The sequence below is a fragment of the Cydia fagiglandana genome, chromosome 2 (genome assembly GCF_963556715.1).
Source record: "Cydia fagiglandana chromosome 2, ilCydFagi1.1, whole genome shotgun sequence".
NCBI classification, from domain to species: domain Eukaryota; kingdom Metazoa; phylum Arthropoda; class Insecta; order Lepidoptera; family Tortricidae; genus Cydia; species Cydia fagiglandana.
The window spans coordinates 2,512,143-2,761,732 of record NC_085933.1 but is presented as its reverse complement, the minus strand read 5'-3'; the positions used below and the strand labels follow the sequence as shown (position 1 = coordinate 2,761,732).

The window sequence follows — 249,590 nt, the reverse complement described above, 5'->3', positions numbered from 1 at the left end:
AAATACAGCTTATAGTTTTTACGGTTTAAAGCCTTTTAATTTGTACCTAGACTTGCATAAACCATGCAACTCGAAAATTTTAAAAACGTAAAAGAGAGTATAGGACGTATAGGTACCTACAGTACCTACATGCCTACCTACCTACAATTATAAAATATGAAGAGGAAAAATAAAACGTAAGCTTATAAAGGAAAAAATAAATAATCAAGTACCTACCTAATTAAAACTACATAGTTAAATTCGAATCGCACAATGACGTACGAATTGTCGACGTACCTACTTGCTTTCAATATAGGTACTGTTATACTCCAAATTCCACATTCGTAATAAAATAACGGTACAGTTGCAAAGAGAGTAAAGAATGCACGTCCAACCGTATGCGACTTCAACGTGCACACTAGCGCCGCAGCTAAATAATCGTGATTATTTAAATTTAACGAAAGATATTGAAAAAACCGGGCAAGTGCGAGTCGGACTCGCGCACGAAGGGTTCCGTGCCATAATGCAAAAAAAAGACAAAAAAAAGCAACAAAAAAAACGTCACCACCCATCCAAGTACTGACCACGCCCGACGTTGCTTAACTTTGGTCAAAAATCACGTTTGCTGTATGGGAGCCCCACTTAAATCTTTATTTTATTCTGTTTTTAGTATTTGTTGTTATAGAGGCAACAGAAATACATCATCTGTGAAAATTTCAACTGTCTAGCTATCACGGTTCGTGAGATACAGCCTGGTGACAGACAGACGGACGGACGGACGGACGGACAGCGAAGTCTTAGTAATAGGGTCCCGTTTTACCCTTTGGGTACGGAACCCTAAAAAAGCAGCATACAATAAAATAGAGACTCATCGTTTACAGTTCAGAGCCACTAATTGTAGTCAAGTGAGTCACGTAAACTAAACATAGCCGCCCCGTAGGTTGTGTCATTCATATTACCTAACACTGCCTACTAAAACTTGGTAAGGTGTATTTGGGTAATACCGAATGTCGGATAATTCCCAAATTCAGATGAAAATCACCCTTAATTCCATCATAATAAAAGTCTCTTTTCGGAATTATCTGACAGTTTTCGGCATTCGGAATTACCCGAGTAAACCTTAGGCCACAAATTATGTCGGGAGCCATAATTTAACATTATCTAAAATATCCTACCAACCGGTCGGATCGGATCGGAGGATCGGTAGCTAATGACATATGTATAGGTACTATGTCAGTAGCTACCGATCTAATTCCTCGTATTACCAGGAAACGTATACGAACGTGTCTTGCTATTTCAGTCAGTCTCGGTACAAAACATTCAGAGGTTGACTGAAAGTAGCAAGACAAATACGAACGTTTTCGAGAAAATACGATGGAAAACAATTGTGCACTACATCTGTATCTAGTGTAGCTACTCTTTTGAGTTAATAAAAACTAAAGAAGACGAAATACAAGTTTGCTATTACTATTTTGTAGGCGCTTATTTTATGGATTCGCACAGACCAACACAGCCTCGCCACTCATCTTTGTGTAAGACGGTTTACAGCTACACGGTGTGTGTATACCAGTCGCGGTGTCTAATCAGTAATCACTCGGAAGCACATTCGCTGTCACTTATATAGCTCGTACAGACCAACACAGCCTCGCCAGTCATCTTTGTGTAAGACGGTTTACAGCTACACTGTGTGTGTATACCGGTCGCGATGTCTAATCACTCGGAAGCACACTCGCTGTCACTGATATAGCTCGCACAAACCAACACAGCCTCGCCACTCGTCTTTGTCTAAGACGGTGATACAACTACACGGTGTGTGTATACCGGTCGCGGTGTCTAATCACTCGGAAGCACACTCGCTGTCACTGATATAGCTCGCACAGATCAACACAGCCTCGCCACTCGTCTTTGTGTAAGACGGTTTACAGCTACACGGTGTGTGTATACCGGTCGCGGTGTCTAATCACTCGGAAGCACACTCGCTGCCACTGATATAGCTCGCACAGACCAACACAGCCTCGCCACTCATCTTTGTGTAAGACGGTGATACAACTACACGGTGTGTGTGTAACGGTCGCGGTGTCTAATAGTCACTGGTTCTGTCGCTAAAATAGTATTTTGTTTTGAGTTTATGAAATGTATTGTAACATGCATGCATTATAGCCACATTACGAGTATAGCCCTTTGTTAGGCAACAAACTTACATTTATAATAGGTATTATTATGACTTAATGACAATAAATGTTTTTTTATTTATTTAAGGGGTTAACGATAGAAACGGCCCCGCTGTTGAATGTTCTGCGCGTGTATCGGCAGGGAAAGTTGCTCATTACGTTCGGGACGGTAATCGCGCCTTTGACACTAAAATAGGCTATTTTACCTACCTGCGGAAAGGTCGCAGCCCTAAACATGCTAACTGCCTAATGTATTTGAGCTAGGGCATGTCTGAAGTATGAATTATATTATATTATAACATGGGCAAAACTAGGGCATTTACAGCATGGCAAAAAAGAGTAGAAATTAAAAAGTGGCAACATTGTAGTGTCATCCCGTTTTCTTATATAAATTGGTTTGAAAGGGACGACACTACAGTGTTGCCACTTTTTTATGTCTACACTTTTTTGACAAGCTGTAAGGATGACTACCGTTAGACCGGGCTGCGTCCGGGCCGGAGCTTCCGGCGCTTACTTTTCTATGACATGACAGGCGATCACGTGATGCTTTCCATAGAAAACGATGCACCCGAAGCTCCGTGCCGGACACGGCCGGGTCTATCCCTAGTGTAAATTTCATTCGATCGCCGAGCGTTTGCGTTAAGGCTCCTCTTCACGTTGGGCCAACGCCAACGCCAACGAGGGACGCATTTATGCGTTAGAGGGAGCAAGTGATATTGCTATCTCATTCTACCGCATGGCTGCGTCCCTCGTTGGCGTTGGCGTTGGCCCAACGTGAAGAGGAGCCTTTTTGTTATAAGGCTGTTGCTGTTTTATAAACAAAAACGACTTAGATTTGAGATTTAAAATTCAAAACAACCTGAAGCCTTATTCAACATAATATTCATGTTTAAAAACGACTTAGAGCCCGATTCGGATTTTGCTTGAGCCAGCTTAAGGATTTAAGGTAGTTTCCCTCCAGGGCCCGACTTATCTTTCCACACTGTATATACAGTGGTACAACTTCTAGCCTACATTATTTGATCATGTAATGTTTTCATCTACCCTCAACTGGCTTAAGGTGCCATTTGAGGGTAGATTTTGTTTACTTTTATTTAAATACCTAAAGATACAGACTATAGAGCCCGATTCAGTAAAACAATTTGTTATGGTTTTAATACTAGTTTGGATATGATCTTGAAGATCGCTCGCGCTGATTAATGCATGTGAAAGGAAGTGAAAGTCGTGAGATGTGTCAGCTGCCTCCCCCTAGTATATAGTCCTACCCCCTTATTCATAAACGCACTACAAACCTCAATTAGCTAATAATCGTTGTCTTTATCTCTCATTTTGACATATGTGCGTCAAACAGATTACTAAGCTGTGTTACGTCTCTCCTGCAGACATACACAAGAGTTAAGGGCTATAAAGGTTAATTTTCTTATTTAACCCTTTTCTTATTGCCCACAGGAGAGAAAAATGTACAGTTCGCGCGAACACACTAGTTTTAATTCTCTCCTGTGGGCAATAGTTAACAGCTTGTGGGCATGTAAGTAATGATATTATAATAGTTCTCTAAATAAAAGGAGGACCTTTTCACGTGGATAAGGTTTAAATAAGAAAATTAACCTTTATAGCCCTTAACTCTTGTGTATGTCTACAGGAGAGACACAGTAATCTGTTTGGCCCATGTATTTGTAGGAAAGGGATAAAACATAATCAGGCCTGTAAAGTTTTATGAATAAGGCCCACTTGCACCATCCCAATAACCCGGGGTTAAGCAGTTAAACCTAATAACCTAATGTCAAATTGTACTGGTAACCATGGTAACTCCAGGTTTAACCAGTTATCCCCGGGTTAGTAGAATGGTGCAAGTGGGCCTAAGAGGCTTAGATAATAAGGCCGACTTGCACCATGCCACTAACCCAGAGTTAACCGATTAAACCTCAAATTGTACTGGTAACCATGGTAACTCCAGGATTAACCGGTTAACCCCGCGTTAGTGGTGCCAGTGGCCCTAAAGGTAGGGACAAACTGAGCCCAAGCAACGCAACGTATATGCAATGCATTATGAAATCTGGACACTGAAATTTGTGTGCGTTGCGTTGCGTGTGACGGTATGTTTCTAACCATCCCCACCTAAGCCATAAACTGGCAACGCTCTTGGTTCTTTCCAAATTCAAACTCCAGCTGCGGCTGTCGGGAATTATAGACCTCGTTTACAAAATCTCGCCTACTTATTTACCCCCCTCGTTGCACAATGTACTAATTGTTCCGGTCAGTGACAAACTTTTGGCTTCACCCAGCGAGTGAAGCTCACTGAATTCGAATTTGGATTTTTTTTTTATTGGAAATACAAAGAAAAAAAATGCATTTTTCCCTGCTAATAGTGATAAGATATTGACGTCCTTAAAATATACGAGGATAAAAAAAAAAAATTTGAATTGATTTATTTTTACTTGGAAAAATAGCTAAGGGAATAAAATAAGCACTTGACAGCCAGTGACAAAATAATGACGTATCTGAAACATACGACGAAAGAAAAATCATAGAGTACGTCTCGTCTACGTGAGGAACAAAGTAAAGTAGTGTCATTTTAAACGTCAATTTACATAAAAATCTGCCACACTTTGTCATCGCAAATGCCATAGTTAGCTTGGTCACAGAATAAATAATAGTACTAGGTACAGAAGACTCACTCTCTAACAAAACGCGTCTGTCGCGATCAGCACAGACATGGCCGCTAGGCGCCACGCGCGGCTTATGGCAAACCCGCGTATTTGGATTTTGAAATTTGGACCCGGGTATGTCCTTAAACTACGTCCAAACCAGCGGTGGTAGGTCCCGCAAGGGGCCGCCTGGTTTGCTACCACCCTCCCACCGGAGTCAGGCGCCAAGCAGCCTTGCTGCGTTTCGTCTATGTGCGGGAGTACCAGTGCCTTTGGGGGATGATTGGCTGTCAGTTGTGTTGCATAATGCCGGTTTTTGGATTCCTGAGTGACGTCGGGCCGAGCGGCTCACGCTGGAGGGTAGCGGGATCCGAGGCACGGTCTTGCCGGTGGCCGACCGCAGGAAGTTGGGGGCCCAATTGTACGACAGCCACGTGCGAGAGGCTGCCCCGCCACCTAGCGAAAAATCCTGGAATAGCTCCACCGTGCCAGTTGGCGACTGGACGGGAGGACCCGGTGGGTTATTTCAGGGGGGCTCGGGCGTCCCCGCAGTCTCCAAGTGAGCTCCTCATTGTCCGGATTAGCTCAAGTGATCCAAATTGTAAACGCAACACCTCGACAGGCATTTTTTCACCCATCCCACACTCCACAAATATGAAATTGAAAAGAAAAAAGAATAGGGTTAAACACCGGCTGCACTTCCTCCCATCGAAAGTGCACCTCACCAACATCAGGGGGTTGCACTCAAATATCGATCCGGTCCACCACCATCTTGAAACCGAAAAACCGCACCTATTCTTTTTGACGGAGACGCAAATCAAAACCCCAGCGGACGCGTCGTACCTCAACTACCCAGGCTACTCACTGGAACATAAGTTCAGAGCACGTGCTGGGGTCTGTGTGTACGTCCGCGATGACATTTGCTGCAAGCCTCTCCGTTGCTTTGAGGCTGCCGGGTTTTCCACTTTGTGGATTATGGTTGACTCGGGCTCAGAGAAAACTCTGTATGCCTGTGTCTACCGATCGCACAGCGGAAACCAGGAGACAACTAGGCTCTTTGACCACCTTACTGAGATGGCAGATAAAGCCCAACAGCGGTACCCTGCGGCTCAACTCGTATTCCTTGGGGACTTTAACGCCCACCACGAGGAGTGGCTGTTCCCGTTCAAGAATACTTGCCACGCTGGGAGGGAAGCGCGCAAATTTGCTGTATCCCTAAACCTTACCCAGCTGGTAAATGTTGCGACGCGGATACCGGATGTTACTGACCATACACCCAATTGCCTTGACCTTCTGCTGACAACTGATCCAGACAGGCACTCGGTTTCGGTCTCAGCTCCGCTAGGATCGTCCGATCACTGTCTAGTGAAATCCGTGTCGATCCACTCTCCTCCTGATCTCTGCCCTAGGGGCACGAGGAGAGTATGGCGATACGAGTCAGCGGACTGGGATGAGATGCGGCATTTCTTTGCGTCTTTCCCCTGGCGGCAGGTCTGTTTTTCTTCGGGTGACCCCTCGTGTTCTGCTGAGGCTGTTGCGGATGTGATTCGGCAGGGAATGGAATATTTCATTCCGTTCTCCGACCTATCGCTCGATCACAAGACCCGAGCATGGTACAATTCGGACTGTGCTCGAGCCGAGGCCCTTAAGCAGTCTGCATACCAGGCTTGGGTATTAGCCCGCGATACCAAAGCTGGAGCACAGAGGGTTCGCGCGAGGAAAAAAGCCTTTAACTCAGCTGCCAAGTCCTGCAAACGGGTGCTTCGAAAGGCTCGATTCGACCACGTCAGTCGAATAGGGGCCAAACTCGCCTCCTACCCTCCTGGTAGCAAGCGGTTCTGGTCCCTGTCGAAAGCGGTCGAATCCAACTTCTGCCGACCCACATTGCCACCTCTGCAGAAACCTGATGGGACACTGGCCCACTCCGCGACAGAGAAAGCAAACTTGTTTGCTTCTCTGTTTGCGAGCAATTCACGTCTAGACGCAGGCTCAAAACTTCCACCTACGCTACCTCAATGCAGTTCCTCTATGCAGAGAATTGCTATTCATCAAAAAGAGGTACGCCGAGCTCTGCAGAATCTTGACGTGAATAAGGCCAGTGGACCAGACGGTATACCTGCACGTGTACTAAAGCAGTGTGCGCCTGAGTTGTCTTCTGTACTGACACGCCTGTACCGCCTCTCTCTCCAAACAAGAACGGTGCCGAAATCCTGGAAGCTTGCAAACGTGCAGCCAGTACCCAAGAAGGGTAGTCGTGCTGATCCCTGCAATTACCGACCAATCGCCATTACCTCCATGCTCTGTAAAGTCATGGAAAGGGTACTTAACGGCAAGCTGCTGGCATACCTCGAAGCAAATGATCTGCTCAGTGACCGTCAATATGGCTTTCGCCGAGGTCGGTCTACTGGGGATCTTTTAGCGTATGTCACGCACTGCTGCGGCGAGGCCATCGAGAGGAACGGTGAAGCGCTTGCTGTTTCACTGGACATCTCGAAGGCCTTTGACAGGGTTTGGCACGCAAGTCTCCTTAGCAAGCTTCCTGCATACGGCATCCCTGCTGACTTTTGTAGCTGGCTATCTGATTTCTTGAGTGAACGGTCGATCAGAGTAGTTATTGATGGCTGCTCTTCAGACCTCATGGCCATTGACGCCGGTGTTCCTCAGGGGTCTGTTCTCTCCGCAACCCTTTTCCTGCTCCACATTAACGACATGCTGCAACCCAGCATTGTAGGTTATGCAGATGACAGTACGGTTGTTGAGAGATATTTGGCTAGTGCAGGGGACAGCAGGGAGGATATACGTTCACAGAGAGAGGCCATGGTTGAGCGAATGAACTTGACCCTTAGTCTCGTTTCCCAGTGGGGTGATGACAATCTGGTCACGTTCAATGCCTCCAAAACGCAGACGTGTCTATTTTCCGCAAAACGGAGTCCATTCGACCTGACTCCTTCTTTCCGGGGTGCATCTGTACCTATTGCCGACAGCCTGGAACTCCTCGGCATGGAGCTGAGTTCAGTCCTCAGCTTCGGCAGCTTCATTGAGTCTAAAGCACAAACTGCGGCCAGAAAGCTGGGCGTCCTAAATAAGGTGAAGCGATACTTCACACCTGGACAGCTTCTAACACTTTACAAAGCTCAAGTCCGGTCGTGTATGGAGTATTGCAGCCACCTGTGGGATGGCTCAGCTAAATACCAACTCGCCGCTTTGGACTCAGTGGAGCGCAGAGCCAGGAGGATGATTGGCGACAAGAAGCTAACGGCTGAGCTTCAGTCTTTGGCCCATCGGCGGAAAGTCGCCAGCCTGTCGGTATTCTACAGGTTGCACTTCGGGGAGTGTGCCCAAGAGCTACACGAGCTTATTCCACCGTCCCCATTCTACCATCGGACTTTTAGACGCACGGCCGGTTTCCATCCTTACTTGGTAGATATTCCACCAATTCGCACGAAGCGCTTTGCTTCTACTTTCCTTATGCGCACTGCCAAGGAATGGAATTCCTTGCCGGCGTCTATATTTCCGTGTTCTTATAACCCGGCAACCTTCAAATCAAGAGTGAACAGGCACCTTCTGGGCGAGCTCGCTCCATCGTAGGCCACGTCTACGCCTCGGCTAGTCTGTGGCCATGAGTAAGCCCATTCATAATAAAAAAAAAAAAAAAACCCCAAAATTGGGGTCGAACGGATGTACTTTTAGCTACCTGTAGCAAAGCGACGAAATCGCGGAGTGAGCCACGCCTGGCTTGGTCTGACTTTAAAGGCTTGCTACACGGTCGCCGACAAGCCTTCTAACCGTCTGACCTTGGTCTGTCCTTGGACAGTTTTGGTCAAATTTTGTTGGTAACAACCGTCTACACGGTCCGGGACAGACCAAGGCCACGCGGTTTGGGGGCTTGTCGGCGACCGTGTAGCAGGCCTTTTAAGTGCATTTTTCCGACCGCGAAAAAGATGATGTCGCTGAAAGAAAAATCATAAAGAATTTAGTTTTTTTTTTCAATTGGGAACATTAGGCAATACCGGCCAGTGGCAAGGCGGTGGCGGCTCTGTGCGAGCGGAGCGGGATGCTGCGCTCCTTAATATTGTAAACAAGAGCTTTTTCGATTGGTGGGCGGCACCGCGCACGCGCCGCGCGTTATGACTTTGTAGGGAGGTCCGGAGTTTAATGGCTCCGCTACACGATGGGCCAGCGCCGGCCATTCCAAGGGACGCATTTATGCGTTAGAGGGAGCAAGTGATATTGCTATCTCATACTACCGCATGGCTGCGTCCCTTGGAGTGGCCGGCGCTGGCCCATCGTGTAGAGGAGCCATCATATGGCTTGGCTAGCGCTTTAAGGATGACTAACGTTAGACCGGGCTGGGTCCGGGCCGTAGCTTCCGGTGCTTCGTTTTCTATGGAAAGCATCACGTGATCACCGGTCATCTAACATAGTAAAGTAAGCGACGTAAGCTCCGGCCGGAACGCGGCCCGGTCTAACGCGAGCCATCCTTTAATCGGTGCTTACAAAGCTAAGGAGTGGAAAAGGTTGATAGTGATTCAAAAAATGTAGCATTAGGTAAAATACCTATTACAGGTACCTATTCGAGATGTAGGTACTAAAATTAAATTAAACATCCGTAGTTATAGTCTACCTAAACATTGTCACCAATGTGAGAAAATCAACAAAAAAGATTAAACTGAAAAAAATGTGTGAAAAATGAATAATTTATCATAGGATTGATGAGACATGATGAATCTATTTTGTTTTGATTATCCATTCGGCGAGAGTTGAAGTTTGCGAGTCCCATGCTCCCATGCATTTTGATTTGATCTGTTTAATTTTAGGGAATTGCCTAGCTGAAGCAGTTAAACTTTAGCTGCTAATTGTAGTTAATTGAAGCGTTTTCGATTGATCTATAGATTTCGGCCGAATATTCGGTTCGGTAAAATTTAAACCGAACATTAATTGGCTGAATATATTCGGCAAACTCCATATTCAACCTAATCAACCTATCACTAATACCAAACCCAAGGAGAAATTATTCAAATTAGGTATAGGTATTATGTATAGGTACAGTCACCTGCAATAATATGTTACTCAACGAAGGCGACAAAAATATCTGACACGATCTTATTTTGTAGAGCCATAAGAGCGTGTCACGTATTTTTGCGGCCTTCGAAGAGTAACATATTATTGCAGGTGACTGTACTTAAAACAACACAGAGGACAGCGGCTATTGGGCATATACTTAGGTATTTTGTAATGAACAAATAGCTGTGTTATATTATTGTTTCTTTTGAGATAACAGACACAAAGAAGTAATAAGTAGTGTACGGCAGTACGAGCTCACAGCAGCGGGCAGGGCGGGCTGGGTGCGCGCGCCGCTCGGCGTGCGGGGGTCGGGACGGACGCCGGGCGGGCGGCCGCGCCGCGCAGCACGCAGACGCGCCGCGATGGTGGGCCGCGACAGCCGCTCTGTGAGCGCGGCGCGCCCCTGGGCGCCGCGGCATGAGTAGCGCCCGCCCGGCCGGCCCGCGCGCCCGCCATGGCGCAGGCCGCGCCCGCGCCCCACCGCACGCACTCCTTCGCCAAGAAGACCTTCCACAAGCCCACTTACTGCCACCACTGCTCGGATCTCCTCTGGGGCCTCATCGGCCAGGGCTACGGCTGCGAAGGTACGCGCATGCGCGCCCGGCGCGTCGATACCGGCCACGATCAGGGTTATGCAACCCGGGGCACGACCACCTGTCCGCGCCCTCGACCTTCCTACCCTTCACCCTCGCGTGCCGAGCGCCGCCCGACCGAACCTGAAAACCCGGAGCGACTACCTTTTGTGACAGATTTTCCACGGTCCCAGTTTTGGCTAGTGTAAATATATGTGGTGTTTCTGATCAGGAGTCAGGATGGCCGGCGAGTGGACGGAGCATATTGATCGATCTGTTTTGTAAGAGGTTTTTTCCTACGGCGGCGGCGCGCGGCGCGCGAGGTGCGGTTGGTACCTCCTAAGCTAGACGTGGCCGTGCCGATTTGGTCCAGGTCTGTACCATTCCTCTATCCTGCTCCGTGAGTAACATATTAGACAGAGACGGATGCGTTTGTCGTCGCTCGAGTCGTCACTGCCACGTCTGGCTTCTGCGCACCAAATTTTCAACAGCTTTCATCCTATGTCTGTCGTCCTGAAAAACCTTTTCTCTTTTGTGTACAATGATCATTATTCTAGGTAAGAAGATTATATATTAAACTTTCTACCTACTTCTGTGCGTGGAAATCTCCGTAAAGATTTCGGGCGAGTGGTAGGTCAGGTGCCTACTTAGGAGTCGGTACGTCGTAATGATAATGATTTGATTATTTTTAATGGTTTTTAAATTGTAATATATAACAAATAGTTTTCACGTAAGTAACAAGTACCTACATAATACCAAGCAGGTAATTTTCAGGAGTTCGATCGAAATTCATTAAATCTCCAAAATAAGTATACATATACAAAATTAAGCGTGACGCACTTGCAATACTACTTATACATTCGGTAGATCTTTTCTTTAGCCATACGTAGTATCGTCTAACCACGCAGACGCATAAAATTACGTTAGCTTAAATACTTAGGTACCTAATTCATTTATTGACTAGAGTTAGACCAAGAAAAGACTGCAGCGATTTTTGATAGCCTACGCAGTGCAATTGTTATTTTAAACGTCAAACTTCTATGAAATTATGACGTATAAATAACACTTGCACTGTGTGGGCTATCAAAATCGCTGCAGACTTTTCTTGGTCTAACTCTACTTACCTACACATGCTACCAAACTGTATCCAAAATAAATATCAAACAAAATATAAGGAAATAGAAAGAATAAAAGGGACTTCATTTAATAAAGTTTTAGCCTAAATATAGAAAAGTATGCTCTTTTCTATATTTAGGCTAAAGGGGCCCACTGATTAACAGTCCACCGGACGGTATCGGCCTGTCAGTTAGAACAAAATTTTGACAGTTTCGAACAACTGACAGGCCGATACCGTCCGGCGGACTGTTAATCAGTGGGCCCCTTTAAACTACTCCCATCTTAAATGCCGGCAACGCACTTACAACTCCACTGGTGTTCGGTGTCCACGGGCGGCGGTAATCGCTTACCACCATGTGATCCGTCTGCTCGTTCGCCTCCTATATCATAAAAAGGCCAAAGCATTATTTCACAAATTCATTCAAATAAACTACCAAAATATTCGCTTAAAAATGTAAGCAGAAGCACTTAATTGTGTAGGTATTCAAATAAATTACTTCCTGCCGTATTCGAACTTCAAGATATTCACAAGAGACGACACGTACTAGATCCATTCTAGATACGTTATAGTTTAGATATCAACTAGTTCTCTTTTGCAGCGCAATTCGGGCGCTTCGACAATTTTCCTACCGTCGTTTAAAAAAAATAGATTGCATTCCAATGTTTAACACACGTAATTTTATTTTACTTATAAATATAATAATTTTTACGAATACGGTATTTTTTACGTCACAAACCGCTTATTTATACCTAATATGCAAAGTTAAATCTGCTTCTAATGGTGATAACGTCATTTTCCTTGTACTATCGTGGATATGCCAATGGTTACATTATATTAGTGTAAAATATCCTTAAATGGTTGATTAGTAGAGAATGTTATTTGGCACGAAGTCGGCCATTAGTACATTTTTCTTATTTTTGTGGAATAAAGTGTAAATAAATCAATGAAATAAATATGTACGCGTTTTGGAAGTAAAATTTGCTAATTTCAATATTATTTACGTGTAGGTACATACGATTACATCAGTTTACCCATTGTCACGGAAAACTGATAGTTATCTAAGTACAATACAGACCGAGGTAAGTCTGCAACGATTTTAATAGCACACGCAGTGCAAGTGTTATTTATACGTCATAATTTTATAGAAGTTTGACGTTTAAAATAACACTTGCACTGCGTGTGCTATCAATATCGTTTGAAATAAATATCGATCCTAGAAGAAAAATTGTGAGGACCAAACTTGTAGAGAATCAAATTTCCTACAATTTTTGTCCTCACGGTTTTACTGTAAAATCAAAAATGGCCGAGTTATTCAAGAAAAACCGTTTTTCGAATATACGCAGGAGCCTGATTCAGTCTACTTTTTGAATTTACACTCCCAGTGACCCCCCCGAGGGACCTACGAAATAAAAATCCAAGAACTAATTTATTCACGGGTTAAAATCTATAGTGACTGAACTACAAGTAAATCTCGTCCTTATGGTAAGCGCCAATGTCGGACCTTTGATTAGACTTGGAAACATATTTATGGCACGGTTCCACGGCCAATTAAAATATATAATTAATTACATGTAGATCTAATGTCATATTTGACAGGTTAGATCTGAAACATATCGTTATCGTATCTTGGTGATGTCTAATCCCATCCCATCCCCATGTCCCATGAGCCGTGGCAAAATGCCGGGATAGCGCGAGGAAGAAGGAGGAGATCTTGGTGATGTCTAAAAGATGTCTATTTCAAAATCCGAATCGGGCCCATAATTAATTACGTGTAGATCTAATCTATCTATCTAATACCGTTAAACAAGCAATTCTTGTTTACATATATATTTCGTGGATCTCGGAAACGGCTCTAACGATTTCGATGAAATTTGCTATACCTACGGGTTTTCGGGTCGGAAAATCGATCTAGCTAGGTCGTATTTCTGGGGAAACGCGTATTTTTGAGTTTTTACATGTGTTTCGAGAAAAGCTCGGTCTCCCGGATACTTAATTTACCCCGAAAACCCCTATGTAGTCAATTTCATCGAAATCGTTAGAGCATTTTCCAAGATCCCCGAAATATATGCATAAACAAGAATAAATTGGTCATTTAAAGGTATTAGATCACGCATTTTATTAAGATCTTTAATTTAAATGTTAAAAACCCATTTTAACCAAGGACTGATAAAAACTACAAGTACAATGTTACTATTTCTGTGGTTCTATTTCAAATAATTAATTAACTAGACATGAACTAGACACATTTGAAGCCTCAAAGTAAACCGACGTGTAGCCGCCTACGCCCGCTACGCCGTAGCTCGTAGGGTCTGCTTAGCTGCGTAGAAAGTCTACAGCGCTACTGCGCCATTAATATCTATACACTCTCAACTTTATTTTGATGCTTTATGTATAATAAGTTGTAGCTTAGGGCCCCCCACATCTGGCGTCTTTCGAGCGTCGGCGTCTACAATTCTATGGCCAACGTCGACTCAACGTCGACACAGCGTCGACGCAACTGCGCAGCGACGTCATTTTCCATAGCGCTGGACCGACGCCGACAGACGCCGACGCTCGAAAGACGCCAGATGTGGGGGGGGGGGGCTTATATATATTATATATGTCGATTTTTAGGAGTAGGTATGCATAATATGTGTCATTTTGTTCTGTCTTACTATGCTCTGAGGGGTGTATATGTAGTTCACACACAACTTTTACAATGGAACCAACTTTGAAATGGCAAAAAAAATCTGCTTTCGGCCCGATTCGAACTTTAAGATACGTCAATTAATATATCTAGAAACGATATGGATTAGATATGTCAATGTCAATTGAGACGTTTCATTAAACAAAAACGTCTAATCTAATCCATATCGTTTCTAGATCTATTAATTGACGTATCTTAAAGTTCGAATCGGGCAGTATCTTTTTCGGTGAATCATATGTCAATGTTTTCTATAAAAAGCTACGCAGACCCTACGAGCTACGGCGTAGCAGGCGTAGGCGGCTACACGTCGGTATTCTTTGAGGCTTCAAATGTGTCTTTCAAAGAAAGGTACCCAACTGTCCGACTACGATTTTATTTATTTCTATACCGGGTGTGGCCTGTAACATGAGCAAATAATTAAAACATAGATTGTACTCTTCAAACGGTGACACTTTTGTTCAACAACTTTTAAAAATTATGAAGTATTTAGACTTCCTATTTTTCATGCAAAATAAATATTATCTTCAATGGACGCCATCGCTACGCCATTATCGTTGTGAATGACGTTGTAGACCGGGAGATAGTGACACATTTTACTGGATCATTTGTACCAGTATGGCGGTTCGTCAGGGGTCTAAGTACGTAATGAAGGAAAGAAAAATGATGGTCATAGCGCTGGTACCGGCGGCCCAATCGCGTGGGCGTTAAAATTTTTGGAAAGTATTTGATAAAATGTGAGCGTTATTATAATTGCCATACTTATAGTAGGGGGAAAAAGTGCTGCCATACTTAAAAAACTTATTTAATCGACACGTTTCAAAAATACGACTATGTATACGTAAAATAATTTTTTACAGGTTGGCATCATCATATTCTGTTTGTTTGGATACAATTATACCTAAAAAAAATTATTCCAGATTATAACTACGGGGCGGACGACTGTGAGACTTAAGCCAAGACTTAAAACAAAAAAATATTTTTTGACGATTTGTACCAGTATGGCATTTGGATTTTTGGAAATTATATGATGCAATGTGACCATTATTATATTTGCCATACTTCTAATAGGGGGAAAAAGGGGCACCATACTTGAAATAAAAAATAAATATTGTACACATTTGCCACCTCCTACAGGTATGGCATTATGAGATTTCCATTTATGATCACACAGAAAGTCTTGAAAAAAAAATTGAAGATGGTACAAATCGTTTAGCAATAAAAAAAAATTAACTCCTTTGCGGCGGTATGGCGGCCATTTGGAACCATTCGAAAAGTATGGCATGGTGATGTCCATGAATGGCTGCTCGACGATGATCACCTGTGCAAAAATTAGCTTGGCACAAATGATTGAATTGTTTTTTTTTTTAATTAATGTGTTCGCCTCAGTATGGCGGGCTGTAAGTCACACCGGAGAAGTATGGCATTACGCTACCGCCTACTTCTTTTTTATGGACTATCGGAAAATACGAGGATTTTTGTGGAACAAATCGTTCGACACTCGTATTTTATCCGACACGTTCGACTAACGCCCACGCGATTGGGCCGCCGGTACCAGCGCTATGACCATCATTTTTATTTCGTTCATTACGTACTTAGACCCCTGACGAACCGCCATACTGGTACAAATGACCCAGTAAAATATGTCACTATCTCCCGGTCTATTGCTTGTCATGCCTTAAACATAACAAAATTCGCAATACATTGCGTCTTAGAATAAACTTTAAAGTGTATTAAAAATCAAACCACAAGTTATTTTTAAAAGTCGCCGAACAAATGTTGGTCAGTATGAGAAGTACAGTCTACAGTTAAAGTTTTTGCTCATATGACAGGCCACACCCGGTATATGTTCGATTAAAAGACAAGATCGCATACCTTCGATGAAGTTCTTTCTAATGCTAAAAAAACGAACTATAAACTAAAGTCTCTTACATTGTAAGAGATGAAAAACATAATGCTAAATGAAATACATGCAAAAACTAAGACATGCTAAGTAATACAATCTTTATATTATATTTGTCTCTACCCGTACAAATGATCCTTCCTTTACTGTTTTACATTTCCATTTTGAATTAAGCAAAATGCCCCAGCTTCCACTTAAGACGAAACAGGAGCTGAGTTTTAAATATTTTAAGTAAATATACCCGTCTCGCTAACGGAAGCGGCTCCTAAAACTAGTGCGAAAAATCCCGCGTAAAAATCTCAAAACTCGAGGTTTCGTACTCGACTGTTTCCTCCTCCAAAACTTAACCAATCCTAACCAAACGTGGAAATCTAAATGATTATAAAATTATCTGTGTTGGACCGTTTTGTATTTTGGGGTAATTGATATCAGTTTTGAATACTACGCCTCTCATTGCGGCATAGTCAATTAGGCCATTTTGGCCATTTTTGAAGGGCTCTAGCGCCTTAAAAAACAAAAATATCAAAAAAAGCAAAACGGTCCGACACAGATATTGACAATATTAATCTGTGTTGAAAAAATCATTGCTCTAGCATCAAAACCCACGGAGGAAACAGTCGAGTACGTTTGTATGGAGAAATGACCACTCCTGTTGGCTCTTAATAATGTAACCAAGTGAATACGCTTTCACACAATCACATTGAGCTAAGAATCGCCACCCAATGACGTCACAGTATACCAACATAACAATATATGCACAATTTTCCTCTCTAGCACAAACCCAGGCCTGACACAATAACATTATTTCATTATGCCACTATCGCGCACCACAGACAAGCACATTGTACCACAGACAAGAACATTGTGGCATAGACAATGGACGCCGGCATTGTGCCAGATAGCGTGTGATGCCGGGAAATGGAAATGGACAAGTTGTGTCGTGTAGAGTTGTTGAATGCTGTGGGGGGTGTCCGTTGTGTGTTCGAGGTCGCATGTGATATGTCCGGGGTTCTATAAAGGATGGCAAAGATTTGGATACCTATGCGAGTTGGATTTGAATGGACGAAATACTTAGATAGTATTCGCGGCATCTATCAAAACTAATATCTAATAAAAGAAATCTAAAATTGGCTCTTCAAAAAATAGAATGTGGTCAGCAAATTTCACGAGAATGTTTCCTTTATTTAAAATAAATTATTTCACAACGAAATAAAGCACCAGATAATTATTAGAGAAAACATAGACAGCAGTATTTTTTGGTACAATTACTATTTAATAAATCAGATAGAACTAAAAAAGTAGGTGACTGGACCGTGACGTCACTTGTGCAGTTTTCTTAAAAATTACATACCTATTTGCCAATTGGGTACTTTCCTCTACTAAAAATAAATTATTTTTCACCACACCAGCTCGGAAAGAATTACTTTGCACTTCAAAAACGAATAGCAAAGTTGCATTTTATCCACATGTGAGGCAAAGTAATCAAATGCAAATTTTGAGTTGTTTTCTTATGTTTGCTGGTAGAATTGACTTTTAAATGATGACTTTGGATGATAAATATTTAATAACATTCATTTGGATTTGATTTGGTTTGATTTTGTTTGATATTTTACATTTAATATTTGCTTCGGGTTGGTGTGGTGAAAAATTTTGTGTATCACTCGGGGGCAAATTTTGTTTAACCCTCGTGCTTTGAAACCCTCGCAACGCTCAAGATTCCATTTTTCGAACCACTCGCTACGCTCGTGGTTCAATTTTGGAATCTTTCGCTTGCTCGAGTATCAATATTAGCACGAGCGGTTAAACAACAACTTTGCCCCCTTGTAAAACAAATAACTATTACATTGTTTAAAAAACATAGCAGTTATTTTTAAGCACAAGTTCTATTTAATAAATCGGATAGAAATACAAAAAAGTAGGTGAGTTGACCGTGATGTCCGTGACGTCACTATACATGTTTTCATATAAATTCCATTTAGCTCGCATTTAGCAAGTGGTTTTGACAGTTCGTAAAAAGAAACTGGACTCGGAAAGTACTCTATTAAAATTTCGTCATTTGATTAATTTTGCAACATATTAGGTATAATCAAAATATTTTACTTAACTATCAAGCTCTTTTTAGCTGTGTTAGCTCAGTTATCAGGCTATAGAGCCTGCAGACTGTACTATATTTACGTAGGTAAATATAGATTTACCTCCGTAAATATAGTACAGTCTGCAGCAGAAGTTGCTAAGCGGACGAGGTGTTACTTTGACACGCTCTTATTCTCTTAACAATAAAGTCGTGTCAAGATCATTTTGAACACCTGGCCCGCTTAGCAACTTCTGCTGCTGACTGTACTGAGGCACGAAGATATACAAATACAAATTACAAATACAAAATCCTTTATTTCTTTTAAATACACGTGGCCATGGTTTAGGGGATGGAGCCGCCCGGTAAGCAAAGAATTGCCTGTGTTGGGAGGCACCGCTCTTCCCTAGGTTAACAACAAACTTTTTATCTAAACATAAATACCTAAAAATATAATTTCTAAAACTAAAATAACAACAATGACCATTTTTAGCTTACACGTTAGATGCTTATAATTAGGTGTTAAATTTTAACAGATTTATTTTATTGTAAGTAGCTTAAATATAATAATAAATGTAAATGCATGTAAAACGCTCGCGCGCGCGCGCGCGTGTGTGTGTGTGTGTGTGTGTGTGTGTGTGTGTGTGTGTGTGTGTGTGTGTGTGTGTGTGTGTGTGTGTGTGTGTGTGTGTATATATATATATGACAGAGACTATTCTGTCCGATTGCCATTTTTTATTTGTGTTATTTAGTATTCTAAGACTAGTAGTTGGTCCGTTTCCTCATATGATTTCGTTTTTAGCCACTGAGTAAGGAGCGTTTTGCAATCTCGGTGTGACTTTGAGTGGATGTCTAATTCTTTATTTATTTTATTATATAAATAGTATAATAGGTAGACTTTGCGTTAAATTGCGACCTTGCAAAGTGCGATCTTGTACGTGAAGTTGTAGCTACATGGATAATACGTCTATTATTTTTGTAGTTAGGGTTATAAGGTAATAATTTGTGTGTTTTTAGTGTTGTTTGTAATATATATTACTTCCTGGCCGAAAGTAGGCCACTAGTTTGGAATAATAAGTCGGTGGGGGAATCTAATTTTTTTGAAAAACATGACTTTTAACAGAGCACGTTGAGCTCGTTCCAGATCAATGAGACGACTTTTTGCTGCGACGATATAGGTATGGAAAGTCAAATATTCACGTACGATGTCTATTTTTAGGGGAGAGCAAAACCGGTATATTTCGGATGCGGCTGATTCGACAGGATAAGAGCCCTTCATGTCGAAAGCTAAAAATAGAATGATATCTGTATTGAATCAGATAATAGCAGTTAAGGAATTTGGAATGAGGAACGAGTTTTTAAATATGATTCTTAATTTAGAAGTCGAAATTAAGAATTATACTTGGTATTTTATAACCTTACATTATATACACAGCTGAGAAATTCATAATAATTTTGATAGATTAGATAATATTTCTCTGAAGCTTCTTATGGTTATTGGTCACCATTTGTTTTTGCCTAATTTATATTTAAATAAACTTATTAATATCAAGCAGATACGTCTGTGAGCGATACTTATTAGGTACTCGCCCCGGCTTCGTACAGATTAACAAATTATACACATAAACCTTCCTAAAAAATCACTCTATTGATAGGAAAAAACCCCATGAAAATCCGTACAGTAGTTTTTGACAGACGCGGCGGGGGGTGGGGACTTGGTTTTATAAGGTGTTAGTATTCCTTTATAAAAAACTTGTTGACTAGTGCATATATTTGCCTTGACTTTACCTGACATATCCTCCTGTCATTACCATAATTTGTCATTGCAAATACCATGCATCAGAAAGCTTGGGCTGATTCTAAAAAGTTCCTACAAACTGCCACTAAATATAATTTAATAATAAGCTTTTGGCAAAAATTTCATTTTTGGTACAAGCTTTTATCGCTGACTGTACTTTTCTTTCCACAGGCAACTAATACTCATCGAGACAATTCTAAAAACCCCAAACACAATTAGGTTTCGTTGTTTTATCACATATTAGTTCCTATGGCCACCTCCGGTCTCCATCATCAGATCAGCTCGATGACACCATAATATTGCATTGTCACCCGACTTACGTATGTATGCAAAATTTCAGCTCAATCGGAAACCGGGAAGTGGATCAAATTTAACTTGCAAGATTTGATTACAAACAGACAGACAGACAGACAACGGTCAGGTGAAAGTAAATAAAAGCTTGTAAAATATACCTACTCATTCACATCCACTATTCTATAAATAACCATCGAAACACTTCGTTTGACCAATTCATTGTATCCATAATCGCTCTGATAACTGTTCGTCTCCTCAAAACTCGCCTTTACCACTCGGTGTTACAGTCCAAAAGCACGAAGGCTGCAGGCAGGGCTACGCCCGGCGTATGTAGGGCAGCCGTGACGTCACTGGTGGTGACCCAGTTTGACTGCCATTGAGAGACGCGCGTCAATGGCCCCCCCTGCATGGACCCCCTGTAGGCGTGGCAAATAAATTTTTGCTAGGAAAACTGTGACGTCACGAAAAAAATCCGATTTTTAACTTGTATAAAAGTTGATTTAGGTCACAAAGGTTTTACTGCAGGAATGCATTTTTTTGCCTTTCGAAAATCTGCTTTTTATGAATTTTAAGAATATTGACACTAAACTCACGTTTAAGGGGAAAATATTTTTATTGCTAATTTTAATTTTGGGAAGTATAAAAATAAAGTAAGAAAGATGTAGAGACAATTCCTGTTTAACAGTTATTTTGTTTTATTATTTAGCGGTAGCGGCGTATCATTTTCAGCCTATTTATTACATTAAATACATGAGTTACATGATGTTGATGATATAGGAAAAATGTTATGTACTTAACGCTAAATGCATTCTAAAGCAGCATTAACTCTTTACACAACGTACAATAGTCGTAGTGGTATATAATCCTCAACTTTCCTCGTTCTGTAAAACTGGCACAAAGACGGCGCCTGCACTCGCATTCATCGCCGCATATAATATTTATCAATGCAAGCGCTCAATGGAGCGGCAAAGCTTTGTATTGTAATACTTTGTTCCCGTTCCTGCTTTAGCTACCTTTAATCATGTTTCACAGAATCTTACAAAGGTATAGTGGAACTTTAATACTATAATTTAATAATATATAAAATCTTGTAGAATGTAATTGGTACATCTGTACACAAAAGTGGCCTCTGAGAGCAGACAAAGGCTGTTTTAGAAAGAACGGCATGTGTGTTAAGATTCTTAACGAATTAGCATCGCCGCATATAATATTTATCAATGCAAGCGCTCAATGGAGCGGCAAAGCTTTGTTTTGTAATACTTTGTTCCCGTTCCTGCTTTAGCTACCTTTAATCATGTTTTACAGAATCTTACAAAGGTATAGTGGAACTTTAATACTATAATTTAATAATATATAAAATCTTGTAGAATGTAATTGGTACATCTGTACACAAAAGTGGCCTCTGAGAGCAGACAAAGGCTGTTTTAGAAAGAACGGCATGTGTTTTAAGATTCTTAACGAATTAGCATCGCAGCATATAATATTTATCAATGCAAGCGCTCAATGGAGCGGCAAAGCTTTGTATTGTAATACTTTGTTCCCGTTCCTGCTTTAGCTACCTTTAATCATGTTTCACAGAATCTTACAAAGGTATAGTGGAACTTTAATACTATAATTTAATAATATATAAAATCTTGTAGAATGTAATTGGTACATCTGTACACAAAAGTGGCCTATGAGAGCAGACAAAGCCTGTTTTAGAAAGAATGTGTTTTAAGATTCTTAACGAATTAGCATCGCAGCATATAATATTTATCAATGCAAGCGCTCAATGGAGCGGGAAAGCTTTGTATTGTAATACTTTGTTCCCGTTCCTGCTTTAGCTACCTTTAATCATGTTTCACAGAATCTTACAAAGGTATAGTGGAACTTTAATACTATAATTTAATAATATATAAAATCTTGTAGAATGTAATTGGTACATCTGTACACAAAAGTGGCCTCTGAGAGCAGACAATAGTGTAGTAAACGAAGCAAGTTGTTGTATGGAGACCCATGCATTAATTTCTCAGTCGATGAAATTACAAAGGCTGTTTTAAAAAGAACGGCATGTGTTTTAAGATTCTTAACGAATTAGCATCGCCGCATATAATATTTATCAATGCAGGTGCTCAATGGAGCGGCAAAGTTTTGTATTGTAATACCTACTTTGTTACCGTTCCTGCTTTAGCTACCTTTTAATCATGTTTTACAGAATCTTACAAAGGTATAGTGGAACTTTAATACTATAATTTAATAATATATAAAATCTTGTAGAGTGTAATTGGTACATCTGTACACAAAAGTGGCCTCTGAGAGCAGACAAAGGCTGTTTTAGAAAGAACGGCATGTGTTTTAAGATTCTTAACGAATTAGCATCGCAGCATATAATATTTATCAATGCAAGCGCTCAATGGAGCGGCAAAGCTTTGTATTGTAATACTTTGTTCCCGTTCCTGCTTTAGCTACCTATAATCATGTTTTACAGAATCTTACAAAGGTATATATAGTGGAACTTTAATACAAATTATTTTACAAATATTTTTTAGTGTAGGTACAAATAATTTTTAGTATGATTATTTCCTCAAAAAATCTCGTAGAATATAATTGGTACATCTGTACTTACACAGAAGTGGCTTCTAAGACCAGACAAAGCCAGTTTTTGAAAGGGCGGCATGTATTTTTTGAAATTTCTAAAGGAGTTAAATAGCAGCTTTTCTCGTTTCTTAATGTGTAAAACCGGTACAAAGAAGTCTGCACTTTCAATACTTTCATTCATCGCCGCATATAATATTTATGCAGGTGCTCATGCAATGGTGCGTCAAAGCTTTCCCTCCAGTGGTGGGCAAACTTTCTTCATGGGGGGCCAGAAAGTTTAGGAAATTTAAGTGGAGGGCCAAAACTTATTTTGATTTGCGATAATCGTGGGCCAATGCCATATAGCCCATATACTAATTATTGGCTACAAATATAGTGACCACCAAAAAATACTTTGGTACTTACCCTAAATAAAAAAAACATGCTTACCAAAAAAAATTACTGAACACCAAAAAAATAAGGCCTAAAAATACAAAAGTACCACCGTTTTAATTACGACTGCCCTTCAAATTGTATTCAAATACCAAATATATTGAATGACCACCAAAAATCATTAATGATCACCAAATCTTGAAGACCAAATTAATGCGATATTTTCACCTAAATAAACCACTATGATTACCAAAAAATTTATACATGTTACCAAATAAAGTAAACTGATGCCAACATTACTAGCCCCTCCTGCTCAACCCCCCGTTCCCCGCACCGCATACCTACCTAACTTAACCTACTTTTCTAGTAGCATTTCGTTATGCTACTAGAAAAGTAAGTTAAACTGCTATCAGTTAAGTGGGTTAGGTTAGCACTGCGGCCCTTACAGAAACGAAATGGTACTATAAAAGTAGGTTAGGTTAGGTTTGAACTGCGACCTTTACAGAAACGAAATGCTACTATAAAAGTGGGTTAGGTTAGGTTAGAACTGCGATCCTCACAGAACCGAAATGCTACTAGAAAAGTGGGTTAGGTTAGGTTTCAACTGCGACCCATACAGAAACGAAATGCTACTAGAAAAGTGGGTTAGGTTAGGTTTGAACTGCGACCCATACAGAACCAAACTGCTATCAGAAAAGTGGGTTAGGTTAGGTTTGAATTGCGACCCTTACAGAAAGCAAATACTACTATAAAAATGAATTAGGTTAGGTTTGAACTACGACCCTTACAGAAAAGTAATGCTACTGGAAAAGTGGGTTAGGTTAGATTTGAACTTCCCGTTTTACCCTTTGGGTACGGAACCCTAAAAAGAAACTGGTTTGACTAGTAGTCAAATACCCTATTGTAATATTTACCTACTTACTTCGTTTGGTGTGTGCTTTAGCATATTTACTTTATGGCTTTAGCTTCGAATTTTTAAGTTTGTACAGAAATAGGATGGCATAGTTAGCATCTATTGTAGAACATTAGATTATACAATAAAAGTATTTAATGAATCAAGTATAATGTACCTAATGATTGTAAAGAGAGCGCCAATAAAGAAATATTTACCTATATTTCCACGTAGATGCACACACGATGGCTGATGAACGAGATGAATTTTATTAATTTGTTGATCACCCTCAACAAAACAGCCGTGTTTTTCCTTACTTTTAGAACACTGTTTTTTCTTATAAAAATATACTGACAATGTGAGTTATATATTTTACTATGCGGACTCTAGTGAGCGGTAGTCCATGTCTAAAAGCCTTCAAACTCCTGCACCTTAATATGTAAGTTGCATCACTCGTTAGCGCGTTAAGGGCGGCACACACGGCACGGCAATTAGGGCGGCGCACACGGCACGACAATTAGAGCGCCCCGTGGGGCGCATAGAACTGACTTATTATTCTTTGCCCTTACTTTTATTACGACATTTCATAAGTTCGAGTATTATGTTTATGGTGACCGTGTTGTGTTTTTGAATTGTTTATGACATGACAGTTGTAGTTACAATTCTAGAATATAGTGTTAGGTAAGGGTGCGGCCACGCATCTATTCGGCGAATATTCGTGGTGCCGTTTCTTTCATTTCTATTCCCAGGTACAGTCACGGATTTTAATAGTTGAGCCATTTAGGGTTCAGGCTAATTTGGTTGTCAATACTAACGGTATGAAATGCCCGATGTAAAGTAAACCCTAAATGGCTGTACAGTCAGCTGCTGAGAAAATGTACCCCTCCATACAAATTTGTATACAAAGGTGCTAAGCTAAAAGTATCGCTGATGTACAATCGATACTATTTTCGTAAACGAAAACAGAGACAATCTATCTTTACACCAAACTTAGTCTCAGAACGAGCTTAGTTATCACCAAGTTATCACCCATCTAGCCCGTCTAAATGAACATCCATTATATCCAACTTTCCACACCGACTGCACATCCTTTCAAACCGATTTACACTTGTAAACAAAGTTGCCACAGAGAACAATGGTACAACTGCGCCGCTTCCTTCGCTCTACGTGGGCGATATACAGCCAATCAGAGTCCATTCTGTTTTCAATTAATAGAATAAAAGGTAGTTACACGGTACGTGTTTCTCGTCTCGAATTAAGGGTCGGTTGCACCAAACTGTTCGTATCGTTAAAGAGTTCGCTAAATTTTTATGTACTTATGGAAAGTTTCATAGTATTTAAAGCGCCGGCTGACGTTGATCAGTCCGTCAAATGTGGTTGGTGCAACTGGCCCTAAGTATAGTATAACAAGAGAAGAAAATGAATTTGAATAAAGAATTTTATATTTTTTGACTGGCATAATTTGTACCTAGCGCCTATTCCCATCTGTGCCCGGCGGGGACCTTTGTTTTGAATTGTTTCTTAATAATTTACCGGTATTATGAGTAATAAATAAAAATTATTAAATTAAAATATTGGCACACTTTGTTGAACATTACAAATGCCATAGCTTGGCCCGTCTCTACGATCCATATTCAGTTTGATGATTAAACAGTAAGGTAAATGTACGCTTCACCGAATGCTTAAGCCCTAGACTTACGTTTAATTTTTTCATTCGTTCTGATATTTTCTTACGAATATGTTCAATACTAAAATAGAAACATAGATAAATTTGTCCTCATTTAAACATCCCTATAAATTACTGAAATGATTGGACGTGTATTAAAAACATTTTTAAAGTCATTTCTTCTAATTTCCTTGTTTGTACCGTTTACCGAACTAAGAAACGTGATTTGCACATTATACCGAATAGGGAGCCCGCATACTAGGAATAATTACACCATAACTAGGAAACAATTGTATGAAAATATGGTGTTGAGTGGTGCTCAAACTTCAGTAGTTCACTATTAAATCCCTACTATGCTTCGTTTTTTAGCATTATAAAGATGGTAAGCGATCTTGACGTGTCTTTTTTATTGAAATAATTCTTTTGAAAAATAAGTCAGTAAGTAAGGTACGCAACAATTATAAAACATGTACGCATATGTATAAAATAATTTGGCTGTTTCATAAATTTTGGCTGGTCCATTTTCTATGGAAGGGTAAATTTTTTTTCACGATTTCGGAGTTGGTCCCATAGTAAAAGTTGCTCAGTATAATCCCAAAACCTCCCTGGGAATGGGAATGTAGTTAATTTTTAGCCACCCTGTATGTGAACCCCGGAATTTCATAACAAAAGATAAAAGTTTAAAAAATCACAATCGCCCACGACGAGAGGAATCTAAAAAAATTTTTGAACATCATGCTTCATTATTTTTATTATCCTATTCAGTTTTTTTGTCCACGTTCCAAGACTATTATCAGGCGTCCAATAAGTATGTCTAAAGTTTGAAAAGCGCTGGCATTGAAATAATGGTCATAAAAAATAAACATATAAATATCGACCTAGCCGTTATCGTAATAAGGATGATATTCTCATGAACGTCGAATAGAAACATGGCCAACGCAAACATGAGTTCGGTAGCAGAGACCATGGGTACCATTCACCGAACGGCCGTTCGGTGAACGAAACATGGAAAATATGTGGAACCTATTTCGCGAACGGATTTTGAAAATAGTATTTTAATCGTAATCAATGTGGTATAACTACAAATCTATCATTAAATTTAATACTTGAATCCATTACAAAACCGTACATGTATAAAGTTCTTGTTAATACTGACGTAAAATATCTAAAATTATTGTTTGATAATAGTCTTGCCAAAAACCTTATTTTGATGCCAAAAAGTCGTAAAACATGAACATTTCAAACGCAGTTTTATAATAATCTATATAGGTTATTGTTGTTCGGCAATTGCTCATAAAATTACAAATACATTAAGTTATTTGTGAAATTAGGTAGTTAATCTAAATAGTTCGTAATCAACCATTAAAAAAATAATTTCAAAAACATACGCTTTCCCTGATTTCGGACGCTGTTCGATAATACCTTCCAATCAAATTGTCCGTGTACTTATCACCGAACTCACATTAAGCTTAATTTCTGATAATATGACTGCACTAAATTAATTAAACTTACTAAAATACACAAACTAATTAAGTAGTCACACTGAAAAACCATACTTTGAAACACAGAAATAAATTTAAAAGGTTTTATGACCTTAAGAAATATACGCAACTTCTTACCGATTTCTTTAAGGTTGCCCATACAAAGTGGCAATCGGGAGCAACGATCCGTTTCGATCAGTTGCCACGTCCCAACTGCGGGACAAATTGGCCGACTCTGAGGCATAGTTGAAGGGATAGGTATTTAACTCGTGGAAAAAAAATACGCAAGTAAATATCAGCTGTAAATAATCGACTTATAGCCTAAAATAGAAGAAATTCGGTGATACGGACGGATATTGAGCGTTCGGTGGAGCGTACTTTTACCTTATTTTTTGTCATTTTCGTTAGAAGTTTTTCATAATGGCGGAGCAATAGATACATTTATTCAGTTTCAAGTTATGCTCGCGAGGTCTACAGCTCACAGAGCCCCTAGTTTATTTTATGTTTTTTGCTCAGACGCGTGAGAGTCTGAGACCTAAGACTCCTCTCAGACTGTTTTTAACATCCTTTTGAGCGCAGCATCTCGCTGCATACAAGTACTGCTGCATTCATTATGCACGTGTGATGCACTAACGGCATGCGAGATACCCCGACTAATGAGTTCCTTAGTCTTTGCTTCAGATGTCATGATTATTTAAACATACGTCATATTCATATGTGTAGCCTCGTAACGTACTTGTACAAGTACCAATTAAATTTGAGTTATGAACTCTTATAGAGATAAAAAAAAATTCAAAAGCGCAAAAGTTGGTCTTACTAGGGTAGGTAAAGCAGGCACAATCAGCATCAAAAGTAATGAATTGAATTCGACTACACGTGTCGACAGTCTACCATTAGCAAAAAAAAATATCAAAATCGAACTACTCTGTAAAAAGTTATACGTGGTCATACAAAAAAAAAATTTACGCGTCGACTTGAGAACCTCCTCCGTTTTTTTCGTCGGTTAAATAGAGATATCGGCAGATCGGCACTACTTTGAAAAAATCTCGTATCACACTGCTACTCAAAGTTGAAAGGCAGTAAGTAACTCTGTGTGCATCCCATACATACTCGTACCAGTAGATACCATATTTTCTTTTGATTGACATACTTACAGGCCTATTCGGATTTCGAGATAATTACAAGATCTAGAGACGATTTGGCAACGTGATAGGGAAAGGCTGGAGGCTTTTGAGATGTGGTGCTGGCGTCGATTGGCAAAGGTCAGCTGGACGGAGAAGAAAACAAACGAAGAGGTTTTACGCATGGTAGGAGAGAAGAGGAGTTTGTTGAGAACCATAGAAAACAGAAGAGGAAAGATGCTTGGTCACCTGCTACGACACGACGAATTTATCAAAAATATCATTGAAGGGAAAGTTGAGGCAACAAGACGGAGGGGGAGACCAAGGAGAACGTACATAGATCAAGTAAAGGAAAAGCTCAACGTCGTGTCGTATCAGGCTGTCAAGGAGAAGGCAGAGGACCGACATACATGGAAATCGCTCCACCGACAAGAGTCTAACTCTTAAATGAATGAATGAATGAATGAGAGACGATTTAGTGATCAACTAGATCTACAGTAGATATCGACTAGATGTGACTTGGATATCTAAGTCATAACTTGTCGAAATCGTTCAAGAGGACCTCCAGAATCGCGGAAACGTCAAATTTGACATATCTATCTTACAATTATCCATATCGTAACTTGTAGAAGTCTAGTAGAAATCTAATTCATTTTCCGAATCGAGCCGTTAGCGCCACTTGCACCATTCCACTATTTAACCCGGGGTTAACCGGTTAAACCTGGAGTTACCATGGTTACCGGTACAATTTTACACTTGGTTAACGGTTTAACCGCTTAACCCCGGGTTAGTGGAATGATGCAAGTGGGCCTTACGAGTTTTTTCAAAGTAGTGCCGCTATGTCTCTATCTATATATGTGTTAAAGTTTTGTAAAAGATCCCACTATGTCGATTCTAGTTTCCGAGTTACGGGCAGTTTAGTGAAAATTTACAAAACTTGCAGAAAATCGGTTTTTGACGAAATCTGACAAACATACCCCAAAAGTATCTGTAACTTATTTGCAAGGCTTAAATAACCAATTTAAGCACATTTTTCAGAATCAGAATCAAATATTTTATTCGTTACAAACCTAAAACTGAAACTACATACAAAAGTATATAACTAACTAGAAACTACGAGAATACATAAAATAGGTAAGAGGCTTTTTAGGCCTTCAAAATGTAGTGTCTTCGTCGATACCAAATTTTTTCCTTCTCAAATTATATTTTATAACGTAGGTAATTGCTAAGTTCTTTCCGCTGAGCAACTTTTTTTTTCAAACCAAATTTTATATCGTATTTGGTAAGTTCCGCGGTCAATAAAATTTGGCAATGACTACAATGTGGGTCAGTCCGTCCACAATGGCTCTATTTATACCGGTGTTAAAATACCCGCTATTCCTGTCGCGGCCGAAATAGCAGGCCGCTTGCCCACACAAACCTTTGGATGTTGTAAACAAATTGTTTACATACAATAATATAATGCCGATTGGCACAACATGTGGAATTGTGACAGTTTTTAATGATTCACGGTTAGTTTCACTAGACTTGATCTATCGACCGGGATATGAACCGTGATTACCTTTTGTATTGTTTTCGAGCTCCCGATAGTCCCGATATTTCGACGCACCTGTGAACAAGATGCATGTAATGTAACTGCGGTCCGGTCGATATAAGTCTATGTGGCAATGTGGATCAGAATCCTGGAGGTAAATTCTAATTTACGAGCATGGCGATCGTCTTGGTGATAAGCCCGCATCTCGAGCACGACTTTCGCTTCATTTCGCATGCATCAATCAGTGTGTGCAATCTTCAAAGTCGAATTCAAAATAATATCAAAATCGTAACTAATTGTTAAATCTGAATCGGGCTGCTACATAATGTAAGATCCATATGCTAATCACCATGGACCCATAGACCATGGATGGGTGAACAAAGTCCTCCAGAACCATTGTCAACTTAATTGTGTTTGGTCAAGGTCATTGGTCATTGTTTTGAATTAATACTTTTTACTGCGGCGGCTTTTTAAATAAACTTACGGCAAGCCTGATATAGTAAGAAATCATCGTAGACGCTTGTGATTCCAAGCTGCTCCCACTACTTTCCGAGTATTCTCAGATTCTCACCCTTAAATAGCTTATTCTTATTAAATTAGATGACTTGTAGTGGAAATAAAAAAATACGTGGGTTGCCGGTCAACAAAATACTACTAATATTTTCTTTTGTATTGTTTTCTTTGTGAGTTGTGCAATAAAGAGTACGTATTTGTATCGTAAAATACATTACAAACCAATGCAAAACTATTGTTTCTGTCGCAGAGCCCTGGATTGGATCAGAAGGTTTCTTGGTTAAAACTCCATAGTTAATATGACATATGATGACAGAATCGAAAAGGATACTTAAATTTTATTTACAAATAGGCTTATTATATAATACACGACAAACATTTGTCTATAAACTGAAATAAATGTCATATACTGAGAAAAAGTGACCAAAGCGATATCTTCTGAAAATAATTTGATTTGTTCTAATACTTCTAATAGTAAACATTTGTCTGTCCGCCGATCTCCGTGGCGGTTTTACGTCGGCCCGACCTAGTTCCGCGCCGCACGTGGTCGTAAGTTCCTGGCTGTGGGAAGCGCGTGCTGAGGGAACTAAAAAAGTTACTTTTCACCACACCAGCTCGGAAAGGCTTACTTTCTTCAAAAACTGATAGCAAAGTTGCATTTTATTCACATGTGAGGCAAAGTAATCAAATGCAAATTTTGAGTTGTTTTCTCATGTTTGCTGGTAGAATTGACTTTTAAATGATCATTTTGGATGATAAATATTTAATAACATTCATTTGGATTTGATTTGGTTTGATTTTGTTTCTTACATTTAATATTTGCTTCGGGTTGGTGTGGTGAAAAATTTTGTGTTTCACTCGGGGGCAAATTTTGTTTAACCCTCGTGCTTTGAAACCCTCGCAACGCTCAAGATTTCATTTTTCGAACCACTCGCTACGCTCGTGGTTCAATTTTGGAATCTTTCGCTTGCTCGGGTATCAATATTAGCACGAGCGGTTAAACAACAACTTAGCCCCCTTGTAAAACAAATAACTATTATAAGAGTTTACGTTACAAGCTGCCTGCGTGCCAAAATTTATCTAAGTTCATCATACAACCATATACTACACCGTATCATGGTCGCGTTTTTATCACCTGTTACCTACCATAGTCTAACTAATAAAACATGGTCTTCTCTTCCCAGAGTGACACAAGCCTACGTCACAATAACATTGCCACTTTATATAGCGCTATCGCATATTATAATATAGCGCTGTCGCACGATGACGTAGGCTTGTGTCAGTCACGTGACCACGAAAAGACGGGAAGAGAGTACCAGGCGGAGTACATTATTATACCATGCTACCTACCTACTTGTTAGTACGTGACAGGCATGGTGACAAATGATAAAGAGCCGGCCATCTTAGCCGCCCGGTTACAGGCGGTCGGAGAACGGCTCAATCATGCCGTTTTCCAACATAGGTAGATAAAATAGATAATTTTGAAGTTATCTTGAAAGACATGCGATAATTGACCACCCCTAACCATACATCAGGAAATAGTTCATTGTCGTGATTCGTGAATCGAATTTAAGGAAAAAATTATAATTTTGTAAAAACAAAATGTGTAATTGTGGAACCCTTGGTCCAAGCCCGGCTGACACATGACTGGTTTTTAAAAGTAAATATCGCACTTTTCTAAAACCCCAGGAAGTCACCACTGCTACTCAAAATTGCAAAATTTTATTTTACAAGAAACCTGCCAAAACTACACCACACATAGCCAACCCATTCTAGCCAATACCATAATTCATTATAATAGAAACAGTATTCCCTGGATAATAATAATCTGTGCAGCGCGCGCACTCCCGAACGCTGACGTCACGGGTGACACAGTTGCCGCGACCCGGTTTACGAACGGGCCACGCTGGCCGGCGTTTACGTTCGAATTTCGAAAATCGTTCGGCTTTTGACAGCCGGTATTACAACATTTGTTTTTTTTTTACAATTATGGCCTTCAAGCCAAGTAACCCAGAGGAATCAGGGATGTATACTTTGTCAAGCCATATCCGTCAGTAGGGGTCATCCATTAATTACATCACACGTTTAGGGGGCGGGAGGGGGTCAAGAAAATGTGACATATTGTGACATGGGGGAAGGGGGAGACACAAACTTTGTGACGGCACTTTAACATCATTAGTAACGGAAAATTTATTTAAATTATTTTATTCGCTGTACATTTAAATAACAAGTTTTTAAAACGATAATCGTTTTTATTCGTTTAATTTTCTTTCCTAAGCAGTTTTGGGTTATAAAATTACTAATATTTATATAGTCAAAAATATTTTGATAAAATATTAATAATACTTAGATACTTACTTAATTCGATTTGGCGATTTCGTAGAAAAAATGTGACGTCACACTGGGGGGGAGGGGTTTGCCAAATGTTACCAAGTGTGACAAGGAGGGGGGAGGGGTAAAAAAAAACCTAGAAATTCGTGTGACGTAATTAATGGATGACCCCGTAGAAAAAATTGGCAAATTTAAAAAAAAATTAGGCACACGAAGTGTTATCGTCCCACAGAAAATTTGAATTTCTCGCCCTTTTCTATTGACAAACTTGTTTTATCTCAATTTTGGCTGTTTTTCTCTAACATTTTTTGGTTTTAGATTTTAGACAAAGAGTATAGTAAGTAGTATTATTAGGTAGTTTTAGAACGGACTAGGTACAACTTTCAACTTTAAACTTCGAACGATATCGTTTAGTGGTTCGAATTTTAACCTTTCAGTGCTAAGAGACCAATTTTACGGAAGTTTTTGGCAAGAGACCAGAGAGCATCAACTGTTTGTTAGGTAGAGTTACACCAAGAAAAGTCTGCAACGACTTTGATAGCACACGCAGTGCAAGTATTATTTTAGACGTCAAACTTCTATGGAATTTTTGAATAATATTTTGGAAAAATATTGGAATTTCGCTGCAGACTTTTGTTGGTCTAGCTCTACCTACTCCAACAATCCCTTTAATTTTTTAACCGCCAAACACATTTTTTATACGGCACCCTAGGGAACTTACACTGTGTTGTTATATTTTAATTTAATAGGTATGTAATCAATTAGTCTAATTGCATTTGCGGCAACTAGGTCAGTGAATGACGTCACGGCACGCCATCCTAGTTTTAGTTGCACTTCGTTGTAAGTAGGCGATTGATTTTACAATATACTACGTGTTTTCTAATACGCCGGTCTTTGAATATATTATTAAAATTGAAGAGCGACCAGTCAAGCGAAATATTCATTTTAGTGTCCGATCGAAGTTTCAGTATCGGCCAAAAAACTGCCAACACTTTCAGCCAGCCGCGCCGAAATTTTATTTTCGTGTCCGATCCAAGTTTGGTTTTGATTTCGACAGGTTTAAGATGAAGGTTCTATTTCGGTCGGAGACTAATTAATTTGTGAGCGAGCGAACGAAACAACAAAAAAATCTGGAAAAATGTGTGCTTATATTTCATTACACAGACTCTACCGCGATATAATTTTATTGTTTTTACCTTAAATTTCGACGTTTCAACTGAGTTGCACCAGCTGTGGTCACGGAAAGACTGACTGTGGCTGTGGTCTTTTCGTGACCACAATGGAAAACGCGAGAGTTCAAAGTGTTAAAATGTGTACTGTTTATTATCTAGCTAGTAGGTATTTCATTGTTGTTTAAAAATAACTCAAATGAAAAAAAAACACCCAAAAAGTCTATTTTATCGTTCGTTCAGAAACAAAGGTAATTGATTTATCTTTTTTTAAATGAATAAAAATTACTAATGACGAGCTGTACTTGTTTTAAATTAAAGCTTAATAAACAAGCAAGTTAACAAAAATTAGAATTTAATTATAATTAGAATTTAAATAAAACCTTTTACTCCATAAAAAAAACCTGATCATAATACTGGATACAGATTTTTATTACAGATTGGATACAGGTTAAACTGTATACCGTAAAAACTCTGAGTATGTTGGCTAACCCTGGAACGCGCAAGTGGCCGTTACAAGTTAGCCCAAAAATACGTTGACAAAATTTGTTTATCAAAGCTAAAATTATTGTGGTTTTAAATTTTGTTATAGACATGTATACTTCGTTTTTTTTAGCATTAGAAATTAGGTAAACAATCTTGATGTGTCTTTTAATTGAAAAACACATTTTAAAAATAAGTTACGGCAAATATGTAACAATTATGAATCTAATACGATCATTTATATTCTTCTGCTTTCATAAGTAGTAGTAGTAGTAGTAGTAGTAAACACTTTATTGCACAAAACAAGTACATAACACAGAGAGAATACAATAAATGTGTACAAAGGCGAACTTATCCCGTTAAGGGATCTCTAATAATAATAAGATAAGTAATAGTTATTGATTTTTAAAAAGCGTTTTTCAATTAAAAGACATGCCAAGATCGCTTACCTGCTTTAAAGTTCTTTCTAATGCTAAAAAAAACGAACTATAAGTGAGAAAAATATACCTAGTTACCTACAAAAAAATTGACAACGTATTATCGGGCCACTCTGTAGGTATGTTCCACTTGATTAAATATAGAGTAGTATCCAAGTGGCAGTCAACGCCGTGGGAAACGGTAGTTTGTATAGTTAGCCTGACAGACGCCCGTCGGTTAAAAATAACCGACAGTTAGCCGTGACGTGTACGTCACGACAGGCCGTGAATATTGAGGGTTGTTCCGGATAATTATATCCTCGAACGCAGTACCGTCTTTACCGTAAAGGCACACGGGGCCCGTGCCCAGGGCCCCCATCTTCACGGGGCCCCGAAGGACAGACAGAAACAGTATATTATTATCTGTTTACACATAATAAATAGAAGAACATAGTAGATTTTTTTAAATTTGATTCGCTTTCTTTACTTTCTAAAAGGGCCCCAAATTCTTATGTGCCCAAGGGCCCATAAGTAAGCATAGATAGTTTAAGACTGCCCTGCTCGAACATACTCGCGCTTCGATTTCAAAATCTGAATCGGGCCCAAAGACAAATCTTGGAAACCTCGATCTCTTTTTGTGTATGGATGAGTCACTACACACTAAATTAGTCAACAAAAACGCAAGTATAATATGATGGAGATATAATTTAAAAATATTGTAAATTTTAATTTTCCCTGTACTTTACTTTATTTTTGACTGTATAACATTATAATTATTTTTACCACTTATTTGTTAATTTCGTGGCGGCCGAACCTATTCAGGTTCTGTAAATGTATTGAAACATCACACATACCTACATACACATACACAAACATACAAACATATTTTTTTTATTAGAGTAAACTTTACTCTAATAAAAAAAATTGTCTCGAGTATACAGGGTGTCAAAGTCGAACGTTCATAATCAAGTTAGGAAACCCTCGGCGTTGCCAAGCGCTGTCATTGATAACTTGGCACGCTTGCTCAATGAATAAGCGGTGCATTTTTAAACTCACTTAGGAAACGATTGTTTAAAAACTCGAGTATACAGGGTGTCAAAGACGAAAGTTCATAATCGAGTGAGGAAACCCCCGGCGTTGCCAAGCGCTGTCAATGAACACTTGGCACGGTTCTCGCTCGACGAATAATGGGTGCATTTAAAACTCACTTCTTTTATTATATAGATAGTAAACGAGCAGATGGATCGCCTGATGGTAAGCAATTATAGTCACTCAGGGACACCTTCAACTCTATTAAGGGTTGCCGGCTTTTAAGAACGCAACGAAGACGAAGGTATGTGAGAACGCTCTTTTCTTGAGCGCTCTTTTTAAAACCCAGTTCTGAATGATCTTGACACGGACTTCAAATATATCAGTTCATAGAACGGGCCTGTGCCCAGCAGTGGGACGTACCTGTATAGGCTGACTTTTGAAACTTTACATCTGGTTCAGGGGGCCTAGCCAAAATGCCAATCGTTTACGCTACGACAACGAAACACTTGCTGTCTCTCTATCACTCTTACATATTAGTGCGATAGATCGACAGATAGCGTTTCGTTATAGTAGTGCAAACGATTGGCATCTTGGCTAAGGCTCGACTTGCTTCTTGATTCGCACGATTCGCACTGCGTCGTGTCTTCGTATCGTATCAAAACAAATTATGATTGTAAAGTTGGAATTGGCCTCCTGTATATTTACGATCTGAGTGTTTATGCGCCCGCGCAGGTGTCCCGTAGTTCCGGCTCTGATGTTTGTTTACAGCCAGATGGGCATAGACAATGTTGGATTACGGCTATTTTTGGAACTTCAAAAAGAGGGCTCTATTGGATTGTTTTTGGACTGTATACTGTTGAGCAATTATATCGGGTCACTTTTTAAGATTCTACACATTCGGTTCCTTTTTTAAATGCATATTGACAATGTTCAGGTTGTAAAAAATAATTAATAAGGTAATTTTAAAGTTCTTATTAGATTAATAGAATCATGAAAAAAGAAGCATAATTATTGAAGCCATTACATTAGGACTAGGGGCCCGATTCGGATTTTGAAATAGACATCTATTAGATATATTTTAGACATCCCCAAGATACGATAACAATATGTTTAAGATCTAACCTGGCGAATTTGACATTTACGCGATTCTGGAGATTCTCTTGAACGATTTCCACAGGATATGACTTAGAGATCCAATTCACTTCTAATAGATATCTTACTCTATCTAACGTAAAAGTGATATTGGTTGCCCGCATTGCACTGCAAAAGAGAACTAAGTAGTTGATAATATCTAAACTATGACGTATCTAGAATGGATCTAGCACGTGTCGTCTCTTGGGAATATCTTGAAGTTCGAATACGGCAGTAGTTTAAACATTTCATCAGCAGAAACATATAATAAATATAAAATATTGCATAATATTTATCACCGCGCCTAGAACTCAAAAAAAGAATCATTTCCTTTACATGAATCTATACAAAAATCATTAATAAATTTCATATAAAAATTAAACAAGACGTTTATCGTGTACCTTCGATTGGAATCTTAATAAGTCATAAAAAAATCTATTTAGTATTTAATGATGCTAGTACATACACTAATTTAGGACATTTAGGATATTATACTATACTCATCGAAAACAAATGCCAGAAAATCCATCTACCTATACAGGGTGTCCCAGAATTCGACGTCAAGCCGTAAACGGATGATAGACCAAGTCATAACAGTTATCATAAAAATACAAAATGAAATCCAACTCGTGTTCTTTAAAAATTGTGGTCACTTTAAAAATTCACTAAAAATCCACATCCTGTAATTATTCAAGATTACACAATAATAAAAAAATTAGAATAAATTATGGAATTTGTAGTAACAAGAGTTAAAGAACCATTACAGGGTGTGGATTTTTTAGTGAATTTTTAAAGTGACCATAATTTTTAAAAAAACATGAGTTAGATTTTTTTTTGTATTTTTATGATAACTGTTATGACTTGGTCTATCATCCGTTTACGGCTTGACGTCGAATTCTGGGACAACCTGTATAAGTCATCTTCATCATCATCATCATAACTTAAGAACTTTGCTCTTGTCGGTGGAGTAATCGCTATTCATTTCCTTCTTGTGCCAGTCTTTTAATTTCCTCATACGACGCATTATTTTTTAATCATACAACATACAAACGATTAACCTTTTTTTAACCAAAACAGATTTCTGTTTCAGAAATATTGACAAAAAGCACCTAAAAGATAGATTTTGATAGCCCATGAAGTGCAAGTGTAATTTTAAACGACAAACTTCTATGAAATTATGACATCAAAACATCAAACATCAACATTTATTCAGCAAATAGGCCACAAGGGCACTTTTACACGTCAACATTGAATTTACATAAAAGCAAAAATAATAACATCAACAATTTTATAAAATAAAACTAACTATTCAATCTAACGTAGTACAATTACTAAGAGATGTATATGGTCTCTTAATGTCGAATTACATACAAAATACAGATAAAAAACACACGAAAAAAAATCTATAATATTTAGAGGTGTAAATGTCTCTAGGTGTCAGAACTATAAGATTATATAGTTTATCAAGTTTAAAGAGATGTATAGGGTCTCCAAGAGTCAATATCCTGTATAATTAATACATTCATTAAGAGAAAAGAAACATACGAGAACAGAATGAGGCGTCTCACTGTAATTAATTAATAAAAATTAAGTTACTAAGTATAATAGCTCGTGTTAGCTTAAACAGACCAGTCTCTACAAACAGACGTATAAATAACACTTGCACTACGTGGGCTATCAAAATCGCTGCAGACTTTTCATGGTCTAACTGTACCTAATTTTAAGCACACCAATTCGCCGTCAAAAAGCCGCTCTTATATTGTAAAACGATATGCTCGAATTACATGAAACGTGGTATGAACATTTACTTATACCTATGGGCCCGATTCGGAATTTTAAATAGACATCTATTAGATATCTTTTAGACATCACCAAGATAGGTACGATAACGATATGTTTAAGATCTAACCTGTCAAATTTGACATTTGCGCGATTCTGGAGATACTCTTGAACGATTTCCACAGAATATGACTTAGAGATCCAATTCACATCTAATAGATATCTTACTCTATCTAACATAAAGTGACATTGGTTGCCCGAATTGCGCTGCAAAAGAGAACAAGTTGATATCTAAACTATAACGTATCTAGAACGGATCTAGTACGTGTCCTCTCTTGTGAATATCTTGAAGTTGGAATACGGCAGCCCGTCTGGTACCTACTGATAGAACTAGTAGATATTTTGTATTTAAAACTTCTCCTTGTAATACAAAGAAATTAGAGCTTCTTTGTATTACAAGTTCTAACAACAAAAACTAGTACCAGACAGATAAGTATAATGTTATCTGAATGTCCATCATATCATATTATTTCATAACGTCGTTTCAAAATCGATCGTAACTCCGATTGTATGGAGGCGGCTAGATTCTTATAACTCTTAGGCCCAGTTGCACCGACCACATTTGACTGACTGATCAACGTAAGCCGGCGCGCCCCGGTGCGCCACTATGAAACTTTTCATACATAAATATTTAGCGAACTCTTTAACGATACGAACAGATTGGTGCAATCGACCCTTAAACCATCAAACACGTGGCGATAGTAATCCGGACACTTCATATGTAACAATTAAACCCAACAAAAGATCACCCGAAAAGTCCTGATTATTTTTCAGCGTGCGGCCTTCGGAAACGCGCGGGGGGGCGGGGAGGTCGGCATTGACGTCACGCGCTCCCGCCAATAGCGCTCCCTTGCTACCATTCCCAACCCTCACATCCATAACGACACATCTACATACACAGCTTACCTAATACCAATCTTATTTAACACTGTTAAAGTCGCTTTTTGAATTGCAGCATTCCGGTTCTTATGTCGTGGTGGTTTGGATGCCGGCTTGCCCGTTTGGGCTTTGGTTTACGGTGTTAGTACTTATAAATTAGTAACAGATAACGAAATAAAATACTATGTATGTTTAATTAAATTGGGGCGGCTATAATGAGGGCGGTGATATTGGGTTAGGTTAGGTTAGAAGCTGAGCATCTGAAGTACGCAAAATTAACTGAACATGTCTTTATTCTTAAGAGAGTAAAAGCAGTGTGCATATAATTATAGACGCCTCGTCCACTTAGCAATTTCTGCTACTAATTGACAGTAGCAGTAATTATACTTCGTTTTTTTAGCTTTACAAATAAGGTAAACAATCTTGATGTGTCTTTTTATTGAAAAACACGTTTAAAAAATAAGTCACGGCAAATATGTAACAATTATGAATCTAATACGATCATTTATATTCTTCTGCTTTCATAAGTAATAGTTACTGATTTTAAAAAAGCGTTTTTTAATTAAAAGACATGTCAAGATCGCTTACCTTCTTATAGTTCTTTCTAATGCTAAAAAACGAACTATAGATATATTCTTTAAAAGTGCGGAATCTTTTTTAATCAGATACAATTTAAGTAAAGTCCGGCGATAGTGGCGATAATTAAAAATAACTAAAACGCGAAAACAAACATTTAATTAAAAACTGAGTTCTAATCCGTGAATGTCAAACGATAGCAGTCTAATTAAAGTTTTATTTATAGTAATAGGTACCTACAACATAATTATAACGTTAGTGTTGGAGTTTATTTTTATAAATAATTAACTTTCATGTCCTTTGAAAACTTATTTAAAATGAAGCTTTAACGCCTTGAGAATAAAGGCGTGTTCAGGTCTTTGTGAACCCCTTTGCTGCTCCGATAAATCCGATGGTGACTGTACCTACCTACCCGTCGTACGTCGTACGTCGTTTACCCCACAAATAGTTTATACTATAGTCCGTTATCTAGCGTGGGGACTATAGCCCAAGCCCTTTCGCGCATGAGAGGCCTGTGCCCAGCAGTGGGACGTATATAGGCTGAAATTATGATTATAGTCCGTTATAATTGTAGTCAATGGAATAATAATATAGGTAAGACTTGTAAAAACAGTGACATAATGAAATTGCAATATCCGACAAGTACATAAACTACGTCTCTTACGAGGGTTGCACTGAAAATGTCGGGAATAGAGAATACTGTCGCATCTAGACAGTCAATCTTTATTTTAATGCATACTTAATCTCAAACTGACCACGCATATAAATTTTCTTTTGAAAGTAATCATTCTGTAATGCACACGGCTCATAATCCCAAAGTCCTTTTTGTATGGCGATTTTGGAGCCTTAGTGGTTTTGTATGAAATTCGTGGAGTAGCCAACGGAATTGAAGTTTTTTTTACATATATATATATATATAATATTTTTTTACTGTTGTCATATGAATATTTAGGAATGTCGAAATCTGCCGATATGCAACTTTTTTGGCAGTCTTTTTAATTAACAGCACAAATGCGATTTTAATTTTTGACGTCGCTTTGGAATGACATGCTTCTTTAAGATCATCTATGGGATAAAATGAAAGTGACTTTCATATTTAATTTTAACCGCAAACGAGCGTACGATGAACTCTAGTTCATAAAAAAATAACAGAAGCCCATTGTAACTTTTATTTGTTCGCTGAGGGCATATTGAAAACCGTTTAAAAATTTGATCGGAAAAATCACTTTGCCAAAAATTCAAATAATGTTCGACATACAATTTTCAAATTGCCAGTAATTCTTAAATACAAATGACAACCAAATGAAATATACCTTAAAAGTTTTATAAAGAGTTACATTTTTATAAATTATATGCCTCTTTCTATTATGTTATTTCTAAGTGTCCCATTCCCGAATATTTCAGTGCGACCCTCGTATGCGCGATGTATGTATGCCTACGTTAAGGGCACATAGGGAATTCGGCGCGATTCGGGAAATGAATTAGAGATTAACTAAATACGATATAGTAAAGATATATGTGATGTCCCACTAGTAAAGGTACCTTATGGCGGTTGGCGCTTACGCTATTATTAACGCCGCTCCAATATTATTGCGGCGCTATGCGATGCGATGGCGCCAGCCGCCATAAGGTACCTTTTGCCGTGGAATGTCACATATCTTTACTATATCGTATCTAGTTAATCTCTAACTGCCGTATGCGAACTTCAAGATATTCACAAGAGACGACACGTACTAGTTCCATTCTAGATACGTTATAGTTTAGATATCAACTAGTTCTCTTTTGCAGCGCAATTCGGGCAACCAATGTCACTTATACGTTAGATAGAGTAAGATTACTATTAGTAGTGAATTGGATCTCTAAGTCATATCCTGTGGAAATCGTTCAAGAGTATCTCCAGAATCACGTAAATGTCAAATTTGACAGGTTAGATCTTGAACATATCGTTATTGTATCTTGGTGATGTCTAAAAGATATCTAATAGATGTCTATTTCAAAATCCGAATTGGGCCCATATGCAACTTGTAGGTAACTCTAGTCACTTACAATTGTAGTGGCATAACATAAACGCCTGTAAAACAGTGAAACATTAAGCAATAAGCACCTGTTGAAGCTCGCGTGCCCACGAGTGGCCGACACCGACCATACCCCATCACTTATGCACGGTGTGTACGCACTAAGGGCGCAGGGCACCATCACGCGAGGGTAAACTGAGGGCCTACCGCGAACATCGTTCGACGTGTTGCCTGCTAATACATTACATTGCAGTAATACCCCCTTACTGCAATGTTCTGCCGCCAGAGTACAACACTAAGCTAGAAGCTAGCTAGGTAGTAGTAGTAGTATTTTGAAATATGACAGTTTAAACTTTAAACCGTTTTGCCTCTACGAAGCATTTTCGCTACATACCGGGAAACTCATGTTGTCATGCATGCATCAGCGCTATGTCATGGCTACGACATAGCGCTACGACCGTACCTCAGCGGTGAATGTGTTAACACATTTTGTGTCAGAAAGTGACGTTTATGACACATGTATTGATATGACATGTGAAGACAGGAAGACAGCATTTGTGAAACTTATGAACCTATATTCTACTGAGTGGCTCTTGCCCGATCTCATATTACCATTAGAATTTTAAATTTTAAGATGGCGGTCGGGATTCTAGTTAGGCTATTGCCCCCGCTATTCCAGAGCGACTGTTTACTTTGGCATATTAACAGCTTCGCTTTTGTAAATGAAAACAGTTATCAAACTATAATCTATGGTCTGCAATAACTGCCGATAAGAATATCAAAATTGTGTTAAGTTTCATGGTACGAGTAAATACATATCTTTAAACTCATCATCATCATCATCGCTTAATTTCTATGTCACTGTTAATGATGATTATTGATTATGTGCAACCGTTTAGATTCGGTTAGTCAATAATAAGCCTGTAGGGGCTGTAGGTGTTTATACTGCTCATGATGTGCACAACGCAATATTTTAGTAGCTACATGGAAATTTGACGAAACAAGAGAATCTAATTTTGCGCAAATAAGACAGGCTTGGTTTTGAATTCATTCATTGGTATTATGAATGTTAGAAATATAATTATGTAGGGTATCTAATAATACCACTGCATCAATCAGATAAACTGCCGTAGGTATTCGAACTTCAAGATATTCACGAGAGACGACACGTACTAGATCCATTCTAGATAAGTATTACGTTATAGTTTAGATATCAACTAGTTCTCTTTTGCAGCGCAATTCGGGCAACCAATGTCACTTTTACGCTAGATAGCGTAAGATATCTATTAGATGTGAATTGGATCTCTAAGTCATATCCTGTGGAAATCGTTCAAGAGTATCTCCAGAATCGTGCAATGTTAAATTTGACAGGTTAGATCTTAAACATATCGTTATCGTATCTTTGTGATGTCTAAAAGATGTCTATTTCAAAATCCGAATCGGGCCCCAGATCAAGTTAAGTAAGTAGCTATGTACTTGAATTAAGTTGTATCTATTTTTTATGTTTTTTATTTCGGTCTGGTAATAATGCTTATTTATTTAAAACTGCTTCAAAGTTTTAGCAAAAACCTATTCAGTTCCAGTTGTCTTATCACGTCGGTCAGTCATCTTTAGACTTTGACCACGGTAACTTTGCACAAACTTGTCAGTAAGAATGGATACTGTAAGCTCCATACTTAACATGAAAACTTAGTGTAGTTTGCTCCAGCCGCAAAACGGAATTTTATTTAATCACATTCCACATGTATCATTTCCGATAATTTAATTATGTATTTACGCTAATATTTATTTTATTTGTAAATGAATGGCGGACGCCGCGCGGGCTACTGCGTCTATTCGCGGCCCCGCCTCGAGGTTATTTAAACACGCAGTGACGTATGCCACGTCAGTACTACCAACCTCACCAGTATAGCTTCTCCTTGATCCGTGCCCTTCGATAAAGAACCTCGTCTTTATTGACAAGCGTGCGTAAAAATAACCCATAGAGAAGATATTGGTTTTATGTGCGCGAAATCAAAAGCGCGGGAAAATTTATTGCGTTCTATGCTGATTATTAGGTGTGATGATTTGTTTTTAAGGAGTTGGATTGCTGATTCAGAAATAGCTTTTTTATCTTGAGATATTATTATTATCTCTATATCTAGGTACTGGCTTTACATTTGCTATTATGGTTTGCGTTTGACTGTAGGTAGGTAAATCCTAATTATTGTTCAACCACTTTGGAAAAGTTTCATGTATAGATTATAGGTAGGTACGCCTTCGTAACAAATATGCATCACACTCGTATGTGTGGTGGGTAGGTGGATCAAAAACTTGATCAAGACCGCGGAGAGCCGTTTAGTTAAGGGCAGCGCACACTTTGGTCGTGGTGGATATCTTTTGATTATTAGTAGACATCTTTCGACTGATATGATGACGATAATGGTGTACCCCGTGTACCTCTAGGTGTCTAATAGTCATCTACCGGGTGTGGTCTGTAACATGAGCAAATAATTAAAACATAGATTGTACTCCTCAAACGGTGACACTTTTGTTCTACAACTTTTAAAAATTATGAATTTTTTAGACTCCCTATTTTTCATACAAAATTAAATATTATCTTCAATGGATGCCATCCGCACGCCATATCATTGTGATTGACGTTGCGTGTCACGCCTTAAACAAAACAAAATTCGCAATACATTGCGTCTTAGAATAAACTTTAAAGTGTATTAAAAATCAAACCACATGTTATTTTTAAAATTCGCTGAACAAATGTTAGTCAGTATGAGGAGTACAGCCTACAGTTTAATTTTTTGCTCATATTATAGGCCGCACCCGGTATATCTATAGTGGTCACATCTCAAAGTGTTTACACTAGTGTTGGTTAAGACTCGAGTCTTTTGAGTCTGGATGTACCGATGTACGTATATGACTGGACTCCGTTTTTCACACTCATAATTATGTAAAGCTATAGGTACTTGAGTTTATTTCAAGTAAGCGTTGGTGGCCTAGCGGTAAAAGCGTGCGACTTTCAATCCGGAAGTTGAGGGGTCAAACCCCGGCTCGTACCAATGAGTTTTTCGTAATTTATGTACGAAATATGATTTGATATTTACCAGTCGCTTCTCGGTGATCGTGAGAAAACCGAACTTTTCCCAATAAGGCCTAGTTTCCCCTCTGGGTTGGAAGGTCACGTGGCAGTCGCTTTGGTAAAAACTAGTGTCTAGGAGGTTCTCGATTCGCTGACCGTTTTATTAAAATTGAACCACCGATTAAAACCATCATTAATTATTTATTTACTTAAAGCATTTATATTATTTGCCATACAGAAAACTAATTTTAACTTCAAACTCCAATCATCCCATCGCAACTCATTATAAATGTTACCACATCACCATCCCTTTGTCAGTTGAACCATCGCTTGCCCCATAAAGAACCCTTTAGTCTATGTCTAGAGCCGTCAAGTTTAAGCAGCCGCAATCAGCGTGCATTCTGCAAGGTTCAAGTAGCCCGTCATATCGGGCGGAGCTGCGCGCGCAGCTATCGATCGCGGGAGATGTCTCTCAGCCGGGAACAACACGTTGTCTATGGACAGATGGAATGATACTTTAATGGTTTTTATTTTTTTTAACGGCTTTTTGTAACAGGGGTTTGAATTATATAAATCGTTCTTTGCAAGCGCCTTATTACGCTACTAACCAATCTTTCTCATTCTAGCGGTTAACGGTTGCACTCTATAGAAGCCCGCGGGGTCCACTTTTAGAAACCTAAGTTGGTATAGGCACTAATTTATACAAATTTATTAATTCAGAATTAATCCAGTTTACTTACTTAAAATAGAGTTTTATTCAGTTTTCATCATAGCTGATAACATTGAAACAAAAATGGTCACCGCCGGAATTTGAATCTACAGCCCCGGTTTTGGAATCGCTACCGTTAGGCCATCAATGTTCAGAACTCTCTTTAAAACCTTAACTACATTATGGCTCCGATACACAATGGCCGAGCGCTGAACCAGCGAGATGGCCATGCGATGATTGAGAGCACGCACTGTTCACACTATTGAATGGGCCACGGGTAGATGCGTATGCACCATCGCTGGCTCACTACCAACCGACACCGTGGCCATCCCATCGCCATCCCGCCGCGCCATAAGCCATCCAACACCACTACCCTGTCTACACGCCACCCTCTCTATAGTATGATGGCCCATCGTGTAGAGGAGCCATTAAGCTAATCTAACCTACATATTTATTTTACTGCGAAATAAATTCGGTAATGTTTACTACGAAGGCACTTGTTGTGATGCATACTATGCCTGTGCATCACGTAAAAGCCGGCGCTTTTGAACAATTCAGGTGACAACCAAACCAAAAGCCATCGCGTGGTTATCCCATAATAATGATTTTAAATTTCATAGCCATCCCCAGAATAATATAAAATAAAAAAACCGGACAAGTGCGAGTCGGACTCGCCCACCGAGGGTGCCGTACTTTTTAGTATTTGTTGTTAGCTATCACGGTTCGTGAGATACAGCCTGGTGATAGACGGACGGACGGACGGACGGACAGCGGAGTCTTAGTAATAGGGTCCCGTTTTACTCTTTGGGTACGGAACCCTAAAAACCGGTATCGTAGAGCTTAGAGACATATATCTACAGTTTTCGAGCGTAACATGACGGTAAAACCTGTAGGTTAGCATCGTCATAGTGGCCAAATTGTTAAGGGTGGACGCTGGACGCCCACTCTGCGTGGGCAGTGGGCACGTGGCTAACGGCCTCCATCAGCTGCTAACTTGTATAACCTGTACAATTATATTATAAGTTATAACTCCAGGTGGATTACAGCTGGTTACAGGAGTTCCAAAATTAAAGCGCTTAAATTGTAAAATTCTACAATTGCTCTTTAATCGCAAGGCAAGCTATAATAACTGTGCATATGTCGACGAACTCCCGCACGCCGAAAGAGACAGAGGGCCCGATTCGGATTTTGAAATAGACATCTATTATACATCTTTTAGACTTCACGAGATACGATAACGATACGATTAAGATCTAACCTGTCAAATTTAACATTTGCGCGATTCTGGAGATACTCTTGAACGATTTCCACAGGATATGACTTAGAGATCTAATTCACATCTAATAGATATCTTACTATTTCTAACGTAAAAGCGACATTGGTTGCCCGAATTGCGCTGCAATAGAGAACTAGTCGATATCTAAACTATAACGTATCTAGAATGGATCTAGTACGTGTCGTCTCTTGTGAATATCTTGAAGTTCGAATACGGCAGAGAGATAAGCTTACATGTTTAACAACGAGTATTCGTAGGTAATAAAATAAATATGGAAGGATTTTTGTCATCTTTATGTATGGGTTACTTATACTTAGTTATTTATATATTTTTGCCCGATTACCCCCGTAACGTAGCGGCTGTAAAGCGTTGGTTTCCTAGGATAGCGGTGCCGTCATATAGCGGCCGTCTCCATACAAAATACCAACCATATTTAGCCGTATAATTTTGTATGGAGACGGCCGCTATGTGACGGCACCGCTATCCTAGACGGAGCTTAAACCTAAAACCAGCATGTTAGCTACGTCACCATGGTACATTGCATGAAAAACAAACGCCTAAGAAGGGTGCGTGGGCTGTAGGCACGTGGCTAAATGTATAATCAATAGGTAGTTACAGTTTTTGATCTTGCGATGCAAATTTGAAGAGAAAAAGTCGGAGAGCAGACTATGAACTCCGTAGCAGTAGTTGAGGATACATCCGGGATATCCACACTTCCTTTCCAAGAGGGAGTACCAATTGATACATGTACGGACCATTGGACAAGTACAAGCGAGCGAGTGTGGCCGCACATTCGCTCCAAAAATTGGCTATGTTACTCACATGAGAGCACACCAGCGACGTTCTCAGCAGTACAACGCAGTCACTGTGGCCGAAAACGGCTAGGAAATGATGATGATGACTAGCAATATGCACGCACGAATGATAATTAAGCTTCATTTTGATGTCAAATATAGGTACGTCCGAATTGGCTTCTTGCTAATCTTTAAATTTGAACCATGACAACTTTTCGGTTCAATCTCAATAGGATATAAACTTGGGAGTATATAAATGCTCCCGGACGCGTCTACATATTTTAGAATCATTTTTCTACCACACCATACGATCAATGAGTCATTGGATCTAATTTTTCCACAAACACTACCGGATAGAATCGATCAAGTTCACGGAAATGCTAAATCTGATTTCAATCGTGTTACACGAGTATATTTGATATATATAAATTGTGACGTAATCCTGGAACGGACGAATATTACTGGTATTGATATCTAAACGTAGTAGGAGGACTAGGAGGTACCTATTTTGTTTTATTAATCTGACAATATACTATTGGATTTCTACTTTTGTCACATAATCTACGCTCACACCTTATATGGATGTTTTATTCGGATCTATATCTGAATCCCTAAAGTCTTCTCACCTATCTTTGCATTCCCTAATATTGTTTGTCATAATGATCAGTTGTCCTAACACTAAAAACCCTAATTTTGTTTTCCCTAAATATTGATTACTTATAAATTCTTAAGTATTTCTTATTGATATCTTATCTTATGTTATTAAGAATATTTTCTTTTGTGCGAGGGTCGCAGTTCCAACCCTAACCTAACCCACTTCTGTGGCAACAAGTTCTAAGACCTAACCATTTTTCAAAACCTTACATTATGGAAGATAATCGTTATGACAATTGATCGTTAGGGCATGTGTCCATTAGGACAAACCAGTTAGGGCAAGTGACTTTAGGACAAACGTTATTAGGGATTCAGAATGACACCCGTTTTATTCATAGTGCATGTCAAAAGACATTTTTTCAACCGTTAATTCATCAATTATATATGTAGATTGTTCTGAACATCATATTATAATGTCAAACGAACTACGGAATTCCATCTGACCAGCGACGATTTCAGTGTTGTTAATTGTTAGTATGACCCACGTAGTGATTATATTATCCTTGGTATGACCCACCTAATGAGCCTTCATCAGGCACCTAGGTTTAAAATAATTCTGTATATACATAATAAAGATATCCTTATACTTAGGCTGCATTTCCACCAGAGATGTGCGAGCATTCGTAGCGCTAGCGAGGGATGTGTTTGTTTTAAACCAATAGAATCACTTTCCCTATCCGCACTCAGCGTAGCTCTGCTTAGTGGCGATATTCTATTGGTTCGTAACTAACATCCCTCGCTACGCAGTATGCATCCTAGCATACGAGGGACGTCTGAAAACTTCTAAGCCTAAGGTATTTCGAGGTTGTATATGTGTTTATGATACTGGCCGCTAGAAAGGCCATTTAAAAATAAATTATTAAGAAAACAATATGTCAGATTTTTATTATTCTGTTTCGAGCAGCCCATCGACACCCCATACTTTGATAAATTAAGAACGTACTTGTTACCAACATTGAGGCATAGAAATAATCTTATCGAATTAAAACTGACTGCTGTTGCATTTTGGTGGCACATACCATACTTGCTTTTAACATAGACGTATTATACTTACTTTTCTTTAGGTTGGTATGATTGGTAGTAAAACGTCAAACGTCATTTGAATTGTCGTGAACGTGGAAATACGTGGTTATTTTTTATTGTAATTGGTAAAATAACTTTAGCTGTTATTTAAATGGGGGCCAAATCTTTAAGGAAATGTGAACTTTGTAGTGGGTGTGTAAGAAGACTAACTACTGACGCATTTTTGGCCAAATTTCCACTTGATCCGAACAGGTCGGTAAACTGATGTTTGTATGCAATATTTTCATTTTTTACTTTGAGTCGTTAACAGTTACTAATTTAATTAGTTTTAGTCGTTTACAATCCATGATTAAAACGAAAATATTTTGTGAATAAAGTATTTTTAAGTAAAAAACTAAGTAACCTATGACACGAATAGTCTACGACCAATTTATCGATAATCTCTTTATTTCAGATGTCGATTATGGGCAAAGCTGAGGAAAAGGAAATGAGGATTTGGCGTATTTATTTACCTATTCAAAAGCTGAATGGAAACAAGTTCATTTGTGGAAATCATTCTCCATCCAGTGCCTTCAATAAAAAGGGACCGGATTAAAAAAGAATGCGCGCGAATTCAGCATATTGTAATATGCCTACTTGAATAATAAAGTATGTTATTTTTATCATGTAAAATAAAAAAAATTATATATATAATGTTCTTTTATTTTATTAATCCACGTGATTCTCAAAATGTACTGTTACAGTAGTACAGTAGGTAAATACAGCAGCACGTATCGCACATTTATCGATATCGATAAACAGTAGGTACTGGAGGTGTCGAGCCCTAGCGTTGTTTTTTTTTGTGTTGGTAGTATTGTGTGTGTTTTTTTTTTTAACAATTATGGCCTGGATGCGAGATCTTTAAGCCTGTATTTGGTGTGTTGGGATATGTACGTTCATAATTCGGTTCGAGGATTGTTCGAGAGTGCCGACTCTTAAAACGTAGTGATTATATGCTCTTTGGTTTCGAGATATTCAACTAGAAACTACATAATGTGTGAATTACCAGCGAATATTACGAAAATTGAGCATCGTGCTGTAATTAAGTTCCTTACAAAAAGTGAAAAATCACCGCAGTGTATTTTTGAGGAAATGGCTATTATTTACGGTGCTTCTGGGCCTTCTTATGCCACAGTCAAAAAGTGGAGTCGTTTATTTAAACTCGGGCGGGAATCCATCGAAGACGACCCCCGCTCAGGGCGGCCAATATCGGTAGTGACCGAAGAAAACGTAGCCAAAGTCAAAAAGTTGGTATTGGAAGATAGAAGAATTAAGGTTTGGCAAATAGCTGAGGTCCTAGGTATAAGTAAAGAACGAGTCGGAGAAATTTTACACGAACATTTGCACATGAGTAAAGTTAGTGCTCGTTGGGTGCCGAAAATGCTTACTGCCTTCGATAAAGAACGTCGTGTTGAAACTGTTAAGCAGAGCCTGTCACTGGGTGCATACGCAGCAGGAGGAAGTGGTGCGATAGTGAACTAAAACAACGTCGTCCTTTAACACTCCGTGTATTTCCAAAATGCACAAATGTAAATTCGTCAATAAGGACATTAACATTAAGTAAATAACTTATAATATCGAGAGTAAAATCTAATGAGATGTTTACCGGTCGATCCGTGATAGCAAAAGAGAAAGAATGACAGCGCACAAGTTGCCAGAGTCAAAATATTCTAAAGGCACCTCTATACGTGCATGTCAATTAATAAAGTGTGCCATTGACTTTCCAACACTTCCCCTCAAGGGCACACTGTGATCTAAATAATAACCATAGTAGAGTCAAATATTTCAAAGAGAAAACTAACATGAAACAACTAAATTTGGCTCTACCATATTAAATGTCACAAATAAACACTGAATGTACATTTAAAACAAATTCATATTGACTCTACCATATACTAGTAATAATAATAAACCTGTTAGCTTTTTACAAAAGAAAAAACAACAGATAAAAATACTTAATATAAATTTAGAGTACAATCACAACTTACTTTATATGCTCTAGTTATTGAAAGTATTAACAAACGTTCATAGCTTTGATAAACTCATTATGCTTAACTCTACCTAAAGGTTTTGTCAACACATCGGCAATCATTTTGTCTGTAGGCAAATACTCTACTTTAATTACATTTTTAGATATTAAATCTTTAACATAATGGTACCTTATGTCGATGTGTTTCGTTCGTTTATGACAGTATTCCTTAGCTTGTAAAAGTTTTTGAGCACTTTGGTTGTCATTATATACAATACAATTAATTTGTTTAGGCAAAATCTCGGACAATAGACTCTTAATGAATGATACATCTTTACATACATCAGATATTGCTAGGTATTCTGATTCACACGATGACAAAGAGACACACCTTTGTTTGCGAGACTCCCAATTAACTGTACAATTTCCCAATTTAATGACATAGCCAGTATAGGATTTTCTGTCCGTAATATCATTGGCCCAGTCTGCGTCAGTATAAGCATACATAGACCAATTCTTATTCTTATGAAAACATAGAGAATAATGAATTGTACCTGCCAAATAACGCAATATACGCTTAGCTGCTAACCAATGTGACCTATCGAAACAATTGTTAAATTGGCTAAGTTGGCTACATGCATATGATATATCTGGCCGTGTACATACAGACAGATACATCAAGCAACCCAAAAGTTGTCGATAGTTAAAAACATCATCCTGCAAACAGTCATTATTTTCAGATTTTACAAGTTTACAGTTAATTTCCATAGGTGTGGCTGCGGCCTTACAATTTTCCATGCCAAAACGTACAAGTAGTTTTCTGATATATTCACTCTGATCTAGAGTCAAAGTTCCCTTAACTTTATCCCTAGACACGTTTATACCTAAACAGCTCTTAAGCGGACCTAAATTTTTGACATTAAATTTACTTTCTAAAATGTTTAACAAATTTCGCTTAATTGAACTGTTTTGGCTGTAAAACACATAAAAGTCATCAACATATAAAGCCAAAATCACTAAATCATTCTTGTTACTTTTTACATATACACAGGGTTCACACTTGGATTGAGTGAAATTATGCTCACTAAGTAAACTATGTATTTTACAGTTCCACATTCTACTTGCCTGTTTGAGGCCATAAATGCTTTTCTTTAACAAACATACTTTATTTTTATTATTATCACTGAAACCAATAGGCTGTTCCATATATACAGTCTCATTAAGGTCAGCATTGAGAAAAGCTGTTGCCACATCTAGATGGTCAATGTTTAAGTCTAACTGATTAGCTATACAAAATAAAATTCGCATTGTCGAGTGACGGACAACAGGGGCGAACGTTTCGTTATAATCAATGCCTTCCCGTTGGGTAAAGCCCCTGGCGACTAATCTTGCTTTAAAACGATCAAAATTACCAGAAGCATCATATTTAGTTTTATAAACCCATTTACATTTTATTACATTTTTACCAACGGGCCTATCTACCAATTCCCAGACATTGTTTTTAACTAGAGCATCATACTCACTTTTCATGGCATCTAGCCATTGCTGGCTATTAGAGCCACTTACAGCTTCTTCATAGGTAATGGGTTCATCAGTCGATGGAGAGGGACCATGAGCGAGTAAGGATAAATCATAGTCTAAATACCTCGCAGGGAGTACATTACGCGTGGAGCGAGACGATCGTTGTGGTGTAGCGTCGGCCACAGGATGAGACGCTCCATCACTTTCAGCTGCCACAGGGGGAAGGCTCACTGGTAGTGGGCCGCCGGCACCTGGTGAATCAGCTGTGCTGGAGTCGCTGCTCCCAGTGCAGTACTCATCGGTTTCTCCACCTGAAAATGATGATGAATCTCTGTCAGATAAATTCAAATTATTCTCATTATTATTATCATTGATTAAAATATTATCATTTAAAATTTCATTATTAATAATTTCATTATTTTCGATTTCATTATCATTATTTGAATTTACTTGACTATTCTGACTAGAAACATTACCAATATCACAGATCTCATTAGAAATATCATTATAAGTTAAAATGCTATCACTCGTGGAAAGTTCTTGAAAGGGGTTTGTACACGGGTTGTAAAATCTATTCTCAATAAAAGCAACATTTCGAGATTTAATAACCTTTGTGGGATCCAAAGGATCAGCTAAGCGATAGCCTTTTGATGTATCACAATATCCCACAAAAATGTATTCCTTTGCCTTAGCATCCAATTTATTTCGCTTATGTTCAGGTAACAATGAAAAAGCAGTACAGCCAAAAACCCTGAGGTGTCCAAGGTTGACCTTTTTGCCAGACCAGACCTCCTCAGGTATACGTCCAGCCAAAGCCGACGTGGGAGACCTATTCTTTAAATACACAGCAGTCATTGCTGCTTCTCCCCAAAATCGTTTGCTGAGACCTGAATGCTGTAACATGCAGCGTACCTTATCAAATATAATGCGAAAAGTCCTCTCTGCTACTCCATTTTGAGCAGAACAGTAGGGAATAGTGGTCTGGTGGATAATACCATGTTCTTTTAAATATTGTGTAAATTTAGAACTAGTAAACTCTCCACCATTATCACTACGAAGACAAAGGATAGGCAAACTCTTTTCTTTTTCTACCATAGCTTTAAAATGTTTAAAACAATCAAATACCTGTGATTTGTTCTTCATTATGTAGGCAAAACTCTTCCGGCTGTAGTCATCCGTGAAGGTGAGCAGATATTTTCCTCCTCCATGGCTCGTCTCAGGCATTGGTCCGCAGACGTCAGTGTGCACCAGCTGTAGTGGTTGCGTTGTTGTACTGTTACTAGCCTTAGGGAAAGGCTCGGCCGAAAGCTTCCCCTTAATGCATGCTTCACAGTTCTTGAGGTTTTTATCCTGAAACAACACACCACATGCATCCCTCAACTTACACATCCCAGCTGAGTGCAGGTGACCAAGTCTAAAATGCCACAAGTCCATCACAGACGGGGTAGAGACGGCAACTGCAGCGCTCGGTGCGACCTGCCTAGGTTGCAGGTCCAAAGAGTGCTTCCTGTTAGGATTATATCCCTCAGCCCTAGACACATCCCCAGAGAGTTTATAGATTCCATTAACACAGTTAGCTATAGCCATATAGTCGCTAGGTGCTTTATTGAGACTATGACCCCTATCATAAACAAAACACCCATCATTATTAAATAAAACAGAATGACCATCTTTACACAATTTAGACACAGAAAGTAAATTTGCGGATAAGTTGGGAACTAACATGACATTTTTAAAGGTTCTCACCTGTCCATTTAAAGCAACACTAAGATCTCCAGTTTTGGAACTTGACATTGTCTCGCTGTTAGCCAAACTTATGGATTGCTTCTTTGTATCCCTTATATTGCTGAGCAAGTTTGGATCATTAGAAAGGTGAGAAGACGCTCCTGAGTCCAAGAAGACATCTGTCCGGTCCTGGGCGAAGAAAGCTGCAGTGGCGGTGGCAGACTTGGAAGAATCCCTTTGTTTCCTATCTTTCTTATATTTAAAACACTTGGGCTTCATGTGACCGACTCGGTGACAGTATGTACACTTAATCTTGCTTGTAATGTATGCTGTTGTCGAGCTCCCGTTATTCGCAGACTTCCTTTGCGCCTCTTGAAGAAGACGAGTACGCACCAGGTCGCTTTTCAGCTCTTCAGAAGATATACAATACGTTTCTAGGTTGCTCACCAAGGTGTCATAGTCTGCCGGAAGGCCACTTAATAAGATTTCGGCCACTTCTTTATCTTCGACCACCCTGCCGATGTCAGCGAGTTGGTGAACTAGGGACATTACATGTTCAATATATGTAGCCATGTCTGCATGCTCGGTAAAATCTACCCTGTGTAGTTGCCTTAAAAGTAACACTCGCCGATACAGCCCTTTGTCCTCAAATATTTCTGACAAGTTTTTCCACGCTTCTTTAGCTGTTGTCGCAGTCCGAACGTATTGAAATAAAGCCGGTTTTATGTTGAGACAAACACGTGCCAAAGCGCGCTGGTCGCGCGCGGCATCTGTGCCCGTCAAAGCCTCGTCCGACTCCCTGTCTATTGTGTCCCACAATCCTTCCGTGATCAAAATCATCTTCAATGCGAACTTCCACGTTAGATAGTTGTTCCCGTCCAGCTTCTCGATGACGGGAGTGCCCATGACGACATTAGTGGCATTAACAGCCATCGTGGCAATTTATGTCAAAAATATGTAGAATCAACGTTGTAGGACGACGTAAGAGATTATATTTTGGAGGTTTTGCCACTCGATCGACAGCCACTTACTAGATGGATCACGATTTCTCCTTTTCTCGTGGTATGCTGGGCATCTTAACCTGTTAAGCAGAGCCTGTCACTGGGTGCATACGCAGCAGGAGGAAGTGGTGCGATAGTGAACTAAAACAACGTCGTCCTTTAACACTCCGTGTATTTCCAAAATGCACAAATGTAAATTCGTCAATAAGGACATTAACATTAAGTAAATAACTTATAATATCGAGAGTAAAATCTAATGAGATGTTTACCGGTCGATCCGTGATAGCAAAAGAGAAAGAATGACAGCGCACAAGTTGCCAGAGTCAAAATATTCTAAAGGCACCTCTATACGTGCATGTCAATTAATAAAGTGTGCCATTGACTTTCCAACAGAAACTTCCCAGGCGTTTTTAGACTTGTGCGAAGATAATATAGACGAAGTTTGTTCCCGAATAGTAACTGTCGATGAAACATGGATCAGACAGTATGACCCGGAGTGTAAGTCCGAATCAATGCAGTGGATTGAGAAGGGGGAACGGCCGCCGAAGAAATTTAAAGTGCAAAAGTCGGCCTCTAAGTTAATGGCTACGGTGTTTTGGGACTGTGATGGTATTCTTTTAATCGATTATTTAGAAAAGGGTTCCACAATAAATGCACTTTATTATGCAGATCTTGTAAGACAGGTACGACAAGCAATAGTTGAAAAAAGGAGAGGTAAACTAAGGAAAGGAATTTTGTTTTTGCAAGACAACGCACCCGTCCACACCGCTCATGTTGCGAGGCGTGCTTTGAAGGAAGTTGGCTTTGACGAAATCGACCACCCACCGTACAGCCCCGACCTAGCCCCTAGCGACTATTTTCTATTCAATAATTTGAAGAAAGAGTTGAGGGGAAAGCGATTTACTAGTGACGAAGAGATGAAGGCGGCCGTAGAGGAGCATTTTGAAGGGCAAAATAAAGAATATTTTTTTAATGGGCTAAAAGCACTATATAAAAAATGTAAAAAGTGCATTGATTTGGGAGGAGATTATATCGAAAAATAAACAGTGATTTACCTTTGAAAATTGTGTTTTTGTATCTTAGGCTTAGAAGTTTTCAGACGTCCCTCGTATATCTGTTGAAAACGCAGCCTTAAGCGGCCCACGGATCATCAGTTCGCCGGACGGTGTCAGCCTGTCAGTTGTTCGGAACCACCTTTTGCGTTTAACTGACAGGCCGATATCGTGGCGGACTGGTAACCAGTGGGCCCCTTTAGCCTTTGATAGCGCGCTTTAACTATCTATTAAGTATAGGTACAGTATGTATCAGAACGAAAGGCAAAGAAAGATATCCATTAATGTTTAGGTCATACTGAGCAACTTTTACAATGGAGCCAACCCCGAAAACGTGGAAAAAAATTGACTCTCCCATAGGAAATTTCAACATCAGACCAACAAAATGTATGAATCATCCATTTTTTTCCGCGTTTACGGGGGTTGGTCCCATGGTAAAAGTTGCTCAGTATGACTTAAACATTTGCCTTTCGTTCTGATACGAGTACATACTGTATAATTAGAAGAGAATTAGCATCGCTATTCAACGGGGAAATGCGGCCAGCCTGTTGGGTACACTGCCTGCTGGCGGTGAGTTGGAGGGTGTATTTTATTTGTAGGTTTATTTATTTTTATTTCGTTTCTTATTAATGTGTATTTTTATAGTAAGTGAGTTGACGAAGCCTGTTGCGGATTTTATCGCTGTAGTTTTTTGTGACGATGCCTGTAGCTGATTGTAAATTTGTGTTTACCTGACGAAGCCTGCGTTGCGGATATAAAAGTTTGGTCTCTGAATAAAATATTTCTGTATAATATGTATTGTGTGATGGATGTATGTGTATGTATATTAACGTATTCTGTTATTGTTTCAGTGTGCAACTTCATAGTGCACGAGCGTTGCGTGGGGCAAGTGGTGACGCCATGCTGCGGGGTAGCGCCGAGCCTCATCAAAGTAAGTTTATCCAAACTCATCTGTCAGGACAATTCGCACTTAGGGTAATTCGCCAGTAACTGGTCACTTTTAGTAACCGGCGACCCCAGGGCAGGTAAGGTGGCCAGTTGCTAAAAGTAGCCAGTTATTGAAATCTTATACTAAAATGAATTCTGTTTATAGGTGAATAGAATTCATTTTTAGTTTAGGGCGGCCATGCAGTTACTGAAAGTGGCCAGTTACTGGCGAATTACCCTGTACATGTACGGACAAGTCAGAGCTAAACGAACGCGCGAATGTGGCAAAAATATCGACTGGACCCGATATTGCTCCGATGTTGATCTGGCATCACTTAGCAGTCACGACTCGGCCACGACAGGCACGACATTACGCGACTGGTGACGGCGGCAGCGACAACCGTATGTGGGAACGAAAGGTCCGATCGCTGTGTCTCGCTTCAAACTAAGGTTACCGCTGCCGCCGTCGCAGGTCGCGCAATGTCGTGGCCGAGCCGTCAGGTGTTAATGTTGATTTGACAACAGTAGCACCGCACACGGATGACCCACCAATAGGGTTGGCCAATCGAAGTTACAGATGGCGCCAGCATAGTCAGTCAGTCCTCCAAGAAAAGTGTCAAATTCATGTTTTTTGGCCTACATTTTATATTATTTATGAATATTAGGCCGTCTCATAGAACCAAACTAGAGACTAGTGAAACCTATGATGGTGCCATCTATACCTTTATATCATACCTTTGATATCTGACGTCACCATGTGCCAACATCATTTGATATTTGACAAATTGCCGTATTCGAACTTCAAGATATTCACAAGAGACGACACGTACTAGATCCATTCTAGATATACTAGAGGAGTTGTATGAAAACTTGTAGGTGAGGGTCAAAATAATTCCCACAAAGACGGGGTTTGATTTTTTTAGTTCTTTGTGTGTATCTTTATGACATACTAAAAATATATCAAAATATATGCATGCAAAACGCATTTATTGACATTTGAAATTTGAAAAATCAAAAAAAATATTAAAAGTCGTGTGTGGTATCAAATGACAGGAAATTACACGCTAAAAAAGATTAAGAGGTTGATTTTACAAAATAAAAATAAAAAACAAAGTGGTGGCTTAAAAACTGATTTTTTTTCAATGTTGAAAATTATTTTCTACACTGAAAACTAAACTAAACTATTATAGTTTTACACATCAAAATACATTGTGTAAAAGAAAAGAATATTTAATTCATGAATACTTATTTTAAATTATATTAATATAATATGAAAAATATAGGCTCTATATTAATTTAAAAGTTTTATCAATAAACTGAACGCACTTAAAGGAGGTGCTTGGCAGAATATAAAAAACAAAAAACGATTGTAGACTGGTCATATTTTTGTAAAAATCGATTTCGACTGGCAAATCATATTACTTTTTGGAAACCGGGTTTTTTTACCCTAATTAGACCCCGCTGAATCCGAATTCGCTCGATCGAATTCTTGGCCGGAAGTGAGATATTTGATATTAAAGGTCCCTTTTTCTAGTATGTCGTAAATAACTCTTAAACGGTGGCGCATAGCAAAAATGTTCTTATACATGAGTAATCTGCATAAAATTGCCCACAAGAAAGATTCAGTACAATTTTTCGCTAGGATCAATATTCAAAGAGATATTAACGCGGGAAAGTTAATTATAATCACTTCTAAGGTCCCTTTTTTTAGTTTTTCGTGAATAACTCGTAAACGGTGGCCAATATAAAAAAAATGTTGTTAAATGTTAATAATCTACACAAAATCCTCTATAAAAAAAATTCAGTATTCTTTTCGCAGGGATAGAGGGAAAGTTAATTAAAATAAATTCTAAGGTTCCTTGTTTTTATTTTTTCGTTAATAATATGAAAAGTATGACTCATAGCAAAAAAAAACTTATACATAAATAATAAACATAAAATTTCCTACAAGAAACATGTAGAACACTTTTCGCTAGAATCAATATTTGAAACGATATTAAAGGAAGAAAGTTCATAACAATCAATTCACAGGTCACTTTATTTTAGTTTTTCGTAAATAATTTGTAAAGTATGACCTATTTTGCTATGGGCCACAGTTTACAAGTTATTTACGAAAAACTAAAAATGGACTTTAGAATTTATTATAATTAACTTACCCGCTGCTTTATTTTTTTAAATATTGATCCTAGCGAAAAGTGTTCTAAATGTTTCTTGTAGGAAATTTTATGTTTAATATTCATGTATAAGTTTTTTTTTGCTATGAGTCATACTTTTCAAATTATTGACGAAAAAGTATAAAAATTATTAATATAAATTAAAATAATTTGGGGCGATAGGCAGCCATCACAAATAGAAGCATACACTGTATTATGTAACATGAAGTTGAAAAATATTGATTTTCCTGCTGAGCTAGCAGGCTGTTGTGATAAGTTGTGCAATGACTCTGGCCATAAATTAATCTTAGACTGTATGTATAAGGATATTATTTGTAAGTTATGCGAATCTGCGGAGCTAAGTTGTAATTTACCTAACAATAATACCAAAAAGAAATCTAAACGCGTTGTGGGTTGGAATAAGTATGTGAAGGAAGTGCATGGACAGGCTCGGCTCAGTTTCCAGGAGTGGGTATTTCATGGTAAGCCATCTCAAGGCCCTCTTTACGACAAGATGGTGGAGACCAGAAGGAACTTTAAACTAAAGTTGAAATGGTGCCAAAACCATCAGGAGCAAATTAAGATGGATATGCTGTCAACTCACCATGTTAACAAGAGTTTTGGTAAGTTCTGGAAATGTACTAAAAAACTTAACCCTGAGCCGGGTCGGTCAGCGAATATTGATGGTTTAAGCGAACCGAGTGTTATTGCTAACCATTTCAAAAATGTTTTCAGAATCGAACCCCCACAGCGTTGCGCGAAGGGGCGGGTGCTCGATGCAGATAGTCGTGATCGTCAACCGATAACCAGTTTTACTGCCAAAGAAATAAAAGCAGTATTAAAAAGCATGGTTAGAGGGAAGTCACCTGGTCACGTCTCTCTTTTTAAGTAATTATCCCTGCGAAAAGTGTACTGAATCTTTTTATAGAGAATTTTGTGTAGAGTATTTTATTTAAAAAACAAAAAGCAATTTTGTGTAGATTATTAACATTTAACAACATTTTTTTATATTCGCCACCGTTTACGAGTTATTTACGAAAAACTAAAAAAAGGGACCTTAGAAGTGATTATAATTAACTTTCCCGCGTTAATATCTCTTTGAATATTGATCCTAGCGAAAAATTGTACTGAATCTTTCTTGTGGGCAATTTTATGCAGATTACTCATGTATAGATCTTGTGATTATCTCGTTTCCCGAATACGCGTGTAGTTCTCTTTTGCAGCGCAATTCGGGCAACCATCAATGTCACTTTTACGTTAGATAGAGTACGATATCTATTACATGTGAATATATTGGATCTCTAAGTCATATCCTGTGGAAATCGTTCAAGAGTATCTCCAGAAACGCGCAAATGTCAAATTTGACAGGTTAGATCTTAAACATATCGTTATCGTATCTTGGTGATGTCTAAAAGATATCTAATAGATGTCTATTTCATAATCCGAATAGGGCCCAAATAGTATGAAAATTTGTTCCTTACTTTCGTTTCTCGCTTTATTTTCTTTCTTTCTCTATCTTTATTACCCCTGTAATATCAAACTAATATCTAATGAAGTTGGGATTTTTAATATTCCTGTGGGCCTCTGGGAAAAATAATATTTAGATTTTCTATATAAATAGCTACGAAGTGCTACGCCGTAGACATCCTGCTACGAGCGTAGCGTTCAGCCAATAAACTTTACCTACGTCTTTGTTTATTTAATAATTTAAATAATTATAGTTGGTCAAACCAATTTGTCAGTAAGAACCAGGAAAACTATACTCATCCTTTTCATATGGGTGCTAGTACTAATGTAAGACAAAGATAGTATGATTCCCTCTGTCTGCTTGAAATGAGACAGTCCTTTGACAAACTATAATTGCTCGCATTTTAGATATAACTACGTATAATTAATATGACGAGTTTGTGAGAGACTAAAACAAGTAGGTACCTACACGGCTACCACGAGTTGGCATTTGACATTTACGTTAGCGACTGCGTAAATTCGATCGCATTCCCTCTCTATCGCACCAATGCTTCAGTGCGAGAGACCGCTGCCATGTTTCTGAAACGTATTATAGTATACGTATTAGGAGTATAAATACTATAATGAATACTCAGTAGTATTCAAAACCAAAACGTTTAATTAATTAGGTATTAATAATACTACAAACCAGTACTACCAAGTCTTCGGCAAGTACGGAATTAATTAACCATGACATAATATTTCTTATCAACTGTCTCATTTAGGTACATAAGTATAGTGGGCATAGCAATAGGATTGTTATAAGGAATTTAATTTATTTAATATTTAATAAAATACACGTTACGATTCCCATCGCCTCTTAAGAGTCCTGAAAATTTTGCATAAGAAAAAAATACAAAACGATGATATTTTAGGGTGGTAATTTTTGCCGTGTATCTAAGCGCCCCTTGCACCATTCCACTAACCTGGGGTTAACCGGTTAAACCTGGAGTCACCATGGGTGCCAGTACAATTTGACACTAGGTTAACGGTTTAACCGCTTAACCACGGGTTAGCGGGATGGTGCAAGTGTCCCTAAGTGTGCCTTACAAAGGTTTTAAGCAATTAGCGGGACCATAAGCCTTTATAAGGCAGAGGGAATATATTTCCCACATGATTTTGAACTTTATTTCAAAGAGATAGAGTTCAATTTTGCATAATTCCTGACACCATTATGCCTTATAAAGGGTTAACGCATTATGATTGTTTCAGAACCCAGTGGCCCACTGTTGGTCCGAGCCGGCCCACCACAAGCGGAAGTTCTGCACGGTGTGCCGGAAGCGGCTCGATGAACTGCCGGCTTTACATTGTATGAGTAAGTACGAGCCTTGCATTGTAGTAGTACAGTCACCGGCAATAATATGTTCGCTTCGAAGGCCGCAAAAATATGTGACACGCTCTTATGCCCCTACAAATAAGATCGTGTCAGATATTTTTGTTGCCTTCGTTGTTTAACATATTATTGCAGGTGACTGTACATATTTATCCAAATGTTCACACGAATTGGCCACGAAACGGACGTTTTGAGCGTGCGCCTATGAAACAAACAAAGTATGAAAAAAAAACAGTGGCGTATTTTCGCGGGCATCTTACGCTGTCCAAGAGAAAGATGCCCGCAATTTGCGAACCTCAGTGTTAACGAAATTGATATAGTCGCCGACGGTCTAGAACGCAAAATGACTAGTGTAATATTTTGCCTATATCGCTTTTAGTCTACATCGCGAACGGTCTAGAACGCAAAATGACCACTGTTTTATATCACACAGGTAGGTTAGGTTCGTTAGTTATCTTCAAATGGCCGAAGGCCAAACCGCACAGAATAGTAGTGTGTAGTAGTAGTGTAGTAGAATAGTAGTGTCGACATCGCTTACGTAAAGATCAAACGACGGTAAATGATGTAGGCATTTTGCGTTCTGGACCGTTCGCGATGTAGACTAAGAGCGATATACATGATCAAACGACACAACACGGGACTCAATCGCGTATTTAAGTTTTAAGATTTACCTCCGACGTTTCGAGGACGGCGTTGTCCCCGTGGTCTCGGAGAAGACTGGCTCAAGTTGACATCAACATCTTCTAGCCGCGCGAGTTTTTCGAACTACCCGCACTCGGTCTTGTTTATCAGTTTGAACGTTTTGCGCATTAGGGATGTCACTCTGTCGACACACAACACTAACGATATTCGATTTATCGACTGTCGATATTCGTAAATAAAACATAGACTGTCGATATTCGTAGGTGGAGGTAAATCTTAAAACTTAAATACGCGATTAAGTCCCGTTGTGTAGTTTGATAATGTTTAATAATCGTGAAAGTTTAAATCAGTGTGAAGAGCGATATAGGCAAAATTTTACACTAGTAATTTTGCGTTCTGGACTATTCGCGAATAACCCACGGAATTGATATATATAATTCCAACTGAAATGGTAAATTAAAGTTAATATTAACGTTAATCATTATTAGGCTTGAAATTGTTTATACCAATTCCGTTAACACCAATCCGCTGCACCGTAAATGCTATAAAATTAACGATGTCTGTCATGTCAACCTAATTGTGAACATCACTTAATTACCTAATTATTAGATATTTAATCAATTTCTTTTGTTTATTCAGTTGTCATAGGAAGTCGAATGCAGATAACTTCAGAGTTACATGTACTTCATTTGTTTAATTTTTACTGTAGTATACTTTTTATTGTAGAGTCTGTGCTAAAGTAAAATAAGAGTCCAATTTTAATAATTATTAGTTATTGCAAAACGTCGCTAATTATTGCTATAAGTTGTTATTCTGAGTGTATTTTTATGGAGTTATTCATAAACGCGCTACAAGCATAGTTCGATAGGTATTCATAATCTGTAAACACTTCTATATTTCTAAGAAAAGGACGAAACATAAAATTAACCTAAGAGGTTTGTAAAGTTTTATGAATAATTATTCATATTCAGAGTTTTATTCTTAAATCTGTTGATTGTCATCAAGTTTTTCGCTAGTACATCAGAGATGGGCATTTCGTAATTGATTCCTGATTCCACGATTACTCGAAATTACTTTGTAATCTGATTACCGATTCCCAGATTACTTTGTAATCTACAATACCGAATTACTAAGTACAATTCCATTTGAGGAATCAGGAATCAGTTTTTCTAAAATTACAATTCCTAGTAATTGTAATCAATGTCGATTCCTCATTACAGGAATGCATTACCTGATTCCTTTCAGATTACATTTCGTACTTCTACTATCAAAAGTACATTTCGATAGTAGATATGTATAGATGTTGTTGATATTGGCTTACTAGATATAGATGCACCTTATTTGAATCAGGTGAGCAGATTTCGAAAATGATGACAGTTTTGGATTCCGACATGTCTGCCGTGCACTTTGACATAAAAGTCGTCATGGGTGTCGTTTTATGGGTTTCAGGGAGTGCAGAATTCGAAAATGATGATAGTTTTGGAATCTAACATGTCTGCCGTGCACTTTGACATAAAAGTCGTCATGGGTGTCGTTTTATAGGTTTCAGGGAGTGCAGAATTCGAAAATGATGACAGTTTTGGAATCCGACATGTCTGCCGTGCACTTTGACATAAAAGTCGTCATGGGTGTCGTTTTATAGGTTTCAGGGACTGCAGAATTCGAAAATGATGACAGTTTTGGATTCCGACATGTCTGCCGTGCACTTTGACATAAAAGTCGTCATGGGTGTCGTTTTATAGGTTTCTGGGAGTGCCGGTTTCGAAAATGATGATAGTTTTGGAATCTAACATGTCTGCCGTGCACTTTGACATAAAAGTCGTCATGGGTATCGTTTTATAGGTTTCAGGGACTGCAGAATTCGAAAATGATGACAGTTTTGGAATCCGACATGTCTGCCGTGCACTTTGACATAAAAGTCGTCATGGGTGTCGTTTTATAGGTTTCAGGGAGTGCAGAATTCGAAAATGATGACAGTTTTGGAATCCGACATGTCTGCCGTGCACTTTGACATAAAAGTCGTCATGGGTGTCGTTTTATAGGTTTCAGGGACTGCAGAATTCGAAAATGATGACAGTTTTGGAATCCGACATGTCTGCCGTGCACTTTGACATAAAAGTCGTCATGGGTGTCGTATTATAGGTTTCAGGGAGTGCAGAATTCGAAAATGATGACAGTTTTGGAATCCGACATGTCTGCCGTGCACTTTGACATAAAAGTCGTCACGGGTGTCGTTTTATAGGTTTCTGGGAGTGCCGGTTTCGAAAATGATGACAGTTTGGAATTCGACACGTCTGCCGTGCACTTTGACATAAAAGTCGTCATGGGTGTCGTTTTATAGGTTTCAGGGAGTACAGAATTCGGAAATGATGACAGTTTTGGAATCCGACATGTCTGCCGTGCACTTTGACATAAAAGTCGTCATAGGTGTCGTTTTATAGGATTCAGGGAGTGAAGAACTTGAAAATGATGACAGTTTTGGAATCCAACATGTCTGCCGTACACTTTGACATAAAAGTCGTGACGCCCATGACGACTTTTATGTCCAAGTGCACGGCAGACATGTCGGATTTCAAAACTGTCATCATTTTCGAATTCTGCACTCCCTGAAACCCATAAAACGACACCCATGACGACTTTTATGTCAAAGTGCACGGCAGACATGTCGGATTCCAAAACTGTCATCATTTTCGAAACCGGCACTCCCTGAAACCTATAAAACGACATCCATGACGACTTTTATGTCAAAGTGCACGGCAGACATGTCGGATTCCAAAACTGTCATCATTTTCGAATTCTGCACTCTCTGAAACCTATAAATCGACACCCATGACGACTTTTATGTCAAATTGCACGGCAGACATGTCGGATTCCAAAACTGTCATCATTTTCGAAACCGGCACTCCCTGAAACCTATAAAATGACACCCATGACGATTTTTATGTCAAAGTGCACGGCAGACATGTCGGATTCCAAAACTGTCATCATTTTCGAAATCAGCACTCCGTGAAACCTATAAAACGACATCCATGACGACTTTTATGTCAAATTGCACGGCAGACATGTCGGATTCCAAAACTGTCATCATTTTCGAAACCGGCACTCCCTGAAACCTATAAAATGACACCCATGACGACTTTTATGTCAAAGTGCACGGCAGACATGTCGGATTCCAAAACTGTCATCATTTTCGAAATCAGCACTCCCTGAAACCTATAAAACGACATCCATGACGACTTTTATGTCAAAGTGCACGGCAGACATGTCGGATTCCAAAACTGTCATCATTTTCGAATTCTGCACTCCCTGAAACCTATAAAACGACACCCATGACGACTTTTATGTCTAAGTGTACGGCAGACATGTTGGATTCCAAAACTATCATCATTTTCGAAACCGGCACTCCCAGAAACCTATAAAACGATACCCATGACGACTTTTATGTCAAAGTGCACGGCAGACATGTTAGATTCCAAAACTATCATCATTTTCGAAACCGGCACTCCCAGAAACCTATAAAACGACATCCATGACGACTTTTATGTCAAAGTGCACGGCAGACATGTCGGATTCCAAAACTGTCATCATTTTCGAATTCTGCACTCTCTGAAACCTATAAATCGACACCCATGACGACTTTTATGTCAAATTGCACGGCAGACATGTCGGATTCCAAAACTGTCATCATTTTCGAAATCTGCGCCCCCGAAAACTTATATGATATAGTTTCACACAAAAACTGTATTTATGGCTGGGAGAAGAACGAGCAAAAGTATTTTGACACCGAGTAATGTAATTTAGTCTGAACAATATTACGTAATCAGATTACTGGAGTAATTGATTACGAAGAAATCACGATTACACTTGTACTTAGATATATTCAATTCCAAAGGAATCAATTACGCAAGTAATCAGCGGATTTGATTCCAGTAATTTCGATTACCAAAGGAATCGATTACTAAGGAATCATGATTACTGTAATGTAATGTGTAATTTAATTCCAAAAGGAATTGATTACGCCCAACTCTGTAGTACATCATAATTACCATAAATAAAGTACCTATATTTGATTGGATTTGTGCTAAAAGTAGGTACCTAGCGCTAAAACCCAAGTTTCCTTATAGTATTTGTTCCGTTTCCACCCTTTTAACACAAGCTGACATATGTAATCTTATTCCAGTATGCGAGTACTATGTCCACGGCGAATGCGTGGACTTCGCAGCCGCGGACTGCAAGGAGAACGCGACGTACTGCGCGGGCTCCGAGCCGCGGCCCGCCCACCACTGGCGCGAAGGCAACCTGCCCGCCAACTCCAAGTGTGCGGCTTGCCGGCGCGCCTGCTGCTCGGCGGAATGCCTGACTGGATACAGATGCGAGTGGTGCGGGAGCACGGTGAGTGGCAACCAGTAGACGGCGGCAACCTGCCCGCCAACGCCAAGTGTGCGGCTTGCCGACGCGCCTGCTGCTCGGCGGAATGCCTGATTGGATAAAGATGCGAGTGGTGTGGGACCACGGTGAGTGGCGACCAGTAGACGGCGGCAACCTGCCCGGCAACTCCAAGTCTGCGGCTTGCCGGCGCGCCTGCTGCTCGGCGGAATGCCTGACTGGATACAGATGCGAGTGGTGCTGGAGCACGGTGAGTGGCAACCAGTAGACGGCGCGGCAACCTGCCCGCCGACTCCAAGTGTGCGGCAGGAAATGCTAAAAGTATTTATATACTCCTTCCCATCACTTAAAATTAATTTTTTATCACAATCACCTTTATAGAGCGTTTCAGCTCATCACAATTCTTCAAATACTCCTTCTTAACCCCACAGTGCCACGCGGGATGTCGATCGCTGATACCGGAGGAATGCAACTTCGGGATGCTCCAGCCCATCTTCCTTCCTCCTTCGGCGGTCTCCATCCCCCGCACAGAAGTCCCCATGGAGGCCATCATCGGCGTCCACGTGCGCCCGCCGCCCTCGCAGCGGGACTTCGGCTGCCGTAAGTAGACTAGCTAGGTGGCCTACCGCCCGCCGCCGCTGCCGAACATGTGCCTCGCCATTCGCAGGCTTGGTAGCCGCTTGTAGACAGTCAGCTATCGCTCGCGACCACGATCAGATGTTGGTGTTTCAATTAGCTATTCCCCAATAGCCCGGTCTTTTTATCTCTGGTGGAAAAACGGACGCCGCGGCGCTTGGATTTTACACAGCTCGCAAGTTATGATATTTTAGGAGCGCGTGCGTTTTTCTATCCATCTTTTAACATCCATCACGACTCATAAGCGTTCTTTGATACTAACTAATCAAAGACACCTCACTGTTCCCTTGCCCAGTGTAAGTTCCATCCCTCCAATTGAGCCTGGATGTGATCGTGGTTGTTATTCATCAAACATTGGCTATTAGACAGTGAGTGGGGTAGGGTAGTTGCGAATACCGCGGCACATGTGGAAAGAGGTAAAAGTGGTGGAGTGTGAGCGGTGTCTTTGGGCAGCGCGGGACCGAGGCTGGGGGCCGGCGCGGCTGGTGGTGCTGGCGCGGCGCCTGCTGCCGGCCGCCTGCAGCCCGCACGGAGGCGCTTCGCCGCCCTACTCGAGAGGTACGACGCATCATCATCGCTTGCACTGCCTCCTACATCGCTCTATCCAACTCTACAAGTCTTCCTCAGTCGAGTCTGAGCTTGTCTGCGTGGAGTGTAGAGGGGGATAGTCCTTTCTCGGAAAGGGTTCACCAAGCTCGCGAAAATCACGACATTGCGCTTAATACGTAGACCATAGAAAGACCTTATCACTGATATTGGTGGTATAGCTCAAAACATATATTTTCAGCGGACATCGTTGATTTTGTAGCAATCTTTTGCAGCTTCGTAGACGTAATGGAGCCGGTACAAATAATATTAAGTAAGATGGTCAATTGAGCCTAATCAGTGCTTAAATTCAGTATACTGTGCCCTTAAACTCAACTACTCTGCTACAGAATTCCTACAAAAATTACGATGTGTGTCCAATCTTACATCTATATGAAAGCAACCGCGTCATGACAGCTCCAAACCAACAAATGGATTTCGATACCTCAACAGGGAATGAAGGCTTCCTTGTATTTTATGCCAGCCTATATTAGATAAGGTCTGAAGGGAAGCAGATTCATTGCTTACCTATAAACTAGGACGCAGTGTGGGCTAACGGAGAGGACGTGAACATCAAAATACGACAAAAATAAAAAGACTATAAGGCCATTTTGAAGCTCACGGTTCCATCCCATTGGGTCGCATGTTAGTTTTCGGGTATGAGCATTATAACAGTCTTTGTACTAACACTTTGTACTTTGTTTGTATTACAGTATTAATAAGACATATTATCGTCACGCATATACCACAACCCTGGTTACAAAGAGGTTTATGCAAAACCATCGATATTTCAAGTCAACTTTTGAATAATGGACATATTCAAAGTTAGCTGTACCTACTTTCAACCTAAGAAATAATTATATTTCATCAATAAATTCTACTTAAGGAACCAAAAATGTAATTATATCATATTATATTCGAAAAATATCTCGTTATGTGAGATCTACCTACCTACTTGAGTAGGCCTGTTGTTTTGCTCATACCAGATATGACCTACAGCTTTTGCTATGTGCTTCATTGATTATCATTTATCCCCATCACTGTCCATTACAATACAACTTCAAACTCAAAAGATCTATAACAAGGCTGTTCCCAATGTCCCCCATATCTCTGCGCATGCCTAAACTTTGCCTTATTTTGAGGTTAGATGAATGGCGAACGTATTCTATCAAGAAAGCAACTAATATTCTCATATATAAAAACGAAAAACGTTTATATTTAAAAATAATAATAAAGTTAGTTTATTTACATAAATTATATAGTTTTTTTAATGAAATATTGGCAATGGCAGAACATTGTAACGTAATACGTGACGACGCGACCGCGCATGCGCGAGTCCTGTCAAAACCGGCCATTGTAAAACGAATCGAGAGAAGTCAATAAACACACCTTTAAAAATTAGGAGGTTGTGTTGTGGACTAGATGATGCCATCAAATATAAAATATATTCAGAAATATATGATATTTGGAAGGTTTTAACTTTGAGCCATGTCTTTTAATTATAGTTTTGCGTTCCAATGTATCGGTCGATATTTTTGGATTGCTTAGCGAAAATAATCCCTGATACATACACAAAGGAGCTTTGTTAATTTAGACGGCTATTTAATCAGATTTGCATATTATTGCCTAGCCATTCATCTAATCTAAAAGATGTAATACAGCTTATAAAACTAACAACAACACGCTATCGATATTAGCACTATTACATTTATGTACATACTTACCCATTTATCTGACGACCATTGAGATATCTGTTTTGTCCCTTTGACTTTTACACTTTTGGATTTGACTTGATATCGAAGTTTTAAAAAGTCCTTTTGTATCTGAAAAAAATTACAAAATATCGTCGTTAATAAATTATAATTGCTCTCTTTACAGCTTTTGCTTAGGTGAAACTTATCATTAATACGTTAAGTATTTCTCTTCCATAACTGGCCATCGTGGGGTCAAAATGTGCAGCGCGTTTTTAATTTCATGATAAGTAATAAAACTTCGTCCGTGTAGATGACGCTTAAAACTTCTAATTCCATTTTCACTCCGTTAAACTTAAACCCCATCTCAAGGCCATTTACAGTTTAGTTTATATAGTTTGTGAAACGACTAGCTGTCTCATTTCACTAGTACTAGTTAGCACGCAAAAGAAAAGGATGAGTATAGTTTTCCCGGTTCTTACTGACTGACAAATTGGTTTGACCAACTAAGTATAATTATAAGTTGTCTGTCAGTACATATTTATATCTATAACGCAATTGTTTTATACCGGGTGTGGCCTGTAATATGAGCAAAAAATTAAACTGTACTCCTCATACTGATCAACATTTGTTCGGTGACTTTTAAAAATAACTTGTGGTTTGATTTTTAATCCATTTTAAAGTTTATTCTAAGACGCAATGTATTGCGAATTTTGTTATGTTTAAGGCGTGACAAGCAACGTTAATCACAATGATAATGGCGTGGCTATGGCGTCCATTGAAGATAATATTTCTTTTGTATGAAAAATAGGGAGTCTAAATACTTCATAATTTTTAAAAGTTGTTGAACAAAAGTGTCACCGTTTGAAGAGTACAATCTATGTTTTAACTATTTTCTCATGTTACAGGCCACACCCGGTATACTTAGATAATTTTACCAGCTACATATATCGATCACTTAAAATAGACCTGTACACTGAGAGCATTAGGCCGTGTAAGCAATGAGCGTTGAAGCGGTACCTATTTAGTGGGACCCTTATATAGGTCAACCAGCTACACTGTAGCACCACAGCGTAGCCCGTAGCAAGATTTTCCGCTACGAAATGTAAATGATCCGTAGACCCGAGGGCCTACTGACTTAATGAGTTAAATGAAATAGTCATTACAATGTAGGTAATCATTCAGGAAAAGCATTATCGTCTTGAAATAGCAACTACTTACTTAAAAAAAATCTCGAAGATATCAAGTCAAAATCCCACTCAAATTCCACTTCACCCTTCAGACTTTAAATCTTGATTGAAGCCACCTCATTTTCGTTTATTACCTTATAAAGACGCCGTCGCCCGAAGGATACTCGAGACGCGGTATTCCATCACCAGGTATGGTGGCACTGACATATTGTAACACCGACATAACATCAACATCTGGCTGGCGTGCTAAGGGTCACAGTCTGCCGTATTCGAACTTCAAGATATTCACAAGCGACGACACGTACTAGATACGTTATAGTTTAGATATCATCTAGTTCTCTTTTGCAGCGCAATTCGGGCAACCAATGCCACTTTTACGTTAGATAGAGTAAGATATCTATTAGATGTGAATTGGATCTAAGTCATATCCTGTGGAAATCGTTCAAGAGTATTTCCAGAATCGCGCAAATGTCAAATTTGACAGGTTAGATCTTAAACATATCGTTATCGTATCTTGGTGATGTCTAATAGATGTCTATTTCAAAATCCGAATCGGGCCCAGTATGGTCGGTCAAATGGAACCCTGGGTCAAGGTACTATGTACGGAACGAGTTTCTTGCACCAGTATCTTCTCGGGGTTGTGATGTAGATTAGAACCGGTGGTGTGTGTTGACATTCATAAATATCCCTAAATTGAAGAATAATGACTTTTTTATGTTAAAATTACCTACGTATCTTTGAATGAATATTATCAATATCTTTGACATGGTTCCATGATGCTGGGGTTAGAAAATAGTGATTATAATTAGATTTACCACAGACCAAAGATTGGTCTCGTTTTTATCACCGTGACCGTCACTTTCTAACAAGAATTAAGTCCCTTCGAGAGTGATGTTTTGACACGATAAATGAATAATATGCCTACAGCATAATGATATCCTTAGCACGCTAGCACTGGTCTCCTTAGTCGATAAAATGACGATAAACATATCGAAATTTAAATGATAAATCTTTTTGTGCAATAAATTCACACTACAGCTAACAGTATGCCTAACCACAGACTATAGCTGAAATACTACTATGCCTTGAGGGTTAATTCGGCCTGTTGACTATGTGTTTTTTTTATTGTCATTTTAGCTATAAAGGTGCGAGGACGCTGGACCGCTATTATGTTTGTTTCCTAGCTGGCTTGGTGTTTACTGGGATACGTGTTAGAAGGCTGCACCATGTCTTTAACAGATACTTCAGGAGTTAAAACACATCGTGCAACCAGTATTAGTTAAATGTGTAACCTATCTTACATATCAAGTTGCCTAATTCCTGAAAATTTTGTTGGAAACACTATGTTGTTATATGGACATTTGAAATTACAAGCATTTTTAACGAGGTTTATGAAAATGATAACTTGATATGTGGGACAAGTGGTATTAAAATTGATAACAAATTAGATTGATAAATTGTTGTAGTAATCCGCTAAATTAAACCATAAAAATATGATATGAAATGGATACAATTAACCTTTTAGTGTAAGCTTTTTAAACCCCTTTAAAATAGTAACCTAAAGCTACTAATATTTAAATTACGTTAAACCTTACACCATTACTGTTAACTACTTAGTGAAAAGTATTTAATGCAAATATTCTCTTTTTTTACATCACGATAAATTATACAGATAAATACAAAAATAAGAATCTGTTTATATGTGCCGGTTGAGATTTAAAATACTGATGCTTAAAGTTATCACAAATTAAATTAGTCTTTGATGTTAGTGCATTTGGTGTTCCTGAAAATACTAAAAATTCCATCCTTTGAAGTTACAATACTTGATTAGTCATATTTTGAAAATCTCCATTTATTTTATTAAATATTAAATCATCGTCTTTTTGTTTTTGTGTTGTGAAAAGTCTCGAAATTGTGTTCGATCTATTAAATTATTCAAATAAAATGATTAACTTAAATCACTCGCAAAAATAACACATTACTGTAAAACTGCCTTCGATATGCAAGTTTTGTTTCGAAAAAAAGAGGGGACGAAGTTCAACCATCAAGAATTTTCACAACCGGTATCCATATTGTATTATGCACGGGGTTGTGGGGGGCGTATGTGAGCGACATGGTGGTTACAGCGCGCAGCGTTAGCGAGGAGTTCTCCTCGGGCTGCGAGGGCCGCTCGGGCTCCGGCGGGGGCTCCACCGGTGCCCCGGCCGACCAGGACCACCGGCCGGATCACAAGCAACACCGGGATCGGACGCCGGATGACAGAGATGAAGGTATGCCCTTGCCAGATGTTTTTATTTTATAGCAGTGTATGTGTTATTAATTGGTTTATTTACTTTGGAAAATAATCGGTTGTGACTTTTCACCCTTAAGAAAGCTTTAACCCGAAACCCTTAAATTCAATCTACTACTTGTAAGAACTGAAGGTTTCTGAAGACACGTGAATAAAATACAATTGAACTAGTCATCTCTCTGGCAACCCCACTGTTTACTTTTGCTAAATCCTAGCTTTGTCACTTTTCCCTTTTTTAAATTACTTACGATATGATGAGTGGATGACATGATGATACAGAACAATTTTACACAATAAACTAACTCTACTACTATAAAACAGAAAAACAAAAAGTGGGGTTGCTAGAAAGGTAATGTTGTCTTCTAAAAGCCTAAAGTCAACCCGCATGCCTTCTGCTTGCAAACAACAATTTATTTTTAAACTGAACAATCTTAAATATCGACGCGATTAAAATATGCGACTCCCCCGACAGAGGTAGTAAAGGTATACGACGGCGAAGCAGCGTGGTCGCGCCGGCTGTACCGGCCCGTGGTGGTGGGCCGCAACTGGAACGAGCGGGAGCTGGTGTCCGCGGCGCTGCGGGCCTTCCACGTGGCGCGCGAGCCCGAGCAGTTCGAGCTGACCGACGCGCTGGCCGGCGACGAGCCCCCGCTCAAGGACCCAACGCCGCTGGCGCGTGTAACAAGGCTGCCGAACAAACGACCGGCGCTCTTCCTGCGCTTCAAGTAAGTACTCCACTATATTGAATTGACCAAATGCTTGCCCTGGAATTGCTAACCATGAAAAGCATCAGCTCAAAGACCAGTATCTGATGGACTACGATTGATAAAGTCCATAAAAAATAGGTTCAGCACCTTGTTAGATGAGAATTGAGGACAAGGAAGGCCGACCCCAAGTAAATGGGACTAGATGCCCTACCGTTTTTCACGGTATGCCTCAGATCTAGTAGGAAAAAGAAGTCTCCTGCAAGAGTTGCACGCTCGTATCGAGTACATTTCCAAAAAGTCCAAAAACCTCTGAGGTATTTATATGACATACACATCCATACGCAATTCACTGAAGCTAACGTATCCTCATATTCCACAGGGAACCAGAGACGGGCGGCGGCGAGGTCCGCGTGTACCCGGGCCGGATCGCCGGCGCCGGCGAGACGTACGTCACCGTGCCGTGCCGGGGCGAGCACACTGTCGCCGATCTGATGGCGAACGCGCTGGAACACTTCGGGCTCGACCCGGCGCAGGCTACGCAGGACTACCGCTGCTCTGAGATCCTGCTTGATCGCGGGGGTAAGATTGAGACAGCCATCTTTTTATTTTGTTCTTCGTCGATTTTTAAGACAGATTTTACCTTAGAAGCTCCCTCCAAACCCCGGTGCTTTAGGTTAGATCATCCTCCCAAAAAACATACCTTCTTTATGAGTGGAATTAATTCATAAAGTGGTTATGCAATTTTGCTACTCGTTATACAATGTGGTAATGCTATACAATGATACCGGCTATAGCACCCCTAAGCACTATGCATAGCCGAGGCATATGAGCCTAATCTGTTGTCTATAGTTTATGAGCTTCTCTTTAAAAAATCTCGACTACGAATGACACTAGCGAAACCGCGCGTCAACATAAATAAATGATTAGTTTAGCACGTAGAAATTGTCCAAAGACGATTTTTAACATCATGTTTTTCCGTCTAGTATCCGAGCGAGTGTTAGAAGAGGAGGAGCGACCATGGCGCATCGTGGTCCGGCTGGCTCGCGAGTCCGTGCGGCGGATGGAGCTGGCGCGCTTCTACCTGCAGCCGCGGCGCGACCCCCACGGGCCCACGCTCGCGCTGTTCGTGGCGTCGCTGCCGCCGGGCCTGTCGGAGAGGAACTACGAGAACATCCTCGTGGAGATCCTTGGAGCCGGTGAGTTCTACCCTGATTCCAAAACATTAAGGGCCATTTGCACCAACCACAGATAACAGACTGTTCAGCGTCACGCAGCAGAGATTTATGAAACTTCCCATGCAATAAAATTTAGTGAACGTTTTAACGGTGACAGACGATTTGGTGCAACCGACCCTAAATTGCCCTATCACATGTTGCCTGACATCGTAAGGGCCTGCCAAGAATCTACACAGGCGCCTATTGTTACGACGGCGATAGTGCAGAATGAAGAGATTTAGTGCAGAAAACAATGACGTCATGTGGTCGCGACCCTCATTCAAGACGAAACGAGGTAGTAGAAGTACCTATTAACCAATAAGCGTCCACTGCTGCATTATTTTCTATCGATCGTCACAAAGTCCGGTACTGCGTAGTTGATATCCACTTCCTCCCAGCTCTCAACGAAAAGTTATGAGGTCGCCCGCCGACTTTGTCCATAGGTGCTACGTTTGGTTGGTTTATTGGAAACTAATTGCTGAATTGACAACAGTTTACTGGAGTCATCATTAGTTTATTAAATCCTGGGGTTTTTGCCATACTTGTATACTTTCAAACACCATGCACCACCAATAAGGGCTAACTTTAATGATCTATTTTCTTTGCAGACAACAAGTTTACCTCGATCGGTCCCATCTACTACGAGTACGGGTCGATGGTGATCACTTACGAGGACGCAAGCAAAGCGGTGCGCGCGCTCTACGCTCTCAGAGAGGCCAAATATGAAGATAAGCATTTATTAGGTAAGTCTATCAACTTGGGTCTGTTTAATAACAGCAAAAAGAATTTTTCCTCAAACCTCAAGGTCTGGGAACAATCGTATTTTAAACTTATAAAATGAACTCAATCTTAATCTCTTGCTCTAAACTATAATTTTAAAATTATCAATCAAAAATTGTCGGTTCATTTAATCATTGATGTTGGGCATTTTTCCTAACACATCGTAATCATTCATTCGTTTCAATGCTTATTCGCTTTGACCAACTTATGACATTTTGGCTACAACTATAGTTCACTTCACAATTTGTTTGCACCCAATTCCAAACGCACTGTACATCGTCTAGCTTGACGTAAATACTAATTCTTCCTTTATGACCAAAACACGTGAGAGCCTAAGAGCTCATTTAGACGATGCGAGAACTCGCATACGAGTTTCATTACATTGCGGGTTTTGATCGGTCAGTTGAATTGGACGTAACCAACAGTCCGCAATGTAACTAAAATCGCATGCGAGTTCGCGCGCCGTCTAAATTAGCCCTAATGGAAGGTGAAACTAGCAAAAATATGAACCATCCTGTCGTTTCCCAGTGATGCTGCTACCCAGCATCGAGCCGGCGCAGGTGCCGGCGGGGGTGAAGCCGCTGCTGGTGTTCGTGAACGTCAAGTCCGGCGGCTGCCAGGGGCTGGAGCTCATCAACTCCTTCCGCAAGCTCCTCAACCCCTACCAAGTCTTCGATTTAGAGAACGGCGGCCCGCTTCCTGGGTGAGTTACACTCTTCCAAATAAATGCTGACATGTTTCATTTATCTTTTTTTATGTTTCGTTCCATTTTGAAGATCTTAGACTAGAAGCACTGACTGCACCGCCTCTAGCGCTTCGGGACAGCGCTAATCTTCCTTTGCCATGGCTTGATTTCATGCTCCCTTGTCCCAAACGTTCTCCATAGCTCGCAGAGGAAGATTTTGCGCTGACTAAAATGCGGGCTCAATGACCCAAAAAATATCTCGGCCTCTGACACTATATAAATGACCAGTCTCCTCTTTTTTGCACCACTTCGTGCCTGTTGGATATCCCACGGACTGCCAGATCTTTGAGGGATTTGTCTTTGTAGCGGTCTCTAGGTTGATTAACTGGACGTTTACCAGAATTGGCCCCTTGTTTTTGCGAATAGCCAGAATTTTACCCGCACTTCTTATCGCTAGATCAGCATCAGTGTTCATACCCATGGTTCAATACCCATACGTATAAATCCATAATAATATTGAGTATTAATTGTTGACAGGCTGTACGTGTTTCGTCACATTCCCAACTACAAGATCCTGGTGTGCGGCGGCGACGGCACCATCGGCTGGGTGCTGCAGTGCCTCGACAACGTCGGCCAGGACTCGCAGTGTTCCAACCCTCCTTGCGCCATCGTACCCCTGGGCACAGGTGAGCTCTTTTCATAGGTCACTTGCCTACTGCATTACTACTCATCATCGGCCTTCGAGTTCTATTACAGACTATAGAAGCAGTGTCAGGTAGGGAGACGTTTTTCGTGGCTGTGTAAGCCAATACGGGAGTAGCAAACGCGACCACAGGCATGGCAGGTGTACTAGTAATGTGCCCGCGGCGAAAAGGTGTCGGGCTGATGACGTTTGGCTCGTTTGCGAGTGCCTTAAACCACGGCTACTAAAATAGGCCCATCGATATCAAAAGAGGAAAAGAAATGAAGGATGGATAAGTTGCCCAATGATGATGTAATTCTGTATCTTACATCCACTTCCAACCCCTCTGGTATTGCGGGTGCACCTCGGCCGCGCCGATATATCTGATGGCGGCTGTACATCTGCGTCTTCTACAAAATCGCCCATGAGTGTCCCAGTTCCCAGTAGTCGCTGGTTCCTAAACTACACAGTCGTGGTTTTTACCACGTCGTTGGCAAACAGGCATACAGTTCGTCTAATGGTGAAGATTGTCGTAACAGAGGGCAAAAAAAGTTGCTGACGCTTTAAAAAATCTTTGAGAAAATCTCAGCAGGCTGATCATTCCACTTTGTTAAAGTTGCATCATGTAGCATATTTACGTTATCTCCAGGTAACGACCTAGCGCGCGTTCTGCGCTGGGGCTCGGGCTACACGGGCTGCGAGGACCCGCTGTCACTCCTGCGGGACGTCATCGACGCGGAGGAGATCCGCCTCGACCGCTGGACCGTGGTGTTCCACCCCGAGGACAAACAGGACGAGCCGAAGGAGCTCTCCAAACAGTTGCCTGGTAATCTCCACTATTATTATATTTAGCGCCACTTGCAGCATCCCACAATCCGGGTACAACAGGTTAAACCGTTGACCCAGTGTCAAATTGTACTGGTAACCATGGTAACTCCAGGTTTAACCGGTTAACCCCGGGTTAGTGAATGGTGCAAGTCGCCCTAAGACAGCTTTATATCTTTATTCCATTGACTCGTTCCAAATGTTAATTGACCTCTCTTCTTCCTACCATCGTCCACACTGTCAACTGACAGTTCGTAAACCTTATTACAAAAGGCATAAGGTCCACAGATGGACAGTTAAGAGTGCTGTTTGTATCAGAGGTTTATACTAATGATAATATTTTGCATTTGACAGGGTCGCAGAGCGAAGATAACTCGCAGATCCTGGTGATGAACAACTACTTCGGGATCGGAATCGATGCGGACCTCTGTCTCGACTTCCATAATGCTAGGGAGGAGAATCCCAACAAATTCAATAGCAGGTAAATAATACACTCACGCTTACCAACACCCCACTTAACACATGTGCCAGAGAAGCTTCTGCCAGGGAGAACTGGCGTAGAATCGTTCGTCGTTTAACGTGACCACGACTGCTCTGCCAAGAGTAATTCGACGGAGAAGAAGAATACACTCACCATTTTAACACGTTGAATTCTCAATCAATCAGCTTTTCTCTATTGCTAAACCTGCTCCATAAACCCATGAGACAATAGTTACAGATAAATTTTCTAGAGGACTGCATCTTTATAAAACCATACTATTTAAGATTTCCATATGAGGCATGATATTGAAAATAAACAAATTTGCACACTTCCAGAACTTGACTTAGTGTAGTGCCAGTTGCACCATCCGCATTTAACAGACTAATCAACGTCACCCGGCGCGCTGCGGTGGTTTTCTACGAGTATGCAATTTTCGATACAATAAAATTTTGCGAACTCTTTAACAGTTTGGTGCAACCGATCCTTAGACTTAAACATGATAGTGAATAGCAATGACAATTTTCGCCATCTTTACTTTAATTCTGCTGTAGACGTCTAAACTCTACGATGCCTCTGAATTCCAGGCTCCGTAACAAGGGTGTGTACGTGAAGATGGGTCTGCGCAAGATGGTGGGTCGCAAGATGTGCAAGGACCTGCACAAGGCGGTGCGGCTGGAGGTGGACGGCAAGCAGGTGGAGTTACCTGCCGTCGAGGGCATCATCATTCTCAATATACTCAGGTACTCCATCAGGTCTACTAGACTTGCGGTGGGTGGCTAGCCATCTACTGCCACTAAAAGCAAGTACCTAACTGGCTCAGAAACAACTCGATTAATATGCTAAAATCTGGACACGCACGGGCAAGTCTCGACGATTTGACGCAGCGGGAATGCAATTTTAAAGTTTTGTGTCATCACAAATGTCACTTTGGTGCGGAACTTTGCTTTACATTAGCATCACTTTTGCGGGTTAATGTTCCGACACATAATCATTTCATATCATCCAATAAAAAATGGATACAAATCTAGGATATGAAACCACTCCCAACAAGTAATCACTCCGCCATTTAGGTCGAGAGAATCGTAGGACGATCTGGATCCAAGACCTCACTTCTGATTAGGATGCCTAGTCTATTACAATTCGTTTTTCCAATGAAAAACTTTTGTCAGAAATTTGTCCAGTTAGGACGTGTCATGTCAAAAAAACTCCTGCTCTTTAAAATAGAATCTTTTACATAGATCTTGTACTGACTTAATGAATTACACTTCAGATTGATTGATCTGCAAGCAACACAATCCAATTTCGCTGTCTGATCTTTGAGGCAACGGTTCAACAATAACCCTCTCTTGTTCAGCTGGGGCTCGGGCGCCAACCCATGGGGCCCGGAGAAGGACGACCAGTTCAGCAAGCCCAACCACTGGGACGGCATGCTGGAGGTGGTGGGCGTCACCGGGGTGGTGCACCTCGGGCAGATCCAGTCGGGGATGCGAGGCGCCATGCGGATAGCGCAGGTAACTCTTCTTCCCTCCTCTCCCCCTTTCAACAGGAGAGGGCGGCTGCAGGAGGGAGTCCCACATATCCCCCATGGCTCCCCAGGCTGGGGGAATGCGTAACGCATTTTACCACTCCGTCAACAAACAAAAAGGTAACTCTCCTTCAACCTAGCGTTTTCCCGGCTTAGCGCCAGGGTCCGCTTTCCTGCTCAGTCTTCTCCACTTTGCCCGGTCTTTGGCATCCTCAGGTGTGAGATTGTTCTCTCCCATGTCCGCAGATATATACACACAGACAAATGTCTAACATACAAGCACAGATGACGCTCATCAAGTTATGTGTTCAGTTATGGGTGGATTTCAAAATCGGGCGAAAAGTTATGGTTCGGTCTTTATAAAAAAAACTAGTGGGTTGTGTGAGTTGCAACTTTTTTATATGTTTTTAAGAACTATAATCTTAATGTCCCTTCAATTACCATCTCCAATAACTTAATAGTTTTTTTTATATAAAATGTTTCATGTGTCTAAAATCATCACCGTCTACCGGAAAAATCTAAACCTTTTTGTTTGAAGTGAAAATTATAGCAAACCTATCTTACGATTGCGATTTTTCTTTTAGTTATATCTTTTCCATGTTGTTGTTTAACACATGAATAAATATGCAATAATTCCTTCACCGAGAAAGTACATTTAAAAATATTTAAAATTTTGTCACGAATATTCGTCAACTCCGTCATGGTTATGTCAATGTGAGCTTACCTCCGTGTATAAACAACAAAATACCGCTAAAGGTCATTGCCCTATTTTTCACTTTAGTATAAAATGCAAAAAATGATTTCACTATAAATTCACATCATTGAATCGTAAGAAATATGACGAACAAATTTGTAAAACGTAGTTTGTCACAACAGAGCATCATCACCGTCATGCTTTGGTTTAAAGAAGTTACGAATGATATATTAGAAATAATTATCGAAATGAATGGAAAACTACATGAAATTTATTGTGTGGCAAAGACATTAACTACTATTATTCCCATTCTAGAAATAAAAACAAGAAACTCTCAAATCGTCAACACCATACCCATCATCACCGGGAAAAAATGACGACCGGTGATGATTTCATGTGTATGGTGATGACGGTTCTCAGAAACTTTTCAAGTTATTTTGGTATAATTCACTATGATATTAAGCTGTATGTTTGAAAACCGTTTTCTATATCTTCTAACACTATATAATGTCTACCTTATAAATGTAGAATAAATATAGAAAAAGATATAATTATTTCTTTCACACTAGAGGGATGGTTAGGTTTTATATAACATGTTGACTAAGTAGGCAAAATTTAGGTCACTTAGAACTTAGAACATATTTTGTTTTTGTTTTTTATAATCTAATACATGTAAATCGTGCAACTAAGAGTTTGTAATTGCATGTTAGTCGTGTTAAAACATTGTATTTCAACAAGCAACATCTATTAAGTTTTAAGCGACCATAGGCTACGGTACTGGCTCACTATCCAGATGGCCTTATGTTTTTTGATGATATTACATTAATTGATGTATATAATTACAGCAATTAATAATTATACCATTTGTTAGTCACCCGACCCATTCGGCCCAATACCTAACATTTTGTAACTTATGACATACATTAAAAGTAGGGATCTTACAACTTATAAAACACTGATTATATAAAAATGTTTAGCTATTAAACAAACTATATATGGATTTAAATCATTACAACTATTTTTAAAGTTAGTTTATAAAACAACAAAAATACAAACATTACAAACTTAGGTAATTGATCAAATTAACAAATAAAAACGTAATAACAATTACGCTCATTGGTAAGCCAGCAATTTTCTAATATGATATAAATATCAAGTTTTGCAGTAGATAAAATAAGATGCGGGTTTAAACTGATAATAAGAGTACAATATTGATACTATGATTTAACATTGAAAAAACCCAAAAAAAATAAAATACGTAAATTGCATATTTCTGAATATAAATTATTTAAAATTATACAATACAAATACTTGTTATATATTTATTTATTATATGAATAAAATGTATTTTTTATAATTTTCTGAAAATAATTAATGAAGCTAGTCTTATGTTCAAAAACATGTTATTTGTAATGTTTATTAAAGTTCTAAATCCTTACAATTAAAAAAAGTTTATATTTTTTTAATACGTTTTTAGGACATATATAATTTAGTTCCCAAATCATCATTACCGTACATGCAGTGTCATCACCGTCCATAAAAGAGTCATTACCATACCATGGTTGTCATCACCATCTTGCGTTTTTATTTTCCGAAAGCGATAACTCCAAATATAAGCCACGAATGATTGTATAAATACCATAAATATCCTCAATATACAGCCCTCTATTACTTTACATAGCTAGAATCGTGTTAAATTAAACATAAAATAAAATTAAAATTTTGTATGGTGAAATATTTAGCGATGAAATCCACCCATCTGCGTGAAGAATACATATTTAATGTTCTTTCGAAAGTAAGAATTTAAAATTCATACAAATTGTTGCAAATTTGATGTAAGCTTGAACACCAGTCTAACAGCCACCCTAGTCAGACATGTAATTTTAGAGCGGGATTAGACACTGGACGTATAAAAGAATTTATCAGTGTCTGATCTGGGGTTATTTGGTGGTCAGGTGCCAGAGGAAAGGGCGTTTTAATTACGCGATAAAGCTTAACACGTTCCCTGTGTACCTAGGAACCAGAAATTCGAGTCCTCACGTGCAACGTGTTTTTTGTCAAAAGGTTCATAGCCAGTATGTGCATGCAAATAAAAAAGACGTAGATCACACGTGCAAATTTTGGCAATGCTTTAAGTTTATACGGGGTCGTGCATCATTAGTGGTGCATGCACGTATCATATGTACCCTAAAATGCTACACATATCATGCATGCACAGGGAACGTGTTAATGTAGGGATCAGGGTCACTAATGAGCGTGCCGTTACAGGGTGGCCACATAAAGATCAACCTGAAGAGCGAGATCCCCGTGCAAGTGGACGGGGAACCGTGGGTGGCGGCGCCAAGCGAGGTCGTGGTGCTTAAGTCGGCGCTCAAGGTACGTAGGAGCATCCCATGAAGTCTACCGCTGTCCCGTACAAACACGAGTTTTCTTAAAAAAAAGCCCAGAAAACCAATCATCGGCATTAAACACCGAAAAGTTCCGATACCTACACGAAATAAAAGGCGTTTGTACGGAACAGCCCGTGGAATACGTCACAAATGTGTTTGGTGCTCACGGGCGCTCATGGCATTGGGTTACTTGTTTCAGCATTGGTTCCTTAAAGTATCTCGTCTCTCTCTTTTTAGTCTTAAATTCATAATACCACCTGGGGACTATTCTCAGTAACTTTTCACCGGGACTGTCTGCCCTAGCAAACTTTTGTACCTACCTAATATGGACCTACTGAATCCACACAATATAATCCGGAACGTGAACTAAATAATAAATATTGATTTCGGAACTCGCTGAATGTTGTTAAAACTATGAATGTAAGCTTTTAGACTAAGTTTAAGAAATTTTATTCAGGTTTAGTATTCAATAAATATTTTTTTATTCTACGTTTTTTTTTGTTTTTACACAATTTTTAACAGAACCTCATCAGATTAGATGACTGAAGTAACTCAATGGTTTAAAAAAAACCATTTCTAAAACGATTGCAAATACCCAATGCCATTAACGCTGGTTTCTACGTATAATTGATGTCATGATTTTCGGCATTACACGATCAAAAGAATCAATACACAAAAATATAGAATTCTAACCTTACGTCTATTTAATAATTTCAAGTCGATGTGTAAGCCTATTTCTGTATACGCTTCAAAATTTAACGTTTACTGCATTCTATTTCAAACGTTCTATTTTTGACGTAGCGTAGAATGCAGTAGGCATCTACGTTTGCATGTGCTCGTTCTTTGTGCCCTCGTCGAGGTGGGATTTCATAGTATTTGAAAATAATGAAACACATGGCTTGCTTACCTTTTTTCAAAGTTGGGTAATGCTGGTCAGTTGATTTTCTCACGTACAGTAGTAGTTCCCTTATTCATACGATGTTTTCACAGCTGGAAGCAATATAAAACGTTTTATTACACAAGTACGTAGGTACCCTCGGAGACTTTTTAGCTGACTGTTTTAGTACCTTACCAATAACCTAAATGTAAAAAAAATAAAGATCATGCAATAACTTAATAAATACCAGTTTTCAACAAGGACAGAATGGAACGCTAGTTTCAACTAACTTCGGAATATGCCTCCAGAATATGTTATTTATAAGCAAGCACTTGTGTTTCATAATAAATTGAAATATAACGACGTGAAATCCCACCTTAAATCCTACTTCCGTACCACAAAGTGAGTATGGAACGCCTTAATTGGAAATAAACTATAATATGTCCAAAGAAAAATACTGACTTGATTATTATAAACCACATTTCTAGGATATTAGGTACTTATCCTATGATGCAAGCTTATTCTAGTGTCTGAAAGCTCATTTATGGGATCACTTCGGTCTTGTTTTTAATTTTAAGGGTTATTTAGACAGTGCGGGAACTCGTATCCGAGTTTAATTACATTGCGGTATTTGTTCGGTCGGCTGAATTGGATGTAAGCCTCAATAGTCCGCTATGTAACTAAACTAGCATCCGAGTTCACGCGTTGTCTAAATGAGCCCTTAAAGTCAAAGTTTGTCCTTTAACTTGTGCATTTAGCATACGGAGTATACCTACTAAAAGGCATGCAACAAAACTAAAGTTAGTCATTTAAAGTAATAAATCCCGTTCTCTCTTATTAAAAGACTACCATTTACTACATTCAATCAGATTCACCTATAATAACCTAGTCAGTAATCTTTGAAGTTCAAAATTCCCGAGTCGAGTAACGCCCGAGCACAAACTCACGCAGCACAAACCTTTGCATGGCGCGTGCGGCCCAAAAACAATCTTCTTGGGTCGTGCAGCCTCTCCTAAGACCGCCCGTACCCACGTTACAAGCCGAGCCACCGAACATAGACAACAGCAGGATGTTTTCAAAGGTTTAGAATCCATAGGTCATCAAACACATTGCGGGACTGATCAATGTCACAGAGCAGTGAAAAATGAAACATTCCATACAAAAAATAGCCAACATTTTAAAGAAGACCTACACTAGGGTCTCCCGAGCGTCGACGTCTAGTCAACTCTAAGGCTGCTGCTTGACGCAACTTCGGCGCAACTGCGCAGCGACACTATTTTCCATAGCGCTGGCTAGATGGCGAGGCTTTAAAGGTCGAAAACAGTAGTGTCTGTTCGGTGGGTCGGTGGGTCGGTGCGGGCGGAGCACCCGTAGGGCGCGAGAGGGCGGGCGTCACTCGGCACTCGGCTCTGGTGACGCTTGGTGTGTGCAGGCGACGATGCTGAAGAAAACCAAGCGCGGGGCCGGCGGGGCCGGCGCGGCGGCGGGCCCGTGACGCGCGCCCGCCCTCCTCACGCCGCCCCCGCCCCCCCCGCAGGCCTGCATGCTCAAGCAGCGCGGCAAGGTGCGCCGCCGCAACACCGAGCCGGCCATGCCGCCGCCGCCGCCGCAGCCGCCGCCGCCGCCGCCGCCGCCGCCGGACACCTGAATCTGGCTCAGCGAGCGCCTCATCTGAGCGCCTGCGCCTGCCTCGGGCTCAAGGCAAGCGCGCGCGCCGGCGCTCGCTGCAGCACCCACCACGCCCGCCGGGCACGGCGGGCCGCGCTCCACCGCGGTCGGCCCGGCCGATCAAACATTATTGTAAATAAATTATTAAAAACATATAAAAATATTAATTAAAAATTATATAATAATAATAAATTTATAATATAGTCTATAGTTTGTGTTTTATTTATTAGTCTTGTATTATTATTTGAAAATGTGTAAAATAAATATTAACTTATGTAAAATGTTTGTTTCATTTAAAGCCCCCTCCAGACTATGCGCGTGAATCGCGGGCGAAGCCGCGAACGCGAGTGTGGAGTCGATTTCGCTGTCTGCGAAAATCGACGCCACACTCGCGTTCGCGGCTTCGCGCCGCGATTCGCGCACGAGTGTGGAGGAGGCTTAACACCCGATAGTACTTAGATATGGAGAGCTCAGGAGCGTAAATTTACACGTTAAAATGCGCTCTCCAACTGTACCAACAAAAAGAAAGTTTAGTTACGTCTGCCCAAGGAGAGTTATGTTGCTAATAATATTCCTGGGCCCAGTAGAGAAGCCAGACACGCATGAAAAGAATTCAAAGTTAATAGGGATATTGAGATCTAGACACGCGGCAGCGTGTCAAGCCAAGTTCAAGCAAAGGAACTGGCTAGCCAGCGCCAAGTGTAATATTACACGAACCACTTGGTGCCACTTTTGACCCTTCTATAACTCAAAACATATTTAACGTAAACACATAAAACTACGTGTGTTTAATTATATCCATAAGGACATCTAGAAGCCCAAATTTCATGAAGCTAGCTCAAACGGTTATAAAGATATGAAGGTCAAAAAGTCGTAAATTTTAAGACTGACTGACATACCTATAGTACCTAAACCTAACCTACTTCCAGATGACCTAGAAGGATGAAATTTGGAATCCAGCTCAGTTATTGTGTGAAAGCGTAGGAAAAAATCTAAAAATTAAAAAAAGTTATAAAATAGGGGGGGTCCCCATACAAAAAAACCATTTTTTATTGTGACTGACATATAAGTACCTAAACCTAACCTACTTCCAGATGACCTAGAAGGATGAAATTTGGAATCCAGCTCAGTTATTGTGTGAAAGCGTAGGAAAAAATCTAAAAATTAAAAAAAGTTATAAAATAGGGGGGGTCCCCATACAAAAAAACCATTTTTTATTGTGACTGACATATAAGTACCTAAACCTAACCTACTTCCAGATGACCTAGAAGGATGAAATTTGGAATCCAGCTCGGTTATTGTGTGTAAGCGTAGGAAAAAATCTAAAAACAAAAAAAAAGTTAATAAATAGGGGGGGTTCCCATACAAATTTCTTTTTTATTGTGACTGACATATAGTACCTAAACCTAACCTACTTCCAGATGACCTAGAAGGATGAAATTTGGAATCCAGCTCGGTAATTGTGTGTAAGCGTAGGAACAAATCTAAATTTAAAAAAAGTTAAAAAATTGGGGGGGTCCCCATACAAAAAACCTGTAATACGCGCTAAACAACCGGCCAACGGTGTGTCGTTGGCGGCGCGCGGCACCACATAATTAATACAAAGAACAGAAGTAAAAAACATGCAGCGGAAACACAAGAAAAAACATTAAATCTCAATACCTGCCTAGTTTTCTTTACAAAAAGTATTGATATCCCATCAAAAACATAAATGTAAAAAAGGAGAGCCAAGTTCAATACAAAAATTATGCTTGGCTGTGGGGTTCGCCGCAAAAAGAATGGAGATTTAAATGAGTGCCAAGTTCTATGCAAAATCCAAATATGTATTTATAGGAACAAAATAACATTATAAACAAGTATTAAACTCTATTTCTTTGCTTTATTGGATACCTATAACAATTGCTGTTATTTAAAAAAAATGTGAGATCTTAAAGTAGGTTAGATTTGGCTTGGCCACTTTTTATCAGAATTACAAAATATATATGTTGAATAACTTTATAAAATGACTGATGTAATGAAAACTGGCCAAGTCAAATCTAACCTGCTTTAAATCTCGCATTTTTTTTTAAATAACAGCAATTGTTATAGGTATCCAATAAAGCAAAGAAATAGAGTTTAATACTTGTTTATAATGTTATTTTGTTCCTATAAATACATATTTGGATTTTGCATAGAACTTGGCACTCATTTAAATCTCCATTCTTTTTGCGGCGAACCCCACAGCCAAGCATAATTTTTGTATTGAACTTGGCTCTCCTTTTTTACATTTATGTTTTTGATGGGATATATGGATACAAAATGTGCCTTCTATCGCTCTTTAAATGAAATAAAATACAAGGCATGAAAATGTTTAAATTGTAGATATATTTTCTTTTAGCTTTCAATATGAAATAGGTAAATGAGTACCATTCGATTCCTTAAATTTTTTCGAATAATAAATTAGATTTTAGATACACTGCCGGCTAAGATGGCATGCGATTTGTTGTGAGGTCTGTAGAGGCCTTTAAATAGGTATAAAATAAAAATGTTGCCAGCCATTTCGAAAAAACTGTGAATGCATAAGAACTCTCCTCACCTTACGATTTTCATCTATTGATTGAATTCGCCGCACTTATGGCAATGTATCGAAAATTTGATATGAAAACTAAAACTAAATATTAGGATTTTTTACGCCACATTTTGTTTGCCATCATTAATAAACGTATTATTTTGTTATGAATTTTATTCAACATTCCCTTATACCTAAGATTTACAAGCAACAGTAGATGAATGCCTACAAAATGTATAACCTAGAAAAATCTTAACATTTTGAAAATTAGTATAAAGTGTTTGACACTTTGACTATAAACCTAGTATTATGCTAGAAGTGACAAGTAAAAATGTATAAGTAAAATAGCAACAGACTAGATGATCGCTTTTATGTTTGACATAAAACATTCTGTCCCTTACTTGCACGTATTGTAAATGAGAGAGGAACAAATGTTTTGTGTTGGACATAAATACAATCATGCTATAAAGCACGACTTAATCACAACACGTACTATAGAAGAGTTTTATTTCCGTGTCTTCGTACTTTGTCAGTGACATTCATATAAGATCACATTGATTGTCACTTTGGCCAGAGGGCCTACCGCGAACCACGTTCGGCGTGTTGCCTCTCTGTCGCACTTGTAAATTCGTTCGTAAGTGTGACAGGGCAACACATCGAACGTGGTTCGCGGTAGGGCTTCAGGGGCCTAGCCAAGATGATAATCTTTGATAGAAAACAGCAATCGAAAGTTAACCTTTTCGACGCTGTGTCAAACACAAAAGCAGTCATTCGAACGCCACGTCACCGAAGTGTCAAAACTGAAATAGAACTTTATGCATAAGCACGTAGGTCTATGTTGCTCTGTGGTCTGTGACCGATTAATCCGTCTTTGGCGTTGGACCTGCGGTGCGGATATATCGGTCATTGGCGTGTAAAAGGTTAAATAATGTATGGAAATAGTCATGTGACTTTTTGTAGCATCTGGCAACTTTATACATATTTTCTTTTCGTTTGATGTTTGTCATATTGACTAGGCCCCCAGATATGAAGTAGCAAAAAAATCAAATTCCTTGATTGTACCAAGCGGGTCCTAGATTAGCTATTGAGGACCACCCCACACTAGCGTCATTTAAACGTCGGCGCGGCGTCTAGTCAGCGCTATGGAGAATGGCGTCGCTGCGCAGTAGCGCCCACGTTGCGTCGAGCAGCAGCCATAGAGTTGACTAGACGCCGACGCTTGGGAAACGCTAGTGTGTGGTGGCCCTAAATTACCGACATAAGGCATTCGTCCCTTACTACCAAATATGTTAGTGCGAGGGATGACTGCTAGAATTGGCAGGACTCACTCTGTAAGTTTGTACTTCCTCGCAAACATCTTCAAAAATAAAGTTTATCTTTTACATATTGATTTTCTGTATGATCAATTGATCATACTTAAAATTTCATCTGAAAGGCTATTAAACTTAGTAAACAACATATTCAAAATAATTTATACAGGTACAACCAATATGTTACATATAGGTAGATTGTTTAAGTTCCCTGTCGTGACCGACATATTTCTTCACTTTCCACGAAACAAACTGACACAGAAATCAAATTCATTAACTGTACAGTCAGCACCATAAAAATATACACAAGACTGGATAGATTTAAAGCACATTGAAAAATATAGCCTATCCTTAAAAGGTCGGATTCCATCAGTGTGCGACACTGTGCGGCACAAGCATATTCAGTACAAAAATGTTTGTGGAATCCCGCCTTAATAATCCCGCATAATATTCTTATTTATTTATTTGTACATTTTAATTTACCAATTATAATTTTAATACCAAAACTTCCGTGAGACATAGATATATTAAATATATTAGGGCATTTCTATTTAAAGTTGTACCCCCAACTTGCATTTTAGATTTTGGAATTTATACTTTTTCCCCTCAGAATCATGGGCTCTTTCGATCCTAATACGAGAAAAAAAGTTTCCTCAAAAATTCATAAAAAAAATTTTTGTCCGTTTTGTTACGGTCATAGAAGGTTGTATTGAAAACCGTAACCTAACGGACCAAAAATTGTGCGGACACTTTCTTTTATCTCAGTAAAAACGGAAAAAGCTCGTGATTCTGAGTGAGTAGAAATAATATAAAAATTCCTAATTCTAACACAAAATTTCTTGGTACAAATTTAAATAGAACAGCCAAGAACGGGTCACTCACGTATTCAGTCAGTCATTATTTCTCCCGAAAAATATATTATTACAATAATCTGACACAAATAATTATGTATAAGTTATTTGTCTAGATTTATAATATTTTTAGAAGTGCGAATGGGACGATTGATGATGATGGTGCGTCGCGCACTAACATGGTGAAATGCGGCAAAGATCGTTTAGAAACGTTGTAAGTATTAAATTCATACATACAATAAGACTAGATTTAATCGCATATCACATTCTTGATAGCAAAATAAATCTATTATTATACACCTATTATAAAAAAAGAATATTTAAATCTAATTATATCAACAATATAACTAAATTTACGGGAAAAAACATATAATTACATATTTTTTCTCGAAACAATGCGTACAGTGGACGTCAAACATATGTTTACACTTTTACACCTTACTCGTTTGTAATAAGGCGAAAAATGTAACCATATCTTTAACATCGACTGTACAGTCAGCAGCAGAAGTTGCTACGCGGGCGAGGTGTTCAAAATGATCTTGACGCGACTTTATTGTTAAGAGAATAAGAGCGTGTCAAGGTAATTTTGAACACCTCGCCCGCTTAGCAACTTCTGCTGCTGACTGTACCTAGTCGTCATCATATAAGATAAAACGATTAGTCATTTAATTTGCTACTGGTAAGTAAAACATCTATATGTAATAATGTACTTTCATAAAAATATAGAATATCAGAGTTTTCCACCCCTATGTTCAGGAGGATTTGCTGTGAAACTTGTCAAATATAAGTACCAAGAACTTTTACTGTGTACCAAAGAGAATAGAGTGTATAGAGGCAGATTGTCAAAGTAATTTATGTAGCCACTGTATATTTACTGCCATCTTTCGACAGAAGATTAAAACTGTTAGAACGCCATTTGACATTGATCCTTATTCTTTCACTGATATCTTTTAATTTGTCAAATATTGAAATTAACGCCATCTACTCGACTATAGGTCAAAGGTTATGGCGCCTTCGCTCGAAAGTATTGCACTATACCTTTGGCCCACTCTCAAGTAGATGGCGTTAATGTTAATATTAAACAAGTTAAACACATATCAGTGAAAGAATAATGATCAATAGGGGCATTCCATGAAATCGTCTACCGTTTGTCCCGTACAAACGCGAATTTTCTGAAGATTTGCAGGTATAAGAGTTTCTTTTTTATGACAAATAGTCAAAAATATGCACAGAAAAATAATCGATTGCTTTAGATGCCGAAAAAAAAGTCGCAACACAGGAAATAAAATGCGTTTGTACGGGACAGCCCGTGGAATGCTCCAATATCAAATTAATGGAATGGCGTTCTAACAGGTTTAATCCTCTGTCGAAAGATGGCAGTAAACGTACTGTAGCTACATAATTTACTATGACAGTAATTCTCTATTTCAAATTCACTTTGCTATCACTGTATAAGTTCTGCTACGCTCATGGGCGTAGGCAGGTAGCAGCTGCCCCTCCCTGTATGCTCCCTTCCTAGGCCTCCGGCTATATCAACTTGCCCCCCCTCCCCAATTCACTGGTTGGCTACGCCCTTGGCTACATTCTACTGTAAGTGTAAGTTGACTGTATCATGTACTGTGTGTATTCATTTGTCTCAGAAAACTAAATCCCACCAAAAACATTCTGCAAAAAACTAGCCAAGTCTCGATGGAGCTGCTTGTTTATTTCTAAAAAGTAATGAAATCTAGACAAAGTCGTGCCAAGTCTAAGGTTCCTTACTGCGATTTCTTTATTATTATAGTTAATGTTGTGTGACTTGGCCGTTGAAGGGTACACAAGGGTACAAAACCAGGTGCTCCATGACACCATTGCACCAATCTGCCATTGCACCAAAAATAAGTGTTTGTTTCAGGCTCGCCCATACATAAGTATTATTGAAATACGCAGCTTTATCAAGCCTACAATTGAGTGGTTATTGAATCAACGTTTTCCAAGTGGCAATTTTCCATCGTCAATGGGTAGCGGTTCTGGCGACAGATTGGTGCAATGGTGTCATGGAGCACCTGGTTTTGTACCCTTGTGTACCCTTCAACGGCCAAGTCACACAACATTAACTATAATAATAAAGAAATCGCAGTAAGGAACCTTAGACTTGGCACGACTTTGTCTAGATTTCATTACTTTTTAGAAATAAACAAGCAGCTCCATCGAGACTTGGCTAGTTTTTTACAGAATGTTTTTGGTGTCAGTCACTTCTTTTTGTAGAAACCCCCTGGCACTGATTAAAATAACCGACTTGGTTTCACATTACATCTCAAAACTTTTTTGTAGTAAAAGCGTTGCGAGACTTGCACCTTTTTACATGTAATGTTTTTGATGGGATCTCATCTCTTTTTGTAGGCAGTCCTTCTTTTCGGGTACTCATACCCACTATGTATACACAATTACACATATCATAACTAAACATATCTTCATTCATACTCACATCGTACATCGTAGTGTACCTTTACTTTACTTTACCTACTATTTGTAGGAACTGCAACAGTAACTTTGTAATATCATATATTTATATGGGATTACAAACTTACTTATGCAGTTCTTAGATCTTTAAAACGAGACTGATATTGCAATATTTTTAGGTTTTCCCTTTATGTGGCCATTAAACCCTAACTCTGTACCAAATTTCAGCTCTCTGAGTTTATGGGAAGTACTAGTTCTATTCTGATGATCATGAGTGAGTGTCATAAATGCGAAACTTTGCTTTCGCTTAACTTCGGAACTAAATGACCTACAGACTTGAAATTTTGGATTTTAAGTATGTGATTATAGCTTACTGGATGACCAAAATTTCTGCGTTCTGGTCTTATCCAGAGGTTCTCAAATAGGGGCCTGAAAATGCGGCGAAATGGTTCCAGTAAAGGATGGTACGGCAGTGTTTGCTTCGCGCTCGACTTGGCGGGGGCACTGCCGTGCCCCCCGATAAGTACAAAATATTTTTTGATGCTAATAGAAGTCACTGCGTAAAATTCTAAATAATGTTAAAAACTAACCGCGTGAAGATGGTTGTTATTCCAAAATCCAAGGTCACGTCTCACCACTGCTGAGTTATCCCGGCTTGCGAGGCAATTACCTGTAAAGAGGTTTATATTATTGGATTGTTTTTACATATTAGACAGCTCGAACTGCGTCCACTGCTCCTTGCGGGTGGTACATATATACACCGTGTTTTTTTTTATTTCCGTTAATTTCAAGGGTGCATTCCTGAGCTCAAATTAAGTAACTTTCTCAAAGACACCGATACTCTAATTAACTCCATTTCGGAGATAATCAATAATTCATTTTTTTCCTATAAGGCCTTGGAACCTCCGGCCATCTGGTCGAGAGAGAGAGCCGTCGACTGTCGCTACAGTGCAGCTAAGCCTTTCACTACTTTTTCCTAAACTGCGATTTTGGACTATTCACCTTTTAGTATTAACTATCCAATAGCGCAATCGACCAAGTATCACCAACAATAATTAAAACCCGGTTAGATAAATATAAATTTAGTTTACTATCAATAAGTCGTTAAGTAGTGTTTAAGCTCAAAAGTGTAAACTTAACCAGGCCGGCAATTAAATTGTACCTGTCCACTATCGGGTTGTTTGTTTTATCCCCTTTAGGACCCTTAGTTTAAAAATAAAGTATTACAGCGGCGCCCGAATAGGTTTGGTGATATTTGGCTTCTTTCCCTCCAACATTCAGCGAAGGTTTGAGCTTGGTTGTTTTGTGCTATTGTATTTCAATGTAACTTACTTTAAAAATATTTAAATTTAATTGAGTTTTGGTTAGCAAGAGTGTCTAACCACATGTTTTGTCTGGCACAGTCAGTACCTACTGTTGTATTTCACTTCCATGTCATTTTACGGTACTAGGTTGATTTAGGGAAGAAAATCCACTGTTTACATTTATTTTTTTTAGTTGTATTTATTTTAAGGACTCTTTACATCCTCTTTTATTTTTATGAAAACATTATTTCCACTGTGTTTAATGTTATTTCATATTACTTGTTGACTCTTTAAGAGTGTGCTATACCTAAACTGGTGAACTTAAACTTGTTGTTGGTCGATAACGCTATAACATTCTTAAACTTATAAACTAGGTAATTATTTCTTTTCGGGGAAAATTATAGGGAAAATACATTTAATATTTAATAGTGATAACCTTTACTACTGTAACAATGGCGAATGAGACCGCTTTGGAGGAGCGTCCAATAGCTTTTAATCTCTTAAAAAAAGATGAACTCGAGTATGAAGTGACGGTGCGCCTCGGGGTACCACTGACTACAGTGATGGAGCTCCGGAGCCAGCTCCGGAAGTTGAATCAGGAGATTCCCACTGACGAGGTCGCGGATTACAATGGTGACGTCAAGGAAGAACTGGACATAATATCTGCAAAAATGGACGACCTTCGTGACCAACTACAGTCACCAACGCAGCGTCGTACTTCCTTGAAGCTTCTTAACCGCGTACAGGCGGTTGCACACCATCTTTACCACCGTCTAACCCGCCTAACACCAGCTGAATCAGAGGCCTCAAGGCATTGTGAATTAAGTGATCAGTTGGATAAACTACTATCTCGCCTTGACAATGTGTTGATTAATTTTAGAAGTGCATTGTCAAGGGATGTCGCACTCGAGGTTGACAAACCGAATCCTACGGCCTTACCAGCATGCACAAAACACCATAATTTGGTGCAAAAATTAAATTTAAAATATGATGGCAAGACCTGTGTCAAAGCTTTCTTACGTAAGTTAGAGCAAGTGCGTGTGTCACGTGACATACCGGATTCAACCTTATTTCGCTCCGCCTGCGAACTATTCACGGACGAGGCATCCTCGTGGTTTAACGGAATCTGTGATCAAGTACACTGCTGGACGGACCTGAAGGCTGTGATGATCCGTGATTACCTCCCATTAGATTATAATGTCCGACTTATGAGGGAAATACGTGCTAGGACGCAGGGTTTTGATGAGTCAATAGTTAACTATGTCAGCGTAATGCTTAATTATTTTTCCCGTTTAGAGACACCCTTACCAGAGGCCGAGAAATTGAGTATATTGGTACAAAACGTCAGACCATTCTATTCTAAACAATTGGCATTATTTAAAATAGAATCTATAGGTGAACTTAAAGATCGTTGTCGGCAGCTAGAGGCCGCCACTCAAAGCGCCAAACGTTTTGCCGAGCCTGACAGAGATTTAAGTAAGTCACTGGCCCATGATTTGGTTTACAAGCCACTCACAACAAAAACTGTCTCGGCAGTGCAAGCATCGGCTGACTTTTGTGTGCGGTGCCGCGTGGACGGTCACACCTTGAAAACTTGTAAAGCAGCTCCTAAACTCGTTTGTTATCGCTGCGGCGAGAACGACGTAACAGCCCGTACTTGCCCTAAATGTGCGTCCACACCTAGTACCTCAAAAAACTAATAACGCCGAGTCAGGGTATGGCTGATCCGGTTTCCACAAAAAATACTAAAAAATATAAAAGTAGAATATTTATTCGCACGCCTATATTTAGTAATCCCAGAAAGCCCACTCTAGAAAACCATACACAACTCAATAGGTATTTTAATAACAAATACCCTAGCTCTTCAGCACCCATTACCCTACTTAACCATCACTTACTTGCACCTAATGCTGTATCAACTTCATTGACAACAAAAGGCCAATGCCGCCCATTACATACCATATCGATGCCAATTAATAAAGCTAACACCCTTAACCCGCTCACTACCGCTGTTATACCCACGAACATAACTCCACCCGCTTCACTTCCCTATCCTACCCCTACTAACCTCACTAACACCCTTAACCCGCTTACTAATGCTTTTACCCCCACTAACATAACTCCATCCGCTTCACTTCCCTATCCTACCCTTACTAACCACACTAACACCCTTAACCCGCTTACTAACGCTTTTACCCCCACTAACATAACCCCACCTACTTCACTTCCCTATCCTGCCTTTACTAACCTAACTAACCCCTTAAACCTCCTTACTAACGCTTTTGTCCCCACTAACTACATAACCTTACCCGTTTTACCCCCCACAATCCCTATTTGGAAAAATAACTTGACTTACCCACTTAACAAAATTTACCATAATGTAAATTACTGTGTAGAAGCACTACCTAAAGCCCCCACAGCCCATATTTGGCAAAATAACGTAACTTACCCAAATTATGAAATTTACCCAAATGCTAATTATTGTGTAGAGGAACCGACTCAATCCTCCACGACACGTATTTATCAAAATAACGAAACTTACCCACATAACCAAATTTACCCCAATGCAAATTCTTATATAGAAGCACCGTATGTGCCTTCCACGACCCATATTTGTCAAAATAACGAAACTTACCCACATAATGAAATTTACCCTAAGGCAGATTTTAGTGTGGAAGGACCTTCTCTACCCTCTCCAACCCCTATTTGGCAAAATAACGTAACTTACCCACATAACCAAATTTACCCTAATGCAAATTATTATACAGAAGCACCGTCTGCACCCTCCACGACCCATATTTGTCAAAATAACGAAACTTACCCACATAATGAAATTTACCCTAAGGCAGATTCTAGTGTAGAAGGACCTTCTGTACCCTCTCCAACCCCTATTTGGCAAAATAACGTAACTTACCCACATAACCAAATTTACCCTAATGCAAATTATTGTACAGAAACACCGTCTGCACCCTCCACGACCCATATTTGTCAAAATAACGAAACTTACCCACATAATGAAATTTACCCTAAGGCAGATTTTGGTGTAGAAGGACCAACTGTACCCTCTCCAACCCCTATTTGGCAAAATAATGTAACTTACACGCATAACGAAATTTACCCTGAGGCAACTAACAGTATGGAGAAATCGTCTACATTCCCCATAACACCTTTATCACAAAATAACGTAGTTTATCCACAGAACGAAACTTACCAGGATACAAATCCTTATTTGGAAACATTCCCCGCTAATTCTAATAATGGAGCCTTACAGGATACAATCGGTCCGTGCAGCAATGTACGCGAATCACAGATCTCTCATGCCGACGACCAAGCATCTAAGTTCGATCGAGAGGAATGGCACTCTTGGTTGTCATTTGTTACTTTTGTTTTTGAGTCTTGCTATAGTTTGAAGTTACTAGATTCGATAAACGAAGCTGATGAACAAGGCTTGCGACCATACCTTAAAGTAAAAATTTATGGCATGTCCTATTCTGGCCTAATGGATTCTGGCTCGGAGTTGACAATTTTGGGTGGTGACACCTTTGACAAGTACTTTGAGGGTCGAGTTACTCTGCATCCGCCGCACGGTTTAACTCATGTAATATCGGCGAACAAAGTCCGTTCGCCCATCAAGGGCCATGTATTCTTGCCCGTATTGGTAGGTAACAACACGCAAGTCGTAAAGTTTCATGTGATACCGGAGGTCCACACTAAACTTATTTTCGGTCTTAACTTTTGGATAGCCTTCGGCTTCGGACGGGATATCCTCGCGCTACTAAAGAATGGAACCTGTTCCTTATCAAACGAAGAACATAACAACATCGTCTCTGAGGTCAGGTACATACACGGCTTGGAGTCTCTTTCGACGGAGGAACAACGTGAGGCAGATACTATTATTAAAGAATTTGCATCAATATCCGCCGAGGAGAAGGGGTTGGGAAGAACGCATCTGCTAACGCATTCGATTGATACAGGAGATGCGAAGCCGATCAAACAGCGGTATTACATGTTATCTCCGTACAAACTTGCAGAGCTCAATAAACAGCTAGATGAGATGCTCCAGCTGGATGTCGTCGAGCCAAGCAGCAGTCCATGGAATAACCCGGTGACCATGGCCCCGAAATCAGATGGCTCCTTTCGATTCTGCCTGGACAGCCGAAAACTAAATGAAGTTTCCAAACACGACGCTTACCCCCTACCACTAATTAATCAAATTCTTAATCAACTAGGGAACGCGAAGTATTTGTCATCCTTGGACCTTAAATCAGCCTTTTGGCAAATAGGCTTAGATTCCAAGGAATCCATGGAAAAGACCGCCTTTACGGTCCCTGGCCGCGGTTTGTTCCATTTTAAAGTAATGTGTTTCGGCCTTACCTCAGCCCCAGCAACTCAGCAACGCTTGATGGACATTTTGTTTGGTCCAGAATACAACGGCCGTATTTTTATATACTTAGACGACATAATAATTGTCTCTGAAACGTTTACACAACATCTAACCCTACTTCGCCACGTACTAGAACGACTTCGATATGCTAACCTTACAATAAACCTATCTAAATGTAAATTCTTTCGTAGGCAACTAAGGTACCTAGGTTTTCTTGTAGACGAGTACGGCTTACGCACGGACCCTGACAAAGTCAAAGCGGTGGTAGACTTCCCCATACCGAAGAGTCGGAAAGATGTTAAACGCTTCCTAGGTACGGCGTCGTATTACCGCCGATTTATTAAAAATTTCAGCAACATTGCTGGACCTCTCAATCAGTTAACGTCCACGCGAAAAGGCGCTCCACCTTTTCGTTGGTCCCCAGAAGCGGATCAAGCTTTTAATGAGTTAAAAGTAGCAATGACCACGGCCCCAGTTCTAGCCTGCCCAGACTTCTCCAAATCATTCTCGGTTCACTGTGACGCTTCAGATTTCGGCATCGGGGGAACTCTGACACAAATATTTGAAGGAGAGGAACACCCACTGGCGTATTACAGTCGATCCCTCACGCCTCAAGAAAGAAATTATTCCGCCACTGAGAGAGAAGCTTTGGCGGTGGTCAATGTTGTAGAACACTTCAGACCATACCTGGAAGGAAGTCGTCAATTTAGGATTGTTACAGACCACGCCAGTTTGAAGTGGTTCCTTAATCTCAAAAACCCCACGGGGCGCCTCGAAAGATGGGGTTGTCGTCTCTCACCTTATAACTTCACAATCGAGCACCGGAGAGGCTCAGAACATATCGTACCGGACGCCTTATCAAGGGCAGTTCCCATCTGTTTAATTGATACAAACACCACTAATAATGACCCTTGGTATTCGCAGATCTATAACAAATGTGAATCCAACCCAGGATCGGTACCTAATTATCAATTGTTAAATGGTCGCCTTTATCGCTACACCAAATCAAAGAATGCCTTAACTACCGATTTCGAGTGGAAAGAGGTGATACCAGTGGAATTTCGTGAAGAAATCATGCATGCTAACCATGCAGTCCCCACTGCTGCACATTTAGGTACCGCTAAAACGTATAACAGGTTAAAACTTCGTTACTCCTGGCCACGGATGTATGAAGATGTAGTCCGATACGTCGCCAATTGCTCGGTGTGTGCCGCTTATAAACACAGCCAACAACCGACTCCAGGCTTCATGGGAAGTGCGAAAGTTTGCAGTCGGCCCTTTCAGTGCCTCAGTATAGACCTGGTTGGACCGCTACCACCCTCAAGGAAACTAAACACTTATATATTGGTAGTAGTATGTTGTTTTACTAAATACTGTATGTTGTTTCCCTTGAGACGTGCAACCGGGGCTGTAATTTCCCAGAGATTAGAAGATCATGTATTCATGATCCATGGCATTCCCCAAACAATTATTGCGGATAATGCATCCTACTTCACCGGCGGGGACGTTCAGAAGTTGTTCGCCAACTACAATATCCCACAACTACACTACACCCCCGTTTACTGTCCCCAGGTCAACACCGTAGAGCGTTACAACAAGACCCTAGTAACAGCAATATCAACGTTCGTTGAATCGGATCATCGCTCGTGGGACGTGAATATTTCTCGTATACAGTTCGCTTTAAATACCTCAGTCAATGAAACAACATCATATACTCCGTTCCTGCTCGTGCATGGACGCCAAGCAGTACCGGATGGCACAATTTACGACGACCCCGAGGAGGTCGACGAAATCGTTTTTTCCCCCCGGGGAGAGTACCTCGACAAGATTAAGACCCTTAGGGCCATTTACCCGACCGTGAAGGAATTATTACAGAAAGCTCATGACCGCAACATCAAGTATTACAATGATAAACGTCGTGATATAGAATTCAACGTCGGAGACGAAGTGTGGAAACGCACCTTCAAGCAGAGCAACGCCGGTAAATACTTCTCGGCGAAGCTAGCACCCAAATATGACAAATGTCGCGTCATTCGGAAAATATCCCGTTTAGTCTACGAGTTGGAAGATGAGAATGGGAAGCGTCTGGGTAAATGGCACATAAAAGACTGCAAGCCAAGTTCTGTCCACACCACTTGACTCCTGTAACGAGACGTACCAATACTCCACAATCCGGGTAGTCTATTATCTTTTGGGAAAGCGCTTTATTTATTTATTTTTTTATTTTGTTTGTCCATTGAAGCGACGTTGGCTTCAATTTTTTTTTGTTTTCTCTTTGTTTTGTCCCGTAGGCCTAGATGCGATTGTTTCCAGCGACGGCCCCGCGGACTCAATTGATGCCAAGGGACAAATCGACGTGCGATTGTGGGCCGTAATCCACGTCCTAGGGAAGTCCTTAGATTCCCTTCTCCTTACACCGTTCGGCTGGTGCCACAGCTCGAGGGCGAGCTGGAATTTTACTCCTTCGTCTTTTGCCTCTGTCGTAAAATTCTCCTGGTTAGGGGGGTGTGTAATGGAAAAATATATAGATAACAAAATACTTCTATGAAGCCGGACGGGCGATTAAATCTGTGTCTCGAATAGTGTCGATGGACTGTCAAGTTGGCAGCGATTCCGTGTTGCCAGGGAGATAGGTCTGAATCCCTTCGAAACCAGTTCGATCGACAACTAGTTCTTACCAAAATAATTATTATCATTCTCCATGAACGGGTAGGAATGTATAGATTGTCGAGTCTTCCTTTCCCTTTCTTAAAAAATATCATACCGTGCTTGTCCAGCAGCGTTTACCACGCTCTGTTCTAATTTCCGTATTTAGAATTTCACGTCAGTTTTGTTAAATGCCTTGGGATTGTAACCCTGGCAACATCGAAGAGGAGGGAGAGTGATTCGGCCATTTTGGGACTTGGATTTTCTTCCCCGACCTAGCCGGGCTCGGCTTTATATTAAATAATTGGGACAACGTTCTCATCTTTGGTAAGTAATCTTACATTCGTTTGTGAAGACCGTGAAATTCGGAATCTGTTGTTGGATTATGCGATTATTGACGTGAACCGTTTATTTCAGCCTGCCCTCAGGTGTACCTTGAGGTTAACCCGTTTCCCGAAAGGGCGAACCAGGAGCGTCCTGGGCACTTCGGAGTTGATATTCGATCACTCATAAACCCCGGCAAGACGATTTTCCTCCGACAGGTAAGGCGTCGTTCATATACTTTTGTCAGAAATTGTATGGCGTGCCATGCGGCCACATAAAAGTATCCCGCGTAGCGCCTGAATTCTATACTGTAATATAACCCCAAAGGGTTACGCATGGAAACCCTTGTTCCTATGTGAAACGGACTCTCACGTGGCACGGACCACAGATTCTTGGCGTGACCTGAGCCAGTGGAACTAATCCCGTACCCGGAATTTTCCAGGAGGTGTCTACTAGGGGCGCGGCCTTTGGTAGGCCAGATTCTGTGCCAGTCGACCTGTGCAGCTGGCCCCGCCAGAGTCGGAGCTATTGGAACCTCCGGCCATCTGGTCGAGAGAGAGAGCCGTCGACTGTCGCTACAGTGCAGCTAAGCCTTTCACTACTTTTTCCTAAACTGCGATTTTGGACTATTCACCTTTTAGTATTAACTATCCAATAGCGCAATCGACCAAGTATCACCAACAATAATTAAAACCCGGTTAGATAAATATAAATTTAGTTTACTATCAATAAGTCGTTAAGTAGTGTTTAAGCTCAAAAGTGTAAACTTAACCAGGCCGGCAATTAAATTGTACCTGTCCACTATCGGGTTGTTTGTTTTATCCCCTTTAGGACCCTTAGTTTAAAAATAAAGTATTACAGCCTCTACAAGCGTGTACACTAGCCTTAGGGCCGGTTTACATATTGATTAGTGTTTAGAATGAGTTCATACATTTGCTACTAAACTTAAGTACAATCTCGGTCGATCGATGTTGGAAACGACATTGATATGTCACTGATTTCAATTGTTTGGTTGAGTTTAATGTAATGCCCGTGTTACAAAAACGCTATATGCTACATTTAATTACTTTTAAAACTTAACTTTTTTTACAAAAAAAAGCAAAAAAAATTTTTTTTTTTTTGAAAATTTACTATGCCTCTTAGTCCTCTTAAACGTACTTAACCATGCCCCGAAGTTAACGGAATTCAATAAAAACACGGTGTATAGCCTGTATATAGTGCTAGTGGTACACACAGCCCGTGTACAGTGACTCACAGCGGCGCATGAGTCTCGGCGGTGTAGGCGCGCACTCGGCTGAACGCGAACGGCGGGAACTTGGCGGGCGACAGCTCGAACTGCGTCCACTGCTCCTCGCGGGTGGTACATATAGCCTGTATATAGTGCTAGTGGTACACACAGCCAGTGTAGAGTGACTCACAGCGGCGCATGAGTCTCGGCGGTGTAGGCGCGCACTCGGCTGAACGCGAACGGCGGGAACTTGGCGGGCGACAGCTCGAACTGCGTCCACTGCTCCTCGCGGGTGGTACATATAACCTGTATATAGTGCTAGTGGTACACACAGCCAGTGTACAGTGACTCACAGCGGCGCATGAGTCTCGGCGGTGTAGGCGCGCACTCGGCTGAACGCGAACGGCGGGAACTTGGCGGGCGACAGCTCGAACTGCGTCCACTGCTCCTCGCGGGTGGTACATATAGCCTGTATATAGTGCTAGTGGTACATACAGCCGTGTACAGTGACTCACAGCGGCGCATGAGTCTCGGCGGTGTAGGCGCGCACTCGGCTGAACGCGAACGGCGGGAACTTGGCGGGCGACAGCTCGAACTGCGTCCACTGCTCCTCGCGGGTGGTACATATAGCCTGTATATAGTGCTAGTGGTACACACAGCCAGTGTAGAGTGACTCACAGCGGCGCATGAGTCTCGGCGGTGTAGGCGCGCACTCGGCTGAACGCGAACGGCGGGAACTTGGCGGGCGACAGCTCGAACTGCGTCCACTGCTCCTCGCGGGTGGTACATATAGCCTGTATATAGTGCTAGTGGTACACACAGCCAGTGTACAGTGACTCACAGCGGCGCATGAGTCTCGGCGGTGTAGGCGCGCACTCGGCTGAACGCGAACGGCGGGAACTTGGCGGGCGACAGCTCGAACTGCGTCCACTGCTCCTCGCGGGTGGTACATATAGCCTGTATATAGTGCTAGTGGTACACACAGCCTGTGTACAGTGACTCACAGCGGCGCATGAGTCTCGGCGGTGTAGGCGCGCACTCGGCTGAACGCGAACGGCGGGAACTTGGCGGGCGACAGCTCGAACTGCGTCCACTGCTCCTCGCGGGTGGTACATATAGCCTGTATATAGTGCTAGTGGTACACACAGCCAGTGTACAGTGACTCACAGCGGCGCATGAGTCTCGGCTGTGTAGGCGCGCACTCGGCTGAACGCGAACGGCGGGAACTTGGCGGGCGACAGCTCGAACTGCGTCCACTGCTCCTCGCGGGTGGTACATATAGCCTGTATATAGTGCTAGTGGTACATACAGCCGTGTACAGTGACTCACAGCGGCGCATGAGTCTCGGCGGTGTAGGCGCGCACTCGGCTGAACGCGAACGGCGGGAACTTGGCGGGCGACAGCTCGAACTGCGTCCACTGCTCCTCGCGGGTGGTACATATAGCCTGTATATAGTGCTAGTGGTACACACAGCCAGTGTAGAGTGACTCACAGCGGCGCATGAGTCTCGGCGGTGTAGGCGCGCACTCGGCTGAACGCGAACGGCGGGAACTTGGCGGGCGACAGCTCGAACTGCGTCCACTGCTCCTCGCGGGTGGTACATATAGCCTGTATATAGTGCTAGTGGTACACACAGCCAGTGTACAGTGACTCACAGCGGCGCATGAGTCTCGGCGGTGTAGGCGCGCACTCGGCTGAACGCGAACGGCGGGAACTTGGCGGGCGACAGCTCGAACTGCGTCCACTGCTCCTCGCGGGTGGTACATATAGCCTGTATATAGTGCTAGTGGTACACACAGCCTGTGTACAGTGACTCACAGCGGCGCATGAGTCTCGGCGGTGTAGGCGCGCACTCGGCTGAACGCGAACGGCGGGAACTTGGCGGGCGACAGCTCGAACTGCGTCCACTGCTCCTCGCGGGTGGTACATATAGCCTGTATATAGTGCTAGTGGTACACACAGCCAGTGTACAGTGACTCACAGCGGCGCATGAGTCTCGGCTGTGTAGGCGCGCACTCGGCTGAACGCGAACGGCGGGAACTTGGCGGGCGACAGCTCGAACTGCGTCCACTGCTCCTCGCGGGTGGTACATATAGCCTGTATATAGTGCTAGTGGTACATACAGCCGTGTACAGTGACTCACAGCGGCGCATGAGTCTCGGCGGTGTAGGCGCGCACTCGGCTGAACGCGAACGGCGGGAACTTGGCGGGCGACAGCTCGAACTGCGTCCACTGCTCCTCGCGGGTGGTACATATAGCCTGTATATAGTGCTAGTGGTACACACAGCCAGTGTACAGTGACTCACAGCGGCGCATGAGTCTCGGCGGTGTAGGCGCGCACTCGGCTGAACGCGAACGGCGGGAACTTGGCGGGCGACAGCTCGAACTGCGTCCACTGCTCCTCGCGGGTGGTACATATAGCCTGTATATAGTGCTAGTGGTACACACAGCCAGTGTAGAGTGACTCACAGCGGCGCATGAGTCTCGGCGGTGTAGGCGCGCACTCGGCTGAACGCGAACGGCGGGAACTTGGCGGGCGACAGCTCGAACTGCGTCCACTGCTCCTCGCGGGTGGTACATATAGCCTGTATATAGTGCTAGTGGTACACACAGCCAGTGTAGAGTGACTCACAGCGGCGCATGAGTCTCGGCGGTGTAGGCGCGCACTCGGCTGAACGCGAACGGCGGGAACTTGGCGGGCGACAGCTCGAACTGCGTCCACTGCTCCTTGCGGGTGGAGACGCGGTAGCCGCGCCACTGCAGCTGCCAGTTGTTGCGGTTGCGGACTGAGCGTAGTTGGAGCTCCTGGAAAAAGCACCGTTTCAAAAGGAGCAATTTCTTTTATATCGATGAAGGTTTCCGCGACCGAGTTTGTCCGCGGGCGAGAGGTCTAGCTGCCATAATCCACCAATCATGTTTAACCATTTTTTTTATTGGTGGATTTTGACCGCAGCTGTCAAAAAGACCTCTCGTCACGGTGCTGCCATCTAGTGAAAATCTCGATCGCGGAAACCCTCATTACCTATTTGTTTTGTAGCGGAGCGTCTATTAGAACTCGTTTATTGAGAAGTTTATTCAGCAAATAATATAGAAAAAGCATGAGTTTTGTAAGTAGATCCAGCGAGAAAAAGTAAATTTTAAAATGTTATCAACTTATCAGCCTTCTAACTATAGGATAGATTTAAACCCTTTTCCAGGCATAGTACGATTTATCGACCACATACGCGCCAATAGAAATTCAACTTTAGCATTTCGATTTAAGGTCCAAATTAGAATGCACTTTCCGGAAATGTGACTGTTACTGTAGATTAGTGCGGCCCGGAAAACTGTACTGCAAAATTCCACCTATTCCAAAGTCGGTTAAAAATGTAGCATAATGGTAATGTCATTCGTATCATAAAAGTGAAACTATTACGATTTTCGATACATGGTTATTTGATCGGTTGGCTGAGTTGTTGTAACCTCAATGGTCCGCAATGTAACTAAAATCGCATGCGAGTTCCCGCGTCGTCTAAATGAGCCCTAACGTTATATAACATACCAGGTGATAGATGGTGTCGTGATGCTCGTGAGTCTCCTTGCGTCGCGATCGGAAACGCGTGTTGGAGGTCTGTGCGGGCTTCTTATCGTTGCTCTTCTTTACCACGATCACAACCTGAAGAAGATAAGCCAGACATTATGATATCAATTATCATATGTAATTTAATTAAAATATTTTCAGAAAATTCAGTTGCAATCAAATATATGGAACCTAGACATTAGATTGACTACCTAAGTGATTTGTGTTGTGTTTCACCGGGATAAGTTTAAGTATAGTTGTGACGCGCATGCCACTGGTTCTTTAGTTGTCTACATTAGGACCAGCCGCCTAAGAACCTGACTCGAACGGTACCTTATTTCCAACAAGCCTATAGGGTCCCGGCAACGCGCCGGGCGCAAAGCGATGCCGGCTCTTGAGTTGAGACACCCAGATCACTGGTTCTGTAGTCTTTCATATTAAGGGCTCGCTTCTTAAGGCTTAATGCTTTAAATGACAAACATAAACGCACACACAAAAACACACACACACACACACACACACACACACATACACACACACACACACACACACACACACACACACACACACACACTCACACACCGAGAGTGACACACACACAACTTACAACCTATTTAAGGCGGGTAGGCATAGAGACTAATAGGTGGGTAGGCATAGAAACTCAAACACACATCATCATATATTAATATTTATTTAAATAGTAAAAGTATATATTATTGCCTAAATTTTGAATTTAATTAATGACTTATTGATCAGTCCTACCTACCAGCAGTTATCTTCTTCCATTTCACTTTCTTTGATTAAATAACACTGTTACTAGTTTTGTTAACTGTCACTTCACCACAAAACTACAATGGAATCCATCAAGACCTCGATAGCGGAGTTGGGAGCCTCATTCAACGCAAAGATGGCAGAGTTTCAGGGCCAGATTGAGAAGGCTAACCCGGAGAGTCCCACAGTGTCATCTGTTGCTGCGCAGTTCAGTGCTTTCCGAGCATTCATACTGAAGGCTATCGAGACCCTGCAGCAACAGGTTGAGTTCCTGAGCCAGCAAGTGGACAGCATGGAGATGCGGTCCAGGCGCAAGATCCTACTATTTCATGGGGTGGCAGAGGCGGACAACGAGGACTCTTCAATGCGGATTCTGGACTTGCTGAAGGTGCATCTCAAGACAGATTTGATTGCTGACAAGATTGCTCGAAGCCACCGTATGGGTCGTCCACGTAGCAATAAGACAAGATGCATTCTGGTAGAGTTCAGAGACTTTTCTGATCGCAATGCCATTTGGGCTGCAAAAACTGCTTTGAAAGGGACTGGTGTCATCATCTCCGAATTCCTGACCAAGTCGCGGCACGACGTCTTCATGATGGCCAGGGAGCGTTTCGGAGTTCGTAACTGCTACACGCGAGAAGGCAGCGTGTACGTCCTGGCAGGGGTGCGAAGCTCCTGACTTCGGCCAAACTCGGCTCCGCTCGGCTCAGCATTGCTCCGAGCAATTATTAGGGTTGGCACCACTTGACTTCCTTTTGCGTGCACGACCACAGATAAGATAATCACTTGAATTTTGACAACCCTAATTGGCCGAAAGGGATAGTGCCATGTATTAGAAAGGGATAGCATGATTCGACCCTGAACCGCTGTCAAACTTCGGTTTTGTAGGAAGCTTCCTTTCTGTACGGTAGTACTATTATTTATTCTGTGGTCCTGGTCAAGGATGGCGATCGTCGCTGTGTTACGTCTCGAGCCGACCTCGACAAGATCCAGGTCACACAACCGCCTACAGCCGGGCCTGCTGCTGGAGTTGACGGTGCAGTCGGGCTTGCGGTAGACCAACAGCCAGGTGAGCCGAGCAAGAGGTCGAGGAAACCGGCAAATCGTTATTAATATATTTTTCTATAAATGTCTTTAGTATATGTCTTGTTTTAACTTCTGTCCTTGGTCGTGTAATCTTTTGTAACGTATTATACCCTCGTCTATTTTTTATGTAACTAACGAATTCTTCAAATTAGTCGGTTTATATCTATTTTTGCAGTTAACTTCACTTCAATGTAATTTGCTTAACCATAACAAACTGTCAATGTCACTTGCTTGCTTGTAGGATGACGCGTGACACTTGAATGTTCAGTGTTACCAGTGTTATAATTACGTTCCGTTTTTGCTAAGTATATTTTAAGTTTTTGTGCCAAATATTGTATAAGATACTGCTGGCGGGTAGCCGGATTTCAAAAGTAGTATTTTTAAGCGTTGTATATTTATTTATAATAATTATTATTTTTATTTATTTATAAAAGGCAATGTCCTGTACGTCTATCAATGATCAAAGCGATCTTAGCGATTTTGTCTCTGTTTCATCTAACGATAGTTTTCATAGTCTTCCTCCCTCTCTTCATGACCAACTCAACCAACAACTTTCTGACTTTCCAAAAAACTTTAACATTGTACACTTCAACGCGCAAAGCATCCCCGCTCATTTCAATGACTTTTTATTAACCTTCGAGGAGAGCAAGATCGATGCTATTCTTGTGTCTGAGTCTTGGCTCAAGCCTTGCTTACCCTCCACCAGTTACTCCCTTCCTGGTTTTTGTCTCATACGCAATGATCGCTCTGGCAGGGGCGGTGGTGGGGTTGCGATCTATCTACGTTCGCACATTCCGTATTCCATTGTGGGCATGTCCACTGAATCATTATCTTCTGATACCGCAGAGTATTTATTTCTTGAATTGAGCTTATCTCACTCTAAAATTCTTCTCGGTGTTTTTTACTCACCTTCTCTGCACGTTAACTATTTTGCTTCTTTTGAGAAATTCCTGGAGGACCTAATGCCATCTTACGATCATCATATTATTATGGGTGATTTCAACACGTGCTTGCTCAAAAATGATTTTCGCTCTAATTCTCTCAAAGCACTTGTTGAGGCCTGTAATATGGTTATCATGCCGTCAGGTCCAACACATTATTTTCTAAATTCTTCTCCATCGCTTCTGGATCTCGCCCTCGTCTCTTCTCCCGATCATGTAGGGGGATTTACTCAATTTTGTGCTGATGCTTTTTCCTACCACGATTTGTTATTTCTATCTTATAAAATTCGTCCACCTAAACATAAGCCGAAAGTTCTTCTGCAGCGCAATTTTGGTAGGATGAGTCTCGATAAGCTCCGTGAAGATGCCTTGCTTATTGACTGGAGCTCGATACAGCGTTCTGATAGTGTTAATGATAAGGTGGCTCTCTTTAACGATACTTTAATTAAGCTTTATGACATACACGCTCCCATACGCCCAGTCAAGATGAAGCACGTCCCCGCCCCCTGGCTTACCGAAGACATCAGGCGTCTTATAGCTAGGAAAAACTTGGCCAAATCGAAGTTTAAGGGTAACCCCTGTGAAAAGAATAAAGCTAGGTACCATGCTCTTCGAAATAGATGCAGTACTGTGTGTCGTGATGCCCAAAGGCGTCACTTTCACAGTGCAGTAGAGAATGGGGAGCCAGCTAAAGTCTGGAAGTTCCTAAGGTCAGTAGGAGTTGGGAAGTCTTCTCAAACTTCCGTTAGCAAAGATCTAGACTTACTTCAGCTTAACCAACACTTCTCAACTTCTGCTACCTTCTCCGGGCCTGTTAAAACTAAAACTCTCGACCATCTTTCGAGTTTCTCTGCTCCTGACTATCCTGCTTTTGCACTTACTCAATTGACTGAGGGAGATGTTAAGAAAAACGTATTAGCCATTTCGTCCAATGCCGTAGGAGTTGACAGTATTAGCCGGAAAATGATTCTTCCTCTTCTTGATCTCTTGGTCCCTATCATTACTCATATCCTTAATAGCTCCATTTCCTCTGGCATTTTTCCTTCTGCTTGGAAAGATGCTGATATCATCCCCCTTCCCAAAAAGTCCAATCCATCTTCTTTCTCAGACTATAGATCCATATCTATTCTTCCTTTTCTCTCTAAGGTTCTTGAGCGGCTAGTACATCAGCAGCTTACGTCCTTCTTAAACAGGTATGAGCTCATGAATCCTTACCAGTCTGGTTTTCGTTCCGGTCACAGTACAGTCACAGCCCTTGTCAAGATTACTGATGATATTCGGGCCGGAATGGACAACCGTAGACTCACTGTACTATCGCTGTTAGATTTTAGCAATGCATTTAACACAGTTGATTTTGATGTCTTACTTGGCGTAATGCGTTCTCTTAACATTTCCCCTTCAGTCATTGATTGGTTTCATAGCTATCTTGAAGGCCGTCGGCAACGCGTGAAAATAGATTCCTCTTGTTCTTCGTGGTGCAGCACGTTGGCCGGTGTACCGCAAGGCGGCGTGTTGTCTCCTCTCCTATTTTCAATATTTATTAATAAAATTACTAGTGATATTTCCTCTTCATACCACCTCTATGCCGACGACCTCCAAATTTACTCGCAGTGTGCAATTAGTGATCTCTCTCAAACTGTTAGCTCCACGAACCGGGACTTGGAATGCATCTCCAGTTGGAGTAAACGCTATGGACTGAAAGTGAATCCGGCTAAAACGCAGGCCATAATTTTAGGTAGTCCTCAACTCACCTCTCGGATTGACTTGCACAGCTTACCAGCCATAGTGTTTGATGGCGTCCAGGTTCCTTATTCGAGTCAAGTAAAGAATCTTGGTATTCTAATAGATCGTACACTTTCGTGGATACCACAGATTAGTGAGATCAGTAGGAAATTGTTTGCTTCCTTGGGGTCACTTCGTAGAGTTCGTAACTTTTTACCGCTTGCCACCAAAATTGCGCTTGCACAATCTCTTCTTCTTCCCATACTAGATTACGCCGACATTTGTTACCTGGATATTACGGAGGACCAGCTAAACAAACTAGAACGACTACAAAATGCTTGTATTAGATTCATATATGGCCTGCGCAAATTTGACCACGTCTCGGAATTTCGAACCAAGCTCAAGTGGTTGCCTATTCGTCTGCGTCGCAACTCTCACATTCTCACCCTTCTTTATAACATTCTCTTCAACCCCACTACCCCCCCTTACCTTAAAGAACGTTTTAAATACCTCTCTTCTGCGCGGTGTGCGGAGAAGCATCTCCTTGCTCCTCCTTCTTCTTCTTCTAAATTTTATAATACCTCCTTCACTTTTCGGGCTGTTCGATTGTGGAATGCTTTGCCGTCGGATATAAGATGCGCCAAATCGCTTTCCATATTTAAAAACCTTATAAAATCCCATTATCTGTCACTGCCTTAATTTGCCTTTATTTATTTATGTATGTATATATGTATATATATATATATGTATTTTATATATTTATTGTATTTACTTAGAATAATTCTTTAATATATCTTTTATATTTATTCTTGATATGTGAGGCTATTCTATTAGTATTCTACGTAATCTCGTATCTGCACTACCCGTTCATTGTTGTAAGTTATTGGTTTCCTGCTACCCAAAGGTTGTCTGGAAGAGATCGCTTTTGAGCGATAAGACCGCCTGTTGTTACCTAATGTAATATCTGTTCTTTTTCTGTATTCTTTTTCATTATGTGGTGCGCAATAAAGAATATATTATTATTATTATCCATTTATTTATTTTTCTTCTTAGGCTAGGTCATTTATAACATGAATATAAAAGTAAAATACAAAAACACATAAAAAACAACAAAAAATAAGTATAAACACATTATAAAAAACCTAACCTAGGGTGCCGCCAGCAGCGGGGCAGGGCCCAAGCTGCCGGTGGTCAGGGCCGCAGAGAGAGGAACCGGCGGACTATCCGCGCCGTGTCCAAGATCACCGCCTTCTGCATCTGACCCTTGATCCAACCACCTAGCGAGAGTCTCTCAAGATGTCGGTCGAGACTCTTCGCTATTAGACCATTCACTGAAACGACTATCGGGACAATGATCGTCGAATCAACATCCCACATAGCGGTTATCTCGTGAGCCAAGTCTAGGTACTTACTGGACTTGTCCTTCTCGGCTTTCACGAGATTCTCATCATGGGGGATGGTGATGTCAACGAGCACGGCCCGACGTTGCGATCGATCTATTATCACGATGTCAGGCTTATTGGCTACAATAGTCCTGTCAGTGATGATAGATCGATCCCAATAGAGCGTGGCACGACCATTCTCGAGAACAGGCGCAGGTAAGTACTTGTAGTACGGTACTTCGCGGTCCACAAGGCCGTATAGAAGAGCAAGTTGCTGGTGAATAATCCTGGCTACGAGATTATGTCTGTGCAAGTACTCACCGTTAGCAAGATGAGAACAACCGGAAATGATATGCCTGAGTGATTCTCCGGGACGGCGGCATGCCCGACAAATGTCGACCGTACCGTCCTTATTATTATTATTATTAAGGCTAGAATTAGTAAAGTATTAGGATAAAGAATACCTACGAAGTAATTCTTGATTGTAATTAAAAAAATAAATTATGAATTTGTAATTATAACTAACTAACTTAAACAATGTTCTTTTCCTGTATGTATAATTTATTATAAATCTCGGAATATTGAATTGTAAAAATATAATAATAATAAAAATAAGGACTAGGCTGCCGGCTTCGGAGAGAGGGTGAAGTCATTTCTCACCTTCTGTACATGGATGACCTCAAATTATTTGCAACAAATAGCCAAGACCTGTCGGAGCTACTGAAAACCACGGAAGTCTTCAGTAGTGCCATCAACATGGAGTTTGGTGTCGATAAATGTGCGGTTATGCATGTACAGCGGGGGAGGGTTGTAAATTCAACAAATTTACAACTGTCTGAGACAATGTCTTTCAGATCTATCTCTGAATCAGAAACCTATAAATACCTTGGTATGTCACAGTCGTTGGGTATCGAGGACGAGGGTATTAGACGGTCGGTGAAGGAGCGCTTTTTCAGTCGGCTCACAAAAGTCCTTAACAGTCTTTTGTCAGGAGGCAACAAAGTGCGCGCCTTCAACGCCTGGGTAATGCCCCTACTCACATACTCTTTTGGCATACTAAGGTGGACTCAGACCGAGCTGGACGCCCTGGATCGCAGGGTCCGATCACTGCTCACCACACATCGCATGCTACACCCACGCTCGTCAGTTATGAGATTGTACATCCCACGGAAGTGTGGAGGCCGAGGCTTCCTAAACGCCAAGGATCTCCACAACCGCGAGGTGTACAATCTCAGGAACTATTTCCTTAACAACGAGTGTGGGATGCATCGTGATGTGGTGGCAGTAGATAGGAACCTCACGCCGCTTTCCTTGGCAAACGAGAACTGGCGCAAACCTGTGGTACTAAGTACTGCGGATCGCAAGGCGGCATGGGAGAGTAAGGTGCTACACGGGCGGTTCTACAAGGCCCTCACGGGACCCGATGTGGACCTGCTCGCGTCGGTGAACTGGTTACGATTCGGGGACCTCTTCGGAGAAACCGAGGGTTTTGCCTGTGCAATTGCAGATGAAGTGATGATGACGAACAACTATCGGAAATATATCCTGAAGGACGGTACGGTCGACATTTGTCGGGCATGCCGCCGTCCCGGAGAGTCACTCAGGCATATCATTTCCGGTTGTTCTCATCTTGCTAACGGCGAGTACTTGCACAGACATAATCTCGTAGCCAGGATTATTCACCAGCAACTTGCCCTTCTATATGGCCTTGTGGACCGCGAAGTACCGTACTACAAGTACTCACCTGCGCCTGTTCTCGAGAATGGTCGTGCCACGCTCTATTGGGATCGATCTATCATCACTGACAGGACTATTGTAGCCAATAAGCCTGATATTGTGATAATAGATCGACCGCAACGTCGGGCCGTGCTCGTTGACATCACCATCCCCCATGATGAGAATCTCGTGAAGGCCGAGAAGGACAAGTCCAGTAAGTACCTAGACTTGGCTCACGAGATAACCGCCATGTGGGATGTTGATTCGACGATCATTGTCCCGATAGTCGTTTCAGTGAACGGTTTAATAGCGAAGAGTCTCGACCAACATCTCGAGAGACTCTCGCTAGGTGGTTGGATCAAGGGACAGATGCAGAAGGCGGTGATCTTGGACACGGCGCGGATAGTACGTCGGTTCCTCTCTCTGCAGCCCTGACCACCGGTAGCTTGGGCCTTGCCCCGCTGCTGGCGGCACCCTAGGTTAGGTTTTTTATAATGTGTTTATATGTATTTTTTATTGTTTTGTAAGTGTTTTTATATTTTACTTTTATATTCATATTATAAAAACCCTAGCCTAAGAGAAATGATGAATAAAGGATAAAAATAAAAAAAATACTTATATGAATTAGCTTAGGTATAGTTATAGTTATGTAAAAATAACAACTATGTACCAATTAAAATAATATGTATCTGATATTAAACCTGATACACTCCGTTTGGAAGGAGCGGTACCTCCTAACACAAGTATTGCTATACTTAACAGGAGGTATCCACCCCAAATTATTGTATAAATCCACCTAGATACCAAATAAATAATTTTTGATTTTTGATTTTTTTTTTTTTGATTTTTTTTAAGGGCCAGTTGCACCAACCACATTTGACAGACTGATCAGCGTCAGCCGGCGCGCCCCGGCGCTTTACTATGAAAGTTTCCATACATAAAAATTTAGCGAACTCTTTAACGATACGAACAGTTTGGTGCAACTGACCCTAAGACCGATCAATTGATTTTAGTCAACTGACTAAAATACCTTGTCTCCAACTAGTCTGTAGTGTCCCGGCAACGCGCCGGGCGCTAGACGCTGCCGGCTCTTCAGCTGAGACACGCATGCCACCGGCTCGTCAGGGGTCGTCCACATTATTACCACGCCGTCTGCGAAGAATCTGAACAAAAATCACAGAATTTTTTAATCTTTTAAGCAGCAGGTATACTCCATATTTTAATGGCAGTGGTCACGCGGAACTAAACGGCTCTGCCAATAAAATATGGAATATAACTACTGTGTAGAAGGTTTATATTCGTTTGGCTGTACTAAATACGTCGGATATTAAAAAATAACAATGCAGATGTAAGGGTGTAGCGGGTACCTTGGTCGGGCTACGCACGACTCTTAAAGCATGAGGGCGCCCGGCATTGGAGCTTTACATCGGGCTACGCCCAAATCTATTAAGTACCGGCATTGAAGCGCGCGCAGCACGGCGCATTATATTAATATTCATCTCTTGTAAAACCTGCGTACAATCTAATTCTAACCTGAGGTAGCGGTAGTAGTCGATGAGGTACCACGGGCGGTAGAACTGGTCCTGGAAGGAGTTCTCCCCGTGCCGCAGGTAGGTCGTCTTGCTGATGTAGCAGCCATGGAGTAAGATCCTGGGTCGTTGTATGTACATGTGTCGCCAGGAGGTGCAGCCGTGGGAGCGCGGCGCGCCACAGTCTATGCCCCATGTTCTGCGGAAAAAAAATGACTATAGTCAGACCGTAAAAAGTCTGCAGCGATTTTGATAGCCCACGCAGTGCAAGTGTCATTTTAAACGTCAAACTTCTATGAAATTATGACGTATACCTAACACTTACACTGCGTGGGGTATCAAATCCGCTGCAGACTTTGTTTGGTGCGACTATAGAGTGATTAAGAACTCGAAAGGTTAAGCAAACAATTGCTTCACTTTTGAATTAACCTTGTGTAGTAGCATATCGACGCTTAAGAATCAATACTGTCTAACTAACATTTTTGACGTTTTTTTACCTTTTAATGCAGTTAGGTGCAGAAAAAAATAACGAATAGCATGCCATAATTGTCTAAATATTAAATTATTTGTTACTTAGACAGTATTGATTCTTAAGCGTCGATATTGTGCGCCTGGGGCACGCTACACACTAATAAGGTCGGCCGTAGCCGTCTGCAGGACCCTTCATGCTATGGAATGTAGGTGAGGCGAATCGCCCGATCTTATTACACGCGCACTTTTACACGCACGGCACCTGCGTCACCCACTACAGAGGCGTGCGACGACGTTCAGAACGCCCTCCAGATATTCACCGTCGTGATTACATCATAAGGCAACTATTACTTGCCTAACGCCCAATATCTCATGGCGACCCTGCCAATCTGGCCTTGAGCTACATTAGTACCGTCGCCCACACTGTGACATGTCCATCGGTGGACCTTATTCCTTTTGTAATAAGGTCCACCGATGGACAGTTAAGCGTCACTTGCACCATTCCAATAACCCGTGGTTAACTCGTTAAACTTGGAGTCACCATGGTTACCAGTACAGTTTGACACTAACTTAACGGTTTAACTGCTTAACCCCGGGTTAGAAGGATGGTGCAAGTGGCCCTAAGAGTGTTGCCACAGAATAAATAATAGTACTAGGTACAGAAGACTCACTCTCTAACAAAACGCGTCTGTTACGATCCGCACAGTTATGGCCGCTAGGTGGCGACAGCGCCACGCGCGGCTTATGGCTTTTCCCAAAATCAGGGTGGAACGGATGTACTTTTAGCTACCTGTAGCAAAGCGACGAAATCGCGGAGTGAGCCACGCCTGGTGTTGCTGTTTGAACATTGCACTTACTTTACACACAATGCCCGCCAGAGGTCAGTGTCGCGGGCGGCAACGTAAAGGCCCCGACATGACGCCGCCAGCCGCTCCAAGGATGCTGCGTCCAGCTCCGAGCTGACAACCCATCGCATGATCAGGAGTATAACTTCATATGGTAGCCAGGATATATGTGTGCCCTGTGTAAATTCGATTCCACATTTAAATGTATGCTGCTATTGGGAGTATTCGGCATCATCAACTTACTTCAAAAGCGAATATTTTTTAAAGTATTTTGAGAGTGATACTGTTGTACTAATCGTAACAAATAAAATATGATCTTCAAACGTAACACAAATCTGAGAGGCCCTGCTATTATCCCCTTCTGCTGATTATTCACCATGGTAATTACAAAAGGTTTTTTTTTCATGGCGCTGCATTTCTCAGGGTTTGTCTTATTGGCCGGCATTGTACAATCAGCAGCAGAAGTTGCTAAGCGGGCGAGGTGTTCAAAATTACATTGACGCGCTCTTATTCTCTTAACAATAAAGTCGCGTCAATATCATTTCGAACACCTCGCCCGCTTAGCAACTATTGCTGCTGACTGTATGTTAACATTCATACTCATGTAGGGGTGTAGCGCGCACTTTACATCGGACTACGCCCAATAAATAGATATAATATACGTTGTTGAGTTACAGACATATAGATAGATAGGTAAGTTGAGAGCACTGGTGGCCTAGCGGTGAGAGCGTGCGACTTGCAATCTGGAGGTCGCGGGTTCAAACCCCGGCTCGTACCAATGAGTTTTTTCGGAACTTATGTACGAAATATCATTTGATATTTACCAGTCGCTTTTCGGTGAAGGAAAACATCGTGAGGCAACCGGACTAGTCCCAATAAGGCCTAGTTTACCCTCTGGGTCTGAAGGTCAGATGGCAGTCGCTTTCGTAAAAACTAGTGCCTACGTCAAATCATGGGATTAGTTGTCAAGCGGACCCCAGGCTCTCATGAGCCGTGGCGCAATGCCGGGATAACGCGAGGAAGAAGAAGAGATAGATAGGTAAGTTGACCGGCATACTAACCCTTATGGCAACTTCAGGTTCGCACAGTACGCCCTTTTTTGCTTGCAACCGTTGCAACCTTGTCAGCAGATCCTCGCCTTCTATGAAATCTTCATCATCATCAGCTCCCGTCTCCACGCGGACCACCTGCTCCGTTTCTGACACTTCTGTCAAATTATGGCATGGTTAGTTGCTGGAATAGAGAATATTACGCGAAACTCTGCGCAGGAGGCGCCACTATCCGTCACAATCTGGGGGTCTACCGCGAAACAAGAAAATCGAAATTTCGTTATCTAACCTCTCTATCACTCTTTGTAGCATGGAGTGACTCACACACAGCTGAGACACCCACCGCGAATCGATTTAATAAATTAATTGTTCATTTTCCAAATGTAATATGATACCATGTAATCCGATATTGCAAACATAAAAATAATGTTACATTTCCTCAACCTTGTACTTTAGACCTAGTGTAAAGAACAAAGGAAATGCTTTCCTATATAAACCGCACATTTAATTATAAAATACAATTGATATCCAACCGTTGCGTGTATCACTCATAAACCACCTTCTCCGAGCCGAAGGCTTACACTTCATGGCGACCCTGCCAGTCGGGCTGCTCGAGGCAGCCCCGGCTTAGACGCCGCCCACCGCCAGCCGGCCAGCCACCCAGCCGCCCAGCCAGCCAGCTAGCCCAGTTTAAACGCCGCATAGTAGCCCAGCCAGCCAACCAGCCCCGCCGCCACTACCAACACCGCCTGTGCCTAACAGCAAACACCAGATGACTACAGGCCAGGACGAGTGCGGCATGTGCGCGCCGCCCGACACCGGCGCCAGTGTGCTCCCCAAACCCCACCCGCACCCGCGCTACAACAACAAGGCCGCCCGGCTCCGAACCTTCGAAGATTGGCCCAAGAGCATGAAGCAGAAGCCCGAGGAGCTCGCCGAGGCCGGCTTCTACTACACCGGCCAGAGCGACAAGACCAAGTGCTTCTACTGCGACGAAGGACTCAAGGACTGGGAGGAGGACGACGTCCCATGGGAGCAGCACGCGCGTTGGTTCGACCGGTGCGCGTACGTTCAGCTCGTCAAGGGAGAAGATTACGTCCAGAAGGTCATGAGCAGCCAAAAAGGAAAAGTCATCATTGCTCCGAACAAAGCGTCCAACAGCGCAAGCACTAGCCAAGCTCACAGCGGCACAGGGGCGATGATAACAATAATAATAACGGTGGATACCACGGGACAGAAAGCCACAACAAGAACAGTCCAGTGGGCCACAAAAACACCAGGTATTCACCGTCGACCCCAACTACGAACTCGGCCGGATCACCAGCCACCTCATGGACATGGCAGAGCCCACACTTCCAGGAGGCAATACCGAAGCCGTTACGTATACCGCAGCCAAACGCAAAACTAACAAGTAAGCAAGCACACCAACTACTTAAGAATATTTTTTTTTTTCGCCTTATTACAATTATCAGTTAAAATTATCATTAAGTATAATATTAATCAAATCCATAATCTATCTACCTATGTAAAGATAGATCTATAATCATAATAATGAATAATCTATTCTTTAAACATGCAGATCCGTCTGCGAGCGATATTTCAATTTCTACTATCTATTTATCTATTAATAAAAATTATAATTAATTTACGATTACCACTTGATGACGAAAACCAGGACATGAATATATGTTAAAAAAATATATATTCACCAGTTGACAATAAATAATAATAATTAAAATAAAACAAGTAATAAAACATACATCTAGATAAAATTAAATATCAACAACTTATTAAAATAAAACATACATATAGATAAAATTAATACCAAAAACTTGCAAAGATAAAACAATTAATAACACAAAAATATTTTCTAATAACCATCAATAAATTTTACCGAGGCATCATTCGTTAAATTTTAAAACACATAAACAAAATTAAAACAAACAAAACACATATAACGCGTCGCATGGTTAACTCAAACAGCTTTATACAATCAGCAATTTTTAATAACTGAGACGGGGTGCATTCCATTATTTCCATCTTTACAATTAACTTAACATATATATCTTCATATAGGTATCTAAAAGACCACAATAAAAAAAAACACCTCAACAATAATATTATTTAGCATCGATTAAAACATAACAAACCCATTTCCCAACGTACAGACAAAACCACTATCACACTAACCAAACATTGGACTAACTGACAAACACTAGAATCTACTATTCCACACATAAAACAGCATCACTTATTATCTTTTCGAATTATTAACCAATTTAACGTTCAAAAACTTAGCTTTCACACCATTTGGTTTTCAATACGCAACATATTTAATATATTTCTTTAAAGGCCCTCTTAACCAGTTACAATTTAATTTCGTGTTTTCCAAAAGAAAAGCAAACAAAAAAACCCCAATCAAATCATTTCGCTATTACAATCAATCAATCAAACTTTTATTGGTCAATTAGAAGTATTTTACATGTCAACACTTTATTACAATTACAAAACACATTATTATTTTATACATGAAAACATTACTTACACAGAATATTATTATTATTTTAGGTCAAGTACTTTCAACTTACATATACTTTAATACCTTTGTTGCGAATTATAATCCATATTTTTTATCAATTCAATTCACAAATTTGATTTCAATTTTTTTTTATTAATTAACGGTATAACTAATTTCTATGACATGTAGTCAATCAGAGTAAATATTTAATTTTTAAATCTAAAGTAAATAAATAACAATCTTACATTAACATACGTTAACTTACATTTATATATCAATAATATTCAGTCCACGGATCTATTACTTAACTAATTAGAAATTGCATAAAAATAAGAAAATGCTATCAGCCAGTCCCCACTCTCATATACTCATAATAACCAAATATAAGGGATAATACAAAAATTTAAATAAAAAATCAAAAATCACGTCCAACAAATTACCAATAACAACAAAACATACAAAGTAACACAAACATATGAACACTAGCTACTAATCAACTTAAACATATGATATGATTAATGGGATGCACCAGACTCGTGAAGGCCGCGTCACGCGTACTCGTCACACGCCACCCAATACGGATGAACATGCAACATATGCTATGTCATCTCAAATTTCGAGTACCTACCTACATAGAAAGAAGAAAAATAAATAACCATAAACAGTTCATACACTTAACGCATTATTAGAGTTTTAAACTAAAAAATAATCGCAACACATAATATGAAGATCAAGGCATAATATAGGTACTATACGAAAAGCTATACACTACATATAATGAAAGACAAATAATAAAAAAAAAGGAAAAATATAAATATCACATTGAGAGAGCTAAATCAGATAAGTGTTGCAACCATTAGCCTGATCAACTAAAATTTATTGTGACTCTTATATGCTTTAAGTTTTCAAAATGATGATTTCCTTTCAAAATGGGGTAGCTCGTGGAATTAAATAATGTAAGCAAGGTACACCAGGATACAACCAGGCAATAACCCTTGAAACCTGACCATGATTCGATCGAGCATCAATCGTGGAGACTCCTTGGGCACACGGAAAGGTTTTTTTGTTATTCCGATGTGTGAAAACAACTGTCTGGCAATACATATTAACGCGTAATATGTATTAGCGCGCTATAACAAATAATGTCCATGCAAACAATTGCATGTTGATTTTTGTATCCTTAATAAATATATTTTATGTAAAAAAAAAAGGTCGGCCGACCGAGAGCGCTAACTATTAAAAGCTTTGAGCTTTGAGCGCTGTGTACTTTTTAAAAGACAGGTGACAAGTATCACAAAGTCAGCTTACAATTATTAGGTCACAATGCAGGCATTGCAAAATGGCTCATTGGCGATCAATTATTACACAATGCAGACATTACAAAATGGCTCATTGGCGATTAATTATTACACAATGCAGACATTGCAAAATGGCTCATTGGCGATCAATTATTACACAATGCAGACATTACAAAATGGCTCATTGGCGATTAATTATTACAATAATAAACAATTTTCCACAAATCACGAGCAAAAATTCTGATGAAAAAATAAATAGAAATAAATGAAAACCCCAGGGAAAATAATAGACACTATAACACATCAGAATAATATTTTTCTTTTACAAGCGCTGAATCCTTGAGACATCATGATAGGGTCGAGTTACCTTGCATGGAGGTCTTTGGACACATATTATGTTTATTAATAAAAACATGTGTTAAAAACAGCCTGTAAAAAAAAAGTATATATATGTGTATATATATACATATAAGAATCAAATATAGCATTATACTAAAAAATCAAATAAAATAAAAACAGCTATCAATCAAAACAAAAAGAGAAGAAGAATCAGAGAAGAAAAGAAATAAATAATACAATAAATTACGTACTAAATATGCCCGAAGATGTGGTTTCAGCACAAAATGCGAACCAATTTAAAAATAAATGAGACAAACACATCATCTACCTACATCTACTTGTCAACGATAACTATTAATGATTACTGGATACAGGCAATGTCAGTTGTCACAACTGCCTGCCTGCATACAAAATAATAAATAAATAATAAATATATTTATGAATTAATTAAAATTAAAACAAAGAACATTAATTAAATAAAAAAAATAATAAACGTAAAACCAACGTTAAATAAATACCTACAATTACAGCGATAATAATAAACAAATCAATTAAATAAAAATAAAAATACATACTTAATTAAAAATAAGCTAAATTAATGAAGAAAAAAAACAATTAAATCACAAAAAACATATATACCTTACATGTAAGTACAATACACGTTGTATTGTGTCCATAATATAATAATAAATTAATGACCAGTTTGCATGTCGAAGAAAATTCGCAGAGATACCTAACAACCTATTTACCATACCCACAATAGGTCAACGTAATAATAATAATAATAAGCCCCCAGGGCAGCTTGTGGCGAGCTGAATGGGAAGTGACGTCCCTTGGGTCCCATACCCCCGAGAGTCGGTCAGGCCCCTCTCTCCAGCTTGCCTTCATTGGCCGGCTGGAGTGAACACTGAGCAGGGGCCGCAGGACTCTCAACTCTGGCTTGCCTTAACCGGCCGTCCAGAGTGGGGTGTCAGAGCTATATGCTCGCAGGGCGGAAGTGAAACATGCCTAAGACGCGAGTTGGCACAGTGGCTGCTTACAGCCACTGGGTAGAAAGCGGTGCACACCTCTCCACGCCCTGAGCCGCTCACGTGATGTTGTCCCCTTGTCGCTCCGTGCGAGCGGCCGTTTTCGGGGACCCATATAGTGAGTTGGCGAGTCACCACCTGTCCATTTTTTTCGTGTTTTTAAACATAGATTGGGGCAGGTGCCATAGTATTTCCATAGACCGGTTACCAGTACACTAACATCTCAACACAATAGCCCAGTTTCTTTTGTTTCTTATCATTGCAATAGTCATACACTAACCGGGGCTTATCCTTGGGTGCATTACTATAGTGCATACAGGGATAATCGTCGGGTGGTGTCACATCACCTTTTAGAGTAAATTGTCTTTTTACAAGGGGCCTCTGCGTGTTGGCTTTGGCTCCACGCACGCCTTCCAAATGTCCGGGACCCCATGGTCCCGAGATTATGTAAAGGACGAACATAATAATAATAATACCCGCGGGGGCAGCTTGTGGCGAGCTGACGGTGAGTGGCGACACCGCGGACCCCTATTTTCCAGAGGGCCCTGTCATCTGGCCCTCGCCTCTGTGCTTGCCTTGATTGGCCGGCCAGAGTGGAGTCGCAAGAGCGGGACCTATGCTCCAGGTTGGAAGTGTAAAATGTCATAACGCCGGCGGCCCTTGAACGGATTACCGGGATCTGGCTACCGCAGACTCACCTCTCAACAACCTCACAGCCGCTCCAAAGTGTTGCCCTGTTGTCGCACTGTGCGTGCGGCCATTGCGGGGCCCACTCAATGAGTTGGCGAGTCACCACCTGTCTTATACAATTTTGAGACTGATTGTCACGGCAGGTGTCCGCTAGTCTCTCCCATAGCCCATTATCCAGTCCATCCAACTTTCAAATCTATAGCCCATGACCTTAGTTCCCATCGCAGCACAAAAGTGCTGCACTGCAATAGTCTTTGCACCTGGCGGGGACCATCTCCGGATGTATCACATTGTGCGTTCGGGGATGGTACCCGCCAGGTGTATCCCTTGCTTTTAGATTAAAGTGTCTTAAAGGGTCTCTGCGCTGTTGGCTTCGGCCCCACGTACGCCTCCCAAAGGTCCGGGACCCCATGGTCCCGAGATATGGAAAAGACATACAAATAATAATAATAATAATAACCCCGCGGGGGCAGCTTGTGGCGAGCTGACGGTGAGTGGCGACACCGCGGATCCCTATTCCAGAGGGCCCTGTCATCTGGCCCTCGCCTCTGTGCTTGCCTTGATTGGCCGGCCAGAGTGGAGTCGCAAGAGCGGGACCTATGCTCCAGGTTGGAAGTGTAAAATGTCATAACGCCGGCGGCCCTTGAACGGATTACCGGGATCTGGCTACCGCAGACTCACCTCTCGACAACCTCACAGCCGCTCCAAAGTGTTGCCCTGTTGTCGCACTGTGCGTGCGGCCATTGCGGGGCCCACTCAATGAGTTGGCGAGTCACCACCTGTCTTATACAATTTTGAGACTGATTGTCACGGCAGGTGTCCGCTAGTCTCTCCCATAGCCCATTATCCAGTCCATCCAACTTTCAAATCTATAGCCCATGACCTTAGTTCCCATCGCAGCACAAAAGTGCTGCACTGCAATAGTCTTTGCACCTGGCGGGGACCATCTCTTGATGTATCACATTGTGCGTTCGGGGATGGTATCCGCCACGTGTATCCCTTGCTTTTAGATTAAAGTGTCTTAAAGGGCCTCTGCGCTGTTGGCTTCGGCCCCACGTACGCCTCCCAAAGGTCCGGGACCCCATGGTCCCGAGATATGGAAAAGACATACAAATAATAATAAAGCCCGCAGGGCAGCTTGTGGCGAGCTGTTGGGGAGTAACGACCCCACGGACCCGAGTGCTCCCGAGAGTCGGTCAGGGTCTCCGTCTCCGGCGTGTCTTCGTCGGTCGGAGTGGACCCCAAGGGGACCCGCAGGACTCTCAGCTCTGGCTTGCCTTCATTGGCCGTCCAGAGAGGAGTCGTTAGAGCTATATGCTCCAGGGGTGGAAGTGAAAGATGCATAAGACGCGAGTTGGCACAGTGGCTATTAACAGCCACTGGGTAGAAAGCGGCGCACACCTCTCGACACCCCTGAGCCGCTCACACCGATGTTGCTCCTGGTCGTCTTTACGACGGCAGTTTCAGGGGCCCATCTAGTCAGCGGCGAGTCACCGCCTGCCTCGATGACGGTGTTAACATTGTTATGGCAGGTGTCCGGACCTCTTTTACAATAGCCCAGTCTCATAGTCCACCCAAACTTCAATCCATAGACCGGTATACTGTTCTCTTTTTCTACAATAGTCCCAATGCCTGCTGAGACCGGTTCACGGGTGTCTATTGTTGCACCTGTGAACGGGTTCCAGCAGGCGTTCTACATGACATAAAAGCTCTCCAAGGGGCCTCTACGTGTTGGATCTGTGTCCCCACGCAAGCCTATCAAAAAACCGGGATTATAGGCCCGTGATATCCAAGGAGATACAAATAATAAAAAAAAAAACATATATTACTTAACAATAATATTACAAAACAAAACAAAACATGTATTATAAATAAAATAATACAAAACGTATTTCACTCAAAAGAATACCACTTAATTTAAAAGTTTAGAGTATTACATTATACTACAATACGAGTTTTGCGTCATCAATGTAGAAAGATCCTTTTAACCACATAGTTATTATTACCCAATGTATAAAAGAGCCATATACTGTTATTCAAAATCAGGGTACACATATTAGCATTAAGTAAGAGCATATGTTAAAAAGAAAAACCCAGCCAATTGCAATTTTTTCGAGTCCAATAATTATATCCTGACTTATGGACACATGAAATTCTTATCGACACCGGCGCAAGCCTAAGCACAATAACACGAGCCGCGGCATTGAAAACCCAAGGTCGCATGCAATCCAAGCTGACCTACATACACGGGATAGGAGGAACAATTACATCATACGATACAATTGTACTACGCTTAGAGAGTGATAGTCAATATTACCCGCACGAATTTCACGTATTCCAAAAATTACCATTACAAGTTGACAGAATAATTGGACAAGACTTTTTAATAAAATACAATTGCGTCATAGATTATGAAAAAAACAACAATCACTTTAAACAACAACAACAAACTAGTAACAATACCATTAAATTTAGAGACTTACAGCCACCAAAACAACTACCCTAACCACATACAGTTACCAGCAAGAACGGAATCCAGCATAAAATTGCCAACAAATCATCCACGGGAATTACGTCATTTCAGCCAGCAAGATCGGAAAAGGAATTTTTGTAGCCAATACATTGATAAGCACCAAAAATGGAAATAAAACGGTTAGAATAATAAACACCCGCGAAAAGGAAGTAACTTTGACAAATTTCACACCGCAAATAACACCGTTAAGCGATTATGATTGTTTTTCATTCGAAAATACTAAAACAGATGCGGACAGAGTAAAATTACTATTTTACCTCATGAAGCTAGATAATTTAAACGCTGACAAAAGCGACTCTATTAACAGCATATGCGCGAAATACGCCGGCATATTCCAATTGCCAGGCGACTTACTCAATACGACCAACTAATATGAGCAAAAAAAAAATACGGTTGAACCTCAACAGTATACAGTAAATACGAAAGTGCTATCTTCAGTGTTGAAATAGAGTCAAATAACGAACAAACATCATAACAACACAAACAATAGGGCTCCCAACCGCATAAGGACCAGAGAAAATATATCATGTATCATACCGACACCTCTAGATAACCATAACTCGATAATAAGCATTGTATAAACATAATTTTAGCACCAAACTACATTGTATAAGCCATCTATAGACATAAGTTAACTTTGTGTAAACTTAGATATTAAATACCTATAGCAAACTATAATTTCAACATGTATAATCCCATATCATTTACATATATGATGTATTAGTGTAGCCCATAGGCATAAGTAAAACAAAAAAAATACACATAATAATGTAAAGACAAAAACAAACATAACAATGTATTTTTGTCTCAAAAAAAAAGGAAGGACGTGTAGCATGGAGTGACTCACACACAGCTGAGACACCCACCGCGAATCGATTTAATAAATTAATTGTTCATTTTCCAAATGTAATATGATACCATGTAATCCGATATTGCAAACATAAAAATAATGTTACATTTCCTCAACCTTGTACTTTAGACCTAGTGTAAAGAACAAAGGAAATGCTTTCCTATATAAACCGCACATTTAATTATAAAATACAATTGATATCCAACCGTTGCGTGTATCACTCATAAACCACCTTCTCCGAGCCGAAGGCTTACACTTCATCTTGAATATTCGAGCGATAAAGAGGCCGATAACTAAATGTCAATTTTCGCGTTTCCCGGTAGGCCCTTATTAACAAACCGCCATGACGTCATACACAAACAGCCATGTCATATTTTATTGTCTGTGAAAACCCCATTTGTGAACCTTATTGTAATGACCTAAGGTCCAAAGTTAAGAGTGTAAGAATATAAGCTGCAAAGATGGATCCCTGAAAAAGGGGAATGAAACTGGGTATACTCAGAAACAAGGCTCGGAAACCGGTAAAATTTCCAATTTTCGCGCAAACAATAGAAACCGGTTTCTTTTTCTTCCTATATTTACGTGGCACGCCACCAGGCTGGTTGGCAGTTTCGTCGCTCGGTGAATAGACCGTTTTTTTTAGGTTACAATAAAGTTCTTGAAACGTTTGTGTTCTTATAAAAGTTCGGAGGAAAACCAGAATAATAATTTAAAAGCCGGTTCTGAGCCTTGCTCAGAAATCTTTACAGGTGAGATGATCGTTTCAGCGCATTTTTGATTATTATATGAAGCCATAAATTTCTTGCATGAGTTAAATGATGTATTCATCATTTAGTGTTGTATGGCCTCATACAACTAATGTATGACCCAGATGTACCTTCAGGCATGTCCCGCGGCTCGGCGCTCTCATACAAGCGCGTTTCCACGTCTGGTAGGATTTGCATGGCGCGTTTGTAGTGTTGTATGGCCTCATACAACTTTCCACGTCGCTCTAAGTCCACGCCTTCGCGGAACAGTTGTTTTGCCTGTGATGAAAGTTTTTTAAGTCTTAGAAGATATAATAAGCTTAAACTGTTTGGGTCATGAAAGTTAAAGCCTATTTACCTAGCTTAGGTATACAGAGGCGTAACTAGGGGGGGGTTGGCGGGGGCACGTGCCCCGGGCGCCGTCCAAGGGGGGGGCGCCAAAATGGGCAATAAACCTCCCATAGAAAATGGACCAGCGAAAATGTAGGAAACAGCCAAATTTTTATTTTGTGACTATTGGGTTGGTCTCATAGTAGAAATTTCTCAGTATACGGAAATGCAGTTATTTTGTAGCCGCCCTGCATACAGGGTGGTCCAAACCTTGACGACCAAAAAATTTTTTTACACCCCATGTATATGTATGTTAGGTAGCTTTTCGTAGTTTTCGAGTTTAACTTTTAACTTTTGTTAAGAAATTCCAGGGTGAAGCTTTACTTTGCTTTTATTCCTTCTAATAATTGTTCGTGGTATTTGCACTGATAACAAATGGGCGGACGACGGATGCAATATACCTACGTCAAAATCCTGTCAAACGATATACGTAATGCTTCGTAATAAGACGTATATTGCATCCGTCGTCCGCTCATTACTGATTACATGAAATAGCGATGGGGAAGTGACCCCATAAAATAATAGTAGAAATAACAAAAGTAGATTTTTTTTAATGAATTACTAATTCCTACCTAAGTTCCTTTGACCGGCGACTCTGACAAATTATGACTATTGAGTATCACTTTTTTTACCTTTTAAAAAAACTTAGGGTCTAGCAGTTTCTAAAATAACCAAAAGTCCTTGAAATCGCTTGTAATGTTTATTTATTTAGGTAAGGGCAACATCTAAGCTTGACATGCTGAAAGGGGCCTACTGATTACCAGTCCGCCGGACGATATCGGCCTGTCAGTTGTTCGGAGCTGTCAAAATTTTGTTCTAACTGACAGGCCGATATCATCCGGCGGCCTGTTAGTCAGTGGTCGGCTTAAAAGTTTGTCTTTTTTTCCCAACTCAGCCAAGTGAGGATGCTGATATTTTGAAGTGAAAACTTCTTTAGCGGCGCTGTGCACTTTTTGTCATGGGGAAAAAATGTTAAACTCGTAACAGGTGTCACCTGACCGTAAGATGGACACGTGACCTGATCGAAGAACTGTTACAATGTCATTGAGTTTTCACTTCTGCCGGCACTCCCGGAGTGCAACCCGTTGTGTTTTTTAGCAACTGTACTGTTTGTCAAGGATTATGTTACGAAAAGGAACATTCAAAAAAGTTCGATAGTTTTTTTAAAATAAATTAATTGCTTCACCCCGGAATTTCTTAACAAAAGTTAAAAGTAATAAAAATCATTATTCGAAAAGTCGGCTAACATACTCGTACCTACATATTCTGATAGCCCACAGCGTGAGGAATCAAAAAAAAATGTTTTTGGACGTCTAGGTTTGTACCATCCTGTATAACACATGCCGTGCCAACATCGCTCGTTCTGTAATACTGGAATGTCGTGAAAAACTTGTGTCAGGTATTGAGAGCATTCTATTCAGAGTTTCTGTGTGGAATCGGGACAATTTAGTCCAATGAAATCCCACCAAGGTTCAATTTTGCGCGTTTACCGCTAAGAAAACCTCATTTTTAAAGGCACAACAATTCCCATGTAGTATTGGGAGCCTCGGTGTTGATATCTCCATCAGTGACGTCCAATAATTTCGTAGCCACCTTGCTGGGTAGGCTGCGCTCGTATCCAAAAAAACTCGGCGTGCTCAATAAAGGGAGGCGATACATTACTCTGGGATAGACGATCCTATATATTGAGTACTGATCCTATATACTGCTGTCACCTTTGGGCAGGAGCACCTGGATGCTACCTTGGATCCTTCAAATCAGTCCAAAGGCGCGCTGTACCTATGAATAGTCTACGATCCCAAACTCACAAGCGATATTGAACCATTAAGTCTAAGGAGATCTCCAAAAAAGAACTGTATAAGTTTTAAAATGTTCGGCAACGCGCATGTAACACCCCTAGTGCCTGAAGTGTATAGACGTCGTAAGCTTGTTAGCCACGACCTATGTACCTATACCTACTAAAAACACTTATTTGTCTAATTTAAAAATACCTAAACTTTAATAAGTAAAAAAGTAACCCTTTCGTTGGTTCATTTCGTTTGGTTTGGTTTCGTTGGTTCAGGGGTGGGGGGGCGCAAATTTGGTGCCTGCCCCGGGCGCCATATTCTCTAGCTACGCCTCTGTAGGTATATGATTTGATTAGATAAGGACAACTCTCCCAACTTACACATCTGTAGGTCTCAATGATAGTCTAGCTGATACCAAAGAGATTTTTTTTTTTTTATGCATGGGTTTGCTCATGGCCACAGACTAGCCGAGGCGTAGACGTGGCCTACGATGGAGCGAGCTCGCCCAGAAGGTGCCTGTTCACTCTTGATTTGAAGGTTGCCGGGTTATAAGAGCACGGAAATATAGACGCCGGCAAGGAATTCCATTCCTTGGCAGTGCGCATAAGGAAAGTAGAAGCAAAGCGCTTAGTGCGAATTGGCGGAATATCTACCAAGTAAGGATGGAAACCGGCCGTGCGTCTAAAAGTCCGATGGTAGAATGGGGACGGTGGAATGAGCTCGTGTAGCTCTTGGGCACACTCCCCGAAGTGCAACCTGTAGAATACCGACAGGCTGGCGACTTTCCGCCGATGGGCCAAAGTCTGAAGCTTAGCCGTTAGCTTCTTGTCGCCAATCATCCTCCTGGCTCTGCGCTCCACTGAGTCCAAAGCGGCGAGTTGGTATTTAGCTGAGCCATCCCACAGGTGGCTGCAATACTCCATACACGACCGGACTTGAGCTTTGTAAAGTGTTAGAAGCTGTCCAGGTGTGAAGCATCGCCTCACCTTATTTAGGACGCCCAGCTTTCTGGCCGCAGTTTGTGCTTTAGACTCAATGAAGCTGCCGAAGCCGAGGACTGAACTCAGCTCCATGCCGAGGAGTTCCAGGCTGTCGGTAATAGGTACAGATGCACCCCGGAAAGGAGTCAGGTCGAATGGACTCCGTTTAGCGGAAAATAGACACGCCTGCGTTTTGGAGGCATTGAACGTGACCAGATTGTCATCACCCCACTGGGAATAATAAAATGGAATAATAAAAAGAATAGAGTGTATAGAGAGTAACTGTCATGGTAATGGCGCCATCGCTCGAAAAGATTGCACCATACCTTAGGCCTGCTGTCAAGTAGATTGAGTTAATTTCAATATTTAACAAATGAATACATATCGGTGAAAGAATAAGGATCAAAGTCCAATGGCGTTCTAACAGTTTCTGTCGAAAGGTGGCAGTAAGTGTACTGTTGCTACATAATTTACTTTTAAATTCTCTTTGCTGATACAGCCATGGAGAATTATTTCATGTTGTACCTATACATATAGAAATGTGTCAGGACGTACTGCAATGGCACAATCTATTGCGGTTATCACACTCACGCGGATCTGCACAATCAATGCTATGTATGTATAAAACGATGTCGCATGTGCACTACCGCAATATTCTCTAGCTAGTGTGACCAGCTTAGGTACCTTATCCTCCTCAGACAAGGGTTCTGCGGGCTCCTGCTTGGCTAGCTCGCGCTGCGGCGACGGCGTGGCGTCCAGCTCACGCTGCCACTGCTGACGGAAAGCTGCCAACTCGTCCGAGCCCTCCTTATTCTGAATTTAAATATGTTTTACACAAGGAGGGGTCTTGTTTATAATTAAATTAAATTAAATTAAATTTATTTAAGACCAACAAAGGATCAATTTCGTTCGTGACACATTTTTATTAGGAGACTATTACTAAGCCAATCAGTAATCACTTTTATTTAAAAGGTTTATACTTAAAGATTTAAATAAATAAATATTATAGGACATTTTTTTAAATTAAAACTCCTATGTTATAAGTTTGTTTCAACCCCTTGTTTTCTTTACACCTGGCAATACAGTCAGCAGCAGAAGTTGCTAAGCGGGCCAGGTGTTCAAAATGATCTTGACGCGACTTTATTGATAAAAGAATAAGAGTGTGTCTAGGTAATTTTTAACACCTGACCCGCTTAGCAACTTCTGCTGCTCACTGTACAATGTCAAGTCGAAAAAGAGAATCAAGCATTGTTTGACTGACAAATTTGGACCCCAGGGAATTGGAGAGAGCAATGAATAATTTTATAGGAATTAATAATTAATTTTACGAGGACCAAGTTTTGCAAGTTTCTGTAGGAGCTTCTATAATTGCAGCCATTCTATTTTGTACATAAATGATATACTCATAGATAAGAAAAACAAACCGAAGAGTCATCATCATCATTGTCCAAGCTCAAGTCATCAAGAGCCTCTGCAACCCCGAAGAGTGAAGAAGATGAGGGGTCCTCCTGCTCCCCTCCGTCAGAGTCGGTGCTTGTGCCTGCACCAGCGGCTGACGAGGATGCCTACAAACAATATATAGTTGGTCCAACCAATTTGTGAATCAGTAAGAACCATGAAAATTATACTCATCCTTTTCTTTTGGGAGCTAGTACCAGTGTAAGACGAAGATAGTATTATTCTCACTGTCTATGATTGAAATGAGACAGTCCTTTCAAATCAAACAATCAATCTTTTTCAAAATGTTGAAATAATTAGCCAGTATTTATATGAAACACGGACATGTGTTGTCCTAGTCAAGTTATCACAAACTTTTTCTGATTAAATAGATATTCAGTAACAAATTATTTCAGTTTGTCATAAGATACAAAAACTTGTAACAGTAAACACACGCAAAAACTTAAGAGTTATGTATTGCAATTTCAGCAATAGGCCTCTGCCTAAGTCAGTTATGATTTTGATAACATAACAACAAAGCAGATTACATTATGCGTAATATACATAATCATAATAATATAGCAAAGTATTACAACATAACAGAAGTAACGAGCCTCACCATGTCTCTTGGCGCTTCGAGAAGTGATAGAATAAATGTTAAGTGATATTAGTATTTTAGCAGCTAGTGCCGCGGGCATAAAAAGTAGAATTAAATTTTATTGATATCGATAGTAGTATAATAGCATGCAAAAATAACAAATAAAATTCGTCAATTCGGGATTATTTTCCTTCCGTTCATGTCATACAAATGTCAAACGTCAAAATAAATATGTCAGCTGTCAAGCAAGGATGCGTTCAGATACTATCAGACTTATCATAAATTAACGCTTTTTAGGGTTTCGTAGTCACCTAGAAACCCTTATATATAAGATAGATGGTCAAGCAAATCTCGTCAGTAGAAAAAGGCGCGAAATTCAAATTTTCTATGAGACGATATCCCTTTGCGCTTACATTTTTCAAATTTGCCGCCTTTTTCTACTGACAAGATCTGCTTGACCAAGTATAGTTTCCTAGTTATCTAGTTTCCTCATGTCTGGCTGTCTGTCTTTCTGTCCGAGGCTTTGCTCCATGATCGTTAGTGCTAGAAAGATGCAATTTAGAATGGATACATAAATATCATGCATTGCGAAAGAACGGTAAAATAAAATAAAAATTTCGGGTATCTCCCATACAAAAAATTATACTTTCAATTTTTTTGCTTTTTGAACTATGGATCCAAAAAAAAATTGTAAATAAAAAATCCTATCGGATCATTTTGTCTATTTCCATGTTAATACTTAAAAAGTTAAATTACACGCTAAAATAATAATAAGTCCATTTGCACATAAGTTACGGTCACTACAAGAAGAAACAAAGATCAATTGATGATGGAAACAAGATTTATTGTTTGGCTGATTGAATTGATAATCTGGAAAAGAGATTTTCAGAGGATATTCTTTCAAGTGCATACCTTTGACTGTTAACTACCATTACAAAAAACATTAACACACTTGAGTAGGATAGCCACAATATCATATTTGTAACAGCAAAGTAGAGATAATATGAATTAGCGGCCATCGCACTGATTACTATAGCAAGACACAGGCTTGAAGCTAAGTAAAGAAGCATTAGGGAAACACAAATATGAAACAACTCTTCACTTTCTTTCCATAACATGAACCACAAATATAAAAGTGCATGACAAAAAAAGGCCATCACCGCTAGCACAATGTAGCATGAACTCAAGAATTCAGAATCTGGCGCAGAAAAGCCATGCTCACTGAATAACGTGCTTCCAAGAGGTGATCCGAGACAAGCACATGCAAATGTTGGTAATATCCCAAGTATTGCAATGATTCTTATATCTAGTCTTTGCGCTGGAATTTCGAGACATGATTCTAAAGCATCGCAATAATCTTTTTTTGCAGACGTTTTTGTTTCCATTTTTTGCTTTTTATATTATATTTCTAGCGGTATTTTTTTACTACACTGACGTTGTCATTGTATCACAGCAACCGAAGACAACTGGCTCAGGTCCAAAGAATATATCACTAAAGAATATAATACTCACTAGGAGGTTGTGACGTGTAATCAAAGAATATAATACTCACCTTGTAATGAAATTATATCGTTATCGTCACGACTATACAACGTACCCAGGCCTCCCCTACTTCTGCCCACCCTTTAAAAAATGCTGCGTACGCCCATGGATGCCACTACGTCGGTGACTATTATACTTGGTCAAGCAGATCCTTATCAGTAGAAAAAGGCGGCCCATAGAAAATTCGAATTTCGCGCCTTTTTTTACTAACAAGTTTTGCTTGACCAGCTATAGATACGCTCCTTATAGGCTTCTTGCACCGTGTGCATAGTATAATAATATACTCCGCCTGGTACTCTCTTCCCGTCTTTTCTAGGTCACCTGACTGACACAAGCCTACGTCATCATGCGACAGCGCTATATGATAATATGCAATAGCGCTATATATAGCGGCCATGTTTTGTGACGTAGGCCTGTGTCACTCTGGGAAGAGAAGACCATGTTTTATTAGACTACGCACCGTGTGCAAGATTTAAGAGACGTTTAAAAAAAAAAAACAGATTGCGGCAAAAAGAAAATAAATGTGAAACTGGCAACTTTCAATGGAAGCCCTGTCATGTCACAAAAATTATGTCAAGCGATCGAACAAGATTGAAGAAATAGTTTTACTTTTTATAGATTTTACTGAGTAACTTTATATTATTGTAAAACAGTTGGATTAATTGCGTGATTTATTGTAATATCCTGATGTTATAAGTTACTGTTTTCGTCTAGACATTCCTTAAACCTTTTAGAAGTAACGTAAAGGCAAACTTAAGTAAGATGGTATGTACCTTGTGTGACTTTTTTTTTAAGAATTTGAAACATTCCCTGTATGTGCCCAACTAGAAAATAGTTAAGATGATCTATGACTAATTTATGAATGTTTCCAGATGCAATTTATGCTCCTATTTAGTCGGCAAGGCAAGTTACGTCTACAGAAATGGTACGTGGCCCACCCTGATAAACTGAAAAAGAAAATTACCCGTGAACTTATCACTACAGTGCTGGCGCGGAAGCCGAAAATGTGCTCTTTTCTCGAGTGGAAAGATGTGAAAGTAGTATATAAGAGGTATGGTATAAGTAATGCGACATTATTGTCCAATAAATCTGGGCTTGACGTAGAACATTCATCAACATTCGAATCCTTATCCTCAGATACGCGTCCCTGTACTTCTGCTGCGCCATGGAGCAGGAGGACAATGAGCTGCTGACCCTGGAGCTCATCCACCGCTATGTCGAGCTTCTCGATAAATACTTTGGCAGCGTAAGCATTCTTTACAGCCTTGAATAATTTTACGGTTTAGACTCACTTGTTTTAAGTCACTCGCGCGATATGTTTCGAGAGCCCAGGTCACCTTTCTCAAGCACTAACACTACAGTGAGCAGTATTAAGGTCGCCTCCAGAAACTCGCGAACTAAATTGACATGAGTTTGACAAATAAAATGATACCAGGAATAGCAAAGAAAAAATAGTCACGAGTACATGTCGATAAAATGATATAGATAAAACGATATTGCACTTACTACCCATGTAATAATTATAAAGGGGTCACAAACGATTTCGATTTATATTCATGTGAAGAGAAAAGTGGTTAATTCGATTGTAAGATTGTGACGTTACCGATCAAATCAGGAGGTGCAGATACGAAATTGACAAATTTCAATGTTAGTATGCAGGTTTGGGGGCAACTTGTTTATTTCAAGAGCTCGGTTGCCGCCATAAATCTAAAATTGGTGATTTATTTTTATACATGTGGCTGGTAGATTAGATTGATCCATAATTATTTAAATTCTGACATAATTGTCAACTAGAATGTCCAGTTTAGGGACTGGTCTTTACAATCGAAGCAATAGGGATCACCGAGACGATTTAATTTTGAGCGTCCACACCACACAAATTAAATGAGAAATTAATCACATGTACGAAATATTTCCCGGACTGGGCCGGCCTTTTTTTTTGAGCCATAATCACTGTTTCTATGTTATCACCTACAACTTGTTACTCTAGCTGTGAGTTTTCCTGACAAATAAAACAAAATAAAATATTTTCACCACACCAAGTCGGAAAGGCTTACTTTGCACTTCAAAAACTGATAGCAAAGTTGCATTTTATTCACATGTGAGACAAAAGTAATCAAATGCAAATTTTGAGTTGGTTTCTTATGTTTGCTGGTAGAAATAACTTTTAAATGATGATTTTGGATGATAAATATTTAATAATATTCATTTGGATTTGATTTGGTTTGATTTTGTTTGACATTTAATATTTGCTTCCGGTTGGTGTGGTGAAAAATTTTGTGTTTCACTCGGGGGCAAATTTTGTTTAACCCTCGTGCTTTGAAACCCTCGCAACGCTCAAGATTCCATTTTCGAACCACTCGCTACGCTCGTGGTTCAATTTTGGAATCTTTCGCTTGCTCGGGTATCAATATTAGCACGAGCGGTTAAACAACAACTTTGCCCCCTTGTAAAACAAATAACTATTATTTAATTACAATATGTTCATATCTCTTGTCTCTATTACTATAACATTGCACAATTTTCGAAATAGCAAGTAACATTTGTAAAATAACTTAAATAACTTAAAAATACATTTTAACTGACCGCGCAACAGTAGCGCCCCAACGGCGAATTCTCGCGATATTCTCTAATTCAAACTTTTTTGAAAATATCGATATGCACAGCACTGGCCAAACTGTGGTATCATTTGTGCACATTGACCTGTCAATTTAGTTCGCGAGATTCTGAAGGCAACTGTAGTATGTCTCACATCAATTTAAATTCGATACTTTACAGCCATTAACTTCATCCACATCCATTCTTTTTGTGAATGGACTTTCAATAATTTATTTAGCTGAGTAAAGGATCAATTATACTTTTATTTCAGGATTTATTCACCACTGATTTTTATATTAATTTAGAGGTTTCATGTCCAGTTTGTTGTATTACCATCAAAATACCAATTTATAGTATCAGAGTTCTATTGGAAAATCTATAAATACAGTTAGTAAAAGACAGGTAGTGTATCTTGCGGGCGAGATCCTTGCGCCTCTGTGCTAGGCTTAAGGCGCGTCTCGATATCGCGCGGTGGCCGCGCAAGCAATGTTCGACCGCGGCAAACCTGTATTTTGGCTTGTGAGCCAATTTCGGCACCATCTTGAACTTATGCGCGGCGGCCGCGCGCGGCAGGCGATCCGATGATCGACCACATTATATCACAAAAATTAATTATTCGGAACGAAGTACATATAGCCAAATAAAAAAAATTACTGTTGCAATATTCACTACATTTACTGTTCCATAAAAACTGTTTAGTGCCCTATAATTTAATTAAAGTACGACACATTTCATTATCCATGTATGCTGCCGGTGCGAGCCAACTGAAATATATGTATACACACCTGTCCCAATTGCGCGCGAACATTCCTTTGCCGCGCGTCGAAAAACCGACAATGAATGGTTCGTCCCGCGGCGCGTTCGAGCGCGCCAATGATCGAATTGGCTCGCGCGACAGCCTGGTATCCATTGCGCGCTGCTGCCGCGCGAGCCAATGTTCAATAGCTTGCCGCGCGATATGGAGACGAGCCTTTACAGTAGGATACAAAATATTAATAATTTAAACTGATCGCTTCAGGTGTGCGAGCTGGACATAATCTTCAACTTCGAGAAAGCCTACTTCATCCTCGATGAGCTGGTGCTCGGCGGAGAGCTGCAGGAGACCAGCAAGAAGAATGTGCTGAAGGCCATCGCTGCACAGGATCTTCTGCAGGAGGTTAGTAGCCAGGACAATGAGCTTGTGTGAAGGGATTCATACCAAATTATAGTATTTTAATAACAAAACTTAAGCGAGACATAGACATATTTAGGCCCGCGCCGAGTCATCGGGCATGGGAAGTTTTGTTATTAAAATATAGCGATATTTTCATTTAATGAATAAAAACGCTCATTTTAATAAAATATTCTTTGCGGCAGAGATAATTAGTATTACCCTAGTTCACAATCGTACTAATTACGGCGAATATTTAGTTGTAATTAGACAATTAGTACTATAGTGTGCAAACAAAAGGTCTATTACGACAAAATTTTCCGTGTAATTAGTACTCGTGAACTAGGGAATCGATAATAAGATTGTGAAAGCATTTGAATTAAAAAAACATATCAGAAAAAATACTGACATTATTAACCACAATGCCCTATTAAGTTTGCTCATTTTTATTTCGTTAATTAAGGTTGATATTTAATTATTGACTTATCTTTATAATTTGACAAATTAAGGCATTTATTACACATCAATAGTGTTAAGTTTTTAGGTTTCGGGATTAAAAATCTTAAGCATACTATACACTGTATATCTTGCTGTATGTCTAAACGGGATACATGTTAGAGTGAAACAAAACATATTTATATCTAGCTCTAACATATCTTATCCTCGTACCACTTTTAGACTAGGTTTGGGATTTTGCAATATTAGTATGGTTTATACACTAGTCCTAAATGACATTCCTATTTAACTATAAAAGTTAATCCACAAGAGTTGTATGACAGTTTATTTCATTCATATGCAGCATCTTAAGTCGTTTTTCAAATTCATAGAAAACTATCAACATTCAAGACATATATGTAGTATCTGTTCAGAAAGATACCAATAAGAATATATGTCTCATGGGAAAATGTTATACACAGACATAGAAATAGCCGTTTTAACGTGATATTCCTATTAAACATTTAGAATTCTAGTGCATGTGGATAAGGCCTGGACATTCTTGAATGAACAAAATCTTAAACATTTAGGTACCTTTTTTAACACATTCAGTTCCGTAAACCCGACTATCGGGTATTTTGTGATTTCGTTCCCAGGCCGGACGACCCGATAGTCGAAATCGTGGTACTACTGCTTTATTTGACGAAATTGTTGTGGCCTGGCGCGGATTTATTGTATGGCGGGGTGGCACTGAATGTGTTAAAAAGAAATCCTTAAAATGGAGCCGCTGTCTTTAAGTCTTAATAGCTGTGCTATCGTAATATTTAACTGTCAAACAACTCTTGAAATAGTCACAATTTGCATCTAGTCCGTCTTGCAGAATAACGAATAGGTTTAAAGTTAAATGTTAAAATTAGAATATAAAAAGGACCAGTAATAGGACAGTGGCCTCAGTAGTGCCTTTCCTAGTTGTTAACTGTCACTTATATTTAGGTAGGAGCACTGCCTTTTCCTAGTACATATACTTATACAACATTTAGTCCTTATTCTAAACACTAGAGGACTCTTTCACCCCTTTATCTCTTACTCTAATTGACAGAGAGAAATAGAGACAATCCAATTTTGATCAATTATTGCACACATATCAAATTACTACTATTACTGCTACATATCGAATATTCTAAATATAAAATTACATAATTCTACTCTGCTCTAATCTCATATATATATTCCAATAATAATATAAACTTACGAAACAAATCGTCTGAAAACCATAATATAACATAACAAAATCTTTGTAAAAGCTAATAGTAGCTACTTTCGACTTATTAGATGATTTGGTTCAATATCACTCCTACAACGTTATGGCAATATAATATTAATTACTATAATGCTTCTATAGTGCCTAATACATTAAAATGACTTAAATCTAACTTAAAATAATATATCTTCTCAGTATACAAAACTAATTATTAGAGAAATACCAATGTGCTAATGATACAATATTTATTATTAAACTGCAAATAATTATTCAATATACAGGAATTATATAAGTTTTTCTTCTTTCTATTGAAAACTGTCTATATTTGTTTTAATGCTATAAAATCTTTGGTAGCCCGCGCAAGTCACTCACGCCAGGAATCTAATCCGTTCGGTACTAGTAACAAAGTTACTTTGTTTAAGAACAACTTTAAAAAAATATTCTTAAACACTAAGTGACATAAATTCTTTCATTACCAAATAAATAATTGTCGATAATCTTTATTGTAACGAAGCCAAGTCGAGGCATTCTTAGGTCAATCTCGAACCTTCGTATTTTCTCGGAAACGTTCATATTTGTCATGCTACTTCAATCAACCTCAGTACTTTTTGTACCGAGACTGACTGAAATAGCAAGACACATTCGTACGTTTCCGTGAAAATACGAAGGTAAATAATTATGCATTACATTTGCGTTTCTTGGCGGAGTGACTTTCAGTTACGTCTTTGTCGGACCGCCAAAAATAACTTATTTTTTTTAAACGATAGATGTAGGTAATTCGCCAGTAACTGGCCAGTTTTAGTAACTGGCCGCCCCAAACTAGAAATGAATTCTGTTCACCTATAAACAGAATTAATTACAGAGACCTTATTAACACGTTGTTTTACAAGTCCGGCAAAGAGGCAACTAGGCGGCATTATCCACCACACATAACGTATGTTACATCAGAAAATTAGTTCAATTATATACCTTGCTGCATGTGCACAAGGTCTAAAGTATGGATGTTAAAGCTAAACGTCAACTCGCATGCGATTTTAGTTACATTGCGGACTGTTGGTCACGTCCAATTCAACCGACCTATCAATACCCGCAATGTAATGAAACTCGCATGCTAGTTCTCGCATCGTCTAAATGAGCCCTTAAGCACGAATGATACCGTACGGTCACGCTCCGTAATTGTTGAACCATTTAGGGTCCTAGCTAAATAACAACTTAGTTTATTTATTGATAATCACATAGTCCAACATATTACAGCCACACAATAGTCATTACACTAGATTATATAAAACTAATATATAAATAGGTACATATATCTACAACTAGTCCAAAAAATACAATAACTAAAACAATATTAGGTACTTAATCTAACCTCCATCACTTATCATAAAACGAATACACAACAAAACTATAAATACACATTCCATACAAATAGGCATGAAATACAAAAACACCAACAATCATTAAATCCTAAAATCCTAGCTAAATTGGTTATTCAATACTTACGCCATGGAATGTCCAATTTAGCTAGAAACCTAAATGGCTCTACAATCACGGAGCGTGACTGTACAATGTACACTGACCCGCCGATTCCTATATCTATCGCATAATTAATAACTAAAAGGCTAAAAAATAAGTTTTTGGCAAAAAAAACATTTTTGGTACAAGCTTTTATCGCTGACTGTACTTTTCTTACAACAGACAACTAATACTCATCGAGACAATTCTAAAAACCCCTAACACAATTAGGTTGTGTTGTTTCATCACAGAGTTCCTATGACCACCTCCTGTCTCCATCATCAGATCAGCTCGATGGTACCATAATATTGCATTGTCATCCGATTTATACATGCATGCAAAATTTCAGCTCAATCGGAAACCGGGAAGTGGATCAAATTTAACTTACAAGATTCACAGACAGACAACGGTCAGGTGAAACTAAATAAAAGCTTGTAATAACTAACTGCATTGTAGTTGCCAGGGAGGTTTTGTTAGGAACTTTTATTATGGCCCCGAACCTACCCCGAAAACGCAAAAAAAATTTGGCTGTACCATACATTTCGAGGAGGGGAATGCAGTTATTTTTTAGCCACCGTGTATGTATGGTCAATTTACGAAATCCTTCATGCTTTGCGTCCCTACTTTACTATGTAATGAATTTGTAATGTAACATACGGGTATGAGTGGCTACCCTACCCTGCACTTAACCCTGTTTGGTGTACGTACGCATGCCAGGACCTGAACGATGGATTGTTGCACTGACCCGCAGGACACAAACCCCTAAGTCTGTATTCCGTAGACCCACCATGCTTCGCTTCTTTCCTGTTATTTTCAACCTTCTGACAGTTGCGACTATTAGAGACCGTGGACGGTCTCGACTTGTGTTTCAATCAATGTCATGTTTGTCATCTAGTTATTCCGATTGCTTTAAGAGTCCGTCCACTATCTGAAAAAATCTTACGCACAGAGTTTGTGATTTGTATGCTAGTTTGAAGTGTTGTTTTTGCAAGAATGAACTTTTGATGATTCGTTTAAGATTGTCGCGTTTATGCATACTGTTATAAAAAACAAGCTTTCTCTACTTTTGCGGTGCTTTTATATAAAACCTTTCTCTATTCGTTTTTGCCGTTTGATTTAATGTTGATTATTCAAAGATGAATTTAATCATCTATAAACAGCTACAGCTTATTTATTCCGAATTGAAACGATCTTTTGTAATATGCATGAAAACAAATTTTCTTACAAACTCTAAAATAGCAAAAATAAGTTGAGTAAAATTAACACAACGTTGCATACGGACTCTTAAAGGAAATGCAATCTCAATCGTGCCATCATGTCTCATTAGTGACAAGAATATTTTGACTGTCAGGCGAATTTATTTTTTGCATGCACATAATATTATTATTTAGTTCAACTGTATATGATGTTGGTTATTAATTAGGTATTTATTATGTTCATTTCTTTTTTACTATTTATACATATACACTCAGTGGCATTCATACACATACAAATTTATTAGCAATTCATAAATAATATAAATAAGTAGATGAATATGGAATTTAGATCTTATTTATAGTGTAATAAATATTTATTTGTAAGTCCCAGAATACATGGAAAATTTGAACTAGAGTCTTATGATGTAACTTAGAATATTAGGTATACATATAGATATTAGATACCAGTCTCATCTTATCTCTTTTGTGATCTCACCTAAGACACATTTTTTCCAATTACATGAAACATTTTAGAGAAATTTAACGATACTAATTAGTACTTTGTGCCATTTGCTCAAATTCGTTTACTTAGTCCAAAATGTTATAATTAATACCATACGGGGAATCTTAAAGTGAGTTATGTGTTCCCTGCATGTTGTGTTCTGGGCCTGTATATTTAATAAATGTAACGAACAAGTAGTACATGTCAGTATGCTTCATATTTTTGTGTAGTTTTGTTTAACTGATCGGTATTAATAATGTATTCTAGTACACTGTTCTACTGGGATAACGTGTATATATATATTTCAAATATATACATAATTTTTTGCTATTGATAGAAAAAGAGTATACTTTTTAAAAGTATAAAACTAAACCATTTCTGTCGGCGTGTTAGACACATGTTTTTAATCTAAATACCGTTTTATATCTACGTTTTTTTAAGCATCTCAGTCATTTGTAATTTAAGTGTGATTTTGATTTATCATTGCTGCTTGTTCGTCTGTTTGTATCTCTCAGTAAAACAGTGTCATATATTCTCGCTGTTCATGCATTTGCTGTAATGGGATGTCGAAATACATTGGTTTCAACTAAAACTCTGTTTTCTTGCATGCACCTAACCTCTGCCGTAGCATGAGTTGGTTTGAAACAGGGAAAGCCAGCCGTAACTTAAGTTTCCATTTCTCTCTAATAAGTACTGTAAAATCACGCAACTATAGTCCAGTAATACAACTAAGGTCTACATATTCATAACGTAATTATATTATGAATTTTTAACGTAATTATAGTGTGAAACAAAAACTATTGTTTCTCTTGTGCGAGTGGTAGGCTCCCGTTTTGAGCGCGTGGCAACGCAAAAATGTCATTTAAAAAGCTGCTGTATCGTGGTGGTTTTAAGGTTCAAGTCTCTGTACATATAACATGTTTTGGTATTGTAGGACGATTGACCACCTCAATGTAGGCAAGCGCTCATATTATTACATAGTAAAAATCATTTGTCAAAATTCATACTATAAGTATCTTTTTCATTTCTTTTCTGGTGTTGTCCGAGTTTTTACTTCCATGTTTGTAAATATTTTACCCTAGAACTACGATATTTAAATAATAGTCAAGTCACACCTGAACGAACATATTCAAGTTAGTTTGCAACTATACTTGGGCTTTCGGAATATTTATAGTTGGGCGGTTTTACAGTAGTTGTAAATAAAGACTTACTGAATGGGATGAAATCATCGTTCTCTTTTATACTTGATCCTATTATTGCAACTGAAATTGAATACTGTCTTGAAGGTTGTGTCCTTGGGGAAATCTGCTCTAACACCAGCTACTCACCAGTTACCCGGTATTAGGTAGACTGAGTGAATTGCTACATTTATGCACTTTAAACATAAAATAAACTCATGCTACGGACATTCCTGTCCTAAGGGGTCTACCACGAATATCGAAATTTGAGTGACGGAGCTTGAAATACATGTTTTTCCATGTTCGCCGTGGACCCTCAGACCTGATGGTGGTGGTTAACAACGATCTGAGCAATCAGCTGCTGAAATTATAAGATCATTAGATGTCGTTAGATGCTTAGAATTAGAACCCATTAAGGTGGATGTCTAGGGATGGGATGCCGATTATCAGCCAAAAGATGGCGTCACTGTGCACGAATTGTGGATTTTCACTATTTCTCCCAAAATACAAAGTTTCATAAGATGTGTTGATATGTGCGAAAACTATAAAAAATACTACATCCAAATCGAGACATGTTCAACTCAACATTGTCTCATTTCGTTATTACCGGAATCCAACTGCAAAATATTGCAATTTCTTGCATTCACGCACACTTACGTACTTAAAGTCACCTTAAAGTCAGTGTCAAATGTCAGCAGATTCGTAATGTTACAGTAAAGTAACCTAGAGGGCGCAGCGGATGAAATGTTTATTGTTGAAAAAAGATTGGAAATTAAATAATAAATTCTTGTTTGAGCAACGATTAAGAATTACAAGGCATTCAGAAGCAACTAATGTTTTCGACCATCAACTGTCATGTGCTCGTGGCACCCGTAGCCTCTATTTTGAAAAAAATCTGATTGTAGCTAAGATACATGGTTCAAACCCCGACAATGCCAGTTTTTTTTTATTTTATAATTTTAGCATTCTCTTTTGAATTATTTTAAGCGTATGTTATTCTTCGAAACTAAACTTACGTGAGTAATATATTTTCAGTATTTTAATTATTTTTTAATAATATTATGGGAAGATTTATAAAAGTATTTTTATTTTCCGGTTTTCAAAGGATATAAATAATGATTAAAATAATTAAAAAAAAGTCATGCATGAGGCTAATTAGGATCGCAGAATAGGTACATAAGAAGTCAACTATCGACGAAGTATAGCTGGTCAAGCAGATCTTGTCAGTAGAAAAAGGCGGCAAATTTGAAAAATGTAGGCGCGAAGGGATATCGTTCATAGAACATTTGGATTTCGCGCCTTTTTAGGGTTCCGTACCCAAAGGGTAAAACGGGACCCTATTACTAAGACTTCGCTGTCCGTCCGTCCGTCCGTCTGTCACCAGGCTGTATCTCACGAACCGTGATAGCTAGACAGTTGAAATTTTCACAGATGATGTATTTCTGTTGCCGCTATAACAACAAATACTAAAAACAGAATAAAATAAAGATTTAAATGGGGCTCCCATACAACAAACGTGATTTTTGACCAAAGTTAAGCAACGTCGGGAGTGGTCAGTACTTGGATGGGTGACCGTTTTTTTTTTGCATTATGGTACGGAACCCTTCGTGCGCGAGTCCGACTCGCACTTGCCCGGTTTTTTTACTGACAAGATTTGCTTGACCAGGTATAAAATAAAAGTTTCCAAAATTTTATTGAAATGATATACCTACATGAAATAATCAAATACAACACATTTACTTAAAATAACTTTTAAAATAAGGCATATAAAATTACCAAAAAGATGAAACAAAATAAATAAATAAATACAAAAAGAAATGAGTCTTTGTTCGTGGTTTGAACCCTGTCATGCTGTTCAACTTGTTAAACTTACTGAGTATAAGTTTAACAAGTTGAACAGCATGACAGGGTTGTCCGTCCGTCCGTCCGTCTGTCACCAGGCTGTATCTCACGAACCGTGATAGCTAGACAGTTGAAATTTTCACAGATGATGTATTTCTGTTGCCGCTATAACAACAAATACTAAAAACAGAATAAAATAAAGATTTAAATGGGGCTCCCATACAACAAACGTGATTTTTGACCAAAGTTAAGCAACGTCGGGAGTGGTCAGTACTTGGATGGGTGACCGTTTTTTTTTGCATAATGGTACGGAACCCTTCGTGCGCGAGTCCGACTCGCACTTGCCCGGTTTTTTTACTGACAAGATTTGCTTGACCAGGTATAAAATAAAAGTTTCCAAAATTTTATTGAAATGATATACCTACATGAAATAATCAAATACAACACATTTACTTAAAATAACTTTTAAAATAAGGCATATAAAATTACCAAAAAGATGAAACAAAATAAATAAATAAATACAAAAAGAAATGAGTCTTTGTTCGTGGTTTGAACCCTGTCATGCTGTTCAACTTGTTAAACTTATACTCAGTAGCTAAAAGCCACTAGACCATTTGACCATAGTAGACCCGGGTGAAAAATGCCTTCTTATTTAAGTAACCCATTACTGTCAAAAATATCAAGTTTAAATTGATTTGAAATATAATTTTTCATTGTCGACTTATTGACATCCAAACGTTGCGAGCATGTTGTACTTTAAACCATTTGGCAACGTCGCACGCGGGGAAATCTTCTGAAAATGTATGTCCTTTTATATTTTGATATTTATGGATATATGAGGATTCTTCTACTTATGTTGCAAATTGATTAAATTATCGAGAGAAAAATGCTAATGCAAAGAAAACAAGAAATATCCGTTTCATTTCTCATGCTATTGATTCGGTTAAATTGTGTTCTATTCTAATGTATGGGGATGACAAACTAATTATAGCCAGCCTTTTATGAATGTAGTATGATACCATAGGGTATGGTGCTTTACGCACACTAGCGTCCCTTCCCCTCCCCCTGACGCAACCCCCCCTTTTTGCATGAAATATGTCCCGGTTCACAGTTTTTTACATTTTTTGAGGAAAGAATATATTTTAGGAAAAAAGTGTCAATGAAAGAAATAATCCTTTCATATTTAGAGACAAAAATGTCCTATAAACTTTTTTGAAATGCGGCTAGTTTCAGAGTTAATACCAATTTAAAAAAATAAAACAAGATTTTATTGTTACATAGTTCAAAACGCCTTTTTGATGGCGATGTTGTTACTATGGGATTTAGTCTAAATATCCTTATTGATATGTCAAAAAGTGACAGTTAAGTAACACGTTGCAAAAACTATGTTTTACGAAAAAAAAGTAAAAATCCATGTTAACTGACAAGTTTACCAATAACATTTACTTTTTATGTACATACATATATTATATATTCAAAAAATTAAAAAATGGCGGCCAAGTGCGAGTCGGACTCGCGTTCCAAGGATTCCGTATATTACACAATTTTTAACAATGTATTTTTTATTTTATTTATTTAGATATTTAATTCAGGGAACAAGGCCCATATTACAAATACCTTACAGACTAACATACATATGTATTTTATAAACTTAAAACTAAACATTATTTATGCGAAACGTGAGTGAAATCTTTAAAAAATCCGTAGGAGTCGGATCAAAAACTGTAATTAAGTCCGACTCACGCTTGACTGTACATTTCTAATAGGTTTTCCTGTCATCTATAGGTATAGACCTATTTTATGTATTCTTTCAAAATTTTAAACCTAGTAGTTTCGGAGATAAAGGGGGAGGGGGGAATAGTCATTTTTTGCCTATTTTCTTGAATAACTTCTAAACTGTTTATTCGAAAATTATAAAAAATATATATTTGAGATCCTTACAATAAGCTCTTTCATTTGATATGTAACATGATATAGTTTGAAAATTTTTATTTTTTAATTTTTTCATTTACCCCCCAAAAGTGGCCCCCATGTTTAAAATTCATTTGTTTACAAACTTACATATGTGTACCAGATTTCAACTTGATTGGTCCTGTAGTTCCGGAGAAAATCGGCTGTGACAGACAGGGTAAGGGTTCCGTTTTTTCCTTTTGAGGTACGGAACCCTAAAAACAATAAAAAAAATTGTTTTCGGCGAAATTGACCTAAAGTCATACAAACATTTTTTCCTTCTTTTAATTTGACCTCAGAAATAAAATCTTTCGCATTTCTTGAGGACACCTTGTATAATAAGTGTTATAAAATGAATATAACCTTTTTTACTAAGAATTTAATAAGGAACTATTTCTTTCATTGACACTTTTATCCTAAAATGTATACATGAGGTCAAAAAAAAGGAAAAGATGTAATATGTGTTTAGGTCAATTTCGCCAAAAAAAAATTTTGTTTGGTTTTTTTTTAATTTTATGAATGAATTTGTATATAAAAATTAAATGCTATTGGTAAACTTGTCACTTAAAATGTTTTTTTTTTCGTAAAACTTAGTTTTTGCAAAGTGTTACTTGTCACTTTTTGACATATCAATAAGGATATTTAGACTAAATCCCATAGTAGCAACATCGCCATCAAAAAGGCGTTTTGAACTATGTAACAATAGAAACTTGTTTTTTTTTATTGGTATTAACTCTGAAACTAGGCGAATTTCAAAAAAGTTTATAGGACATTTTTGTCTCTAAATGTGATCAGGAATACGCTGTTAAAATTATTCGGTTTCCTCATGTTACACCGTGTATAATAAATGAGTTTCGAACCCTAAGTAAAAACTATTTTATTTCGAATTTTGACAAGCTAATACATGAATTAGGTGCATCATATAAAAAAAATGAATATGACCTTTTTTATTAAGAATTTATTAAGGATTATTTCTTTCATTGACACTTTTTTCCTAAAATGTATACTTTCCTCAAAAAATGTAAAAAACTGTGAACCGGGACATATTTCATGCAAAAAGGGTGGGTTGCGTCAGGGGGAGGGGAAGGGACGCTAGTGTGCGTAAAGCACCATACCCTAAGGTATCATACTACATTCATAAAAGGCTGGCTATAATTAGTTTTTCAAAAAGCACAATTTGACCGAATATATGAAAGAGGGTCATTGTTGTTGTAAAAGGTGTGCAGGAAATGATACGTTTCTGCACTAGAGCAGTTTAGGTTCCAATTCCAAGTACGATTTTATTATTCTTTTTACAATAAGCAATTGAAATTTGGGTATAAATGGATTTGTTATACAATTTCCATTCTGATATTTGACTCCCCATTCCATAAATTACTTTTGGCCAAATTGTTAATTGAAAATACCTACTCTCAAAAATACCTACTATAAAAATGTATTTAAAAAAACACATGCATTTTACTTTCCTCGTATGCGAAATGAAAAGTAGAGTGTTTTAACTCGGGTGAAAGGCAGCATTTTTGAAAAAAACCAGGCAAGTGCGAGTCGGACTCGCGCACGAAGGGTTCCGTACCATAATGCAAAAAAAAACAAAAAAAGCAAAAAAAAAAAACGGTCACCCATCCAAGTACTGACCACTCCCGACGTTGCTTAACTTTGGTCAAAAATCACGTTTGTTGTATGGGAGCCCCATTTAAATCTTTATTTTATTCTGTTTTTAGTATTTGTTGTTATGGCGGCAACAGAAATACATCATCTGTGAAAATTTCAACTGTCTAGCTATCACGGTTCGTGAGATACAGCCTGGTGACAGACAGACGGACAGACGGACGGACAGCGAAGTCTTAGTAATAGGGTCCCATTTTACCCTTTGGGTACGGAACCCTAAAAATATCATCTACTAATGTTATTGTTATGCACAAGCAGAAGATATTATAGAATCTTGTTTATTTACAAGAAGATGACATTTTTCTCCACATACCTATATATTTTTGAGAAAAATATAGCTAGGTATTTTAGTTTAAAAATCATTGTTACAATAAATATAGGCTTTTCCAGAGAACATTTACCGAAAAGAAAGCAGAATTCACAAGGGTTTTCGGTGGACGACCGTAACGCGAATGATTGTTTGGACTGACCTTTCTATAAATATATAAATGTATTTTATTGTGTAATAATCATAATAATTATTAAGTTATATTAAATCTGGGAATGAAATTATATCAGAAAGGAGATTCTTAAATGAGTAGGTATACTCGTAACATGCTTTGTGCATTAAATATACCTCCCTCTATTGAGTGAAAATAAAACAAAATACACAGGTAATCTGTGTTACGGTTTTAAAGTGCCATCTGTTACACCTTTGACAAATTAAAAATGATTACTTGTCAAATGAAGTCGCCATGTTAGAATTACACCGATACTATAAGCATCACTCACACAAACAAGCAATGAGGCAAAATTTTACCAATATTCAAAGGCTTTTTTCTTAATAATTTTAATCAAAATCTAGTATTTTTTACGTTAAGCGAAGACAGAAATATATATACTACCCAAACATTACATATACAAGTGAAGAAACCCTATATAATAGGAGCTAGGGTGCCAAGAAAGTTGTATGAAAATCGAGCAAGGAGAACCACCTTAATACGCGTACGCTCAAGACCAGCGGTGTCTTTAGCGAATATAGTACTAATTCGTTAATAACTGGCCACCCTAAACTATAGATTAATAGAATTCATTTTTAATTTCTGCCAGCATTTTAAATTTTTGGTGGCCAGTTATTACCCGGTGGCCACTTGACCATTAATTGATGATTTACCCTACATCTCTTTTGCACTTGTACAGTATGCATCTATAATCTGGTGACATCTAATCTTCTTTTAATTTGCAGAAATTGTTATGTATTAAACAAGCATGTTCATTTGTGAATGATATTGATATGATATACCTTTGCATTTAAAGTCGCAAAATTTTGCATTATCTATTATTGTATTTTACGTATTTATGTATATTCAGGTTTTGGAATATTTATCTGTTTTCAAATAGTCTTTACTCGAATTAAATGATGGTGGTGGTATACCATAAGTTTACCGCATTTGATATTCATTACTAAAGTGCCATATTTTTTTCTATAATTGAATACATTACTCGTATTTATTCTTCTACAAAAAATCGTGATGTTAATGATCGAGCAATATATTATACCTAACTAATATATTCGTAAAGAGTGAATCTGAAAAAACGGAATAGGTCTTTGCAAACCGTCAAGACTCATTTATAAGCCAAGGCCATCTCCAGAAATTGTGCAGTCCACAGTTAAAATATAAGAGAACTACACCAATTAATTCGAAAATGTCTAAAAAACTAATATTTTATGCACATAATAAATAAAATAAAAAAATTGTAGCGTGGGTATTTTTGACTGGACCCATTTTTGTAGAATTTGTAGTACCTATTTGATTTCGTGGTGCGTTGGATTCGCCTTTGCTTTATTCAGCTTGTGTTAGGACGAGACGGTGGACGCGGCGCTGCGCGAGGTGGGGCTGCTCTGAGGGCCTCCAGAAACTTCCAGATTCTTCCGTCACCATTGGATTGCCAAAGACTAAAACTGTTTGCTGCGCGCCTTTATTATTGGAGAGCGAATCAAGCAGTGGTGTAGCTATACCAACTGAAGCTTGGGGCAAACAGGGGTCGGAAACCGGTATTTGCTCCATACAAAAATACCGGTATTATTACGTTCGTTTTCGTTCTTTGGTTTATTATTTCATTTCTAATGGCACAATCTAATAATACGAAGTTGTTACCTAAATACATGATTCAGTCCTACGTACAGAGCATAAAATAATTCAAAATATTAGGCTATTTCGGGGTTTAAAAAAAATACCGGTTCCGAGCCCTGGGGGCAAATTCATCGAATTAGGTTCACAGCTAGGCCTCACAGCCTCTCGGTCAAATTAGGGCCAAGCGCCCGTGGCATTTAGCCCACTTTGCCGTATAGTTACGCTACTGCTACTAGAATCAAAGGATTATCAATCGCTTTATTTTGAAATTTTAAATCGATCCATTCTGTGGCGCGATATTAATTCATCTTTTTTTTGTTTAGATTTTAGAGCAACACGAATTTCCGGTTCACGTGATTGTGCTATATTAGTATCAAGTCATTTCTAAAGCATTTGATAATCCTTGCCTAACTAAAAACTTTCTGTACATACTTGGCAAGACAATTGGGTTGTCATTTGTGTTTCTTTCTAAATTGTGTCTTTGCACAATTTTATTTTGAAAAACGATGGAAATAATGTATCTTGCCACTTGCCATGTATGTAGAAATTACTTAATTTAAGCGTGCGGCGATGGAAAGCCAACTAATCATAATCAAATTGTTGATTCTTTTATATATTTTTGTTACTATTTTTTATCTTCATAGAATTTTCGATAATATTCTCAAAGTAGATGTATAAAAACTTGATGCTAAGATTTTAAATAGATAACAAAACAAAATTGTTTATATTTACATGCAACCATTTGACATATTTAAAAATGTGGTACAGTCAAGGAATTTAAATTCCGACCCATTTCGTACTTTGTCACAGTGACAACCGTATGAGGTCTCTAGCGGCTTTCATATTGATTGTCACTGTGACAAAGTACGAAATGGGTCGGAATTTAAATTCCTTGACTGTACAGTATAAAATGTAAATGACTAATATTATTCAAAGTTGTGGTGTTGTGCTGAGGACACCGTGTCACTAGTGAGATCGATAATCTCGCATATGATTGGTTGATCTCGTTTGTGACATGGGTAATCCTGAATGGCTAATCATGAAACCTACATGAATGGCTAAATGACATGCCAAAATATTTAATTCATTCCAAATTCTAGTAATGTCCCAGTGTATTTGCAATTTTTCATATATGTATATCTAATTTTTTACTTGGGCGAGACGATAGAGTTATAATTCCAGTACATAGTTAAGACGAAACAGGAGCTGAGTTTTAAATATTTTAGGTAAATATACCCGTCTCGCTTACGGAAGCGGCACCTAAAAGTAGTGCGATAAGGACAAGGCGAAAAATCCTGCGTAAAAATCTCAAAAATCGAGGTTTCGTACTCCTCTGTTTCCTCCTCCAAAACTTAACCAATCGTAACCAAATTTGGAAATCTAAATGATTATGAAATTATCTGTGTCGGACCGTTTTGCTTTTTTGGCTAATTGATATCAGTTTTGAATGCCACGCCTCTCATTGCGGCATAGTCAATTAGGCCATTTTGGCCATTTTTGAAGGACTCTAGCGCCTTAAAAAAACAAAAATATCAAAAAAAGCAAAACGGTCCGACACAGATATTGACAATATTAATCTGTGTTGAAAAAATCATTGCTCTAGCTTCAAAAACCACGGAGGAAAACGAGGAGTACGTTTGTATGGAGAAATGACCACTCCTGTTGGCTCTTAACTTTTAATAATTCTGATTGGCGTGTAATCGAACCGATTCATTGATACTAAATGTAACTAATTGAATTGGTAATAAAATAAATTCAAATTTAAATATTTAAAAGTAAAATAATGGACCAATAGATATTATTAATCATTTAAATTCTTGTTATTTTCATGTGTAGTAACGACTTGTAGTCACTTACCAAACTTGACTTATCTTTATCTTGTTATTTTACGTTAAATTGTGTTTATTTTATTTAGACTAGGTAGGGTAAATCGTCAATTACTGGCCTAAACTAAAAATGTATTCTATTCAACTATAATTCATTTTAGTATGAGGTTTCAACTGGCCACCCTTCAATAACTAGCCACCTTATACTGAAATGAATTATTTTTATAGGTGAAGAGAATTCATTTTTAGTTTAGGGTGGCCAGTTACTAAACAGCGGCCAGTTATTGGGGAATTACCCTATTAAAGAGAATTATTTTTTGTTGACATTATATTATAGGAATACTTTTTGTATAGGTACATGTTTTTTGATTACTAGTTGTGCCACAAAAAAGAGTTAGGTAATAAATGGTGTCTACATAGATTTTAGAAAGCTAGGTTAAGTTTCGTTTTAAAAAACCAGTGCTGGATTTCATAAGTTCATAACAATTACATATACACGGTGTAACATGAGGAAACCGAATAATTTTAACCACGCATTTCTGAGGTCAAAAGAAGTAAAAAATGTAATATGAGTTTAGGTCAATTTCGCCAAAAAAAATTTTTTTGTTTTGTTTTTTCAATTTTTTGAATGTATTTGTACATAAAAAATTAATGTTATTGGTAAACTTGTCACTTATAATTGATTTTTAAATTTTTTTTTCGTAGAACCTACTTTTTGCAAAGTGTTACTGTTTGTCACTTTTTGACATCTATCAATAAGGATATTTAGACTACGTCCCATAGTAGCAACATCACCATCAAAAAGGCCTTTAACACTAACATAACTTATGTACCCTATTGTATAGTATGATTCATAATTTATAAATATACCAAATGTATTACCTAGACCTAAGCCTGACCTGTAACTTGGTGTTATAAATAAATTATTTGTATTTGTATTTGTATATGTAACAATAAAAATTTGTTTTTTTTTTAAATTAATAATATAGCTCTGAAACTAGGCGAAGTTCAAAAAAGTTTATAGGACATTTTTGTCTCTAAATATGATCAGGAATACGCTGTTAAAATTATTCGGTTTACTCATGTTACACCGTGTATACATAGATGTGACTGTCTAAAAAAATCATTAAGTACCTTGTTTCTTGAGAATTTTTTTTGAATTTTCTTAGAACTTTTCCATCTTTTTGGAAACCTGTACCTGTGTTGTTTTTTGGACATCTGTACAGTCGAGTTCATATATATGTATACACATATTTTTTTACCTTATTGCAATGGGGTTGGCAACTGTCAAAGGTTTGCATAGGTGGCGCCATCATAGCTTGCCCCTTTTTGTATGAGATTTGGATTAAAGGGCTGGCATCTAGGGTATTAAAAAAACAAAAATTTTTCTCAATTCTAGGGATTGTCAGGGCAAGCTATGATGGCGCCATCTGCTAAAAACTTCCACCGGCCAACCCCATTGATTAAGGTGAAGAAATGTATACATATTTATAAACTCGACTATACACACACTAGTATAAACTTTACGTCCTTTAATCATAAGTATAATGTAGGTCTCCATGAGATAAGTATCGAATTATCTATACCCTCATGGTTTTCCATTTATTTTGATTTAGGTACACTCGAGACATCGATGAAAACGTTTGTTATTTTTGTATTTGTATTCCCTTCTAATAAATATTTTAAATAAGATACTAGGATTTTTATTGTTTATTTTATAAATAGTTACGATTAGGGGAGAGCGGGGCTGGAAGTTCCGATTTTTAAATAACATGATGTTTTGATATAAAAACGAAGGATTCATTTTTAATAATTATAGGTATCGAAACTTTAAAGATATATTTATCTCTTTTTGTATTGATATCATCTTTTCTACTAATATCTCAATAGTTTTAAAGGTAAGTTGTTAATGATATAAATAAGTAACGAGTAAGAATTGTTTTATACACAGAAGTGTCGTCGGAAAGTTTGCAATATTGCGTAAAATTGCCACGTGCAAGATTTCAGAAACTTGTGACAACTTCCTAAGGAGAACAAATATTTCATCCTTTCAAAATGGCAACTTCCTTTATTTCTTGTAAGATTTTCCGAACACCTTTGCAACTTATTGGAAACTTTCCGTACGTATATCTATAGCTACTTTGCATTCAGTGTATTACTCCCAATTATCCCACATTCGTGTTTCTTGATGGTATTTATTTATTGTATAGGTAGGTACCTAATGCTTAGTTACCAAATTACAAACTAATCATCAGTTCGACGAAGGCAAGTCTATATTTATCTTGCACTCTCTTGTCAACTTTAAGATCTTATCTCTTCTATTAGGGTCCCGTAGTCAATGGCTGGTAAGTGGCAAATAAGGGAACCCTTAAATTTTATCATGTTCATCTGTGTCTGTCAGCCCCCATTACACATGACCCGACACAAAACTGGTCGAATTTCAGTCACTTTCATAGTTTTAGTTTAACAGAATTTTCTGTAACTTAAACAGTCATTTCACTATTCTAGGGTTGTCCCAAATTTTTGTACTTAGTCTGTATATGTACGCCGAAAAGCGATGGCTCGGTCTAACACGGCCACGAGCGACCATGGCTCAGTGATGACCCTTGTTGCAGGAGGAGACCCCCCAGGGCTTCTTCGAGGACCACGGGCTGGGCTAGGGCTGCGCGACCAGGACGGGTGCTGCGTAGAACATCGCCGGGTTTTAGTCAGTAATGGATTGGTTAGTTATTTATTGTGAATGACATGTTAAACTTTACATAGGGCTGATTTAGACGGCGCGCCAACTCTACATCTGGGTAATTCAGCCGACCAATCAAATACCGCAATGTAATAAATCTCGCATGCGAGTTCTCGCACCGTCTAAATGAGCCTATAATCTGAAAGAAAACAAATGTAAAATTGTATTGGGAAGATAGCTCCTATTGTATGCTCGATCGATTATTGAATTTCCAATAAAAAACAACCCCAATAATAGAATTAATAGAATTAGCACATTTTCGCATGTAGGAAAAATGGAAAGATTCACCGCTTCGGGCAAGACTTGAACTTGCGACATATCGGAACACCGCGCCGATCGCTCTGAACCAACTGAGCTACCGAAGCTAAAACACGCTCCGGCGCGTGCGAATCATTCCATTCATTCCTTTTAGTTTATAGCCTTAGGGAGGCACATTTCTGCGAGATTTAAAAAATATTATTGACATTTCTCATCTAGGTCTGTCTGGTCATATTAGGTCATTCACTTATCTTATTAATGTTTCTCATTGACTTGGTTTACCATCCAGTATGTTCTACGTGTATCCACATCAGCACTTCAGGTGACCTCTGTATTTGTACTAAGCAAAATTTAATACCGATCAATGTTAATTTTCAGTTAACCTTTTCGCCGCCATTGACTTGATATAAAGTCAGTAAATGTCGTGCCCCATACGCCACGACTTGTTATGTTATTATTGGTTGTTTATGTGCAATATTGTGGCTTGGCGTTGATGACACTTTATTACTTCATTGACGTGGCGGCGAAAAGCTTAAAAATTCTAGATTTGATTCAGTGGTCACCTCAACTGCTAATTTTAAATCTAGCTATATTTACTTGTAGGTTTGGCTTATACGTATTTAAGTTATGGGAGCTTGCATTTAAAGCACCTAGTTTTAGTAACCAAGCAGCAATGTACTTAATTTAATTTTAAGATAGATATTTTAATTATGAAATGGCTATACGAGTATGTATTAAAATCCAAGGCTCCATTAGTTTTATTTAACCTTTTGAACGCCGTCAAACCCAAGGACGTCATGCACGCCAATATTTCTGGCATTAAGCTAGCAAATAAAAACTGTACTTACTGGAAACTTTGAAGGTTACTTTGACAACGTAGGGGAAGTACGGACAAAATGACAGGGTGTTTTGATTTTGAATCATATTTCTTTATTTATTGTAATTATAATCAGTCTCATACATTGAAACTCATCTTAGGTTCATTGACTACTAGTAATACAATCTTTTAATTGAATAGGAACTATATCAAAATAAATATTAAGAAATAAATGGACGAGTCAAAAAAACCATTTTGTCCATATAGTATGGACAAAATGACACACTAAATATGGGTATAATGACATACCAAAAATTCAGGAATAAAGCTCGCAAATAAATCTTTTAGAATTCTTTGAGACATCAGCACAAGAAGCGTGAGCCCAACGAAAACAACTCATGCATCTTAACCAGCTTACTCCCGGCTTAGACCGCGAATAAAGATCATTGCAATAAATGCAGGGGCAGTTTGCTTCATCCTCGTTTTCGGCGGCAAATTCCTCATTATTGGAGCTGGAATCGATAGTTTGAGCAAATTGACGCTCCCACGGCATCTCTCCTAGAGAGTCACAATCAAAAGTAAATAATCGAAGCACTACGGACAAAACGACACACGTTACGGACAAATTACAAACACTATGTCGTTTTGTCCATCGTATAGGCATGTCATTTTGCCCAAATATACACAACAAACATTAAAAATCATATTTAATTAAATCGATTGAAAATTGTATTAATACTAACTCAAATCACAAGTTTATATCATAAGTCTTCAATTTTAGTAAATATAATATATACTTGGTCAAGCAGATCTTGTCAGTAGAAAAAGGCGGCAAATTTGAAAAATGTAGGCGCAAAGGGATATCGTCTCATAGAAAATTTGAATTTCGCGCCTTTTTCTACTGACAAAATTTGCTTGACCATCTATACAAATATAACACAAAACTCACCAAAAATCCGAAGAAATCATTAAATAAAATATTTTTTTGTGGACAGGAAACACGTTCTCACTCGTTACTTCAAAAAGACTGACCCAATGGCGCTGGGTTTCTCGCAGGATTGTAAAAATGGCCGCCGTCACGTGTTGTTATTTTCCTGACCTCGCTATAGCCCGCCAAATTCGAAATAAACCCGCTATGTCGTTTTGTCCGTATATGCCATTTTGTCCGTATTTCCCCTACGCCATAGCACTTATAGGCGTTCATGGCGTCACGGGCACGACTTTTTACGACGCCTTTAAGGGTTCCTGGCGTTCAAACGGTAAATTCGGAAGGATATTGAGTTGACTGTTGTTGATGTCGACTCTATGTTTATTTAGTGTTATAAGCAGGGATCGTACATTTTCCAGCATTTTTGGTGCACGAAGTGTTGTTAACGGAATTGGTATAAATAATTTCAACCCTAATGATTAATTAGCGTTTATTACGTTGATATTAACCTTAATTTATCATTTCAGTTGAAATTATCTATATCAATTCCGTTAACACCCTCTGCTGCACCAAAAATGCTGGAAAATGTACGATCACTGGTTAGAGGTCTTCGCTTTACGACATATACCATATATTATTGCAGCTAGAAGATAAAATATTCAAATCTTTGCGTAATATTGTATTCAATATGACGATTGGTCTATTTTGATGTTGATGTTTCTAGATCCAGTTTATTTATATGAAGAAATAGTATTTTTGTCTAATTTTCGCACTTTCTGTTTTAATTGTTTAACTGGGGTTCGTGCCAAAACACATATTATATTTTCATAACGTTACTCTATTTGTGTATGCCCCAAAAACGTATCCTTTGATGTTTACTGACGGCTCTAAGCATTTAGAATGAGGCTGACTAAATTGTAGATACTATTTTGATAACACACGATAAAAAACTTCTGAGGGTTAAATAAGTTAATTTTTCTTTACTACGAGTAAATCGTGGTACCCCAAAAAACTATTTACATTCAGAAGTTTCTCATTGATCGGATTACATTCCATATCAAGTCTCATATCTCTTCAACCCATGTAATCGAATCTTGGGCCTAAACCATTATAAGAACTGTATCCTAGATTCCTAGACTACGCATCTAGTGCTAACCAAGTATACTACAAAATAAAAAAGTTTATAAAAATACAAATCGTTTTATTGTAAATACATTTTCCAAATATTAAAAAGCATTACAATTCAATATCATTATCAAAACGCTAGGCGGTGTATAATTATAGCCACTTTAAATACAATTAAAATTATAAAATAGTGCTTTTCCTTACAGCTAGAACAAGGTCGATAAAACCAGTATATCGACATTGTAGCATCCTAAATATTAAAAAAAGTTAGTTGGATTTATTTTTGGAATGGTTTGCAGATTTTCCTTCAGGAGTCGCCTTGACCTTGTTGGCGGTGGTGGGGGCAGTTTGGTGGGTCTCCGGGGGGGCTTCCGAAGTCTTGGGCTCTGCGGGGCTGGCCGGTTGCTCCTCTTTGGCTGCCTCTTTTTGGTGCAGCAGGTTGGTGACTGAAGCTAGGTGGAGAGCAGCTAGCAAAGCTTTAAGGTAGCGAGTCACATCAAAGTCTATACCTGTAAACAATAACGCATTGTTATTGCCTATTGTTACCATGATAAGATTTATGTTGAAGGAGATACCACGTTGATAGCTTATTTATGGAGACCCGAACAACATTGAAACTCGTGGTAGCAAAAATATCATTAAGTCAAGGAAAACAGACAGATATAAAACATAGTAGAGATTTTTTTTATCAGTTGTTACCACTAAAATATTTTCAATACTGACAAAAATACCTACATATATATTTAATAATAAATATATTTATTTTTTCCGACAACTATTTGAAGACTGCTATTTATATTTTTTGGCAAGCGTATTATGACCTAAAAAAGCGATCCAATTTTTAAAAAACTGCTCGTTGAACCCACGGAACTTAACTCTGCTAACGATAAACGTGTAAAGGGGCCCACATATTACCAGTTCGCCGGACGATATCAGCCTGTCAGTTGTTTGGAACTGTCATCTTTTGCGACTCACTGACAGGCCGATATCGTCCGGCGAATTGGTAATCTGTGTGCCCCTTAAGAACTGTAGGTACGTACATACCAGATTAAGCTTAGAATAAATTTAAAAGTGGAAAAATTACTGTCTTGGGTGAGATTCGAACTCACGGCCTCTGGATCGATACTCCAGCGCCTGCCATCTGAGCCACCAAAACCTCATCCATAGCCAGCAAATCTTTCCACCATATTAGGGGTCAACCACCACCAGGTTACGTACCAGATTGCCTGAGCTCGTTGACCTTGTAGGCCAGGTTGGCCCACACCCGGCGCGCCGCCACGGCGCTGAGCCGGCCCACCGTCTGTACCGTGTGCAGCGCTGGGTCGTTGGTTGCTGACACTATTTCAACTGAAACAAAAATACATTGTTATTAATGTACGTTGGTGGACACTGATCTCCGCGAGCTCCGGGTTGAGAACTGGCGAGAAACGGCACAGGACCGGGATCAGTGGCGAGCAGTCGTGTTGGAGGCCAAGACACACTTTGGGTCGCTGCGCCAGAGGAGTAGTAATGTACGCCTCTCAAATTAAAACGCTGTTGAATTTGACACTTTTGAAGTGAAAACTTCTTTAGCGGCGCTGTGCACTTTTTGTGATTGGGAAAAAATTTTAAACTGCGAGAGCGTAAGACGTAAGACGGACACGTGACCTGATCGAAAAACTGTTAATGTCATTGAGTTTTCACTTCTGCCGGCACTCCCGGAGTGCAACCCGTTGTTTTTTATGTAATAAGAGACGAATTCAACACAATATTTTTAACCCTTGGCCGCTAAATCATTCCGTAACATTGATGCGCCGTGTACAGCAGGCGTAGCATTCAAAGGGTCGAGGATGTTAGGACGTTTTATTGATTGGATGAATGAGCCTATCTATGGCTCACGTCAGGCTCAATTTCCGGCTCGTAAGCTATCAGTTGACGATACTAGGTATTTCGATCAGCGAACATTTCGATACATTAATTATAAATTATAACCGCTTACAAACGTACTCTTACGGTATTGCTAACCAATCGTCAACCTAATAAGAATGAGATTAGAGTCCACCATCCACTTTTATTATGTACATGGCAATGCAATATTGAATAAATTAATTGATATTTCATAAACTTTATTTCAAAGGCATAAGGGTCAGTTTGTGCTATTGTACTATTGATCACTTTGCGGTTAAGTAATAAGTTATAAATGAACGTAATTATCTTAATTGAGCCTGGTGAACTCTCGGTCGACATTTTCATTGATTGTGGATTTATAACAGTTTTCTGTTATCAGGGCACTAGCAGCAACAAAAGTGTAACTTATGTATTTCCAATAAGGTATATTTTCAGTTAACAGTGTGGACGATGGTACTCCGGACGTCATGAAATTGCTGCGTTGCTATCATGCCGTTGGTTAACGGCTTTCATATTGTGTATATGCACAATATATATGTATAATACATCGAAATTGTTTCTTGCCTAATGTCAAATGGTCCAACAAATGCATAGCGTAGGTGGCGCCACTGTCTAAACAATGAGCGCCTAAGCTGTGTTGAAAAAGTTGTTTTTTGGCCTAGGAGAGCTTGAGTGACATAGAGTAGATCCTTGCGGTACTCACCAGATTCTTCCTGAGGTCCTACGGGGGGTAAGTAGTGGTCCAACAACTGCATGGCGTAGGTGGCGCCACTGTCTACGCTAATGAGCGCCTTCTGGCCGTAAGCTGTGTTGAGAAGAGCGTTGGCTTTGGCCCAGGAGAGCTCCTTGAGTGACTTCACGCGTTGCTCGGCGGCGACGCGGCAGCCGACAACCTGGTGACAAAAATAAACAAATTTTCGACATTAAAAAGAGAAAATTGGTCTATATGTCAAAAGTTTAGACGCTATAATAGCAATTCTTCATTTCGAACTATTTTTTTATATAGCGTAAGAAAACGTACTTTGTTTTACTTGGAGCCAAGACCAGGAATCTGTTTGTTTCGTTTCTCAATAATATTTCCAAAAATAGAATAGCATATACACCTAAGCCTTCCATACGAAAGAATATTACTTTGTGGATTGTATACAAATTAGGTAAAAACACTATCTACGTAAGCATTTCTCTGACAAAAGCGTGCCATGACATCATTTAGAAAGGTATTATCGTCTGATGACGTCCACAGATAGAGTGTGCACTTATGAAAGTTATGAAGTAATCAAATATTTGTTCAGGTTCAGCAATTGCTGTTTTGTTTGATGTTTATAATGCCTAGTATTTCGTGCTTACGCAGGTAGGTTGTAGGTAAACAATTAATTATTGAAACACGTTGCTTGGCCTCTATTGTATGATAATTTATCACATTGCTAGAAAATGTGATTGGTTAAAAATGTAGTCGCTAAATAGTAGGTGTATACTATGACTAACTGTAGGATTTCCAGAATATTCCATATCATGCGCATCCATCCGCATACCAAATTCATGACCTAAAGAATTGATGATTAACCATGATTAGATTCCCATCTAATCATAGAACATGTGCAACCTTTTTTTTGGTTTGCCTTAAAGTAAGGCAAACTAACCGTTTTTGATAAACTCCAAAAACCTTGGACGAGGGAAGGGCAAATGAGACAATCCGTAACCCTCGCGGGCATAGCTAATACATATATTTGGATAATCATCTCGACCGTTCTACGGGTTCTACCTACTGTAATTCAACGGTAATACAGTAACCGACCGGTTATGTGCCTATTATTATTCCCCATTTATCAAGGTAATCAAGGGCCAGGTGCGTATTTATACGCCCGAACTGGCAACGCCTACGCCTCGGCTAGTCTGTGGCCATGAGTAAACCCATGCATAATAAAAAAATAAAAATAAAGTCCAGTCTGCACGTCGATGAGTTACGTTTGTACGCCAGACTGCAGACGGCTAAATGTAAGGCCTGAGTGGACGCTCGGAGCGGAGCGTGGTAAATATCAAATGATATTCCGTACATAAGTTCGTAGGTACTCGTACCTATGTATATTTTAATTACGACGCAATAAAGGAATTGTTTTCGAGACGCATTGCATATCTGTGAGATTATGATATCTAGCAAAGGACTTTTATTATCTGACGTAGGTGCAGATAAATAATATCGATGTTGTTGCTAATCCGGTTTCAGTTCAAACATAAGATTGCATGCATATCATTTTAAATACAATGATATAAGATATAAATCATTATGAATTCCCTATAATGGCTCCTCTACACGATGGGCCAGCGCCGGCCACTCTAAGGGACGCAGCCATGCGGTAGAATGAGATAGCAATATCACTTGCTCCCTCTAATGCATAAATGCGTCCCTTGGCGTGGCCGGCGCTGGCCCATCGTGTAGAGGAGCCATAAGGTTACATACATACTGTGCCTTAAACTGTTTTTGACAAGTTTTCACAGACAATAAAATACAAGGCCTACTGGGAAATGCGAAAATCGAAATATAGTTATCTGCCTCTTTATCGCTCGAATATGCAAGAGTGATAGAGAAAAATTTCGAATTTCTTGTTTCGCGGTAGACCCCCAGATTGTGATGGAGTGGTAGTGGCGCCCCCTACGCAGAGTTTTGCGTAATATTCCCTATTTTAAGATTCCAAATTTATATCTAGTAGGCATATTGATAAGCCATTTAAATAAGAACTCTACTGTCTCAGTTACAAGGTTCAAATTGCAATATCAATAGTTAGGTTAAATCATTATTGAATATTATTACGCCACCTTGAATAGTTTGAATGTTATCTGTTATTGAGCCTCAGTTTGTGTCGGATCCGGATGTTGATATCAGCGGCCGTGTCATTGTCCTCCAGACAATCAATGTAACCAGAGATATTGTGTATGAAAGAAAATATAATTGTATGGGCACCGGCGCCTGAGTTGAGGTCATTCCACAGAATAAATAATAGTACTAGGTACAGAAGACTCACTCTCTAACAAAACGCGTCTGTTACGATTAGGACAGATATGGCCGCTAGGTGGCGACAGCGCCACGCGCGGCTTATGGCAAACCCCAAAAATTGGGGTCGAGCGGATGTACCTTTAGCTACCTGTAGCAAAGCGACGAAATCGCGGAGTGAGACACGCCTGGTCATGCACACAGCATGTCATGTTATGACAGCGTAATATTATTAGTACCAGTGTGTGCCAAGAATTTAAGAGCAATAAACATAAAATTGCAGCTTTCTAGCACTAACGATCACGGAGCAAAGCCACAGAATAAATAATAGTACTAAGGACACTTCGTAATACAAAACCGTAGTTTAGCAGCGATTCAGGGACGAATCATGCTGGCCCTTTCTAATATATGACACTATCCCTTTCGGCTATTTATGTTTGTCAAAATTGAAGTCATTATTTTATCTGTGGTCGTGCACGCAAAAAGACGTCAAGTGGTGCCAACCCTAATAATTGCTTGGAGCAATGCTGAGCCGAACGGAGCCGAGTTTGCCCGAAGTCAGGAGTGTCTCCCCACTGGCAAAGCCACGGACATGGCGAAACTATAGATAAAGGTTCCTAGTCGACTAATACGGAACCCTAAAAAATATGAATGAGTATTAAAACACGACCGGATGAATTGTTGTCGATATGAGTTGCCAATAATTAGGTATCTATTCGCACGTGTATCGTACAATGTTTTATAGTACCTACATTCTCGTATATGGCCCTTTAAAGCAGCGGTCGGCAACAGGCGGCCTTCTCACTTGCGGCCCGCGAGCCCACCTGGCTATTTTGTATAATATACCTAATATTGTCAAACAACAATGTCTAATAAAGTCACACATATTAACAAAGTGCGGCCCGCGTCCGCTTCGTTAACTACTATGTGGCGCTTAACTGCTAAAAGGTTGCCGACCGCTGCTTTAAAGGGTCAAGCCGGGTATGTATGGGGAATCGGCTCCAGACGCCACATAGGATGCCATTTTGCCACCTGGCTGTAAAAATCGTACACAAACCGTTCTTATATTTTTATGATTATGACCCATTTCGACGCTTATCATGAATAGTGACACAAAACAAAATGAAATGCCATTCGATTTTAAATCTTACCAGTAAAAGATAGAATATTAAATGCAATAGCATTTCATTTTTAGTTGTACCACTGTTCATGATAAGCAACAATTTTACGAAATCAATGTGGTTTAATGCTAAATTAAGAACTGATCTCAGATCTGCCAAAAATACGAGTATTACAAACATCGGAGTAGGTATCTATGTTGACTCACTCAAAAATGTATAGCAATGTATACCATACTGTATAGTGTTTACCTTATTTATGCCCTAGACTAGCTTTTGCCCGCGACTTCGTCTGCGTAATTTGGGTAGCTTATTAGGGTTCCGTAGCCAAATGGCAAAAAACGGAACCCTTATAGATTCGTCATGCCTGTCCTGTCCGTCTGTCCGTGTATGTCACAGCCACTTTTTTCCGAAACTATAAGAACTATACTCTTGAAACTTGGTAAGTAGATGTATTCTGTGAGCCGCATTAAGATTTTCACACAAAAATAGAAAAAAAACAATAAATTTTTGGGGTTCCCCATACTTAGAACTGAAACCCAAAAAAATTTTTTTAATCAAACCCATACGTGTGGAGTGTCTACTGTCTATGGATAGGTCTTCAAAAATGATATTGTTTCTAATATAATTATTTTCTAAACTGAATAGTTTGCGCGAGAGACACTTCCAAAGTCGTAAAATGTGTGTGTCCCCTGTAACTTCTAAAATAAGAGAATGATAAATCTAAAAAAATATATGATGTACATTACCATGCAAACTTCCACCGAAAATTGGTTTGAACGAGATCTGGTAAGTAGTTTTTTTTTAATACGTCATAAATCGTAAACCGCAATTTTATTATGTTACTTGCTGGTACGGAACTCTTCATGGGCGAGTCCGACTCGCACTTGGCCGCTTTTTTTTTATTTAATCTCCTTTTTATTGATTCGTCATTCCAACTTCCTTATTTGAGAGACAACTATACCGCCTAGATAAAAATAATGGAAATAATTCAATTGATAATTCATTCAGTGATTCATCGCAATTATCTGAAATATGTTATTTCCACCCCACTTTTTACTTTTTTAAGGGATGATTTCCGGGTAAAAATTAACCTATGCCTATGTCCTTCCCTGGGACTCAAACTTACTCTATCCTCGTGCCGCCCAATGTACATTAGGATGTACACTCACTTTCGATGGAATGTCAACCTTAATTGAAAAGAAAGTAGGTAGCATTTCATTTGTCTCGTAAAATTTTCGAACAAATGAAAATGAACCCAATTGAAAATACAACAAGATTCTAATTTCCTTGGCTATAATTTTGTATGGTGGACGGCACGAGGCTATATCAAATTTTAACTTAATCGATTCAGCGGTAAATGTGAAAAGGTATAAATAGACATATAGACAGACACATTTTCGCATTTATATTAGTATGGATTGCTAACGCGGCGTTGGAGAGTTTCCAAAATAAAATTGTGAAAATTATAAAAGGGAAAATGTCGGTCTTTTTAGTATTTGTAAGTAATACGAATAAAAACAAATATTAAATAAACTAATGGATACATCTGACCAGTGACCAGTTTCAGGCCAATATTCGTTATTATGATATAGGAGGCAAATGGTAAGCAAATCCCGTCGCCCATGGACACCTACAACACCAGAAGGGTTGCAGTGACTCTGAGATAACAAAGTAAAGAAATCATTAAGAACAAACCTTATTGAGCTGTGGTGAGATTTTCGACAGCACAGCCTTCTTTGTGGTTTCCACAATGACCTGTGGCTGTTCGTTAACTAGGGGCACTTTCTTCTCGAGGGCATCAATGTAGCCGGCAACTTTGGCGTCTCCAACGGCGAGGGGCGCTGACACGTATGGGGCTGCTGTGTGGGCTGCGAGGGTGACGCCTGCTTCTGCTGTGGAGAGCGCCCATTCTAACAGGCTGTGTGCGTCTGGGGACAAAATAATCATTTTATTATTGTACAAACAGGAAACTTAGAAAGACTCCACCAGTAGCTTTTTCAGCACCATTTAATTTCAAATATAAAATAGACTAGGGTCAGATAGGGTAAATATAAAACACGGGTAAAAATAAGACTAAGTTTTTGACCCTCAAAAACTTATTCTATTTCATTCCTATTCCATTAAAAAGAAGCCTTGTATGGTACGTAGACTTCTTTTTAAATGGAATTGGAATGAAATAGAGTAAGTTATTGAGTGTTAAAAACTTAGTCTTATTTATATCCGTGTTTTATTTTTACCCTACCTGACCCTATAGGTATAATAATGAAATAGACTGTTTTCTGCCTTATCTTGTGAATGAGAACTATGAATCAGACACATTAGAAAAGAGTTTTCTATAATGTATTATAACTTCATAAATTGATGGTGTCCAACTTCTATTTTGTATACCTTTATATGCCTCTCGCAAAATAAGATCTTTTGCATTAGTCTAGACTAGATAAAAATATACATGATTCAAGCCTCATTGCCTCGGAGTCCTAAACATTCTACATAAGAAAAATATACAAAAAAGATAATGTTGTTTAGGGTAGTCATTATTTCCATAATTATGATATCCAAGTGTGCCCTATAAAAGTTTAAGCCTGTGTATTATTTATTACAATATTGTTAGTGTGCTCTTACCCTTAACTCTGGTGTATAGCGCTCCGACCTGCCCAACGGCTGCCCCCACCGTGGGGATGGCCATGGCCTTCTGTACACTCTGTAGCTGCGGCAACGCCATCGGAGCTGTGCTCACTTCTGTGGCCATCTGAATAAGCACATCAAAAGGTATCAGTAAACAACATCATTATAAAACAAAGTCCCCCTGCTGCATCTGTCTGTTTGTATGTTTGCGATAAACTTAAAAACTACTGAACAGATTTTCATGCAGTTTTCACATATCAATAGAGTGATTCTTGAGGCAGGATTAGGTGTATAAATTGTTAACCCGTGCGTAGCCCGGGCGGGTTCCTAGTTACATTTAAAGCCAGGTAAACTGAACATCACCCTAATGTCTGGACTATTTTAGTTGAACAGAACAAGAATTAATAAGTATAATATTCTTAGATATTCTAAATACTCTAATGTAAAATTCTAACAAGGATTTAACTGAAAAATATACTAGGAAAGAAATTGCATTGAAGATTATTAGTTTTTTCATAAAGAAGGTAGATCTAATTTGTCTCATAAAATGTTTTCTGTAGTTGTAGCAATACAAATTGGACATGATATTAAGTTCTAAGTGTGGTAGATAGGATGGAAGGGTCACATTGACTTGATTTCACAACGCTACGTTCTAAATTGACCGTGTCGGACGAGTAATTCGTAAACTAAAGTTGGGGGTTAACAAATACCTTAAGATTCCTTATTTTCCTCCTCTATAAAATATACAATTAGAATAATGCGTTAACTTTTAAAAATACACGTTGTCTTCTCGTAAAAATCACTTGAAATCTTAAAAATACTACGAAAAATATTAACACAACCGTCTCTTCTCTTAGCACTTCACAGAATGACGCTCCTATGGCAGCCGGCTGTATTATAACCGAAGTAAAATCCTCATTGGCCGATATCGCGCGATGGACTTTGGTCGACCGATGACTGTGTGCTACAAGCCACGTAGTTGGTCCGAACAAAACACGTAATAGTCGTGAAATTAACGAAAATATTGGCCCAAGCCTATTCAGGTGATGGTGCAGACAGTGCAGACTTCACCGTTAGGCTACCTAAACATAATTATATCCATCTATTGCGAAGTTGCACAACAAAATGAACAAAAAACTACTCGGCGGCACTCGCTTCTTTTGTTTTTATTAGCTTAACCCATTGACTTATATGTACTAACCAAGCGATACATTTCTTGAATATTCCAATAAGAATTTATTTACAACTCACAACTGAAATATCCAAAAAGTTTCCTCTCCTGCCTACTACAAAGTACAAATATTTTGGTTGGCCGCCAAACGTCACCCTGCCAATGACGAACATCGATCGCATAATTTGTGGAACGAGGCCAACATAAACAAACATTGGATAAGCGAGTACGTGTGATTGGCTGCCGCCCCAGTCTTTCTCTTTGAGAGGGCTAGCGTGGACGTGTTTCACAGCACATTTTTTGTGACTTTTCACAGTATGTCGTGGTCAAACGATGTAGTTTTGGAATTTTTGGACCTTTATCGCAGAGAACAACTACTTTGGGACCCGAAACACCCACACCATCGAAACAGAAGCGAAGTTTCCGATGCTTGGCTTCGAATACAGACGTCTTTGAGCATAAATTGTTCGGTCACTGACCTCAAGAAGAAGAAAGAATCGCTCATGACATCTTTCAGAATGCATTGGAATAAAAAGAAGAAGTCGCAAGACTCATACCATACGACATGGTTCGCATATCCCATGATGGAAAGTTTTCTCGGCGGGAAATATGAATGTGATAGTACTCAAATGGAACATGAGGTGAGAATTAAACATAATTTGTATTTAAAATATTTTCAGCCACATTATTATTACATTTAGAAAAAGTTTTTGTCCAATTTTTTTTATCCGTGCCCTAAACGATACAATTCTTCTCAAAACTTGGCACTGTATTGGCCAAATATATGTCATTGGTTAATTTGGTCGTGTTGGGCACAAGTCACTCGCCCGACTTGGAATGGGGGGCAAACATTTGACGAAGTTTCTGAATGCAAATGAGTTTCGTACAATAAAATGACTGAATCATTGGATACGGATACTTTAGGCATTGTATTAACACCTTCGCTGCGGCAATTAGTATAACTCGTAATTAACCATACTTTGTATAGGGTCTTTCGACCCCCTACCGCATCGAACGACTTTCATGATCTACCTATTCTTATGAATTTAATATTATTATCAGCTTGGCCATGATGTCAGGTCCGAAACGTTGGATTTAGAGAATTAAAATTTATTTTATCCGCGATTAAATCCCGAAGAGCTCCCCAACTAAATAATTGAAAATTCCTCTCGATAGGTCCCAGAACTCATGTATATAGGTACCTATTCACAGTGGCGGATTTGCAGTCTTTGCCGCCCTAGGCCCCAAGCCTTGTAGCCGCCCCTTTCTCAGCGTCAGCACCCATCATATTGACTACATTTAGACCAGGCAACGAAAAGATATATTATAGAGGGAAATGCTTGGGACACATTTTTTACTTAGTAACTTTTTTGGACTCGTTAGGAGGTAAACATATCAAAAGTAGGGGGGTTTGGTTTGAAGGTCCAATTTTTCGGTTTTTCGCTTATTATATCTCAGAAACTGTACGTCTTTGTGACATGATCATAGGAACATAGGTTTTACGAAAAAAAATAAGCAAATACTTATTCATTTTAAGTAACAGTTTTACCAATAACATTGACTTTTTATGTACCTACAAAAACATTCAAAAAATGTAAAAAAGAAACATAAGAAAAACATTTTTTTGCCTATTTTCTTGAATAACTATTTATCCTAAAATCATAAAAAAAATATTTGAGATTCCTACAATGAGCTCTTTAATTTTATATGTAACACGATATAGTTTAACAATATAAATACCTGGGAAGTATTATTACCAATGACTGCAGATGCACGGCGGACAACAAGCAGAGGATTGCAATGGCTAAAAAAGCATTCAATAGCAAAAAACACCTGCTCAAAGCACACATCTCGAAGAATGTTAAAAAACGCTTAGATAAGGTGTATATCTGGAGCATCGCTTTATACGAGTATGCATGTGAGACGTGGACGCTAACACAATGGGACAGAGAGCGATTGGAAGCCTTTGAAATATGGTGTTGGCGGAGGATGCTATAAGGATTAGCTGGACAGAAAGGAAGACGAACGAAGAGGTCCTGAGCATGGCAGGAGAGAAGAGATGCCTCTGTTAGTTAATAATAAATTGTAGCTTGTAGCAAATTTAACCAACTTTCATTTTGTATAAAGATAATGTCGTTAGAACGCATAGTTTCCGAGATACAAGCGAAAAACTGAAAAATGTGACCTTCAAACCTCTCTCTTCCCCCGCCTCAAGGCCTACGGTCGGGGACTTTTGATATGTTCACCTCCTATATTAGATAGTCCAAATAAAGTTAGGTACAAAGTCAAAAATTGTGTTTCAAACATTTCCCACTATAGGTACATTTTTTGGGAATTCGTTGGCTGGCCTAATTTTGAGTTATTTTTTGTTGTCATCAGCGAAATTTTTGTCACAATTTGCCGCCCCTAATATCTCGCCGCCCTAGGCCCGGGCCTACTGTGCCTTATGGGAAATCCGCCACTGCCTATTCAATGTAAAGTCTGCGCGGAAAGAAAAGAGTTGTGGAATGTATTGAGCCTCATACGTTCCACGACTCTTCTCTTTTCGCATAGACTATTATCTTCCTAGTTTATGAATTATGATGTAAGTCGAAGGTTTTTAGGCGCTTATCAATCGGCCCGATATGTCCGGTTCCTTCTCGATATCGCAAGTACGGATGTCACATGTTACTATGTTAGGTGAACTTTGAGACCGACGTGGACTGTGTACTGTTGCGCCATCTGATTCATCCGTTTACGGAAAAAGTCGGTGTTGGGTATCAAAGTTATTGACATAGTTTACAACAAGTTTAGATAAATTTAAACGTGACAATAACTAATAGATATCTCAATTTAAATTAACAGTATTAAGTACCAGGAAGTTCGCTGACTGGGTTGGGCATTTTTTTTTTTAGTTTATTTATTCACTTTATATTTTTATACAATTTTTACATGCATGCCACTATTGAAAACCTCTAGGGTTTATGTAATTGAGACGACTCTTAGAGTACACGTACAGCTCTTTACTATAGTGAATATATTAATTAGCATTAACAACGCCTTAAGCTATCACATTTGAACCGTTTGGACCTCTGTGCTCTCAAAAGACTATATAATTATTTCCACTTTACTTTTCAGTTCTTCGTAAATACGGCATACACGACCCCTCCGGCAATACCGGATCACACCGCTCCTCGCAACCATGGTACGGTGGAAAGGACTCCAACCAACAGGCCGACGAGACAGGCAGCTCCCAACCCCACGGACAAAACAACAGGCTTTGACACAGCCACAGATATGTTCTACGCTAAAAAGCAAATGGACGAAGCCGTTACGTACTTAAAGAAAGCTACTACAGAGAAAAGAGACATGGATGAATACGATCTGTACGGCCAGCTACTAGCTAAAAAGTTGAGAAAGCTAGACGAGCATCAGAGAGACGTGGCTATGCATGAAATAGACAATATAATGTTCCGCGCGAAAATGCAGAGCGGGCCTTCGCAGTCCAGAAGTTACTCCTCTTCCCCGTCTCCTGTCCCAAGGAAGATGAAGTCTCCAGTCTTTATCGTAACTCAGCAGAATCATGCGCAGTATGAAGACGAGAATATACAGTACCAGGATCATTTGTCAGGACAACCGCCGCCTTAAAAATACTCTTAATACCATATAGGATTGTTTTAAGCTTTTTAAAAGCTGGAATTGGCTGAAGAAACGAACTGCTAACCTGACCAAACGATTGGTGATAATTAAATTGGTGATTAAATATGGTTGATCTGATATGGGTCGACCATGTTATGATTGTTATGAAATCGTTCCTAAGCAGAAAGCATAATCCAGACTTCCACAAACATTAATGGATTTTAGTATTTATTGTACATAAGTATAAACCGATGCTTTTTTCATTACATCTTGATTACTCATTTAAATGATGTTTTTTTTTATTTTTCCGCCTTTTATTAGGTATGATGATCGTGAGGAAAAATGGATTTCTCATCATTCGCCTCGCGACTCGCAAGCATACGTGACTCTTGTCTTGAGGGTCTACCGTAAAAATTTTTATCTTTCTCTCTATCGCACTTGCACCATGGCCCAGTTTTATAAAGTTACAAGTTACAGGTTACAAGAGTACAGGCTACAGGCACCTGTAATGCACTGTGAACGGCTACAGGTGTTTTATAAATACACATAAATAATTACAGTTGTAAAGAACCACGGTCAATCTCGATTACATGTGAAATCTACAGGTGTGGACATCACTATTTAAAAAAAAAAACGTGTGTCATAGATACTCGGTTCTCTACTAAGTAGCTAACACACTATCGCACCGCACCAAGGTCATTGTGGGACGCACCCATAAGTAAGAGGGAGAAAGAGATATCGCTTTCTCCCTTTTACTTATGGGTGCGTCCCACAATGACCTTGGTGCGGTGCGGTAGTGTGTTAGCTACTTAAATTACGTGCACATTATGTGTTTTTGTTTGCTGTAAAATATTAATTACTGGAAAAATGGCCAGAAATGAAGGAAAAATCGAGTGGTTGAGAGCGGCGTTCCATGCCAAGGATATACTTTTTGGGCCGTTTTCAGATTCAGATTAAGTTAGATTTAATGAAATATTTACGTAATAAGTAAATAACATGTAAATAAGTAGGTACTCTTTCACATTCTTACATTAAAATGTATCGTTTCGGTAGCGGCTTAAAGATAAATACGGTGTGTATCGAAAATTATGAATAGTACACTTTACCATAATGTGAATGCACTATACTTATATAAAGAGACGAATGCTAATAAATCAACGACAAATATCGGCAATAATCCCTTTCCATTTCCTAGTAGATAAAATAAAACGAATCGTCAATAAAATCAATATCAAACATATTGTCACTTTATTTCCTATTTACTATATATTTCAGATACATTAACAAAAACTGATAAGGTCAGTGCATGGAAAAGTATGCATGCCCTGGCACAATCGTTGGCGTTGGTGCTTAACAATAAAGAGTAAAGTTTAAAATCTCTCAGAAAACGAGTCTACAAGTAACTGCTGTTGTGCTGTTACAGGACTCAAGACTTATGTAAGTTTTTGTTACAAGTGTACCAATCTACACTTGTAATTTACAATTTTTTTATAAAACGCCTGTTCGATTATGAGTTTAAAACTATAAAACTCCCGTATTTTCGTCTATGGTTGAGCTACAGGCACTTGTACCTGTAACCTGTAAAATTGTAACACAGTACTTTTATAAAACGCAAATTGTAAAAAACGGAACAAGTGTTGCCAGTAAACGCCTGTAAATTTGTAACTTGTAACTTTATAAAACTGGGCCCAGGGCCCGACTTATCTTTCCACCCTGTATTCTCTTTGGTTTTAAGGCATGTCCAGATGGGGACAATTTTTTGCCAATCTGATTAAATTGTTCCATCAAATCAGGCCGTGCGGACGCAAACGCCAATTTGGCTCGCCGATTATGACCGATAAAATGGGGCGCCAAGGCAGGAATACTAATTTGTTAGGCAAATTTTTTAAATTTCGAGCGCTCAAATAACACCATAAATTTAAAATTGTGAAAGTGGCCAAATTGATGTTTGCGTCCGCACCACCTGATTTGATCGGAGAATTTAATCAGATTGGCGAAAAATTGTTCTCGCCTGGACAGGCCTTTAAGCAACAATTTTTACAAATGTCAAATGTCAGTATAGTGACAGAAGTGACAGATCTCAGCTGGCGCTTCCCTTCCACAGTGTGTTGTTGTGTTAATTGTAAATATTTAGGTGATGTGTTTTAGAAACAAAGAAGTCTTATTTGTAATAAGATCCTGAGGAATTCCAATAAAAAATGGCGACCATGATGAAGGAGAAGCCTCGTGCGGTATGTTTCATGCTCTTTCTTCTTTGTTGTCATTTCTTGCACTAAAAATTATATGCGTAGTTATTTATTTGTGTAACTTAACATGAACTTGCATTTTCAGAAGAAGAAAAGCAAAGAGAAACGCGTTACAAGTACTGAGATACCTGAAGCTGTGCCTTCTACAAGCAATGTGCCATTAGTTGAAGAGAAAATTCCTTCTGCTGAAGCCAATATTGAACAAGTCGATATGCCTTCTGATCAAGCTGTTATTGAGGAAGATATAGTCGAAGATACAGATTTACCCTGTATATCTACTCATGAACAGTCTGTATTAAGTTTAAAAGAATCAGCTCAAAAAGAAATTTTAAAAGAAACAGATCAAAGCTCAGTTCCAATTGCAGAAACACCTAAAATACAGGGTCAAGCAAGTATAGAAAATCAAATATCACAAAGTCAGTCTTTAGATCCAACACAAAGTGCCTATAAAGATGTGTGCCATAGTCTAGATATAATCACTCTTAAAGATGTTCCAGTGTCTGATTTAAATATAGAAGAACTGGAAAATAAATTAAAAGAATCAGCTTATGTAAGTCAAGGCACTGACCATATCCAATCAGTTGAAGAAACCACTGAAAATATATCAACTGGTGTGATAGGAAATGTAGCGCCATCAGCTCCTATATTTGAAGAATCAATGATTCCCGAAACACCCGAGGAACTTCAAACGGTTCATGAAGTAAGGCTGGAAAAATTACAATGTATGCCCTTAGAAGTGGCAATGCACATATTTGGTGGGAAAGAGATGGCAGAGGTGAGGGAGATGAGTGAGAGAGAGGAAGCTTTGGCAGAAGGAGGGAAGGCATTGAGGCCGGAACACCCTTTGGTGGACTTGTTGTCAACATACAGGTATTAGTTGGATTTTTTATGAGAGTAAACAACAATATTATTTTTAGCACCTTCTAACACTGCCAAATAGCAGTTTTCATACCAAAAATGCATGATGCAATAATTATGACATATTTGATAAGAGTCTGTACTCTGACTCTGTAGCAATAATTCTATATGTAAATAGTCAATTACGATAATTAAATATGAATCATAAAAGATTTTTATTGGAGGCATTTGCATGCCTCAGCAAACATTATTGAGCAAGGATATCCATACCCTATACTTATTGTAGGACTTTATTGCATTAAAACAAACTCGAATTCTAGTGTTGTTTTTGCCTTCACCTGCAGTCAACACATATTATACATAGATATTTTAAATTGTAACTTTTTAAAAGAAAAAAAATCCATTCATGTTACTCTGATTGGTTTTACTCACTACCCTACTATTTGTCTTTGAAATCTGTTAAGAATCATAAAATAAGCTTAATTTTTCAGATGTTCAGCCATAAAATTAGAACAAGAAATGGAAAAGGTTGCCAAAGGATACCAGGATGAGGAGAAAAGCAGAGCAGCTCTATGGAAAGTGGAGAAGAAGACAGTGTCCGTTACACAGAAGTGTGGCCAGTGTGAGCGCAGCATCTCTTATACAGGTATTAATAGAAACACTGTTATCTAGCCAATTGTGGACCTTATGAAAGTGTACCTTCTAACAATAATGAGATCTATATATGTTATCGTAATGAAGTAAATGAATGGGGTTGGCAACTGTCAAAGGTTTGCATATATGGCGCCATCATAGCTTGCCCCTTTTTCTATGAGATTTGGCTTAAAGGGCTGGCATCCAGGGCATAAAATTCCATTAAAAAAAAACAAAAACCTGACACAATTTTATGGATGTCCCTGTCAGGGCAAGCTATGCTTATTTTAGTTTTAAAAGACACAAATGCCAAAGAAAAAAAAAGTACAGAATTCTACTAAAATAAAATAGATTTTATGAGTATGAATAGCATGATCAGTCTCATCCTCTAAATATTACATGTTGAATTAATTCATTTATATATATACAGGGATATTTATTCTCATAATATTAAATTACATAAATTTAAATTACTAAGACATAAACAGGAATATAAAACTAAAACTAACTACAATTAAAATAACTAAAACTAAAAATTAAAAATACCTATCAAAATTTGGTGCCTTTGGGAGGGTGCCCAACACGCAGGCAGCGTTCCCGCGTTGGATTGCGATGGCAATTCTCTGCGCGAGAAAGCTGCCCGCGTGCATGTATGCATTTATTGAAATACTGAGCTTGGTGGCAAACATTTTGTGGTACATACTTACTTTTTGGAACCATCAGGGGTGCAGTACCTTATTTATTAGACCTTATTTAGCTAAACTGACTAAGTGCAATTTGATTTATTGCTAACCAAAGAAAGGTCGACAACAATAGCCAACAGGCGGGCTTATCACTAAGACTCTCCAGCCGGGCTAGCACATGATTGGCGCGACAGTATCTCACGGCGAGATAGACTACCCGTCCCTCTTTTGTTAACATAGTTAGAAAAAAAAACCGGCCAGTGCGAGTCGGACTCGCACACGAAGGGTTCCTTACCATTATCTATAAAAAAGGTCACCCATCCAAGTACTGACCCCGCCCGACGTTGCTTAACTTCGGTCAAAAATCACGTTTGTTGTATGGGAGCCCCACTTAAATCTTTATTTTGTTCTATTTTTAGTATTTGTTGTTCATCATCATCATCATCTGTGAAAATTTCAGCTGTCTAGCTATCAAAATTTCAGCTGTCTACAGCCTGGTGACAGACGGACGGACGGACGGACAGCGGAGTCTTAGTAATAGGGTCCCGTTTTACCCTTTGGGTCCGGAACCCTAAAAAGGCGGGTAGTATATCTCGCGGCGAGATAATGTAGCGCCAATCATGTGCTTGGCCTATACACCGTGTTTTTTTTTGTTTTCTGTTAATTTCAAGGGTGCATTCCTGAGCTTAAATTAAGTAACTTTCTCAAAGACACCGATATTCTAATTAACTCCATTTCAGAGATAATCAATAATTTATTTTTTTCCTATAAGGCCACTACAAGCGTGTACACTTGTCTTAGCGCCGGTTTACATATTGATTAGTGTTTAGAATGAGTTCATACATTTGCTACTAAACTTAAGTACAATCTCGGTCGATCTATGTTTGAAACCCATATAACCATTCCAGTCGCAGAATCATCAAAGTGGTAACTAAATGTCAGATGTGTCGTAACAGAGTCCACACAATGTGTCTAGAATTGTTTCGAAACAAAGTGTCGTCGCCGTGTGTACACTTTTCCGTAACAAGGTGTCGACACATTTATGTGCACTTTGCGTGCGGTTTGCGACTAAATCTGACAGCAAATTTGTGACAGCAAATGTCAATATAAAATACCTCTTGAAAACCAAGGTTTGTCAAACTACTATTAGTGTCTCGTGTGCTCGTAATTCTAGTAAGTCATCATGGGCGATGCGAATGATAAAAATCGACCAAAACCATATAAACACCCAACACCCGTCAACCTTTTACAGAAAAGTTTTTAAAGAAATGCAATACGCTACTAGGACAGGCAACGAATGCTCAAAAAAGTTGTAGAGGGAAATGCTCGGAACACAATTTTTGACTCCGTAACTTGGTTTGGACAAGTTAGGAGGTGAACATATCAACAGTCCTCGGCCGTAGCCCTTGAGCGGGGGGGGGGGGAGAGAGGGGCTTTGAAGGTCCCATTTTCCGGTTTTTCGATTATATCTCGGAAACTATGCATCTTAGCGACATGGTCACTTATACAAAATGAAAGTTAATTTAATTTGTTACAAGTTTATTTAGTCAATTTTTTCCATATACTGAATAGTTTTTGAGATATCCGCTCTTGAAACTTTATTTAGGGCTCTCAATTTTATCTTGATTTCTACATCAGTGAAGTGCCGTGTTCCACAAAATTTAAAAACAATTTTATTAGGGTTCCGTACCTCAAAAGGAAAAAATGGAACCCTTATAGGATCATTCGTGCGTCTGTATGTCTGTCCGTCTGTCACAGCCTATTTTCTCGGAAACTACTGGACCAATTAAGTTGAAATTTGGTACATATATCTAAATTAGGGACCCAAAGACGGACATGTAACGTAAACAAATTGATTTTATACCCAAAAAATTACCATTCTCCCCCCCCCCCCCTTTATCTCCGAAACTACTAGGTCTTATATTTTGAAAAAAATACACAAAATAGTCCTTTACCTATCACGATTATTAAGATGACAGGAAAACCTATTAGAAATGTGCAGCCAAGCGCGAGGCGGACTTAATGTACGGAACCCTTAATACGCGAGTCCGGCTCGCACTTGGCCGGTATTTTTTAAACTCCTCTTGACGCTTAACCGCTGAACCGATTTCGTTGAAATTTGGTATAGAAATAGTTAGCGTCCCGGAACAGGACATAGGATAGATCTTATAACCAAAATGATCTTTTGAAGGTGTGAAAAGTGGCGTGAAAATTTGTACGGAAAATCAATAACCGCTGAACCGATTTATATGAAATTTGGGATGGTCTACAATTCTACATCTTTGATTTAGTTGAAAATGATAAAAAACATGACTTCAAACCTAAACTTAAACAGTAAGTATTAACTTCAAGAATTCAATTCTGAATTCCCCCCTGCACCACATTTCACACCTTTAAAGGATGATTTTTGAGATAACTTATTATGTCCTGTCTCGGGACTCAAAATATACAGGGTGATTCAGGAGACGTGAGCAGGACTAACACTGCGCATTTCGTAAACTATAAGCAACGGTTTCGTATCAGTATTAGTGAGTTTAACGTTAATTTTGTAGTCGTGTTGAAAAATAAAGTTATTAATTTATTTACGACATGCATGGTCACCCTGAAATTAGAATACCAAACTACCGATATTCTATGTCAAATTGAATGTCATCACTGTCATCACGGTCTGGTTACTTTTGAAAACTCGTATCTCACCAAGTTTGACAGTTCATTTTCTTCGTAATCAAAATGCTGTCATTACGGTAAAAGAGGTTTTATGTTTATTAATTAGGTTTTGTAGGGTGACCAAGATTGTAGAGAATTAAATTTATCCTCACCAAAAAGTTAAAAAATAGGAAAAAGTGTGGTTGTTTCACCTAAATACGGCGATGATCGATCAATTATCAGTTACTGAGTGTGTAGGATTAGTCCTGCTCACGTCTCATGAATCACCCTGTATGTGCACCTTTTAATTAAAACTGTTCAGCAGTTTAAGCGTGAAGAGGAGTTTAAAAGAAAGTATTTTAATAAGTTTATATGTTTTTACTTCGGAATGGTGTCAATGTGATACCATAACTAAATTTGGTACTGTGAATTTATACGAAAACGATACCAAACATGGCCTCGTAGCTTTACTGATGTAGAAGTCAAGATAAAATTGAGAGCCCTAAATTCTTATTACTTGGCCTAACTTGTGTAGAAGGAAAAGGAAAAATAAAAGTCTTCGGCAGGAATATAAGACACAAATATAATTTTTAGAGTTACTATTTCAATCATCAAACATAAACATACCTTGATTATATTATTCTAGTGAGATACGCATAGATAAACAAAAACATTAAAAAAATTACAAGGTCGAAATGTCACGGAGCTTGTGTGAGTTATATGTGAAAAATAAAAACTTTTATGACAAAAAAATCTGGACACAATTTAAGAATCATCCAATTGCGTCGAGGAATCATCAGTATTTTTGCTTGTTTCATTACCTCCTTGCTTCTTTTTTTGTCCTTTGTATTCTGTAGCAATTGGTTAGTTCTGAAAATAAAGATAACTTGCGTCGTCACGGATGTCGATTTATAGGTTTTAGGGAGTGCAGAATTCGAAAATGATGGCCATTTTATAATCCAAGATGGCGGCTACGCATTTTGTCATAAAAGTCGTCATGAATATCGTTTTATAGGTTTTAGGACGTGACAGGTCCAACAATTGTCTACATCACTGTAATTGACGTCACAGGCCTCCATGGGCTACGGTAATCGCTTACCATCAGACGGGCGGTGTGGTTGTTTGCCACCAACATGTTAATTTAAAAAAAACTCCACTATATCGCCAGTTAATACTCGTAAGTACGTATTTTGCGAAGCTAATGACATTTGTCACAAGAAATACGACAATTGTCACGAAATTTCGACACATCACACAACTCAAGAATTACCGAAAGTTCTTTGAAATCTTGTGACAATTTTCATCATTATCATCATAAACATCGCAAGAGAAATACCTGTTTTTTGCCGATATAATAAAGTTTTTAAAAATAATACAATGATGGTGACAAACAGGAATACGGCCTGCCCGATGGTAAGCGATAACCGTAGCCCATGGATGCCTGTGACGTCAGCAACAATGAGACTTGTCGAAATGTCGCACCTGTCACGTTACGTCACATTGTCACGCCAGGGAATACATCTGAAAATTGTGTGTTCCCATTTGTCCCCATCCCGATAAGGTGGGAAAAAATGGGAAATATTTACATGCAAATCCTATTCCATCTGTTCCCTGCGGGGATAAATGGGAATACATCCGAAAATTGTGTCTTCCCATTTGTCCCCACCCCGATAAGGTGGAATAAATGGGAAATATTTACATGCAAATCCTATTCCATCTGTTCCCTGCGAGGATAAATGGGATTACATCCGAAAATTGTGTGTTCCCATTTGTCCCCACCCCCAATAAGGTGGGAAAAAATGGGAAATATTTACATGCAAATACTATTCCATCTGTTCCTTGCGGGGATAAATGGAATTACATCTGACAATTGTGTGTTCCCATTTGTCCCCACCCCGAAAAGGTGGGAAAAAATGGGAAATATTTACATGCAAATCCTATTCCATCTGTTCCCTGCGGGGATAAATGGGATTACATCTGAAAATTGTGTGTTCCCATTTGTTGTCACCCCCAATAAGGTGGGAAAAAATGGGAAATATTTACATGCAAATACTATTCCATCTGTTCCCTGCGGGGATAAATGGAATTACATCTGACAATTGTGTGTTCCCATTTGTCCCCACCCCGAAAAGGTGGGAAAAATGGGAAATATTTACATGCAAATACTATTCCATCTTTTCCCTGCGGGGATAAATGGGATTACATCTAAAAATTGTGTGATCCCATTTGTCCCCACCCCGATAAGGTGGGAAAAAATGGGAAACATTTACATGCAAATCCTATTCCATCTTTTCCCTGCGGGGATAAACGGGATTACATCCGAAAATTGTGTGTTCCCATTTGTCCCCGTCCCGAAAAGGTGGGAAATATTTAATTCTATTCCATTTACGTACAAAAATGTCCCCCTGTCAACTTTCGATCGAGATTTAATCGATAATTTATTCGATTAATATTCAGATTAATGCAATTTCAATCTATGTTAGGTCGACTAAATTAATCGCGATTAAAATATGAGGATTAACTTTTTTTATTCCATTAATTAGTCGAATAAACAGTTAGACGATTAATGCCCTCATCTCTGACCACGGCATGGCTCTTACACTTTGAGAATATCTGAAAACGAATGAACACAAGGAGCCATTTTGCAAATCCAGTAACTTTGTTATTACTTTTGACAGCGCGTGTCATGTGTCTACACAGAGTCGACACAAAGTCGAAACATTTGCGACTACTTTGTGACTGCAATATTTCTCAGCCTTAAACCATATTTGTACATCATAATTAACAAGTTTCGTAGTATGTAAAGCGTTATTTCTGTTATTTAAGTATAGTATACGCATCGAAGTACTAAAAATGCATCAAATAATATAGTTATGAACACAGGCACTGAGAAGTAAACAATTTCATTTCCGGCTAAACTAAAACAATGTGGTGGCGCGTTGATTATATTACACTTAGTTTATCAAATCACTCGAGCAGTTTAATTCCCCATAATAATTTAAGTCCTATTGTAATATAAATGCAAACAATATATAATTACGTCTTGTAATCCGTTTTAGAGATGGCGTATTAATGTCACTTATTTTTATTTAACTATTTTTCCATCTGACAGTTTCCATTTGACAGGAACAAAATGAACGAATGAACGAATGATTTTGGCATAAAGTAGTCGCAAACTCGTAACAATGTGTGCACACGGCGACCACACTTTATGTCACTTTGTGTCATGTGTCGACCCTTCCCCATTTCTAGTAACTGTGTCGACACGGCGACGACTCTGCGACTGGAATTGTGACCGAAACAGACGGTGTCGACACAAGATGTGTCTACACCGCGTCGTAACGGCGACTGGAAATGGTTGTATGGGAATGACATTGATAAGTCACAGATTTCAATTGTTTGGTTGAGTTAAATGTAATACCCGTGTTACAACAACGCTATATGCTACATTTAATTACTTTTAAACCTTAAAATTTTTCCAAAAAAAAAACAATAAAAATATTTATTTTTTTAAATTAACTAAGCCATTTAGTTCTCTTAAACGTACTTAACCATACCCCGAAGTTAACGGAATTCAATAAAAACACGGTGTATAACCTGCCACACTTTTTGCTTATTTAGGGACCTACGAGCACGCTACGCTGCTAAAGGAGAAGCTTCCTGCCGCTCAGCTTCGCTTGGAGGGCCTGCTGAAAGACGTGAACGAGTCGTATTGCACGTACCAACACCAAGCATTGCTGGCTTACTATCAGGTCAGTTGCATAGCCTGAAATATTACAGGGTTTAGAGTAAAGGGTAATATTTTTCCACCTAGTATCATCATCATCATCATCATCATGTCAGCCATAAGATGTCCACTGCTGAACATAGGCCTCCCCCTTGGACCTCCATACGTGCCGGATGGGGGGTGAATGCCATAATCGCCACGCTTGGCAGGCGGGTTGGCGATCGCAGTCGAGTACACCGAATTTGAGGGACGCTGCTGCCCGTCCACCGGTGGTCTTGGACGTAGTTTAAGGACATACCCGGGTCCACCTAGTATGCTTCCGGGAACATAAGATGGAAGAGAGATATAGCTTGTGTAAGTTGTAATCATTTCGGGTTCTCAACTCCAGTCTCTCACAAGGGGTCATCCATTAATTACGTCACTGTATGTTCTAGGTGTTTTACACACACACTTGCCCAGCAAACATTTTAAGTATTTTTTCCTAGGCTCGAAGAAGATTTTACCAATTTAAGTAAAAATTACGTCCTAAGTCACCAATTATTTTACGTATTGTACACTTTTACTTCCAAGTCAAAATATAGGGATAATAAAACGTAAATTTCACTTCATAAATACACCATGAAGTCAGAGACTTAGGGGTTGAAAATAAGGCGAAATATTAGGTAAAATTAACCTTAAACCCTGACCAATAGGTCAAATCTACTAATAAGGTATTTTAGGTGTATTTGCGATGTAATTATTACTTATACGGGGACTATGAAGTCACGGACTTAATGGTTGAAAATAAGTCGAATTACTAGGTAAAATTAACTTCGTACCCTGACCAATAGGTCATATTTACTAATAAGGTGTATATGCGACGTAATTATTTCTTATACGGAGACCATGAAGTCAGGGACTTAATGGTTGAAAATCACTCGAAATATTAGGTAAAAGTAACTTCAAACCCTGACCAATAGGTCAAATGTACTAATAAGGCATTTTAGGTGTATATGCGACGTAATTATTTCTTATACGGGGACCATGAAGTCAGGGACTTAATGGTTGAAAATAAGTCGAAATATTAGGTAAAGTTAACTGCAAAGTCTGACCAATAGGTCAAATGTACTAATAAGACATTTTAGGTGTATTTGCGACGTAATTATTTCTTATACGGAGACCTTTAGGTCGTCGATTTTATGTCGATTTAGCTACTAATTTTTGGTAAATGTTATTTAAAATAGATACCAAATTGCGACCATATAGTTAAAATCACTTGTAAAGTACTATCAATACCATAAGGTTGTGCCGCCATTTTCTTTCATTTCGTTATAATGATGCTAAATATGAAATTGCATAATTTAAGTTGTTATATCTTGAATGGTGCCATCGCACGGTACTTCATTGTGCTAATATTCAAAATAAAACAATAGTTTTGATCCAGTCAATACACTCACATACACAAATATTCAATTACAACACTCAATTACAAGCAAATATATGCATTTTGATTTAATAAAATGTTGATAACTTAAATATTTCAAAAGCCCATCAATAGTTTTGTATGTAAACCTAATATAATGCAAGAAAAAATTTTCTGTACACTAGATTTCATCGTTCTTCATCTGCGTAATCGGCCTAAATTATTTTACATGACTTAGTGGCCGCCATTATCATTGCACAACTTAAAGTTGTTTTCTTGTTAGACATTTTGTTTCTGAGTGAAAAGAATATATAAGCGTAATGTTTGTGTCTCTTTTCCTCTTCATCGCGTCTCATCTAAATATTGCCTCGCAGATTAATTATATGGATAAAAATATGTCACCATCACGTCTAAAGGTGGTAAAGATTACCAAATTAGTACATTTCAACTACGCGGCACATCGTGGCGACGTCGAATCCACGTCGGAAACATGACCTAGTGTTGACCTAATGGTTGTAATCACTAATTTACCGTCAATAAATACGTCGCCGGCACGTGCGTTTTTTCCCCATTTATGTCGACTCGACGTGCCTCATTTTGGTTCTCTAATTTGTGCGACCTAAAATAGGTGCCTTTTTCGGAATATTGACCAAAAATGCTTGCTGGGTGGTCACATTTGGCAAACCCCTCGCCCCCTGGTGTGACGTCAAATTTTTTCAACGAATTCGGCAAATCGAGTTCAGTATTATTAATACTTTAGCAAAATATTTTTGACCAAAGAAATATTAGTAATTTTATAACGCAAAACTGATTAGTACAGAAAATTAAACGAATAAAAACGATTATCGTTCCAAAATGACTAATGAAATTAATATGACGTCACAAAGTTTGTGACTCTCCCCTCCCCCTTGTCACAACATATCACATTTTTTGACCCCCCTCTCTCTCCCCCCTAAACGTCTGATGTTGATAATGGATGACCCCAAATCAAAATAAAATTTTCAGATAGAAGAATTCATATCCGAAACCGTCCAAGGCAACGTTGGAGACATCAGAGAAGCCCTAACCCTAGTACTTCAAGAGTTGCGCGCGAGCAGCTCCATTACCTGTCTCAAGATGGAGTACTTCACGGACTCCTTGAAGCGCTGGGCGCGAGGGCTGTGTGGCGCTTTGCTGGCTAAGAGTGATGTGAGACAGCTACTGTTCCTGCTTCACCAGCTATTCAGGTAATTTTTGGCTATGTTTTACTTATTTAATCACAAAAATATGACGCTATATATGTATATGTATATTAGAGTTTATGCTATAAGACATACTCTACCAGTCAACATTTGAGCAAAGGCAGCAAAGCAGATGTTTGACTGTTCGAGGTAACATAAGGTGCAGTACTTCACGGACTCCTTAAGATGCTGCCAAGAGTGATGTAAGGCAGGCTGTGTGGCTCAGAAAGCTGTGAGGCAACTACTGTTCTTACTTCACCAGTTGTTCAGGTAACCTGCCATTTTTTGGATGATACTTCTCTGAAGATGGAATTCTTCACTTTATGCCGAAACCAACTTAAACTGAAACTTATATAATTTTGGCGTGGCCGTGGCAGAAACTGAACCGTGGTGAACCTGAAACATGGTTTTTATGCTGAAAATTGCTGAAATCGAAACTTCGGTCGGACATACTACTTAGACAATTTTCAGAACCTTTCAAAGTAATATGAGGCATGAAAATGAAGATTTTTATGATGATTATTATAATAAATACTAATATTTCAGGCAAACTCATTCAGTGCGATGGGCGGCCCCTCTGATTAGACTCCCCATGTGTGATACCAGCGACGCGGCGCGGGCCCTGGCCATATTGGATTTGATGCTGTCTGCACCGGTCTTGGAGACAGCTAAGGAGTGTACTGAAGGTACAGTATTGTTGGTATCCATTTCAATGGGAGGGTATATATATAAACTTAGTATGACCTAAATATATCACTAACCTCGCAATGTATGGATAACGTTAAAAACGTTAAAAATCCGCATTACCATTACGCATAAAACGGCAAAAAAATCACGTTTGCTGTATGGGCGCCCCATTTAAATATTTATTATATTCTGTTTTTAGTATTTGTTAGTATAGCGGCAACAGAAATACATCATCTGTGAAAATTTCAACTGTCTAGCTATCACGGTTCGTGAGATACAGCCTGGTGACAGACATACAGACGGACCTGACGGACAGAGTAATAAAGAAGAATAGGGTCCCGTTTTTACTCTTTGGATACGGATCCCTAAAAATGCACTGTGTCTGCTGCGAGCAATCTGCATTAGCCTTTAAATCGTCAGCCATTACTATCAACTTCGTATACGTATAAAACATAGACTAGGAATCCTCTAGACCGAGCATAGTCGCGCTACCCCCCTCTGCCACGCATACGGTAAATTTACGCCATGTTCGAGTCGAAAGTGTCTTTGTGAGACGTCCGTGTCTTTGAACGGACCAATCCCGGCACGGGACTTCGCTCACCTCGTCCCGCGCGCGCCCGCATTTTTGGCATCATAGGTTGCATGAAATAATTGCTCTAAACTCGGTCTAGGGGATTTCTAGTCTATGGTAACAAAAACGATACGCCCAGATACGCCTAACACCACACACCTTAGGGCCGGTATAGACGGACTGCATCCCGACTGCAACTTTTATGGGAACTGCACGTGGACGTTGCAGTTGGCGTGCAGTCGGCGTGCAGTTCTCATACAAATTGCAATCGGGTTGTAGTCCGTCTGTATCGGCCCTAAAGGCAATGCTCCAATTTCAAACCCACTTAGGCCCACTTGTACCATCCCACTAACCCGGGGTTAAGCGGCTAAACCGTTAACCCAGTGTCAAATTGTACTGGTAAGTGGTAACCATGCTAACTCCGAGTTTAACCGGTTAACCGCGGGTTAGTGGAATGGTGCAAGTGGCCCTTATTTGCTTTTTATGTTTGTGCCGTCCCCAAATTAGCTAAATGTATGGATCCTACCGTTTCCAGCAGAGAACGAGGAGATGTGGGAGGAGGTGGACCGGCACGGAGGCGCCGGGGCCGTCAGCGAAGGCGCCTTGAGAGAGCAGGACCTGCTGGCGTTGCTGAAGGCGTTCCCGCTGCGGGCGCTCGCGGCGCGGCTCGCGCTGCTACAGCGGACTGTGAGTGGCTTTTTTTATTGCATTGGCCTTGGTATATAGAGATGGTATTTTAAATTAAATTGAACAGCATGGACCCTGAATAGGGTATGGCAAGTTAACCTTAATAGCTAAATGCTTAAAATTACCTTACAAAGCATATCACGTATTGCTTCAAGCGTGAAAGAGGCGACAGGGAGAGCGGGATGGTGGTGTCGTTTTTTGATAGCGAGAAATTGTATCTTACGAACAGAGGACCGTGGGTGGCTTTTATTTAAGAAGAGTAGGTACTAGCTACTATAGTAACGTGCTTCGGTTGCGAGAAGTCTCAATCTTGCTTAAGACTATTATCACATAATATTAAGATTATTTTTCTAATTACCTATTAAGATTTACTGCATGAGATAACCTTGTTTTGACTATTATTGTTTATCTGTGATATTATGATTAAAAGAATATAAAATTTGTGCATGATTGTTTTCCATCGTATTTTCTCGGAAACGTTCGTATTTGACATGCTACTTCAGTCAACCAAATATACATATATTGGCCCGGTTTACTCCAATAGAAAGACATCTTCGTACGATTCCGTGAAAATGCGATGGAAAATAATTACGCATTACATCTGTAATAGACACGATTGAGACAACGAGATAGTGGTTAAGGCCTAAGTTCTTTGGCTATTTCTCTTACAGAGGATCCTACCTCAGTCTATCTTTCTAACTAACAGTTGATATCGGCTTAACTTTTTAGGACATAACCCAAACCCGTCCATACGAATGGGACCACGTAGCGCGGGACGTGCTCCGCGCGTGCTGCGGCGTGCGCGCGCTGCTCGCCGTGCTCGCGCGCGCCGTGCGCACGCGCGCCCCGTACCCGCGCCTGCGCGCCGAGTTGCGCGCGCTGGGACACCACGCTATGTGGGCTGTAGCAGACCTGCATAAACATAACCGGTATAGTCTGACAACAAAGAGTAGAAATTAAAAAGTGGCAGTACTGTAGTGTTGTCCCGTTTTCTTTGATTAATAAATAAATAAATAAGTTTCGTATGTAAAATCACTAATAGTATTATTAGCTTGTATTTTATTATGCAATCCGGCCCAGCTGGATATTATACCGGGTGTCGCCCGTAACACGAGCAAATAATTGAAACATAGATTGTACTCCTCAAAAGGTGACACTTTTGTTCAATAACTTTTAAAAATTATGAAGTATTTAGACTCCCTATTATTCATACAAAATAAATATTATCTTCAATGGGCGCCATCGCCACGCCATATCATTGTGATTGACGTTGCTCGTCACGCCTTAAACATAACAGAATTGGCAATACATTGCGTCTTAGAATAAACTTTAAAGTGTATTAAAAATTAAACCACAAGTTATTTTTAAAAGTCACCGAACAAATGTTGATCGGTTTGAGGAGTACAGCCTACGGTTTAATTTTTTGCTCGTATTACAGGCCACACCCGGTATATATTTTGGGATATAAAAACAGAACAAATTTATTGAACTTGATTGCAAATAAAGAACTTGAACTTTTGACAATATACTTTATAGTAATTTTTTTAAAGTTTTTCTAAATTTTATGATCACCTTACCTTTTTTCAACAGAGACTCGTACCCCAAAGAACTGTCAAACCAAATCGAAGCCGAACTGGAAGCCATATTCACCGCGGGCTGGCTGCTCGAGACCACGGAGCCCTCGGGCTGCGAGGCCCCGCCCGCGACCTTACTGCGGCCTACGGTCCGCCAGGCCTACTGTGTGGCCCTGATGACCCACGTACACGGTTAGTGGCAACTTCCCTTCCTCGCGTTACCCCGGCATTTTGTCACGGCTCATGAGAGCCTGGGGTCCGTTTGGCGACTAATCCCATGAGTTGACGGAGACACTATATAGTTTTTTCTCAAAAATGGACGGCAAAGTCGACTTTGCCATCTAAAAAATAGGTCGCGAAGAGCGGAGTTTATGGTCAGTCAAAAATTAAAAAGTTAAAAACATTGCAGTCTCGATTTTAGGACTGCAATGTTGCATACAAATTCCATTATTTGTCGAGTTCCAAACTTTTTAAAAGTTGAAATGACCATATCAAATGAAGGCACAGGCCCATTAAACAGCCAAACAGATGATTAGTACCGCGACTATTTAGCTGTCTCAAATAGGTTGGCGTATTTTCGGCAGAAAAATACACTTCTATTTTTTTTTTTTGTTATATAAAAAGGCGACAAGGGCTTTGTTCTGTGAAAATATATACGTAAGAATGTTGCTTTTGTAAAATATTTCTATGATATTTATATTTCTTGCACCATTTTTGAGAAAAGCACTATATATGACTCGGCTGGAAGGCTACTTGCTGGCTTCGGATTCAATTAAACGGACTCCCAAGGTCGTCCGTTTAAAACGAATCCTCAGCCTGCAAGTAGCTACTTCCGAGCCTCGACAATAATGTAGTATTACGAAATCGACTGCCATCTGACCTTTCAACCCAGAGGGAAAACTAGGCATTATTGGGATATCTGGGATTAGTCCGGTTTCTTCACGATATTAGGGTAGTGGCAACTGGCAACTACTAAAGAAAAAGGATTAAGGCCTCCAGTGCTCGAAGGCAGACTACCCGGCATTTCTATTTTTCCTGACCAACGCCATAACCTCTAGACTAGCGGTCGGCAACAAGCGGCCTGCGAACCTCTCACTTGCGGCCCGCGAGCCCCCCTGGCTATTTTGTATGTAATATTGTCAAACAACAATGTCTGAAGTCACGCATATTAACAAAAGTGCGGCCCGCGTCAACTTCCTTATTAACTACTATGTGGCCCTTGGCTGCTGAAAGGTTGCCGACCACTGCTCTAGACACTCACCCCCTTATTCATAAACGTTTGTCTTTATCTGTTATTTTGACTTATGTGTTTGTAAGAAAGGGATAAAACATAATTTAATTAAATCAGGCCCGTAAAGTTTTATGAACAAGGGGGTCGGTCACGTAGGCTTTCGTCCCAATTTCTTGAGTATATCATACAGAATCAGAATCAGAATTGTTTATTGCACTCATATTAGTATACAGTTCTTAAAAACTACTAGTACAGTTCCACATGAACCCTGTAAGGGTATAGCAATACACTTAACACTAACTTATGAGATAACATGCATCATAGGCCAATTCCTAAGGGCTAATGTATGATTTGCAATGGTTTTCGTTAAAAAAATCATTTAATGTATAGTACGCTTTTTTTACTAGGTAAGTTTTTAATGCATTTTTAAAGTTACTATAATTATTTATTTCTTTGATTTCGTTTGGGATGTTATTATATATTTTTATGGCCATGCCAAAAGGGCCTTTATGGATCATCTGTAAAGTAGAGTTTTGTGTGGCTAGTCTAGTCTTTGGTCGTAGGTGGCCCGCTCGCGAGTATTGAGGAAAGAGGTTTCCATTATTCTTTACGAATAGACACACTTCCAATATGTACATACTCTGAGGGCCAGTAGTATGTGCTTGCACCTTCTATCCGAATTACTTAGGCATTCTGGTAAATAATAAATGTAAATAATAAAAGATAATAAGGAATAATAATAAGGTGTAAATAATAGATGTAAGATGTATAGAAATATGCTTAAAAATTGTGACTTGTAATGCCTTATTACCAATAAATGATGTCTATGTCTATGTCTATAGAGAAAGAGATGGTACTGCCATCTATACATGCGTTTCGATTCCGACCTCGGCCACCGGAGGGTGTGGTCACTTTTTAGGGTTCCGTATCCAAAGGGTAGAAACGGAACCCTATTACTAAGACTGCTGTCCGTCCGTCTGTCTGTCACCAGGCTGTATCTCATAAATAAACCATGAGTGCTAGACAGTTGAATTTTTTTACAGATGATCTATTTCTGTTGCCGCTATAACAACAAATACTAAAAAGTACGGAACCCTCGGTGGGCGAGTCCGACTCGCACTTGTCCGGTTTTTTTTTGCATTTTGACATCTATTTCAGTTTGTATTTGATGTTATACCTACATAGTTATTGTGAAATTACAGAAAAGCAACCACTGGTGATAGACTGTCTCTCGCTATCGCTGTCTCTTTCGTGCGGGCAGTGCGTACACGTCGCTTCTCAAGTCGCGAGTTGCGAGGAGAGTGCAGAGATACCGGCCATGGTCGTCGATTTCCTTGTACAGGTATTAAATAAACATAAGATGACCATGACCATTCATTATAGGTAGGAAATAAAGTTAGGTTATATTGTGTCGTCGTCGTAAATTTAAGAGTTAGACACACGAATTTCTAGGTTTTTTGACCCCTCCCCCCCTTGTCACATTTGGCAAACCCCTCCCCCCTAGTGTGACGTCACATTTTTTCTACGAAATCGCCAAATCGAATTAAGTACCTAAGTATTATTAATATTTTATCAAAATATTTTTGACGATATAAATATTAGTAATTTTATAACCCAAAACTGCTTAGGAAAGAAAATTAAAAGAATAAAAACGATTATCGTTTTAAAAACTTGTTATTTAAATGTAGGTACAGCGAATAAAATAATAAAAAAAAAATTTCGGTTACTGATGAAGTTAAAGTGACGTCACAAAGTTTGTGTCTCCCCCCTCCCCCATGTCACAATATGTCACATTTTCTTGACCCCCTCCCTCCCCCTAAACGTGTGACGTAATTAATGGATGACCCCTAAGATGACCAAACATTTTCCCTCTCCTACTCTCTATTGTCCTTAACAGTTGCCTTTTCTCTCCTACTCTTTTTAACACTTCTTCATTTGTGATTCTTTCTGTCCATTTAATCTTTTCCATTCTCCGCCAGCACCACATTTCATTTATATTGTGTATTTTGTATTAAAATTATAAAAACAATAATGGGCCTTTATTTAACTATGTCCCAGCCCTTCTGTTGACATCTGGTGAGATTTGACTTACCTCGTCATTTTACATTGTAGCTCGCGGAAGCAACTTGATATTGGTTCACTCTACTTCTCCCCCACGTGAGAGATATGGCTCGACCCCCCCTAAACACATCACGTTAGTAATATACGTCTCCTGTTGAAAGAAATTTACACAATTTTGACACAAAGAAATACCATCCAAGTTCCATTATCCGTCATTTTCAGCAGTAGGGATCTTTCATTGTATGTTGATTGTGCTATCAAAATAAGCTGAATTTATTTTTAATCTATGAAATTTCTCTTTTGGCAGGTGGCACTGAAACCAAAGAGGCGCTGCAACGGCGCGTGTATAGACGCGGCCCGAGAGTGCCTCCCCAAACTGCTGTCCCGACACGAGTACTTATATACCAGGGCGGTGCATAGCATAGCCTACGTTCATCAGTGTAAGTGGCTATTTGTCCCTATTCTACCAAAGAATTTTTTTTTCGATGTGGCGCGCGCACAGCTCTTGTGAGCAAGGACCCCGCTAAGGATACGGGCGAGCCTTGCTCATATGCAATTATGCATATCTGTCGCCAGTTTTCCCTTAGTCGCCTTAGTGCCACTTGCACCATTCTACTAACCCGCGTTAACCGGTTAAACCTGGAGTTACCGTGGTTACCAGTACAAATTGAATCTGGGTTAACGATTTAACCGCTTAACCGCGGGTTAGTGAGATGGTGCAAGTGGCGCTTATACGACACCCACGGGAAGAGATGGGGTGGTGATATGCTTTTCTGATGCCGGCACCACATGGCACTTTACCAAAGAATGCCTTTGCCTTCGGCCGCAATTTTGACAAATTAACCCTTTACCAGGCTAAGGCCCACTTGCACCATTCCACTAACCCGGGGTTAACGGGTTAAACCTGGAGTTACCATGGTTACCAGTACAATTTGACACTGGGTTGACGGTTAAACTGCTTAACCCCGGGTTAGTGGGATGGTGCAAGTGGGCCTAAGGGATATATATTTCCCACATACGGCACTTCAAACATGTGTTCTATTTTCGATCAGTAAGACTGACATTCGATTGTTATTTTTGAACTACCAGCCTGGTAAAGGGTTAAGTAGGTATATCCAAAGACAGACAGAGGAAGTTTATAATAGTTATTTGTACAACAAGAGATCAAAGTTTGATATTTCTTCGAGTGCTTATTTTGAGTCCCGTGCAAGCGAAAGATTCTATAATTTAGAATCTTGAGCGTAGTAAGGGATTCAAAAGCGCACGAGATGTAAATAACTTTGATCTCGTGTAGTACACAAAATTTTTCACCCTAAGCAGTGAGAACATACCTAGAGGGACAGAGATAATAGAACCCAAGTATATCGAACTTGTATTAGACCCCGCATGTTGAAATGACATTTGACTATAAAGGTCACTTGAATGACATTTTGTCTCACTCAGTGAGCAAAATGCGATTTTGCTCACTGAGTGAGACAAAATGACTCAGTGAGCAAAATCGCATTTTGCTCACTGTTTTTGTTTTGTTCGAGCTGCTGAGGTGAAAAATATATTAAAAACGGGTCACTCGCGTATTTTCTTCGTCGGTACGGAGTGAAACACGTCGAACGTTTTTTCGACTGCTTTTAATATGTCTCTGTCTCAGGAAGTTTAGTAACAAAAGTTCAATTTTGTGGCAGTGGTGGCACTCTACGGGCATGAGATGTTCAAAGACAGTGTATGAAATCTATCAATAAAGTCTTGGACGAATCAAAGTATCTCTGTCTAGAATTGTTTGTTTTTGCATTTTAAGGTTAGAACACACCGGGTGCGTGTGCGTAGAAGTGCACGTGCGCGTTGTAATTTTCAGATACTTATGAGAGACGGCACACCGCTTGCGTGACACCATACACTATTACACCATTTAGCGCACGCGCAGGCCTTTAATCTGTTGCTGAAATATCGCGTACATTTTTCATGTTTCTTTATCTTCCAGTGGAACCACTGCAACCAACGGCGGCCATTTTGAAACCGTTTTGCCTTCAACAATGGCGGCCGTCGACGGGCGAGATAAGCGCCGTGCTCGACGACTGGTCGCAACGCAGCCCGCAACTGTTGCCGTGTCTGTTACAAGAACTCAGTTATACACCCTACGAGTGAGTTAATACAATAAACCAACGGCGGCCATTTTGAAACCGTTTTGCCTTCAACAATGGCGGCCGTCAACGGGCGAGATACGCGCCGTGCTCGACGACTGGTCGCAACGCAGCCCGCAACTGTTGCCGTGTCTGCTACAAGAACTTAGTTATACACCTTATGAGTGAGTTTATACAATAAACCAATAGCCATTTTGAAGTGTTCTTCAAAGATGGCGGCCGTCAGGCGAGATACGCGCCGTGCTCGACGACTGGTCGCAACGCAGCCCGCCGCTGTTGCCGTGTCTGTTACAAGAACTCAGTTATACCACAGAATAAATAATAGTACTAGGTACAGAAGACTCATTCTCTAACAAAACGCGTCTGTCACGATCAGCACAGATATGGCCGCTAGGTGGCGACAGCGCCACGCACGGCTTATGGCAAACCCCAAAATTGGGGTCGAACGGATGTGGATTTTAGCTACCTGTAGCAAAGCGACGAAATCGCGGAGTGAGCCACGCCTGGTTATACACCTTACGAGTGAGTTTATACAATAAACCAACGGCCATTTTGAAGTGTTCGTCAAAGATGGCGGCCGTCAGGCGAGATACGCGTCGTGCTCGACGACTGGTCCCAACGCAGACCGCAACTGTTGCCGTGTCTGTTACAAGAACTTAGTTATACACCTTACGAGTGAGTTTATAATCCCACCAAAAACATTTTAATGTAAAATGTTGCCAAGACGAAATCATAAGGCTCGCACTGACAAAACTATCATTATTGGACCATCATTACTGATTATAAGGATTAAAGTCTTCGCATCTTCAATATTTTTGTCAGTTGTGAGTTCAGACTTCTCAAAATGTTTACAAATCCGTATTTTTCCCAGTGGGCTGTCACTGGAGTCGCAGCTGACGATTGGCTCGTGGTTGTGCGGTTTGCCGTCGCCCGCGCCGGACTGGGCCTGGAACGTACTGGTGCGACTGCGCGTACACAGGTATAATCTAGATTAAGTAAAAAAAAGATAAAAATAAGTTTATTACACATAAAACAGGACAGTACAATACAGAAATTGATGTGACATCAGGTGGGCGCATAGCATGGGCGCATATCTAGTCCTGTACCGCGGGAGACCAAATATGCATTTGTGTGTCATGTGTGACCAGCGAACTGATATACATGGAAGTATTCTGTCCGCTCAGTTATGACCCAACGTAAACTGTTCGATTGTAGGCGGTGCTTACAAACTGTTCGATTCGCAAGTTCAGTTCGACCGAGATGACAGTCAGTGACGGATGGCTAAATTGATTTATAAAAACAACGTTTTTTTGTAATTAAAAATGTCTTCATGTGTCGTGAAGTGATGCAGAAGTTATTTTAGTTCATACTAAGGACAGTGGAATCACTTTTTACTTGTAGTAAACAGATAACTTCAGTAAAATTTGGAATAAACATGACGATTTATTTTCAATACTACCGTGCTAGGCTAAAACGTAACAACTGCATACGACTTTCATAACAACATACGACTTTTTAAATTGCGAGGATAATAGGGATGGTGTTATGCCAAATAAAGTAGACGATTTTATTAAGTTGTGTTTAATTTAGGTATTTTCTATATAATTATAAAAGTAGTAATAAATTCCTTCTTACAGATTTGTATTTCCTTTTTTATTTCATGAGATGGAGCTATAAAAAAACTACCTAGTTATTTCAAATTAATAATCAAATTTGGTATTGTCATTTTACATTACTTTCCATTCAGATTCGCACAAGATGCTATTCGCAGAGAACTATGGAAAAAGCTGTCCAATTAGAGAGACATGAAATTGAGTCGATGCCTGTCAAGATATCTAGAATATGTTCTATTCACGAGATATACCCGTGAGATAATCATACCCGGTCTCCTATATGTAGATACATTTTTTTCTATCGCGCTTTCACTGGATTAATTTAACAAATACACACATTATCTGAAAATGTTGATCATTTGAATCCACCCTCTACGTCTACTGTCACATATATGTAGGTTCTCTCTCAAGCCATTTCCGTCAGTAGAAAAGAGCGGCAAATTTAGAAAATGTAAGCGCGCGAATGGCTGTGGTCCCATACAAAATTTTAATTTTGCACTTTTTTTCTAATGACAAACTTGCTTGACCGGCTATATACATATAAAATATTTCCATTGGAACTGGAAGTGGGGATTTATTGTGACTCCGCCTGTTTAAATATTTTTGACCCGATTCGTGTACCCATGTAAATTTTGCAGACTGTATAGCCAGTCCGATTTCTAAGATCTTACGTTATCTTACGTTATCTTAGAAAAACGGACAGACTATACTTGAACGTAACTTCGCACTGCCATACAAATTGATACTAAAATATACAAAATACTTATTATAGCGGAATACATTTATACAACAATGATATATTTACTTATGTTGAGTTAGTCTGTCATTTCATAACAACATTTTAACTAGTTATCTTTTAATCTGCATTAAATTATTATACGTGAATTATTTGACTGGTTCTTCAATGTATGGCATAAACCTATCCCTGTCCAAGTCATATTCTAATCAAATATGAGCCGCGAACTCTCAGCGGCCAGTACGTACAGCAAGAAGGTTATTAGCGGATTAATGTCGCTGATTGGTAGTTATTGACATTATATGCATTTCATCTACACTTAACTATGTACCATTAGTATAATAAAGACGACTATTATTTCGTTTACCAGCTTTGATTACAGGCTCTGTAAGCGCGTCGTCTTATTTGAATGTAGGCGTAATTGTGTATTTGTGTGCTAATTGGGCCCGAGAATTTGAACGGTAATGTTCCTAAAGGCGGTTTCCATACTAAATATATGCGTTCACTGTGTGTGACAGTTGGAATAATAAAAAAGAAAAATATGAACTAAAAGTACATTGTTTTTTAAGTTAAATAAATAAGTGGTTCATAACCTTTTCAAGACTGTTGCGTATTTGGTAAACTGATTTTAACCCCCAATAATACAAATATATTCCAATATTTTTTGGTACCAAGTACTAGATGTAATAATGTTTTTAAAAGATGCGTCCCGCCGAGTTTGTTGCCGGTCCCATATTGGGATACCCTCCTCCCAATGAGGGGGGATTTAAATCTTCTTGAGGCAGAGGTGTAGGGTTATAGCCGGTTTATCTTTATTTGACGTTCATAAGCTCATTGTAATATGCCGCCTACTTGAATAAACTATTTTTTATCTTTATCTTGTACTATAATCGTATAACAGATATACTTGGTCAAGCAGATCTTGTCAGTAGAAAAAGGCGGCAAATTTGAAAAATGTAGGCGCGAAGGGATAGCGTCGCATAGAAAATTTGAATTTCGCGCCTTTTTCTACTGACAAGATTTGCTTGACCATCTATATCTGGTCCTGTTCAGGTCTTGCTGGCGCCTCCCGCTGGACGCCCCTCCACCTGAGCACACGCAAAACGTATTCGCGGAGGCCTACGCGGTGCTGTCCAGTTCTTGGGGACATTCATTACCACTGGTGAGTACCGAATACACTTGCTGCATATTTCATATACTAACGGCTCGGTCACGACATTGAGCGACTTGCGACGGTGGCAGCGATAACCATAGGTTGGAGCGAGACACAGCGTTCGGATCTTTCGTTCCCACCTATGGTTGTCGCTGCCCCCGTCGCCAGTCGCGTAATGTCGTGGCCGAGCCGTAAGACGGATATATTACGATGTTAGATAACGTATGTTCTTCTCTTTAAGAAACGTTTTTGACGTTTTATAAAAGGTGGCCATAAACGGACGCTATTTTGATTGATTTTGTAGATCTGCGAGTACGGTGCTCCCGCGCTGGTCCGCGTGGCGGGCGCGCGCGCGCCGGTGGCCGCGCACGCGCTGCCGCTCGTCATGGCCGCCATGATGCACTCGCCAGCGTCCGTCTCGCTCACACCACAGTCAGTATATACATAGCCTGTTTCGCTCTAAAGTTATGCCATACATTTGTCACCGCGCCGGTTACAGCCATATAAAGCCCTATTCAGACGACGCGAGAACTCGAATGCGATGCTCATTACATTGCGGTTTTCGATCGGTCGGTTGAATTGGATGTAACCAACAGTCCGCAATGTAACTAAAATCGCATGCGATTCCGCGCGCCGTCTAAATCAGCCCTTATACAACATATTCTTAGCATCAAATTAATTCTATAATTTCGTCGGGTGACATCCTAAACTCACTAATTACTGTCGTATATAAAAAATGATATTGTTGTGTATAAGAAATAATAATGTTTTTAAAATGTTTAAATAATTAATGGGAGTGATGCCTCGGATAAGATCCGCAGTAAAACATTGGACTATTGGAGTACAAGGGTCCTCTTGTTACTCTAACCTGGTTAATGGGAACTTGGTAGGATATTGAAAAGATAAAACCAAATATATGACATGCAATTTAATACACTTCGCTAACTACTCACAATGCACTCCGCTTTAGGGCGGGCGCTGCTCAGAATACAATTGGTTCCTCTAAACTGTCGGCGGTTATGGGGTGACACTATAGTAAACCTTAATCTACGATCGCGAGATGGACGAGACGCGGGGTTTTGGCCAAAACCTGGGATAAAAGTCTAGTGCACTCACGGGTACCGAACGTAGCTATCATCCACAGGCCCGCTGGTATTTAACGCAGCAGGCGGATCGCTGACGGTGGGCGGCGGGCGTTCCTCAAGCTCCGGCTTTGGCAAGCCCGGGCGAGAACAACCCGCGGCGCTCGGAAGTTCCGCAAGAAGGACCCGCGCGATGAGACCTTGGGGTCGTCGGACCGCGGCAAGGCTGTCCGACACACGGCTCGCGGGTCAAAGCCGTGCCCTACGGCTTGATGGTGGCGCCAACATGACGCTCAACGAAGGCGAGGGCGCGCAACGACGCTCGGGGAAACACGGCCATCGGCCATGCTTGCGCTCGCCGATGACGTGGAACGCACGCGGTAGCTTGTGCACTTTTCGCGCACAACACACACTCGGCGATACGCGCAACTTAACAACCCAATCTCTCCCCGGCCGAGCCAGGCGGCGGAAGGAGACGAAAATGGTTTATTTCAACCTTTACATGATTAGGAGCGATATCAATGCTAGCGAGCCAATTCCAACCCCCCAAGTGAAGTGACAGTTCGAAATCATCTCCTCCCGGACACGTTGCGTTTCGGTTCACATCAACACATTAAACGTCAAACCAACTTAAATCTTTTTTAAATCGAATGATTCTCGAAAAAATATCAATGCTCATTAATACTTGTAATATTTTAAGTGGTTAATAATAATTACTAATAATTATATTTTTATCGTACGTTTTCTACCTTGTTTCATTCAGAATACCTTCTTTCCGATGCGGTAACTAAACGCATAGTCTACTCTCTGACAGTTCTCCTGTCAAAAATTTCAACCTTTTGACACCTTCATAATCACTATTTATGTTTCATAAAAATTCCGAAAATGATTCTAAAATACTAATTAAATTAGGAAGTGACCTATTTGAGCAGTTGGGGTAGACCAGGAGGATCATTTTGATATGCATGAAGCCAGGTTTGGTTCAACAACCTCCGCGCAATCTGGGTGACAAGTTCCGTTCAAGTGGCATACTCTTTAGACTTGTTTCTTCGAAACCAGTTAACCAGGAGGCAGGATATGCTAATCAACCTACAGCTGAGAAGGTACATTATAGTTTTACATAAGTGTCATACTCTGGTGTATGTTATTTTGTCCAAAATGCGACACTAATGTTGTACAGGTCACATTGTATGAGAAAGTACCTGTTTGGTATAGGAAATTATGTAGCATCGCTACAATATCCCCTCTCTCGGCAAAGAGGTTAAGCACCGGTTAACCGAGGCAGCCGGGGTAACCGGAGAAAAAAAAATCTTTTCCCAAAAAATCATCTGGTCCAGTAGGACGTTAACTATACATGCGGACATATACATGCGCTCCATATTTATTGTCGTTTGACATTAGAAATCACAGCGTGTGGCCACCACACTGTGGTTTCTGCTACTCAACTAAAAAATATAACCTAGATTTCCTTTGAAATAGTCTTAAGTTGTATAATGTAGTCGCTATAGTTAATAATGAGCTAACTCTCATTTTGAGGCTAATTGATATCTTTTAATGCTAACAAAATTATTAGTTATCTTTGATTAGGCTAATTTATTCTAATTAATTAGTATATTACATGTAGTTATATACATAATGCAATATTAAGAATTAAGTTTTAATATGGCATGCCCTACTATGTACATGCCTATGAGTACAAAATTAACTTACTAGTACCTTAATGTAATGTGGGAACTAGTTGCTAATTTATATCTACAGATTATCCAATACAATAGTGGAGGCTAACTTGTAGCTCACACTCAAGTCAAATCCCAATGTGTAGCCAGTGGGCTTACACTAAGTGAAAAAAAAAAAAACTTGGTTTTCTTTTTCATGTCTAAGTCAGTGAATTATATCTAATATAATTACATCACCCTGGACCCTTAGGGTGTGTAGTCACAAAAAAATTTGGTTTCCCTAGAAACGCTTGAAAAAAAATCTTGACCAAGTGAGTCAAGGAGGTACGCGTACTCAAAAAAAATGGGTTGTTACCTAAGTTCACCCAAATAAAAAAATAAGTTACTAACTTGAAAATACACCTTGTAAAGTATAATATTGAGCATAATGTCACTGAACCAATGCTTTAAAATTAAATGGTAACTGATTTTTTTCAGATTACCTTAACTACAAAGCGGTTTGCTCTAGCAGTCGGAAATTCGGAGGTTATGTGACGAATCAGGAATACTACTCCAAATGGAATGCAGCATGCCGTTCAACAACATGTCCCTACCTTTAGCGTATACAAATGGTGCATGTTTCAGCAGAACTTTTAAAAAATGCTATGCTAAGATAGCCGAAATTGAGGTTGATTCTAAGACCAATTTCCTCAAATTTCAAAAAGAAAACAAAAACAAATAATATGAACATTTAAGTTCTATAAAATAGTTCTATTTAGAACTGAATAAGTCAAAAACAAAGAAATTTAGAGTGTCTCGTCTATCATACTAAGTCACCGGAATGAAAAGTTTGAGTTGGTTTGAGAAATAAAAATGAATAAATATTTTAATACTTTTGAAATGGGTGGGTCGGGCGGGTGGTTGTCTAACGCGGCACCCCATGGTCGCGTATTAAACAATGAGGCATTAGGCATGGGTAGGGGTGAGTAGATAAGGTATCCCCCCCCTCTTACTTCATGAAATTCCTCTCCTTCCCCGTCCGGCATGTCGGTAGAAAAAATGGTTTGCTTGTGTCAGGGTATGTAATAAAGTATAATAAATTGGTAACACTTCACTTTATACAGGAAGTGTTAAAATAAATTACCTACCTCTCAAATGGAGCATGGTGAAAAAATAATATGTGGCTGAGCGCTATGCTAATTAGTCATAGTGTAGCCTAATAATAATTGTAATAATTGATGAATTTGCTACCCTGTCACAAGTAAACTCACAAATTAATTAATTTTATATTTTTAATACAAATAATTTCACTAAATTTTTTAAAAATAAAGTTTTTTAAATGACAAAAATTTTATAAATTGATGTTATCGCTTCCCAAGCTCACAATAACCAGGCTATATATTTAATTTAAGCTTTCTTCGGGCGCCATTGTCGTATATAAAAAATGATATTGTTGTGTATAAGAAATAATAATGTTTTTAAAATGTTTAAATAATTAATGGGAGTGATGCCTCGGATAAGATCCGCAGTAAAACATTGGACTATTGGAGTACAAGGGTCCTCTTGTTACTCTAACCTGGTTAATGGGAACTTGGTAGGATATTGAAAAGATAAAACCAAATATATGACATGCAATTTAATACACTTCGCTAACTACTCACAATGCACTCCGCTTTAGGGCGGGCGCTGCTCAGAATACAATTGGTTCCTCTAAACTGTCGGCGGTTATGGGGTGACACTATAGTAAACCTTAATCTACGATCGCGAGATGGACGAGACGCGGGGTTTTGGCCAAAACCTGGGATAAAAGTCTAGTGCACTCACGGGTACCGAACGTAGCTATCATCCACAGGCCCGCTGGTATTTAACGCAGCAGGCGGATCGCTGACGGTGGGCGGCGGGCGTTCCTCAAGCTCCGGCTTTGGCAAGCCCGGGCGAGAACAACCCGCGGCGCTCGGAAGTTCCGCAAGAAGGACCCGCGCGATGAGACCTTGGGGTCGTCGGACCGCGGCAAGGCTGTCCGACACACGGCTCGCGGGTCAAAGCCGTGCCCTACGGCTTGATGGTGGCGCCAACATGACGCTCAACGAAGGCGAGGGCGCGCAACGACGCTCGGGGAAACACGGCCATCGGCCATGCTTGCGCTCGCCGATGACGTGGAACGCACGCGGTAGCTTGTGCACTTTTCGCGCACAACACACACTCGGCGATACGCGCAACTTAACAACCCAATCTCTCCCCGGCCGAGCCAGGCGGCGGAAGGAGACGAAAATGGTTTATTTCAACCTTTACATGATTAGGAGCGATATCAATGCTAGCGAGCCAATTCCAACCCCCCAAGTGAAGTGACAGTTCGAAATCATCTCCTCCCGGACACGTTGCGTTTCGGTTCACATCAACACATTAAACGTCAAACCAACTTAAATCTTTTTTAAATCGAATGATTCTCGAAAAAATATCAATGCTCATTAATACTTGTAATATTTTAAGTGGTTAATAATAATTACTAATAATTATATTTTTATCGTACGTTTTCTACCTTGTTTCATTCAGAATACCTTCTTTCCGATGCGGTAACTAAACGCATAGTCTACTCTCTGACAGTTCTCCTGTCAAAAATTTCAACCTTTTGACACCTTCATAATCACTATTTATGTTTCATAAAAATTCCGAAAATGATTCTAAAATACTAATTAAATTAGGAAGTGACCTATTTGAGCAGTTGGGGTAGACCAGGAGGATCATTTTGATATGCATGAAGCCAGGTTTGGTTCAACAACCTCCGCGCAATCTGGGTGACAAGTTCCGTTCAAGTGGCATACTCTTTAGACTTGTTTCTTCGAAACCAGTTAACCAGGAGGCAGGATATGCTAATCAACCTACAGCTGAGAAGGTACATTATAGTTTTACATAAGTGTCATACTCTGGTGTATGTTATTTTGTCCAAAATGCGACACTAATGTTGTACAGGTCACATTGTATGAGAAAGTACCTGTTTGGTATAGGAAATTATGTAGCATCGCTACATTACTAAAAAAATATTCAACAAAAATCGACTTTATTTTGGTACTAGTATGGTTCACTATGGCTATGAACTTGTGGTGGTAATGAGTTTTGGTTGTCACCTGACGATTTTTATATTTATGGTTTTTGGATAATGATGGTATTCCACCTGTCCAATTTCTTTGTCCAATGTGTGACATTGGACCAACATATTGGACAGATGAAATACCACCCTCAGGCGCACTTGCACCATTCCACTGATCCGGGGTTAACCGGTCAAACTTGGAGTTACCATGGTTACCAGTACAATTTGACACTAGGTTAACGGTTTAACCGTTTAACCCCGGGTCAGTAGGATGGTGCAAGTGGGTCTTAGCTTTACAGTGTCCGTTTGGTGACAGGTTTTCATCGCTGACTAGCACGTTACTAGCGCCGCCGCAGTCGCTAGTGCAGTGGGCGCGCGGCGAAAAGGCCGCCACGCCCGACATCCTGCTGAGAAGGATGCTGGCTCATGTAGAAAATCAGCCGTAAGTGCCATCTCTAATATCGGCATTGGTATTCCTTAATTGAAAACGAAATAAACAAACCGCCAAGTGTGAGTCGGACTCGCACACCGAGGGCTCTGTATTTTTTACACGACTGCCCAAAACAAGAGTGTATTGTTTTCAGCGTTCATGTTTGTATGTATTTAGTATTTGTTGTTATAGCGGCAGCAGAAATACATCATATGTGGAAAAACAAAATATACACCTAAATCTTTCAAGAATAATTCTATTGATAGGTGCAAACCGGGTGAAAATTCGTTCAGTACTTTTGGAGTTTATCGCGAATATAACTACACTCATACAGATAGACGCGGCGGGGGACTTTATTTCATAAGGTGCAGTGATTTTTACTTTGGCTTCTGGACCCTTTAAAATAATAAAATCTTTAGTTCCCCAGCGGCCCGAGAAGCGGCAGTGTCGACGTGGCTACAAGCGCTATGCCACACGGGGCTGTCGGGCGCTCCGCTGGCGGCCGCTGATGCTCTGCTACTGACTACGCCCAACTATAACATACAGGTCTGTACTCTGCACAGATATATCGTAAGGTGACAAGCAAAAGTCACTAATTACTAAAGAAAATTTAAACAAAAATCGACCTTTGTCCGTGTCCCCCCTGTAACTTCTAAAATAAGAGAATGATAAAACTAAAAAAATATATAATGTACATTACCATGCAAACTTCACCGAAAATTGGTTTGAACGAGATCTAGTAAGTAGTTTTTTTTTAATCGTCATAAATCGTAAATCGCAATTTTATTATGTTACTTGCTGCTACGGAACCCTTCATGGGCGAGTTCGACTCGCACTTGACCGCTTTTTTTTAGTACTAATATAGTGCACTATGGCTATGAACTTGTGAACGATGTACTATCTCCCACACTGTTAACTGTACATCGGTGGACCTGATGCCTTTTGTAATAAGGTCCACCGATGGACAGTGAGTGTTGCTATTTGTACATCATGGGGCAATTAACTATGGAAACCTTTCGTTTCTCTCGTGCGTTAAGCGTTGTGTTAGCTGCAAATGATACTTGAATCTAAACGTCCATAGACTATAGTGTAACAGATTACTATCAGGCGGGCTTTATGCTTTTCTATCAACGATATTGTAAAAAAAACATAATGGTAACGCTATGGTAATTTAGTATGTATTCATATCCTTTATCTGTCACCTTCTTTGAAGCCGATGGTCCCGGGTTCGAATCCTGGTAAGGGCATTTATTTAGTATGATGATACAGATATTTGTTCCTGGATCATGGTTGTTTTCTATGTATTTAAGTATTTATATATTATATATATCGTTGTCTGAGTACCCACAACACAAGCTTTCTTGAGCTTACCGGCCGTGGGGCTAAGTCAATTTGTGTAAAAATGTCCTATAATATTTATTTATTCATTTTATTTATTTATTTATTCTTTGCACTCTCTCCTCTCATCTACTCATTGTACAATAGAGTTTACTATTACTACTACTACTACGACTAAAAATCTAATATTTTTAGGAGGCGCTAAACCCCGAAGTGATCTCCCATTTGGTCTACAATGCTGCCCACGCGCCGCTGACCTGCGCAAGCGCGTTGCTCGCGGCGCACGCGCACCATGAACTGCCCATTCTGTTCCCGAGACTGCTGCAACTACTGGCGGAACAACGCGCACATGGACAGAAGATACACGTCGACAATGCTCTGAAGGTGGGTATACAGGGTGCCGCTTAGGATGAGACATACAGGGTAATCTCCCATTTGGTCTACAATGCTGCCCACGCGCCGCTGACCTGCGCAAGCGCGTTACTCGCGTCGCACGCGCACCATGAACTGCCCATTCTGTTCCCGAGACTGCTACAGCTACTCGCAGAGCAACGCGCACATGGACAGAAGATACACGTGGACAATGCTCTGAAGGTGAGTACAGGGTGCCGCTTTGGATGAGACATACAGGGTAATCTCCCATTTGGTCTACAATGCTGCCCACGCGCCGCTGACCTGCGCAAGCGCGTTACTCGCGTCGCACGCGCACCATGAACTGCCCATTCTGTTCTCGAGACTGCTGCAGCTACTCACAGAGCAACGCGCACATGGACAGAAGATACACGTCGACAATGCTCTGAAGGTGGGTATACAGGGTGCCGCTTTGGATGTGACATACAGGGTAGCAGTAAGCGAAGTAATCTCCCATTTGGTCTACAATGCTGCCCACGCGCCGCTGACGTGCGCAAGCGCGTTACTCGCGTCGCACGCGCACCATGAACTGCCCATTCTGTTCCCGAGACTGCTGCAGCTACTGGCGGAGCAACGCGCACATGGACAGAAGATACATGTCGACAATGCTCTGAAGGTGAGTACAGGGTGCCGCTTTGTATGTGACATACAGGGTAGCAGTAAGCGAAGTAATCTCCCATTTAGACCACAATGCTGGGCAAGTTATACACGTTGGGCGTTGGGCGCCGCTTCTAAAGTGTACCAGTAGTGTGTATACCAGTGTGGAGACTCTGCTTCTTTCGGGCAAACTGGGCTCCGTTCGGTTCAGCATTGCTCCGAGCAATTATTAGGGTTGGCACTTAATAACATGTAGCTGTAATGATATGGTACTAGTAGCAAAGAGAATATATCGTAATAGAAAGGTAAAGTCTAAGAAAAAAACGTGCCCCTCAGTTTGACAACCAAAACAGATGGTGCTGTACTCCGCCATATATTTTGCGGTCACTTAGTTGTCAAACGTCAACTTTTGACAATCAGAGTTACTGCAAAATGTATGGAGCTGTACAGCGCCATCTCGTTAACCTGTCAAATTCGAAGCACGAAATTGTCTTAGATTTTACCCATCTTACTCAATCAATATATCTTTGCTAGTAGTAACAATATTGTATGGAATTTTTTTAATATTCCGAAATATATTTTTTTTAATTACAGCAAATAGGATGCGGTATCACCTCGGATGAGCTGGTAATACATCAAACTGCCGCGGCCCTGCTCGCGCCGGCGGGGTATCCATCTCTGCCTCTGTGGCGGCTGCTGATGCATTTGTATCTCCACTCGTCCAATATCTCGTAAGTAAAAAAAAACAACGGGTTGCACTTCGGGAGTGCCGGCAGAAGTGAAAACTAAATGACATTGTAACAGTTTTTCGACCAGGTCACGTGTCCGTCTTACGAATCTTACGGTCACGTGACCTGTCCCGAGTTTAACATTTTTTCCCCATCACAAAAAGTGCACAGCGCCGCTAAAGAAGTTTTCACTTGAATAAAATATAAATACAAACTTAATAAGAAAAAACAAAATGTTACCTATAAAATGTTCTATGGTTAGAGTTAGACCAAGAAAAGTCTGCAACAATATTGATCGACGCAGTGCAAGTGTTATTTTAAATGTCAAACTTGTATGAAATTAACTCGCATTTATAGACCGGGTCTATCAAGAATTTAATTTATGAAATTATGACGTATTAATCACACTTGCACTGCGTGGGCTATCCAAATCATTGCACTTGGTCTAACTCTGTGACTTTAAGACAAATCTAAAAAGGACATTCAACTTTGTATTTTCCTGACGCACTGAAAGTTTAATTATTCAAACATGTCATTTTCTTTTCAGCTCAGACCCAGCGCCAGTCGGACCTCTATTCTTCTCCGGCCTCGTCAAATCCCGGACCCTAGCCCAACTAAAGAAACGTCTGCACGAAACCATTCTCTACCACCACAATCAATTTGAAATCTTCAAAACCTTATTGAACCGACCTAAGCCTAAAGATAAAGAATCTAAGTCTAAGTCTAGCTCACCTGAGACGTTGTTACCGACGACTTGTATTGGCGATTTGACGGGTAGTGAGAGTGAGACGGATAGTGAGGTAGATGATGTGTCGGAGAGTGAGGAGAGGAGGAGAGTCAATGTTAATATGTTGGCGTACCATGAGGGTGCTGAAAAGTAAGTATTTTACTACATATTTACTATTACTAATAACGATATTAACACGCCTGTATCGTCTCTCCCTGAGGTCGGGTCGAGTCCCCGAGTCGTGGAAGCTTGCAAACGTACAGCCTGTACCGAAAAAAGGTAGTCGTGCTGACCCGTCAAATTATCGGCCCATCGCGATCACCTCCATACTCTGCAAGATTATGGAGCGTGTATTGAACACCAAGCTCCTGGCATACCTCGAAGGTAACGATCTCCTCAGTGATCGGCAATACGGTTTTCGCCGAAACCGGTCTACCGGGGACCTTCTGATTTATGCCACTCACCTTTGGGGCGAGGCCATCGAGAGACATGGCGAGGCTATCGCCGTGTCCCTCGACATTTCCAAGGCATTTGACAGAGTCTGGCACGACAGCCTAATAAGCAAGCTATCCGCGTATGGTATCTCCACTGGCCTGCGCTTCTGGATCACTGACTTCCTGAGGGGCCGATCTATTCGAGTTGTCCTTGATGGATGCTCGTCTGATCTTCTGGCTATTAACGCCGGGGTGCCTCAGGGCTCAGTCCTCTCTGCAACCCTCTTTCTGCTGCACATCAACGATCTGCTCAAGCCTGGTATCTTTGGGTATGCGGATGACAGCACGGTTGCAGAGAGATACCTTTCTAACGCGAGAGCCAGTGTAGGTGACATCGAAACCCTTAGAGAGACCATGGTGGAGCGGTTGAATTTGTCCTTGGAAGCCGTGTCCGAATGGGGCGAGGCCAACTTGGTTGGATTCAACGCCACCAAAACACAGGCGTGCCTATTCACCGCAAAACGGAGCCAGTTCACCTTGGCTCCCACTTTCCGGAATGTGTCCCTTCCCGTGACCAACCGTCTTGAGCTTCTTGGTCTAAGTCTAAAATCGAACCTAAACTTCGGGTCGACTATTGAGTCCAGGGCTAAAACTGCTGCCAAGAAACTTGGTGTCCTATTTAAGGTGAGGCGGTACTTCACGCCGAGTCAGCTTCTCTCCTTATACCAAGCACAGGTCCGTTCGTGCATGGAATACTGCTGCCACCTTTGGGACGGTTCCGCCAAGTATCAGCTGGCGGCCCTGGACTCAATAGAGCGCCGGGCTCATAGACTTTTAGGCGATGACCCAGCTGCCAAATCGAAGTTACAGAGCCTCGATCATCGCCGAAGAGTCGCATGTCTATCGGTGTTCTATCGGATACATTCTGGAGAGTGCGCACAAGAGCTGCATGACCTGATCCCACCATCCCCTTTCCATCATCGGACATCCAGGCGCGGGGAGCGAATGCACCCGTTCGTGGTTAGTATTCCATTTGTCCGCACAAAACGATTTGCCTCGTCTTTTTTGGTAAGGACGGCTAAGGAATGGAATGCGCTCCCGGCATCTGTATTCCCTGAAAAATATGACCTCGGTCTCTTTAAAGCTAGAGTGAATAGGCTATTACTGAACCGGTGAGCTACATCTTGGGCTCCGTCTTCACTTTCCATCAGGTGTGACTAGAGCCAATCGCCGATCAGTTTATTATATATAAAAAAAAAAAAAAACTTCTATTGGTGATTTGACGGGTAGTGAGAGTGAGACGGATAGTGAGGTAGATGATGTGTCGGAAAGTGAGGAGAGGAGGAGAGTCAATGTTAATATGTTGGCGTATCATGAAGGTGCTGAAATGTAAGTTTTTTACTACATATTTACTATTACTAATAACTTCTATTGGTGATTTGACGGGTGAGAGTGAGACAGATAGTGTGTTTCTTTCATTAAAATCCATATCCATACTATCCATACCTATATATATATATATAATATTATAAAGGCGAAAGTGTGTCTGTCTGTCTGTTTGTTACCTCTTCACGCTTATGCCGCTGAACCGATTTAGTTGAAATTTGGTATAGAGATGGTTTGAGTCCCGAGGAAGGACATAGGGTAGTTTTTATGTCCGAAATCATCCCTGAAGAGAGTGCAAAGGGGGGTGGAATTGAAAGAGTGAATTGCCTAATAATTGAAGTAAGCAATGCGCGAATTGAATGATTGCTATTAGCATTATCCAGGCGCTATACCTACTTTAGCTGCTGTCACTAATTACACGCTGATGAAGTCGCGGGCAAAAGCTAGTTTTAGATAAATACATAAGTGATGGCTAAGGTTGCCATACGTCCCGTATATACGGGACTGTCACCGTATTTAAGTATCACGTCCCGTATTTTTACTGGTCCCGTTTTTTGTCGACCGGTCTGCCTAGTGGGTAGTGAGGGCTGGGCTCTCCAAACTACAGCCCCAAACAGCAGCAACCAGATACACCCCCATCCCCTCGGTCACAGTATAATAAAGAGTACTAACGTACAGTATGGACACTCCCTGCCTCCCGTTGAAAGTGCCGCCCACCCGCTCTCGGTTACCTCACAGTTACCGGCTGGCAAGGACGCGACGACGCGGTGCGCAGAGCGGAGACCACGTAAAATATTCAAATATTAAACAAATATTTACAAAACCTATCAGATCACACTGAAACCAATACAATATCTATATGAACAAAAAATCATGTTTAAAACTTACGTAATATGTTGGTGGCCTGAATTTCCTTACGAAAATTTTCGTTACTTTTTTTATACTGATTCAAAATAGGAAACTATTGTATAAATTGAGCTTAGATACCCACCTTACAACATAATACGATTCTTATTTCTTCCTAATTCGCGCAAGAACCCTCGCACGTCTTATCTTACTCACACAAGCATGGTACGCGTTCACCTACACGAGCTTCTCTGTGTGCGTAGGAACGCGTTTGTTTCATACATTTGATCGCCAGTGTCCGGGGTGTGCCTCGGTGGCCCGCGCGAAAGTTTCTGAGGCGCAATATGGCCCTCAGGTAAAATAGTTTGGAGACCCCAGCTCTAGAATACCACTGTCCCTTATCAGTTCCGACTAATTATGGCAACCCTAATGATGGCGATAGTTTTTTTCCTAATTACGTTTGTGTTCCCAGGATGCTACGCGAATACAGTTGTTGGCTGGAGGCGGGCGACAGGTTGCGGGCCACGCCGCACCACGCTGATATTGCTCGCTTCATACCGGCCGCTGTAAGTATGGAAAGACCCATCGGAGCCTTAACAAGTGACTCGATAGTCACGAGTTTTACGAGATTACCGCTTTATGGTGCAATAGTTATTTGTTTTACAAGGGGGCAAAGATGTTGTTTAACCGCTCGTGCTAATATTGATACCCGAGCAAGCGAAAGATTCCAAAATTGAAAGATTCGAAAAATGGAATCTTGAGCGGTGAAACACAAAATTTTTCACCACACCAACCCGAAACAAATATTAAATGAAAAATATCAAACAAAATCAAACCAAATCAAGCTTTGCCTCACATGTGAATGAAATGTAACTTTGCTATCAGTTTTTGAAGTGCAAAGTAAGCCTTTCCAAGCTGGTGTAGTGAAAATTATATACTTACTAGATGAAAACCCGGCTTCGCTCGGGTAAAATAAATAATAGTAATAGGTAATACTCATTATGAATTAAGTAATTATTTACTTTTAGATTTCAAACCTTCATCAAGGCGGTTACAAACCTATCTCATCTCAGAAAACTTTAAATCCGTAACATTAACTCGAAAAATTTGCTATTCCGATATATCTAAAAACAAATATGTAATTAAAAAAATCTCATCTGCTTTTCTGGTAGCAGTTCGGTTCTGTAAGGGTCGCAGTTCTAACCTAACCTAACCCACTTCTGGTTGCAGTTTGGTTCTATAAGGATCACAGTTCTAACCTGACCCACTTTTCTGGTCGCAGATCGGTTCTGTGAAGGCCGCATTTATAACCTAGCCCACTTTCCAATCTCAAAAGAGGGAACCCTTTTGTACCTACCCTTCATGGCACTAAAGTGAAAGTATGGAAATTATGACTACTATTTCATTCTTTAATATTAATGCCTATCCGTTAATATTAAATTCGTTAAAAAACAAAACTGGATAAGTGCGAGTCGGACTCACCCATCAAGAACGGAACACTTTTAAGTATTTGTTGTTATAGCGGCAACAGATATACATCATGTGTGAAAATTTCAACTGTCTAGCTATCACGGTTCATGAGATACAGCCTGGTGACAGACGGACAGTGGAGTAAACTGAAATAAAGGTTCCGTCACACCGGCGCGTTTTCAGAGCCGGGCCTGAGCGTTTTATATGAAAAAGCGGCGCGCCCCGCTCACGCGCCGCACGCGAAACGCGCCTGTGTGACGGAGCCTGAAATATCAAACCGGTCAAGTGCGATTTGGACTCGCGCACGAAGGGTTCCATACTTTTTAGTATTTGTTGTTATAGCGGCAACAGAAATACATCATCTGTGAAAATTTCAACTGCCTATCACGGTTCATGAGATACAGCCTGGTGACAGACAGACAGACAGACAGACGGACAATGAAGTAAAACTGAAACAAATGTCATATACCTACTAAGAAAAACCGGCCAAGTGCGAGTCGGAATCGCTAATAGGTTCCCGTTTTTAGTTACCCTTCAGGTACGGTACCCTAGTATGGTACGGTACCCTAGTCAGGTACGGTACCCTAGTATGAGTGTAATAGATTTGTAACCGGTCAGCAATGTGAGTCCCTTGGAGAAGCAGAGGTCTAGTCTAAACTCCCACTTACCATCGGCATTAACAGCCTTATATGCTTGTTTGCCACCAATATGTCATATTAAAACATATTAATAAAAATTTACTCGGTCAACAATGTGAGTCCCTTGGAGAAGCAGAGGTCTAGTCTAAACTCCCACTTACCATCGGCATTAACAGCCTTGTATGCTTGTTTGCCACCAACATGTCATATTAAAACATTTTAATAAAAATTTACTCGATCAGCAATGTGAGTCCCTTGGAGAAGCAGAGGTCTAGTCTAAACTCCCACTTACCATCGGCATTAACAGCCTTGTATCTTGTTTGCCACCAACATGTCATATTAAAACATATTAATAAAAATTTACTCATTTCATTGGCCCCGCTTAAATATTTCTTTAATTTGTTTTTAGTATTTGTTGTTATAGCGGCAATAGAAATACATCATTTGTGAAAATGTAAACTGTCTAGTTAATCTAGTTATCACGGTTCATGAGATCTTGAGATACAGCCTGGTGACAGACAGACGGACAGCAGTCTTAGTATTTAATAGGGTCCCGTTTTTACCCTTTGGGTATGGAACCCTAAAAAGTGACCAAGGCCTCCAGTGCCCCAGGCTGGAATCAAAGCAGCGTCCTCTGCTATTGCAGCAGGTGCCTGTGCCATTCTGCCACCGGGCCATCCACGGCGGCATAGGTCGGATTTTTCCAAGTATACTTATGCACTACTTACTGAAGGCTTATTAAATATTTTCTGAAAATAATTTGTTTTGTTCTAATAATATATTGGAGTCCTAGTAATAGGGGTCCCGTTTTTACCCTTTGGCTACAGAACCCTAAAAATCAACCTTGTTTTGGTACTACGCTTAACTATGACTCTGAAATTTTAGCAGGAATTAATGTTTTTTTTGTTGTCACCTGTCAAATTAGAATAGAATAGGATAGAATAGCCTTTATTGCCCAAAAAATTAAATTTCAGTACATATTACATTTAAATAAATTCACATTTCATTAATGTCAATTAGTTTTTCAATATTTTTTCCTTAGTAACTTTATTAAATAATTTTTATGTCATTGCTTTTTAATAATTATTTCAGTCTGCCTTCTTGGCATAGGCCTCCCCCAGCTCTCTATCCCTTGCCGTCCCTATCCAATTCGGCTCCGCATGCTTCTTTATGTCATCCGACCACCTCATTATTGGTTTCCTTCTCTCCTTTCTCCATCTCTAGGATACCATTCCGCTACCTCTCTATCCCACTTATCTTTACCTTCCCTTGCCATATGTCCAGCCCAACCTTTTGCAGTCAAAAGTGTGAACTGGTCAAAAGAACTTTTAACCGACAAAAACAGGCAAAACTGCTTTTGACTGAGCATGTTGGTCAAAAGTAGTTTTACCTGAATATCATACCTATTTCTGGCAGCAGTTTCGTTTTTAGGGCGTAGCAAAAAAAAATAACCCTAACCTACCAAACTCTGGGAACAGTTTCATTTTTTGAGCGTAGCAAAAAAAAAATAACCCTAACCTACCTATCTCTGAGAGTACTTTTGACTGATAGTAACAGTCACAATTACTATTAACCAATGATTTTCAGGTAAAACTACTTTTGACCAACACGCTCAGTCAAAAGCAGTTTTGCCTGTTTTTGTCGGTTAAAAGTTCTTTTGACCAGATCACACTTTTGACTGCGACATATATACTATCTATATATATTATTATATTTAATCTTATATTCAACTTACATTGACTCCGGAGATAACTTATTAGCTTTATGCAGTTAGTTCACTTTCCAATTCACCGATACACCTAAAATTTGATTCATAGTCTAAAGCACAGTTATTAAATATGTCCACAATACACTGTAGCTTTTTCACTGTTTCACACTGTTTACAGTCAGCTGGCACTTAAACTCAAAGTTTCTTTGAACAACGTCATTTTCATCTCGCTCACTTATTAGTTTATCACAGCTGCTTCAAGGTTGCTTTCACTTGCATTTCCAGGTAGCTAGTAGTGCCTTGACATGTAAGAATATTTGGAACCATTCTGAAATATTAAAATACAACTGAGAGACCGATGTTTATACTAAACACAATACTCCCATGGAACGCTTTGAAGTTCAAATCTCGTTACGTTACGATGGCGTTTGCACTTTGCACTATGTTCGGTGACTATTTTTTATTGTTAACACACACAATACACTATTTAACAGGTTTTTATCACGTATTTTCGAATAAATTAGTAATTCAAAACACCCCAAAGCCGAATGGTGTTGACGTCTAGGCAGTGTTGCAATCGTCTTAAAAGCCGTAACATACTATCGCACGTTCTGGCTTAAAAAAAAATTATGTAATAAATATACCGGTATACATATCCATATGAAACGAAACTTAATGCAAATAATAACCATTATACATACCGGAGTCATCAAATAAACAGTAATATTCGTCTTGCTTTTTATTTAAAAAAAAAAACGACCAACCTAACTTGTAAGCATGTTTGCAGTATCTAAACGCAACAAACGCTGTCAAATGACAATCAACAAATTGAACATTTGCATTCTTTGTCGAAATTTTTTCACTTTTAAATGCAAAATACTCGACAATACGAATTTTGCGGATACATGTTCTCGATTCAAAAGTGATATTTTTTCAAGCTCTTTCGATTGAGCATAATTTCATTTAGGTCTACCGTCAGAGCGGCTCGCGATTATTTATAAAGATATGAAAGGATATAAATATTTAATAATATTCAAATCAAAAACATAGAACTATGTGAAAACCTTAGCATGTATCACACTTACCAATATTTGCTTAAACCGCAGGCCTTAAACACGGCGTGGGCGGAGCATCTAAATTCTATCCGTCCCGCTCGCTCCAATGAGGATGACGATTTGCGAGCCCCGAGACGACCAGCTTCTCCCGAGCCCCCTCTAACACCGCTCCAGAGCGCCGTGCAGCGGATTTTTAGAATCAAAGACCTATCTGAGAAGAGGTTAGATGTTATCTTGAATTTTCTGTATAAAGCAAAAGTGAAGAATTATGAGAATTTGAAAGAAATCTTCAAATTAGCTTAAAATGTGTGTCATTGACATTGTAGTTAGTGAGTACTAATTTTATCTAACCCGTAGCCCAATGTCTGTAAGAATTCTAGGCTCAGAGAACCTTGCCAAGGCCACAGAATAAATAATAGTACTAGGTACAGAAGACTCACTCTCTAACAAAACGCGTCTGTCACGATCAGCACAGATATGGCTGCTAGGTGGCGACAGCGCCACGCGCGGCTTATGGCAAACCCCAAAATTGGGGTCGAACGGATGGACTTTTAGCTACCTGTAGCAAAGCGACGAAATCGCGGAGTGAGCCACGCCTGCCAAGGCAAGGGGTTATTTCGTGACTAACTTTTATATATAAAGATTTTTTTATGTTATTGAACATTATTTACAATATCAACCTCTCACATCCTTTAACTATAAAATAAGTTTTTGGCAAAAATTTCATTTTTGGTACAAGCTTTTATCGCTGACTGTACTTTTCTTAAGACAGACAACTAATACTCATCGAGACAATTCTAAAAACCCCTAACACAATGACCACCTCCTGTTTCCATCATCAGATCAGCTCGTGGGTACCATAATATTGCATTGTCATCTGATTTATACATGGATGAAAAATTTCAGCTCAATCGGAAACCGGGAAGTGGATCAAATTTAACTTGCAAGATTTGATTACACACAGACAGACAACGGTCAGGTGAAGCTAAATAAAAACTTGTAAAGAATCCTCTTTCCTTTCTCAAAATAATTTATAATGTAATGCTATTATGAAAATAAAAAAAATTAATCTAATTTGCCAGCCAAAAATCATCTTTTCTCTTAATATTTATGTTTCCAGGGCGAAGGTACTACAAATCACGTCGCCAGTGGGTGACGTAGACTTCGACCACCCGCGTCAGCTTTATATGCTAGTCGACAAGCATTTGGCCGCCGTGGAAACCTTTGCCAGGTAAATACATAATTACTAATAGTCCTTCTCATTTCAAGCTTTTATTTAGTTTCACCTGACCGTTGTCTGTCTGTCTGTCTGTGTGTAATCAAATCTTGCAAGTTAAATTTGATCCACTTCCCGGTTTCCGATTGAGCTGAAAATTTGCATGCATGTATAAATCGGATGACAATGCAATATCATGGTACCATCGAGCTGATCTGATGATGGAGACAGGAGGTGGCCATAGGAACTCTGTGATGAAAAAACGCAACCTAATTGTGTTTGGGGTTTTTAGAATTGTCTCGTGAGTATTAGTTGTCTGTCTTAAGAAAAGTACAGTCGGCGATAAAAGCTTGTACCAAAAATGAAATTGTTGCCAAAAACTTATTTCTCTAATAAAAATCAAAAGTATGGTCCCGTACGGAAGACATCATGAAACTGGGCATGTAATATTATAACGCTATTAAAATTTAACGAAATATATTCAAAAAAGTGGGCCGCTACGTACTGTAATTTGTATTTAAGTACCTTTTGAATACATCAAACTAGTTTTTATGTTGCTGGATTCGTCGATCCAGGTACTCGAAACACGAAAACGGCGGTCGAAAACGGCCGTTTTAACTTTGGACGCATAGATTGACGAATCCATCAACATAAAAACTAGTTTGATGTATTCAAAAGGTACTTAAATACAAAATACAGTACGTAGCGGTTCCTTTTTTAAATATCTTTCGTTAAATTTTAATAATCACGATTATTTAGCAGTGGCGCTAGTGTGCGCTTTGATGGGCTCTTAATATTTCATACGTCTGTTGTTTGTTTGGTCCAGACAGTGGTCTTCGGACGTCAATCGCGTCGCAACATTGGACACCAAGCTATGGCCGCTAGTCTCTAGTCTACGTTACCGGAAAACGCTACCGTCTGTGCGCAAGACCTGCCCTAACAAATGCGGGGTCGTCGTGCTAGAGCTACAGGTGAGGATGTCCGTCTGTCTGTCTCTGTGTCCCCCAGACAGTGGTGTTCAGATGTGAATCGCGTCGCAACATTGGACGTCAAGCTGTGGCCGCTGGTCTCCAGTCTACGTTACCGGAAAACGCTACCGTCTGTGCGCAAGACATGCCCCAAAAAATGCGGGGTAGTCGTGCTAGAGCTACAGGTGAGGATGTCCATTTGTCAGTCTGTGTTTCAGTGGTCTACAGAGTTTGCACAGACAAAACATCCTCCGGACTTAGCATAGTTGCGCTACCCCCCTCTGCCACGCATACCGTAATTTTACTCCATGTTCGAGTCGAAAGTGTTTTTGTGTGACGTCCGTGTCTTTGAACGGACCAATCACGGCACGGGACTTCGCTCACCTCGTCCCGCGCACCCCCGCATTTTTGGCATCATCGGTTGCATGAAATAATTGCTCTAAACTCGGTCTAAAGTCTGTTTCAATAGAACTTGCGAACTATGTAAACAAACCGCCATGTTGAAATTGTCTTTGAATGATGAATTTACCAGTGATGGGCAATACTCCTACTTACTACTTTACTAATGTCAAACCATATCGAATAATAAAATACCAAAAGTAAAAAACAAGTAGTTACTTATTTGTAATTTGTTTAATCACGATCAGAAGACAAATTAGTACTTAAGAATGATGTATTGATGTATTTTATAACCGGGGCGGTAGGTACAGAACGTGGGTTGGGTAGCGTGTAGCGGGTTTATATCACAAACTTTATTCACAACACTACCCATCATAGACATTTGTAGAATTTAAAAGAAACAAAACCGTCATTCCAACAGGTCTTAATAACCTAACTTATGACCTCATTTTAAACTTTTAATTAAATATCCAAGATACAGTTATATATTTATGTATTTTTTCTACTCGGGTACTTTTATCTGTCATTTACATAGTCACGAACGAACATATAAGGGCATACATTATTAATACTCCTTAAAAGTCTATAGTCTATTGCCCAAAAAAGCACTTGTATCGTTTTAGAGACATTACGATACGGTAAGCTAGTGCAGAGTAGCAGGTGGCACATACCGGTACATTGCTACCAACGTGACAAACGATTGAATGCATACGGTTTTTATTAAAAAAGAAACAAATTTGTATTGAGTTCATTGCTACCAACATAATAAAAAATACTTTTATACCCTACAGCACCACGACCCTGGTGCGGTGCGGTAGTGTGTAACGGCTTTAAAAAAAACATAACCATAGACATTACTCGTTTGTTCCTCGTTTCCCGCCTGTCCCGGTAATTTCTTGTTCTTTGAGTACTTTGCGTTACTATTTGTTTTGCGTTCATAAAAAGTGTTGAAAATGGACAAAGAGGACTACGTATTGTTTCTACACCTGAAGAAATATCCGCTGCAGCACAAGCAGCGACCGAAAATTTGTTGCCTAAGTACTAAATCTCAGCACCTATACGACAAATCTTATGAGAAGTGCATGGCGTGGAGATTGGAGCAGAAAACTTCGTCATTCTCTGAAAACGTCTTTGGTGTATTTTCAAAGACTAATTGGAAGCACCGGATCAGATCTATCTTTTAAGCAAGGTTGGTATAATGTTATAAAAAATTTTGATTCACATTTTTAGGGTACACAGTACAACGAGCTATATTTATGTACATTTTATATTTTTGCATTGAAACTTAATATTATTGAATTCTCCTTTTTCTTGTTACAGGTTGCAGTAATATTTGGTATTATGGGTGCTTGTCGCAGACAAGAGCTACATACATATAGTAATACCTACTATCCAAAATTTACATTGACATTTTCATAAATAAAATTTTGTTTATATTTTTTTGTATTTTATTTAATATTGCCTACTCATAGAAAAAGCATTGTATGCAACGTTGTATAAGTAGTCAAAAAATGCTCATGGCGTATTTATTAACAATGTTCGCCTTCGGCTCACATTGTTACCCACGCCACTCACATTTTTTGACCCCTCTTATAAAACTGTTGCATAAAATACTATTACGGAACGGACCGTTTCAATAGTGTATATGTGTATGGTTTCAATGGTATTTGATGAGGTGGTGTGAAAATTCAAAGAGAAACAGTGATAAAACAAAGTTACGTTGTTTGTTTACATAGTTAGCAAGTTCTATTGAAATAGACTTTAGAGGATTCCTATAGTCCGTTTTTTTTAGCATTAGAAAGAACTTCGCAGAAGTAAGCGTGTGGTTCCAAATCCAGCTCTTTTAGCGGTAATAATTTGAAGTAAATTATATGTATTGACCATGTTATATTAGATAATTCAATAATTATGAACAATTAAAGAGCCTGATAAAAACTGCACGCTTGCTTCTGTGGAGTTCTTTCTAATGCTAAAAAAAACGAACTATAGTCTATGGTTGGCGGAATAGCAAAGCAATAGGGTATTTGACTACTAGTCAAATCAGTTTCTTTTTACAATTTTGCTACTATGGATTTATATGAAACACTAGCATGTGACGTCACGAACAAATTACCTACTCTTTATAGTTTTATACGAGTTTTAAAATATGTATTGTCTCTAAAAATAACTGTTGTCTACGTTCCTCTATTAATCTTCTGGTGCTTTATTCGTACATGGTATAAATATATATTTTTTTATACAGTCAAATACCCTATAGACGAAAGTAATTTCTAAGGCAGTATAATTAATTTGTTTCAGGGACGTTGTGAGTGGCCCATTTCAGAAAACGCCACTCGAGGACTGACGGAAAACAGGTAACCTATTTTGTCAGGACTTTCGGGGATCATATTTAACAACTTACTATTGTTAAGATAAGATAAAGATAAAAAATAGTTTATTCAAGTAGGCATATTACAATGCGCTTATGAACGTCAAATAAATTTACCGGCTCCAACCGTACACCTCTGCCCCGAGAAGATTTAAATCCCCCCTCAATTGGAGGAGGGTATCCCAATATGGGACCGGCAACTAACTCGGCGGGACACATCTTTTCAAAACATTATTACATCTTATAATTAACATGCATTACGAGTAATTAAGAAAAATAAAATTTAAATTACTATAGAATTCATGCAATTATACTCAGTGAGTACATAACTTTATAGAATTTGATATAAAAAATAAACATATATGTACATGAAATCACAAATACGTAGCTCTTTCAGAAAACAAATCAAATCTTACAAAAGGAAAAGAAAATAAAATCAATAAAAGAAATGAGAATACATATTATATGAATCTAACTGATTGTTATGAGATGCTTTCATACAATTTGATCTGCTTTCTTACCTGAGCTGAGTCACCTTTAACTCTACACATAATACAATGTTTTTAATTGCTACTTGTCGTTATTACAGTTTCTGGTTTGGACCATGCATGTTTGTCTGTCAAGTAGTCCTCGACTCTGTAATAAGCCTTCAACATCAATGACTTTTTTAAGTAATTCTTAAGAGCTGGAAAGGGTAATCTTAAAGCATCCTCAGGTAACTTGTTATAAAAATGAATGCATTGCCCAACGAATGACTTCTGTACTTTACGAACACGAAACTTTCTGATAGCAAGCTTATTTTTATTTCTAGTATTATAGTTATGGACATCAGAATTCTTAGTGAAGGAGTCTAGATTCTTAACAACATAAATAATATACATATACAGTTAAAATATTAATTTCTTTAAAAAGTTCTCTTAATGATTCACGCACCCTTAAATTATATATAGAACGAATGGCTCTCTTTTGTAAGACAAATATAGTCTGTATGTCAGCTGCTTTGCCCCAAACCAGAATACCATATGACATTACACTATGAAAATAACTATAATAAACAAGGCGAGCTGTCTCAACATTAGTCAATTGTCTAATTCTCCTCACAGCGTAAGCGGCCGAACTTAATTTGTTTGCTAGTGTTCTTATATGAGGACTCCATTGTAGATTTTTGTCCAATGTTAAACCAAGAAACAGTGCTTTATCTACCATCTCTAAGCATTCATTATTCAAAAGTATCTTAGTATCGACTGGTTTAACATTCGGCAAAGAAAATCGAATACATTTAGTTTTCTTAGCATTAAGAAGCAAATTGTTCATAGTAAACCAGTTTAGTACATTAACGAGTGTGCTGTTAATTACACTGTAATCGGTAGATTTACGATTAACCTTAAAAAGTAATGATGTGTCATCAGCAAAAAGAACAATTTCACAAAGATTTTCTACTACACATGGCAAATCATTTATATAAACCAAAAACAGGAATGGACCCAAAATAGAACCTTGTGGCACTCCTAATTGGACTACAGTACCGCTAGACCGGGTTTTGTTTACAACAACTGTTTGTGTTCTGTTGCTAAGGTAAGAAGACATAAAGTTTAGGGCATTTACTGACAGACCATAGTGTTCTAATTTCAAAATGAGCGTTCCATGATCCACACAATCAAATGCTTTAGAAAGATCACAAAATATGCCAATTGCATCACAAGAATTTTCCCAAATATCATAAATATGTTTAATAAGTACCGAAGCAGCATCGGTCGTGGAACGGCCCTTTGTGAAACCAAACTGATTGCTTGTGAGTAAAGTATGTCTGTTGAAGTGACCCAGTAGATCATTTAACATTAACTTTTCAAAAACTTTACTTAGTACAGGAAGTATTGATATTGGACGGTAATTAGCCATATCACGATTTAAAAAGAGGTATGACTTTGCTATATTTCATAAGATCTGGAAAGACTCCTTGTGAAATTGAAATATTATAAATTACGGCTAAGTAAGGCGCTATTACGTCCAAGACATGACTAATGACTCTAACGGATGTTCCCCATAAGTCTTCCGTTTTCTTTAAATTGAGTGACTTGAATGTTTTAACAATAATTGCTGAATCTACTAGACTAAACTCAAAGTTAATATTACATTTCTTAACATTAGCACAAAGTAAGGAATGAGCTCGAGACGAAGATGAATGTAGATATTTCGTGGTATTAATAGCTATTTTAGAAAAATAATCTTCGAATGCCGAGGCAACATCGTTGTTTGACATGGTCTGTTGTTTATCCGAGACAATGTTGACTTGACAATCGCGTGATTTACATTTATCAGCTTCCTTATTTATAATATTCCATGTTGTCTTCACTTTGTTGTCCGACACTTTCAGTTTAGAACTTGTATAGTTTGCTTTGGCTGTTAAACACACTCTCTTGAAGATTTTTGAGTAGTTCCTCACATAGTCCAGGAAATCTGTATTTTTGTTCAGCTCTCTCTCACTATAAAGTTCATAAAGCCTTTTTCTACTTTTATAAATGCCTGCAGTAGCCCATTCACTAAACTTTGTTCTAGTTTTTGACCCACTAATAGTTTTCATACTGAAATTTTGATTAAAATGATAAAGAATTACGTTAAAAACATCTTCATACAAATTATTACAGTTGTAATGTGAAAATGGTAACATACAAAGACTTTTTTGAATTTCATTTTTGAATAATTCCAAGCGACTACTAGTAATGGGTCTATATGTTATTGTTTGTGGAGTATCACGAATATCGCTTAAGAAAACAGCCCTTTGACCGCTATGATCAGAATAAAAACAGTTAAATATTTGCTTATCTATACATTCACAATTACAAAATATATTATCTAGACATGTTGCACTAGTTACCCCTACCCGAGTAGGTTCAAGAAACAAGTTAAATAAATTGAATGATTTAAACAAACACAGCATTTTAACAGTGTTACTAGAGGACTCGAGCAAGTTAACATTAAAATCTCCACAGACTATAACATGTTTTTGGCCCTTACATACTAATTTCAGCACACTTTCCATTGTAGTTTCAAATGTGCTGAAGTCAGCTGATGGTGGTCTGTAAACACATACAATAATATATTTTTCTAATTCTACACAGGAAATTTCGATAATTCTTTCTATGGAATAATTTACAATATCTTTACGCTCTTTAGATTTCATGCAATTTTTAACAATTATCAGGGAACCACCATGAACAGCAGACTGTCTAGCAAAAAAACTGACTAACTTAAAGTTAACAAAATCAAATAAAAACTGCCCATCTTTCAGCCAATGTTCAGTGATACACATAACTTCAACATTATTATTATCTAAAAATAAACCTATTTCTAATTCTTTGCTGGAAAAACCCTGAATATTCTGGTGAATAATATTCATACTCAGGCGTTTTTCCGCTGTCTTACAATCTAGTTTAAATTTGGCATGGGGTCCTTGACTTTGTTACATTACAACCCCAAGATCGCGACATAAAATGGTCTAAATTTATTTCTCTTGATTTCGGGCGTAGGTCTCGTAGTAGATATAGTTAAACGCCGAAAAAACACCCTGTTTAAATAATGTGTCGTAGTCCTACACTACAATACATATCTAAACAGGGGGCAGTACAAAATGAACCTTATTTATATAGCATTATGATACAGGTCCAGTGCAAAATCAGCACTGCGCGAGTTGCTACGCGCACGTCCCAATGAAGCCAAGACAGTTGCCGCTTTAAACACTATTGCCAGGTAAAGTACCATTCATTTTATTATCATTCTGGAACTTGTCCAGGCTTCCTGCCACGGCTCACTAACGGTGCCTGTGGGGCGCTCTTTTTCTATGCTACGATTCCTACACCAGATGGTCTAGAATAAGTCGCGCGCGAGAACGTAACTCATGCTAGACCGACTGGTGTGACCTGTAATATTGTTTTGAGCGGGATTTTGTAGACCCCCAGGTTGTGATGGATTGTGGTAGCGGTGTCCCCTACGCAGAGTTTCGTGTAATGTTCCCTATTATTTGCTCGTGTTACAGCCCACGCCCGGTATATTTAGAGCATATCTCGGCCACTATCTATTTATTGGAAGTTTTTTTAATATTCCAGATATACATAAAGAATAATGACAAAAGACTATGAACTCTCTCTACTCTATTTATTTATATTTTTCACCTTCCTGTGTTCAGACGCATCAACACCCGCGAGACAGCCGTGAACGTGGCGCAGCGCGTGTGGGCCTGCGCGGGCGCCGTCGCCGACTGCTGCGCGGCGCACGAGGCCCTCACCGCCGTGCTAGAATTACTGGCCGATGTAAATCTGTTTTTTCTTTAACTTAGGGTCGGTTGCACCAAACTGTTCGTATCGTTAAAGAGTTCGCTAAATGTTTATGTATGGAAAGTTTCATAGTAAAGCGCCGGGGCGCGCCGGCTGATGTTGATCAGTCTGTCAAATGTGGTTGGTGTAACTGGCCTTTATTCTCGTTGCGTCCAATTCTGTGTAGTTATTCTAAAACATACATATCCGTTTGCCGCTCAGGCTTGTAAAAAGGTCTATCATTTAATCAAAATTGTGCTGTCTTAGTTAGTTTCTATTTGAGGAGCTAGATAGTTTATATTTTGTTAAATTTTCAACTCCCAGCACTTTGTAATGTCTTAAAACGTATAAACTTTTAACTGTGTTGGGCGTTTATCATAAATTGTGTATTAATAAGTACCTATGATTCGACTCAAGAGTTAAACGAGACAATTTCAAATTCGAAAATAATACAGAAGCTTCTGTCTCGGAAGGCTAATATCTAATAAATAACCTGTAGTTCCGAGTGATCTTTGATCAGTTTTCTAATATTTAAGGTAATATGTGTTATTCCAGAGATGGATCTGCTCGGACCCCGGCGCATTGACAGCGCTGGTCCCGCAATGGTGCGCGCACGCGTCGTCGCCGGCGCAGCGGGCGCTGTGCCGCGCGCTGCTGGGCCGCGCGGGCGCGGGCGCGGGCGCGGGCGCGGGCGGGCCCACGCTGTACGCGGCGCTGCTGCGGGCGCTGTGCGGCGCGCGGCCCTGCGAGCCGCAGCGAGCGTTCAGCTACCTCTCCAAGGTGCACTATAAACTGCAATCATTTATCCTTTCATTCTATTCTACTCACTGTACTATTAAAAATAAAAGTTAATGGTATATCGAGCGGCAAATGAACTGGATGGATTAGAATTTGTGACATGGGATTTGAAACCAGAATTTTAGACCCTACTGACAACTCTTTTAAGACAACACAACTGAAACGAATGATAATGAATTGAATCACATACAGCGGTAATAATATGAAGATAAAAATTCATAGATTCAAATAGCACTGACATTTTCATGCCACTTTACGACGTAAATACGTAGCGTCTACGCGAATTACGATAAATCCATAATGTATTTTTTGACAGTTCGACTTGACACGATCAGTAGAGGAGTCAGCGCGCAGCGAGATGTTGGAAGCGGTAATGAGTGCTGCGCAGCGCTGGGGCCGCGAGCCTGATCCCGACTTACACGTACTTCTAGAGGTTAGTGATACAAGCGTTTTGTTAGTTTTAGTTTCCCTGGCCCCGGTGACAAAGTGAAAAGAGCGTTTGAGGGAAAACCGATAGGATATCGATGGACGGATGTGGTGGACGCTGATCTGCGCGAGCTCCAGATAGAAAACTGGCGAAAAACGGCACAGGACCCGGGATCAGTGGCGAGCAGTGGTGTTGGAGGCTAAGACACACTTTGGGTCGCTGCGCCAGAGGAGTAAGTAAGTAAGTTCCCTGGCCCCGGCAGACTATTGTGCGGCCGAAAGACCTCGATACGGCAAAATACTTACATTTCAATTGGTGCCGTGACCAGGATTTTATATGAAAATATAATATTGATTAATTCGTTTGCACATATTAATATTCTTTTATTAATTTATTACTATTCGGCTAGATCTAAGTAACAGCTGTTAACATTTCAATAGGTTTTATAAATGTAATACAAAAAGTCACTAATTGAAATTGACTAGACACTCAATTAGATGTGACAAATACTATTATAATTAATGAGAATAAATTTAAATGTATGTAATTAAATTGTATAATACCATTATTCATTAATCTTTAGTACTACATATGTATAAGATGTTACAAAATATAACCTAAGTATAGATATAAGTCATTGTAATGCCCTCACAGGGTAGCATGTACTATTCCTAAGATATTATTAACACCATGTATTCTTATGCATCATTATACTGTACATGTATACAATAAATACAAATACTATTAGTACACTATCGCACTACATATTTATTTCAACGCCAAAGGCAGAGTAACTAATTTTGAATTCGTATTACTATAGAAGATTCAAAAGAAATAAAGAAAATGTTTTGTACGATATCAGAGTGCCCGACATCTCTATTACAAATACTCGGTTTTCAACTATACATATACGAGTAAACCACTGTTATTTATATTTCAGTTAATCGGCGTCCACATAATAAACCTCACAACGGCAGCGCAGCTCCCCACAGTGACCCTAAATGCAGCACGCGCGGCCGCAGCGGGACATTTGCCACCCATGAGCTTAGGGCACGTAGCGCGCGCCGCTGTGGTGGCCAAACACGTGCCCTTTGACAAGGTCAGTGACATAGGCACCTAGAGTTAAGGGCTAAAATACCTTTTCTGAATGAAAATGTATCCGTTTTCCCTGTTATAACTTGCATGGCAATATCATTACTCTTACTTACTAAAGTCTATTTCAATAGAATTTGCTAACTATATAAACAAACAACGTAACTTTGTTTTATCACTGTTTCTCTTTGAATTTTCACACCACCTCATCAAATACCATTGAAACTATACATATATTGAATTGAAACGGTCCGTTCCGTAAAATACATAAATCAATAATTGTATCTTGGATATTTAATTAAAAGTTTAAAATAGTTTTATAAGTTAGGTTATTAGGACCTGATGGAATGACGGTTTTGTTTCTTTTAAATTCTACAATTGTCTATGATGGGTAGTGTGATGACTAAAGTTTGTGATATAAATTGAAATAGACTTTACATAGTTACTGTCGTGGCGCAGCGATCCGAAGTGGATCTTGGCCTCTGACACTAAGGAACGCCATGCTTCTCTGTCTAGCGTCTGTCTATATCATTACTCATATGCATTATTAACTTATGTATACAATAATATCAATTTAAAACCTATGACCTTATTTACGTATCATTTTACACTTGTTTTCATATAGCTGGGTCATCTACTTCGTGAGCTGGGCGTGCTATGGTGGCGCGCGCGCGCCGATCTCCAAACCTCGAGTGCTACGTACCACGCGTCGCACGCCGAGCACGTGGCGGCGTTGCAGCACGCGTTGCAGCGCGCGTTCGTCGCACAGGGTGTTGCGCTCAGCTACGCACCCGAGAGAGGTGGGGCTGTGTTACTGAATGTTTATTGTACAGTCGCCATCAGATATATCGGAGCGGCCAAGGTGTTCACAATATCTGAACACGCACTCTAACGCCCTGACAATAGAGGCGTGTTCAGATATTTGTGAGCACCTTGGCCGCTCCGATATATCTGATGGCGACTGTACTACGAGTATACCTCTCGCGTCGAATGATAATCCCTATGAGGAACTCTTACTATATGACTGTCTTCTTCCTCGCGTTATCCCGGCATTTTGCCACGGCTCATGGGAGCCTGCGGTCCGCTTGACAACGAATCCCAAGAATTGACGTAGGCACAACTACTACTACATGTATACTATGGTGATGTTAATATGGTGGGTCCTACTATATGACTGTAATATCACTAATATCATGTTTGTATGGGATATATGGTAAACCAGTGGTTCGCAAAGTTGACTGGGCTCCGACCCACCTAACAAAAACTGCCAAATTTATTGCCATAAAATATTATTGGTAACGCTCAGATTCCCTAGTAGTTTCCGGGCCCACTCAATATTCGATCGCGAGCCAACAATGGGTCGCATCCATAGTTTTAGAAATGCTGCTTTAAACGATTCTGCGGAATGTTACAATTAAGGGTAACATTCATCAAAAAAATGCGCTGGCTAATTACTACACTACTCCTCTGGTGCAGCGACCCAAAGTGTGTCTTGGCCTCCAACACGATTGCTCGCCACTGATCCCGGTCCTGGTTCGTTGCTGGCTAATCAGTATTTATTTAACACTTTAAACTCTCGCGTTTTGTACACATATTTAATTACACAAACGGGTCTGCCGCGATATAATTTCATTGTTTTTACCTTTAATTCCGACGTTTCAGCTGAGTTGCACCAGCTGTGGTCACGGAAAGACTGACGTCCCAACAAATATATATAGTATTTATTTATTATCCAACAGTGGCCGTCTACGCGTGGTCAGCCCTACAAGAGTCGTGGTCGGCGTGGGTGTCCCCGCACCCCTCCCTGCCCCCGCTGCTGTCCGGCGAGCCCTACGCCACCATGCTGAAACACTTCGTCGACAACATACACCAGTGCATGTTGGACTGCCCAGGTCTGTACTGCACTAAGGTAGTTGGGAGCCACTCCTGACTTCGGGCAATCTCGGTTCCGTTCGGCTCAGCATTGCTCTCTTCTTCCTGGCGTTATCCCGGCATTTTGCCACGGCTCATGGGAGCCTGGGATCCGCTTGACAACTAATCCCATGATTTGACGTAAGCACTATAGTTCGATTTTAGCATTAAAAATAAGGTAAACAATCTTTATGTCTTTGTTTTTGATTGAAAAACACATTCAAAAAATAAGTTACGGCAAATATGTAACAATTATGAATCCAATACGATCATCTATATTCTTCTGCTTTCATAAGTAATAGTTACTGATTTTTAATAAGCGTTTTTCAATTAAAAGACATGTCAAGATCGCTTACCTTCTTTCAAGTTCTTTTTAATGCAAAAAAAAACGAACTATAGAGCGAGAAAGAGATATCTGTTTCTCGCTCTCACTTATGGATGCGACGCACCAAGTTCGTGATGCAGTGCGATAGTGTGTTACGGCCTTAAGTAAAGGACTAAGTAAGACTCTTGCCCATCACTAGCAAATTCATCATTCAGAGACAATTTCAATATGGCGGTTTGTTTACATACATTGCAAGTTCTATTGGAATGGACTTTAGTTTTTACGAAAGCGACTGCCATCTGAACTTCCAACCCAGAGGGGAAACTAGGCCTTATTGGGATTAGTCCGGTTTCCTCACGATGTTTTCCTTCACCGGAAAGCGACGGGCAAATATCAAATGATATTTCGTACATAAATTCCGAAAAACTCATTGGTACGAGCCGGGGTTTGAACCCGCGACCTCCGGATTGAAAGTCGCACGCTCTTACCGCTAGGCCACCAGCGCTTTTTTTTTTCGGCTCAGCATTGCTCCGAGCAATTATAAGGGGTTGGCACCACTTGACGTCCTTTTGCGTGCATGACCACAGAAAAGATAATCACTTGAATTTCGACAACCGATACCGATACCGATAAATAGCCGATAGGGATAGTGCTATACATTAGAAAGGGACAGCATGATTCGACTCGGAATCGCTGACACACTTCGGTTTTGTAGGAAGTGTCCTTTCTGTACGGTAGTCGTACTATTATTTATTCTGTGACTAAGGGTCGGTTGCACCAAACCATCTGTTACAGTTAAAGCGTTCGCTAAATTTCATTGTAGTTTCATAGTTGACTGCTGAGTGACGTTGATCAGGGCACTGAATGTGGTTGGTGCAACTGGCCCTTACAGTTGATATGTTCATTGTTCATGATCAGGGTACAAGATTCCCCAGCTCGCGGAGTTTTAGGACCTCGATACGGCAGAAAAACCTAGATTATAATTGGTGCCGTGACCACGATTTTATATAAAGATGTTATGTGAACTTATTTATGATTTAGAATGTTTTGATACACTTTCACATCTAATACACTAAAACAGTTCGTTGACAAAATACATCGGTACGTACTGGACTGCCCGGGGTTTGTCTCTAACAGTGGCCTGTATATCAGTCCTACAAGAGTCGAGGGTTAATTTTAAGAAAGTAGATTCAACATTGATCCACATTCAAATCACTCTATTTAACAATGTAATTTTCATCCCAGGTTGTGAAGAGCACCTCCTAAGCCAAGTGTGGGAGTGGACGATCCAGGTTTACCTGAATGTGACCAGTGCTCCGGCGGCTGCCAGAGACAGCCGAGTCCAAGTCAGTTTCCATACAATTTAAACTCAAATCAACCGCCGATTGTGATTGGTGCAATCCACGACATGATTGACTTAGGGCCGGTTGCATCAAACCGTCTGTGACCGTTAAAGTGTTTGCTAAATTTATTTGTATGGGGAATTTCATACTTCCCTGCTGTTTGCATACCGTTAATCAGTCTGTTAAATGTAGTTGGTGCAACAGGGCCTTAAACTGTCAGGTTTTCTCCAGAATATAAATTAATTAATTGCTATCCAGATTTCCAGAATCACACGTTCCCGATCTGGCTCTTTAGAGTGTGTTTCACCTACTGCTCAAAGCAGTTTCTTTGGTTTCGGCCTTAGAGGATATAACCAATTAACCAAACGGAGTAGCCATTGACAGGCTTTCCCCTCTGTTGAAAATAGGCGGCCAATGGTATGGCCATTGTATGGACTGACGTTTATCTGACATGGCTATTTGTAAGTTACGTATATATTTGACGTGCCCCTCCCCCGCAAAAATCGGTAGACTGTTTTGTACAGTCACGTGCAATAATATTTCACACAACGAAGGCCGCAAAAATATCTGACACGAACATATTTGTAGAGCTATAAGAGCGTGTCACATATTTTTGCGACAGACGTTTGGTTATATCCTCCAAGTGTTTCGGCATTATTGAGGATTTTTTTACACAGTTTATTGACCGGTTTTAAACCTTATAGCAAGGAGATAGAGGCTACCAATGGTCAGTTAAGTGTAGTTGTTGGTACAGTGTTTGTGTTGCAGTTGTCGGAGCTACTGGCCCAGCTGGGCAAGTTACCCTGGAGTGAGCACCAGTGGCCCGGCGCTAATTGTCTTCCCGCTGCGCTGCAGGTTAGTGTCAATGCTTTTTATTATCTTTTTCGTACAATAAAGTGTTTATTACATAATTTTCGAGCTGAGGTTAGGCTTCAGGCTCTCAGATTCAGGCCAAAAACAAGGGTCGTCGGCCGTGATTTGGAGACCCCTAATGAAGATGGCTGGGATTAATTTCTATAGAAATTTAGTCATATATTTATTGCAACCATAGTGTAGTACAGATCTTAAAAACTAGGTACATTCAGAGTCATATGGGCCCTGGCAGGGCATTGCAATGTCATACATATTTTTTGTCATAGGCAGAACATAACATTTCGTCACTGAAATTATGTCCTAATTGGTTAAATTAGGGGTGGAAATTTGTATGAACTTCTACGCGTACGCGATATTGGGTCATGGTGGTATTCCATCTGTCCAATATCATGGTCAAATGTGCGTCTCACTCTCACTAAGCAGAATGTGAGATGCAAGACACATTTGAAAAAGAAATTGGACAGATGGAATCAAAACCCCCCTCAGCAAAGAAAACAAACGTTATTTTTAAGTTTAAAATTTCAAGGTTGTGTTATAGTTAGCACAGCTGGCTGTTGTTACTACTTGTAGGGGTTAAAATGCCGAAAAAAAAATTAAATAAACAAAACATTCAACTCGCAGATAAGCACAAGCACCGACTTGGAGATACAAACATGGCTCGCAGACACTTTTCGAGGCGTCGAAGCCAGCACCTGGTTACGCGGCGCTCAAGACTGCGACATCGCGCCTCGATTGGCCGCGTTGCTGCAACTGTTCGCCGGACCGTTACGGCTACGGACTGAGGTGTGTTCAGAATAGCTTGATATACTTGGTAGGTTGGAAGTCAGCACCTGGTTGGAAGTCACCACCTGGCGTAACTGCAACTGTTCGCTGGACCGTTGCGGCTACGGACTGAGGTGTGTTCAGAATAGCTTGATATACTTGGTAGGTTGGAAGTCGGCACCTGGTTGGAAGTCACCACCTGGCGTTGCTGCAACTGTTCGCAGGACCGTTGCGGCTGCAGACTGAGGTATGCTAAGTATGCCGATCATCAAAACGTTTAGCTATTTTTTTTAAGTCCTAGAATACTGAAAGATAGTATGCCACCTGGAACTTACATTAGGGCAAGGGAAAAATTAAGAAACCTTCAACTTTTTCCTTCCGATGTCTTTGAAAATATGTAAATTATCTTATGTGTTTTCTGTAACTAATACTCCTTGTATTGTGTAAGTAACAAAGACTGTCGTTACCATCGTCATGGACTTTCGAGCCGGATTTTTACTTATCCAGCTTCAAATTATCAGAGATACGCCCTTACCTACCAATTATCAGGGGTTATACTTTAAGAATAAGAATTTTTGAAGTGAAATCTTCTATAGCGGCGCTGTGCACTTTTTTGTGATGGGGAAAAATGTTAAACTCGCAACAGATCACGTGACCGACAGTTTCGACTGATTGAAAATTCTTAAGACAGACACGTGACCTGATCGAAAAACTGTTACAATGTCATTGAATTTTCACTTCTGCCGGCACTCCCGGAGTGCAACCCGTTGTTTTTTTTAAATTGCGATTAACATTACCAGGTACATTGTCAGGTCATAGGTTTGTAGGTAAGGTTGTCTGGAGGAGATCGCTTTTTAGCGATAAGGCCGCCTGTTGTTACCGCGTGCTATTGTTCGATTAAAATTTCTTTGTAGTTTTACATGTATGTAAAATGTATAATTATTGGTGCAATAAAGAATATTTATTTACTTACTTACATTGGTTTACTATTCGCAGACGTTAGAGCAAGCTGTACACCTGCCGTGGCAGCGGCTGCCAGAAGTGGCGTTGGACCAGGCGCTGCAGCGGTTCTTCGTCGATCACCACAACCCCCAGCATCCGTACCACGACACGCCACAGTTTAGGTAACTGATATACCTATCAAATATTTAACAAGGCTATACGTTAGTACAGTCAACTGTAAAAATATGGGTGCACAAATCATCTCAAAAATATATTCCATAAAAGTCCATTCCAATAGAACTTGCTAACTTTGTAAACAAAAGACGTAACTTTGTTTTGTCACTGTTTCTCCTTGAATTTTCACATCATCTCATCAAACTCCATTGAAACACATACACTATACACTATTAAAGCGGTCGTTACCGTAAAATACAACAATATATAACTGTATCTTGGATATTTCATTAAAAGTTTAAAATGGTTTCATAAGTTAGGTTATTAGGCCCTGATGTAATGACGTTTTTGTTTCTTTTACATTCTACAATTGTCTATGATGGGTAGTGTTGTGACTAAAGTTGGTGATATACTCGTAAAGCCGCTACACACTACGCGACTCACGGTCTGTACCTGCCAACGCGGTTATATACACTACGCGGTAGTTTGACAATTTTTTTTTCCTCTGATCGTGAAGAATCGTGATTAAACAAATTAAAAATAAATATCTACTTGTTTTTTACTTTCGGTATTTAATTATTCGATATGGTTTGACATAAAACCCGGGCAAGTGCGAGTCGGACTCGCGCACGAAGGGTTCCGCGCCAAAAAGTAAAAAAAAAACGGAAAAAAATGCAAAAAGAAAACGGTCACTCATCCAAGTACTGACCACGCGCGACGTTGCTTAACTTTGGTAAAAAATCACGTTTGCTGTATGGGAGCCCCACTTAAATCTTTATTTTATTCTGTTTTTAGTATTTGTTGTTATAGCGGCAACAGAAATACATCATCTGTGAATATTTCAACTGTCTAGCTATCACGGTTCGTGAGATACAGCCTGGTGACAGACAGACGGACGGACGGACAGCGAAGTCTTAGTAATAGGGTCCCGTTTTACCCTTTGGGTACGGAACCCTAAAAATGGTAACACACTATCGCACCGCACCACGACCTTGGTGCGTCGCACCCATAAGTGATATATAGTTCGTTTTTTTAGCATTAAAAATAAGGTAAACAATCTTTATGTCTTTGTTTTTGATTGAAAAACACATTCAAAAAATAAGTTACGGCAAATATGTAACAATAATGAATCCAATACGATCATTTATATTCTTCTGCTTTCATAAGTAATAGTTACTGATTTTTAATAAGCGTTTTTCAATTAAAAGACATGTCAAGATCGCTTACCTTCTTTCAAGTTCTTTTTAATGCAAAAAAAAACGAACTATGGATGCGACGCACCAAGTTCGTGATGCAGTGCGATAGTGTGTTACGGCCTTAAGTAAAGGACTAAGTAAGACTCTTGCCCATCACTAACAAATTCATCATTCAGAGACAATTTCAATATGGCGGTTTGCTTACATAGTTTGCAAGTTCTATTGAAATGGACTTTAGCTCTTATGTCAGCGAATTTTCACAACACCCATCTTTTTACAGTTGACTGTAGAAAATAAATATAGTTGAATCTTTACACTTCTTTAGTCTACAACCTTCTCTGCTTTACCCTAAGGTAGAGAATACCTCATGGCCTTAATTTCGCCTTTTGAACACTAAGGTTTTCTTTAGTGCAATAAAGTATAAATGAATTTGTTATTTGACATTTGTGATTGTTAACCTTTTCGACGTCGTGTCAAACACAAAAGCTGGACGCCACTTCACCGAGGTGACAAAACTGAAATTGAACTTTATGCATATGTAACTATGTACGTAGGTCTATGTTGCTCTGTGGTGTGTGGTCGATTAATCCGCCTTTGACGATTTACCTGTGGTGCGGATATTATGTCGGTCATTGGCATCCAAAATATGGTCCCTTTTTAACAAAAGGGACCATATTAAGCAGTTTCAGTAGTAAGGAGGTAATACTTTTGTCAGGGTAATATTAGCGGGCAGCGGTCTGGAGCCAGCCTGCTCGTGCGCGCGGTCGCGGCGCGCGTGCGCCGTGTCGCAGTGGACGCGCGCCGCCAGCGCGCCCGCGCTCGCCGGCCATGTCGGCTCGCAGGCGCGCGAGCTGCTGCTCCTGCTCGCTGCACAAGGTACAGAATGCCTACCTTACCCTCGCGAGCGCCGACCACTGTACATTACTATGTAAACTCAGTTTCGATGGAATGTCAACCTTAATTAAAAACAAAGTAGGTAGCATTTCATTTGTCTCGTAAAATTTTCGAACATATGAAATTCAACTTAATTGAAAATACGACAAGATTCTAACTTCCTTGGCTATAATTTTGTATGCTGGGAGGCACGAGACTATATCTATTATATCATAAGGCTAGCTTTTTTAAAGCTCACGGTCGTAAAGAGCTCGAAACACGGCGAGATGAGCTCAAGGCAAGGAGACATAATAACGACTAATAAAATCGGGTATTTCTGTCATCGATCAAGTGATCTTTGGATTACTTTTTCTACACACTTTCCTAGCTAATATTTTTGACCGGTTGACAGAGGCACCGCTTTCGGGCCGCTAGTTCTTTCATGTCGTATACATTATCCGTATATAAAATGAAAGCCAAGGGTCGCAATAAGTAATCAATATAATTAACTTGATCCAACAAAGTACAATAATAATCAAGACAACATTCTCCCTCGAAGTCAAGTACAAAAGTGTGGCGCGCCGGTCTTCTCCCTTCCACTGCAACTCGGTAGCGTGAGAACCCCGATGGCCCCTCTCTACTCGCTCGGATGTGACGTCAACCGACGTCACCAAGTGCTGTCGTCTCGCGGGGACAACACGTATATATTTTATTAAATGTTTACTCTTTTCTGTCGTTTAGAACCATATGTGGAGGAAGGCAGTGACGAGCTAGAAGAACTCTTGTCCCGTGCTGTGGTCATCATGTGTATGGAACCGGCCGCTGCCGAGGCTCTGCCGGTAATAGAATTAATAATAAACATGTACTTATTAAATGCGCTTTGATATTTTAACTCTTGTCATTCTTGCTTTATTGTACAAGAAGACATTGTATTATAACATACAATTAATAAGAAGTACAAAGGCGAACTTATCCCTTTAAGGGATCTCTTCCGATTACCTTTGAGTAGATGAGAGGAGAGAGTGAAAAGGTGACAGATGTAGCAAAATGTACAACAAGGTACCAGAAAGACATAGGATATATAAATACATATACATACGAAATTTATAGGATGAACATAATATATAATTACACAAAAAGGAATGGGGAAAATACCTACAAAAAAAATTGGAAAGAAGTATATTTTTCCTTGTATTGATCATTTATCATTGCACTTAGGTGTGGGTAAAATGGGTCGCCGGCGCCACGCCGCGGATGCTCAGAGCAATGTTGTCGGCGGCGCGAGCCCTCACCACCCTGGATTACTTCGGGTCGATCGCCGACGCCGCCGCTGCTGCCTTCATGACTGGTATGTTCTTGCATCTTAAACTAAAAATTTTAGTCATATCATATATTCATAGACATTTAGTCATATATTAAGAAAAAATAGCCAAGGCCTCCAGTGCCCCAGGCAGGCGGCAGTTGCCTGAGCCATCGGCCTAGCTCGTCACGGCGGCATAGGTCGAATTTTTCCAAGTACATGAAACCTGGATAAGTGGGATCTCAAGGGACGAGCAAATTTGTCTCACTTAAAGAGGTTTTCCACTTATCCAGGCTCCCAGTTAGCCAGGTACAAATAAATTTTTGTCTCATTTACAGAGGGTATCCATTAATAGAGGTGAGAATAGAGTATATTTCAGTTATAGAGGTGGTTAATAAGGTATTTACAGTGAAACCTGGATAAGTGAGATCTCAAGGGACGAGCAAATTTGTCTCACTTAAAGAGGTTTTCCACTTACCCAGGCTCCCAGTTAGCCAGGTACAGATAAATTTCTGTCTCATTTACAGAGGTTTCCATTAATAGAGGTGAAAATAGAGTATATTTCAGTTATAGAGGTGGTTAATAAGGTATTTAGTAATTAATATATTAAAAACTAAATAAGGTAAAATAATCCTTGTCCCAAAATATGTTTTAAGCCTGTTTAAATATTTCTTTGAATTTATTTTGAATGATTCTCCAATGGATAGATATGTCAAAATTAAATTAAATTTGATACGGACTTCAGTGCGTATTAGAAATTTAATAAATGAAAATTAATTCTTTCTTGTTACTTATCAAAATTTCAGCTTTCGTTTCGGTAGTTTTAGCTACTTAGATAAATTAACTAAATCAAAGTTTGAAGTTGTTTAGACACAATTAGGCAAATGCGGAATTTGTGGATAGACTAAAAGTTAGTAAGAATACGGAAATCGTTCAATGAAGTCCAAGTTAGAGAGGTCATAGATTGACGTTATCTCAGATACAGAAGTCAATTCCCTATAAAGTTCAAAAAAATAATTAGGAAAATGTAATCTTATAAATATAGTCTCAGTAAAAGAGGTAAAATACACTCTCCGTCTCACTTATAGAGGTAAATGTGACTATAAAATCACAACAACGAATCCCAGTTATAGAGGTTCGTTTTTTCTCAGTAACAGAGGTAATTCAGTGCTAAAGTGTCGGGACCGCACCACGAGTCCCAGCTATAGAGGTTTCTCACTTATCCAGGTCCCACTTAACCAGGTTTCACTGTAGTAATTATCTTTAAAAATAAATAAGGTAAAATAATCCTTGTCCCTAAATATTTTATAAGTCTGTTTAAATATTTCTTTGAATTTATTTTGAATGATTCTCCAAAGGATAGATATTTCAAAATTAAATTAAATTTGATACGGACTTCATTGCGTATAAGAAATTTAATAAAACAAAATTTATTTTTTCGTGATACTGATCAAAATTTCAGCTTTCGTTTCGATAGTTTTAACTACTTACATAATTTAACCAAATCAAACTTGAAGTTGTTTTGACACAATTAGGCAAATGCTGAATTTGTGGATAGACTAAGAGTTAGTAAGAATACGGAAATTGTTCAATGAAGTCCAAGTTAGAGAGGTCATAGATTGACGTTATCTCAGATACAGAAGTCAATTCCCTATAAAATTCTAAAAAAACAATTAGGAAAATGTAATCTTATAAATATAGTCTCAGTAATAGAGGTAAAATACACTCTCTGTCTCAATTATAGAGGTAAATGTGACTATAAAATCACAACAACGAATCCCAGTTATAGAGGTTCCTTTTTTCTCAGTAACAGAGGTAATTCAGTGCTAAAGTGTCGGGACCGCACCATGAGTCCCAGCTATAGAGGTTTCTCACTTATCCAGGTCCCACTTAACCAGGTTTCACTGTATATGCATTTCATACTGAAGGCTTATGGCGCCCCCTGACCATCCCTAAGGTAGAACAGTATTTAAGTTTATAATTTATGAAGTACTTAGTATAAAAACAAATTAAAACATTTTCTGAAAATAAGTACTTGCATCTTGTTTATTTGTCACTTATATAAGTTATATATATTATCATATGGTTAAATACATATTTAAGTTTTTTTTTAATTTTTATAAAAGAATTTTAGGTTAATTCGAATTACCCTTAGCACAGAATAAATAATAGTACTAGGTACAGAAGACTCACTCTCTAACAAAACGCGTCTGTCACGATCAGCACAGATATGGCCGCTAGGTGGCGACAGCGTCACGCGCGGCTTATGGCAAACCCCAAAATTGGGGTCGAAAGGATGTACTTTTAGCTACCTGTAGCAAAGCGACGAAATCGAGGAGTGAGCCACGCCTGCCCTTAGGTGAATCCCTTGACCCAAAGAGTGAAGAGAGACCGAAGCCCTCTTACACGTATATGTATATAATATAAATAATTATTAGTAGCGGGCGGCACATGGCATGAGATATCTGCCCGCTGGCGCGGCTGCGCGTGGGCGGAGCCCGGGCCGCTCCTGCAGCGCGGGCGGCTGCACGCTGCCTACGCGCTCGCGCACACTTCGCCTTTCAGCCCCAACGACCTGGCTTCTGTCGCTAATTTGTAAGTACTTTTGGACAGTTCTATTGTGTGTCGTGATGCCGGACTTTCAAAACTTGTACTGTAACTAATAGTTAATAAAAACCCTTTTAAAAATAAAAGGCTTGCCAGGATGTTGCCGTAGACGGATTACGTCTGGGAGGACATCATCATCACTTTTCGGAATATATAGATACAAATCAAGTTGAGGCCCATGACTCTTGGGGGTAAAAATATTTATTAATATACCAAAATAAAAGTTGAATAATTTTATTTGTTCTATAATTATAGTTGACTTTAGGATCCTATTTTACTCAGTTGAAAACATGTAAAAATAGACAGGAACTTCCTTCTTTTTATTTGTTCTTTTTCTCTGTTTGGGACTTGATTTATACAAGTGCTATGTTGTTTTTAGGTGTACCGTTTCGAAATATTTTTTTTGTTTGTAAAGTCCCTCTACATATGCATCTTTTCAGCGCCACCAAAGAGCTGATAATATCAGTATGGATCTGCGCACTATGCCGAGCGGCGCTGAGTTCTGGCGCTGACACTGACGCGGCACGAACGCAACTCTCGCGATGGGCCGAGCCGCCGCGCATGGCCCTCCTGCGGGTCCTGTCTAACGCCGACGAACCGACCAACAAGTTAGTCTTATACATAATCAATCATTATAGACATTTTTATTTTTGTTTTGTTTTTGTCCATTTTATGTAAACCTGTTTATGTGCAATAAAGTGACATACATACATACATACATATAGTCCTCATACAAAACAGGTGCTAGTCGTCGAGTTGCGAAAAATTGCCCACCGTAACAAAATACACTAATCCGATCCGTGTCGAGCGGCGCAGAGTTCTAACGATAATATTACTCGTACCTGTATTACGAACTCAACTACTATTGCTACGATCTGTGTGGAGCGGTGATGAAATTATGATATAAAGAGACATTACTGGGCCTGGGTAGGTTATATTGTATGGTGAATTCTTCAAATTTGCTATAATGTACACACATATTTAATTGTTATTTCGTCAGTAGACATCTCTGCTAAGTAAAATCAACTGAAAACCGCCGTGTCGCCGAAATAATTTTTAGCTTGTAAGATTACTATTACATATATGTATGTTAGTTTGTAAGGTATGTATCTATGGACCTTGGTTGCCTGATAGTAAATATTTAATTAATTAATTTAAAATCGCCTACTTCAATCTTTTTGTTTTCACATTTAATAGTTATTTGTTTTACAAGGGGGCAAAGTTGTTGTTTAACTGCTCGTGCTAATATTGATACCCGAGCAAGCGAAAGATTCCAAAACTGAACCACGAGCGTAGCGAGAGGTTCGAAAAATGGAATCTTGTGCGTTGCGAGGGTTTCAAAGCACGAGGGTTAAACAAAATTTGCCCCCGAGTGAAACACAAAATTTTTCATCACACCAACCTGAAGCAAATATTAAATGTAAAATATCAAACAAAATCAAATCCAAATGAATGTTATTAAATATTTATCATCCAAAATCATTATTTAAAAGTCATTTCTATCAGCAAACATAAGAAACCAACTCAAAATTAGCATTTGATTACTTTGTCTCCCATGTGAATAAAATGCAACTTTGCTATCAGTTTTTAAAGTGCAAAGTAAGCCTTTCCGAGCTGGTGTGGCGAAAAATTACGTTTTGTCTTCCAGACACCGCCTCCTCTGCCGGCTAGCGCTCTGCCTCATCACGCCCAACTCGGACCCCGGGAACCTCCTCCGCGCCCAAGAAGCCTGCCCCGCCGTCTCTCAAGCAGACCTGATGTCCTGGGCCAAGACGCCGAGTATAAAACATATGGCGAAGTGTGCTGCGGCCCTGTTTCCTGGCCACGATAATTATTTCGCTGAAGAATTGAGACTGGCTGATGATTTGTAACATATCCGTAGATTAGAAAGGAAATCTCTAGGGTATTGTAAATATTTACCCATGTAACAGCTTGATGAAGAAGCTTTTAAACGAGACTTTAACCGTCTTTTTACTATCTTGCATTGTTTCATTAGGTGGGTGCGCACAGACCACGTGACAATTGCCGCGCGAAGCAACTCTATATGTGGAAATGCAAACTGATAACTGAAAGTTGCAGCCTCAATGCTTCGGGTGAGCACATCTACACAAACCGAGCTACTTCGCGTAGCAATTTCCTCGCGAGGCAACTTGTTCTGTGTGGACCCACCTATTCAGAGATCTTTTAATGACATCTAGCGATAGTGTAAATTTAGTTTTGACACAAATACATGACTGTGTTTGGTAAAATTGAAATGGAAACTGTTACAAGCTTATTTAGCAATAAACTTAGACCTTAACTGTAAACTTTCGCTAATTCGATAAAATGCCTCTAGAGATTTCGCAATTAATTCCGTAGTTATAGTTCCTTTTGTATTTTTATAGTGAATATATCCTATATGTTGACATTGTAACATTGTACTGTAATTTTGATATATTTTATTAAGTCAAAAGCTTTATTATTGTTATTTTGTAGCCTTATTATTGTGTCATATAACTGACAAGAGCTAATTATAGTTAGATTATATCTACTTACCCCCTTATTCATAAACGTTTACTAAAGTTGACAAGCCGATAATAATCGTTTCTCCCTTTCCATCATACCAATACGTCGGAAAGGGACTAACGATTATTATGGGCTTCTTAACTTTAGTAAACGTTTATGAATAAGGGGGTTAGTATATAGCCCATGACATTTGTTGATTTGTGTACAACAACGTACAATGAAAGTGGTAAATGTGCAAGTTCCCTACTAACAGCAGGCTTAGCACAGGAACGCCGTGACTGTATTTCTACACAGATAATACCTCTACGAGACAGATCATATAACTGTATTTTAGCACCCATTGTACCCACTTATGGTACAGGTGTACCCTAATTATGTACGGTGAATGGGTTACGGCGTTTGATTCGATGTCTTCTATACCTAATTGTACAGCATTAGAAAAATGGTGGGATCCCAAAAATACAACAAGGTGTAGGCGTTAATGGGTTAATTTGACAGGGATAGGATCACTCGCGGGCGAGATACTGTCGCGGCGCTCATGTGCTAAGCCGATTGAAAATAACTGGGTATTACGTGTTTGCAATAAGGTATATGAACTTTTAGTTACAGTGAACAGCACATGACGTAATATCTTCTTTGTAGTTTTAGGTACAGGTATAAATAGGTACATTTATTTACCTATCTTTGTTATGTTGACAGCAAGAGATTGTTTGACTTTCTTAATGAAGAATATTAGAAGAGCTAGCACATCTGATCGTTTTAACTTGCTTCAAATATATTGTCCCTCTTTATCTAGTGAGAATTTTATGAGAGAGATGACGGTAGCGAGTCAAATTATTAACATGTTCAAAGCGGCCTTCTGCGCGTATTTAGATTTTTTTAGCCAAAGAAAGTTTAGTTAAAAACTTTTCATTAGAATGTAATGTGATTTAGATCTCTTTAAATTTAATTTTCGGACAAAGGCTATAATAATGTGTTATGAAAATAAAAGATAATGTTACTGCTATTACTTATTTTATTTTAACTTAAATGGTAACGAAACCATAAATAATACTTGAAAACACCAAAAACATTTATTACTGGCGTTCATTTATATTGGTTTTATATAAATAAGTAGGTACATGGACATATGTCGTCGGGTGACAAGCAAAAGTCACTAAGTACCACCACAAGTTCATAGCCATAGTGAACCATATTAGTACTAAAAGAAGGTCGATTTTTGTTTAAATTTTTTTTAGTAATTAGTGACTTTTGCTTGTCATCTGACATCTATTTATGTACTCATTCCAAAACTGTAACACCACTTAATTAAAAACCACTTGGCAACCAGCTCAAAGAATGCAACAAGGACATTTGGCAACATGTCGAATGTTCAGCAATATAGTTAATCTCACGACATCACGCGACTGGCGACGGCGGCGGCGACAACCATAGGAGGGAACGAAAAGTCCGATCGTTGTGTCTCGCTCTAACATATGATTATCGCTGCCGCCGTCGCAAATCACTCAATATCGTGACGTTAAACGGTTTTTAAACGTTATCGTGACGCGAGCCTCTTTCCGTGATAATGCGCCACCAATCCCAGCACAGCTGACGCTGTTGCTATACCACTCCCATGTTCCAATGACAGCCGCCCGCCCCACAGCCAGCCAATCGGCAGCCAGGACCCGAAATGGATTACATCCAGGAACAACTTAGTAGACAGTAGCGAGGCTTGGGTGAGGCGAGCGGGCGCGCATTTGCGGGGGTGGGGGGATTTCAGCTCGTTTGCGGCTATGTGCAGCGCTTTTATAGATCTGAAAGTAAGGTTATATTTAGCTAGTGACTGTTAAAAAAACCGGGCAAGTGCGAGTCGGACTCGCGCACAAAGGGTTCCGTACCATAATGCAAAAAAAAAAAACAAAAAAAGCAAAAAAAATACAGTCACCCATCCAAGTACTGACCACTCCCGACGTTGCTTAACTTTGGTCAAAAATCACGTTTGATGTATGGGAGCCCCATTTAAACCTTTATTTTATTCTGTTTTTAGTATTTGTTGTTATAGCGGCAACAGAAATACATCATCTGTGAAAATTTCAACTGTCTAGCTATCACGGTTCGTGAGATACAGCCTGGTGACAGACGGACGGACGGACGGACGGACGGACAGCGAAGTCTTAGTAATAGGGTCCCGTTTTACCCTTTAGGTACGGAACCCTAAAAATGTGCTTCATAAACATATCGTTTGTAGCGAGCCACGTAAACGCACATGGAATGAGAGGTTTGAATATTATGAACAGCTTTTGTTTCCGTGGAGATCTTGTCGCACTCCCTTTTGGTTTTGGCGTCGAAATATAAGTTCCTTTTTACGACCTAAAACCATTTAGGTTATGGGCCCAGTCATTTAAAACATGTAGTTGTTTGGATAGTAGAATTAGCATAATATAAGTAGTAAGGAAACTCCAAAAATTAGTTGCCTGCAAGTAAAAATGAATGAAGCTACTTTATGATGGTCGTATTCATACCGTTTATCCCAATGGATATGTATTGCATTTAAATACACAGACAACTAGATTGGATATCCAACCCAAGAAATATTAATCTACTGATACGTCTGTACGGTTCAATTATCTGTGACAGTAACAAGCGTTAGAGCAGCCCGCGTAGCCAAGATGCCAGTCGCTTACGCTCCGTAGCGATCGAAACGCAACTATCACTGTCGCGCTAATATGGAAGAGTGATAGAGAGACATAATGCTTTTCGTTGTCGAAGCGATAGCGATTGTAACCTTGGCTAGGCCGGCAGATTCTCCAGGAGATAAAATCCTCTTACCTAATAAACCCGACTGTGGAGATAAGAAACCACAGCGTCTTGTGTGCCGTCCGCAGCCTGTAGTCCAGGTCTTGGGATAAAGTGAGGAGTCCTGTGTCAAGCAGCCAGACTAGTTTCTCGGCCTGGAGGAACGCCAGGGTGACTGCGCTGCTGGCCACACCTAGCGAGCCCCAGAATGCACCTTCCTGGATAAAAAGGAAACACTGTAAAGTTAATAAGTACAATAAGCACGCCAAACTTGAAGCAGAAAACTACACAAGCACAGAAGCAGTGGGGAGACACTCCTGACTTCGAGAAAACTAGGCTCCGTTCGGCTCAGCAATGCTTCGAACAATTATTAGGGTTGGCACCACTTGACGTCCTTTTGCGACGCACGACCACAAATAAGATACCTAATCATAATCACTTGAATTTTGACAACCCTAATAAATAGCCGAAAGGTATAGTGCCATACATTAGAAAGGGATAACATGATTCGTCCCTGAATCGCTGTCAAACTTCGGTTTTGTTAGGAAGTATCCGTTCCGTACCTACCTAAGGTAGGTAGGTAGTACTATTATTTATTCTGTGGCGCAGAAGGCGCAGGCGCGAGGGTTGAACAATAACTGCTCCTGGGTCAAGTCCTGGGTGAAACAGAACATTTTTTCATCACACCACGCTAGATGTCGCGTCGTTTGTTTTTTTTTGCGACTATTTAATTACGCTCGTTCCAAGTAGAAGTTTGCGTTCGAGCGCCCCATAGTTTGAGCGCGAAACAAAATAGAGATCATGCATCTAGTCTATTTTCAACTTCATACACTTTTAGACACCTTAAAGATGTCCCTATAAACTATTTAGCACTAGATCTCACCTGTTTTCCCCATCCGTAGTTAATTGCAGCACGCAATGCGGCGGCATCATCAAACAGGCGTAGAGTTGCGCGTGCGCCAGCCAGCCGAGCGCTGGCTCCAAGCAGAGGCTTGCTCTGCGTTCGGGCCCCCCATAGTTTGAGCGAGTAGCTTGCCAGGGATACTACCTGAAAACATGTTTTGTTTTGAGACAACTGCGTTAATGTACCCTTTCAAAATAGTCTAACATCGCCTACTTACTTGCAGTTACTTGTATCTAATTTAAGTCATGCAATAGGATGAAAAAAAAAACCGTAGCACTCATACTTAAAATTTTACACTTATATAGATATTATAGATACACTTATCTTAGGAGTAGCGTTTGTAAATTCCGCCATGTGCTCTTAAAGTTTTTGGTAGGTATGTGCATGTCATAAAGGGTTTCTACGGAAGATCAGCGTCGGGGATCTCAAAGGTTCCGTGACATGAAGCTGAGTGGAGACCATTTCAGGAACGTTTTACGAGTATAACCAATCTATGTCAGTGCTATTAGTTAAGTTTAAATTAAGCGTTTTTGAATAAAGCATATTCTATTCTAAAAATAACGTACCTTATCCCGATTAGCATGGACCTGCAGAAGTTCACAAAACTCGTCCACCACTTCGCACATCTTACCCAAATTGTGCTATCAGTAAATAATATAACTGTATCTCTGACGTTTATCATCTGTGATAAGATGCCCTTTGCTATTACTACTGTTCTTTCGAGATTAGGATTATCTGCTGATAATGATGTAATGGTATTTGTAACACTTGTGAACTAGGAAGGTGCCATTGTAGGCTAGTTCTAGTTCCAAGGTCGTATAATCGTGGTACCTAAATAAAAATTATCTTTTCATCCTAAATACAATATTTTAAACAGTTTAATAATTACATATCCTATGTATCGAGTAGTAAACGAGTCGTATTATGTAGTTTATTGAAACTGCTCTAACGATGTCGATGAAATTAGCTATATAGGGGTTTTTGGGGGCGAAAAATCGATCTATAACCTTTGAACGCGCAATTCTTGTATTTTTATTCATTTATATATTTTGGGCTTCTCGGAAACAGCTCTAACAATTTCGATGAAATTTGTTATATGGGGTTTTTTGGGGGCGAAAAATCTATCCAGGTCTTGTCTGGAAATTTGCATGGGTTTTTATGTTGTTGTTAGGTTGTCTCCTAGATATTCTTTAGTAACACGTTATCCTTATCTGAACAAAAAATGTAATTAATCTCTTGACCACCAAAGACGTCAACTGACACGCGCGGCCACAGCTCATTATCAACCTTCGTGCATTCCGACAGCGTTCGCGATAGGCGAGGCTTCAAAGGGTTAAAGATTATTTAATTCAATAACATAAGCTAAGAGTTGACCGATCGCATCAAAAACACTGAACTACGCTCTAAAACTCAAATAGCCGTCGTAGCTAAAACAGCCGCCAAGCTGAAGTGGGACTGAGCGGGACACGTTTGCCGTATACCGGATGACTTGTGGCAGGTGTGTCTCACTCCGCGATTTCGTCGCTTTGCTACAGGTAGCTAAAAGTACATCCGTTCGGCCCCAATTTTGAGGTTTGCCATAAGCCGCGCGTGGCGCTGTCGCCACCTAGCGGCCATATCTGTGCTGATCGTAACAGGCGCGTTTTGTTAGAGAGTGAGTCTTCTGTACTTAGTA

At 39.6% G+C, this 249,590-nt stretch overlaps 7 protein-coding genes, 1 long non-coding RNA gene and 1 other non-coding gene across 15 annotated transcripts; 5 read left to right on the top strand and 4 right to left on the bottom strand.

Annotated features, from left to right (window-relative positions):
- The first annotated feature begins 10,212 nt into the window (after window positions 1-10,212).
- On the top strand, window positions 10,213-87,238 carry LOC134673632 (diacylglycerol kinase theta). Of its 5 annotated transcripts, none has more exons than XM_063531634.1 (19): window positions 10,213-10,446; window positions 58,015-58,094; window positions 62,962-63,064; window positions 67,905-68,116; window positions 68,542-68,710; window positions 69,200-69,304; window positions 74,339-74,482; window positions 74,975-75,227; window positions 75,589-75,788; window positions 76,193-76,405; window positions 77,032-77,166; window positions 77,732-77,906; window positions 78,426-78,574; window positions 79,220-79,396; window positions 79,750-79,876; window positions 80,461-80,616; window positions 81,231-81,387; window positions 84,364-84,471; window positions 86,900-87,238. In XM_063531634.1, exons 1-19 carry the CDS (start codon window positions 10,317-10,319, stop codon window positions 87,008-87,010), a joined length of 2,904 nt encoding a protein of 967 aa, XP_063387704.1. In that variant the 5' UTR covers window positions 10,213-10,316; the 3' UTR covers window positions 87,011-87,238. The 5 variants fall into 5 exon arrangements, with proteins under 5 accessions (XP_063387704.1, XP_063387709.1, XP_063387716.1 ...); XM_063531639.1 differs by having other exon boundaries at window positions 86,795-87,238; XM_063531646.1 differs by lacking the exon at window positions 69,200-69,304.
- Window positions 87,239-102,432: 15,194 nt separating this feature from the next.
- Window positions 102,433-103,643, top strand: LOC134679573 (uncharacterized). Its single transcript, XR_010100351.1, has 2 exons — window positions 102,433-103,057; window positions 103,282-103,643. It is a non-coding gene; the product is annotated as an uncharacterized LOC134679573 (long non-coding RNA).
- A 3,052-nt stretch (window positions 103,644-106,695) lies between these two features.
- LOC134673981 (F-box only protein 9) lies at window positions 106,696-134,519 on the bottom strand. Its single transcript, XM_063532029.1, has 10 exons — window positions 134,354-134,519; window positions 133,722-133,862; window positions 132,982-133,110; window positions 129,272-129,419; window positions 119,151-119,296; window positions 118,102-118,265; window positions 116,778-116,972; window positions 116,275-116,407; window positions 107,609-107,722; window positions 106,696-106,872 (listed from the first exon to the last, which is right to left on the bottom strand). The coding sequence occupies exons 1-10, from the start codon at window positions 134,354-134,356 to the stop codon at window positions 106,696-106,698; spliced, it is 1,350 nt and encodes a 449-aa protein (XP_063388099.1). The 5' UTR covers window positions 134,357-134,519.
- A 1,901-nt stretch (window positions 134,520-136,420) lies between these two features.
- Window positions 136,421-158,862, top strand: LOC134674225 (AP-1 complex subunit sigma-2). Of its 3 annotated transcripts, none has more exons than XM_063532300.1 (5): window positions 136,421-136,639; window positions 136,747-136,925; window positions 137,012-137,120; window positions 139,491-139,628; window positions 143,551-145,123. In XM_063532300.1, exons 1-5 carry the CDS (start codon window positions 136,637-136,639, stop codon window positions 143,575-143,577), a joined length of 456 nt encoding a protein of 151 aa, XP_063388370.1. In that variant the 5' UTR covers window positions 136,421-136,636; the 3' UTR covers window positions 143,578-145,123. The 3 variants fall into 3 exon arrangements, with proteins under 3 accessions (XP_063388370.1, XP_063388358.1, XP_063388364.1); XM_063532288.1 differs by lacking the exon at window positions 143,551-145,123 and adding an exon at window positions 157,725-158,862 and having other exon boundaries at window positions 136,422-136,639; XM_063532294.1 differs by lacking the exon at window positions 143,551-145,123 and adding an exon at window positions 153,011-154,064 and having other exon boundaries at window positions 136,422-136,639.
- On the bottom strand, window positions 158,138-158,214 carry Trnap-cgg (transfer RNA proline (anticodon CGG)). The gene has a single exon. It is a non-coding gene; the product is annotated as a tRNA-Pro (tRNA).
- Window positions 158,863-161,032: 2,170 nt separating the features above from the next.
- On the bottom strand, window positions 161,033-170,472 carry LOC134674070 (lipid storage droplets surface-binding protein 2). Its single transcript, XM_063532125.1, has 6 exons — window positions 170,310-170,472; window positions 169,597-169,723; window positions 168,670-168,902; window positions 163,568-163,757; window positions 162,196-162,324; window positions 161,033-161,486 (listed from the first exon to the last, which is right to left on the bottom strand). Exons 2-6 carry the CDS (start codon window positions 169,721-169,723, stop codon window positions 161,245-161,247), a joined length of 921 nt encoding a protein of 306 aa, XP_063388195.1. The 5' UTR covers window positions 170,310-170,472; the 3' UTR covers window positions 161,033-161,244.
- Window positions 170,473-170,931: 459 nt separating this feature from the next.
- LOC134674118 (uncharacterized) lies at window positions 170,932-174,675 on the top strand. The gene is made up of 2 exons (XM_063532176.1): window positions 170,932-171,411; window positions 173,888-174,675. The coding sequence occupies exons 1-2, from the start codon at window positions 171,088-171,090 to the stop codon at window positions 174,395-174,397; spliced, it is 834 nt and encodes a 277-aa protein (XP_063388246.1). The 5' UTR covers window positions 170,932-171,087; the 3' UTR covers window positions 174,398-174,675.
- Window positions 174,676-176,484: 1,809 nt separating this feature from the next.
- Window positions 176,485-245,239, top strand: LOC134672301 (uncharacterized). The gene is made up of 44 exons (XM_063530197.1): window positions 176,485-176,619; window positions 176,720-177,504; window positions 177,984-178,138; window positions 185,076-185,206; window positions 187,589-187,809; window positions 188,350-188,489; window positions 189,600-189,748; window positions 190,478-190,677; window positions 191,339-191,514; window positions 193,756-193,895; window positions 194,922-195,054; window positions 196,590-196,749; window positions 197,621-197,728; window positions 200,152-200,260; window positions 200,556-200,683; window positions 206,393-206,518; window positions 206,926-207,052; window positions 208,040-208,228; window positions 208,449-208,871; window positions 209,447-209,583; window positions 210,128-210,457; window positions 213,446-213,539; window positions 217,896-218,065; window positions 218,965-219,075; window positions 219,887-220,031; window positions 220,073-220,213; window positions 222,726-222,781; window positions 226,456-226,542; window positions 226,979-227,102; window positions 227,661-227,885; window positions 228,220-228,336; window positions 229,271-229,429; window positions 230,048-230,222; window positions 231,162-231,314; window positions 232,904-233,004; window positions 233,770-233,856; window positions 234,496-234,657; window positions 235,633-235,760; window positions 237,664-237,824; window positions 238,563-238,660; window positions 239,040-239,169; window positions 241,563-241,716; window positions 242,169-242,336; window positions 243,377-245,239. The coding sequence occupies exons 1-44, from the start codon at window positions 176,587-176,589 to the stop codon at window positions 243,597-243,599; spliced, it is 7,269 nt and encodes a 2,422-aa protein (XP_063386267.1). The 5' UTR covers window positions 176,485-176,586; the 3' UTR covers window positions 243,600-245,239.
- Window positions 245,240-245,770: 531 nt separating this feature from the next.
- On the bottom strand, window positions 245,771-248,730 carry LOC134679571 (peroxisomal membrane protein 11C-like). Its single transcript, XM_063538529.1, has 4 exons — window positions 248,482-248,730; window positions 247,895-248,059; window positions 247,045-247,229; window positions 245,771-246,029 (listed from the first exon to the last, which is right to left on the bottom strand). The coding sequence occupies exons 1-4, from the start codon at window positions 248,539-248,541 to the stop codon at window positions 245,771-245,773; spliced, it is 669 nt and encodes a 222-aa protein (XP_063394599.1). The 5' UTR covers window positions 248,542-248,730.
- Window positions 248,731-249,590: the final 860 nt, after the last annotated feature.

Coding starts and splice junctions, on each gene's coding strand:
- LOC134673632 (XM_063531634.1), top strand. CDS start 10,317: ATGGCGCAGGCCGCGCCCGCGCCCCACCGCACGCACTCCTTCGCCAAG. Junction 69,305..74,338: donor TTCGCCGCCCTACTCGAGAG/GTACGACGCATC, acceptor TGGTGGTTACAG/CGCGCAGCGTTAGCGAGGAG. Junction 80,617..81,230: donor ATCATTCTCAATATACTCAG/GTACTCCATCAG, acceptor TCTCTTGTTCAG/CTGGGGCTCGGGCGCCAACC.
- LOC134673981 (XM_063532029.1), bottom strand. Junction 133,111..133,721: donor ATGATGATGATGACTCTTCG/GTTTGTTTTTCT, acceptor ATTTAAATTCAG/AATAAGGAGGGCTCGGACGA. Junction 129,420..132,981: donor CCTTGTCTGAGGAGGATAAG/GTACCTAAGCTG, acceptor CTTTCATCACAG/GCAAAACAACTGTTCCGCGA.
- LOC134674225 (XM_063532288.1), top strand. Junction 137,121..139,490: donor TCGATAAATACTTTGGCAGC/GTAAGCATTCTT, acceptor TGATCGCTTCAG/GTGTGCGAGCTGGACATAAT. Junction 139,629..157,724: donor CACAGGATCTTCTGCAGGAG/GTTAGTAGCCAG, acceptor CCCTTGTTGCAG/GAGGAGACCCCCCAGGGCTT.
- LOC134674070 (XM_063532125.1), bottom strand. CDS start 169,723: ATGGCCACAGAAGTGAGCACAGCTCCGATGGCGTTGCCGCAGCTACAG. Junction 168,903..169,596: donor GCTATACACCAGAGTTAAGG/GTAAGAGCACAC, acceptor TTTTGTCCCCAG/ACGCACACAGCCTGTTAGAA. Junction 161,487..162,195: donor CAACGAGCTCAGGCAATCTG/GTACGTAACCTG, acceptor TATTGTTTACAG/GTATAGACTTTGATGTGACT.
- LOC134674118 (XM_063532176.1), top strand. CDS start 171,088: ATGTCGTGGTCAAACGATGTAGTTTTGGAATTTTTGGACCTTTATCGC. Junction 171,412..173,887: donor GTACTCAAATGGAACATGAG/GTGAGAATTAAA, acceptor TTTACTTTTCAG/TTCTTCGTAAATACGGCATA.
- LOC134672301 (XM_063530197.1), top strand. CDS start 176,587: ATGGCGACCATGATGAAGGAGAAGCCTCGTGCG. Junction 197,729..200,151: donor GTGCGACTGCGCGTACACAG/GTATAATCTAGA, acceptor GGTCCTGTTCAG/GTCTTGCTGGCGCCTCCCGC. Junction 222,782..226,455: donor CGAGGACTGACGGAAAACAG/GTAACCTATTTT, acceptor ATTATGATACAG/GTCCAGTGCAAAATCAGCAC.
- LOC134679571 (XM_063538529.1), bottom strand. CDS start 248,541: ATGTGCGAAGTGGTGGACGAGTTTTGTGAACTTCTGCAGGTCCATGCT. Junction 248,060..248,481: donor TCCATGCTAATCGGGATAAG/GTACGTTATTTT, acceptor ACATGTTTTCAG/GTAGTATCCCTGGCAAGCTA. Junction 247,230..247,894: donor ACTACGGATGGGGAAAACAG/GTGAGATCTAGT, acceptor CTTTTTATCCAG/GAAGGTGCATTCTGGGGCTC.